Consider the following 234,571-nt stretch of genomic DNA (forward strand, 5'->3'; position numbering starts at 1 on the left):
CTCTGGAAAATCTTGTAAGTTTAAAAATATGCATATTTAAAACCATGGGTAGGCAAACTAAGGCCTGGTTGCCGGATCTGGCCCAATCGCCTTCTCAATCCGGCCCGCAGACAGTCCAGGAATCAGCATGTTTTTACATGAGTAGAATGTGTCCTTTTATTTAAAATGCATCTCTGGGTTGTTTGTGGGTCCTGCCTGGTGTTTTTACATGAGCAGAATGTGTGCTTTTGTTTAAAATGCATCTCTGGGTTATTTGTGGGGCATAGGAATTCATTCTTTTTTCTCTCCAAAATATAGTCTGCCCCCACCCAAGGTGGACAGTGGACCTTCCCCCTGCTGAAAATGTTTGCTGACCCCATTAAACTTATATGTATTTTTTAAAAAAATAATATTTATTACTTTTAAAAGGAAAAAAGACAGAAGAGAAAAAACAAAAGAAAAAAGAGGGAAAAAAGACAATACAATACAATATATAAACAATACAAAACACAACCTAAACCCATTAAACTAAACACATTAAACTAAACTAAACCAAACCCACTCCCTAACCCTAACCCTAAATAAAACAAAACAAAAACTATTAAAAAAAATACATCCCCCCTTTTCGATACTCTTTCTTTCACTCCCTTGTTTCCTCGACCTCCTCTCACCTCCCTTTTTGTGTTCTACTTCTACTAGTTATTTCAGCAAATCCTTTCCATCTTTCTCTATTCTCTATCATATTATAAATAACATATTTTTTTAACCTTATTTTAACATTAAAACTAAAATACTTATATATGCTTAACTCCTTATAACATTATGTATAAAAGTTTTAAAACATGTATATTTTAAACTTATGTGTATATAAATTTTAAAATATGTATATTTCTGCATCCACAAACAACAAAACAGAAAAAAGAATGGTAGAAAATAAACCAATTTTACTGAAATAGGAAATACCAGACAAAAGTGGTAATGAATGTTGGCTAGACTGATGCACATCCATACACCCCTAACCACAAGTTAAGTGAAATGCGCCATTCCTGCATGATTGGGGGAAAGTACACATAGATCTTTTTTCCGCCTCTAGATGATGCAAAAAGAATCGTATTCCCACAGCTGAGAAACACCATGCAAGCCGTGTTAAGGCAGATCATTTTCAACATGTCACAGTTTCGACACCAATATCACACAGCGAATAGTTTATTTGCACCTTCACGTGATATCAGGCCAATATTTGCTACACTGGAGTGAACGCTTGTTTTTTTATTTCTTAATGGTTTGGAAACTCAGAGCCATAATACAAAAATCTGTGCGGTTTGTTTCCCCCCCTCCTTGCAGATCACTCTAACAGAAACATTGAGCTGTGATACAAATCGACAAAGATGGTCGTACTGGGATCAAGGAAAGGCATAGTCATGGCCACCTACAAGAAGATGCTAGCAGCCCGAAGTGTTTTTCATTTTTCCCCCGTTGGCAAAGGTCTTCCCAGCCTTTCCTTCTCTTTGAAATGTGTGATGCTGACTCATGTGGCAATGGTGGCACCACACATATGCTTGCAACAGAACAGGAAGTTGCAGGGGAACATTCGAGTCTATGGCATCGTCTCAAAAAAAGCATCGGCTGTGTGATTAACTATTGCACGACTAGGCGGATCATTTCCTCCAATATTCCTGATTTCAGAGAGCACTGAACATCCATGCTTATACCACTGGCTATTTGGATACATGGGGCATGGGTGGCGCAGTGGGTTAAACCACAGAGCCTAGGACTTGCCAGTCAGAAGGTTGGCGGTTCGAATCCCTGCGACGGGGTGAGCTCCTGTTGGTCGGTCCCTGCTCCTGCCAACCTAGCAGTTCGAAAGCATGCCAAAGTGTAAGTAGATAAATAGGTACCGCTCCGGTGGGAAGGTAAACGGCATTTCCGTGCACTGCTCTGGTTCGCCAGAAACGGCTTAGTCATGCTGGCCACATGACCTGTAAGCTGTATGCCGGCTCCCTCGACCATTAAAGCGAGATGAGTGCCGCAACCCCAGAGTCGGTCACAACTGGACCTAACGGTCAGGGGTCCCTTTACCTTTAGTTATTTGGATACATAATGGAAACTGCATTCACCCTGGGGCTTGTAGGCATGCAGAGGGCTGGGAGGCCAACTGGCTAGCCCCAGCTGGGACGTCTCCTTCCAGCCGTCCTGCTGCGAAGACCATCGCTTCTGCTCCAACGTAAATCAGCGACCCGGGCTTCAAAGCCAGGGCACACTATCAGCAGATCAAACTGCACACACAGAATAGGCATGAGACTTGTGGAAGCATACTATAACTACAGATTTATTAATCATAAATCAGGACAAAGAAACATGTTGTCTCTCTCTCTCGTCGTCTCAGAGAGAACAGCAAAAGCAAAAGCTATACACAACGGACATTCCCAGCAAGCTGTGCTGGAATGTAAACAGACATGTGACATGTAACAATCCCATGTCTGTTCCTTAAGGTGGAACAGAATTCTCAACATGGCTAACGTACATGCATGCAACACCCAGCAATGATGGACATTTCTGATCTCCAGGACTCATCTTCTGGCATATACTGCTACTTGTAGGTAAAGGTAAAAAGGACCCCTGGATGGTTAAGCCCAGTCAAAGATGACTATGGGGTTATGACGCTCATCACACTTTCAGGCTGAGGGAGCCGGCATTTGTGCACAGACAGCTTTCCAGGTCATGTGGTCAGCAGGACTAAACCGCTTCTGGTACAACAGGACAGAAGTCAGAGCACACAGAAACGCCGTTTACCTTCCCACCACAGCAGTACCTATTTATCTACTTGCACAGGCGTTTTTTCGAACTGCTAGGTTTGTAGGAGCTGGGACAGAGCAATGGGAGCTCATCCCGTTGTGAGGATTCAAACCGCTGACCTTCCACTCAGCAAGCCCAAGAGGTTCAGTGGTTTAGACCACAGCTTCACCCGTGTCCCGAATAAACAAGCACACAATCACTGATAGGTCCACCTGCCATTGTGAGACTCAAAGCAATGAAGATGATGCCTCAGCAGCTGTTGCCATTGGCTGTGGGTTTCTTGTGATGTCACAAAAGCACTTGGCAAGTGAGTGGATATAAAGCTAGGCCAAGGGGAAAGCCCTTTTCTATTTCCAGCAGGACGCACCTGGCAATGGATGTGACATTCAGCACTGCCCAGGTTTCTTCCACTTGGAGGAGGCAAACTGGTGAATGGAAGGAGGCAATCCTCTGGCAGTGGGATGCTAGGGAGCGATAATAAGGCAAGTTTGCTTGCTTGAAGGCTGCTGGTATCTGTGGTTGGAAGCTGGCGGACGTCTCATGATGGACCTAACAGTAGCTTCTGACACAATGGGACACCGTGACAGAAGCCAGAGTGCACAGAAATGCTGTTTACCTTCCTGCCACAGCGGTACCTATTTATCTACTTGCACTGGTGTGCTTTCAAACTGCTAGGTTGGCAGGAGCTGGGACATAGCCACGGGAGCTCACCCCGTCATGCAGGTTCAAACTGCCAACCTTCTGACTGGCAAACCCAAGAGCAGGCATCCCCAACCTTTGGCCCTCCAGATATTTTGGACTACAATTCCCACCATCCCTGACCACTGGTCTTGTTAGTTAGGGATCATGGGAGTTGTAGGCCAAAACATCTGGAGGGCCGCAGGTTGCGGATGCCTGCCCAAGAGGCTCGGTAGTTTATACCACAGCGCCACCCACATTTCTGTGGGCAGTCTGAGGAAGTGCCATCCACCTTGGGTCTGCCCATAAAAACCAAGTCTCAAGTGAGAGACGAGGGTGATGCCCTCTGCTTCCAGAAACTCTTCTTTTTGCAAGACTTTTGTGGGTGAGCTGAGAGTTTGTTCGGAGCCTGGGTGGGAACCCGGCGACTGAGAGAGAGGGTGTGTCAGAAGGAAAATGAATTGATACCGATTTATATACAGTATATATTGGTGCCTTATTGGGAAATGATATACAATGAATTGAAAAGGATGTTTTATTTTTTTAAAAAAACACACAACCAGAAGCTTTTCTTTTAGGAATTATAGGGACAAAACTACCTAAATCGTATAGAAATTTATTTATGTACGCTACTACAGCAGCAAGCATGTTACTCACCCAAAATTGGAAAGAAGCAGAAGTCCCAGTAAAGGAAGAATGGGTACAAAAACTCATGGAATATGCAGAAATGGTGAAACTTACAGGAAGAATAAGCAACCTAGACAACAAACTTTTTATAAAATAATGGAAATGTTTTGGGGTTTTTTTGAATTTTTACAGATAAATTGTAAACAGATAAAAAACATTAGCAGGATTATTGGAATAACCTGCAGTTTCATAAGAGTATAGATTTACAGTACATTAATTAAATGAGCAAGTTGAATGATATTGGATATGCAGAAGATATAAAAATAATAATTTAAGGAACCTCAGAAAGAGGGGGAAGGAAGTCAAAATTTGAAATGTGAAATTGATTGTAAAATTAATGAAATGTATAAATTTGAAATGTATAAATAAAAAAAAATACACATACACAGTTACTTCAGTTTTCTGTACACTGCTTGGAGATGGGGGGGAGGGTTCACTCTTTCTGAATTTGACAAAGCTTCAAAAAATAAGAAAACACATGCCTTTAGTTCTCAGCTGGCAGCTGCTGGTTCTCCACTCCCCAAACTGGATGCAGGAAGTCATTCTTTAACTTGAAAAGTGAGGAATGGTGATCACCAGATGTGAGTCTACCCTTTCTTTTGAAGATGCCCCTGAATCTGGAATCCATTGAGACTATGCGTGCTTACTTGGGAGTAAGTCCCTCTGAAAGTGGTGGGGCACCTCAGAAAAGATATATAGGACGGTTCTGTTTATCATTTACATATTTTATAAGAGAAATAGTAACAGTAGATGTCAGTGACATAAAACTTCACAAAATAACACCCCAAACCACCAGCGGCCAGGTTTCTTATGCGGTAAGAGAAACTGGAGCATTATGGCTTTCAGTCAAATAATTCCCAACATGAACAACAGAGATCGCCTCTCCAAGGCACCCGGCATCATTTGGAGGAGCAAATTTTATTTTTGTTAAGAGACCTGCTGCTCTGGCTATTGTCATGGTTACAGAGACCTGATGGCATCTCTTTAGGAAAACAAAACAAGCCCCATGCTCTGTCAATTAGTAGTCTGAAAATATCTCATTGTTTGTGCAGCATTTTAATCTTTAAACAATCTGTGTGTTTTTCCCTGTAAACTTGGGCACACTGACTTTCGAGTATGCCCCACTGAATGCTCAGGTTTACTTCTGAGTAATACGGAAAGGTTCTCCGTTTCCAATTATGGTGATAGTAATGCAATAACAAATACTCAAGCCTGCTTGGGAAAAGAACAGAACATATGGTTTGGATTGCATCAGGACTTGAATTTGCATTTCTAGAGTGGTCCTGCATGCTGCAGTGGTGAGTGTTTACTCTGCATCCAGTGTGCTCCCACTGCTGGTTTGGGAATCAGTGTGCATGTGACTTTAGCCACAATCCGTATCGATCCTGACATTTCTTATGAAATACTGCATTTTGATTTTTCTTCTCTTTTTTTTTGCCAGCCTCAATCCAAATTGAGAAAAAGAATGGCCTGGCTGCATGGCCGTTAATGAGGTCAGGGCCTTTAAAAGGGGCTTATTATGTTTAGCTCTTGCACTAATAGGAACCAAGGACTCAGCTATACAGTTGCAAATTAACCGTTTTAAATGTGTTGTAAAGTGCAATATACAAATGTGACACTAGAGAGCGAAAGTGAGCTGTGCCAAATTCAATATATATTTCAAAACGTTTTTTAGAAAAGCATTTTCACGGCGTTTTAAATATGTGTCTAGATTCCGCCTCAGTCTCTTTTGTATACAGTGGTAAAGGTAAAGGTAAAGGGACCCTGACCATTAGGTCCAGTCATGGCCGACTCTGGGGTTGCGGCACTCATCTCGCTTTATTGGCCGAGGGAGCCAGCGTACAGCTTCCAGGTCATGTGGCCAGCCTGACTAAGCCGCTTCTGGCAAACCAGAGCAGTGAACGGAAACGCCGTTTACCTTCCCGCCAGAGCAGTACCTATTTATCTACTTGCACTTTGAGGTGCTTTCGAACTGCTAGGTTGGCAGGAGCAGGGACCGAGCAATGGGAGCTCACCCCGTCGCGGGGATTCGAACCGCCAACCTTCCGATTGGCAAGTCCTAGGCTCTGTGGTTTAACCCACAGCATCACCCGCGTCCTTGTATACAGTGGTACCTTGGGTTAAGTACTGAATTAGTTCTGGAGGTCCATTCTTAACCTGAAACTGTTCTTAACCTGAAGCACCACTTTAGCTAATGGGGCCTCCTGCTGCCACCTTGCCGTCGGAGAACGATTTCTCTTCTCATCCTGAAGCAAAGTTCTTAACCCGAGGTACTATTTCTGGGTTAGCTGAGTTTGTAATCTGAAGCGTCTGTAACTTGAAGCGTCTGTAACCTGAGGTGCCACTGTACTGTGTTAATGAGCTTCCGGTAAGTGCATTTCAAATTTAACCTTCCTACTTTAGGATCCATACAATGGCTCCCTAATATAATATGTCCATACTGAAGATGGGGAGACCGAGGCCCTTCCTCAGGCCACCTATCACCTTGTATCTGAAACAAGAGTTGAAATGCACTTACATGTTTCATTGCTATGCTGCACCGATAGCTGGCCTAAATACTACTTGACAGAAATATCCTGATGTACCTCTTTAGGAACTGGACTCATAGAACTTGCAGATTTAGAGGATGCCATGATGACTAGTCTCTCAAATCTGCAGTCTTTTCTTAAGTTCCTGGATGCTACATCTCAGATGAACAGGGGCTGATGGGGTTGACTCAATCTGTAGGAGACAGGGTGATGGAGCTGCCCTGTTCAGCTGAGCTCCCCACATCTGAGTCCCGGCTGCTCATCCTAGGATGGAGTGGGCTTAGGCAGGGGTGAGGTTAGCACAGTGCAAACACACTGGCAGGAGTGCCAGATTGACACATTTGTTCTGTGCCAGTCTCACCTTGCTCCTCCTCCTCTCTGTCAGGTGACCTATGCAGCCCCCACCATATCACCTGCTGTTGTAATCGCTGAAAGGGAAAGGCAGTCTGCATATCCTCAGATGCACTCTGCTCCTCTTTTATGTGCACAACACATACGACAGTCCCTCGCATTCAAAACTGTCATCCAAGTCTGACTCAACCTCTTCAAATTAATACGTATGCAGAAACGTCAGTCGTCAAGATGGTTTTGCTCCTTTCCAGATTTCTCTCACCCCTTTGGAATGTTTTATTAACCAGCCAAAAGAATCAGGGGTTTATTTCTCCGAGGCCACAGAACACAGTAATTTTATTTCTTGCTTATCTATTTAATATCGAGTACAGGAATCAGATAGAAAAGCAGAAGGAGGGAAATGAGCTCTTACCCAACTGATCATTTCGGGCAGGAAATTCCATTGGAAAATTAATATGGGCTCCCCCTCGTTGCCTTCTAGCATTTGTAACAAGGCAGCAGGCAGCACTCTGAAGATGACTGTCTGGGTCAGGCATCCCCAAACTCTGCCCTCCAGCTGTTTTGGGACTACAACTGCCATCATCCCTAGCTAACAGGGATGATGGGAGTTGTAGTCCCAAAACAGTTGGAGGGTTGAGTTTGGGGATGCCTGATCTGGGTGCTGCCCATAAACTAGTTGTGCTGGCATATTAGATTTCAGATGGTTTAGTTGAAGGGGCAACAAGCCATTTAGTATTAGGGTTTCAATATCCAATAATTCATCATGTTATTACAACGAAACCTGTCGTGATAAGCTTAGAGGGCACACGCTCTGTGAAGGGAGACAACAACTTTATTATGGGCCCATCTGTGGGATGCGTTTAGAGCAGTACTATAACGTGGTTTCCCTCAAAGAATTCTGGGAACCGCACATTGTTGAGCTTTGTTAGGAGACCCCTATTCCCCCAAAGGAGCTACATTTCCCAAGAGTTCCCTGGCAAAGAGGGATTGATGATTAAACCATTCTGAGAATGAAGCTCTGTGTAGGAAACTGGAGTCTTCTAACAAACCTCAGCAACAACCAACAAGATACAGTGCTCAGGATTGTTTGGGGGAATCCTAAAAAAACACAACCCTGTGAAATGGGTAAGACTAAGAGATAGGAACAGGACCAAGCTCATCCAAAGAGCTTCATAATACTCTGTCGAATGCTGAAGACACACCCCTTTCCCCTGGCTTTTTACATTCATTCATTCATTCATTTTTTATTAAATTTGCATACAGCTCTTCATTGGAAGATCTCAGGGCGGTTCACAGCATAAACACACAGAATAAAACAGTAGTTTAAAATGCTTGAATGGGCCATACTGGCAGGCACAACAAATAGGGTAAGAGAAAAGGACAATAAAGAATATGAAGAGGATTGGAAAATGTTTATTGGTATTTTAAGAACCAGTATAAACAAGTAAATAACTTAGCAGGTCTTGAGTAAATCCAGCAGAATAGGAATTAATAGAAATGTAACAGAGGAAGAAATTTGAAGATTAAAAATGTGGAATGCGCGATTTAATAGAAAAATAAAGAAACCAGGAAAAGGGTGGAAGGGGAATCACCAGGTATGTCAAGATTGGTATGAAATTTGTACACTTGGGGGGAGGGGAGGGGATGTGGGGTGTGGGGTTTTTTGTCTCTTATTAAAAATGCATATATATATATATATATATATATATATATATATATATTTGCTTTCGTAGATTTTCACGGGTACAGGAATGCAGGTTTTGGTGTCCTCGGGTGTCTTCCCGTGTAAAAGTTGGGGTGTCTAGGCGACGTTTCGACGAGGTCTCACTCGTCATCTTCAGGCTGGTGCTTTCGGCTTCTTGTTACTGGAACAGAGCAGGATCTCAGTGTTTGAGTTCCTATAAATACTGTAGAGGGGGTGTGGTGTATAGCCTCCAATGTTCTGGGCAGAGAGGAAGTTCCCAGGCTAGTGTGCCTTTTCTTCTTTTGTTCCTTAATTACTTGAGAGATATCTTGAGTGATTTCTTGAGTGATATCCTGAGTACCACTTAGGTGGGTCATTAGGTGTGGATTAGTTGTTAAAGTCTTTGTGTCTTGACCTCTTGAACTTTGTGAAGAGTTTTCCTGAGAAGATGGCTGTACTGTACTTAGTTGTGCTCTGGCTTGGCTTCGTGTATAGGGGCGAGCTGTGGTTTTGTGGCTTGTGTCAGCCAGATCTGTGTAGGGATTGCAGGGGGGTGCAGCATCCGGAGGTGCCACCATGGATTGGCTACTGGATGGATTGGCTACATGGATTGGCTACACCATCCAGTAGCCAATCCATGGTGGCACCTCCGGATGCTGCACCCCCCTGCAATCCCTACACAGATCTGGCTGACACAAGCCACAAAACCACAGCTCGCCCCTATACACGAAGCCAAGCCAGAGCACAACTAAGTACAGTACAGCCATCTTCTCAGGAAAACTCTTCACAAAGTTCAAGAGGTCAAGACACAAAGACTTTAACAACTAATCCACACCTAATGACCCACCTAAGTGGTACTCAGGATATCACTCAAGAAATCACTCAAGATATCTCTCAAGTAATTAAGGAACAAAAGAAGAAAAGGCACACTAGCCTGGGAACTTCCTCTCTGCCCAGAACATTGGAGGCTATACACCACACCCCCTCTACAGTATTTATAGGAACTCAAACACTGAGATCCTGCTCTGTTCCAGTAACAAGAAGCCGAAAGCACCAGCCTGAAGATGACGAGTGAGACCTCGTCGAAACGTCGCCTAGACACCCCAACCTTTACACGGGAAGACACCCGAGGACACCAAAACCTGCATATATATATATACTCTATACCCTCAAACATTCCTCTAATGAAAATAGGGACATCCTAAGGAAAAGCAGGACGTTCCAGGATCAAATCAGAAACCGAGGCGGCTTCTCTAAATCAGGGGTGTCCCTGGAAAGTAGGGACTCTTGAAGGGTCTGAAAAGGCCTCATGAAGGGTCAGCCTGACTCTATGCTGGTAGATTTATATGGAACTGAAAGCTACTTCACAAGATACAAAATCACATATGAATATTTGCAGAAATGAGAGGAAATTCTCAAGAAATAGGGGTCAATATAAAAAGTATTAATGGGCAACTACTATTGTATAAATTTAGGCCATCACTTGATAGGGAGTCATCCTCACTGAGATCAATGGGACCTCCTTGTGAATATAGGTTACACTGTTAGATGTTATTGCAGTTGAGCATCTTTACCAAGCCTTAGGGATGCGTGTGGCGCCATGGGTTAAACCACAGAGCCTAGGACTTGCCGATCAGAAGGTCAGCGGCTCCCGTTGCTTGGTCCCTGCTCCTGCCAACCTAGCAGTTCGGAAGCATGTCAAAGTGCAAGTAGATAAATAGGTACCGCTCTGGCGGGAAGGTAAACGGCGTTTCCGTGCGCTGCTCTGGTTCGCCAGAAGTGGGTTTGTCATGCTGGCCACATGACCCGGAAGCTGTACGCCGGCTCCCTCGGCCAATAAAGCGAGATGAGCGCTGCAACCCCAGAGTCGGCCATGACTGGACCTAATGGTCAGGGGTCCCTTTACCTTTACCAAGCCTTATATGAAGCGTTTGCAGGTTATTGATGGAGAAGCTGGAAGTTTTGTAGGTAATGCCCATCTTGTCCAGTATCCTGTTCTCACAGCTGCCTACCTGATGCCCGTGGGAAGCACACAAACCGGAGATGAATGCAATGGTACTCTGCCTGAACCTGATAGTGCTCTACCCCAGTTTCTATTGTTTCATCTTCCGTAGCTCTGTGTGAATTCAGAGACCTCAATTGTGCCGAATTTCTGCTGAAGCAACTGATTGCTCCTGGGGTATTTTAAAACCACTGTTGAGCTTCCTCTGTCAGTCGCTAGCCGAAGGCCAAACGTAGACTCATGATGTAAAGCTTTTATGGAGATATGATTCTGGCACAATTCTGCTTTCCACTCAATTTCCTCCTTCCCTCACACATCCTGTATGAAAATGAATAGGGGAATAGTGGGGTGGATGCAGCTGCTCTGCTTTTGTTCAATAAAGGCAGAGTTAATATTTTTGGGGAGTGGGAATCGTCCAGGTTTTTTAATACTGAATCTACTTGGTTTTCATGAAGTTCTAACATTAACCCATCGGAAACGTTAGCCAATCTCCAAATGGTCAGACGTTATCCGCAGAGCGAGTTAAGAATGTATGCATTTCAGGTGTCAAAAAGGGTTATTTACATATGTATGCCACTAGTGCAGCCCGTGTTTCATTAGCCCAAAAATGTAAAATGAGCAAGGTCCCAACTAAAGAAGAATGGCAACTTAAACTGATGGAATATGCGCAGCTTGCGGACTTAACATATAGAATACGAGAACAAGAAGAACATACGGTTAGATAAGATCGGAAAACCTTTGTTGATTATGTGGGGGGGAATTGTGTACACTTGAAAACGTGGGCAGCATTCAGATAAATTCAACAGTGTAAATAAGTTTTGATGGCTGTAATAATGGAATACTGAATGGTTTAGTTGATCTAAAATATGCAGGGATTTATGGTATGCAAAATGAACCATGGAATGAGAAGAAGGGAAGTCACTGGTACTTGTTTAAATGAATACTCTAAAATGTAAAACAGAAAATTTAATAAAAATTATAGGGGGGGGAGGAAATATGCATTTCAGCCCTTTCAGTGCCTTTCCTTCACCCCTGGTTCAGCCTAGCTAAATGGGGTGGGAAAGGCTTACCATTCCTGTCCTTCTCAGTGTTAGTCCTTGATTTGAAATTGATGCGAGACTGGTGGCATGTCCTCTGTTTAAAGGGTGCAGACTTGAGAAGGACTTCAATTCAGATGACTCATCAGTTGCCCAGCTGGTAGGAGCGCCACCTTCTAGACTGCACAGGACATGGCGGTCTTTTGGACATTTGGCGGTTTATGAAATTATATTGTATCTGTGAGGGTGATGTTACCTATCCTTCCTAAAGTTGGATAACCATTAAATGTCCAGGAGCCTTCTCCACTCTTGCAGAAGTAGCCAGAGTGGTATTTTCCAGATGCCTCCACTCCAACCTTCTCTGACCATTGGACATGCTGGTTGGCACTGACAGGAATCAGAGCACAACAGATATCTGAATAGTACCATGCTGTCTACCTGAGCTTCTGATTCTTATATAGCTGCTTCCACATGGATTGGTGACATCATGCAATAGATGTCATCATCACCATCACCATCATCATCATATATTATTTTATACCCTGCCCATCTGGTTGGGTTTCCCCAGCCACTCTGGGCAGCTCCCTACAGAATATTAAAAACACGATAAAACATCAAACATTAAAAACTTCCACTGCAACAATATACACATTTTAAATGGTAAGATTCTAATGGGGCTTATATATATTTCTAACATGTTTTTTTGTTTTAAAAAAGAGAAAATATGACCCAAACATGTATCCCTCTCTGAGGAAGCAAACAATCACATTTGACAGCGTATTCTTCCTGTTTGAATTCACATGACATCAGCTGCTGCTATTTGCCCATATTGCTAATAAAGATGTTTAATGATCAGCTACCAGACCTGCAGACACACAAATACATATATACATCTTTGTTATCAGGCAGAGGGGAATTGCACTCAAATATCCTCTTTATAGCACATAAAAGCATTTGGAAATTGCCAACAGGACAATATACCATCTCTCGCCAAACTGTCTGTGGCATCCCATAAAAGTGCATAAAACGGTACACACTTGCACAGAACAATAACATTTATGTGTCTCCTGTAACAGGAGACCACTCTCCAAATCGCAAAGTGTTATGGCTTTCTAGGATTTTCAGCACTGCAATTCCCCGTTGAGTCAGTTTCTCCATTAGCAGCTATACTGATCCTTATGTGGCCCGCAGGGATGCTGTCTATGCTGCGGTCACCTCAATAATTTGTGCAAAAATTATTTCTGATTTGGCAGTCAGTGGCCATAATGAAAACCCCCTTGGTATCCTGGGTGTACGTTCATTGTTTTTAAAGTTTTAATTTCAGGTTTTCATCTTGAAACGGACTCTCTGATAGCCATATCTCTGAAATTTATTTTTATTCTCTGGACAGCAGCAACGGCTGGCCAAAAGCAATATAAGCCTCTCATCAGATATGATCCAATCTATTAGCAGCAGACGTTTTCGGGTGTCTCTTACTGCAATTTCAAGCAGCCCAGCAGTATCAGCTGATGGGATTATCTGTTGGGAAGAGCAATCTTTGAGATATTCATTTGCCCTGGCCTGGATGCTGACCTTCCAAGTCTTGGGCCACTTCCCACTGAGATGTAGAGTGGCATTGCCAAAACAGAGGAACTACATCACACCCCACCCCAAAATCCAAAAGAGGGCACAGATTTAAATAGAAATGCATCTCCACAGACTGGGGAAGATTGTAATCAGGTGACCTGGTACTTAGTCTGTTGTCTGAATGTTAATTTTTATAGGGACATGGGTGGCCAGCAGCCTTCAAGCAAGGAAACTTGCATTATTATCGCTCCCTAGCATCCCACTGCTAGAGTATTGCCTCCTTCCAATCACCAGTTTGCCTCCTCCAAGTGGAAGAAACCTGGGCAGTGCTGAATGTCACATCCATTGCCAGGTGTGTCCTGCTGGAAATAGAAAAGGGCTTTCCCCTTGGCCTGCCTTTATATCCACTCACTTGCCAAGTGCTTTTGTGACATCACAAGAAACCCACAGCCAATGACAACAGCTGGGGAGGCATCATCTTCATTGCTTTGAGCTTCACAATGGCAGGTGGACCTATCAGTGATTGTGTGCTTGTTTATTCGGGACATGGGTGGAGCTGTGGTCTAAACCACTGAGCCTCTTGGGCTTCCCAATCAGAACATTGGCGGTTCGAATCCCCGCGATGGGAGGAGCTCCTGTTGCTCTGTCCCAGCTCCTACCAGCCTAGCAGTTAGAAAACACGTCAAAGTGTAAGTAGATAAATAGGTACCGCTACAACATGAAGGTAAATGGCATTTCTGTGTGCTCTGGTTTCTGTCACGGCGTCCTGTTGTGCCAAAAGCGGTTTAGTCATGCTGGCTACATGACCTGGAAAGCTGTCTGTGGACAAACGCTAGCTCCCTCGGCCTGAAAGCGAGATGAGCGCTGCAACCCCATAGTCACCTTTGACTGGACATAACCACCCGGAGTCCTTTACCTTTTACCTTTTAATTGTTGGTGGACAATTTCAGAGACTCTGCTCTCCCTCCTTATGGTTATTTACTTTTAAACCAGATTTGGAGCAGAAAGACCTCTTCTCCTTTGTAAAGTAGGAGACCTCTGCTGTGGTGGTTTGCCTGTGTGTGGAGTATGCTACTTCAGAATGGAAATTGGCACTCATGATATTGAATAATCAACTGCAAGAGTGGGTTGCCCAGTGGGATGGAGCCCCAGCAAGAGTCTCCCAGTGGCAGCGTCCCTTATTGGGAAGGGAATGGGTGCAGTAATGGCAAGATCAGGGCTATGTGAGCCCACCCACTTGTCAAAATGATCCAAGGAGCGTTGGCCACTTCTCTGGACTGATCTAGTTCTTCATCCTTGCTCGAGTAAGTCCATAGAGCTCAATGGGACTAACATGTAAGAAGACATGAATAGGATTGCACTGTAAGTTTATTTTCATATAACATTTCTGGTCAGGTCTAATAGATGCACGAGGGATTCTGCTAGTGCAACCGGAAGCAAGTGTGAGATTGCTTTTGCTAAAATTCCCTAGTGTCGAGAAGGACTGAGTCACAGAACCCATGGACATATTGTACAATTGAGTCAATATCACAACTCTCTAATCTGACATGTTCCCTACGCAACATATTTTCTGAGAGAGAGATCACACACTGGGGACTCAGCTACATTAGTCAGGAAGCAGTGTTTTGAATGTTTTGTAACCATGCAACACCAGATGGTGCCAGAGAGTAAAAAAATTCTACATGATTTTCCATAATGTTTTTTTCCCTTTTCTTTTAAAGATTTAATTTATGACTTATTTATAGTGTGTGTTTTTCCTGCGTGTAGATCCACCCAGAGAGATTTGTTCCGACAGACAGCACAAGAATTTCAGGTTGATTAAATTATAAACTGCATCCAATTTTGACAAATGATTTCCTAATCGACTGTGGTTCTGAAGGACATGTCCCACTAATGCACTTTAATAATTGGACAGATAGCTTTATCTCCAATGGTGAGAATCAAATGAGACCTTAAAAGTCTAAGCATGCTTACAAGTATGTGCCTAGTTCATACATACACGTTCGGGTGTGTCTGAATGGCTTGAATATATCAATTGTCCATCACAGATCATCCATGCTGGGTACAACTACTATGTGACTTTAGAGACACTCTGTGTTCCCATGGTGCCAGTTCATACATTCAGCTGCCAGCCAGTTATCCTATGGACAATATCTGAGCACAGGTGCATGGTGTGGGGAGCACATGGGGTCTGTGGCCCTGGGCACACAATTTTGAGGGAGCACGAACCAGGTGTATGGGCAATCTATCCAGAAGATAAATTGTTTATTGATGACTTAGTGATCTAACATGGTTGTTCCTCCTGCCTCTGTTCCTCGCCCTTCTTATCTCTTGCTAAGTTCTTTGATGGCATGAGAACAGCCTTTAATACCCTAACCAGTTGGAAGGAAGTGACAGTGGTGGGTACCTTCTTTGATGTTGGACATTGTTTTGAGAAAGTGAGGCATTGGGAGGGGTTGGCTAATGAATGATATGCACATAGCCAGTAATGAATGATCTGCATGTAGTCAGTTGGGCAAGCCACACAGGATAGCTATCAACTGGATGGCTTTGGGCAGAGTTTTTTTGAGAAGCCCATGCATGGACTGACGGCTATGGGGCCGTGCAAACTGAGGCTACCTGGTGGAGTCACTTCGCTGCTTCTTGAGGGCTTCCAAGTGGCAAGTGGAAGTGCTTGCTCGGTATGTATATATTGCTTGCTGCTTAGAATAGAATCTTTAATCTTCTCACTCACTTGTGTTTTGTATTACTTCTGAATTTCATTTTGAAAGAACCACCTTGCATTTGGCAAGACAGCAGGCGCCAGCTTCTGTGGTGATCCCACCCAGGTGTGTCCTGGCAGGCCCTGTCCCCAGCTCCTCATCCTTCCCTGCTTGCTGCCAGGGGACCAGCCTCACCACCACCTCCACATCCCCCGCGCTGAATGGCTGCCTGGCCAGGGCTCGCCTGCTCCTCACTTGGCATGTTCCTCAGATGGTCAGGCGGTAGGCAGGTGGTGCAGTGTGGCCTTGTTTGGGTCCAATGGGGGGAGTTGCTCCAGCGGTGGTTGGCAGCGAGGCCTGGGCTGTCACAGCAGACTCCATTCGCCCTCTGCCCCCGGTATGCACATGCATGTCCCAGGCACCAGCAAACCACGCTATGCCACTGTCTGAGCCTTGAGAAAATAAGTGCCTCTAGGAATGAAGGGGTGTAGAGCCTAAGAAAGTCTGGAATATCAATAGGTATGAGCAAGAAGCTATGGATGAAAGGAAGGATAAGTGGCCCTGTCAAAGACAAGGAAGACTGTCAAGTTCAATGAGGCCTCTACTTCTAAAGGGTGGAAATATAAAGAGACCTTGAATGATGGGGTGTGCATAAGGTGGAAGTCCACCATTGACCATTAGCTGGGTGACAAACGTACCTAATATTTTGGTATGTCAGAATGCAGGCACAGTACTGGAATTCTTGTGGGGAGTGAGCAGGGAAGAGGATGGTCTCAATGCATGGGGTTTGATATATTTGTCAAGCAAACTGCTAGCATGCTTGCAAATCTAAAGGTGAGCAATGAAACATCTGCTTTTATCATGTACAGCACGCTTTTAATCAATAGATCTGATTTCTTCCTAAGCTGGACAGATGTGCAGATATTTGCTGGAGCCTTGCTACAGTATAAAAATAAATTCATGTTGTTTTCTATCCAGGAAAAATGAGTCTGTCTTGCATCTAAATTTGTTGCTTTCTGGAATTTAAATCACCACTTACATGAAGCATGCCAATAAATCCATTAAATGTTTAGCCTTTGTCACTGAAGAAACCATGGAAATTACATTATTAGAATTTATATGATAAATGAAATTATAATATCCATAGATTTTCTTTCTGAATCCTGACAAAGGGGGAGGAAGGAAGGAAGATGTATTGCCATAGTGATTTGCCTGCTATTCTAGGAAGTTGAGGGGCATGCATTATTCAGACTTGCAGGACCTGGGGGTGGAATATAATCACTGGTGACCAGAGACTGGAGGAAGTTGAGGAGAATGAAAGATGGAGCATCAGTTCAGGAAGGTCATCATGAGCAAGGAGAGTTACGACTGGGGCAAGAATAAAATCCATTGGCAGCCAGTTGTGCGTGTTCCTCAATCTCCTAATCCCCTCGTGAATTTTGGGAGCTGAGTTTTAAATAATGGGGACTTAGATCTGTTGGTGCTATTCTGCGTAAGTCCAGTGAGAAAGATAGCAACTATTACTATTGTTAATTCAAGATGACAGCATTGTGTTTGTGCAGTTGCCTAGGGCTTACAATTCTCCCTTTTAGTCCAGAGTAAATCCCACTGAGCTCAGTGGTACTTGCTTCTAAGTAAACATGTCTAAGATTGTTCTGTATGATGCATTTGCACCTTAAGTTTCAGGCCAGGTAAACAGGATCCCATTGACCTCCCTGGAAGCCCAGAAAATGAAGACTGAATGGTAAGAACGCTCCACTCTGATTCACAACTGCTGTGGTATATCAGCTGTATTAAGATGAGCTGTGCAAGTGTTCCCCTTTAGCACATAGTTAACCTACAGCAGTGGCATAGCATGGGGGGCCATGGCTCCGGGCACAAATTTCTGAGGGGGTGCAACCAGGGACGCCCACAACAGGCTCCCTCATTGAGGCAGCAGCTGTGAGGAGGCAAACCGCACCCAGGCTGGTCGTTGGAAGGGGCTGGGGTGGAAGTAGTGTCGTCTTCTCCTGGTGGCCAGTGTCTACCACTGGGCCGGCTAAGAGGGAGGGAGGGAGCCACCACTGCCCACCAAGGAAGGAGGAAGAGGAAGAGGAAGACAGGAAAGCACTGCATGAGCGCCTTGCTGAAAGGACAGTAGGGCAAGTTTACAGCGGTGCTCCTGGCTTCATGTTTCTCTGTCTTTTCTCTGATCCCAGGTTGGGCCTAACTTGTAAGGAAAGACTCCCTTGATTAGATGCTGGTTGGCAAAGAGACTGACTGCTGCCCAGTCCACCAGGGCAGCGCAACACTTGCCTGCCCCGGGCAACAGCAACCCACGCTATGCCCCTGATCTACAGTGTGAATGGAAACTGATTGCACCGACCTGAATGTATGAGCTGTAGTTATGCCTTCCTAAAAGCATTTCATACAAACCTCATCTGCTGTGAATTGTCTATTTCTTGCTAAAGCTGGATGCATCCATGAAACCAACTTCTGATTCGGATGAGCTCTTAATAGGGTGCAATCCAGTATGCGAAACTGAAAGAACCAAATGGACACATCCTTCTGAGCACAAATGAGCACAAATAATCACGAATCTGCAATAAAAAAGAAATTTGGAGTAGCCCTTATTTCAAAATAGGGTAAGCCAACTCTTTTGCATTGAGGGGGCCTTTCTGCTCATTCTGTTGAGTCTGGCTCTGGACTCCTGCCCTAAAACTCTGTCCAGACAGCACTACAGTGGTACCTCAGGTTAAGTACTTAATTCATTCCGGAGGTCCGTTCTTAATCTGAATATGTTCTTAACCTGAAGCACCACTTTAGCTAATGGGGCCTCCTCCTGCTGCTGCTGCGCCACCAGAGCACGATTTCTGTTCTCATCCTGAAGCAAAGTTCTTAACCCGAGGTATTATTTCTGGGTTAGCGGAGTCTGTAACTTGAAGCGTATGTAACCTGAAGCATCTGTAACCCGAGGTACCACTGTACTGGGAGCAGATGTGCATTTAAAACAAAAAACAAAAAAATTAGTGAGTTTAACTAAAATTGCTACAGCTGACCCAACATGAAACAAACCTAAAAGAACCTAGCATAATTTGAAACGAAGCAGATTATATACCTTCAAACTTGGAAAGGCACTCCTGATTTATATCTATGATTTCAGTCATGGTTTCCTAATCAAGGTTGTACTGTGAGTGAGCCGTATTTTCCACTGAAATCAGCCCTTGAAGCTATCAATCTTTAATTAAGGTTGCTGAGAAACCTTTACCTTTCTGGTAAGAGGGACAAGTGGAGTGGAAATACATTTTTTTGCCTGTGCTCGAAAAACATTACCTAATGTCCACACACAAGCCACAAAAATCACATGCTTGCTTTTAAATATGGATATGCTCATTAAAGGTTTGGAGGTAGGTGAGGGGGGAGAGAGGGAAGAGATATCTCCTTTTAGAAATAAGGCAGCTGCAAATCAAAGTGCTGTCTGAGCTAAAAGATATTGTGTGCGTTGTATACCCAAAGCTGAATTTTGCATACGAAAAAATTCCATCTTTTCTTCTTGGAGGAAATTGCTGGTTTCCCATCAGCAGCTGTGGGGAAATTTTGACTCTCCAGATGTTGATGAACTACAGCTCCACCAAGCATAACCATTGACCAAGTTGTTCACCAACATCTGGAGGGCCAAAGATTCCCCACACCTGCCTTACAGCTGTTGAAAAACAACAACGCCCTAATATTTTCGCCCGTGCGAGAAACGGGTTCCACATGACAGAGACTTATTTTTGCATCCTTGGTTTTTAAGCCAGGGCATAATCAAATTGTCCTTTCTCTAGTCCATTGAGTCCATCTGCCCAGGTAGAGGTTGGCATGCTCCTATAAGGGTCTAGGAGAATCCGGAAGCACCGGACAATGAGGATTGCAAGGAAAATGAATAATAAAACGACAAAGACAAAGGTTGTTTTCTGTTCCAGGGTGATGCCGGTTTCTGCGGGAATGTTCCCAGAAGAGAAGAAAGCAGAGGTGAAGGGCTCGCCATCCATTCTCCAGGAAAGAGGAACAAAGGAATCCCACAATCTTCTTCTTTTCATCATCAGGGCATGGTAGGAATCATTTGCAGGTCCTTCATTACCTGAAACTGATGAGATGAGAAACGAAAGTATAAGTGAGTCTGTCTTGAGTAGGATGTCAAGGCTCTGAAGATGCAAAGAGAGAAACATTTCTTTGTGACCCTAGACCAGGCAGAAATGGAAGAAAGAAGAATTACCGACGACTGAAGAATAGAGAATGAAGTTAATGGACTATGCAGAACTAGATAAACTAACAGGAAGGATTCGAAACCGGCGGAACCAGAAATTCACGGAAGACTGGAGTAAATTTACGGACTACTTGAAAAGTATTTGTGAGGATCAGATGACATTTGTAGGTTTGCAAGAAGTTTTGTGAGGAGTATTATTGTAAGTGTTGCAAAATGGAGAAGGGGAAGGATGATTTGTTAAGAGATGTAAAGGCAATATAAAGTTAAGAATTGCATAAGAAGTGGTTAAAATGGTGGATCATCAGAGGTGCTGATGGAAGTCTTTAAAAGATTGTATAAGTGATAAGTTTTGTGGTTCATTTTATAATTTATATGTTTAGATAGATAGATAGATAGATAGATAGATAGATAGATAGATATGCTCTCATCCCAAGTCCTAGCAGATAGGTGTGACAGGTGACATTCCAGTCAGTTTATTTATTACTTTTTAAATTAAATTTGTATACCGTCCTATACCTGGAGGTCTCAGGGCATTTACAACATAAAATCACAATTTAAAAGCACCAAATACATAATAAAAGGAACTCAATAAACCCCCTATTGTTCTAGACAAGAGCAGCCAATCTGCCCATTTGTGTCCAACATAGCAATAACAATACAATTTATTCATGCTGCATCTCTTTAATATTACAGGGTGCATAAGGTAGGGTTGCTATATTTCAGAAAGTGAAAATCCGGACATGGACATTGGGAACGGCTGCCATGTGCCCAGGTTTTCCCAGACATTTTAAACCATTCTTGAAAATTCAGCCCAGACACCATTGTTGACAGACGAATCCTGGCTACGTCTGGGAAACTCTGAACATACGGCAGCCCCGGCATAAGGAAAGATAGCAAAAGTTAATTCCACTGAAGTAACAAATGAGGTTTTGCAAAGGGCAAATTGGAAGCTAACTAAATTGGATACAGAATTTATAGAAATACAAAATTGCTTAGGACTAATCCCGAACAATGTTTAGAGGTGACTTCCAAATGCATAAAAGGGATTGTGTTTGAACTTTGAGTCTGAAAGCAATTCCTTATTTGAGTTATTTGCTCAGAGTTCTTCTCACTCTGTAGTTCCTTGTCCAAAAATATATTTCTAAGAACCAAGGGAAGGGCTTGTATTATGGTGGTGCAATAAATCTGCCCCCCCCCCCATTGTGAGAGCAGGGATCACTCAGATTCAGTCAAGTATATTTTGTTGTTTGGTTGGCCTTTTTTTGAAGATTTGGTGGAATTAACAGTGTTAGTAATGCAAAATGAAGAATGCCATAACTCCTGTTCTGAGTGTTTTGATAAACACCGCTGGCCAGAGCAGCGTGGAATGTGGAAAATGGGAAAAATCTGGCATCTATCTCCCTGGTTACTACTGGAAGCAGAGCTGGGCTTTTGATCCAACATGACCTTGTCTTATGCTTTTCTACAAATGGAGTAAGAAGCTGGGAAGATTGGGAACTAAAGTACAATGGGTCATAGCTGAGATATTAGGAAGCAGAGACCTGTGGGATAGGGTAGGGTAGAGAAATAATGGATAGAGAAATAATGGGGGTAGCTGGAAGATGGTATTCGACCAAAGTAAAAAGAGTACAGTGGTACCTCGAGTTATGGACTGGATCCGTTCGGGAGGCCCGTCCATAATGTGAAAAACCCACAATTTGAAGCGCCATGTCTGTTCAGGCGTGCTGCACAACTTGGCCCTTCTGTGCATGCGCGAAGCGTGAATTAGTGCTTCTGCACATGCGCAAGCGGCGAAACCCAGAAGTAACCCATTCTGGTACTTCCAGGTTGCCACGGGACGCAAGATGAAAACACACAACCTGAAGCGGATGCAACATGAGGTATAACTGTACACTATACAAAGGAGGTGGGACGTGGGTGGCGCTGTGGGTAAAACCTCAGTGCCTAGGACTTGCCGATCGCATGGTCGGCGGTTCGAATCCCCGCGGCGGGGTGAGCTCCCATCTTTCGGTCCCAGCTCCTGCCCACCTCGCAGTTCGAAAGCACCCTTAAGTGCAAGTAGATAAATAGGTACCGCTTTCTAGTGGGAAGGTAAACGGCGTTTCCATGTGCTGCGCTGGTGCTGGCTCGCCAGAGCAGCTTCGTCACGCTGGCCACGTGACCCGGAAGTGTCTCCGGAAAGCGCTGGCCCCCGGCCTCTTAAGTGAGATGGGCGCACAACCCTAGAGTCGGACATGACTGGCCCGTACGGGCAGGGGTACCTTTACCTTTTATATAAAGGAGAGGAAGCCTACAAGGGAGTAGAAGACCAGAAGTGTTCTGATGAACGGTTGGGGGACACAGCTACATAGTGCTGTATAAAAAGGCATTAAAAGAGAAGCGTCTAAAAAGAACACATGGAGTAAGGATGTGAGAAAAATATGCAGGAGCGTGGCCTTTTGGAGTTAATGTAAAAGTAAAAAAAGTGCCTCCTAGCTATTTGAATCAAACCCTTCTGTTACACATGGTATGTTTGTATTTTTGTTTGCAACCTACGCATCAAAAAACTTTCCCAGGCCAACTCACAATAAAAATATAGATTCAGGTAGGTAGCCGCGTTGGTCTGACACAGACGAAATATATGTAAAAAAATAAATAATTTGTCCAGTAGCACCTTAGCTGGTCTCTACGGTGCTACTGGACAACTCTCTCTCTCTCTCTCTCTCTATATATATATATATGTGTGTGTGTGTGTGTGTGTGTGTGTGTGTGTGTGTGTGTGTGTTATAATACAACCATACAACACAGTTCTCAAAACATTGTATATTTCCTTGCAGCAAAATTGAACTGCCAGCTGCAAAAAAAGACAACTAATTTAAAACATGCTCTTAAACATTTCAGTCCATTTGGCGGGCAAGCAGCACAAGCTAACAATCTTGTTGAAATTCTATTTGGCCCATGTAGAGAGGCTTCTACCTGTTGTTCCCTGTTTACTGGCAGGTTGACCAAATCCTAAATTTTCACCCTAACCTACTTCTCAGTGTTGTTATGAGGATAAAATATTGCTGTGTATAATTGGGATGCAAATTGGGTGGTTGCTGTTTTTTACTATTCAGATATCTTTCTTTTTTAAATCAAACCATATACTAGAACCATTGCATCTATCCTCATGCTCTTTAATTCTCAGAGATAATATAATAGCCTTTCATGTTGTTGATGCGTTCCAAAAGGATTGAGGTGTTAGATTAAGAGTGGTCGCATTTACCACACAGGACAGGGGAAATTGCTGCTCCGTCCACCACACAAATCCCCTTGCTTAATTTTTCGGTTTTACACTTTGCTCTGTGCTTTCTTGCAAATAACACTTGGCTTAATAGCACAATTCTGCCCTGTGAGCACAGGGGACTGTCGAGACAAAAGGGGACTCCCAAGTCACCCCAAATCAGGGAAGACACACTTTTTTCTTACGGTACTTTAAAGATACAAACAAGAAGGCTTGTATCTGATTTTCAGTTATAGTGTCGTTCCATACATTCTAGGCAGTGATACTTTAAACCAATCTGTACTGTATCAGACATTAGGCTCTGAAGAATTTGTTAAAAGCAGTTTTGTTCCGTGCTTTTTTCCTGGGGGGACGCACACTCCTAAACATTTTGTGAATCTAAGTTTGGCCTCTATGAGGGGCAGTATTTCAATATGAGTAGGAAAATGAGAGTACCACTAAACATTTTTTATTTATTTTTAGGAAAAAAGCACTGGCTTGTTTATTAACTTGGTTGTGGTATCATGAGATTCATCATCACAATCTCCAGCAAATCAGTCCCTGAACAGTAAATTTATTTTATAAAGTACAGGTCATCCCTCTTGGGGACCTTAGAATCAAAAGGCAGGAAATGATCTCTTAAATAAATAAATGTGAACATTTCTCAAGAACTACTTTGAAATAGTTTAGAAGGAAGAAATTACTGAACATTCGCATGGCTAGTAGAGAACAAACCTTTAATCATAGTTAGCCTTTCCTCCAATAACACCCTAGAAAGAAAGTCCGTCAACTAAATTACATACTGTACAATTTCTTAATGATGCTCAACGTATTTTTAAGGGTTCTGCTGCTTTTTAATTCCACCTGTCATTCTGTATGATTTTATTCATGCAGCACACAACTCTATTTTTATGGTATGTGCGACCTGATGCTATGTTTGTTTATTCAGAAGTAAGCTCCACTGAGTTCAATGGTGCTTACTCCCAAGTAAGCATTCTTAGGATTGCAGCCATAGGTTTAGCAGAACAACAAATACCAAAAGGTTGTTTTTTTAAAAGATAGAGACATTTTTTGGTTTAAAGCTTGATTTTCCAGGCACTAGTCAATTACAACAAAACAAAGCACATAAAAGAAACACGTCCCCGCAAAAACTCACCATCATTTCTGAATCTATAAACAATAGCTCAAAAATATACTTTGATTTCTAATTTCTTCTTAATGCTTCTAGATCTAATATGTCTTTGTTTCTCAGTAAATCTGCTCAGCTGATATATTTTTTTAAAGGAACGCGCAGTCCTCTCTGCAATATTTACCGTTTCCAGGGAGCCTTTGTTTCACATCAAGTTATACACATAAGCTGAAAGAGGCAATTGGGGAGTTCAGCTTTTGTCATAGAAGTACCTTCGTCCAGTCGAGAGAAAACTTAGCCCACATTCTACGGCAGCAGTTACAGGTAGTTTTGTCCCCATTCTTTGTTGCTGGTCTTCCAAGGCATAAAGAAAATTAGGCAAACAGCCCAAGCTGTGGAACTGGACTGAAAAAAAGCTTAGGACCCGAGTATCTCTTAGTCTCCAAAGCACACACACACAAATTCTGATTGTGTTAGGCAGCAATTAGCTGACATATCCTCTCGTTCCTTTGACCCAAGCCATGATGTGAATTCTGTCTCAGCAACTCCTCGCTCGCTGCTGCTTCCATGAGTAACAGCAACCTAACAGCCTGTCTGAAACAATCTTCAGAAAACATTAACATTCAGAAGGAGTACAGAGAAATAATCAAAAAATCACAGGGCATTCCCCATATCTTTGCAAAATAAACAATCAAAGAAATACATTGCTTTTGTGCTCTATTGATTGCTGTCAGTAATCTGCCTTTCAGATGCCACCTTGCAATCATGCATTAGCCAATGGAAATATTCATTACAGTCAGTGACTTTGAGACGCACTCCTTCATTAAGACTTGTGCGGAAAACTTATACGTTAATACCGCAGGCTAATAGAAGATAAATAAACCTGGTGACTAAGATGCCCCGCTGTTCATCAAGGCACATTTTATTCTTTCTCATAAATCTGGTACCTTGCGCTCTCTGTTCCTAAGAGGTTTCTTTGGCGGGATTTGATCTGCTTTTTCTCCACAGGAGAGGACCAAACATATTGACAACGTTGCCAACCCGGCATCTATCAGCAAAGAGGAGCCACATCCATGAAGCTTTGATCTGGAGACTTTTAGAGGATCACATGTGCTGTTTCAGACCAGGGTGTGCTGCATGTTCTGCACAAGGCTGGACTCCAATGAAAGATTGCCATGGGCAAAGTGCTTTTATTAAAAATGCCAGTAAAGTAGCCCCTTTCCAAGACAATTCATCCGATTCTCCCTCCCTGTTTTCCCGTGTCCTTTCCCCAACATTCCATGGCCACTGATCATTTATTCTTCTATTTGCGTTACTTAACAGAATGTATACATGCAGCATGATTGCCAATAGAACCTCTGAAGTTCTGCAGAAGGGGCAAGTTTTTCTTCATTAGAAGACTTGTAGGGAAAACCTATAGGTTAATAACTCAGGATTCATGCTAAGCAAGATCCATCGGCTACCCTGAAGACTTCCTGGGACTGGGTTCTCCTTAAGGTAAAGGTAAAGGGACCCCTGACCATTAGGTCCAGTCTTGACCAACTCTGGGGTTGCAGCACTCATCTCGCTTTACTGGCCGAGGGAGCCGGCGTACAGCTTCCGGGTCATGTGGCCAGCATGACTAAGCCGCTTCTGGCAAACCAGAGCAGTGCACGGAAATGCCATTGACCTTCCCGCCAGAGCGGTACCTATTTATCTACTTGCACTTTGACGTGCTTTCGAACTGCTAGGTTGGCAGGAGCAGGGACCTAGCAACAGGAGCTCACCCCGTCGCGGGGGATTCGAACCGCTGACCTTCTGATTGGCAAGGCTAGGCTCTGTGGTTTAACCCACAGCGCCACCCGCATCCCTGGGTTCTCCTTAAACCCTCCTAAAATGGGCTTAAAGGAAAGCACCAGACTTTGTATTCCCTTTAGGTTGCTGTTTAAATATGGGGAAAATAACAAGCATGGAAAAGGAGGCAAGGAGTCAGGGTAGAGAAGAAATGAGGGTGAACTAGCTAAGGTTAGTACAATCTGTCCTGGAGGATCCTATAAAGAAGTTAAACAACTTAAACGTTCTGCTTACTAAGGGGAAGGTTACGTGGACTGAAAAAATGAACAGTACTTAAGATCTGGCTGAAAGTTTCCAACACAAAAGGTGGGTATACTAAATGAGAAGAGATGGGATGTTCTAAGTATCCCACCACTAATCAGTGGTGAATTCTAGGTGCAAATGTGAATGGAAAATCTAGGGTCATACTCTCATTGATCAGGGATGCCTAGTGCAAAAATACCTGGTGCAGACAGGGTTCCATTTGCAAACCTAGAGTGGCGGATCTTAACCTTAAGAGATGCAAATGGATGTTGATGAATTGAGAGGTGGGTTCTGGTTCGAAAGACACTTTCGTTACCACTGGGACAAATACAGGTTCAGACAGAGGTGTGTGCTTGATCTCACTTTGTGCCAAAGGAAAAAGGAGCAGAGAAGGATATTTCCATCTATTTAGAGTCCTTGCTTCCCATGGTAATGTGAGCAAGCCTTATTCCTATTAGGGAAGGTGGGCTGTGCATGCCATGACATGCTTCCTCTGCCATGCTTGGAAAAACCCACGTTTTCTACAGTCACCTGTAGAGTGAAGGTCAAAGGGCACAAACACAATGACTGCCTTGGTAACAGGTGCACCAACGGAACATTGCTTTTGGGTTAGGATCTACCAGGTAACTTCTTCCTCCCTGCACCCCTTCCCCAGACTGCTCAATATAAGAAAGTAAAAAAGGGTAAAGGAACCCTGGACGGTTAAGTCCAGTCAAAGGTGATTATAGGGTTATGGCGCTCATCTCGCTTTCAGGCCGAGGGAGCCGGCGTTTGCCCACAGACAGCTTTCCGGGTCATGTGGCCAGCAGGACTAAACCGCTTCCGGTGCAACGGAACACCGTGATGGAAACCAGAGTGCACAGAAACACTGTTTACCTTCCCGTCACAGCGGTACCTATTTATCTACTTGCACTGGTGTGCTTTCGAACTGCTTGGTTGGCGGGAGCTGGGACAGAGCAACAGGAGCTCACCCCATCGCGGGGATTCAAACTACTGACCTTCCGATCAGCAAGCCCAAGAGGCTCAGTGGTTTAGACCACAGCTCCACTCGTGTCCCGAATAAACAAGCACACAATCACTGATAGGTCCACCTGCCATTGTGAGGCTCAAAGCAATGAAGGTGATGCCTCCCCAGCTGTTGCCATTGGCCGTGGGTTTCTTGTGATGTCAGAAAAGCACTTGGCAACTGAGTGGATATAAAGGCAGGCCAAGGGGAAAGCCCTTTTCTATTTCCAGCAGGACACACCTGGGAATGGGATGTGACATTCAGCTCTGCCCAGGTTTCTTCCACTTGGAGGAGGCAAAAGTGGTGAATAGAAGGAAGCAATCCTCTGGTAGTGGAATGCTTGGGAGCGATAATAAGGCAAGTTTGTTTGCTTGAAGGCTGCTGGTATCTGTGGTTGGAAGCTGGCGGACGTCTCATGATGGACCTAACAGTAACTTCTGGCACAATGGGACACCATGACAGAAGCCAGAGTGCACAGCAATGCCATTTACCTTCCCGCCACAGTGGCACCTATTTATCTACTTGCACTGGAATGCTTTCGAACTGCTAGGTTGGCAGGAGCTGGGACAGATCAATGGGAGCTCACCCCGTCGCAGGGATTTGAACCGCCGACCTTCTGATCGGCAAGCCCAAGAGGCTCTGTGGTTTAGATTGAAACTCAAAGACTTGAAGGGCTGTCACATGGAAGACATCTTGTGTTGATTGCATGGAAGATAGAGCAAGTTTGTTTTCTCCTGCTCTGGAAGATAGGACCTAAAGCAGAGGCCTCAAGTGCCAAGAAAGGAGATTCTGACTAAATATCAGGAAGAACTTTCAGATGGTAAGGCTGTCCAACTGTCAGGCTGCTGCTGGCCAACAGTTGCCCAGGAACGTACAAAGACAAGGAAATGTTTCTTATCGTCCACTTTTTATTCAGCGTTTACAGAGAGAGGCTATAGAACCCAGCCTCTTGCGTAATGGCGTTAGGATAACGCCTGAGTGAATCTCCACCTCCACCATCTCTCACACTTCCTCATTTGTGCTGCTACGGCACACCCTCTGACTTTGAGCTCTCTGCTCTCCTACTTTTAAGGCTTACTGGGTTCTGGGAGATGGAGGGTATGGAATGCTTGCTAAAGACACTGTGTCCCTCAGCTGTTGCCTCCTGGTGCTTCCTCCTCCTCTCCCATCATTTCCTAACTTTCCCCCTCATGTGCCTGTGAGCTGTGACCTCCCTCAAACCCCTGTTGTAAATCTAAACTGTCTTCCTCTTCCTCCTCGCTGGAAGGGTCAAGCTGGGGAGGCTGATGTGGCGTTTGTCCATTCGTTTAGAAAATGCCTGTACAGGGGAGAGAGAAAGGGTTAGAATGTCAACCAATAGCAAAGCCAGAGGCGGAGCCTCCCTGTTTATAAAAGGGCTTAGCCTGAGGTTTGTTAGTTAGTTTTAGTGGGTTGGTTGGTTGGTTGGTTGGTTGGGAGGGAAAGGCAGTTGGAAAAGCAGTTGGCAGGCAGTTGGTAATAGAGACAGTTAGTGCAGTTGGTTCTTGTGTGAGGGGAGGTAGAAGAGATAGAGACAGGATAAAATAAGATTAGGAAGGTAAAGAGTAACAATGTTTGGAATGCAGTTAAAGTTTGTGTCTGAAATAAACTACACTCTTCTTTGTTAACGTGAGAACCTGACTGAGTCTTAAGTGATTTACCTGGGAGGACCTGGTTGGAGGCAGCGGATTAGTGGTGTGCGGGTCAATAGTCCATGAGACGACCGGGGGCTCCGTACAAACGCCACAGCGGTCTCCACCCTTCCTCCTCTGCCCAGTCCCTAACATCAACAGTGGAATGGACTCTCTCGGAAAGCAGTGGACTCTCCTTCATTGGAGGGTTTTAAGCAGAGGTTGAATGGCCATCCTTCATGGATGATTTAGCTGAGATTCTGGCATTGCAGGGGGTTGGACCACAGGACCCTCGGGGTACCTTCCAACTGTATAATTGTATGATTTCTCTTTACAGATTACTTTCTCTGCCATGTTCCTGCCCTTCCTGGAGCCCCATCACCTTCCTCTTCCTAAGGAGGCAAGGAGGCAGGACTTTCTACGGAAACCTGCCTAGAGCACGCAGAGGACAAGGACTTTGCCGCACCACACCACATGCAGCAGTGCAGGCCTTTGCCCCCAATGTCAAAGTGTGATGGCCTGGGACTCGGGCTCGGACTCGGAACCAGAGGAGTCTCAGTCTGCACCGGATCCTTTGCCTCAGGCGGCATCAGGACCAAGTCTGGGGCCTGATTCTGAAGAGCCCCAGTCTGCACAGGTTCCCCTGCAACAAGCAACAGCTGGGCTGAGTCAGAGGCCTTAGCCTGCCCTGGCTCCAGATGCGGGGATTACCTCGTTGCCTTCAGCTGGGCAATCACTTACAGCTGCTCCACTACCAGTTGGGTCAGGAGAGGCTGAGGTGGCCTCTGGGTCTAGTAACCCACCGACATCTCCCGAGCTGCAGAGACTAAGGTCTGAGAGAAGGAGAGACCTGAGTACTTGCAGGAGGAGTGCTTGCCTTCAGGCGAGACAGGGAGGTGAGTCACTGGGGGATCGGGACCGGCCATTACACCGACAAAGATAAAAGGCTGTTGGACCGTGCCCCAGGTGGCGGGAGCAACATTGCTGTTTGCTAGAACCTGCCTGAGACCCTGCGCCCGACCTAGCCTTGTTTCCTGCCTTGGCCCTGTCGGACTGACTCCTCGCGGAATCCTTGGATTCGGGACCGGACCTGGACCGCGTTGCTCAGGTTAACCCCCAGGCCCAGCACACAAAGGTTGTAGATCTGGTACTGAAATGGATTGCCAGGTAGCTCTCAAAGAAGCATGTAATTCTATCCTACTCAGATTATGTAAGAACTGGGCTATTGTATTATATGATATGCCCCTCTCTGCACTGGGAAACCAAATAGAATGGACTGGAAATGATCAAATAGTTCCTGTACCTGTGCAGAGGTACAGAGGGATGTAGAGAACATTTAGAGTTCACTGGAGTGCTGCATTTTAAAAAATATTTTAGAGATTGTGGCTGCATATTACAATGCCCTTACCAATTAATTTGCATTGAGCTTGTTTGGCAACGTTTGTTTATTCTGTAATGGTAGCAAAGTAGGGAGAACCAGGCAATGCCCTTTTAATAATTCATAATTTTTTGTCAAAACAAACATTTCAAACTGTCACAACCCCCTTTTCATTTCCTCCTTCATTCCTCACTTTCACCGTAGCCTATAAAGGATGCGTTAAAGAAGATGACAAGATTGCAAAACAGGTGACATCTGCTGTGGGCGGGTGGGCGGGGAGGAAGGATCAAGGATTATAGAGGATGAACATCACAAAATCCTCCTCCCCCCTCCAACCCCTAGTTACTTATGCAAATTTCTTAAGATAATTTTGACAGCAACTTATTTGTGCAGGTTGTGGTAGTCATTCGTGCAGATTGAGTCCATCCATTGCCATCCTGGTGCTCTCCAGAGACTTTGGACCATAGGTAGGCAAACTAAGGCCTGTGGGCCAGATCAGGCCCAATTCCCTTCTGGATCTGGCCCATGGATGGTCCGGGAATCACCGCATGGATCACCAGTGCACACATTCTTTCCCTCTCCATCCCTCTCCCTCACACAGCGGTGGCGCCACCTCCTCCCTCCCTCCCTCCTGGCTTCTCCCTGCCCTGCCTAGAGGAGGAAGGGGGCTGGTCTTTGTTGATGCCAGCAGCAGCAGCAGCAGCAGCGCTTGAGCAGCCGCCATTTTAAGCAGCCCCTCTCTGGTACCCTTTTGCTCGCCGCTCATTGTCCCTCCACCGCCGCCAGCCCCTGCCGCTCGCAAGACACAGGTAAGCAGCCACCAGGGCTCATGGTGCTCTCGCACCACCCCCCCCCAAATATAAACTGGCCCCCCACAAGGTCTGAGGGACAGTGGACTGGCCCTCTGCTGAAAAAGTTCACTGACCCCTGCTTTGGACTAAAGGTCCACAATGGGAGTTGAAGGCTGCGCTAGGCAAGCCATAACAACCCAGTCCAGAAAGAAAAGGAATTTCATGATGCGCAATGCATATATCCGGAGGACCAGGCTACCTCGAGGAGCCCGTGTACATTGACTGGTAGCAGCTGTCAAGGGTTTCAGACAGGGATCAGTCCTAGCAATTTCTGGAGACACCAGGATTAAATTTACAGAAGCGGTTTTAGAGTAGCACAAGTTTGAAAGCCTGCCAGCGCAAGTAGATAAATAGGTACGGCTGTGGTGGGAAGGTAAACAGTGTTTCCATGTGCTCTGGTTTCTGTCACGGTGTCCCATTGCACCAGAAGTGGTTTAGTCATGCTGGCCACATCACCCGAAAAGCTGTCTGTGGACAAACGCCAGCTCCCTCAGAGTGAGATGAGTGCAGCAACCCCATAGTTGCCTTTGACTGGACTTAACTGTTCAGGGGTCCTTTACCTTTTTACTGGGTGCCACCCGACAGGGGAAGCAAAAACAATGTTGTAGAGGCAGGGACACCGAATTTGAGAGCCGAAAGTCTGCCACAGGGACCTGGAACTACCTGAACGCTCCAGCACTTAGCTTTGGCCCTTCTGAATGTTTGCCAAACTGAGTTTCAGGTGTTAACGGGTTTTTGACAGGCAAGTCCTGTGTGCATTTAAATCCCTGCTTCTAATGAAACATCCAGTGTGGGCGCCCAGATGCCACTTCAAATTTCACCCTGCTAAAAATGTAGCACACAAACCAACTACAAGTTTCCACTTGATAGAAGCTGAAAGGAGGCAGGTCTCTCTCCTTCGCCTCAGAACATTAATATTTACAGTGAGTTCATGAGGAATGAAGTGAGGCTCAGAGTCAACTGACTGACACTCACCAAATGCTAAAAACAAGCCAACCCACAGATGCCTTTTAATTTTCAAGGATCTGTTCAGGTTAACCTCAGATGTCTGCCTCGCCCTTTTCTTCCTGTTGTAATTGAAACAGTCAAAGAAAAAGGAAAAAACCCACACAGTGCTTTCATAACATAAACTGCTGAAAGAATTGTTTGAGATATTATAGGAGATTTAAGAAACTTCTCGGCTTGTTGTTTGTTTAATCACTAATTGATAAAAATCTGCAAAGTGAGAGTTTCCAAATAGGAAAACAATTAGCAGAGTTAATCAACAGAGATAAATGAATAAATAAAAATTGGTTAAATTCGTACACGTTTTGAATTTTAGAGAAGCAAAATCCCATGCTTTTATCAGGGCAGTGTTGAGCAGGCAGTAGAATCGAAGGGAATAATGGTAACTCGATTGCACCCAGAGAAGAATGTTTGCACCCAATTGTACAATGAGGCTTCCCAGATTTCTTTCTCCACTATAGGTCCCTGCAACTCATCCCCCAAAGTCACGCAGTGCTCAGGATGACGTGACGCTGTGCATGGGGATTGTAGTGGAATGGAGAATTTCAGCCTTACCCGTGAGTGGAAGCTCCTTTCCACTTGTGCAAAACGCCTTTGGATCCAAGTCATTGTAATTTAAATAACACAATCAAGCCAGCAAAGAAAATTGAAGTGTGATTCTTACCACATTTTCTCAGCACTAATTTCCTCTAAGTTTAACGTGTGGAGGTTGTGTGGCCCCAGATGGTGTTGTTGTAGTTGTTTAGTCGTGTCCGACTCTTCGTGACCCCCTGGACCAGAGCACGCCAGGCACTCCTGTCTTCCACTGCCTCCCGCAGTTTGGTCAGACTCATGTTTGTATCTTCGAGAACACTGTCCAACCATCTCGTCCTCTGTCATCCCCTTCTCCTTGTGCCCTCCATCTTTCCCAACAATCTTTTCCAGGAAGTCTTCTATTCTCATGAGGTGGCCAAAGTACTGGAGCCTCAGCTTCACGATCTGTCCTTCCAGTGAGCACTCAGGGCTGATTTCCTTCAGAATGGATTGGTTTGATCTTCTTGCAGTCCATGGGACTCTCAAGAGTCTCCTCCAGCACCATAATTCAAAAGCATAAATTCTTCCCCTTCATGGATCACTGCCTTGCCGTGGTGAAGGGGCTTGAATAACTCAGAGAAGCTATGAGCTGTGCCATGCAGGGCACCCAAGATGGACAGGTCATAGTGGAGAGTTTTGACCAAACGTGATCCACCTGGAGCAGGAACTGGCAAGCCACTCCAGTATCCCTGCCAAGAAAACTCCATGGACAAAGACAACAGGCCCCAGGTGAGGGCTGCTTAAATGGCTTTGTCGGCTCTGCCCTTGCACAGCCCGTGTCCAAGCCAGCATCCCCATTCGCCAAAGTGGAATGCAGGCCAGGATCCAGCTCCTGATAGGCAGTGCAGGCTTAAGGAAGGGGAACTGAGGCCATGATCCTTCATTGGGGCCCCAGGGAGCCTCTGCCGTCCTGCACCGCCACCACACTAAAAGAGGTGGGCCAACTTGTGTGACATAATCCCTTGAATATTTAGTTTTATTTATTTATTTATTTATTTACTTACATTTATACCACGCCTTCCTTTCTTCTGTTGTGGAATGGAAGGTGGGCCACAGTAGTTTGCACATGAAAACACTGCTCACCTTCCTGCTGCAGCGGTACCTATTTTTCTACTCGCATTGGTGTGCTTTTGAACTGCTAGGTTGGCAGGAGCTGGGACAGAGCTATGGAAGCTCACCCGTCATGGGGATTCGAATCGCCGACCTTCCGATTGGCAAACCCAAGAGGCTCTGTGGTTTAGACCACAGTGCCACCCGTCCAGGGGTCCATTACCTTTACCTTTCAGTAGTTTGTATCCCGGGACGCGGATGGCGCTGTGGTCTAAACCACAGAGCCTAGGGCTTGCCGATCAGAAGGTCAGCGGTTTGAATCCCCGCGAAGGGGTGAGCTCCCATTGCTCTGTCCCAGCTCCTGCCCACCTAGCAGTTCGAAAGCACATCAAGTGCAAGTAGAAAAATAGGTACCACTCCGGCAGGAAGGTAAACTGCGTTTCCGTGTGCTGCTCTGGTTCACCAGAAGCAGCTTAGTCATGCTGGTCACATGACCCAGAAGCTGTCTGCAGACAAACACCGGCTCCCTCGGCCTATAGAGCAAGATGAGTGCGCAACCCCAGAGTCGTCCACGACTGGACTTAATGGTCAGGGGTACCTTTACCTTAGTTTGTATCCAGGCATGACTAGACCTGTAGAGCTTCAGCATTTATTAAATAAATGTTTTTTAAGAAAAATCCAAGGGGGCACAGGTTCACCATCCCTGCTTTTTTAAAAAACAGCAACACAGTACCATACTGAAAAAGCAGGAATATGAAACTTCTCAGCTGATTTGATATGACCATTCAAATAAAGTGAGCTCTCGAGATCTTTGTGACTCAGCCTTTGAGATTCAACATAAACCACCCATCATTAACACAACTGCACCTAAATATTTATAGCTGTCATCACACCGAACCTCCGGCATGAAACAGTTTGTTTCATAAACATTTCTATTTTGAGCCATTTGACTGGCCTTCTTTGGCTCCATCAGTTTCAGAGAATTCAAGTTCTACCTTCCTTGACATCTATCTCTGCCATGCCCCAGAGATGGCACAACAAGATCAAGAAATAATAAAGCATCTTTCTTTTCTTCGATTTGCAGAATGCAAGAGCTGAGAAGCAGCTCGAATGATTTACCTCCTGTGTTGCCAACAGCAACGGTTCTTTTACTGGATCCAAACGCTTTGGCCAAAACAATGAGTGCAGGATAGCAGATGTTTATTACAGCTGAATTACAGACAAAATAAGCAATGCTTACACCCCTTTTGTCAATGGGAACCCCTCAGAACAGCAATGGGCAGACTCCTATAGATGCACTTTCAGTCTACATGAGATTTGTTGAGCAGAGTTTCTGGAACATGAAAGTTTCCACTATGCTATAGCCCCCTGCCATGGTAATTGCTTTAGGGTTGCCATATGTCCGGGAAAACTCAGACATGTCCTCTTTTTTAATAATAATAATAATAATAATAATAATAATAATAATAATAATAATAATCTATTTATACTCCACCCTTCCCGGTTCAGAAAACTGGGCTCAGGGCAGCTAACAACAAATCCAAATCTTTTTTAATAATAATAATAATAATAATAATAATAATAATAATAATAATAATCTATTTATACTCCACCCTTCCCAGTTCAGAAAACTGGGCTCAGGGCAGCTAACAACAAATCCAAATCTTTAATAATAATAATAATAATAATAATAATAATAATAATAATAATAATAATCTATTTATACTCCACCCTTCCCGGTTCAGAAAACTGGGCTCAGGGCAGCTAACAACAAATCCAAATCTTTTTTAATAATAATAATAATAATAATAATAATAATAATAATAATAATAATAATATTCTATTTATACTCCACCCTTCCCAGTTCAGAAAACTGGGCTCAGGGCAGCTAACAACAAATCCAAATCTTTTTTAATAATAATAATAATAATAATAATAATAATAATAATAATAATAATAATCTATTTATACTCCACCCTTCCCAGTTCAGAAAACTGGGCTCAGGGCAGCTAACAACAAATCCAAATCTTTTTTAATAATAATAATAATAATAATAATAATAATAATAATAATAATAATAATATTCTATTTATACTCCACCCTTCCCGGTTCAGAAAACTGGGCTCAGAGCACCTAACAACAAATCCAAAAAATGATGCAACAAAAAACAGCATAAAATACAGTATAAAAAGTGAATAATAAGTTCAGAATTCAAAAGTCAATTTAGGGGGGAAATCCATCCAATAAACATTAGATGATCACCAGGGCTAGCTGGCTAAATTAGTCCTATTTGGGCCAGCAAGGAGACCAGGGCAGAATTAGCTGTGGGATCCCAGAGGGGGTAATCTTCATAAAAAGGGGAGGGAGAGGGAAGGAAGGGGAATAAAAGATGAAGCTAAGTTCAAATTGAAAGCCAGGCTCTGTCTTACGGGCTCTGCAGAAGTTAAATCATGCAGAGTCCTGGTCTCATGGGACAGAGCATTCCACCAGGTCGGAGCCATCACTGAGAAGGCCCTGGCCCTGGTGGAGGATAATCTGACTTCCTTAGGGCCCGGGACCTCTAAACTATGATTATTCATGGACCTTAAGGTCCTTTGCAGGGCATACCAGGAGAAGCAGTCCCATAAATACGAGGCCAGCATGCCCATCCCAGCGGATATTTACATTTTAAAGGATATGTCCAGGTTTGGGGGGAGGGGCTCAGGCTCGGGCTGCTCTGCACATCACAGCCACTGCCAACCCAAGTCAGGGAAAGAGGCATGCGGGCACAGAGGCAGCAGCCCTGTGCACCCGCACCCACATGCCTCTTCCCCCCAGGCTTGGGCTGGCAGCAGCTCAGGCTGTCTCCTTCTTTGCTCTTTGAGATATGGCACCCCGAAATTGCTTCCACCTGCTGAAATGCCCGTCCAGTTTTGAACAACCAGTGATCTTGGTTCACCCCTATTTCAAATACAATCATACCTTGGCTCTCGAAAAGAATGCATTCCGGGAGTCAAACGGACTGTTTGAAAACCAAAGCCGGACGTTCAGCTTCCCAAAATTGTTCAAAAACCGGAACACTCATTTCCAGGTTTTGATCGTTTGGGAGCTGATTTGTTCAAGAGCCATGGTGTTTGAGATCCAAGATATGACTCTAGTTAATAATAATAATAATAATAATAATAATAATAATAATAATAATAAATTTATTATTATTATTTATTATTATTTATACCCTGCCCATCTGGCTGGGTTTCCCCAGCCACTCTGGGCGGCTTCCAACAAAACACTAAAATACAATAACCTATTAAACATTAAAAGCTTCCCTAAACAGGGCTGCCTTTAGATGTCTTCTAAAAGTTTGGTAGTTATTTTTCTCTTTGACATCTGGTGGGAGGGCGTTCCACAGGGTGGGTGCCATTACCAAGAAGGCCCTCTGCCTGGTTCCCTGTAACTTGACCCGCAAATCTCATGGCAAAATATTAAAATGAACCTAAAGGTTGACTCTGAATCAAGAAAGTATAACTGACCCTGAAATGGTTGAGTTGCACCCCTTTCAAAAGAATTTGTCCAGGAGAGGTTCCAATTGGGCATAACATGATTTCTTCCGTTAGCTTGACAAAAGCTCTCATTATTTCAAGGACTTTCGCTTCACAGCCCAGCAAAAGAACCAGTCCCTGTGAGGGCCAATTCATGATCCAATGCTTTAAATTGGATCAATAGTTCAGACAATTGCAGGCGTAACCCAAAATTGGTTGTAGCAGTAGAGAATGGCCTTCTAATCTGTTGTCTGCGTCAAGCAGAAGTCCTCACAATAAAATCTTGATGTTCTTTATCTCAACAGTCAAGTTTGGTACAGAACCAGTATGAATCCTGGCATGAGAACTATAATGTAAATTGTGGGCTTGGAGAGGAAATATCGCATGCTGGAGTTGTGAAGATAATGTGTGATCATTATTAGTAATGCCATTTTACAGGAAAATGTCAAAGAGTAAAATTTAGAAGCATATGCCTTCTATCATTAGGCAACATGGATACAATTTGATCCAAAGGCTTATGCTGTTATGTATGTGCCTATTTTGTATCTGATTACATTAGCAATATTTGTGTACAGTTGTACCTTGGAAGCTGAACGCCTTGCCAGTTGAACGTTTTGGCTCTCGAACGCTGCAAACCCGGAAGTGAGTGTTCTGGTTTGCAAACGTTCTTTGGAACCCAAACGTCTGGCGCGGCTGCCGTGGCTTCCGATTGGCTGCAGGAGCTTCCTGCAGCCAATCAGAAGCCGCACCTTGGTTTCTGAACGTTTTGGAAGTCGGACTTCCGGAACAGATTCTGGTTGACTTCCGAGGTACGACTGTACAGTGAATGGGTGATCATCTTTGGGGCCAAAAGCACCCCAGCTGCAAAGATTCCTTGTGTGTTGCCTGTATCTTCAACATCCATTTGCTCCCCCTGATCCTGCTGAAAAAGTACACCATGGTGCCTTTCCAAACTGTTGCTCCTAACTTTCTCCCAGACAGCCACTTGAGCAATTCGCTTTTCTAACGTTGGAGTAGGCCTGCTGGAACAATGCACTTTGGTATGAAAAGAGACAGATACAAACAATCGCTTCAGACTTTGTTATCTATGGCTAAAGGTTTCCCATTTCTTTCTGCCCAACATAAGCAACCGTAATCCTGTTAAGACAGAGAGTGCTGTGCAGACGTCAAACTTCATTGCATTACTCACCTTCATGCATTGGTTACTTTATGTGAAACTGAATTTTTTGATGTTACAAATGATGCGTTTTTACATTCAAATTCAGGATAGACGGAGAAGGCCACTTTAAGCAGGGTCTCTTTCTCTGGCCTAGGAAGAAATTCAGAAAACAATATCCTGGCTGCTTGAATACTTAGGCACTGCTTCTATTGATGTCTGGGTTTTATATTGCAAAAAATAAAATCTCTTCAACATGATGGATGGAGATATCTCTGCCTTCATTGAAATGCAGCAATACTTGGATGCCTTTGCTTAAATGTACATTGTAAAAAATGCAAAAATCAAATTTCTAGCAACTGCTGAATTTCCCAGTCGCATAGCATGGCCGATTCTTTCTCTCTGAGCACACCATGTATCCTCAGTAAAGAAAATGCCCTGTGCATGCAGTCATAATATGTGACATATTGTTGTGATTTAAGCAAATATCGCCTTCAAAATTTTGCTACCCCCTGCCTCAGAAACCTCTCCTATGCCAGTCCCACTGAAATGAGTAGGAAGAGAGATGCCTTGAGCTGAATGGCAATGAGAAAAATGGAAGGGCCTTTTATCAGTACAAAAATACTGGTATGCAATAGACTATAAGGACTAAACTGTTCAACAGTGGAACAGTCTCCTTTGGGAGGTTGCAGACTCTCCTTCATTGGATGTTTTTAAGTGGAGGTTGGATGGCCAACAGACTTGGATGCTTTGGCTGAGATTCCTCCATCGCACAGGTTTGGGTAAGATGATTTTTGGGGTCACTTCCAAGTCTACAATTATATGAGAAAAGGAAGGCATTTGTAGCCTTCCCACAATAGCTAGGCATTGTGATGTGGGCACTTCTTTTTTTTTTTTTTAATATTTTTTTTAAATTTTCATAAACAAAAAACACACAAATAAAAACATTCATAGACAACACATGACTTCCCCATGCCTCCCCTTCACTGCACCCCTGTTTCAAAATTTTTTAGCAATCCTTCATTCCATTTCTATATTTAATTTCCCTCAAAATTCTCTTAACTTAAATATTTACAGCTATAATTCTCTATTTCTTAACCCTTAACATTTTATCAGTCTGAGATTTTGCAACAGTTCTTAAGATATAATTTAATTTTTTTCCAGTCCTCTTCCACTGTCTCTCTCCTCTGATCACGGATTCTGCCAGTCATCTCTGCCAGTCCCATAAATTCAGTCACCTTCGTCTGCCATTCTTCCAGAGTAGGTAATTCTTGCATCTTCCAATACGTGATGTGGGCACTTCTTCACTATGTTTCACCGCTTCTTTTTGTTTATAGCGAGCCTATTAGGCTTGGCAGCTCATAAACCCTCAGTAGAGCAGAAGCCACAACAGGTAGACTTCTTCTCCTGTTTAACCTTTAAGGGACAACAGTGCCATCCCTCTCCATCTCTGTCAGCATCCAGATTCTAGGCTCAACCTTTTCTCACATGCCCCAACTCTCCAGAACTCACTCCCCTCCTACTAATAATACACAGCTCTTCCTGTCCTTAGGCCCTACAGAATCACCCCCGTGGTACCTCTGCACGGCTGTGCTCCTATAACTCATTGCCTACTCAAGTTCCTACTTTTCAAGTGACTACTTTGTCCCACTTCCTTAGCCATTTGGCAGCATACAGCCCCCTCCTGACTTTAAGGACTGTGAGTTTTTTTCACAGTTCATTCTTGCTTTATTTCCCTGACTCCTCTGCCCTTTCCCTCAACCTTCCTTCCCTCAAGTCCTTTTATCACTTTCCCATTCCACATTCTACTTTCAGTTCCCATTTCCCTTAGCACCTCCATTTTCTGAGCCTTCTTGCCAGTCCTCAGCCTGTCCCAAGCAACTCCTCTCGCTTCTAGGACTTGTGTAGAATTTAACCCCCTCCGTATTGATAGTTTCCCCTCTTCTCACAGAAGTTGGACTGCAAACATTACAACAGCTTTGTTCCATGAGCTACGGAATGTTTATGAACATTCTGTGCCACCACGGCAGCTCCTCACAGTCAATGCCTTAAGGCCCAGGGGTGTCCAAACCTTTTTCAAAGAGGGCCAGCTATGATGAAGTGAACATGCGTGAGGGCTGACCAAAGTTGTTGTTGACCTTTTTTAGGATTGAAGTTTTTTTTAGGATTGAAGTTTACCTCAGGAAATAAACTGCCATGGGGGGCCACATTAAACCGTCCTGTGGTCCAGATTGGGTCCCCGAAACAGACTTTGGACATGCCTGCCATAAGCTTAACCACTGCAAGCACAATACAATATATCTATCTACAGTGGTAACTCGGGTTACATACGCTTCAGGTTACAGACTCCGCTAACCCAGAAATAGTGCTCCAGGTTAAGAACTTTGCTTCAGGATGAGAACAGAAATCATGCTCCGGCGGCACGGCAGCAGCAGGAGGCCCGATTAGCTAAAGTGGTGCTTCAGGTTAAGAACAGTTTCAGGTTAAGAATGGACCTCCGGAACAAATTAAGTACTTAACCTGAGATACCACTGTATTTGGCTATCAGCAATTCCTTATACTTAAAAGCCATGGTTGCTTTTGAATGAAAAACACATGGCCGTTTCAAAATATAGCAAAAGATAGAGGAAGAAGTATAAGGGTGCTGTCCCTGCCTGAAGCCAAAGACTTTTATTACATCAATTGTCCCGGTCTTTCCTTTCCCTTTGTAGGTCCAGCAAGACATCCTTGGAGCGATGCTTCTCTTACACGCTGCCTCCTCAGCTAGAAACCCAATGTCTCATTCATTGTGCTGCTACATCAGGGCTCCCGCCCACTGAATGCCCTTGGCTTCCTATTCTTCTTGGCAACCATGGCAGTATGGGCAACTTCCACTCCGTTCTCTCCCTCTTCGCTTGCGTATTCGCTGCCAGAAAAATCACCCTCTTTTGTGGGAAGGAATAACAAGAAAAAACAACCATACTAAGGAATCTGTCAACATAGTATTTTAACATTGACACCATGTTCTTTTATAGAAAGCTTTCTTCTGCTAATCAAAAGCTGGAAGCAGCAATGACCCAGCTAGGGGCAAGAAGTCCTCGACAAAGGTGGGAGGGCTGCTTCTGCCTGTCCAAAGTGGGCAGGGAGACAAGGTGTTTTGCAAATTAGCTGGCTGTTAGGATTGACTGCCATGGAATGTCTACAAGCCCCCTCTTGGAAGCTTTGGGGGAAGGCTTCTTTAGGAATCTGAGAAACTAGCTGGCATTCTTTTTACCAGGCAGACTTTTATCAGGCAGGTAGGTAGCAGCGTTGGCCTGCCCTAGTTGAAACAACAACAACAACAACAAAAATTCCTTCCAGTAACACCTTAGAGACCAACTAGGTTTCTTATTGGTATGAGCTTTTGTGTGCATGTACACTTCTTCAGATACCAGTAACTCCAGTTGAGAGTGGTAAATGGTTTGTTTTTCCTTGTGGAACTCTTGCCAAGCTAGGTGATTCCTAATACAGTGGTACCTCAGGTTACATACGCTTCAGGTTACATACACTTCAGGTTACAGATTCCACTAACCCAGAAATAGTGTTTCAGGTTAAGAACTATGCTTCAGGATGAGAACAGAAATCGTGCTCCGGTGGCATGGCAGCAGCAGGAGGCCCCATTAGCTAAAGTGATGCTTCAGGTTAAGAACAGTTTCAGGTTAAATACGGACCTCTGGAACAAATTAAGTACTTAACCTGAGGTACCACTGTAGAGTTGTCCAGTACAGAGAGTTCCTCCTTTATTAGCTTCTCTTTAGAGTACAGAACACCGATCAGATGTTTGAGCAGCTTCTTGGAGAAAGTGTGGCATAGTTTCCTTGCATATTCAGTTGGATAATTGGATTGTAGAGGGTTCTTAATTCTCAGACCCTTAGGTATAATGTCCAGGTTCTTGCGTTTAGTCAGAAAGAAGATGTCAGTTTGTACCTGTGCAAGTTTCTTGGTGAGGTTGATGGACTTCCATTTCATGAGGCTCAATGTGGTGCCCTCCATAGTTCTAGTTACAGGTAGGTAGCCGTGTTGGTCTGCTGTAGTCGAAACCAAACCAAAACAAAACAAAAAATTTCCTTCCAGTAGCACCTTAGAGACCAACTAAGTTTGTTATTGATATGAGCTTTCGTGTGCATGCACACGTCTTCAGATACCAATCTGAAGAAGTATGAATCTGAAGCAGTGTGCATGCACACGAAAGCTCATACCAATAACAAACTTAGTTGGTCTCCAAGGTGCTACTGGAAGGATTTTTTTATTATTATTATCAGGCAAACTCTCCAAGGCAGGACAGTCTCAGCAACTTCAGCAAGGCCTGCAGAAGCCACCTCTTTCTTCCACACCATACCGCAAAACACTCTTTGGACCCATTCAAACCATACATTTCATTGCTTTTGCAAGCTAACTTTTAATATTAGTCCCCTTCCAGGTCATGATCTGAAGGCAAAATATACCATGATCTTGATGGGTAGGGTTGGGAGAGACCCCTCTTTGAAATCCTTGAGAGCCATTGCCAGTCAGCATAGTCTTCCTCTTCTTTTGCGATCACTTGTAGCAGAGTAAGATTGTCTTCCATGAACACGGTTCATGGAAGTGACTGTGGAGGCCAATTCTGGATCCACATATTCTTCCACATCGGGGACATAGGTTTCCGGGTGGGAGTTGATCATGGTGAGGGTTTGCCAAGCGTGCCTTCCTCTAGCACGTTTCTTGTCCTGAGTTTGAGCATCTTCAAAACCCATGACACCTTTGGTCAAGGCTTTTTCCAATTGGAGCGCTCGCAGACCTGTGTTTCCCAATTGTCGGTGTTTATACTACATTTTTTAAAGATTTGCCTTGAAAGAGTCTTTAAACCTCTTTTGTTGACCACCAGCATTACACTTTCCATTTTTAAGTTTGGAACAGAGTAGTTGCGTTGGAAGATGATAAACAGGCATTCGCACATGACCAGTCCAACGAAGTTGATGTTGAAGAATCATTGCTTTGACACTGGTGATCTTTGCTTCTTCCAGTACCCTTTCATTATGGTACGATTTTGATCTTAATCCAGTTTCTATATACTGGGAATAATATATCTAACTATAGCAGCAAAAACTATTAACGGTAGTCTTGTTCGCCCGAGTTCAGCAATTCAGCATCAGACCAAAATACTGTATATCTGCAATAGTTTGACACTTAGTAAATGCTTCCTAAAAGGGAAAGGAAACACTGTACAGATGAGTGCAAAAGTTTTTATTTGAGAGAGAAAATTCTTGAATAATGGAATCTAGCAAGTAAAATTGCTTCATATCAGGAACAAATTATCATTATTTTCCTAGTAGCACTAGACTCCTTCAGAAATATGAAGTCAGTAAAATTTTAACTCTAATACTGATTAGATTAATACTTTGTTGGGAAATCACTGTTTTTATATTTGTGTATCAGCTATGGAAACCTTACTGATATGTTTCACATCAGGAATAATTAACAGTGACAAGCTAAAATTAAACCCTCTTAGAAACTTAGTGCTAAACTTCTGGCATTTTGAAGGGCAGCCCCTGCTCCTGGAGATGTTGGGATCACGGCTTGTGTTTGTATCCATGTCCCTATACAGTGGTAACTCAGGTTAAGTACTTAATTCGTTCCTGAAGTCCATACTTAACCTGAAACTGTTCTTAACCTGAAGCACCACTTTAGCTAATGGGGTCTCCTGCTGCTGCCGCGCCACCGGAGCCTGATTTCTGTTCCCATCCTGAAGCAAAGTTCTTAACCTGAAACACTATTTCTGGGTTAGCGGAGTCTGTAACCTGAAGCATATGTAACCTGAAGCATATGTAAGTATATGTAACCTGAGGTACTACTGTATCTGGTTTTACTGATAATATGTTCCGACAAATGCTTAAATTCAGCTAAAGTAAGAGTACAATACTATGCATGTCTGCTCTGAAGTATGTGCTATTGATTCCAATAGGAATTACTCTCAAGGAAGCGTCCTTAGGGACATGGGTGGCGCTGTGGGTTAAACAACAGAGCCTAGGACTTGCCGATCAGAAGATCGGTGGTTCGAATCCCCGCAATGGGGTGAGCTCCCGTTGCTCAGTCCCTGCTCCTGCCAACCTAGCAGTTCAAAAGCACGTCAAAGTGCAAGTAGATAAATAGGTACCACTCCGGCGGGAAGGTAAATGGCGTTTCCGTGCGCTGCTCTGGTTTGTCAGAAGCGGCTTAGTCATGCTGGCCACATGACCCGGAAGCTGTACGCCGGCTCCCTCGGTCAATAAAGCGAGATGAGCGCCGCAACCCCAGAGTCGGCCATGACTGGACCTATGGTCAGGGGTCCCTTTACCTTTACCTTTAAGCGTCCTTAGGTTTGCAGCCTCAGTATTGTATTTATGCAACAGGCACCCTTGTGATAGATGTTAATACAGATTGGCTGAATGGTGTCAGAGTCTTTCACTAACAGCAAGCAGACAATGGATAATGCTTTTTAAAATGATTTTTAATTCCAAGCCTTTGAGATGGTCCAGGCTAGGCATTCAAACACATAAATTGAATCTGGTTGCCATGATAATAGATGACTGTTGCTGCTTTCTGTCTCATATTATTACTATTCCTATTATTATTTTATATTTTGCAAACTAAAATTGCCAATTTGATACTTGAACTGCGCAGTAGCTCACAATAGGTACAATCCAGTACCATTGAAATGATTTGTGGGTTTTCCATTCATTCGAGTTTATCCCATTTTTGTTACCTTGAAAGGCTTTAGTGTTTTTATACAATTTTTTGTGGTTTTATATGGCAGACACATTGGGAGACAGAACAACATGTCAATCACAGTAATCAGGTACAGTCTGCCTTCCTGTGCAGAGCGTCTGAAAACTAATGCACATACAATTGCTCCCTTTTAGACAAACATAATTATCCTTCTCTCAAAAATATTGGAGAGAAAAATAGAGTTGTGTTACTAATGAAACCACGTCTACTCAGATAGCAAAAAGACTGGGAAGTGCTGCTCTACCCAATATTTCTTGTTCTGATATAGGCGTGACACCTCTTTCAAAAATTTAATTGTTTAGATTTTATGCCCATCCTCACCTCAGGGCCACTTTGCTTTCTTCCTCTTGCCCACCCTCTTTGAGGAAGCCCTGGGGCAAGTAGATGGGGCATGTCATCCATGAGTGTGATGCCACTGGGGTCGAGGAACAGGAGGTGGCAAGCACCCAGAAGTGGTTAGCATCCAGCAGTGGTGAGCGCTGGGTGCCAGGCAGCAGTGATGGGCAGGAGATGGGAGATGGCCCCTGGCCCCTCCCTAGAACTTCGGGAGGAGAGTGATTTGATCAGTGCTAGCAATGATGTAGTGCAGTTGAATGAACTGAACTACAGTGGTACCTCGGGTTAAGTACTTAATTTGTTTCGGAGGTCCGTACTTAACCTGAAACTGTTCTTAACCTGAAGCACCACTTTAGCTAATGGAGCCCCCTGCAGCTGCTGCGCTGCAGGAACACGATTTCTGTTCTCATCCTGAAGCAAAGTTCTTAACCTGAAGCAATATTTCTGGGTTAGCGGAGTCTGTAACCCGAAGTGTATGTAACCTGAAGCGTATGTAACCCGAGGTACCACTGTAGTTAAAAAATCTCTGAAGTACATCTGAGAGTAATTCTCCTAATTTCAGGGTAAACCAAAGGTGAATTGTGTTCATTTGGGGGTAGCAGTTTGAATTATTTCAAGTTCATCTTCATATTCACACACGGGGGGGGGGGGCCCTCACAGCTTTCATGTAAAAAAAAAAAAAGGCCATATATAAGAAAGTTAGAAAGCAAAATGTGGAGGCAACGATCTAAGGCTTATTCGGCAGATGCAAAGTTGCTGCTGCTGCTAGTCACTTAATCACTGCTGCTAAGCAATCAGAAGGAAGGAGTGTGAGGCATTTTCCGTATCTTTCTCACTGAAGAGATTTGCTCTGTTCTAACAGGAGCAGCTGGCAGCAAGAAGTACAGGCAAAGGAACAAAGCAAACAATGCCTTGTGCCTTTAACAGCTGTTTGACTGGTGTTAGTGACTTGTGGAAGTCAGTCGGTAGTTCACCACACCTCAACCAGTGTGATATAGAATCATAGAATCATAGAGTTGGAAGAGACCACAAGGGACATCGAGTCCAACCCCCTGCCAAGCAGGAAAAAATATAACAGCAGAAGATGCAAAACCCCAGCAGATATTTCAGAGATTTCCTGTTCCTAGCAGACAGCTTCTTCCAGAGTCCCTGGTTAACAGAAAAACTCCTCTTCTGCACAGTTCAAAGTAATAAAGTGATTTTCATTTTCAGACACAAGACAATCTACTGCTATCTACTATATTCTTTTTTTAAAAAGTTTTTATTTATACTTTTCAAGTTTATACATTTGATTAGTTTTACAATCAATTTAACATTTCAAAATTTGACTTCCTTCCCCCTCTTTCTGCGGTTCCTTAAATTTATTTTTTTAATATGTTCTGCATATCGAAGTTCATTAAATTTGCTCCTTTAATTACCTACTTTAAATATATACTCCTGTGGAACTGCAGGTTATTGCAATCATGCAACTAATGTTTTTATCTGTTTACAATTTATCTATAAATATTCAATAAACCATTTCCATTCTTTTATTTTATATATAAAAAGTTTGTTATCTTGATTTCTTATTCTTCCTGTAAGTTTCACCATTTCTGCATATTCCGTGAGTTTTTGTATCCATTCTGCCTTTACTGGGACTTCTGCTTCTTTCTACTTTGGGGCAAGTAGCATTCTTGCTGCTGTAGCAGCATGCATAAATAAATTTCTATACAATTTAGTCTACTATATATATATCTGGTCTTTGAAGTATAGATACATATGGACAGAAAGATCCAGTAACAGAATCACCATGCTAGCTAACACTGCTGTGTAAAACCCACAGCCTCTTCCCCTGACTCTCACAGATTCAGAATCAGACCCTGGCAGCATCAGGACATGCAACAAGACAGGATGCTACCATGTTGAAAACAATGCCCTACAGCAGAGACATCCAACTCCCAAGAGACTGCAATCTACTCACAGAAAAAAACAACTAGCGGTGATGTACCCCTTTTGAGGGGGGCAATTGTTGAGCTTTTTTTAGGGAGGAAAGTTCCGTTCTGGGGGATTCAGGCAAAATTTCACCTATTACACCTAGTAAAAAGGCTTCTGGTTTTATAACAGATGTATATTTAAACATTTTCTTTAATTCATCATATATCATTTCCCAGAAAGCCTTTACCAATGTGCATGTCCACCACATGTGGTAGAAAGTACCCTCATGCTCTTTTCATTTCCAACACAGTTTTGAACTTGTTTTGTACATTTTAGCAATTTTACTCAGTGTTGGATACTAACGATACATCATTTCAACGAACAGCATGCAGTAAACAAATTCTTCCCTTTTAGTGGAAAAGTCCACAGCACTTTTGGACGAAGCACGGCAAGGTGGAGAAGAAGGGACAGTCTCAAGTGTGATTGCTCAATAGTGATTTAAATCGTGTTTTGTTTTGTTTTGATATTAGAGAGTTGGAAAAGGCTGCAAAAAGAAACAAAACAAATGCAAGCCATCAGGGTCTTTTAAAGCCAGCTCAATGGCACTCTCTGCAGCTAATTACTGAAGTCTGATACTTCTCTGTTAGCCACTGAGGACAGCTAAATGTGTTTGTCTTGACACCTCCCGAGTTTTGAGGGTCTCTGCTAATCCTGTGGTGGCAAAATTCTCACTTCCCAGTATCCTCGATGATAACATCCCTAATGATCACACTAATCACAGCACCTTGTTCTATATATGCAGCATTTTTGCAACAATCAAACTTGATAACAGCTCTTAGCCCCCGACCGATATCCCTGTGATATCACCTTACTAAAATAAAAAGCTGCTACGAAACAGGGACTAATGAATACATCTTGATGAAATCTATGATTCTGAGTCAGTTCTTCCCAGAGGCTGCTGGGATGACTTTATGACTCCGAAATTGTGGGTTGCACCAAGAAAAAGTGAAATTGCGGAACATTGATCATTCACCTCTTCTCATTATAATTCAGGTTGCATATTCACAAAACCTGTAGGCACCTCAGCATTTGAGATACCGTATTTTTCGCTCTATTGGACGCAGTTTTCCCCCTCCAATAATTGAGGGGAAATGTGTGTGCGTCCTATGGAGCGAATGCAGGCTTCTTCCATAGCTGCGCGCAACCGGCAAGGAGAGGCTGCACGGGGCTAAAGGGGAAGCCAGAACAGTGAGCGGGATCCATCCCACTCGCTGCCTTGCCTTCTTCCATAGCTGTGTGCAACCCCTCTGGCAGGGAGAGGTTGTGCGCAGCCTGTACACTGCTCTTTGGGGCTGGGGGGGAAATATTTTTTTCCTTGATTTCCCCCCCCCTAAAAACTGGGTGCGCCCTATGGTCCAGTGCGCCCTATGGTGCGAAAAATACGGTAATTTGTGTATAGCCGAGTCTCCTTCTCTCGCCTTTATTAATTTCCTGGTCTCAGTCTAGGTTACAATACTGAGCAGGCCTCACACTTCCCTTTTCCTAATGTCTACCTTTCTGGATCCTGAAATAGAGACCATAGCTGTCAACAGAGGCCAACCAGAGAATATTGAGAAGCAAAGCAGCTAGTAAGCCTGATCTTTACTGATCTGTTGCAACAGGGTGCTCCCCTCCCACGCAGGAAAGGAGAAAGACCCAGAACAAAGGTGTGCCTGCCCTTATTATATAGACATTTTAAATTCTCTGCCCTGGAGCTCAAGACCACCCCTCTATACATCATACATACATCACAGAAGGGGTGTAACCCAAGACCACCCCCCATAAACATCATACCTACATCACAGAAAAGATGGCCTACAACAGAAATTTGAATGTTGTTGTTTTTCCTGTCTGCCAAGTTATCTGATAATGCTTTATCTCACGGGTGTCAAACACAAGGCCCGCGGGCCAAATCCGGCCCGCCAGACCTCCTCATGTGGCCTGTGTAGCCGCCGCCGGCAGCCAGCCTTCACCTTTTATTCTCTCTTTTTGCTTTTTTTTTTTTTTTTTTGACACAATAAAGTTTACATGGTGCGGCTCCCTACTCGCCTCCCCCCGTCGCTCTTAAGGATGTGGCTGCTGCTTCAAATGTCCCCGCGTCTCTCAACTTGCGCCTTCGTCGTCGGGGGCCGAAGCGAGACGGGCAGCTGGCTTCTCTCTCCCGCTCACTGCTCAAAAAGAGCAAGCGGAAGGTCAGGTCTCTCCGCGCCACGGAGGGGGAGTCTTTCTCCTCGGAGAAACTTTTTTATTCCAGCCTTGGATCTTCTCCGGGGATGCTGGATCCCGGCGTGCTAACTTGCCCTGCGGGAGGCGTCCTCTTCTCCTCCGCGCTGGATTTCACCAGCCCGGGGCTTCCCTTCCTCTTCATTTCACCTCCCTCTCCATCTATGCACAGCCAGCCTTTCCAGGACCGACGATGCCCATGATCAAGTTGTTCTTTGGGAATATGGGGTGGCTGGTGGGGGGGGGGGTGAGTGGGAGAGAGAGAGAGGCGCGCGCGCACACTCCAAACACCCTTAAAATAAATGTAAAGTGGGGGCGGCGATGATGATGGCCATGATGGGAGGGGGCTGTGTTCCCTGGCACCCTGTCCGCTCCCTGCCCGCCCCCACCGCCTTCCTCCTCCTCCTCCTCTTGCAATTTTGCGGCAAGCCAAGCGAGGAAGGCGATCTGGCGCCCGGCTCTCTATCTCAGCTCCACAAGTTGGACTCCGTGCCTGCGCTGGGCGGTTCTCCCCGCCTTCCGGCACATGTCTGTCCCGCTGGCATATTCCTGGGAGGAGATCGGACGCGGCTCCATGCAGCCCTTCCATCACTCGGTCACACAATTGGGCGGCTCGCTCTCCGCCCTGCCAGCAGCTCCGCCTTGATCTCTCCCTCCCGCCTCGGGGAAGGAAAGGAAGAAGCCGGAGATCCAGTTGCAGGCAGCGCGCTCGCGCTCTTTTGCCTTTTGCGCTATGCAATGGCACCCCAAGATGGGGGGGGGGCAGGGGAATTAGCCAAGGAAAATGAGAGTGCACAAGGCATGTTGATGCTTTCCTGTCAGAGCTCTCTCTCTCTCTCCCCCCCCCCCACATTTTATTTACAGCCCCATGCCGTGTATGTTTACTCAGAAGCCAGGAGTTTCAAGTAAATGCACATAAGATTGCAGCAATCGTCTCATTAGGGCTCATTATTTGTAACAACTTTGTTTCCTAGTTCTGCTGGATTTCTCAGTGGCCTTTGATACAATCGATAACATCCTTCTGGACCGTCTACATTATTACAAAAAACAGTAATAATTGAATACAGTGACAATAATTTATGATAATAAAGAGACAACACATAGTCCTAGATACAACCGGCCCTTTGAGGGTGACCAAACTGCTGATGCGGCCCCCGATGAATTTGAGTTTGACACCCCTGCTTTATCTGATTGCCTTTCCTGGTAGTCTGTCACCCTTTGGTGATTTCCCAATTCCTGAGACAATGGGAAGGCTCCCTGACCCCCTCCCTCCTTGCAGAGAAAACATTTGGTCAGTTTGGGAGTCAAAATGGTTTCAGGTCAGTCTTCCTGTGATGATCTATATACGTGCTTGGTTGGTACATTTATGAACATTTATTTTATATATAAGACCTTATTATTACAAAATCCTGAGCCGAACCCGAGGCATCTGAGGCATGGAAATTGAAGTTGCTTGGGACAAGAGTCCTGGGTTCCTCCAAAACCACAACAGAGACAGCCTTGGCCAGGTCAGTCCGGGATATCGGTGGGCAGCAGGATAGGCAGAGTTCCCCCAACTTATCTCCTTAACCGCAAATCATTTTCTGGTGTGATTCAAGCTCCTGAATCGAGAGGTTTCCTACTATCCGCAAAACAAATAAAAACACGTGACAAGATACATATGCAGGAGATGCTCAGGATTCCCAAAATCGTTAGCATCGCTTTTGTTTTCTTCAGGCGGCAGGTTTGAAAGTGTGATAGGAATTTTGAGGTCTTAGATATATGGAAATGTTCATAAATGTACTAACCAGAAATGCACAGGAAGACCAACCTGGAACCATTTTGATTCCTAAACTGACCAAATGTTTTCTCTGCAAGGTCAAAGTGGGAACCTCCCCATTGTCTCTTTCCTCACAAATCCTGTCTTAAGGGCACATTTAAGATATGAATAGGGTGTGAGCCTGTGACCTGGCCCAGGAACTAAGTATTTATCACTACAAAAGAATGGCCGGGCTCCCCAGGCAATCCAATCAAGTAACCTGCCAGACAGGAGATAAACAACAACAGGAGAAAAACAATATTCAAATTTCTGTTTTAGACCGCCTTTTCTGTGATGTAGGTGTGATGTATCTGAGGGGTGGTCTGAGGGGTGGATGTATGTATGATGTTTCTGGGGGTGGTCTTGATCTACAGGGTGGCAATTTCAAAAGTCTATATAAGACCTTGCACGCCATTTTTCTGGGTCCCTCCTCTCTCCTGCGGGTGAAGGGAGCACCCTGTTGCAACAGATCAATAAAGATCAGGCTTACTAGTTGCTTTGCTTCTCAATATTCTCTGGTTGGCCTCTATTATTCTCTCCTACCAATAGGGAACCTATGTAAAGACTCTATATGGGCTCTTGGATACCCCATAAGGGAAAAGGGCAATTTTTGTTTACAACAAAAGCAGCGACAAAACAAATAGCAAATTGATTTCGTAATTAATTGATAACTGTTTATATAAAGACCCATATTAAAGCAGTAGAAAATATTCAAAATTAGGATCACTTGTGCAGTTCATGTTTTGTTTTGTTTTCTTTATCCATAATACACTGTAATACTACTGCCCTCTTCTGGATCAAAGGGAAGATGACAAAGACGTTGGCGTTGGAATCTTTGTATCTCATTTATTAATACACTGTATATGCAGGTGTGCGCAAGGCACTGGAAAGAGAAAAAACCCATTGAGAGAAGTTCCCGGGTTTCTGCAAAGTTGTGTATATATATGAAAAAGGCTGGCTCTGCTGAGAACGTTTTCTTTTTTTTCCCTCCCCCCCCCTTTATGATTATTATTAATTTTATACAGTCTTAACATCAGGTTTTACAATCATAATAACCCAAATACAGTCAAGAGCATATCTCATATGTTTTCAATTGTACCGATTTTGCACTGAGAACATTTTCAAGGGAGTAGGAGTCGATGGCACCTCGTGGATCCGTATTGCTCTGACAACTTGCGACATTCTCATCTAAAGCAAATATGACTGTAGATAAGATGAAGGAAGCCAATGAGAGGGGGAAATTGTTTTCATTCGAAAACGATGTCTTACACCTGCAAAATGCCCCCTGCAACGTTTGGCAGTGCAAACCCCATGTTTAACGAAAGATTAAAAAATGAGCCCTCAATTTTGGTTTTCACCAAAATTCCAACATATTCTGATTCCCCCGAAAATGGTGCCAAACACCTGCAAACACCACGTTTCCAAGTCGGCCAAAAAAATTGTGTTGGAGTCTAGAAGAAACTTGAAAATGGTCTTCAACAAGTTGCTAGGCAACAGAAAATTTCCCCAGCAACAGGTGTCCTTATAGGTCATGTGATTGACTAAGTCTGGGTCAGTGTAAATGAGCGTGTGAATGAGTCAGCAATAGGTTTCTGGCCAGATAACAAAAATAAGAAAAGATTATGTTGCTTTATTTGTTTGCTTGTTTGTTTATTTATTTATTAATGACCAGTGTAAAGTTTTGTAAATAGTAAAGACTCTGAGAAAGAGAACCAAATGGTGTTTATTCCTGTAATGGAAATTTCACTAAGAGATAGCTGGAATGCTGCTGCTGTAAAGAATTACCATATTTTTCGCTCCATAGGGCTCACCGGACCATAGGGCGCACCTAGTTTTTAGAGGGGGAAATCAAGAAAAAAAAATCTTATTTCCCCCAGCCGCAAAGAGCAGCGTACAGGCTGCGCACAACCTCTCCCTGCCGGAGGGGTTGTGTGCGGCCATGGCACAAGCCAAGACAGCGAGCGGAGAAGAGGAGTCCCTTCTGTTCCTCCTCTGGCTTCCAGGCAGGTGAGTGGCTGAAGGGGCGCTGCACAGTTCTCCCTCTCTGCGCGTCGCCTCTCTTGCAAAGGAGAGGCGCTGCACAGAGAGGGAGAACTGTGCAGCGCCTCTTCAAGTGAAGCTGGAGAAGGAACAGAAGGAGACCCTTCTGTTCCTCCTCCAGCTTCCAGGCAGGTACGTGGATGAAGCCTTTGGAGTGCAGCGGGACCTCGCACTGCACTCCAAAGGCTTCGGGTTCCTTTAGCTGAAGCCGGGAGAGCAAAGGCTTCGGAGTTCAGCGCAAGGAGCCTGTATTCGCTCCATAGGACGCACACACATTTCCCCTTAATTTTTGGAGGGGAAAAAGTGCGTCCTATAGAGCGAAAAATACAGTAAAAGGTGCAGGAAAACTTTTCTGTAAACGAAACTCTGCTGCAGAAAGAAATTGAAACCCAAAAAAAGATGCTCACGCACCAACACAGCTGTTGCAGAGAAAGAGAAAATGTCAAAGATGGAACGCTAGCTTTGCAGTGAAAAGTGGCTCCTGTATTAAAAGCTCTTTGGGACTCAATACTGGGGGGAAGCAAAGCACAAGACAGTGCTTTTTGCCAGGGAAAAAAGCAGAGAGATTTCCCCAGGAACAGAAAGAGAGATGCTGCTGTCTTACACCTGAAGCCCTGCAGCTCTCAACTTCCTCTCGAAACTTCAAAGTCAAATATCGTCAACGGCATATGCCAAAAGAAGATGTTAATCAGAGGTGATGACATCAGAGAACTCTTTGGAAAACGAAACATCAAGCTTTCAAACATATGAATTCAAGCAGGGGCAGGGGAACATGCCAAACGGTATTGACATGAGAAAGCTCCATTGGTCCACTTCTGTCATTCATTCCGTCATTCTCTTTTGAGAGCTCATGGAAGCTTGTGCCCCAGTACAGTGGTACCTTGGTTCTCAAACACCTTGGTTCTAAAACCATGAAAACCCGGAAGTGTTCCGGTTTTCGAACGTTTTTCGGAAGCCGAACATCTGATGTGGCTGCCGGCTATTGTTTCTGGGGTGCCTGCACCAATCAGAAGCCATGCCTTGGTTTTCGAACATTTCAAACAGACTTCTGGCACGGATTAAGTTTGGCACTTTTGTTTTTGCTATTTATTTTGTGTTTTTGTTTTTGAGGCTCTTTCGGTTAATTTGTTTTTGTGACTGTGTGGAACCCATTTCAGCTATTGATTGTGTGACTGCAGAAATGGATAAAAGCTCCTCATCTAAACATTGACTATCATCAGTGCACGTAAGAAGAAAAAAAGTTAATTTTTTTATCATCTACAATACTGTCTTATTTATTTTATAGTACAGTACATTGATTATTGCTTTCATTTTACGGCTCAGTGGTCTCATTAGACAGTAAAATTCATGTTAAATTGCTGTTTTAGGGGTTCTATTTGAAAGTCTGGAATGGATTAATCTGTTTTGCATTACTTTACTTTCTGTGGGAAAGCATGCCTTGGTTTTGGAACACTTCCGGAATGGATTCAGTTTGAGAACCAAGGTACCACTGTACTTAAATTTGTGGGCATTTTAGCAGTTTCAGTAAGGCTGGCTAGCATGATACAGATGCAACTCCCATCTCACATTCTGATATTATTCAGTTAATGGCAGCTCCATTAACAGATGGATTTGGGCTGCCATTTACCCAACTTCCATATGGGCTACACAGGGCGATCAAGATTCTCACGGGATGAAAAGCCGTTCTAAACAGGCAATCCGTATAATTTCTGCCATGGTTGAAAAAGTAGCTTGGGGAAGACTATTTTGAACGGGAAATGTCTGAAAGGCGATGATAGCTGCATGTTATGTATGTTATACGTTATAGGGCTCCCCCAACTGTTGGTTTACCCTTAGTGTGACTCCTTGCAGACGCGCAGGAGTCGGGATAGTCTGGTTTCACCCAGTGCCTAAGCCAAACTGCTCACATCTGTAACCAATAAAGTTGTGGCCTGTTTTTTGCCCATTAACCTGAATCATCCGTGTCTGTTTATTATATAATGGAACTACGGGGCCCAGGGCCTTGCCATGCAAGTGTGGGGGGCTGAATTGGAAGGCATGTTCCCACCTGTCTCCTTCAGTGCCCGGCTCCATCTCCTTCAAACCCCAGTGAGGATTGAAAGCCTTCTGTCATCACCCCTGCAAGGGGTTATTCACAAAGGGGCACTTTGAAAGCTCTGTATTTTGCTACAATATTCCTGGCAATCAGGGCTTCAAATAATATAAGGTAATTGATCGGTGGATAGCCCCATGCACCTGTCTTCTCTGGCCTTTTACAGGTGGGAAATAAAGATCTCGACTGCCAGCCTGAAAAGATTTGAGCCACTGCTATAAGGATGGAGGGGTGGATTTGGGGTGAGCTCTGAGGAATAGGGGCTGCCAGGATCTAAGCAGAGTTGGCAAGCAATATGAGGAGCAGCCCCTATTTTTACACATTCCCTTTTCTTGATGTTTTGCATCAGTAGCTCTTTGGGGATTGGAGTGAGCAGTTGACATCTGACTTTGGAGATTCATGACACTTCAACGGTAAGTGGGATTCAAGGGCAAAGGGGGTTCTTGGGTTGTTTTTGTTTTTATTATGTATTTCGTGGTTTTCTATCTCGATTTTATTCTGTGAACCACCCTAAGACCCCCGGGTATAGGGCAGTATATAAATTAAATAAATAAATAATAAAAATTCGCCATGCAAATTTCTTGCGGCTTTGGAATGGCTAGAAATAAAACTAATCACGACGTCAAAAGAAAAGAAAAGATAGGCTTTATTTGTGAGTTTCTGTAACACAATACAAAAAGATTGTAGAGCTATTCCAACACCATACCAAACCTATTCTACAGCAAGGTATTTGTGTTGCTCAAATTCCAAAAAAACCACACCCCACAACCCCAATTCAATTTTTGTCTTTTATATTTGCATGGTCCGACAAAGATTACACACCTTTAGTACGGATGTCAAGGGCAGGACGCAGGATGTCAAGGGCTGAAACAAGCTATGGAAATGCCTTTTGATGGAGAGTAGCTTAAATAACATTGAGTAAAACAAAGTAGGGCATATTTCAATTTCAGGAATACATAGTGGCGAAAAAGAAAAGCTTTTACATCAGTAGTTGTTTTCAGTTCCATTTGTTGGATCATAGTCACAATAGTTCTTTGAATTTAACAGATCTAGTACTGGGAACCCAGCATATTGTACAAAGGTTGAGAACCAATAGCAGAACATTTTACTAACACGCTCAGCAGTGGTAACCTAAAAGACCTAACTTATTACTTATCAGCTTTAGGTTTCAGATGTACCATGGAGATGAAATGAGATGTTGCAAACTAAACAAAACATAAACGATTAGACTTAATACATCTTTCTCTGTCCCCATTATGGCTAGAAATAATCTAGCAATGGAAAGTTAAATTGTCTACATGGAGAGGGGACAGGGGAAAGAGAAAGAAAGATTTCTTTGCCATTTTTATCTTTCAGTGACACTTCAACTATAAATTGGCTCACACAAAATGTTCCTTTGGAACAGAAAGATGACACTTCTAGGGTGAAAACAATAGTTGAAACTGTTGATGAGAAATAATGTGATTTATTTCTTTTTAATACTGTTTCTTGTTATGAACATTATCCCTTGCATTAACATTAAATCAGGGGTTTTTTAAAAAAAATCTGAATAATTTCAACAGTTTACACACTAGTTTAAAGATTACTTTTCTAGCCTATCTCTGGTGGAGAAACTGAAATTATCTAAATATTTTTCTTCATAAAAAACAGTGCTTCTAAAGCAGACATAATGGGGGCATTGACAAAACTACAAGGGTCAAAAATATTATATTTCTGCACTGTTATTCTAAAGCACTAGAAAACATAACTACATTATTTCAAAATAGAGATACAACTTAATGAAATGTGGGGTATATGTGCCAAGTTATTAGCAATGCAAAAGACCAGCTTAAGCATATTTTCCCTAAATCAATTACAAAAAGAAAAGGTGCCTTTTTAACAAGTACGCACAAAGATTGATCAAACATTGTTCTTATTCCATGTTACAAGTGCTACTTGTTTATAAAACTGAAACCTTCTCTTGCATTTAAAATGTACAGCATACACTACATTTTGCCTTTTCTCTTACCCACTCATTCAATCCATTTTGACAAAAATAAACCATCTAACGCACATGTTTATGGAACAATTGCTGATATGTTATGCATTATTACTTGCATAGAGCAGAAACTTTACTCGGAATTGCTAACCGTGAGTCTCAATCGTGCCCATCGTTTGGCAAGCGCCGGTGCACATAACCTTTAGCCATATTTATCCAGGAATTCCCAGACATTCCAAACAACTCCTGTATTATACTTCCATTACCAGCAATGGAGTAAGTATTTTGCCTTGGCTTTCCCAAATCAATCCAGCACTGTAATCGGATATGCTCTAAGACCGCATCTCTCCTTACACGTGGAAAGAAAAACCAGCAACACCATTGGTTTCTTTTCTTTTCCAGAGTAACTAGCAACTCAGATGATGTGGCTAAGTGAGTATTTGGTAGGTTGTACAGTCTTGGCTGCATGTCAACTATGCAAGCTGAGCTAGTGAAAAGAAAATTGCCGTCCATTGTAGGAACAACAACACAGCTGGCACAAGAATCGTTCTCAAGCTTGTACCTTTGAGCCAGTACAGGTTTGGCATTTCATTCTCTAAACATTAATTGCAATGGAAAAACTGACAGGGTCTTCCAAGCCTGGCATCTATCCATCTGCCATGAATGTATACAAACCATAGTTTGTTTCTCCTGGTTTAATGTACAGCAAAACGTTTACTGAATGCAGATGGTGAAGTAGAAGAAAAGGGATCACTAGATCCTAGTTCTCCGTAAGAGCTCTGCTATGCTCCAGAATGTGCCTCCGGTGTCATTCGCTGCTTTCGTCTTTCTCTGAAGATGCAGGACTATCGCGAACAGGCAGCAGGTCATAATGAGAGGGGATGTGGCTGTTTTTTGGCAGATCGTAAAGATCTTGGCTGAAAGGTCCCTTGTTATTAAACGTTCCCTGGATAACGCTGACTGTAGGTTCTGCAATAATAAAAACATACAAACACATTGGTGCTCCGATATTGGATGAACAATCACAACGTTTAATGAAAATTAACGTAGTATTCCCATTGTGGTTTTCTGTACTTTAAAAGCCTTCAGTATTTCTGATACAGCATCAAACAATCTTCAGTCACATTAAAGAAGACTGTGAAATAACTGTAACTCAGTATATTCATGAAAATGCAAGTTAACTACAAAATTAAACATACCCTAGGTATGTACCGTATATGGATGAAGGGCAAGGGGCTAGAATTATTTTTACTAAATAAAGACATGAATGGAATACTGTTTTTCATATGTTCATCTATTATGCATTGTGAGCTTATGCCTGGTTTTCAGTTCAGCCACACTTTGTAAAATACGTATTATTTTTAACTTGAGAAACGCTTCCAGGATGTGCATTTGTGTGTACAATGATGGCAAAACACTCTGTCAGGACTCACCAACTTCATAGACATTCTTGTTAGTGGAAGCAGAGTTACTAATTTCTGCATAGGCAGAATCCCTTCGTGCTGGAGACTTCATTTCAACATATCCACATTCTGTATGTTTTGGTGTCAGTGCTGGCGGGTCTTTAATAGTGGCATAAGGATTTTCAGAACTGCTTAAGGAGCAGTTACTTAAATTGTATTCAGAATTCTTTACTAGATCTGAGAAAACAGGAAAAAAATGTTTTAATTGTTCTCTTCAAAAAATAATATATTTTAATGACAAAATTAAGCAAAACGCATATGATCTTTAAAAATCAAATGATCTTTTTGCTTTTTGGCAAGTCTCCTTTGACATTTTCGGATTTCATATTTTAACACAGTGAAACAAACTAATGAACAAAATGATATCCACAACGATCCTTTTCAAGTAAGTTAGAGTTAGACTCTAACCCAGTCTATTGTGGAGCTCCAGGTGAGCTCACGTGCAGGACTGATCAGGCCCACGGGCTGCTTAGATTCAACAAGGCTGCAACATAAGATGCCCCAAGACCATTCTCTGAGCCCCAATATATTTAGATCTGTAAGAAAACTCACCTTTCAGAGATTTCCCTGTACAGCCTCTATCGATTCCAAAAGCTCCTGTAAAATATTGAGAGGCATGATGGCATTAAATTGGGATAAAAACAGCAGCCTTAAATTCCCAAAACAGTCATTTTAAAAATCTATTGCAATTTAGTCTTTTCATTTTTAATGCACAAGTTTGTCGGACATTCTTGCCACCCTAAGGTCTGTATAACTGCATATATTAAGAGCCTGCATTAATCTGCCTATATATCATAGTTAAATTCCCAGAAGCCATACTCTTGGGGAGATAGCTGGAAAACATCACCATATTCTCTTTGCAAAGAGAGATGGAAATGACGCATGTTGTCTTCCCCCCATAAAACACAAATTGTGATGCACAAAACTGGCATTATTATTATTATTATTATTATTTATTTCTGTACCAAGCTCATTGAGGTAGCCTCCATGCTTCCAGTCAGCAGGTAGGGTTCCTGTGTAGTCCACAACAGGGCCTCGCTTTCCAGAATCCACATTTTTAAGATTCACAAACAGTTGGTTGTTGTTTGACTGTTTCAAATAAAGACAGAAGGCAGAGAATGAAGATGGCAACTGCTCGGCAACATTTGTCATAGAGAGAGCAACTGTAGTGCAAATAAAAAGATATGGTGTTTTATACATGTAAAGGTAAGGTAAAGGATGGTTAAGTCCAGTTAAAGGCGACTGTGGGGTTGCAGCGCTCATCTCGCTTTCAGGTTGAGGGAGCCGACGTTTGTCCATGTGGCCAGCATGACTAAACCGCTTCTGGCGCAACAGGACACCGTGATGGAAACCAGAGCGCATGGAAATGCAATTTACTTTCCCACCGCACTGATACCTATTTATCTACTTGCACTGGTGTGCTTTTGAACTGCTAGGTTGGCAGGAGCTGGGACAGAGCAACAGGAGCTCACAATGCGTCACAAACCGCCGACCTTCTGATTGGCAAGTCCAAGAGGCTCAGTGACTTAAACCACAGCACCACCCGCGTCCCCTAACCTTTTATACATGTTAACATACCAGGAACAACATTCCCTAAGTATGTAGCTAATGTATATTTTTACCTTTGCCAAAGTCATCCTGTCCATGTTGTTGGCATTCACTTGGTTTGAACACTGCGTTAGAGTGTGATAGCTTGGGTTGGAGAAGTAATGGCTGTTAGCATTGCCACTATTACTGTGAGGCATCGTCTCTGTGAAAGGAATGAAAAAGTGAGTGCTGTGTCATTGCTCATCTTTGGCCTTACGCAACTATGCTGAAGAACAAGCCAACAGTTCGCCTAGAATTAAAATACAATATGGATTTATATGATCAATACAGATTGTTTTTCTGTTCCTAAAATGCATCTTCCTCTATATGATACAATCCCACTGCCTTTCAGATTTTGACTGATAGGTCTGCCTTGCGTGTCTACATGTTATATCTTCTCTCTTTCTCCTCCAGAGTGATTCTCTGATAAGCATCTTGATGGGTACAGTCCTTGGCTAGCCACATTTGACAGCATCTATTGTAGCCAAAAACCATGGGCAAACTTGGCGAAAACATTTTTTAGAATCACAGGGTTGAAAGGATCATCTAAGTCCAACCCCTGCAATGCAGGAATCCTCCGCCAGTCGTAGGTTTTGAACCCAAAACCCTGGGATTAAGAGCCTCGTGTTCTACTGAGCAACCTAACCCTTGGAGAGACTTGCGCTGAAAGGCGGCATATACGGTAAATAGTTTAATAAACAAAAGTATTTATGTTGTGAACTGCCCTGAGATGAATGGGTATAGAGCGGTATACAAATTTAATAATAAAATAAAATAAAAATAAACAGACAAGGGGTGCTGCTTGTATAGAGTCTTTGCTATAGGCACTGTGTCACTACAGAAATTGCTGACATAGTAAAGTGTTACTAAACACCTGTAAGTGCATGAAAATACACAGCATATGAACTTGATAAAGCTAAAAGAGGATAAACAGTTCTGAAAGTCAGAGAAAACCTGCCGTTTGCTAAAGTATGCACTCAGCATAGACAGGATTAAGCTTTGTACCACTGTGTTCCTACCTGAAATACTGTAGTCTGTATTGATGACCCTCATGGCAGGAGTATAGGTAACTGCAGGCATATTTGTTTCCTTCCCCTTCTGCTTTTGCCTATAAATGATGAATAGAGCTAGCAGGAAGAGGACGACAAGGACAAGAATAATTATGCCAGCGATGGCTCCAATCTGGTAAGAATCAGCAGGGATGGCAGCGCTAGTGCGGCTTAAGCTGTTCAAATTTCCCACTATAATTACTCCAGCTGGGAAAGAAGAAAGACAAGATGCATGTAAGACGTAGTTTTAACTTCAGTGCCTACTCAGTATGTTCAATGGGGCTTACTCCATATTAATACACTAAATATAGTGCCACATCCTCTAAGCAAAATGTGAACACTCGTTAAATAAAATGCAGACAATTTCCACACAATTTGATGAAGTGCCAGCGCCGCAGAGAAGATCGAGCAAAATGATCCACACAGAAACATGAAGTTTGGGAGCCAAATTACCAGTCCACTTTGTCAGGCAGCCTAGAATACTATACATTCCTAAGAGCAGGTAGGAAGGATGTATCTAAGACTGCAAGTCGAAATATACCTACAACCATTTGTGCATTAACCAGCACTGATACGTTCTGTCGCTACTTGTAATGTTCGCAAAGAGGAAGGAAATAACATCGGAGACGCATATTATAGTGGGGAAAGATATATGCACTAAGTATGTATCAGAGGATCGCCAAAGCATGTGCCATCAGGACGCAACATCATCAAAGTTAGAAGTCAGGTCATTCGTTATTCAGATCTAGAAACCCCTCACATTACTTTCTCATGCTTGCACTCTTGGGTTGGGGCAACTGGCTAAAATGTTTCAAACATCTCTAATTTTGGTTCCTCTGTTTTGTTTTTCTGGGTTGGTGTTGGTTAAAAGTTTAGTTCGGGTGGGCAATTATTTTAATTTGGGTATAACTGTAAACTGTTTATTATTGTTACTGTTGTTGGTTTCTATTGATTTATTGGTTTATTTGTTTGTTTCTTGTAGAGGATATTTTGTTTTTTAACATTTGATGCTTTGTTCTTATATATGTTATAAGCCGCCTAAAGTGGCTGGGGAAACCCAGCAAGATGGGCAGGATATAAATTTAAAAATTTGTAGTATTATTATTATTATTATTATTATTATTATTATTATTAATTATTAATTATAACCAGCAGCAATCAGCAGGTAGTGAAGGGGGTGATGGTGTTCCTCACCTGTCTTCCCAAAGCCAAGTGTCACTGGCACTGTGAGTTACTGAGAGAGAGAAAGGTGAGATGGCAGGGCACAGGTACGCTAGAAGGGGCACGCCAGCAGGATTTTTGGATTAGCTCTACTGCCATGCTGTATTCTTGGTAACCAGGAGCGGCACTCAACATTGGGAAGTCAGGTGAACAATGCTATGTCCTTGACCACAACTGCCCACAACTCAATCCTATACATGCCTACACAGAAATTAAGTTTCTCTGGACTGCATTCCATTAAGGTTTACTTGGAGCACTGAAATTAATGTACATTGCTAAATTAGGCCCATTAATTCCAGTGGATTTACTATGAATTAAGGTAAGGTAAAAAGGTAAAGGACCCCTGGACGGTTAAGTCCAGTCAAAGATGACTATGGGGTTGCTGCACTCATCTCACTTTCAAGCCAAGGGAGCCGGCATTTGTCCACAGACAGGCTTCCGGGTCATGTGGCCAGTACGACTAAACGGCTTTTGGTGCAACGGAACACCATGACGGAAGCCTGAGTGCACAGAAACCGCATTTACCTTTCTGCCGCAGTGGTACCTATTTTTCTACTTGCACTGGTGTGCTTTCGAACTGCTAGGTTGGCAGGAGCTGGGACAGAGCAACAGGAGCTCACACTGTTGCATGGATTTGAACCGCTGACCTTCTGATCGGCAAGCCCGCTGAGTTCAGTGGGACTTACTCCCCAGTAACTGGGTACAGAATTGCAGCCTTAGTTATAGGTAAGCCCTGTTAGAACAGGTGGACTTGCTTCTGACTAAATATGCATCCAATTGCCCTGTTAGGCTGCAGTTCTGATCATACTTGCAATTAAGCAGCGGGTTTTGTGTCTGCATAAATATGCAAAGGATTGCCCTATAATGGCATGTTGCAGTACCATAGCATGACCACTTGCAGTGTTCGAAACTCCCATTGTTCCAGACGCATTTTGCGACAGGAAATTTATTTGGCGCGGGCCGTTTCTGAGCTCTGAGAGCAGTACTGCACGTAAGATTTCAGATTAAAACTGCACAAAGGAGGACCTTTTTCTGCCTCCCCACTTCTAGCTACTATCTGAAGACTGGAGAAGAGACCCTCTTAAGGATATTAGGGGGGTGGGCAGGGGAAGGACTAAACAGTATGAAAAATGAATCTAAGATTTTAGCTGCAGTTCATTCATTTTCAGCTTTGTATTCTTGCTATTTAAAAAGTGCACCTAGACATTCCATTGTTGCGCCCATAACCTAGGTTTAAGCTGCCATTTAGCTCCTAGCTTTCATATCTCAGTTTCTAACACTGACCACTTGTCTAATTAGGGTACTCCAGTAGAAGAAATACCCTATTTTTCCCTTCTCAGATTTTTTTTTCTTTTTGGTGGGGACGGGGAAGTTAGGCGTGGCATTTTTGTCATCATTTTGCAATTCTTCTTGCATAAATATCAGCATTTCAAAGCTCATTTTTATTTTGGCATTATAGGAAAATATTACCTTGGTCACATCTCGCTCCTTTCCACCCAGGGCTGCAGTAGCAGGTTCCTGTGATGTGGTCACAAGTTGAGTTGTTCAAACAGTCACAAATTTGCCGGCAGCCATAACCATAGGTACCTGAGGGGCATTCTGTAAAAAAGAATAACAAAGTATGAACTGCAGCTTCCCACCCACCCCTTTTAGCCTATTCCAGTTTGTGCTCAGCTGAAATCTCTCAGTGACGGTAACCATGATTGAGTAAATCAGAACTGTGTGTAACTGAGATCTTTAATTGGTTAGCAATGGAAAATGAGGAGGCAGCACACCATACGATTAAAGAGCATTGCTGCAACATATCAAACCATTTTATCTCCAGGTGTTCTGCAGTTTTCTAGAGAAAGGGCAATGAATAAGGCATTAAATGCATTATGATTTAATGTACTATGCTTATGGAATAAATTGTTTTTATCTTATTTTATTAATGAAACTTTTAGATGTCCCCAAATTAGAATGCGGCCATCATCTTATATAACACTAAAATTAATTTTCCATTGTTGCTCTTCTGAAAGTCTGGCTTGTGTAGAATTAAAAACTCTACAATTTGCCATTTTCAAACCACCTACTGTACTTTTTATAATTCACTGCAAGAAATATTGTAGATTTCACAGTCTATCCCTAGGTGGCAGTGTTTCATTGTGCAAGTTCAAAAAAAATCACCCCCAATCGATGTGTTTAAAATATGTTCACAAATGCGTATCAAGTATGATTGAAGCATATAGGCTTAAAGAGGTTCCATTTATTCAGTAACAGAGGGAAGCTGACACTGTGCTTCTTAGAAAGCACCACTCAAATCCAGAGTGTTAGGCAGCTAAGAAACCAGACAGATGGCAAGCTCACAGAACAAAAACAACTTCTTCAGTTTTTCTTGTGGTGCCACCTATTTTACAAATTATGCCTAGGTAGATATGTTTTATTCAGATTGAAGTTCAGTCTCCTGGCTATGAACTGTAAACATTTTGTACCCCCGAAATGCACATTTTAAAAGAAAAAAAATAGCATAATTATAGTGATTTGCTTCCTCTTTGCAGTGTGTCAAAAAATAATTATTCTCAGAACAATGAAACAAAAGTAACTCTTTGAAAAAGGATGTTAACAGTCACCAGTGGTCTTCTAGAAGTTCTTAAAGTCCAGAACACAATCTACTAAGACACTGCTGCAAGGAGCCCTACATACATGCCATATATTTAAAGCACATGACTTTCCCCCCAAAGACTCTCAGGATCTGCAGTTTCTCAAGGGGGCTAGAAATGGTAGCTCTGTGAAGGGTAAACTACATTTGCCAGGATTTTTGTGTGCTTTAAATGTATTATCTGATTTAAATGTCTGGTGTGCAGATAGACTGGGTTCCACTGGAGTAGAAGAAGCCTCCAGCCCAATTTTATAAATGTAAGCTCTATTTGCTTTGATGGTATTTATTTCCCTGTGACTCTAGTGAGGGTTGCAGCCTCAAGCATTTCACTATCTATTTTTATTGATTGATTGATTGATTGATTGATTGATTGAATTTATATACCACCCTATACCCAGAGGTCTCAGGGCGGTTCACAGAACAAAATCAAAATATAAACCCACAAAATACAGTATCACAAAAAAACACACAACCCAATCCAATCAACTAAAGGCCTGGTTAAAAAGGAACGTTTTTGCCTGGCACCTAAAGGTGCATAATGAAGGCACCAAGCGAACTTCCTTGGGGAGAGCATTCCACAGATGGGGAGCCACTGCAGAGAAGGCCCCGTTCTCGTGTTGCCACCCTCTGGACCTATCAATCTAGTTTCATTGATTTCAAGGGAGATGGTGGGGGGAATAAGCAAAGTCACCAAGGCCCTACACCAAATCTGTGAACTGAAGGAGCCTCCACTAGCTGTCAATATGGAATTTTCACAGTCTTGGCTTTGTCTTGAGTATGAAAAACAGCTTTGTAAGATCTAATCCACTTATTAATTTTCCTTTCACTATGTGCAAGGACCTTGTTGCCAACATACTCTGTTCACAGTGTTTTCCCATGAATCCTGTGCGACATGTACACTGCCCTGAGATGTGATCACAGTCGGCTCCATTCTGACACTGGCAGATTAATGCACAGTCCTTTCCATAAAACCCCAAAGGACATCCTGTAGGAGAAAGGAAGAGAGAGAGAAAATAAAACACCCTATACTTAAAACTAACTTTGTGGCTTTTTAATAATATATTGAATGTTACCATAACTGACACACAGAATTTATCCTTCCCAATTCATTTGCCAAACAAGATATGAAGCCTGAAAGTGATTATGTGAATAATACTGGTCACATTACTTAGAAAGTAGCGGGATTTACAGTGTAAATTTAGTGGGAAGCAAGACCTACTGAGTTTAAAGATGTTTAGCCCCAGGTAAGCATACATAATACAGTGCTGTGATTCTTACTACTTCCTTAGACTTTCAATGTAAAAGTCAGTGGGATTTCAAGTAAGAAGAGAAAGGGACGACTTTTCAGTACAGTGGTACCTCAGTTTATCAACTTGATCTGTTCCAGAAGTCCGTTCTTAAACTGAAACCATTCTTAAACCGAGGCATGCTTTCCCTAATGAGGCCTCCCAACTTTGGTGCCCTTCCACTGTTCGGATTCTGTTCTTAGACCGAGGTAAAGTTCGCAAACTGGGACATTACTTCTGGTTTTCCGGAGTTCGTAAACCGAATTGTTCGTAAACAGGACTGTTCTTAAACCGAGGTACCACTGTAATGCCATTCTTTGGACATACAGTGGTACCTTGGGTTACAGACGCTTCAGGCTACAAACTCCGCTAACCCAGAAATAGTACCTCGGGTTAAGAACTTTGCTTCAGGATGAGAACAGAAATTGCGAGGCGATGGTGTGGCAGCAGCGGGAGGCCCCATTAGCTAAAGTGGTATCTCAGGTTAAGAACAGTTTCAGGTTAAGAACAGACCTCCAGAACGAATTAAGTTCTTAACCCGAGGTACCACTGCATATCTTACAGAGAATTCCAGTGAACAAGACTGAGGAGGGGATCCCACACAAATATTCCATTTCAATCTGAAGACTTACTATTCATAGAGATGCTAGACTCAGCCAATTTCTATTTTACGCCAGTTTGTTCTGTCCCACTTTTATTATTTGGTGGACTTTTAAAAATTACAGAAATGCACAAAGAATAGCATTTGGATTCTACTCATCTTTTCCTAAAATATGCACTTTGTGTGTCTCCTAAAATATACATTTTTGTACAGATTTATCTGCTAAATAGCATATTTCTGTTCATTTCTTTAGAACTGAAACTGCATTGCAAAATTTGGAGAAGTGCACAATCTGACTGACAGCGACATTCCTGTCCGCATACAATTAGGCAAATTAGGTCAGTTTGCGTCAAATTGTTGCCCAAGTGAATTCCCCCCCCCCCAATGCCTAATTACACATAGAGAGATCGTCATTCAAAACCAGCAAGCAAAAAAATCCCGAGCACTGATGGTTCAAGCAGCCATATGGCTCTGCAAGAAATACATGGGCTTCTTCCCAGCATTATTGAGTTTGTGTGCTTCAAAAAGTGAAGTCATGCCATTATTATAAGCGTGGGTGAAGGGCACTCAGTGGCCAAGATCTTTTGGAAAAATATGCTGGCATGCAAAACAATCTTCATTCTCAATGGTGCGAGGGGACTTCCATTTATTTAAATTTATATACTGCTTAATTGCAGGAAAAGGCTTCAAAGCAGTTGACGAAAAAGACAGAGCAGTAGAATTACTACTTTAAAAATCACAACTGTAATTTAAAACATAAAGAAGGGTGATGTACTGGTGGTATTTGACTCCTAACCAAGTTGGAAAATATGTATAGGCAAGTACAAATACCTGCTGGAAACGTAAAGAAAAAGAAGGTACCTTTTATCATATGTGGTGGACTTGTAGGGTAACAAAAGCTTTCTGAGAGATGATATATAATGAAATGGGGGGAAAATGCTTAAAATAACCTTGTTAAGAGTCCAGAAGCTTTTCTATTAGGAATTACAGGTACCGACATCCGAAAGGAACAGAAAAGACTCTTTATGTATGGAACAACAGCCGCCTGGATGTTACTAGCCCAGAGATAGGAAGAAGACAAAGTCCCTACCAGAGAGGAGTGGCAAATCAAGCTGATGGACTATGCAGAGATGAAAAAACTGACTGGAAAACTCAAAAATCAAGAGAAAAATAACATTATATAAGAATGGGGAAAATTTATAAGTTATTTAGGAGACCACTGTAAGCGGATGGAAACATTAGCAGGATTTTGATCTCACTTGTATTTTAACAATTACCATGGATAATATGGTTTGATATAAAAATTGGAGTATGGAAGAATATGCAATAATAAAATGTTTAAAACAGGACTCCATGGAGGGAGTGGGAGGAAGTCCTGAGATTCAGAGGAATCTCTTTTTATGGATATGTTTTTTAATTCTTTGTGTAAAACTTTGTATTCGTAAAACCAAATAAAATTGATTTCAAAAATAAATAAAATAAAAACATAAAGAAGGTTAAAACTGCATTAAAATAGACTAAAATAAATGAAAACTCCTACAAGCTTTCTAAACATCTGGGCAGGCTTGTCTATATAAAAATGTCTCCAGCAGGTCTTTGTCCATGGAGTTTAAGACAGCATCTTAAAAAGCAGAGACATCACCTTGCGAACGAAGGTCCGTATAGTTAAAGCTATGGTTTTCCTGGTAGTGATGTACAGAAGTGAGAGCTGGACCATAAAGAAGGCTGGTCACCAAAGAATGGATGCTTTTGAATTATGGTGCTGGAGGAGACTCTTGAGAGTCCCATGGACTGCAAGAAGATCAAACCTATCCATTCTGAAGGAAATCAGCCCTGAGTGCTCACTGGAAGGACAGATCTTGAAGCTGAGGCTCCAATACTTTGCTACCTCATGAGAAGAGAAGATTCCCTGGAAAAGACCCTGATGTTGGGAAAGATGGAAGGCACAAGGAGAAGGGGACGATAGAGGACGAGATGGTTGGACAGTGTTCTCGAAGCTAGTTTGACCAAACTGCGGGAGGCAGTGGAAGACAGGAGTGCCTGGCGTGCTCTGGTCCATGGGGTCACGAAGAGTCGGATACGTCTAAACGACTAAACAACAACAATCAGCAGGTTAAAAGGAAAACACTGAAGATGCCTGGCTGGTATCAACAGGAACAGCAAATGGTCCAAAGGCAATCTGTGCTTGCTGACAGAATGAAATACTGTGTACTTTGTTTGAGTGTATACATGCCATTACTTGCTGTCTTGCCTGCAAACAGCTCCTGAATGCATCCCCCCTATTTGAAATTACCCAGAGGTGCATGCATGTTCTTCTGGCTCTCACCTGAGTCCCTGGATTATACTTTCCGCACTACTAACAAACTCTTTTTAACACGCCGCTACGGAGATAAATATTAGGAAACTCACTTTGGGTACAGTAGAGACCAGTCCATCCCGGTGTACATTTACACTCCCCATCATAGGCACTGCAGCGAGCTCCATTATGGCAGTTGCAGGTATGGATACAATTTGGGCCCCAATGGGAAGGAGGACAAGCTGAAACAATTAAAAAAAAACCATACCCAGTTAGACTTATTTGGCAAAACAATAACACGGCTCTATAGGACGTTGCTGCTTAGCCCAGGTCACTACAGGTGTTTGTGAATATTATTCATCTTATAATTTCAAATCAGAACATAATTTACAAATGTGATTTCTCAGTTGAACTCGGATTTTTATTATAGTTTTACAATGTTTACCCATCAGCTCCCTATGTGGACTTTGGTATTTACAGCTGCATAATGTATACATTTAAATAGCGGCTATATTTAACCCTGCTGCAGTGTAAGGCTAATTTTCTTGTCTACAAAATTGTATTTATCTAATTCCGTGTGTACAAATTATGGAGCAGGGGAAACAAGTCAAAAGCAGAAACATCCCCCCTTTTTTCTGTTTAAGCCCCAAAATGTCATAGTGAATAAACTACAACTGCTTCAGCTTTATACACTAAGGTGTGCAACAAGCACAAGATTTTGTTTGGGCCCTCGTCTGATGCTGCTGAAAATAGCCCACTTCAGTCCAAGCTGGTTTGTAGACTGCCTGCTTCCATTTGGGATCCATTAGAGACTGCTTCTTTTGCCCTTTCACTACTGGGAAATGCAAAAACGGCTGTAACTATTTTTCCTTCTGACAGAAGCGGGTAATATTTGCAGGCATGTGAACTACTGCACAGTGAATAAAACTTGCTAAATTACAGGCAAATGGGTCCCAAGCCTTTCTGGAGATGAACAAACACATTTTAAAGTTTTTCTAGAAAAGGAAACATCAATAACTTCTTAATTTTGGGGCACAATTGGATGAAATGTGCATGCAAGGCAATTCCTTCTAAGGGTAGGATCCTGCCAAACTTCAAATGGATAGATACCGTGGTTTTCCTGCAAGGGTTGCAGTTATAGTTTTTATATACATAAACTCTCTCTCTCATGTATATATAAACACACATACACATGTCATCTCTATATGCCATATTGGAAAATGAAGCTCCTGACAAAATGGCAAGACATTTACTAGTTCCTGTGATTATTCTGCCTAAGCAGATATGAATACAGAATTGGCATCCAGATTTCTAGGTCTGTATCTTTATTAAGTAGCCACTTGTCAGGGAACTGCCATCGGAGAGACAGGTGGTGGACAGGCTCCAGGAGAATAGGAGAGAATCTGCAGCAGAAGAGGGAACCAGCAGGGGGAGTGCAGGAGTCACAGCGGAGGGGAGGCTCTGGGATGCTTCCAGTGAGAGTAGTGGAGAGGTAACGGGACCCCCGTTGGGAACTCCCACCCTTCGCCGGAAACTGTCACGCAGAGAGTCACGAAGGCGCATGTCCGTCAAACAGCTTTTATGTTGGCGTAAATTCCGTAGACGCCCACTGTCAGATTCTACCAGCGACTGACGGAGTCATGCTTTGGGGGCTCCGTTAGTGCATCGGTTTGGATGACCAGCCAAACCCCAGAGGGATCAAGCTTTTACGCACAAGCAGCTCATTATCCCATCACACCACTGTTTTAAATTGGGCTCTGTCTGCAAGCAATAACAGCCCTTCTGTCTTGTAATCAAGAAGTATTATTACCCAAGGTAAAAGATAAAGGAAAAAGACCCCTAGACAGTTAAGTCCAGTCAAAGGTGACTATGGGGTTGTGGTGCTCATCTTGCTTTAAGGCTGAGAGAGCCGGGGTTTGTCCATAGATAGCTTTCCAGGTCATGTGGCCACCATGACTAAACTGCTTCTGGTGCAGCGGGACACCATGACGGAATCCAGAGCGCACGGAAATGCTATTTACCTTCCCGCAACAGCGGTACCTATTTATCTACTTGCACTGGTATGCTTTCGAACTGCTAGGCTAGCAGGAGCGGGGACAGAGAAACGGGATTTGAACCGCCGGCCTTCTGATCGGCAAGCCCAAGAGGCTCAGTAGTTTAGACCACAGCGCCACCCAAGACAGGCTTTGGTATAATACACTGGAATGGTTTCAGTTGGGAGCAGTATGTGACAACTGGTAATCTGGCAATTTTTCTTCTTGTGTTGTCACACTGTTAATTATTCCTAGGTACCAGTTTAATGCCAACCTCTCTCTCTCTTTCTCCCCTCTGCACCCCATTTTATTGGCTGAGTATTACTGTTATGGGCTGGGTACTGTTAAATTGTTATTTAAAGTTACCTGTTTGTGACCAGGCAATATTAATTATGAACCATATACCATAAAGGGAAGGGACTTGTCATCTGAACCCTTAGATCCACTGAACCACACCAGCAAAACACATTATCAATGTGAATAACAGCCTTCATTGGAAGCCACTAATGAGGTTAGGATCACAGTTCTTTGCTTGGGGACTAATTTTTGTTTTCATCAGTTCCCCAATCAATAAGTCTTTCCATGTCATAGCCTTTTATTTATAGAACAATCAAGACAACTGTACTGTTGTTAATGAGTTGCTACATAGCTGTACAACACCACCCTGATATTTCATGAGAGGGCAGTAAACAAGTTAATAAAGAACCATTATGCACATTCAGATTTGATTTGTACAGATCTAAGGACTAATGCAGAGTAGGGTTATTTACAGCAAATATACCATTTTTTTCGCTCTATAGGACGCACCGGCCCATAGGATGCCCATAGGAGGGGGAGAACAGAGGGAAATTTTTTTTTTTCTTGTTCTCCCCCTGTAAAACAAGGTGCATTCAAGGTGCATTCACCCAAAGCCTCCGTCTCGCTGTTCTGGCTTGGGAACAGCCTTGCTAGCCTCTGCTAGCATCAAGTCAAGCTGGTGGTTTTCTCTTTCATTCCAGTTCATAAAATAGCACAAGGAAGTTATGAAGATTGCCTATTGCTGAGCTGTTTAGAATGGTCACCCTATTTCCGTTGTATGCATTTAACATTTACAAAGAAATATCACCGACTGAACCATTTTCATTTCATGGGCACTTGTATACTCTCCCCCACCCCATATGCATATAGAGAAATATGACAATTGATGATAACGGTGCACCAGATGAAGTGGATTCAATTCCTGAAAAGCATATGCTAAAATATATATTTGCCACGCAGTATTTTTGTTCTATGCATAAAATGCCATTAATGCTTGGGGGGGGCATTCAATATGCTATTGGTAGATTCTAAACAGCTGGCTGTGTTAGGAAGTCTGATTTCCCCCCAAAAAAGTGACACTGCCATGCAAAACTGATGTACTTTGAAGTACAAAAGGTTGAGATCTATTAGCGGTTTACACCCAGCAATTTTGAGATGGGGGATAAACAAAACTAAAAGTTATATTAATTCCTGACGAAAACCTTAAAATAAATAAAATACTTGTACTTACGCTGAGAACAGTCACTACCAATCCAGCCAGGATAACATTGGCAAGATCTGTCAATTGGATTGCAGGTTCCATTGTTAGTGCATGTGCAAATTCCTGCACAATTCTTCCCAAATCTGCCACTGGGGCAGACTGTAAAAAGAAACCATAGAACTCATGAATATTCTGCACTCTTGCAGTTCATTTAGACCAATGATAATCAAATTTTATTTTCCAATATTTCATTTAGCTTCAGAATGGGCTCTATACACAGTAAGATTTTTTTTTTTTTTTTTAAATACAAAGCGACTGTCTGAAAAATATAACTTTGACTGTAAACAGGCAAAAAGGAGAAAACATTATTGTACTCGGTGTGGTATTACACTACAGTGTATTTATTTATTTCTGGAAAATCATGTACCACTTGATTGTAAACGCATCTCAAAGCAGTTTACGAAAATAATTGTGATTTGTACCTTCATTGCAGAGAGCTCCTGTGAAACCAGGTAGACAGTCACACAAACCAGTCACATGGTGACATGGGCCACTGCTGTGAACACACTGGGGGCAGGCCTGGCTACAGCGATGGCCATAAAATCCGGGAGAGCAAACTGAAAGCAGAAATATATTATCATATTCAACTTACATTGGTACATAACAAAACCAAATCTAATACATTTGCTTTCAGTTCACTGCTGAAGTCCTGAAAACATTTGAGAAATCTGATTTATGCAGGTCACCTGCTTCACAAAGGCAATCGCCCTAGTGGCACGTTAACAAATCTAATACTTTAATAACAGTTTAGAAGAACAACTTAGTATGCATTGTGGTTAATCTAAAACAATTATTGCTGTTGATGCTGATGAATAATGACATATGTCTATAACAACAACTGCTGCTGCTATTAATATTTCAATGTAATGATTATACCATCACTCCCTGACTTGTAGTCTACGTGTCTGGCAAAACTGTATTGGTCATGGGGGACGGAGGTGGTGCTGTGGTCTAAACCACTGAGCCTCTGGGGAAGGTTAGCGGTTTGAATCCCAGCAATGGGGTGAGCTCCTGTTGCTCTGTCCCAGCTCCTGCCAACCTAGCAGTTTGAAAGCATGCCAGTGCCCAAAGTGGCTGGGGAAATCCAGCCAGATGGGTGGGGTATAAATAAAAAATTATTATTATTATTATTATTATTATTATTATTATTATTAGTTTGGATTTGATATCCCGCTTTATCACTACCCTGAGGAGTCTCAAAGCAGCTAACATTCTCCTTTCCCTTCCTCCCCCACAACAGATACTCTGTGAGGTGAGTGGGGCTGAGAGACTTCAGAGAAGTGTGACTGGCCCAAGGTCACCCAGCAGCTGCATGTGGAGGAGCGGAGACGCGAACCCGGTTCCCCAGATTACGAGTCTACTGCTCTTAACCACTACACCACACTGGTATTATTATTATTATTAACTCATTGCAGATTTGTTAATAATAAAGCCATGGCATCTCTTTAATTGCCTAATGTCATTTTTCTGGTGGGGAGGCAGACAATTGTTAATGATTATGATGAATATGGCACATGCAAACAACAACTTCAACAACACCATTATAGAATACTGAATCTTTATGCTATTATTTGTTATGATTATCATTTGTGTAATATTTTTCCTCTCCAGTTGCACAGGGCTGAATCATTGTAACCTGGCAGTTCCTGACGGAACACAAGTTTAAAGTTCTGTTTCCAACTCAAGGGCAATCAAAGTGCAGACAACTAAACACTGCTGCTTGCTTTTATTCAACTCAGGACTTTAAAAAACAAAGCAGTTCAATTCATTTTTATGCCAAATACACTAGCTCCTTCTTCTTCTTCGCAGATACATCACCATTTGGATTGCCAGAGGAAGAAAGAAGCTGTTGGGGAGAATTTCTCTCTTTACTCCTTCAGCTTCTCCTGGAATTTCTTTCACTGGCAAATTAGTATATTAAGCAATGCTTCAAGTTAAGTGCCTGTTGTTAAGCAGCAATTAACATTTACAAAGCTAACTTTTGCCTTTAAATAATTTGAAGTCATTTAGAAGCCAGCATGCCCGCCTGAGGGCATGCTTGAAACAGGTTGCCTGATCAAAAAGGGAGTCCAGAGACCCTCATGTCTTTTCAATAAAGTAGTGGGCCAGTCCTATTATTTTCCTTCTTCTCCTTATAGTCCAAACTGGATTTGCGCAACTTAAGATGCCTACGCGGTCTTGAAAAGCCTGATTCTTTTAAATATTCTTTTCGGTAATGTAATGGGGGGAGTCACTGCTCTGCATTATTATGGTGATGATACAACATCATTACACCAGTGTCTTTATATTAGCTAAACAATTAACTTTAGAGCCATTATAGATGGTGAGAACTGCTGCTAGCCATGGAAACAACCCAGCAAGGATGTCTGTAGCTTTAACAGAATATTTAACAGACTATTTAAAACACGATAAAACATCAACCATTAAAAACTTCCCTAAACAGTGTCTTCTAAAAGTCAGATAGTTGTTTATTTCCTTGACATCTGATGGGAAGGCGTTCCACAGGGCAGGTACCACTACCAAGAAGGCCCCCTGCCTGATGAAATTCTTACATCCATTACTTTTCGCAGCATTAGGAGACAAGATATAAATCAGGGGTTGGGCATCCTTATCTGCCCCACCCACCACAGGTCACATTTGGGGCAGGGGGGTCAATCACATGACATCACAATGACATCAAGTGAATCGTTTTTGCAGAACACTGTGCACAGAGCTTTGTAAGCCCATGCCCATGCCAGCCGAGTGCTTTGCATAGGTGTTTGCACAGAACTTCGCATGTGGTGACAATCAGCTGATTGGTGGTGCCTGAAAAACCACTTTTGCCCAAGCAGTGTCTTCACCTTCTCTATACCTAACATCACCAGGAGGAAAGGTAAAGGACCCCTGGATGGTTAAGTCCAGTCAAAGGCGACTATTGGGCTGCGGCGCTCATCTCGCTTTCAGGCCGAGGGAACGGGTGTTTTTCCAAGGGCAGCTTTCTGGGTCATGTGACCAGCATGACTAAACCGCTTCTGGCACAACAGAACATCATGACAGAAACCAGAGCACATGGAAACGCCGTTTACCTTCCCGCTGCAGCGGTACCTATTTATCTACTTGCACTGGTGTGCTTTGAACTGCTAGGTTGGCAGGAGCTGGGACAGCGCAACGGGAGCTCACCCCATTATGGGGATTCAAACCGCTGACCTTCTGATCAGCAAGCCCAAGAGGCTCAGTGGTTTAGACCACAGTGCCACCTGTGTCCCCTATCATCAGGAGTAGGACAGGTGGGTATGGCTTTGCCAAAATGGCCTTGCAGGCCAAATGTGTAGACTTGACGGGCAGGCCAAAGGTTCCCTTCACTGTTGTAAATTATCTTGGCAAAAATCAAGATTTGTATATGTAATTTGTTGTATTTTTGGTGTTTTTCCCTTAGCCCTCTTCCACATTTTTTTCCAGAAATAACCGTTCTCTCAATGTGTCTGAATCTGTCCTACTTGTCTTCCAACTAAAACAAAGCCAAATATTATGGATCTGCGCTAAAGATGCCAAAAACCACTTCCTCATGAATCAGCCAAATTGTACAGGAAGTCGCTGTGCTAGTTCCAGCAGCTGCCAGGAGCATTCCACCTAGAACTATGGTTGAAACATATGGCAAACAGCTTAGAAATGTTTATAGCCCCAGCATGGGGTTGCTATCAAAGAGAGGTTTCTCTCCCAGTAGCTTTTATGTGGGTGGTACAATGTTTGGAACAATCCTAACTTTTTTATTCCCCCTCCCCCTCCATTTTACAAAGGCGGTTGGCAATAGTTTCTGCGACCATATGCATTTTTCACAGCGTCAGACACCAGTCTTGTTGGATGTTGGGTAGTTGGATAGATAATATACAAAATTACAAATTAAACAATTGTAACAAGATTACTGCCAAAGCAAATTTTTATTAGTAACAGTGGAAGTGCATATTGTGCTAATTACAGAAAATCGTAGTACTTAGCACTGGGTTCAATTTACAATAAGGTAAAAAAGAGGTAAAGGACTCCTGGAAAGTTAAGTTCAGTCAAAGGTGGCTATGGGGTGTGGCGCTCATCTCGCTTTTCAGGCTGAAGGAGATGGCATTTGTCTGCAGACAGCTTTCCGGGTCATGTGGCCAACATGACTAAACCGCTTCTGGCGCAATGAAACACTATGGTGGAAGCCAGAGTGCACGGAAACACTGTTTACCTTCCCGCAACAGCGGTACCTATTTATGAACTTGTGCTGGTATGATTTCAAACTGCTAGGTTGGCTGGGACAGAGCAACGGGAGCTCACCCCATCGTGCAGATTCGAACTGGCAACCTTCCGATTGGCAAGCCCAAGAGGCTCAGTGGTTTAGACCACAGCGCCACCCCCGTCCCTCAGTAGCTTACAATACTACTACTAGTTTAAAATACTACCATTCAGTGTTATAGCACAGACATAGTAAATAGAAGAACAAGAGACTTAGAAGCTTACTTCTTTGGCAAGTGGTGCCTCTGTAGCCAGGTGCGCATTCACAGATCCCTTCGTCTGGCGAACATGATGCTCCATTTTTGCAGTAACAGGACAGCGAACAGTTTGGACCCCAGTGTCCTTCAGTACATACACTGTCACAATGCATGCCTACAAGTGTACAAGCAGACAGAGCTGTCACGAACCGCACTGGAGGAAAACTCTCAAATCAAAGGTATCACAAGCACGAGGCTGCTAAAACTGCACAGCTATCAGAAGGAAAATGATGCAAGGAAGAAGTATGCAAAGGCGTTGTTTATTCTGCAGTGCCTTATGCAACCTATCAGAATGCATTCAAATAGTGTGTTTTTAAGATAATATGTGTTGTACGCAATTCCGCCATTCCACTCGTGCAACAGACTTCCACTCATACAGTGGAACTTTCCTCTTCTCTCTCCTGCAGTCCCTTGTGTACCCCCAAAGCTGCTCTGAAAGGTTGGGGGGGATCCTCTAGAGCTGATTTGGACTATGTGAGGGGAGAGGGGAGGAAGTGTCATTGCATTAGTGGAACGCCGCTCGCACTGTGTTGGATACAACCCGATATATTTAGAAATACATACATTATGGTAAGATAAGCATTTAAACAGATATTTTGTGTATTTAAGTATATATTTAAATATGAATTTTCACATGGATTATTATTATTAACTGCAATTAATGCAGGAATGGCACAGACTGGAAATTGACCGATATTCCCCATCCTGAATGGGAACAGATACTGAGCTAGAAGGAGATTTGTTGTTTATCCAGAAAAAAACCAGTCATTTTCTTCCTATCTTTTTCTGGCCCTGTCATTCCATTGGGGGAGGGGAACCGAGTTTCGTTTCAGATTATTCTTTTTCTGTTTTGAATGAGGAAAATCTGAAGGCAACAGCTACTGAAGAAACCCACTTATGTACTAAATTCAGTGCTTTTTTCTAAAAACAAAGGTTTAGGGGTACTCTCATTTTGACTCAAGAAAATCACCATTTTATAGTTCAAAACGGGGAAAATAAAAACAGTAAATGGACAAAAGTACAAAGATTCACAAAATGTTTAGGGGTATGTGTACCCCTGTGTACCCCCAGAAAAAAAGCACTTGTAATCTGATTACTGCTAGGTTTCCTGCTCAACTGAAATAAGCGCAGTACAAGACTGATTCAAAATGCTAGCAATGCTAAGGACCTTGGTCATTCAATGTTTAGCCTCATTGCTTTTTGCAAAAGTTTATACAACATGGGCAGAACTCCAGCACATATTCTTCTTCTTTGGTGACCACTCGTAGCCGAGTAAGATTGTCTTCCACGAACACGGTCTGAGCAGTGAGTCCGTAAGTGACTGTGGAGGCCAGTTTTGGATCCACAGTAACACAACAATGGCTCATAGGAACCATAGGTCTTTTTCACCCCTCTTTTACAGTTAGTAAAACTAACTCCCTTGATTTCTTTGTTTTTTATTACTTCTCAGAAGTCTCCTTTCATGTCAAATGCCAGTCGGAATCCACTGCAGTTCTCAGACCTTATTGTGTCTACAGTGCTTTCTATTATCAATTGACTTATTATTAGCGTACAGCTACTGAATGAATCATTCGGCTAAAGAAAAAGGGGACTAAATCCAGAAGAATGACTAGCTTTGTAAGTATTTCATGAAAAATGTGCTTCAGCTCCACTTGCTATTAGACTTCTTAAACGAGCAACTCAGGAAAACAGACTCCCCCCCCCCCCAGTTTTTGCACAGGAAGCTTTATTTGAATCACCCCAGAGTAATTATTTTGCACAGTTTGCTGAAGAACTGGGAAAGACTGCAAGACAATTCATTACTGCGGCTGCCTGTACAATAAGCAGTCCCACCCACCTGCTCTATAGGGGATGTGTCCTGTCTGAGAAATGTTTCCTGTTCGATGGAAGAAAGGTGAATGAAGGTCAAAACCTTTGCAACTTTGACCCTGACGCTGACTTCAGGCTGTCAGAGAAGCTGCCACAGAGGCAACTGTAGTGGAAAATGCGTCACACTGAAATTTGACAAGAACTCAACAACTAATTTTGCACAGGATGCTGAACAACCATAAAGGGACTACTTTTCCTGAGTGAATGCGCAAATTTGAATGGAATTTGAACTGATTGCCAAGACACAGAAGACTCGTTATGCTATCAGCATTTTACAAGCTGATTTTTGTCTGCCTAGCTAACGGGAGTTTTCTGAATCAAGACACAAAGTACCTTATTTTTCAACAGCTTAGAACAACCTTTTTCAACTTGTAACCTAAACAGAGGCACCTAGATTTGCATCTGAATGAGATTCCTAAGTGAAAGATACCGAGGGCCCTTATATGCCACTGAAAGCTGCATGAACGCAGCACCTGAAAAAACAACATGATCATGCTGCAAAGTTCTAAAATACAGGCTCAGATGTAGGAATTCATGTGCATATGCTTGGAGGAGACAAGTAAAAACGGCTGAGCAAAAAATATGGGTCCAGTAGAACCCAGTAAAGAAAAACTAGTATATAGCCCTCACTTGCCTTTTTACTGGTTTCCACCTGACTTCTCCAATGGCCATGTGTTAAGTTGCACATTAGTAAGGTGAACTGAAAGAGTTCTGGGTGGTCAATGTGGCATATTTTAATGAATTTTAAGTAAAAATGGTTCAAAGGACATATGTTTAAACATATTATAAGACAGACATGCTCAGCCCAATTTCATCTGGTTTAAGTTCATGGCTGCATTTGCATGTGATTCCAAACAGCTTTTACACCCCCCTCTTCCCCTTCTGGCACAACCATGAGAAGTATGGACATCTATGCTTCCATTTTTATTAATCACGGTTTTGTGTTACATCCAAACCCTAAACTGTGGTTTATTTTAACTACTGTTTGCAGAAGCAAGTAAGCTTAAAAGTGCCCCTGCCATAATAAGCCTACAGTACTGTGTGAGTTCATCAGCCAGTGCTAACTGCCATCATCTTAGTGCAAAATCCTTATTCTTACAGTAGTATGAAATTTCCACACAAGCCACTATTAGGAAATGAATGATTTTATCCTTATGTACCAGGATACTTTTCATGAAGAGTGGCTGTCTTTTCTTTCTTTTAGTAATTCTAACCCTGGGGAGCTAAAGCCCCTTAATTCTCAGAATTAATTTTGGAGGGCTTATCTAAGCTAAGTTTGAATGCTCAAAGATTACAGAAGTCATATATAAATATACAGAAAATGCAATACTGAAAGACCAGTTGAAGCAATGTACATACTCTGTGATCGGAGTACAGTGGAACCTCAGTTGTCGAACATAATCCGTTCCGGAAGACAGATTGACTTCTGAAATGTTCGACAACCGAGGCGCAATAGGTGGTAGGCAATTTCAGTGGAGAAAAGCACCTCAGAAGTCGTTCGACTTCCAAGGCACTCTTGAAAACGGAAGCATTCACTTCCGGGTTTTCGGCGTTCAGGTTCTGAATCATTAAGCTTCCGAGAAACTCGAAAACTGAGGTTCCATTGTATATAACAAAGTATTTTATTGTTATTTTTGTGTTGCCATTAAAGAAATATCTAAACAAGCAAGCTTCATAAATTACCAATGGAAGTTGTTGTGCTTTGGTAAGCCAACTTAAGACAAGTTCAGACATTACAACAAGCTGTGGTTAGTTACAGACAGAAATGAAAGCTTATCAACTCCTTGTGGCCACACATGTAAGAGTCTAAGACTCATTTACATTCACACAATACACTTAAAAGCACATTTGAACCACATCACTTTCCCCAAAGAATCATGGGAATTTAAGTCTTTTAAGGGTGCTGGGAACTGTAGCTCTATGAGGGTTGAACTACAGTTCTCAGGATTCTTTGACGAAAGCCATGACTGTGAAAGGGGTAGAAATGTGTTTTAAATGTATAGTGTAGGTGTTGGCTGTCACAGCTTATCAGTCCGACTGAGAGAAAACCTGTGTGTATATGCACATATACAGCTAACCTGATTTTTCTCATGAGTTTAGGTTCTTGCCCATAAACATTAATCTATTATATTTATTTTATCTCTGTATAGCTCACACAGAAAAATTCTAAGAGAATTTGTATCTGCAGCAGACATGTGCATGCTCAGATTTTGAATAACAAATGTCAGCAAACAGCTCTGCCTTATTTTTTTGAATGATTTAAGACTGCAGACAACAGAGCTGTGTGGGTAATTTGCATGCAAGTCTTCCGACACAATTTTAACTAAAATCAATATGAATAATGTATCCAGGAAGCTCTGAACGTTTAAAATGTGCCCTATGAAACAAAAGAATTATGAATAAGTTGGTACGCAAATTTCATTCTTGATAAGCAGATTGGTAAGGAAAAGTTTTTGCCAGGATAATGGACAAAGAACTCTTTGACGGCCTTTGCAAGTTGCTAGGCAATAGCTAAATGGTCATGATAAACTTCAGCTAAGCAGCTCTGAAGAAATCCTCATGCATTTAATGCTCAAAGGACTATGCCAAGTGTTTCACATCTAAATTAGCATTCCTGCAGCATCTGTAATTGTGTGAAAGAAGTAAATAATCCTTTGAGTGGTAACATCTATGTTGTTATAATGTTATATATATTAAGACTTTAATTATACACACACCTACAAGGAAGGAAGTGTCATTGAACTCAGTGGGGTTGACTTATGAGCTGGTAAATATAGGATCGTGTTGTGAAATACTTTTAGTAATGCAACAGTGTGATGTACTGCACTGAGACTGTGGAACATAACATCCAGGCCAACGACACTGACCCCAAAGGAGAACCTATCCCAACACTGGGACTCAACTCTCCACACCTCCATTGCTGTTGCAGACCCAGTAACTAGTTCACACCGACAGCTAGTGGATTGAATATCAGGAGAAATTTCTCATATTGAAAAGCCACAATAAAGGTCTCTTCAAAACCAACATTTCCACCATAGGGGCCAGCTCCTAGGGGCTGAGGTCCCTAGGGGCTGACTCCCCCAATAAAATATTTGAGGGGGCTGCCCCTCCAAAAGTTGATGGGCATTGCCATTCAAATGGTGTGCATGCGCCGTGTCCTGTGATTGATTATCTTACCTACCCCCCAATATTCCATTCAAGTTAGCACCGCTGATTACCACTACATACTTTGAAACGCTGTTTGTTCACTATGCATTTTGACATTTCTTATGATTCCATAACCAAATTTTGCATGGTAGTTCTTGGGATCAAGGAGCAGGTTTTTCATCTATGTTTGGATACAACTGGATGCTATTTTGAATCAAAACTATGGACTGAACATTTCAAAACTGCACTGATTTTAACCACTGATTTTCACACTTTTTTGTTTTTTAAAATTTTCAAGCAACACTATGTATGAAGATGCTAATACAGCAAAGCAAAGAAAGCCCTACACTGAAAACTATAGTTACCCCCATTAATTTATCCCCAGAATGTTTTTATTGTGAGCGATATTTGGTATTTTCTGCTATATGCTCACAGGAACTGTTTCATAGTGCTCTAACTCCTGATTAACACATCCGAAGGTGTAGCCATGTTCATCTGCTGCAGAGATAGATGGATATAGATAGATAGATGATAGATAGATAGATAGATAGATAGATAGATAGATAGATAGATAGAAAGAAAGAAAAGACCTGTAGAACTCAGTGTATGATCTGAGGCCATCTCCCTTGATGGAGCTAAGCCTGTCTAGGTTTGGGCAAATGCCGAGGAAACATATGTATATTGCCTTAGGCTTCATGATGGAAGAAAGGCAGAATATAAAGACTAAGAAAATATATAAATGCATGTGTTGAAATCAACTTCATAAGTCTTCTGTCATAATAAATCCATTAGTTTTGAGGTGCTACAGAACTCTCGATTTTCCTGATAAAACAGTTATTGAGGTCAATATGCTTGGTTTGAGGTCTCAGAAAATCTTTTACAAAAAGTTTCAACACCTCTTCTAACTCCTTAAAGCTATTTTCCTATTAAAGTAAGGGCAGGCACTCAAGGGAACACAGGTGCATCCTTCAGAGAAAAACTTCAGGAGAGTATTCTCAAGCAGAACAACGCAGGCACATAAAAAAAAAAAAAGAGTGCAGTGTGAGTGTGTACTTAAGCAAGGAGCTGAGGCAGCTGGAAAGGATATTTTAAGAGAAAGAGAAACTCAGTGGAACTGCCACAAGGAGAGCATGGAATGGTACGGAGGGAGAGGCCTAAATAGCGCTGGTGAAAGAATGGTGTCGACTGAAAACAAAACAAAGGCACAAACTCACACAAAAAGTGTGTGTCAGAGGTCCACGTGTTGCTAATTTTAGAACCTGTATCATTTCAGAGGCTGTATTAATGCAAACTGCAATTCCTTTACTTCAATTTGCAATGGGTTGCAATGGGTTGAAGAGCTACCTTGTACACAAACAACATGAAAAAAGGTGCACTGCTTGCACATGAATTGGAGGGGGGGGGGGCTAAGTATTGGATTGGTGGTCCAGCAGCTTGCTGCTGTGTATCTACTTCAGCACTAGTGGTAAGGGCACATGCTTTTATCAGGTCTCTCAATCAGGATGCAAAACAGTGATGTGATAAACAAAAACAAAAATCTTACAGTAGACAAACACAGAGTCCACAGTCCAATTTGCTGCCTTAAAACAGACAGGACTAATCCATAAATCAGTATTACAGTCTGCTATGCTACCAGTGTTTATAATGCCTCATAGTACACTAGTAAAACTTCATAACTGGAGACCTAACATAAGTTTTTAAGTGCTCTTGCACCAAAGTTATCAGCAAGCCCTGACATTTTCCACAAAATGTCACAGCACAGCAAAAAATAATGTGCCATGACCTGTAAAATGCTTCAACTCTTTCCACAAAAACCTGTGCTTTTCATAACGGTTTAATGGAAAATCCTTGTCAAACAGAGCCAGATTTGCTGATCTTACAGGCATACTTTGAAGCACGACATCAACGTGGCTGCTTTTGGAAGAGGTGGAATTGTTCAATGAGGACATAAAATCCCAACCCACAAATCCACACCGGCTTGCTGAGAGCCAAGCCTGGTGTACGCCGTCAGGACAGAGATGGGGAACTTGTGGCTTGCCAATTGTTGTTGGGCTTCCTTTACCATAGTCCCAGCCAACAGTGGTAAGGGATTATGGAAGCTGTAGTGTGACATCTGGAGAGCCACATGTTCCTCATCCAATTTAGAGCATATGACTAGGACCAGAGAGATTCAAAGATGAGATATTATTAAAATTTGCATACCGCCCTATACCCGTAAATCTAAGAGTGGTTCACAGGATAAAATTACAATATAAAAAACACAAAATGCATCATAAAAATAAAAACAGAAGCAACCTAATAATCCTCCTTCCCACAACACATATAGAAGGGCATCGGATATCAATTAGCTAAAGGCCTGGTTAAAGAGGAAGATTTCTGCCTAGCACCTAAAGGTGTATAATGAAGGCACCAGGTGAACTTCCCTGGGGAGAGCATTCCACAGATGGGGAGCCACTGCAGAGAAGGCCCATTCTCACGTTGCCACCCTCTGGACCTCTCGTGAACACAAAGAAGGGCTTCAGAGGATAATCTCAGGGTCCAGGTAGGTTCACACCACATTTTCTATTACTTGCATTCAAGCCATATCCCTATCTGCTTAATTGCCCCTAAGTTCTTGGTAAATCAGAGAGCTGAATGGATGCCCCATGTCAAGAGCCAGTGAACTGCAGCCAGCCGTCTTCTCAGTGAAAACCCTTCTGGGCTAACTATGCCCATCCAAAGTGGATCTTTCTGGGCAGTGGGCAGGAAGGAGTATAAAGGACTTCCTTTTCTAGCTGAGTCTTGCTAAGGTAAGTAGGTCTTCCTGAGCAATGGTGTCTTCCAGTATTCCCAGCTGTTCTTTGGTCCTGCCTTGCTCATCAGTTCTCACTACTAAACTGTCTCATGGCTCCTGACAGGAACCATGCCAAGGGAAAACTCATTGACGGGTCTCAGAGACTCCCATCAGATTCTATCAACCTCTAAGAGTGGACCATTATAATAGCCCCACCACTGCTGTAGAGGGAAACAGTTAGTGCCAGCCACCAACTCACCAGGAAGTGATCTTCCCGTAACATTCAGTTCCTGGAATATCTGCCATTACAGAAAAGGAGTAGAATCCTTGTGCTCCATGAACAGGATTATTTATGTATATTTAGTACATTTATATCATGGTTTTCTTTCCTCATGTAACTCAATAGTGGCATACATAGAATCCCCAGGTGATCGCCTATCCAGGTTCTCAGCAGATGCAGTCTGTCCTACAGCTACCTTACTTGAAAGAGGCAAAGGAGAGAGAAAGTACCCCTTTTGTACTGAAAGTCACTCCCTCCTGGTTTCATTTTGCCCCCTAAGATACTGTTTTACTTTTGGGGCAAACAGGGAGGTGGCAATTTTTCATTTTAAAAACTGGCGTGAGCCCCTGATCAAGATGGGAAACCTATTTTGGATCAGAGACCCATGACTCTATTTCCCCCGCAAATATAACTGTCCTGGTTAAGTGTGCTGGTTTCAAACCATTTCCAACATTTGGTGTCATTTGGTTCTTATACTTGTTATGTACAAGCAATAGTTGTTGTCCAATGAATAAACTGATCTAGATCTTTTACAGCACGGTTGGGTAACCTTTGGTCCTCCAGATGCTCTAGACTACAACTCCCATCAGCCCCAGCAAACATGGTCAATGGACAGGGATGCTGGGAGATGCCATTCAGCAACACCTGGAAAGCTAAAGGTTCCCCACCCCTGATTTAGAGAACAATGGTAAAACCCTACCATACTTTGGATGCTGCTGTACTATTGCCCCATTCATTTCAAATGTACCTGACCATCCTGGGAGGCAGCGACAATAGCCAGTAGTGGGATGACAGCCATCTGCATGGCTGCAGTCACAGCGCTCTGAACAGTCCAACCCATATGTGCCATCCTGTAAAAAAAAAAAAAAGACTATTTAATGCTAAATGTAAACAGTAAATTTTAGATGCAAATGGTTTAGAGCTTCAAATTTCTGGGCTCCAAGTGATGGGATAAAAAGCAATTCCTGGCTGCTTTCCATGTATTTGTACAGGGAAAGGACATCACTCAGTGGCAGAGCAATTGCTTTGGATGCAGAAGGTATAAGGCTCAATCCTCAGACTCTCCAGGTGGGGTTGGGAATGTCCACTGTATGAAACCACGGAGAGATGGTGCTAGTCAGCACTGACATTACCGAGCTAGATGGAGCAATGGTCTGCCTCAGCATAAGAGAGCTTCCTATGTTCTTATGTTTTTCCCTAACGGGCCTTAAAGCAGCTCGGAAGGGGGGATTTTGATCAGGGGAAACAGCATGGGGTCCTGATCCAATCACTCTCTCATTCATATAAACGCACACTAACACCATGGCTAGATTTAAAAGAAATTAAAAGAGGTGTAAGATGTTGACTGGGACACGGGTGGTGCTGTGGGTTAAACCACAGAGCCTAGGACCTGCCGATCAGAAGGTTGGCGGTTCGAATCCCTGCAATGGGGTGAGCTCCCGTTGCTTGGTTCCTGCTCCTGCCAACCTAGCAGTTTGAAAGCACATCAAAGTGCAAGTAGATAAATAGGTACTGCTCCAGCGGGAAGGTAAACGGCGTTTCCGTGCGCTGCTCTGGTTCGCCAGAAGCGGTTTAGTCATGCTGGCCACATGACCCGGAAGCTGTACGCCGGCTCCCTCGGCCAATAAAGCGAGATGAGTGCCGCAACCCCAGAGTCGGTCATGACTGGACCTAATGATCAGGGGTCCCTTTACCTTTAAGATGTTGACTGGATTATCTAGCTACAAGTTTATCTTTGCCACCAAAGATTAACTGTCGTTAAGTACAGCTATAATTCAGAGGCCGACTTAGGGGAGTGCAACCAGTTTGCCCACACTAGATGGAGTGTGTATAGAAGTCCTCGGCTGTCAAGACAACCACTCTTGGCCTTACTGATGTGGTCTAAAGGGAAACAGAGCAATACGTTTGTCACCAGGAGGTTGCTGCAGGAGGAGCCAGAAGGGAGCATACAAGCCGCCATTTGACCATTTTAGGGACTCCACTCCAGATTTGTGTAGAGTTTACTCCTTAACCTTTTGTTTACCTGAAGATACCCTACAAGGCAGTTTTAGGTTCAGGATCAGACTTTTCCTTCTCCTAGATGGGCTACCTTTCCAGGTTGATGAGCCCCATCTGCCCCTCACTTCCCTCTACAGGACAAGCAGATACCACCTTCTTGACCACTTGACCTCAATCTGCTGGAGCCTGTCTTTGCATGCAGGGAAAATCCTTAACTCACTGAAGGTTTAAGACCCATCGGCTACTCTCACCTGGTTTAGCTGGCCAGTCAAAGCTGTTTCCCAGGGTGCGGCCTCTGTTGCATGCTGACAGCTTTTAGGAACCACAGGTGATAGCGGAGTGCAGGGTGGGGACCAAAGGTGGACAAAACTACCCCAGAAGGAAGACAATATGTCTCCCACCAGAGGTATTACCCCTCCCCTAGCACTCCACACAACCCTTTAAACAGTGTAACATCTTAGATTTAGCAGGACAGTTTAAACATTTCTATGAATATTGAAACTCACAAACCCCACCTTTTAGTGGAATGTGTTTAATTACCTGGCAAGGGTATTCACATTTTTCTCCTCTCCATCCTGGAGCACAGGTGCAAGTTCCATCCAGAGTATTGCATGCGCCTCCGTTAAGGCACTGGCATGTTAAATTGCAGCCAAGACCCCACGTCCCACTAGGGCAGTTTATAGAACAGTCAACTCCATGCCAACCTACCACAATGTAAACAAAACAGCTCTTTTCAGTAGAGAGTTCTAATTTTCAAATTCTTCCTGCCTATTTCTTCCAACAATCAATGTCAGATTTCAGGGGATGCTTAGTGCCGTGCAATCAATGGGCTCCCTTTCTGAAAGATGGCCACAACTGTCATTTCCCCCTTCTTCTTATATTCTGCTGTCTTTGCAGTGGCACCAACAGTGCCACTCACCACCCTGCCTGCAGACTTCCTGGGTGGGATTTTAGTGGATGGTGGGCAGCAGTGCCATAACTGAATCAGAGCGAAGCTGAACGCCTATCCATGGTGGTCTCCCACCATTTTAATTTACCTGTAATGCAATGTTCTGGCCTATAGATAAGGGAGGGCCAAATTCCCTTATGGACATCTTTCTGGGAACTACATGTCTGGGGACTGCAGGTCTGAGAGGCAAAAGCAGGCAGAGCAATAAATGTGACTTTGTACAATAGGTTACTTTCTAGTCATGCAAAATCAGACACCTACACACCTATCCAGCCCGGGGGGAGGGCTGGCTCACATTTTAGGAACATTAAGATGCCAAATGGACATGGATAGGAGCTGAGCTTTGCTACTATCAAAAGTGAACTGCTGGCAAGGTCACTATGCAGTAACATGGCAGGTTCAGGCCGGTTTAGGGAGAGTCCTGAGGGCCAGATTGACTTTTGATGTGAAGATACAGTTTTGACTGAGAATTTTAGCATAACACACAGCTTTTTTAAAACAACAACAACAACACCATTTGTCTTGGGATAGATGTTAGAAATTATCCAGTAGGGATTATCACTACCTTTCTCTAAATACTGTATGTGAGAGTAAGATACAAATATGTAAGAGCTGAAGGGAAATGAGCCTTCCTTAAAAAAGATCCGAGCTGTCCAAGAACAATTAGTTTTAAGCTGATACTTGTGAACATTTTGGTCCATAAAATCATAGGAAATGTGGTGGAGATGCCCCTTCTAGTTAAAATTATAAATAAATGCAATTCTGTGTAATCAGTAGTGACACAAACAGGATTCCTAATTTTATACTTCACTTACAGCAAGGGGAAGAAAAATAACTCTGTGCTGAATCTAATCAATATGTTGTTCACAACACATGTTCTGCGATGAATTTGTCTCATGACCAGAGTCCCTAGCTGCATAATTAGATGTTTAGGAAAGGCATTTTGTTGACGCAGGCCACTGTGCACTTAACACAATAAATAAAAATGCATTTCCTATAGTCAAGGGCTGGTTACAATTGTTATCTTATAGCTCTTTTCCATTTGCTTATTTGTTATGTTGGACATTTAGGTCCTTTCTGAGATGATGCTAGCATCCCCAAACATTATTTGAAAATCATGTATTTGTGCTCCGTTTGATTGTCTCAACTCCTCAGGACTGCAGAATAGTAGGATCAAATTTGCTGAGATTTTGATAAGAGCTTGGTTGCATGAGCAGTGCTTAGAAACCACAGAAGAGCGGAGGGGGATTCCATTCTTTCTTTTTCATTTTGCAGTTTTGCTTATATTTAACACCTCTGGTAACATTAGAAGATCTCAGCAGCCGTTTGCCTTAACATCCAGTTAGTAAGTTAGTAAGTGATCCATCTCCCACTTCTTGCCTTAAAAAAATGAATTAATGTTTCATATGACTTCCGTATTACAAGTAGTACATTATTTATCATACCTGCTTTGCAGGCACAAGAACCATCCACAGGGGAACAGATGGCCTCATTTTTGCAGTTGCATGTTGAGGAACATTTTGCTCCATATGTTCCCAGAAGGCAAGGAATAGAGCAATCAGAACCCTAAAACATGGTTGACAAAAAGAAAAGCCATATTGCTATTGAAAGGAAAGTTGTTGGCCTTTTGATTTCAATGACTACACAAGCAGTCTCTGAATGAATAATTGCCATCATTGAATTTTAAAGCAGAGCATATACCTTCATATGCATTGTCCTACATCTCTGTGCAAGAGATAATCTGCACCTACTGACTGCTTGCACATAGCATATTCATAGCAAACAAACAAACATGCAACATAAACATATTTTCTTACTGAGATTATCCCCAGGCAGGAAAAATATAATATATGAAAGTCTCTTAGTGCATTCTAGATATCCATTTGCTCACTCTGAAATTGTGCAAATATTAGGAAGTGCATAATCTACAATAAATAAGAATGTGTAAAATTTGCATTTCCACAGTGTTTTCCTCTTTTCTGTCATGATATGCAGAAACTCTGCAGAGTGTCTCAGATGCCCTAGCTCTTAGGAACTGCAGGTGAAAATTTGATGCACAGAATAATGTGCACTCACGTGCACATGGTGTCTACTGCTTTCAATTTCATGGAAATTCATATGCACATCTGAGTGTTATGTCCCCCTACTTAAGCTCTGGCAAGCTAGCTAAGGCGCTTAGTTTATACATCCAGTTGCTGCTATTTCTTTTTGACACAAAGCAAATTTAATAGCGGAAGCCAAACCTGCTAGACTGCCACATCATCCTTAATAAAAGATACTAATTTCATATTAGCTGGCATGAAAGATAATGCATCATTTCACAATTTCACCCTTATTCCTGTTACTTCTACTATAAGCAGAGACAACTAAAGGCATACAACGTAAGTAGAAATAGGTGGAAAAGAAGAACAGCGAGAAAAAGTATCATTGCTTTTAAGATTGTATTGTGAGCGTTGCATTTTTATATAAACACAGGTGATTGGTTGCTACATTAGATGTCAGGTTTACACCAATAATTCAATTTATAATGAGAATTACATGCTGTCACTTAAATCCCTGGATCAGAACTTCCCATAGTTTCCCCTGCTTCTTTTCCACAGGCCCTGCCAGCCAGGTACCGTATTTTTCACTCCATAGGGTGCACTGGACTATAGGGCGCACCTAGTTTTTAAGGGGGGGGGGAATAAAGAAAAAAAATCTCTCTCCAGCCAGGAGGCAGGATCCCGCTTGCTGTCTTGGCTTCGTTTTTAGCCGTGGGGCTGGGGTGGGGGAAGCCCGAGCTTTCCCCAACCCCAGCCCCCAGAACAGGTCCAGGAGCTTGCAGATAGCTGCCTGAAGTCCAGGGAGCACAGCGGGAGTTGGCGCTGCGCTCCCCGGGCTTCAGGCTGCAATCTGCAAACCTTTGGAGTGCGGGGGGAACTCCTGCTGCACTCCGAAGGCTTGCGGATAGCTGCCTAAAGCCTGGAGAGCTCTCCAGGCTTCAGCGAAAGCAACGCGAAGCCTCCGGAGCGCGGTGGGAGCGCTCCCTCTGTGCTTCGGAGGCTTCTCATTGCTATCGCTGAAGCCAAGGAGCCTGCATTCGCTCCATAGGATGCACACACATTTCCCCTTCATTTTTGGAGGGGAAAAAGTGCGTCCTATAGAGCGAAAAATACAGTATTTATCCTTCTCCTGGGCGCGGGGCCAAGTGTTGATACTGGTCAGTTGGCACCGCACCCAGGTGAACGCCCCCTAGAGTCCTGTCACCACTGGCCAATTCGGAGGCAGGAGTACGATCCGGCTGGGAATAGGCCGATTCACAGGGGAGACGCGGTGCCTGCCCGCAAAGCCGCCCGCCCAAGGAGGGCAAACGGATTAGCAGCATTCCATTTTTCTTATTCTCAAATACGGGTGAGGAGATTCTAACAGATTGCTTTATTGAATTCCATAAACTGTAGGTGTGATCTATCCCCCTCCCGACATACATTTTTTAATTCAGTTTTTTTTTTTAAGGCAATTGGTTCAGCTACATTTTATTAGTTATCACTATAAGCAACTCAGTGGACACATTCAGAAGTGGTGGATATTGTGTTAGTTTTCCTGGCTACAATACTACTGCTTCTGTCTTGATTTCTAATATTCCCTTTCCACTGTTGCACTACTGAACTGTTGCTTTTTAAAATAAATATAGAACCGTGGCACACTAAATTTCATTCACACTGATGGGTGTGGTGTGACACGCTGGCACCCTTTATGTTCTTCTGTTCCCCCATGATTCACACATGAAAATGGCAAGAAAGACCTGTACCCCAAATTTCTTTCATCCAAGCATTTTTCGGGTTAATGAGGTTGTAAACAGATTTTTTTTTTCTGAAGGCAATTAATGTGGAAATGGACATTAGACTTCCACTAGATTCTCAGAAGTGGCCTTTATGACATTTGACAGATCACATAATACATAAAAATTATCAAGTAGGAAGCGTCAGGAAAATGCAGTCACTGTGTCCAAAGGACTGATAGCTGCTGAGACAGCCAATGAGGAATAGTCAATGACAATCGAAATCGTGTACCTTAAATCCTGGGGCACAGATGCATTTTCCAGTCACACTGTCACAGTCAGCACCATTTTGGCAACTGCAGATCTGTTGACAAGATTCTCCATAGAATCCCGGGGAACATGTCTCATTACAGTAGAGTCCAGACCGGCCTGGCTTGCAGGAACATTCTCCAGACATAGGATGACAGCTGTGACCAAGGCATGAAAGGAATAAAACATTTGGAGTTAAATATGACACCAAGAATCCAATGCAGCAAAATACTCTTACAGACACATTATAAAAGGATTTCACACAGAGGGCTTTAAAAATAAAATGAAAATGCATGCATTGGAGTGGGTGGGGATACAGGAACACACACTGTAATATTATATTACCTATGTAATAGTAAATCAGACTTCTATTTATTTCGTATCTTAAATAATTAAAAACATTCCTTTCGTATTGTGGAAAATTTCCTGTTACACGGGTATGGTTAGAATTAATTTCTGGGGTGGGCTGTGACAAAAGTAATCCGAATAAACAACCATAATATCCTTTCAAATGAAGTGTAAAAACCTCTGTGTTTCACTGATGGCTCTTTAGGGTGCAACTCACTCACCTACTCCCACAAACTGACTACCACTAAACTCATGCTCATAATTTGCGTTCTGCTTTATTATGAAGACTATATTGAAACTTAGTGCTCCTTTATGATACATCCATGAGCTTCTTTGTGAGTTAAAACTAAAGATATGGCGTTAAAAGGCATTCTTGCATTTAACGTGCCGTGTGGAATTTCATCCCTAAGCAAATACGAGCTTCAGAGCAGGGATTCCCACAGCAGTTAAATTTATTCCATGTCTGCTGTACTTGCCATAATACCTGCCTCAGAGCTGATGCTGTGAATTTGAATTTAAAAAATAAATAAATCCTGTGCAAATATGCATTTAACTCATGTGTAGTTTGGCCCTGAGTAAGAAACCTATATATGCTTCCCCTCGCTTAAAGTGCTGTGCTAGCCTGCAACAGATTTCCTTCCTTGAAATGACGCCAAATCACTTTTACAGAAGAAAGGTCGGGGCACTTTTACAACCTTGGAGAATATGGATAGCCTGTGGTTTCCATACCTGGTGAAAGACCAGCTGTCTTTACCTGAAAACAGCAGCTCCATTCAATAGCAGCTTCATTCAGTAACAGCCACACAGCTGTTGTCTTGTAACAAATGGACACCATCAGCTGCGCTAAGATATATGTGCCGGGAAAGTGGACACAAAGGGGTGCTCTGTGGTTCTCTGGCAGACAAAGCACTCAGCTTAACGCTCACCAAAGGGAAGCCTTAATATCCAGATCAATTATGTTTACAATAGACAGCTTGTTTAAAGATGGACTCTGATCACTGATTGAAGTAATATTCCCCAAGGCATCCTGAAGGGGGAGGATGTACCAAAATCCAGACACATCAAATGAATTATGGCTGGAGATGGCCTTCCTTCAGTGATTTGCGGGGGAAATCCTCGCTGTAAGACTCCTTGCTCATTTAATATAACTTCCTTAATGCTTGATGTTCTCTATCACTCTTACTAAATGCTGTGACCACTAAAAGACACTGGCTTTCTTATGAGAGTAAATCAAAAAGCATAAAAGCACACACACACACAAGTATAAAGTAAGTTTTCCATTCAACTCCAATCTACAGAAAGCAGGAAGTGCACATTTTTTTCTAGCTGATATATTATGTGTTACATGTTTCTGAAATCTTGGGGAAACATAGCGGACTGAGATTATTCATTACTATTTGATTATCTGAAATATTTGATCCTAATTTTCAATCTTTGGTTTTCAAGGCAGTTCACAATTAATCCAGAGTGTGGCGGCTAGACGGGTGACTGAGACCATGTAACACTGGTCCTGAAAGATCTACATTTGCTCCCAGTACGTTTCTGAGCACAATTCAAAGTGTTGGTGCTGACCTTTAAAGCTCTAAATGGCCTCGGCTCAACATACCTGTAGGAGCGTCTCCACCCCTATCGTTCAGCCCAGACACTGAGGTCCAGCTCCGAGGGCTTTCTGGTGGTTCCCTTACTGAGAGAAATGAAGCTACAGGGAACGAGGCAGAGGGCCTCCTCGGTAGTGGCACCCACCCTGTGGAATACCCTCCCATCAGATGTCAAGGAAATAAACAACTATCTGACTTTTAGAAGACATCTGAAGGCAGCCCTGTTTAGGGAAGTTTTCAATGTTTGATGTTTTGCTATGTATTTATATATGCTGGAAGCTGCCCAGAGTGGCTGGGGCAGCCCAGTAAGATGGACGGGGCACAAACAATAAATTTATTATTATTATCATTATTGTTGTTGTTGTTGTTGTTGTTGTTGTTGTTATTATTATTATTATTATTATTATTATTATTATTATTATTATCCATTTGAGGTCAGTGAAAATGATATGGGTAGTGGGCTTGCTGCAATGGTGCTCAGTTCTCCTTATGAGAAGAGGCATGTACGAAGTGCTCACCTACACAGGCGTGCTGCATGTAGCCTGTTTTCAAAACCCAAGATGACAGCTCCATTTCCAAGGAGTATTCCAACTTTAAGAGCACTCCTATCCCCAATATCCCAATGCTGCTTAAAAAAAATAAACAAAAACTTCTTAAAGAGCTAATAGTGGTTCCACGTAGTGAGAAATTGCAACTTCTGGTGTGCACATTTCAAATGATCCTGGGGGTGACGAATACTCCTGGGAGTGATGGGAGATGATGACATGTTTTCCCTCCCATGGACATTGTCTCAGGGGTGAAAGATGGCTGTTTCCATATAAGGAACCAATCTAAATAACTTTATCGCACTAGCCATTGGCCACAACAAATCTGAATTAAAAAGAAATATAAGCAAAAGGGGTGTTACGCCACAAATAATGGTCTCTATTTAGATCTCTGGGACGCGGGTGGCGCTGTGGGTAAAAGCCTCAGTGCCTAGGACTTGCCGATCGAAAGGTCGGTGGTTCGAATCCCCGCGGCGGGGTGCGCTCCCGTTGCTCGGTCCCAGCGCCTGCCAACCTAGCAGTTCGAAAGCACCCCCGGGTGCAAGTAGATAAATAGGGACCGCTTACTGGCGGGAAGGTAAATGCCGTTTCCGTGTGCTGCACTGGCTCACCAGATGCAGCTTTGTCACGCTGGCCACGTGACCCGGAAGTGTCTCTGGACAGCACTGGCCCCCGGTCTCTTAAGTGAGATGGGCGCACAACCCTAGAGTCGGACACGACTGGCCCGTATGGGCAGGGGTACCTTTACCTTTACCTTATTTAGATCTCTATGTCTCCCTTACAGTTCACACCTATATTGTCCAGGGTCTTCTTTCTGATCTTTTTGGTCACCAAAGCAAAAAGTGGGCGACTTTATGAGCCACTGAAGAGTTTACATCGCTAAGAAGCCATAGGACCTCTCTGACAGGGAGAGGCATCTTTCCTGTATGGACAGTAGGGCGAGAAATCACCTCCAGGGTCCAATGTATAGTGGGCAAAATAGTAAATAGTGCAAGATGTCTTCCACGCGGTTGCCCACATATACATAGTCTGTCTTTGTATGGTACCTTACTATATTGTCTGTCCAGGATGGCGGAGGGCATAGCTTGAATCGCAGCTCAGTAAAAGCGATTCTAAGTGCGGCTAGCCGTCTAAGTATTTAAAGGGGAAAGACTGTAGCCCAGTTGTACATTATCAGCTCTGCATGCAGAAAGGGTCAGGTTTAATCTTTGGCATCTCTAGGTAGAGCTGGGTGAGACCCCAGTCTGAAATCTTGAAGGGCTGCTGTCTGTCCGTGTAGATGATACCAATCTTGACTACTGAACTATGGCTGCTTCCCCTATCACTTCTTCTTGCACAACAAAGGCCTCAATAGCATTCTGCAAATTCCCAAGTCCCGCTACATTCCTTGAGATTCATCCCACAGTTTCCCCTTGACTCTCAGGAGCAGATGCATCGGGTGCAGCAGTAGAAGCCAGGAAAGCCCCACTGAATAACCACAGCTCCATTTGTTCTTCTTTAAGTCTTTGGGGAATAAGAAATCCCTCTTCGTTCATTTTCTCTCTTTTTCTTTAAGTAGAAGTCAAACTGTGACATTGATATTCTGTAGCCCTGTTCCCCAGCCACAGTGTGCTAGGAAGCCATAGCTGCGCACATATTGATTGACACCAAAATTAGTATTCCGTAATTTGTAATTAAAATATAGGAAGCAGAAACACTTTGGAAGCTTTTGATGGCTCGTGTTTAGTTAGTTTAATTGGCAATGCACAGCGCACACAGATGTTAAGAAATGCGGCACCTACTTATCTCTTAAGTTCACATCTTAGGGAATCTGCTAGCACGCAGGACATCAAATTAGTATCTAAATCTGCAATTAATCAAATATTTTACTGCCAGCGACAAATTATGCAGAGATGCCAGATACATTGTGCCTATACTCTTAGGTATGGTGCTTATCATTTTGCGGGTATGGCCAGATCAGACCAAAGGCTTAGCTGGTCCAGCATCCTGCTTTCCAGTGACCAACCAGATGCCTTTGAGACAAACAGGGTATGAGGGCACGGCTGCACTTTCATGGTGACTACTGTTTTGAAAGTCAAAGCTTTGAATGGCAAAGGTCGGCAATACAGTACATTGAAAGGAAGAAACTTGCCTCCATGCCCCAGTTCTTTGGGAAGAGGCAAAGTAGAGCCTATTGCTGAGGGGGGAAATGGTAAAGGACCCCTGGACGGTTAAGTCCAGTCAAAGGCAGCTATGGGGTTGCGGCACTCATCTCACTTTCAGGCCAAGGGAGCCGGTGTTTGTCCAGACAGCTTTCTGGGTGATGTAGCCAGCATGACTAAACTGCTACTCGTGCAATGGGACACTGTGATGGAAGCCTGAGCACACGGAAATGGCGTTTACCTTCCTGCCGCAGCAATACCTATTTATCTACTTGCACTGGTGTGCTTTCAAACTGCTAGGTTGGCAGGAGCTGGGGCAGAACAATGGGAGCTCACCCTGTCGTGGGGATTCGAACCACCAACCTTCTGATTGGCAAGCCCAAGAGGCTCAGTGGTTTAGACCACAGCGCCAACCACGTATGACTATCCCATGGCGAAATCCAATGTTTTTATGCTATTGAATAATACACACACTTTTTAAAGAGACATGTGAATATATTTTGGATATGTTCAGGCATAACTGAAATGTTTTGCTTTCATCCTATACTGCCAACTTAAACCGTTTGCTCTTTTGAAGTAAACTGTAGAATTAGCAAACAGATGCTCCCACGCCTACATTATTTCTAAGTCCATTCCATTTGTCACAGAAAAGAGGAAATGTCAAAAACATGTTCAAAAATAGTCACATGCTTCTGTTTACATCTGAACATCTGCAGTTTGACTTGACTAAAGCTGTCTTTCCAGTGGTATAAATGAAGGAACAGCTGTGTTGAACATGAATCAAGCATTAACCTTGAAATATCAGAAATGCTACACAGTGCTGTGCCATACATTCTTGTCAATGTAAAATGTTTATAGCAGACTAGTTAATCTTCTAAAAGCTTAATTGTAGCTCCTACATACAGATTTTAACAGAAGCAAGGTGCATTGGTTTGGTAAAACTTTCTTCATTTAACTGGCTCAACCTGGTAGTTACTACATTACCTATTGCCCATGGGGAAATGGCACATGGGAAAACAGGAAGCACACCAGTGAAAAGTCATGTTAATGAAAATGAGAAAGGAATGTAACCAGCTCCCACATCAATTACTGAACACATCAAGCAATCACAATGTTTAAATATATAATCCTTGCTGATCATGATGCCACATAACAATGAAAACATTTCTTTTAAAGCTTCTCTACCACTTGGTGCAACAGTTGAACCATAAACTCTGATAAAACCATGGATTCCACCATGTAAGGATTAGCTCTCTGACTGCTTGCCACAGCAATCTTGCTTAAAAATGTATATACATCTTAAATACTGGATTAAATGCAGCAAGCCCCACTGCATGCATGCCCAGGCTTGTGTGCATACAGTTGTGTTCCCTTCCCCTTTTTGAAACAGCAGCTGTCTTCTGCTCTCTCACAAAAGTGTTTTCATTTATTCCCAGTTTCAACCTGATTCAACCACTTAACTAATTCTACCTATCGCCCACAACTGGTAAAACTGCAGCACAAGATGACTGATACTTAGAAGAGGCAGTCAAGACTTCCTATTTACAAGCAATCTTCACTATTCTTTTCTGAGAAATGAATGTGAAAACTAACCATCCTTTCAGGTACTGGCACATTGGACTAGAAACCAAGGAGCTTCAGACCTGTGATTAGTAGCTACCAAGAATGCCATCTCAATACTGCAGAGAAGCAACAGAACCTCCTTATAGTCTTATAAGACCTTAGTCTAGCTCCCTCTATATTTGGCCAACTGAAGTTGCCCGGACCAGCATAGAACAAGAATGTCTGCCAAAAGTTCTAGAAGCTTACCTGTGAGTATTTGGCAAATAACAGGGGCATTTTTTGTCACATTTGAGACCATAGGCACCTTCAGAGCACAGTCTTGTTTCGCAGCGTTCTCCTGTGTATCCTGGCTCACAAAGGCATGCACCACTAATGTGATAGCATTTTCCACCATTCATGCATTGGCATGTCTCTGCACATTGTACTCCAAAGGTTCCCACTGGACATTCATCTTGGCATCTGTTGAGAAAGTCGGGGAGAGAGACATGTTCTTTACTTTCTATTAAAATATTTTGAAGTTCTATTTGGAATCTCCATTCCTAATACCTTCGACAATGGCAATAGCTGCATCCACACTGTACCTTTAAAGCACATTCAAAGTAAATTCTGTACCTCAAAGAATTCTGGGCATTCTAGTTTACCTTCCACAGAGTTACAATTCACAGCAACCCTTAACAAACTGCAATTATTGGGGGGGGGGGCTTTAAAGGTATAGCGTGTAGGAGGCTGTGAAAGGAATGCACAACTCTAAAAAATAAAAGGAAGAAATTTTCAAGCTAAGCTTTCGCTTACACAGTAAATTTGGGTGCAAAGGGACAAGGATATAAACATGCACAACATGAAAAAATAATTGCTGAAGAAATACCAGATGGGTTCTTTAGTGTACAAAACTTCTATGTGAATGAGGAGGGAGTGAAGCAGGTCCCTCTGCAAACACCTTTAAAATGATTCAGGTCAATGGTTCGATGATATAACATGAACACAAAGGATGGAAGTGGAATCCTTAGTATACCAACAGAGAAAAAACAACTGTTCTTTACCAGATATAAACAGTCAAGAGGAAGAAAGCAAATCTCTGCTAAAGGACTGCTTAATAATAGACTAGGATAAATGCTAAGAGATTGTTGTTTCTATTTAAATCAACGGTTAATCTTTTAAAGCCCATTTGTATGAAGCGATCCCACTTTTGTCAGATCTCTGAACTCAAATAACAGTCAGCTTCTTTTTCTTTAGAATGACTATGTACTGGCTAGAACATTGTATATGTTTTCTTCTAGTTGATTTCTCCCACCCACGCAAGGCTATGAAGAGATGAGGACTCGCCTGGTTTATATGAAAAACTGCCCAAACAGGTCAGTTCCAAGACCTTAACAGGTTGTGTGTCTGTGTGTTTCTCAAAGAGATTGGGATGCATAGCCACACATGAAGCCCCATGTGGTCACTTTTTGATACTATTTAAGTCTTATCAGTATTCCACCTCTGTTCTTCCCAATCAGATTATTTCATACAGGTTAGGGCTAGAAGAATATAAACTCAGATCCATTTGTTGCAAGGCAACACTATCGCTACCATAGATCATTCAGACCAGAAACACGTGTGCAACCTAGAGAGAATAGCTCAGCATTCACACTGCAGTTTATTACATTTTCAGGACATTCCCCTGTTGGTCTCCACATGATGTTTGAGCTTTCACAAAATGTAAAAACCGCTTCCAGAAATACAGTGGAATATAGCTCAAGTTTAGCACTCATTTCCATATTATTTGCAAATGGATTTTTTTTGCTGGAAGCAAATAACATGGAAATGAGTACGGTCATACCTTGGAAGTCAAACAGAATCCGTTCCGGAAGTCCGTTCGACCTCCAAAACATTTCAAAAACCATTGGCTGCAGGAAGCTCCTGGAAAAGGACCGCACATCAGTGATATACCATAGATTCCGGCGTATTAGGCCACTGGGCGTATAAGACGCCCCCCCCCCAATTGCCAATTTGGGGGGTCGACATACACCCAGTCTTATACGCAGCAGCTTCGCTGGGCAGCAGCAGTGGGCGGCAGGCTCCGCACCGGGAGGAAGCTGCCTGGAGAAGCAGCCCAGCGATGCTAAGCCGGCTTCGCTGGGCGGCTTCCTCCCAGCACGGAGCCCGCTGCCCACTGCTGCTGCCCAGCGAACCCATACTTGGCGTATAAGATGATCCCTGGCTTTTTTGAGGATTTTCTGGGATTAAAAAGTCGTCTTATACGCCGGAATCTATGGTAGTACATGCCACCTGGCAAGCATAAAGTCTCAGTTTCACACCTGGTATCTCCATTTAAAAGGATGAGGATGCATAATAATGGAGAAGACCTCTGCTTAAGACCTTGGATAGTTACTGCTAGTCATAGTTAATACTTAGCTAGACGGCCAAGTAGTCTGACCTGCTCTAAGCCAATTATTTCCAGCTACCGCGGAGGGAGAGAGTTCACCCCATTATGTTATCTCCCTAGATGCAGCGCTTATAATACCTCAGAGGAAAGGGGGAATTTTCTTTAGATGCTTGTTTCTTAGAACCCAAAATTCTACCACAATTCTGACATGTGAAATATAAGACATAACTTTAAACCAAATTTTTCTTCCACACAGAACCCAACAGGATCCATCATACGAGAAGTCATTTTACCCTCGAAACACAAGTGCCTCCACTTCACTTCAGGGTCAAATCCACAATGAATAAACCTGCATAGTGTGTTATTTCCTGTGGCAGTTGGAGCAAGAACTAAGAAAGAAAGCCTCTACCAATGTTCTGTGCTCCTTCCAACACACACAAAAATGGTTATGCAGAGATAATTGATGGTTAGGAAAAGAGGCCAGGGTTAAGGCCAGCTGCTACACATTCTTTTCAAACACCACAGACAGTATGCAAGATTTGATGAAACATAAATGGGGAGCACAGGGAGTTCTTAGTACATAGTAGCAAAGGGAATAATCCATTGGGAAGGGCTCTTGCACAAGTTCTACTGACATGAAAAGGAGCAGAGCCAAAGTTCCTTCTCTGGCAAGGATGCAAATAAACCCACTTGGGGAAGTTGTCAGAATTTTTCCTCCCCTACAGTTCTGACAGTGATTCCTGATGGTATGTCACACAGAAAGCAGGGAACACAGAAGACCAAAACTCTGTTAGCTGAGAGAGGCTAAGGGACGATGCTTCCAGATCCTCCTTCCACAAATGGGGCTGTGAAAATAAAACTTTCTCTGAGATGCAACCTGACAAGTTCACTTCCAGTATCTGGGGTAGGGGAGTATGCATAACCTTAAGTTTCATGCATCTGACAAGGTTGTTTGCTGGGGGAAAATAAGTTAGTTTTACTTTTTCATGTTTATTTATATTTCTAAAAGGGTTTTGAATATTTCTACAGTGGTACCTCAGGTTAAGTATTTAATTCGTTCCAGAGGTCTGTTCTTAACCTGAAACTGTTCTTAACCTGAAGCACCACTTTAGCTAATGGGGCCTCCTGCTGCTGCCACACCGCCTGAGCACGATTTCTGTTCTTATCCTGAAGCAAAGTTCTTAACCTGAAGCACTATTTCTGGGTTAGCGGAGTGTGTAACCTGAAGCGTATGTAACCTGAAGCGTATGTAAGCTGAGGTACCACTTTAGTAGATTTCTGTTGTTGCATTCATCAGTTTGGGGACATTTCTTTTTCCAGACATTTCATATTGGTTTTGTTAGTCATGTTTTGTTAACCTTGGGGAAGCATATAATGCCAGTTGCTTGGGAACAGATGTGGAGAGGCTGCTGTTTTTGTGCTCAATTCCTGCTTTTGTGGGCTTCCCATTGGCATCTGGTTGGCCAATGTAGGAAACAGGATGCAAGACTAGCTGTGTCCTTGGTCTAATCTAGCAGGGCTTTTCTTACATACTTCTTTTGAGCCACAACTGAAGTGCCCAAAAATGAGGTGGCCTAAAAATGTGTGCTGGCTAGGAAAAAAAGAGCTTCAATCAAGCCCTCACCACTATCTTTCCACAGTTCATAGACAAGCCTCCCATTATGCTCCCATCTCATTTGGTCTCCATCTCATGAGTTCCCCCTTGCAATGGGAAAGACAAGCAACACATCAGACCACACATTTTCCGTCACCTCTTATTTCATGCAGAACCTGGAATCTCATGTCCTGGATGGGGTTCCCTGCTTTCTGCTATCCATCATTCAGAGCCCCCTCCAGCATCCCTTTCTCCCCCTTTAGGTTTTTTTTGGTTTTTTAATATGGCATCTTGCTCATCTCTTTGGGGCTCTTCCCAGTTAGCTCTTGCTAGATTTTACTGACAACATCTTCAGTTAAAAGATCTCTGGTACAAGGGGAATACCTGCTGAGCCTCTGCCAGTCAGAGTAGGCAGATGTAGGACCAAATGCTTCAGATTCACCTAAAGCAGCTTAATACGTTCAGCACCAGATTTCAAAAGCAGACTCTGTAAATTCAAGAAGTCAGCTTTGAATTCTAAAACGTTGCTGAATTTTAAATGTTAGTTGTCAGGAAAGAGAGAGTGCTTCCATCTCCCATCCAAATAAGTATTGCAAGCTTCTAATTCTCAAAAGGCCTAACGCTGCAAGTCAATATTTTTGTGGCCTGCAAAATGCAACAGCATATTGATCACAAAAGGAAGGAAACACACGCTGAGTTCCAGTTCAGTAGCTGGGGGGAAAAACAGGTCCCACCTTCCTTCCTTCTAAAAGACTTCAACTTGCTAACCAGGATTTGGGGTCCTGACATGAGGCATAAAAACAGAAAATACCGTATTTTTCGATCCATATGACACACCTGACCATAAGACGCACCTAGTTTTTAGAGGGGGAATGCAAGAAAAAAAATATTCTTTAAAGGGAGCACTGAGCAGAGCCTGTATGCATCCCAGGCTCTGCTCAGTGCTCCCTTTCATGAGCCGCGTGGAGCATGTGTGCAGCGCTTGCAGGCTTTTCCCTAAGGAGGGAGAAGGGCAGCCCGTCACTGTGCAGTGATTCCTTTTGGTGTTCCGGCTTTTGGCATAGCTGTGCAGCCTGCATTTGCTCCACAAGACGCATACACATTTCCCCTTACTTTTTAGGAGGGGGAAAGTGCATCTTATAGAGCGAAAAATACGGTAAGTGACATTGTAATTGTAGAGCTGCAAGCTTTCTCAGAACCAGCAGGGGGAGCAGAGCAGTGATGTCATAATTAGCCAGTGTGTAATCAGTCTTTCTCCAGGACAACAATTTTAAAATACTTTATAAAAAGAAATCTACAGTAGCTAGAGTATATATTTTTTCTTCAGTAGTGCGATGGCTGCACTCTCCTGAGCTCCCAGCAGCGGAGTCACTGCTGTTTAGCAGGAGCAACAGTGGGAGCCAATAGATAAAGATAAAGAACCCCTAGATGGTTAAGTCCAGTCAAAGGCAACTACGGGTTTGCAGCGCTCATCTCACTTTCAGGCTGAGGGAGCCGACATTTGTCCACAGCCAGCTTTCTGAGTCATGTGGCCAGCATGACTGAACTGCTTCTGGCACAACGGAACACCGTGACAGAAACCAGAGCACATGGAAACGCTGTTTACCTTCCCGCCACAGCGGTACCTATTTATCTACTTGCACTGGTGTGCTTTCAAACTGCTAGGTTGGCGGGAGCTGGGACAAAGCAATGGGAGCTCATTCCGTCACGGGGATTCGATCCACCAACCTTCCAATCGGCAAGCCCAAGAGGCTCAGCATCACCTGCATCCCAATATGCCACTCCTGCCGCTCCACCTGCAGAGAGCCAACCTCCCAACACCCTTGGCCATCATACTCACCCTTCCTGGTAAGCAACAACTCTGCAGTCAGGAGGTCAGATAATTGGTATCAGCCCCGCCCACCCCACCCCCCATCCACTACAGGAATTCAGTCAACAGGTGTTTACTGAATAACTCTTGAGGACACACTGAATCTTGGAATTTAGGGGGAATATCCACTGAGCATCCCCACTGAATCTGGATCACTGTATAGTGGTACCTTGGTTCCTGAACTTAATCTGTTCCAGGAGTCTGTTTGACTCCCGAAACCGTTTGAAAACCAAGGCTCAGCTTCTGACTGGCTGCTGGAGCTTCCTGCACTCAAGCGGAAGCCGTATCAGACGTTCAGCTTCCGAAAAACGTTCACAAACTGGAACACTTTGCTTCTGGGTTTGCGGCGTTCAGGAGCTGATTTGTTCGACTACTAAGCCATTCAGGAACCAAGGTACCACTGTAATGGAATTCTCCCTTCTGCTCAGTAGCCACGGTACAAAGTGGCAAAGTTATATCTGCTTACCGTTCGCCTGTGTAACCAGGGCTGCAGTGACACTGCCCTGTAGCTGAGTCACATGTCCCCCCATTGTGACACTGGCATTCTTGAGAGCAGTTCTTTCCGTAACGCCCTTCAGGACAAGGCTGACCACAGACTGTGCCCTGTTTGGAAACAGAATCTCGGTTTTATGCCTGGGAGTGCAGCTGCGAGAGGGAAAGACGAGGGGGGATCTGAAGGAAGCAAGGAGATTAACATGTTCGTATACCAGACAGCTTGTGCACATCTTAAAAATGCCAGATACCGTTTTAGCTTGCAACACAACAAACGTTTGCCTCAAGTGTTAGGGTGCTAATTTGTTGGAATGTTCATTCTGTAAAATAAATCTAATCCTAGATTTAATTTCTAAGCAACAGTAAACATTTAGATATTTTAAATATAGCTCTTCTGTGTTCATGCATACATTGTAATACAAGGAGATACTTTAGAGTTAAAACGCTTCAAAGGGAAAGATAACTTGTTACATCAATCTTTTTATTTTAAATTTGTTTTCAACTGTAAATTTTAAAGTCAAAGTTTATTTTTATTTTTGTTTTTTGAAAAACCTGCTGCACAGATTTTGCTCAGACCCCTGGCATATGTAAGATTCTTTGTCTAATCAACGTTTTCTTAAAAGTATGTTGGCTTCATGGAATGGCAGCTATAAAGCTTGAACAACAGTGGGACAACAAACCACATGCTGACTCAGAGAGGAGAAGATGGATACTACTACTAATAATAATTTATTATTTATACCCCACCCATCTGGCTCCCAACAGATGATGATGATGATTATTATTGTCAGAGCTGCCCCAAGGTCCCAGCTCACAGAGGACCAACGCCAGGTCGTCGTTATGTACAAAAGTCTTTATTAAAGTTCAGTTTCCATTTCAAAGCCGCAGCGCGCAGCTCTACGTCTTAAACCCTAGACCGTCGAAGTCCCGTCTGAATCTCCTCCCCCCTGACACCAGTTTAAGATCCTAGCCCTGCTCCACCTCTTCCGCTGCTCTCTCCTCCTCTGGGTCCGTCTGCCCGCTGGGGCATTCCCCTTTCTGGACTCTTCTGACGCTGAGTCGCCTGACTCCTCCCCCTGCCTCCGGCGGGCTTTAGGACCTGGTTCCCAATCCTCATTCTCTGCTGTCCCGCGCTCCTGTACATTTGAACTTGTCTCTCGCACCAACCCAGTGACCTTCCACCTGACCGTTACACTGCTTCCCTCTTCCGGGAGGCTCGCTGGACTTGACCTCCCCTCCTTTCCCTGACTCTCCGATGGAGGTGTGGTCAGCCCTGACTCATCTTCTCTCCCTGGTGGGGGATACGCTGGCCCCGATACCTGGGACTCTTCCCCCCCACTATGCTCTGGTGGGGAAGCTGGTCCTGATTTCCAACTGCTGCTCTGGGAGTCCCCGCTGGCCCCTTGCTCCTGGGGTGTCCCCCTTGGGAACCCCCTTGCCCTGGCCACCGGCGCCCCCTTCTGTGAATCTTCTGATTCGCTGGAGAGGCTCATGGAATCTCTCGGGCCACTGTCATCTTCTCCTACGCTCCCCTCGGATTCTTCCCCTTCGCTCTCCATCTCCTCCCTTCCCTGTGCTTCTGCTCTTGAGCCCCTGACAATTATTATTATTATTATTATTATTTTATTAAAGTGATGAAACATCAAACATTAAAAACTTCCCTAAACAGGGCTGCCTTCATCTCTGAGAGGGCAAGGAATTCTTGAGGCACTTCTTTCTTTCTTTCTTTCTTTCTTTCTTTCTTTCTTTCTTTCTTTCTTTCTTTCTTTCTCTCTCTCTCTCTCTTTCTTTCTCTCTCTCTCTCTCTCTCTCTCTCTCTCTGTGACTGTCTTCTGACTATGCTTTTCAAACATAAAAAACAAAACGGAAGGCAAAAAGAGACACATTCTTGGAAGATGCTTCCAAACTTTGGAAAAACTTCCTCCACGTGGAGGTCCACCAAAAGAGAAGAAAGCAAAAAGCCAGGTGCTTTCTGTAATTGCAACGAAGTGTTTGGAGGATATTCATGGAGTATATAGGGGAATTATCTTTAGGTCCTCGTCTTCTGTACAAAATGTAAAGCTGTAAATATTTGTATAAGTAGTCATAACCTTAGGGATAGAGCAACAGAATATAAATGCATGCATGAATTCCGATACAACTATAGAAGGACAGAAATTTAGATAAATACAAGTCACTGACTTGGTAGAGCTTTAAGTGATTCATCTTGTGTGGGACAGAAAGAATACATTTTCTCTTCCTGTCTAGGCTCATGCGAATTGGTAGATGCCGATTACCATATGTTTTTGTAATGGTTTGGTTCTGATCCCTTATGATAGTATTGTGTGCTGACACATTTCCTCTTTTCTTGCCTGATGTTAGGCCGTGGTTCCAATTACATTTTTCTCCAGAGGCCCGCAGTAACAGAAGCTTATACTCTTTTATAAAAGTATATTTACCATCCATCCAGGAGGACAGGCACATTCCCCAGTTACATGATGACATACTCCACCATTCTGACATGGGCATCTTTCTTCACACTGTGGCCCATGTTTACCAGGAGGGCAGAGATCCTCACAACTAAAAAAGAAAGAAAAGCATATTAAATATTACAGATACTTTTAAATATATTGGCATTTCTCTGGTGCTTTTAATAGGCTACACATTTATTTCAGCTAAAGAATGCAAAACTAATCCGTAAAAACAAAGGGAGCATTGCACCAAGAGTTTTGCTGCATAAGCAGTACAACTCCCCAGCTTACAATGGAGAACGCAGACGTAATTCTTGGTAAATTGTCCCTATGTTAGCAATTAAAGAACTGCAGAAATAGGTCTACTTCCTTACAAATTTTTCTTCTCTGGTCCAATTTATAATTGAGTTGCACTGGGGGGGACAGGACGTTAAAATTCTAGCCGGCATTAATTGTATTAGTTGGATTGCAATGCCCCTTTATCTAATTGCGGTAATGTTTGCAGGATTTTAGCCCTATTGTATGAAAAATATTAAGGCTGGTGTAGAAATTTTACAGTGCTTCTATCTGTGCCCCAGGAGAAGCTAGCTTTTCAGTACCTTACCTTTTTTCTTTTAGTATGTGCATTGAGGAACGGGGGGGGGGGGAAGGGGGAGAGATTTGTGCCTGGGGCAATCAGCTTTTTTTATTTATCAGCCTGGGTTCCCCTGAAGGTATGTACTAAATCAGCACATGCTCCAAGTATCCTTATTTACCATGGAGAATCCCAATTCCCTATTATTTGGTAACTGTCTAATTTTTGTCTTCTGAGGATACTTTGCTAATACTGTGGCCAGAGTTATCATTCTTTAGATTGTTTCAGCAAAGGGCTGAATATCTTCTGCTCTGGGATCCACAAGTACAGTACAAGCTTCAAAACAAAAAAGTGCCATCCATAGCGGCTACCCACAGAAAAATTCACTACTGTTCTCTAAGGAACTAAAAACATCTTCCCCCACTCACTATAATCCTGTATGATATGTTAGACCCGTGGTTCCCAACGTGGGGCACCCCCCACCACATACATAGGGGGACAATTTGATTTTTAAGGGGAGCAATTCCGAGAATGAGTTAGACCAAGTTAATGGCCTTTTAGGCTTCCTCCACGTGAATATGAGTTCGTTTTTTGAATAATACGAATTATACATTGGGGGGTGTGTGTCAGGTTTTTTGAGATGCTTAGGTGGGGCATGGTCAAAAGAAGGTTGGGAACCACTGGGTTAGACTGAGAAAGATTGTGGTTGCCTTAATATAATTAAATGAAAGTCATCACTGAGCAAAGAGCTGAACCCATGCTTCCCTGGTCCCAGTCCAACACTACAAGCAGCGGATCATGAAAGCTTTACAACAGTCTTTAAGATTTGCTGTTTTTGCCATATTTCTATTACAGTCGTACCTTGGATCTTGAATGCCTTGGCTCCCAAACTATCGAAACCCGGAAGTGAGAGTTCCGGTTTTTGAATGATTTTTGGAAGCCGAATGTCCAATGGGGCTTCTGCTGCTTCTGATGGGCCACAGGAGCTTCATGCGGCCCATCAGAAGACGCACTTTGGTTTTCGAACATTTTGGAAGTCAAACAAACTTCCGGAACAGATTCTGTTCAACTTCCAAAGTACAACTGTACTTATTTTTTATCTTATGTTTTAGCAAGCTGGACCTGGAACTGAGAGGCAAATTCAACTCGCAACCCAACCATAAGCACAGAGCAAATTGTTTAACCCTCACTGATGCAGTATGGATCGTCTTGTCACCCACGCCAATAAATGACGTGTATCGTGAAATCTGCTGCTATTCCACACACATAACAAATACAACTGTTGCATACAAGGCTCCGGTGTATCCAGGAGGGCATCTGCATTCTCCAGTCACATGATCACAAGTGGCTCCATTCTGACACTGGCATTTCTGGTGGCAATCGTTTCCATAGGTCCCTTGGTCACAGTGTTCTTCGCAGCGCCATCCCTTGAATCCAGCAGCACAGTGGCAGGCTCCAGTGATGGGATTGCACAAGGCTCCGTTTTTGCATTGGCAGCGACTACTGCAGTGCGGTCCCCAGTGGTAACTGTCACATGCTGAGTGGAAAGCAGAAAGCAAGGGTGACAACGGCTCCCTTAACCACTTATTCCCCAATACTTAAATTATTACGACTCAGCAATTTGAAATTAGCAGCACAAAAGTGATTTGCTTGCTTTTTCTTTTTTTAAAAAGCCATGTGATTTTTCATTGGACTGATAAATGTTCCCAACATTGGAAACGTAAGCTTTTGAGTTGTGCATTACTTTTCCTCGAGTATAGGTGCTTGTATAAAAAAGAAGGTTGGAGGGGTTGCAATATTTATCCAGTTCATTATTGCAAACCGGTTATTGACATACCATTAACAGGATTTTTAAATTTATTGGATTCTCTCCAGAAATCCAAACTAAAGGGGTAGAGGAAATAAAGGTAAAGGTACCCCTGCCCATACGGGCCAGTCTTGCCAGACTCTAGGGTTGTGCGCTCATCTCACTCTAGAGGCCGGGAGCCAGCACTGTCCGCAGACACTTCTGGGTCACGTAGCCAGCGTGACGAAGCTGCATCTGGTGAGCCAGCACAGCACACGGAACGCCGTTTACCTTCCCGCTGGTAAGCGGTCCCTATTTATCTACTTGCACCCGGGGGTGCTTTCGAACTGCTAGGTTGGCAGGCGCTGGGACCAAACGACGGGAGCGCACCCCGCCACGGGGATTTGAACCGCCGACCATGCAATCGGCAAGTCCTAGGCGCTGAGGTTTTACCCACAGCGCCACCCACGTCCCCGGTAGAGGAAATAGGGGCTCACATTTTCATGGCAGCAATGCCATGTGGACACAACAAAAAAATTGCATGCATGAGGATTATCAATCCCACAATAAACACCTCTCTGGAAGAACATGTAGAGAGAATCCATGCTTTATTGCAGGAAATATTAACCCAATGAAGATGATCGTTTTAAAACAAATGTAGAGAAATATTCCAAACAAGAAAACTGAAATAAGAACCCATGTCTGTGTACAAGTTTAAATCTAGTTTCTTTGTATTTTCTTGTTGACTCCCCCCCCCCCCCAGAGATTTTATTGCTAACACTGGTAAAAATTATTCAAAGTTGGGGGCTTCAGTCTCACTGGTTTAAATGAGAGATTTAAGCATGGGCCCTGGAGTCTTTGAGACTAAAATAAACCCTCAACTTTTTGATGTATTGTGATTATTTTTTGCCGGAGTGTAACCTCTAGCAAGGCCTCAAGAGAAACTTTAATACAACTTCAGTATGTTCTATATGCATCATTCCATTTATTGTTCATTTCAAAATGTTCTGAATCCTATAAAAGGTAGCAGCTCACATGACATGGGGAATGATGAGTTTCATCATTCCCTACCAAATAACAACTTTGATAAATTTTCGCATAAGTGAAAATTTTATCTTGATTACTACTTTAGTTATTTGGCTGTATTTATCAATACAGGACAGCATATTTGAAATTATTTTTGTGAACTTATTCAAAACTTCTTAAATATTATTATCATTTATTGCATTTATTAAATTTCCTGCTCTTCCTCCAGAATGAGACCAGGGCAGCAAATAAATCCACAACCAAAAACAAAAACACACTCTTTAAAACATTCTAAAAACAATTAAAAACATCCAAAAGCAGTTATTCCATCCAGTGATATGGCTCCATTATGCCCTAAGGTGATAGATAATATGTCAATGTGAACTGTCAATGTGTATTATATCAAATCCATTATTACACAGAAAGCAGACATATGAATAGTAAGTACCTCCTAAGATCTCCTATTTGCTCCCTTTCACGAGAAAATATAAAAGGTTTTTTTAATAAAGAAATAAAAATAAAAATGGAAGCACTAGAAGTAAGCCATAAAAAGGTCATATGGAGTTCACCAAGATTTTGCTAAACATGCGCTCAGAGCATCTGCTTTTTATTTTCATGTTGTTCTGATAACAATAGTATCGTGGCAAAATTCCAGAGCAACTACTTTATGATCATACACACTCAGCCTGCTTAGTGACTGACAGCTATTGTTCTCATTGCCTTCTCCTGAGGCAGAGCAATCAGGCAGAGAACAGACCTACTTTCTTAAAGGAGACACAAAGAACTCAAGACATCTCCTCAGGGTGAAAACTACTCTAGCATAAGGTTTAACCATTCAGACCATGCAAATAAAAAAGGACAGGCGCTTTTAAGGATCATTTCCCGTATGTGATTGGTAACCTAGATATATCATAAGATCACAGATTACCTTGATGTGACCATTTCTTATTGAACAAGATTCTCCTCTAATGGCATTTATAATTTGTAATGTGCAATGGAAATAATTGGATCTATATCCACTATGGCAGATATTTCCTTACATTAGATAAGGTCTTATAGTATTCATAAATACTTTGAAATGCTTCCTCCCTAGACTGGCCAAGTTTCAAATTCATTTCTGTATTCTATACTGTATGCAAACTTGCTACAATTAGATATTACATTGCTCTCAAAAACTGTGAAAAGTTTTATGGCTTGGAAATTAAAGATTAGTATCTTTAAATAAGATAAATAAATAAAGCCCTTTGAATGGGTCTGGGCAGACAAGAAAATGCTATGTTTACACTTATGCAGTCCTTACATCTCAGAAAGCAAAATGCTCTGAGACATATGTATGCTTGCATTGCGTTTATTAGACAGACTTACGTTCCCCAAAGACCTTAGAAAGACCACCAGACTAATTTTGCTTTACACCTCCTAGCGTATTCAGATTACAGTCCCCCTTCAAGTGGAACAAGACTGTTTCAGCCAGTCTCCCAAGAGAGATTTAAAAATGAACTCCAATGTCTTGGAATGTCTGAACAAACCACCATAGAGAATTGAAGAATTTAAAAGTGACCATCAGACATGGAATAAAATGGACCATTTTCATCCCTGGGGTAGATTTGTACTAGGTATGAACTTGGCCCAGTATCTTTATATTCAGCATACTTCAGCAGAGGGAAACAATTCTTTTGGCTCATAAAGCCCATCTCATATTGTTTTACTGACTGTTGGAAGCAAGATATTTGATGCAACCCACCAATGGTCATGCAGATGTTTAGAGAGACAGCTTAATCATTCTGAAAGTTACCATAGCAAGTTTATATCACTCCACATTTGCTATGGTATTAAGGCAGACCAGACAGAACACAGGCTGGTTTACATAAACTGTAGGTCTTGAGCCCGTGACATTTTTCAAAATGCCAAACCATGTTCCTGTCTCTTTACCACTGTTGTTGAGGTGAGGTGTATACTGTGACTGGCTGTATGTCTAAATTTAAACTATTTCAGCTGTAAGATCATCTTTCTGAATAAAGGAATGTAATTTATTGGTTTCCTGGATGCGCACAGCTCATTGTGACTGCAGAGGCCTTTAAAAGATAAAGCAGGTGTCTGCTGGCAAGTTTTCCAGGTCCGTGAACATTCTAGCTATAAGTCATCAATGAATCAGGGCTGCTACTCATATGAATTTTCCCCAACACCAATATCATTTCAGTGTAAGGGAGGAAATACATGCTTAGTATCACTTGAATTGGGAGATACAGCATGAATTTCATTTTCCCATTAAGTACATAAGTCAGAAAGGTGCTACACTCATTGGTAATACTTAAACTTAACATTTATATCACACTTTGAATGTTCAACGAACTTCACACACCTAATCTTGTAAATTTTACAAAACAACAAACCTGTAATGATATTATTACAGTGGTACCTCGGTTCCCAAACGCTGAAAACCCAGAAAACGACATCTGATGTGGCTGTCGGCTATTGTTTCCAGGGCGCCTGCACCAATCAGAAGCTGTGCCTTGGTTTTCGAACATTTTGGAAGTCAAACGGACTTCCGGAATGGATTAAGTTTGGAGCTTTTGTTTTTGCTTTTTGTTTTTGTGACTATGTGGAACCCAGTTCAGCTACTGATTGATTGATTGTGCGACTGTGGAAATGGATAAAAGCCCTCCATCCAAACAAAGACTATCATCAGTGCAGGTAAGAAAAGAAAATAATTTTAATTTTTATCATCTACAATACTGTCTTATTTATTTTATAGTACAGTACATTGATTATTGCTTTCATTTTTTGGCTCAATGGTCTCATTAGATAATAAAATTCATGTTAAATTGCTGTTTTAGGGGTTGTTTTTAAAAGTCTGAAACGGATTAATCCGTTTTGCATTACTTTCTATGGGAAAGTGCGCCTTGGTTTTGGAATGCTTTGGTTTTGGAACGGACTTCCGGGATGGATTAAGTTTGAGAACCAAGGTACCACTGTATGTTCATATTGCATATGGGGGCCTAAGGGTGAGAGGGATTATTCTGCCTACAATACAGTATTGGCGGCTACAATACAGTATGCCAACTCTCATTACAATTATGTACATGCAGAGAAATTATCATGGCACCTTTACAAGCAATAGTTTAACTCAACGCCCCACCCCTTCAGAATCATGTTAACAAATGACAAATGTGGAGCTGTTCTACATGTTGTCTAGGTATCTTATCTACATACGGATACCTATTTTTGCAATGCGTTTAAGAAACAGAGCATTCTCTCTTTTTAACTATCTTAATATCTTTGATATCTTAATATCTTTGAAATCAACAGGATTATCAGCGCAGTCCTGTGCATGTGTACTCAGAGCTCAGCCATACCTTCCAACACAATGCAGCCCAAATCTGAGACACCATCTTCTGGGTACGAATTTCACATGACCCACACAATATCAAAGACCTGAAAAAGCGATCTCAGACTGAAATCGCACAAGAGCAAGGGGCCCAAAATGGCCATTGTACTTTCATGGGCGGGGGGGGGGGGGAGTTGTCCCGGTTTTTCTGGGGCAGTAGACGGGTATGAGCTCAACCCCAGTGAATTCAATGTAACTTACTCCCAAGTTAGTATGTACAGTCCCAAGTTAATATGTACAGAATTGCAGCCTTCTGTCAATTTATATGAATCTATCATTGGACATTCAGTAGTTTCAGAGCATTTCTAATGAGGACAATTAGCAACGTTCAAGTTGAAAGCATGTCCACCCCACTCAGCTGTGCAAAACTGCTTTTTGGAGCATTGTTGTGGTTGACCATGTCCACCTGCAAATTGGGCAAGCTGGACTAGGTGTTTTTGCCTCTACTGCAGTGAATTGGGGGGGGGGGTGTCAGTGTGTGGGTGCATTTAAATAAGTTAATTTGATGGTGTGGTGAATTAGATCACATTCTTAGCAGGGAAGTGTAGGAAAGGTTAAGGTCAACTAAGGGAGCAGATAAGCATCCTTCGGCGCCTTTGAAGGTGAAGGACGTTCTTGGAGGTCAGCTCTTCCTGGGTTGCGAGTCCCTTAGCCTGGATATGGAATATTCTTGAGGTTCACCTGCTGCATCTACCTGGAGTTGTGGGGGCGCACAAGAGGGTGGGGCAGGAAGGCCTCCCAGTGTGTGGACATTGAGGCTATGCTTTGTCATGCTGCTTGGAAGGTGTAGGGGTTCAGCTTGTCCAAAGCTGAGGTTTAGGATATCTTCCCATACTTCTCATTTAACCTGCATATATTATTTTTTAAAAATATGGCCCTATTTCAACCTATCACTTGTGTTGTCCCACCTCTTTGTTCTAGCCTGGTTGCAACCATACACACCAGGTTGCCTTTCTATCTACCTGTCAGGATTCTGATACGGATCTGGCCTGTGGAGTCAAAAAGCCCAGAAACATTATCTACCCAAGTATCATGACTAATGTACAAAAAAGCCTGCATCATTGCTAGGAACAAATAATATTATTGTACAGGACAAGTAAGTCACGTTGTTTCTTGCCTAATACTGACCGACTTCACAGACTCAGAGAGTTGTAGAGTTTCAAGGGACACCATAGGTCATCTAGTTTAAGTCTCTGCAATACAGGAATCACATTTAAAAGGTCTCAGATGACAAGTTGAAGAGATCTGTCAAGAATAGTTACTTGAAATTACAGAAATATGAGCAAAATTGCAGTGGAAAGCTATTATTTAGCACATGTGCTAAAAAAACCCTCCATGAATAAAACACTGCTTTATCTCATTACTTCATCTCATAGCATTTAAAACATTAAAAAGCATATGGAAGCAGCACGGCTGTTAATCTGCTGAAAACAGGCTGCCTTCAAATTAATGACTATCCTCAGGTTACAGACTGTTGGGCAGGGGGTTAATCAGCATATGTACCATAGTGACTCATTGCTGTTCCAAGGTAAGAGACAGAGGAGGCAGATGAGACAAAACCTAACTTCTATTAAGATAAGGGTAGCAAATTACAAGTCAAGCTTAAAGGAGGTCAAGAAGGAGTACACTGTAAATGCAAATTTGTCACTGGGCGGGCGGGGGGGGGGGAGAAGCACCACTTAAAGTAGCTTCTACAAATTATAACACTATAATGATTTTTAAAACCTCATGGGAAAGATTTCAGAATGCGGCAGCCAAACTGGTGACTGGGAGTGGCTGCCGAGACAATATTACACCGGTCCTTAAAGACCTACATTGGCTCCCAGTATATTTCCAAGCACAATTCAAAGTGTTGGCACTGATCTTTAAAGCCCTAAATGGCCTTGGCCCAGTATACCTGTAGGGGCATCTCCACCCCCATCGTTCTGCCCGGGCAATGAGGTCCAGCTCCGAGGGCCTTCTTGCAGTTCCCTCACTGCAAGAAATGAGGCTATAGGGAACCAGGCGGAGGGCCTTCTCAGTATTGGCGTCCGTCCTGTGAAACGCCCTCCCATCAGATATCAAGGAAATAAACATCTATCTGACTTTTAGAAGACACCTGAAGGCAGCCCTGTTTAGGGAAGTTTTTAATGTTTGATATTTTATTCTATTTTTAGTGTTCTGTTAGGAGCCACCCAGAGTGGTTGGGGAAATCCAGCCAGATGGGTGGGGTATAAATAATAAAATTCTTATTCTTATTCTTATTCAGACCTAAATGAAAACAAAAAAGAAGTCCATATTATACTTTGGCTTCTGAATTTCTTCACAGGCAAATTTTCAGAATAGGCCTTGGATCTAAATGCTCCTTCTTCTGCTTCTCCCTCCTCCCAATAAACACCACATTTTGACAGCCATGGATATGATGTCCTTATTCTTTTCCCCCTGAATTGAAAGAAGGTCAACTAGCTTGGGCCCTACACCCAATCTGTTCCCCAGGAAGAATTTGTGAACTAACGTGTTCAATCTAATTGAATTATATTTTTTGCATCAACTGGGAAGGGATAGTTCAGATCAAATATTAATTTGGGCTGCCTTCCGGGCATCTATTTTCAATGAACAAAACATGGTGCTATAAGAACAAATACTCTGAATTATCACAGCCTATAAATTAACCCATTATGCTTTTCCAAAATACCCATGAGAACATGCCTCTCAAAAATGAACAATGTGGAACTGCTAATGCTGATGATTAAAAAAAAAACCCACGTAGATACATTTACATGATTGCAGGTGGTGCACAGATCTCATAGCACTTTTCTGTAACAGAAGATATTGTTAGAATATTGTTAGAATCCTGAGAATCACAGGGCTGAGATTGTGCATTGGCAAGGCCTTGAAGGAGCTCTTTGATCTAGCCAGGATTTCACAGAAACAGTGGAGTGCCTTCACATGCAGAGTGGGTGCGATGCTGCTGCAGTTTGTGTACCAATATCATGTAAATTGTAGTGGCTTTATGTGAGCCCTCCATCGCCTGTCCAACCACCCCAACTGGCATCTCCATGTGGACCCAATCCTACTGCCTGCCCCCAGTGCTCCCATGGGCAGTTGTATGGGGCCAAAAATGTGAGGAAACAGACTAAAATTGGCAGTGGAAGCCAGTTTCTAGATATCATGATTATGACAATGTTTCCTAAAGAAACCATAAGCTGCCTTAAGGAAAACTGTCCATGTTCCTTATTAACTTTAGCTGCTTTGATACCTCATTGTATTCACTGAAAAAATTCAAAAACCTGACATGTTTTTCAGATGCGAGCAAAATACAGTTGTACCTTGACTTTCAAATGCCTTGGGTGTTGAACGTTTTGGCTTCCAGACAATCAAAAACTGGAAGTGATTGTTCTGGTTTTCGAACATTATTTGGAACCTGAACGTCCAAGGTGACTTCCACGGCTTCTGATTGGCTGCAGGAGCTTCCTGCAGCCAATCGGAAGCAACGCCTTGGCTTCCAAATGTTTTGGAAGTCGAACAGACTTCCGGAACAGATTCCATTTGACTTCTAAGGTACCACTGTAATGCTGAAGTACGCAAAATATGCAATCTGTTCATATAAACAATGCTAATTAGGTTCTACTAAAACATACAGATTAGCTGTAGCATTCCAACTCACACCATTGCATCTCTGTCCTGCTCAAAAAGGGGTCCAGGTGGGAGTTCACTTGCAGGAACGGTGATGGCCAAAAAGCCACTTTCAACACTCTCCCAAAGGGTGCACTAGTTCTGGGGATGAATGGGAGGAAGATTTATAAGGACTCCCTGCCCATCTCCTTCTCTTCCTCCTCCTTTGGATACAGTAGAGAGGGCAATGGTGAAGGTGAACAGGGTCGGCCTTGAGGAACCTAAACAGTTTGGAGCTGGATGCCATATTCAGGGAGCAGAACCAGGAAGACCTCCCCCAAACCTGAAGGAGTGTGACATGCATAGGTAAGGAGTTGGCATTAAGGCACACCTAATCACGACAGGTTTAGGAGCCTAAAAAGAGAATTGAGCATTTCCCACAATTGGTTTCATTTCCCCTATGCAGTTCCTAAGTTCTTAATAAAGTGGCCCTAATTAAAGTCAGGACGCGGGTGGTGCTGTGGGTTAAACCACAGAGCCTAGGACTTGCCGGTCAGAAGGTCAGAGGTTTGAATCCCCGCGACGGGGTGAGCTCCCGTTGCTCGGTCCCTGCTCTTGCCCACCTAGCAGTTTGAAAGCATGTCATAGTGCAAGTAGATAAATAGATACTGCTTCAGTGGGAAGGTAAATGGCATTTCCATGCGCTGCTCTGGTGTGCCAGGAGCGGCTTGGTCATGCTGGCCACATGACCCGGAAGCTGTACGCCGGCTCCCTCGGCCAATAAAGTGAGATGAGCGCCGCAACCCCAGAGTTCGCCACGACTGGACCTAATGGTCAGGGGTCCCTTTACCGTTACTTTAGTTAAAGCCATGTTCAACTAAATGTGGTATAGTCCAGTCCATCCAACCTAAGAAGGAGAAGGATATTTACAAAGTCTCAAAAAGAATGACAGTGGCTGGATCCAGACACGTCAAAGAAGCGTTTCAGTTTAAAGCGATGTAAATTTAAACAGGGAAAACAGGTTGAGAAAAATGGGACTCCACATTGTCATCTGATGGCACAATATTATATCACACGTACAACACATATAAATCACTTTTTCTTTATCAGCCTAGCTGAGCCCAGTGTGAGAGTCCTCCTGAAAATACATCCATCTGAACAGGCCCTTTGTATACCAAGTTTTATTTTCTGCCCTTTGTTTCCTAGAACAACCCATTCTTTTGGCACATGGCAACAACTTATATGTTCTCCTCCTATTTAAGTACAATGAAGTGCTTCCCGCTTAATGCTCAGGGAAAATAGGATTTTGAGGTATTACAGAAATGTTGCATTCTGCACCTCAAGTACAGCCCTTTAGAAACACTGTTCTTAAATAATATACAGTATATTATAAGCAAATAAAAACATTTGATTAAACTTTTGTTCGCTTTCTCCCCTTAAACATTCAGATCATTTGGGAGCAATACTGCTTTAGTCCTCTGTAGTATATATTCAGCAGATCATGCAAAATATAGAACATTTCACTTACAACAACATCTCAAGTGAAAAAGATGCCTTTGGGACTAAGAATATTGCATTATATAAACACAATTAAAATGCACAGTACTCTAAGCCAATGCCAGTTTACCATCAACAGCAACAAAGGCAAATTATAAATGCTCTCTGAAGCTCAATGACAAATGAAAACTTTATACACAGAAACAATCCCAAGTTACCAAAACTTTCCTCCAGAAAAAAAACTTAGCTGTAATGTAATAGACATCGGACTTTTGCACATCTGAAGATGCATTTCACATTCTAATCCAGCTCTAATGTACACTACTTGAGATCCAGTCTTACACTTTCCTAAACTTGCAGTGCTTGGCAAACTGAGAAGCAAGGAAGTTTGATATTATATAACTGGAAAGTGATACATTGCTTGCAATGATTTGTTTATTTTTTTTAGTCAGCAGCCTTTGCCTATGAATAATAAATTTAAAAAATTAAAATTATTGTTGTTCCAGAAATAATTGCATATTTTGTAAAGTTCCCCTTCTATTCACTTTCATATGATACACTGTTGGCTTTCGACCTTCTGGCGTATCTGTCATTTCCCTATTACTGCTGTATATAAAGAAATAATTTGTATTCAGGAATCTAAGCTTCCCCCTCCCCTGTTTCTTTCTTTTCTTTTGTAAAAGCTTTTTGACCAATGAAGTAGAAGAAAAGAGAAAATGTAATGCTCAGAGGTATAAAAACACTTCAATTGTATTTCTTTCAGACACTATATATTTCACAAGACACTTTAAGGCATTTTGGAATATAATACATGGAACTGAAGAATTGTTTAAAGCAAGTTCGGATAGTTCTTTTTGTTATTCATATACTGAAAAACAGGATACACTGGAGAATAATTATGATGACAGGAAACTTAAAACTAATAATAAGAATGTGGTTCATCACCAAGATACAATCTGTGGCAGGTTTTCCCCTGCTTAAGTTTCTTATTATCTCACAGTTCTTTATTTTAATGGAAGTTAAGGATTTTAATGGAAGTTAAGGATTGTTGATGCTATACACACACACACAATATCAAGGAAACAGTGAAACCCATGAAGGCTACCTGAATTACTTTGCGTGCTGCTCACAAGGCTGGTATGGATGACAGTGGGTGGCCTGAACCCCACCACCATTTTTAGAATATGAAAATACACTTCCATACTTATTGTGTATGATTAAACAATATGTAACTGATTAATTGGTTTACCTTATGATATAAATGAACTGGGGATAATGACTTGCATGTAATATGAATATGCACCAAACAAAACAAATAGTTGTTCCTATATTGAAGGGAAATGAATGATTTCATTGGAAACATAAATGCTATACAGTGGTACCTCGGGTTAAATATGCTTCAGGTTACATACGCTTCAGGTTACAGACTCTGCTAACCCAGAAATATTACCTCGGGTTAAGAACTTTGCTTCAGGATGAGAACAGAAATCATGCTCCGGCGGCACAGCAGCAGCAGGAGGCCCCATTAGCTAAAGTGGTGCTTCAGGTTAAGAACAGTTTCAGGTTAAGAACGGACCTCTGGAACCAATTAAGTACTTAACCTGAGCTACCACTGTATCTCAAATTTAGGTATATTGGGCTTTCTTGTATTTTTTTAAGTCATCCCTTCCAGTTGAATGGAATCAAACACAGAATTTGTTTTCAGAACTTGAAGATCTGTAAACTTGAACTTGATGCAAAAGGATGGTGTATGTTTTTATAACATACTATGCTTTATAATATATTATGTTATAAAATATGTCTCTTTGTCTCTTTTTATACAAACGGGTTTTTTCCTTGTAACATTATTTTCTACCCTCTAGCAGATTTTCTTGCAGGTCCTGAGCTTGCCAAGCTTGCCATGTTTAAATGGGGGGGGGGGGAGAGAGATTAAACTCCTTACTCCGATTATTCAACCTATCCTCTGAATGCTGGATTCTCTCCTTCAAGTCAGCTGAAGACTTCCTATCTTGACGTGATATTCAACTAAGTTTACTCAGAGTAGACCCACTGAAATTAATAAACCTGACTAAGAAAGGTCAATTAATTGACCTCTAATAATGAAACAAATGTTTAATTTCACCGACCTCCTCACACCTCCCCCTTCTGTATTCATCTAATCGGTGAAATTAGGTTTAGAAAATATGGTTTGAACTTATACCTGTTTTTGATTTGTTTGTTTGTTTGTTTATGTTTTTATTGTCCTTTGTGTTTATATGTGTTTATTCAAAACTTTAATAAATATCATTTTAAAAAAAACAAATGTTGTAGATATTTTTCCACATTTATTATGCTCTTTTTGTGATATACAAATGACATGAGAAAATTTGTCTGTATAACATTATTCTTGTTTATAAAACCCAATATAAAGAATAAGGTCAATTAATTTCAATAAATCTACGCTGAGTAAATGCTAGCCTTGGGTAAAAACCCTTGAAGTTTGAATACTGGGTATTTAAAATGTGAATCTGAAAATTGTGAGTCCTGAGGAACTCAGATTAGGTCCAGGATATATATATATATATTCTTTTTATAATGAATATAAATGTAGCCATCTTTCCATTCGTACATCAAAATACTTATTTGCCCTGTCGCATCGGACTCCCATCTAGTCTCCTGCTGCCAAGTCCAGAAGAACAGCAGCATACAGATATGGACAAACCGCCCTGAGATCTGCAGGTATAGGGCAGTATACAATTTTTAATAAAACACTGAAATATTTGGTTCAAGGGCATGTGATTAATTCTCATTAGACAAGTATTACAACTGTAATTGTAACTCTTTCTATCCTAGAACCATTTTTTTAAGGATCTGCTCCACTTCTTACTCAACAGAAATTTCCAATAATGGCTCTGGTTCAGTTCTGGTTCAGTTAAAAACAAGATTCAGCTTTGAGTTCAAGTTCAGATTTGGTTTGATTCCCTGGTTATTCTCCTATTGAGTTAGCTGAGTGCATTCCCTGGGTTTGGGATGTCAATTCACTTCAGACTTTCAGGGGCTGATTAAAAACTAAATGCTTCTCTGAGAATCTGGCAGTGTTTGCATCTCATGTGCATATCCCACAGAGATTGTGCCAAGGGATCCTGTTTCTCCTCTCTTCTGCGTCTGCCAGGTCCTGTGAGAAACATAACTGTGAGTATGGAACTTGCAAACTTTACAGACATTCCTGATGGGAAATGGCACCGCAGGGAAGCCAGATGATTGTGTCTGTAAAGTTCCATAATAAACGTGCACAATTCAGAAGTAAAAAGATGTGGAGGGTTTGTTTTTTTGCTTTTGTTCTGTCATGTCTGTTTTGTCAACATGAAATATCAAGTTTAAAAAATGTCTTTCCTTTTTCCCCCCTTTTCTTGGCCAAACACTCTCACTAAATCAGGGGAGCAAAGTACAGTGGTACCTTGGTTCTCAAACCCCTTGGTACTCAAACAACTTGGAACCCAAACACTGCAAACCCGGAAGTAAGTGTTCTGGTTTGCAAACTTTTTTTGGAAGCCGAACGTGCTCCGTTTTGAGTGTTACGCTTCCAATTTGAGTGCCACACTTCCGTTTTGAGTGTTACACTGAGGTCTGTCTGTTTTTGCTATTTATTTTGCCTTTTTGTTTTTGCGGCTTTTTTGTTTTGTTTTTGTGACTGTGTGGAACGTTTCATTTTGAGAAGCGTAAAGGTGTTGCGTAGTGACAATGAATCACAGGTGAATGCTGGGCTATGCTGCTGCCACCCACTAGGGAGGAGCATTCAGGCCTGGGTACAGGAGGGGACCCACTACAGGAGCCCTTGGGGGTGATGAGAGCAGTGGAGGCCCAGGTTGGTGCTGCAGAAGCGGTATAACCAAGGGCCCAGTACACCTTAAGGAGCATCTCCACCCCCATTGTTCAGCCCGGACACTGAGATCCAGCTCCGAGGGCCTTCTGGCGGTTCCCTCACTGCAAGAAGTGAGGTTACAGGGAACCAGACAGAGGGCCTTCTCAGTAGTGGCACCCACCCTGTGGAACGCCCTCCCATCAGGTATCAAGGAAATAAACAACTATCTGACTTTTAGAAGACATCTTAAGGAAGCCCTGTTTAGGGAAGTTTTTAAAGTTTGATGTTATAATGTGCTTTTAATATTCTGTTGGGAGCTGCCCAGAGTGGCTGGGGAAACCCAGCCAGATGTGCAGGGTATAAATATATTACAGTGGTACCTCGGGTTACATACGCTTCAGGTTACATACGCTTCAGGTTACAGACTCCGCTAACCCAGAAATAGTGCTTCAGGTTAAGAACTTTGCTTCAGGATCAGAACAGAAATCCTGCTCTGGTGGCACGGCAGCAGCAGGAGGCCCCATTAGCTAAAGTGGTGCTTCAGGTTAAGAACAGTTTCAGGTTAAGTGCGGACCTCCGGAACGAATTAAGTACTTAACCCGAGGTACCACTGTATCATCATCATTATTATTATTATTATTATTATTATTATTATTATTATTATGTTTTAGAATGTTAAAGTCTGAGCTGGAGAGTAGCCATTGATTTTTCACCATATAATAATCCCCTCACATGATCTGAATGCTTTGAGAAACAAAGTGTTTCCTAAGTCAGTTTTATTAAGACTGAGATCCACAGAACTGCTTCCACTGCAGTTCTAACCATCTCCCTTCCCTTCATATTATTTGGAAACAAACAGATCAATCAATACTATTACAGCTTCGTGAACAATTTTCCCCGACGTGACTCTGACAGTGTGGTGTGCTGATTCTGTAGCTGCAAGGGACAGCTTCAACTTGTTTTGTGTCCAGTTCAAATGACATCGATCTGTCTACAGTATTCACTCAATAATCCTTTAATTTAGTTCCAATGAATGTCAAGTCTTTTGCTGAAAAGAGCATATTTTATATGTGTATATCCCATTACATAATGTAACGTGTATTTTCCATCCCTTCATCCATTTTCATAAAAATACACTTCAGGCAATACAAACACTCGCTATTATGGTAACACGTTTGCCAAGGAAAGATCAGATAGAAACAAAAACAAAAAAGCCTAAAGTATCACTTTTCATCTATGATAATTTTTGGAGGATGCTATGGCATGTCATATTCTGACGTCTCTGCTAAATCTTTGACTCAGAGTGGATATCTCATACTTTGTGAATATGAAACTACTACAATTACCATTTCAAAACAAAGGCAAAGGAGAAAATTGTGTGCTTGGAGTTGCTTAGGGGAAATTGTGAAGGGTGTAAGAGGGGCAATGTTTGGAAGCAGCAGGAAGGTCATTGTATAGCGAGATGTTTGCTGACCTAAGAAAAAACACATAATGTGTAAAGCAGGGATGCAGGCGTAACAGATAAGAGATTAGAAATCATTTTATAATGAGAGACTAGGAAAGCAAAATGCATCAGGTGGCTCTGGTAGGACTAATGAAATACAAGACTCTGGTGCTGCAGTGAAAAGAGGTGAACATCCCCGGCAGATGCATCTTGCAAAAATAGGGCACTAGAGTGTGTTTATACTGGGCTGTCCACACATCAATCAACATTATTAGTTGTTTGGTGGTTATTTTGCTTACTATATTGTTGTTGGAGGGGCAATTTTGCACTACAAAATTTTGCAGTATGTGATATGACATGTCACATAATTTCAGCCGGAAGCTACAGGACATTCACTGACTGGGAATGAAGCAGTATGTTCTCTCTGAAACTTTTGCAGGTCCAAACAGTATTGAAAGCGGAATCATATATTACCAGCCTGATACTATTGGGAGCACAAATCGTAATTGCACAATAAAAATGACTTCTGGAGGGAGCCTCAATGAGAAAGCAGCAGTTTTGTTGCATGTTGCTTCATTCATTATTGTAAGCTACCTCATGTTATCTATCAGTCACAACAAGCATTTTTTTTACCTTACTCCACTTCAACACAAGGAAGTGTTTTCCATGGGGGGGGGGGTGTTGGTGGAAGGCAGTAGTGAGTTTTATTTTACTTTGACCTAAGTAAGAACTCCGCTTTAATTACGCTTCATGCTATCAGTTAGGGCTCATTCAGACTCCCTTTGGTGCTGCATTCCTAAGCAAATGTCCAAGCTTTAAAGCACTGTGTCCAAGCACTTTATTTTGGCCCCACAAAACCATGCCTTTTGCCAGTTAATCGGAGCAAGCAGCAACCCATGGAAAACTCGAATCGCCATTCATTCCGATTCAGCATTATAAAGCGGGTTTTCACAAGAAAGTGCCAGAGCAAAAAGAAGAAGAAAGCTGTATCATTTCCTTAGCTGCAAGGGCATGCAAAATCAGAAGGTCTACAATAAGAGTTTCAGACATGTTGCATGTCAGCTGCAAAGTAAATAAAGATTTCAGTAACAGAGCAATCCTAACCCCAATCCTCTGTGGCGAAGTGGCGAAGTGGCAGAGGATTCTCTCTGCATCTACCAAAAGTGCAGGTGGGTGAAAGCAATACCAGCATCAATCCTGAAACATGGAGATTAGCCTAAACCTAATCTGGGACTTCCATTTGGAGAAGCCTAGAGCTGGTGCAGCAAACATCAGCAATTTTTACTACCACCATCTTCCATCCTGGCCAGCATAACTAGAGAGCTATGGATCTGGTGAGGCTCCACCACTCTGTCCAGTTTTGCTGCACCAGAACTGCAGCCTAAGTTAGCAGTGCACTATTTTTACTAAGCCGAAACGGGGATTAAGGACCATACTACAGATTATGTGAGAGATCTGTAATTGGAATTCCTGATCTATGTACGTTTTCAAAAACCAAAATACAGCTGCAGGGCTGGGACTGCCAATTAGTTGAATGTGGGAGGGTGCTTGTTGGGAGATATTATCATGAACTGAGCGCAGTATATGAATAGTTGCCCTAACTCCTGGTACTTTTAAAGAGAAATCTGCTGAACTCAAAACTGATGTGACTTCACATCCAGTAACTGAGAAAATGATCATCTACAAGACCGATAAACAACAAAATACAAACTAGATGTAAAGAAATAAGTAAAAGAGTGTGTGTTTAAAATCATTTAAAATCAAATTTGCTTTCCGACATGTCAAAAAGTTGTGATGATTAGTTGGATTATAGCTACATATCATGGAAACAGATATTAGGAATACCTATGATAGTTCTAGGGTTCCAACAGATTAGACATGTTTAAAATCACATTGTTAATATGTCTGAAAAAAAAAGTTGTAGCTATTCTTGTATAAATAGCAGGTCTTTTATTTACCCCCAAAAAATACGTTTGACTTAAAAGAGTATACGTGAAAGCAGCTGCTCCAACAATTTCTGAATGGCTTAAAGCACAATTGAATTTATAAACAAAGCAACACATTTTTATACACTGTGATGATAAGAAAATAAGTTTGATGAAAAAAGGATTATATTTGCCATGTATTGGAACAAGTATTAGGATAATAATGTTCAGTCTTGCTTGACAGAACACATCGCCTAGTTATTTTTTAAAAAAATCTTAAAGGAAGTTTTAATATGCTATGTATGCATTGAACCAATTACAGATGGACAGAGTAGATGTCCACACACTTTCTCCCAGGATCACTCATTTGTTTATTTGGTGAGAATCCTACTACCACTTCACAATGAAAAGCTCTATTTGTCAACACAGATGAGGAAATCACACATGCCTTACAGCTCAGATAATAACAAACAGCATAGCTCAAATTATGCAAGCTAAAAGCGTTGCTTCGTTTTGACTATGGCCAATTTGATTTGCAGCAGGGCAATCCAATAAAAGCAGCATCTCATTCTTCTTTTGTCTGCTAGGGGAACATGGAGGCATGCCAGAAAGCCCAGGCTGCTTCTCCCCAAACCCTGCCTCAACTGCATGCGAACAAAATGCCTTTTTCTTGCCTAATCTGTCCTTGATGTATAATTTTTCTGAAGGTTTTTTTTTTTTTAAAGCACCAAGTTAGTTGCAATTCATATGCAAAAACTTTTTACAGGGGATCACTAACATCCCAGGGGATCTCTCAATTCAAGGTACAGGCTCGGCAACAAGGGCTCTTTCACATGACTTCTGTTGCACAGAGACAAGAACACAGTATCTGCACTGTTGAACCCGATGACATTAGCAGCAAGTGGCAAAAGAACAGAGAGAAAGCAGGGACAGAAGAAAGAGCTTTAGCACCAGCACAAATGAAAGGAAGAAGAAAATAGTTATGGAGAACATAGCAACAAGACTTCGTTCCTCAAAATGAAATCAGTGGATAATTGAATTTGGTTAAATTGCTGTGCTTTCTTCTGTATTAGAAAAGCAAAGGAAAAAGAACGAAAGCCCCATTTTGCAGGTATACATAGGCATATTCTGCTGAGTTTCACCTGCAGTTTTAATAATATTTGGAGGAACAGTAAAAATGTCTCCAAGAAAACAGCATGAAAGAAATGCACATGAGAACCCACACTTGCGTTTTCTTCTAGACTTCCAGGGAGCCAGAACAGACAAACTGCTACCCTGTTACTAGAATAACACAGATCTCTCCACATTCTAAATACCTTCCTGAGAGCATATTTTAGGATTGACCCACTAGTCGATTGTAACTTGTTTGGGGATAGTTTCTATATACTGACTGTTGCTAGAGTGGTTGAGTTGCATCCAACACTAGTCGTACTCAGAGGAGACCCATTAAAATTAATCGGCATGGCAAATGTAGGTTCATTAATTTCAATGGTCCTACTTCACATAAAACTTAAATACAATTTAGTGCCATAATTGGCCTGTTATTGTCCTGCTTGTAGCAAGCACATTGAGTTAAAGTAATAAGGCAACAAGCTCATCACATTCATGGGTTAAGTGTTAAGATAATAAGCATGATGACCAATTAATGCCAGTTTTTGGACTTTAGGCTGTCAAGTATGAATCACAAGGATTTATGTAAATAACAACATGTGAATTCACCTAGCGATACTCAAGTTAAAGTGAAATAGCTGTGTTTACTCATTTTTTTTTCTTGAATCACCATAACAAAACTAAATCTGTGTCCTTGCTATATTTATCTATGTTACTTAGTAGTTTCAGTATACAAGGTTGTAGCATTTTACACAGTGAGTTTAACAAACAAAAGTGCAAAAAAATTCATCAATAAATTAGATCTGAAACATGAGAAATTGGTTGCCATTTCACCCAAGGACACCCTTCTTTTTTATATTTCCAACATATGTCTAGATAGTTTTTATTTATTCTATGTATTTTTCAGGGGTGATATGCCATCTGGACAAGAATTTAAAGCAGTTCTCTTTTACGCCCATATTCAAGGAGAACTTACCGTACATGCATTTAATGAAGGCTTTCCCCACACATCAACTTAATATTTTCTCCAATATTTTGGGCCCATTTTACCATGTACTCTTTGACTGTGTCATTTTTAATAATTGATGGATTTTCCCCAAAATATGTTTTTATTCTTAACGTCCCAAACTCTGTAATATCTTTGATTTGTCCATCAGTTGTAATAAAATACTACACACAATGATTTTGAAAATATTTGAACTGTGGTTAATTCCCCCCCCCCTTTTTTTTCTTTTGGCTTCTAAATATGAAACCATATTCTCCTGAATTATTAGATGTTTGAAAAGGTATGGTTGTTCAAGCTATTTTGTTGAAATAGCAGCTTTCCATATCATCTGTTCAAGTGCTAAAAGCCACGTCCTGTGTGCCAGGAAACAAATTAATGTAGGGTTTTATCTGCTGACATTTGGCACTTCCTAATTTAATAAAGAGAAAACAGAGAAACAATCATACACAGAGAGATCCTATACCTTCCTGTAAATCAGAGCTAACTTTTCAAACAGGCACTGGGGATTCCTGGCACAAGATTTTAAAATCTCCCTGCAAAGAAGGGTAACAGAACAGACAGAGCCCCAGACAGACAGTAGCAGATGTAGACTTACCACTGGAACAGTTGGGTCCACCCCAGCCAGGCTCGCACTGACAGGTGTTTGGAGCGATACAGCGACCATGGATACATTTATCAGCACAGTGAGCTGTCAGAGAAAGAGGGAAATCATCAAAGAAAGAAGGACTAAAAATATTGATTTTTTTTTTTAACCACCTACTTTCCATAATCCAGCTGTTTTATACTGTCTCTGGTTTCTCCTGAAAAACAAAGACTTATTTAGCATATTTAAAGTTTTTAATAACTTCCCCACATTTGCTGGGTGTTTAATATCCTTGGATTGTCCTCTCTAGTTTCAGTATTTTGGAAGGAATTTCACCATGGCTGCTTCAACTTTATATATCTATCCAGATAGGAAAAAGCAGCTCTTGTCGTTTAGTGACTCTACATTAGCAACTGTGTGCAGGAAAGGTGCTTGATAGAGCAATTGTAACCAGGTCAGGGAGGAGAAGAATTGGGGGAGTCACACCCACATCTGACTTCTGCTGGTGAGGATGAAAAATAAGGACAGGGTTTTTTGTCCATCTTTGCTGTGCCAGCTCCATTGGGTGATCCACATGGCTTCTAAATTCCACAGATTCATAGCCTCTGGCCCCTTGCTCCCACAATGCCCTATTTCTGAGCTTTTATCCATTCAGGCCTCTGCCACAGGAGAGCCCCCCCCCCCCGGCATCTCTAGAGGCATTCATCTTCTCCAGTGGAGAGGTGATTAAGCTGCATCATAATTACCCTCCCCTTCTGTTCCAGCTCTCTTGTTTTATCTCTCTTTTGTGTGTCACATACGCGACTGATATACACCATTTATTTGGCAACCATTTATTGGTCTTTTCTTAATTTTGATATACCAGTAAGTCTCATATTTTTGCAGTCATGATCATCAGTGAATATGATAGTCTGTGGCTACTGCATTCAGAGGTAAAAGCAAGAGAATATATATATATATATATATATATGCAGGTTTTGGTGTCCTCGGGTGTCTTCCCGTGTAAAAGTTGGGGTGTCTAGGCGACGTTTCGACGAGGTCTCACTCGTCATCTTCAGGCTGGTGCTTTCGGCTTCTTGTTACTGGAACAGAGCAGGATCTCAGTGTTTGAGTTCCTATAAATACTGTAGAGGGGGTGTGGTGTATAGCCTCCAATGTTCTGGGCAGAGAGGAAGTTCCCAGGTTAGTGTGCCTTTTCTTCTTTTGTTCCTTAATTACTTGAGAGATATCTTGAGTGATTTCTTGAGTGATATCCTGAGTACCACTTAGGTGGGTCATTAGGTGTGGATTAGTTGTTAAAGTCTTTGTGTCTTGACCTCTTGAACTTTGTGAAGAGTTTTCCTGAGAAGATGGCTGTACTGTACTTAGTTGTGCTCTGGCTTGGCTTCGTGTATAGGGGCGAGCTGTGGTTTTGTGGCTTGTGTCAGCCAGATCTGTGTAGGGATTGCAGGGGGGTGCAGCATCCGGAGGTGCCACCATGGATTGGCTACTGGATGGTGTCTGTAATTCATCTGTGGAGAGGGTCTGGGTTTGGGTCTGGTGTGGTTGATTGGTGTTGGCGTTCTGTGTGCCTCTGGATCTGGTGTCAGTTTTTGTGGGGAGGGCTAATTTCCAGATGTCTGGCAAGCGGGATGTGTCGTCACGCTTGTTCATGTTGTGAGGGTGTTTCTCTATCTCGATGGCTTCCATGATTATTCTCTTGTGGTGATGTTCCGTGTTAAAGAGCAATTTGGAATCTGCAAAATTAATTTCGTGTCCTGTTTCTTTCATGTGTTGGAAAAGAGAGGAAGTTTTTTCTTCTTTTTTGACGGCATTCTTGTGTTCTGCGATACGTGCATTTATTCGTCTGTTTGTTTGTCCAATGTACGTGGCTGGGCAGACTTTGCAGGGTATTTCATAGATCCCTTGGTTTTCCAACTGGATTTTATCCTTGGGGTTTCTGAGGATATTGGCTATTTTTTGGTTGGTGCAAAAGGCTGTTTTGATATTGTGTTTATGGAGGATTTTGCTAATTTTATCTGTAGTGCCCTTGATATAAGGAAGGAGGGCCATGACGAGTGAGACCTCGTCGAAACGTCGCCTAGACACCCCAACTTTTACACGGGAAGACACCCGAGGACACCAAAACCTGCATTCCTGTACCCGTGAAAATCTACGAAAGCATATATATATATATATATACACACACACACACACACACACACACAAACACAAAGACACACACCAGCTTCTCTTACAAGATTGAAAACAAAAATTCCAGTGGTGTAAAGAATGAAAAGGGTGGCATTGACTGCTATCAGATTTTCCTACAGGGCAGGTGCGTTCAACATTTTCCCTAACTGTTGAACATCCTTACTATGGGTCTCTACAATTAATCCCTGGTTCTAAAGTCACAGTCAGCATTGCAGATAATGTGGCAGTCCCTACTCTCAACACTTTACCCTGTATAAGGTGTTAAAAGGGCAATTATCCATCAAATAAAGGTAAAGGTAAAGGGACCCCTGACCATTAGGTGACCGACTCTGGGGTTGCAGCACTCATCTCGCTTTATTAGCCGAGGGAGCCGGCATACAGCTTCCGGATCATGTGGCCAGCATGACTAAGCCGCTTCTGGCAAACCAGAACAACGCATGGAAACGCTGTTTACCTTCCCGCCGGAGTGCTTTCGCACTGCTAGGTTGGCAGGAGCTGGGACCGAGCAACGGGAGCTCACCCTGTCACAGGGATCTGAACCGCCGACCTTCTGATCGGCAAGTCCTACGCTCTGTGGTTTAACCCACAGCACCACCCGCGTCCCGATCCAGTGAATACAAGTACCTAAAAACTGACATGAACTTTAGACAAAATATGTGAGAAACAGCAGATACAACCCTCCCTTTTCCCTGGGTCATTATCCCCTCTTCCTGTTGTCTTCTCTGTTGTCCTTTCCCTCTTGCTTCCTACCATAGCATTCCATGACATTTTTTGTAAAATGGTGCCAATCTGCATATTAAGCATGCTTCTAAGGCCATGGCATTTTGAAGAGTTTTGATTAAAAAAAGATTAAATTTTGGTCTTCATATGCTAGGAAACATTAAAAAAATAATAGCACAGCTGCTAGGGAGATATGTCACACACTAGAAGCAGCTGTAAGAATATTTACGTTTGGACTGAGTTCAAAGACTTGCAGAGTTTCAGGAAGGTATAAGGGGATGTGTTTGTATCATGGCTTGCCAAGAAATTTTAAGAGCAGATGCAGGAAAATGTTGAAGTACAAAGTACCTTACAATGCAATACTACACAATTACCCAAAGGTAAATCTTAATACATTCAGTGGGGCTTACTCCCAGGTGTGTGGTTAGAGGACTGCAGGCTTAAAGTCCAGTTTTCTATTAGGAATACAAGGAGCAGCAGCATCAGGAGGCTGGCCTGACCTGCATTATCTAACTGCCTGTAATAACATAATAAAGTGGTTTTCTCAAAGAGACTGGAAAATTACTGCTAGGCACAGAACAATGTTATAAACATTATTATTGCAACTCTTGACCGGAAACCGGAATCTGCTTTTTTCTGCGTCCGATCATTTTTGTAAATCTATAGAAAAATATCTAGTGTTGGGCAAGTGTTGTGTCTTCAGGAACTCGGGAAGAGGTTTCTTTCTATTGCTGCTATTGGGTAGCTTTAGAATAGGAATGGAATAAAAAGTTTTGTGTCTCTTGTGTAGGAAATCTGTATTTTTTGTGCATTCTGCAATTTCTTGAAGGCATTGAGGATAGAACCTGAGGCCGTTAGTATGGTGCTCTAAAGCCCGTCCACCTATAAACATCTGTCAGATACAGATGTTAGAAAGTATTCCCTTCTCAAAGGAAAACATGTCAATAATATCAATTCCTTAATGCTAAAAGTGTGCAGAAATTAATTTATTTGCAGATTATATTTTCTTCTGCAGGTAACAATGGCTTTAGACTTACATTTGTATAGACAGAATGTTTCTGTTTTGCTGATGCTACTGGGTTATGCTGGTTAGTTTGTCATTTGAACAGAAAACCAAAATCCTAATACCTACTTAAGGGAGCCTATATGAGAGGCGGAAAGTGTGGAACTGGTATCTCCTATAGAATACTGAGTGAATTACAGTGGTACCTTGGTTCTCAAATGCCTTGGTTCTCAAACGCCTTGGTTCCCAAACTCCGAAAACCCTGAAGTAAGTGTTCCGGTTTTCAAATGTTTTTCAGAAGTCGAAGATCCAATGCGGTTGTTGGCTATTGTTTCCGGGGTGCCTGCACCAATCAGAAGCTGCGCCTTGGTTTTCGAACATTTCAGAAGTCAAACAGACTTCCGGAACGGATTAAGTTTGGCGCTTTTGTTTTTGCTATTTATTTTGTTGGGTTTTTTGTTTTTGAGGCTTTTTCAGTTAATTTGTTTTTGTGACTGTGTGGAACCCAGTTCAGCTACTGATTGACTGTGTGACTGAGGAAATTGATAAAAGCCCCCCATCCAAACCATGACTATCATCAGTGCAGGTAAGAAAAAAATATTTTTAATTTTTATCATCTACAATACTGTCTTATTTATTTTATAGTACAGTACACGGCATTTCCATGCACTGCTCTGGTTCGCCAGAAGAAGCTTAGTCATGCTGGCCACATGACCCGGAAGCTGTCTGCGGACAAACGCCAGCTCCCTCGGCCTATAGAGCGAGATGACCACACAACCCGAGTCATCCGTGACTGGACCTAACAGTCAGGGGTACCTTTACCTTTACCTTTACAATGATTCTTGCTTTCATTTTATGGATCAATGGTCTCGTTAGATAGTAAAATTCATGTTAAATTGCTGTTTTAGGGGTTGTTTTTAAAAATCTGGAATGGATTAATCTGTTTTGCATTACTTTCTATGGGAAAGCACACCTTGGTTTTGGAACGCTTTGGTTTTGGAACAGACTTCTGGAACGGATTAAGTATGAGAACCAAGGTACCACTATATAAGAATAATAAAAGGCAGCAGTAGTCGGGCAGTGGCTTCACCTAGTCACCCTTTGGTTAGTTTCTAGTTGAAAGGATATTTGACCCAAAAATAATCATTTGAAACATCCACAAGAAGTTGCAATTTTCTTCAATACCAACTATTGCCAGTGAAAACAAAATAAACCACTCTTTTTTTATTTACAAGACCAACATGAAAAGTTGGCACTAGAAAAAAGGAAACAAATAATAAATGTTATTATCTATGTGTTCATTCTAGATGTTTTCTGCTTCTTTTGCTACTATCAGTGCACATGGGCACATACAGCTGGAGAAAGTTTATTCCCCAGGGAATCTCATTATCCAAATCAAGTATGTGCAGTGAAATGACAACATTTGGAGTCATCTCAGTCCATCCCAGGGAGCAGGACAGAAAGACAAGCCAGAAGCCAGCAACAAAAGTTCCATGTACACCCAGGAAATAAAGTGAGTTTTGTTTTATTTTTGAAATGGCAAGCTGATGGAAGCATCAGGGAGGATGGACCTTGAGAATAATCCCTTTATTGTCATGTCACTCTCAAGGCCAATGTTCATGGAATCTCAGACATTCATCTCCATCCCTTCCTCTGCAGGAAGAGACCACATTTTTGTTCCCTTTTGCCTGAGAAAGCCACTGTCCACTTTTAATCTTGCACACAAGGATCTTCCTGGCTGACTGACAGCTGAAGAAATAATCAGTGGCTCTTCTAATCCTGGCACCAGAGATGCTAGACAGGAACTTACAACTGCCAACTGGAGCTGTCGGTCGAAGAGTTATGCATCCATCAGCATTGGCACTTACAACGAAAAGGAATTCAGAGAGGGTGAATTAAAATACAGCCTTTTCAATTACTATCAAATCTTCTTGTTGAAGTCAAGACAAACAGACGTGCAAGCCCCTAAGACACTTGCACAGGAAGGTCTACTATGGACTGAAGTTTGGATTAATGTAGCAGTAACCAATTGGTGTCACTCCATCAGGCACAATGCTTTTTGGGCTCCATAAAGAAATGACCCTACAGCTATATGAAAGCATAATGATAACTCCAACACAATAATGTTAGACCTGTTTTTCTGTCTCCTTTTCTGTTTTCACTTAAGAATCTCAACTATGTGCTGAGAATCTTTTTTTAAAAAAAATGTTGGTTACAATCCTATAAAGACTTAATTGTAGCAAGCCTCTTTAGAACTGAACATTTATATGATTACTAGCTTTAAAAAAAGTATACCAAACTAAATGAATTCTAGAATTACTTTCAAAGATGGGAAGCACTGACGATTAAGTGCTCTGTGATACTTCCTTTGCTACCTGAGGACAAACAACTGCTGTCATCCAGTATATAATCCAAACAATACATTTTATCTGAATTCTATTAGGTATTAGCAGTTGTAATTGAATCCCTAATTAACACATACTTTTCAGCTCTGCAAAGTTATTATTCTTTTCAGATATTAGTGCCTGTACTGCAATGATACACTACATTAGCCCTTAAACCACGGGTGTCAAACACAAGGTCCGCGGGCCGAATCCGGCCCGCCAGACCTCGTCATGTGGCTCGTGTAACCGCCGCCAGCCTTCACCTTTTATTCTCGCTTTTTTTTTTACACAAGAAAGCCGCCTCTTCAGCGCATGCGCAACAGCCTACAAGCCAGAGAATGTCTGCCCTCTAGCGGCGCCGGCCGTTCTACACAGGAAACCTCCACTTGTTTTTATATTGAGCGCATGCCATCCTGTGATGTGACAGATCCAATGGCTGCCTGAACCCTTCTCTCCTGTACGGTCAGTCCTACAGATACAACCGGCCCTTTGAGGGTGACCAAACTGCTGATGCGGCCCCCGATGAATTTGAGTTTGACACCCCTGCCTTAAACCAAAGAAGATATTGGACATGAAAAATAAAAAAAATTGACAACGAAACACTTCTCTTTCCAAAGCTCCATCAGGGTTCACACATGAGCTTCATTTTCTCTTACATGTTAGAGGCAACTCCAAACATGCAAATCACATTACTTTGTGTGCACTGGTGCTCTCAGACATGGAAAAGTCTGCCTGAAGAGGTTATTTGTGTGAAAGATATAAACTATTCTGCTAAGACAGAGGTCAACCTGCTTGCTAGATGTTAATGTGCAACTACTGAAAGCCAACTTCTTATTATCTGGCCATTACTGGAATCATTTGAAAAATAAATATTTGGAATTGCCAGCTGACCTTGTGGGGCAGTAAAGTGAGAAGGGTAAAGATTGTCATTTACCAGAAACAATTGGAAAGCAATAATGGAGGCTGAGGGCATTTAGCAGAACCACACAAATATCAGTACTGCGACTACTATCTATTCGATTTCTTACCTGCCCTTTATCTTACAGTCCCAAGGCAGGTTCAACAATTTGAAATCAAATTTTAAAAACAGTTTAAAACAAATTATAATCATAGTAATAGGGTGGGTCCTGAAGAAGTATATCTCAGGTATCGAATGCCAGGGCAAAGTGGTACATCTTTAAAATACAATGGAAACTTTACAATGAAGATGCCAGGCATAGCTATGTGGGAAGGGAATTCCGCCATCTAGTAGCTGCCACAGAAAATGCCTTCTCCCAAGCCACACAAACACTGAACTTATTAGAGCAGTGGAGCTACCAAGATGGCTCCCTCAAGATGGGACGCAGGTGGTGCTGTGGTCTAAACCACTGAGCCTCTTGGGCTTGCCGATCAGCAGGTCGGCAGTTGGAATTCCCGCAATGGGGTGAGCTCCCGTTGCTCTGTCTCAGCTCCTGCCAACCTAGCAGTTCGAAAGAAAGGGAGAAAGGTTGTTTTCTGCTGCTCCAGAGAAGCGGACACAGAGCAATGGATCCAAACTACAAGAAAGAAGATCCCACCTAAACATTAGGAAGAACTTCCTGACAGTAAGAGCTGTTCGACAGTGGAATTTGCTGCCAAGGAGTGTGGTGGAGTCTCCTTCTTTGGAGGTCTTTAAGCAGAGGCTTGACAACCATATGTCAGGAGTGCTCTGATGGTGTTTCCTGCTTGGCAGGGGGTTGGACTCGATGGCCCTTGTGGTCTCTTCCAACTCTATGATTCTATGATTCTATGATTCTATTCTATGAATGCATGCCAGTGCAAGTAGATAAATAGGTACTGCTGCGGTGGGGAGGGAAACAGCGTTTTCATGCGCTCTGGTTTCTGTCACGGTGTCCCATTGCACCAGAAGCAGTTCAGTCATGCTGGCCACATGACCCAGAAAGCTGTCTGTGGACCAACGCTGGCTCCCTCAGCCTGAAAGCGAGATGAGCACCGCACCCCATAGTCGCCTTTGACTGGACCTAACTGTCCAGGGGTCCTTTACCTTTTTTACCTCCCTCTGCTGATGTGTACCCTGAGAATATATGTAGGGAAGGAGGTGTTCCCCCCCCCCCCACAGATATTTGGGGCATAAGTCGTTTAAGGACTTTGAACACTAATGTGAGTGTATTGAATTGGGCTTGGAAACAAACTAACTGACTAAGAGCCTCTGTTAGTGTCAGCAGTCAATGCCACAAATTGATAGACAGTCAGCAACTTCTCACTTGCACAGTGCCAAATGAAGACAGCCCGACTCTACCCTTGCCTCCCGTCGGCTACTGTGTGCTTTCCCCTCAATTGCCCCACAGTGGATGTCAAGATACTCATCAGCAAATCACCAAACCAGCCTTACATTTCTTTAAAGAAGCATTTGAGTTCTCAGGCAATGGTCATTTGGACTCCTGTTCTCAGAGATCAGATAGTCACGGAAAACACTAATACACTTCTCCAAGAGTTGCACACATAGAACTGAAATCTTGATTACTTAAGCAAATTCTAATGTGATAGTAGCAAAAATCAGTTTACTTACGGATACACATTTCTCTGCTTTCATAAAATCCAGGGCAACACTGAGATTTCCGCCTGTACATAGTTTTTTCTCCATGCCTATAGGCAGTACGGTAACTGATTCTATTAAAACACATGAAAGCAAAATTTGTTAACAAGTACTTGAATATAACCAACTATGGATAATTAGGGATATTGCTGACCTATAAATCAACCCTCCTTTTCCTTTGTTAATTAAGTATTCCTTCCACTAATTCTATATTGGACTCTTCAACTATTTCAAAAAATATCCTAAGACTTTCAGATACAAACATAAACAAGCTGAATAATTATTAGAACTCAAGCCTGCAATGCATACTTCATATGTGGGAAACTGGATTGATCAGACATAGACAATCTATCCCAGAGGTAGTCATTACCCTCCATATGTTGTTGGACTCCATCTCCCACAAGACTCCATCATCATGGCCAAAGGTTTAGGATGATGAAAGCTGCAATCCAACATCATCTGGAGAACACCACATTCACTACCCCTTAGGGGGATAGATTTGAGTGTCCAGCACAGGGTTAACACAGCAGAATTTGTGTACTGATTTAACTGAGCTGAACTCGAAGAGGAATTTATTTATTTCAGAATTTAGTGACTGCTCTACATTCAAGGAATACCTGAGTGGTGTAGAGAAAGAAAGAAAAACCATTAATCCTATCATTATTAAGAACAGATATAAAATACAGTAATTTGGGGAGGCTTAGCAGAAAATGAAGTGAGAATTCCAGGGAACTGGGGCCACCATGAGAAAAACACATGCCAGAGTCACAGCATACGTTATTGCAGTGGCTCATGGCACCATCAGTACAAGCATAAAATCTGAAGTGGCCTCATTTCTCTACTGTTCAAGAAGCATTGAAAATGACCACCTTCTATGGTTATATCCCGTATAACAAGATCCATCAAAATATATGGCAGGCATGCTACAGAACTGCTTGATCAATTCCTATTTTCAGATAGTAAAAACTGAATAAGCCACTGCATCAACATTACAAGTCTCTCTGTAATTCTCTAAAGAAAGGAACATATTTTCACACTAGTGCCTCACACAATCTTCCACAGCCCAATAATCCTTTGTAACATACAGTGATCACTTGAGAGGATTATCCACCTCATAGTCTTACTTTGGATAACTTCTACCCGGAAGCACACACATGCCGGCATGCAAACTATGGTTGCACTCATACGATCTCATTTGTGCTTGATATAAATTATTCTAGACTCTTTTTAACGTGAAACAATCATTAATCACCTACAAAGGATTATTCTAGCAAAGCAATATAAGAACATAGTTTATTGTTTATAAGCGAATCACCTGTGTCGTGTGCATTTAAACCAGTTCAGAATGTCTGTGCAGCTGGTATAGTAAATTTGATCAAAAGGGTGTGGATAGGATTCTTGGACTGTAACAGAATAGCTGCACAGAAACAAAACAAAAATATTATGTACACTACTAGAAAAATTGTTGTGAAATAAAGTATAATTATGAAGGAAACAAATATATAGGTTTACCAACATTTCAGAGATATTATCTGTGCAAGTGAACACTCACCATGTTTCAGACAAAACGAATCAATTAGTCTTTAAGTTGTTCTACATCAAATACTATCTGCTTACTATAGTTACATCTTTGATCGCAGAAAAGTATTGTAAACTATGATGAGCGGCAAACTTTTTTCTTTGGTGCAGACCTGAGTGCATATATTCATCTAATGTTTTGTCGCAGCCCAGAAAGTAAGTGCCTGTTTTCAGCCAGCATCTACTAAAGGAGTTTTCCACTTTTTAAGGCAATGTTTTCTTCCACCTTCTACCATTTGTGTTCAGAGGTGTCCCACAGATAAAAGAGGGCAACACAGCAAACATTAGAAATGGATTGTGAACCAGAATGCTTTTCTGCACTATTGTTGATAGTTAACATTTTAATAAAATTTCCATTAATATAGCAGATGTGGTGCTACAGTTGGATGATCCATACAAATATTCTTACTGTGAAAATGATGACCACAAAATGTGGGGAAATGTGATTTGCACCTAGAAAAGCAATCTTGACACTTAGATTTGAATATGTGAGAATTGAAATCCTGCTTCCTTAATTCCAAATCTATAGCAGATTCAGTATGTGGAGCTCATCTGAATAAACTTGTTTTGTTTTTTAAAAAATAAGTGAATGAATACCCCTCAAAAATATATATGAAAAGTCTAAATACAGTAACAGTATAAAGGTATATAGGTATAAAGGTAAACAGTATAAATACAGTATAAAGGTTCCTTGGCGAACACCTATATGAATTACACAGGCCAGCTGTTTCTGTTCATCATTGCCAAAGAAAAAAGTGTAATTTCACTAAGGTGTCTCATGCTCCTATGCTAACCTACTATAAAATAAGTCCCAGTGAGTTTCACAGGACTGTACACACCGGTGTGCTGCATAAGCCTGGTGTTCTGCTCATTTTTAATTCACTTAGAGGCTAGTATCTCATTCCTTTCCCCTACATTCGCAATTTAGTTGGAATTCTCCTATAGGATTGCCAAAGATTCAAGCAGCAACAAGTAATTTGTTGACTACCATCTATTCCAGTGCAACTGCTAGTGGTGTGGTAACTTTCCAGATGTGGTTTATATGTTCTTCCCTCTTGCCACACCCCTGAATATTGGAAGAAGAATGAAAGCATACTATATTTAGAAATAATCACCAGTCAAACAAATGCTGGTTTCTACTAGTTTTAGGGGCAAGATTCAGACTTTGTTATGCTTAGAGAAGACCTTTTGAAATCTATGAGACTTAAGTTTAGGCAAACTTACGGTAAATCCCATTGATTTCAGTAGGTCTACTCTAAGCACAACTAACACTGGATCCAACAACATGCAACCAATGCTTCAGATGTTTACATGAAAAGACACAAAAAATTAAAGGCTACAAAATGAGTAAAAACAGCATCTGAATTTGCTTTTGCAAGCTTGGTATGGTGATAACAGCCCTTCAACTCTTTGTATGCATGAGAACTCCAGTGGATATGCTGTGCTCCTCCTGTATATGTAATTCCTTCATTCATTTAAGCAAAGGAGACAGATCTGTGCACACATCCCTTTGTATGCACAGAGCTGCCAGTGGAAGACACACTGCACTGAAATTATAGCTGTATTTTCCTCCCACGTGAAAATAATTAAACCAACAAGTTTTAAGGTAGATTTTAAAAGTTTCATAATTACACCTGGATGGCTTCCAACAGGGCTAATTTGAATATGCACATTCTCCCACAGAGTTAATTGGATTAAAGGTATCCATTTATAGTGTGTCTGGTATTTATACAGTGGTACCTTGGGTTACGAACTTAATTCATTCCGGAGGTCCGTTCTTAACCCGAAACCGTTCTTAACCTGAGGCATGCTTTCGCTAATGGGGCCTCCTGCTGCCACAGCGTTGCCAGCGTGTGATTTCCATTCTCACCCTGGGGCAAAGTTCTCAACCCAAGGTACTACTTCCGGGTTAGTGGAATTTGTAACCCAAAGTGTTTGTAATCCAAGGTACCACTGTTATGGTTTTTATTTCCCATTCCAGGCATGGATATATTTTAAAGTAGAATATGTGTGTGTGTGTGTGTGTGTGTGTGTGTGGCTCAGTGATGCATTTTTTTCTATATAGCTGCTTTGGGATATAGAGCACAGATCTGTTTTCATACATGCAGTATGCACTTTAAATAAACATAAACATGGACATAAACTACAAGCAAAATAGCTCTTAAATGTTACCTCTCCCAATGGCTACAGACATTTGGATCCTCAAGATTTAGGGATAAAGTTGTGGTCACCCAGTGGTACAAAAGTATGAGAGGGAAGTGAACAAACCAGTCCAAATAAAGAACCATCTTTTTCACAGAATAGCCCTGTATGAAAAAAGAAAACAATTGCTAATATTACTGTTAGGAACTTGTTACAACCAAGTCCAACTTTGCATTGATGGAGGATGAAGCAACCTGTTTCAGATGGGACTATAGGAGTGGATATATGAAAATAAGAGCTGGTGTCTGAATGGTGGAAAGCACAATAAACTTGGCACAGGTGTATCATTGTATAAGTGGAGAAGAACTCATACTTCCAGTGACATGAAGGAGTTGAGAATTGCATTTTAATATCTTCTTCAGCAAGGTAGGAGATGTTCGAGGATGCAGTTCTCGGATGCAACAGACTAGATCACACAGGTCACTTTTGTTTATTTAATATGCAGTGCAGTCATAGCATGCCTACTCAAAAGTAGGTCCGACTGAGTTAAGTGGCGCTTACTTCCAGCTTGTGAGTATAATTACTATTAATAATTAATGTAATTTAATTTGTATACTGCCCTATACCCACAGGTCTCGGGACTGTTCACAACATAAAATCACACTATAAAAACACAAAATACATAACAAAAACAAAAACAACCCAATTATCCCCCCTTCCACAACACATTTTAAAAGGGCATTGGATGTCAATCAGCCAAAGGCCTGGTTAAAGAGGAACGTTTTCGCTTGGCACCTAAAGGCGTATAATGAAGATGCCAGCAGATTCTCCCTGGGGAGAGCATTCTACAAATGGAGAACCACTGCAGAAAAGATACATTGCCACCCTCTGGACTTATCATGGAGAGGCACACAAAGAAGGGCCTCAGAAGATGTTCTCAGGGTCCAGGTAGGTTCATATGGAGAAAGGCGGTCCTTGAGGTATTGCGGTCCTGAGCTGTGTACATACCCTCCAACATTTATCTGAATAAAATAGGTACGTCCTATTCCATAATAATAATTTTACTATTTATATCCGGCCCATCTGACTGGGTTGCACCAGCCACTCTGGGAGGCTTCCAATATATAGAAAAACATAATAAAACATTAAACATTAAAAAAACTTCCCTATACAGGGCTGCTTTTAGATGGCTCAAGGGTCGGATAACTCCATATCCTGAAACATTTCTCTGATGAAAATAGGGACATCCTACCATACCCTCAACATTTATCCAATGAAATTAGGGACATCCTGAGGGAAAGGGTCAAATCAGAAACCGGGACAGCTTCTCTAAATTCAGGGACATCCCTGGAAAATAGGGACGCTTGGAGGGTTTGTAAATACAGGGCTGCAGCCTCAATCAACTTTCCACTGACTATTTATAAATGGTTTCCTTCACTGCTCTAATTCTGCTTCTAGGGACATAATCAACAGAACTCATAGATGATTGACACAGCCCTTGGAAGAGTAGGGGGAGAGGTACTAAAACAATGACAGTGAATGGCCTTTAAGACGCATTTGTTTCCAACAAGCCATAGATCACTGGTAAATATTTGCTTGTGCATGGGATGTGACTCTGCTCTTAAAAGTTTGTGTTTATTGCACAAGACACCAGTGTAGCCACAGCAAGCAAGACTGCTGCCTAGGAACATAGAAAGCCACCTTAAAACAAGCCACACCACTGGTCCATCTAGCTCAGTACTGTCAACACTGACTAACAGCAGCTCTCTGGGATTTTAGACAGACAAAATTCCTATCTAGAGATGCCAGGTACTGAAATGGGGATCTTCTGCATTCAAAGCAAACATTCTGCTGTCGAGCTGCAAATATCCTGTAAGCAGCAATATCCATTCTAGATTTGCTTCCATTATCAGAGGAAAAACCAGCGTAAGACTGGGCTGAGCTAAATTGCATTCATGGGTTTCTGCACTTCTCAGCTACACAAGCCCTTTGTTCTATGCATGTCAAGATTTGAAAGCTCCTTAAGTAGCATTAATACTGTGGTAGTCAATGAGCTATATTAACCAGGAATGAAAAGTTGTGCAGTTGCAGTTTAATTTCCAATGAAGCAGTGATTTCCCTTATTAAAGCAGATTATGCAGGTAAATTGTATTTCCTTTTCTTAAAATGTCAATAAATTTCCTACTGAATGCCTCTAACAAAAAAGATTAATGTAAAAAAGAAGACTCAACTATTTGCATGAACCCCCTAGTGTACAACTTGATTGCATCCTAGTTCTTTTGCTTAATTATTAAGGAAAATCAAAACAGAAAATCAGTACAACTGATTAGCATTGCTAAAGTGTTTATATTAGCAAAAAAAATGTAGAAGATTTAACTCTATCTACAGTATGCAGAAATACATTTCTAAATGATACATTAATATAAAGGTCTCAAGGATTCCTCATAACTGGATGAACAACACTGACAACACAAACTATAAAGGGGTTGAAAGTTTCATATGTCAGTTATATTGTTTATAAAGAACATTTTTAAAAAGATACCCAGTGACCACTTTTCAAGGCCCCCAGATGGAAGATTACATAAGTGAGTGTCACAGTAGAAATTACATGTCAAGGTAAATGCTGATACTTATTGGGAGCTCTGAGCTCCTGCCAACCTAACAATTAGAAAGCATACCAGCACAAATAGATAAATAGGTATTGATGCAGTGGAAAGGAAAATGGCGTTTCTGTGTGCTCTACCTTCTATCAGTGTTTAATTGCGCCAGAAGTGGTTTAGTCATGCGGGCCACATGACCTGGAAATGTCTGCGGACAAACGCCAGCTCCCTCAGCCTGAAAGAGGAGATGAGCGCCACACCCCATAGTCGAATTCATCTGGACTTAACCATTCAGGGGTCCTTCACCTTATAAAAGGTATTGGGTAGAATCCAATGTTAGTTCTACTCAGAGTAGACCTATTGAAAATTAATAGATGTGTCACCTGGGTCCATTAATTTCAATGAATCTACTATGAGTAAAACTTAGTTAGAGACAAACTACTGACTATCCCACTATAACTGGTGGAAAGATAGCATTGTTTGAGATTATGAGAAATAGTTGCAGTAGTAAAAAAAAAATTCTTTAAGAAATATGGCAGTGGTAGATAGTTGCATAAAAGAGGACAGGATCTGAAATGAGATGGCACACTTTTGCATAATAATCAACAAAAAGGTAATGGGTGGGGGGTGGTTTTTATTCAAGGATACTAGCTTGGCACACTCTCGCTAATCTCTTTCACTGAGGGATTTCCTAGTTTTCTTGGATTTGAATAAAACCTAGTGCAGATATAACATGTCCAGTCCCATAAGCAGGATTGAGATATTGTGAGTGAACTGTGGGCTTTCACATTCTTTGCCTCCCTCTTAAATGTGAGTTTGCATTTTTTGAAATTCGTTTTTTTGAAAGGCATTGCATTCGCACCATTGTTAATATTAACCATGGTCAGCTTCAAACAAAAGTGCAATCAAGAACGTGAAGTGGATTTGTAAACACTAGTTAAAGTCTACCATTGTCCTAACTGTGGACAGGAACCCATGGGATTTGGCAGACACCTGAGGGCGTCGTAGTCTGGCATGTGGCAGCTATCTGGATCCACCCAATATCAGAAAAGCAAAGAAATTACTGGTTTAGATTTTCCATTAGTATCCCTGGAAAATAAACCATACAGTTAAAGAGACACCACATATTTCCATTGGGAAAGGAAATTATAGGACAGTAAAAACTTCTTTGGGCTGACCACTCCAGATCTCTTTCAAAATAAGAATCCCCCCCCCAAAGAAAAAATTAATTAGCAATGACAATTTATTCACATACCACTCTACCTTTGTGATCGCATATATACCTTTTTAGCGCAATTTTAATATTTTCTTTGCTAATCATATATTGAAATGGTGCTCTGTTCTCAAAAGCACTTTGGAGAAGCTGAAATCCCAGTAGTGTGCTAAAGGACTTTATAAATGGGAGTGTGTTTCCATGATCTGCAGAGCCCAGCTATCATCTAAACAGCTGCACATCATATGACAGCTGCAAGAATAGCAGGTTTAAAGTTTTCATCCACTTAGAATGGTGATTATTCTACTCACAGAGCAGCCCACAAAATGAACGGCACTAAACTGGTTTGGAAAACAACAACAATGGGTTTGGGGTGGGCTATTACAGACCCACTAGAACAGAGGTAGTCAACCTGGCACCCTCCAGGTGTTGTTGTACTACAACATCCATCATCCCTGGCTTTTGGCCAGGCTGGCTAAGGCTGATGCAGGTTGTAGCCCCACAATATATGCAAGCCACCTCACAGCTAGAACTGTATGAAATGGCATAAGCTGTTCTTCATACAGCTTTCTTTTTGTGCAATAAGGGTAGTGGAATAGTAAACAACTTTTACATCAGAATATTTGGCTGCTTACTATGCAGCAACCACAGGTACTAAATACAAGAAAGGGAAAGCAAGAATATGTGGACTAGCCCTGCTCTCTTTGTGCCACACACAAGCTGGCATCATGTTCTCTGAATAATAATAATAATAATAATAATAATAATAATAATAATAATAATAGCCCACCCATCTGACTGGGTTGCCCTAGCCACTCTGGGTGACTTAACAACAAAATATAAAAACACAGTGAGACATCAAACATTTAAAAACTTCCTGATACAAGGCTGCCTTCAGATGTCTTCTAAAAGTTGTGTAGTTATTTATCTCCTTGACATCGGAAAGGAGGGTGTTCCACAGGGAGGGTGCCACTACGGAGAAGACCCTCTGCCTGGTTCCCTGTAACTTCACTTCTTGCAGTGAGGGAACCGCCAGAAGGCCTACAGAGCTGGACCTAAGTGTCTGGGCTGAACAATGGAGGTGGAGGCATTCCTTCAGGTACAGTGCTGAAGCTGTTTAGGGCTTTAAAGGTCAGCAGCAATACTTTGAATTGTGCTCGGAAATGTACTGGGAGCCAGCGTAGAATGCTCAGCATCATTCCCAAAGAAGGGTGGCTATGCAAGTTCAAAGCAAGACTACGCAAACACAGATATATGCACACCCCGGACTCCCTCCACGGGGATTAAGATCCCGGTCAGTGTTCTCACCCTCATGGTGGGGAATCTCGAGCCCATAAGCCAAAAACGGCCTTCCAGGGTTCTCCCTCTGGCCCTCCAGTTTATGCGCCCTCTCCCCAGGCCAAACCCTTCATGGGTCCTTTTGCCTAGCTGGAATGAGTGCTTGAACTGTGATAATCACTCCAACCTGCTTGCCTAAATGGGAGGGATGCATGTCAAAGCATGTCTATAAACCCCTCTGGCTTTTGTATAGCTTCAATACTGTACAAATGCAGGAGTCACATCCATTTCTTTTCCCACCTTTGCTTCTGCCTCGCCCACATTCCCCACTGGAAAGTGGCTCTTGGAATGTTACCCTCCAGAGAATGTTGCCTTTCGGGCTGAAAAATGTTGCCCACACTTGATGTAGAGAACTCTATGTGCATACACCTGTACTTGCACACGTATCCTTCCAACTAAGGTAAAAAATGCAAAGACAGGGAACATGCCTAGGACACACAGGTAAAGGTAAAAAAAGGTAAAGGACCCCTGGATGGTTAGGTCCAATCAAAGGCGACTATGGGGTTGCAACACTCATCCTGCTTTCAGGCCAAGGGAGCCGGTGTTTGTCCACAGACAGGTTTCCGGGTCATGTGGCCAGCAGGACTAAATCACTTCTAGTGCAACAGGGCACCGTGATGGAAACCAGAGAACATGGAAATGCCGTTTACCTTCCCGCAGCAGTGGTACCTATTTATCTACTTGCACTGGTGTGCTTTTGAACTGCTAGGTTGGCAGGAGCTGGAACAGAGCAATGAGAGCTCTCCCTGTCGTGGGGATTCGAACCACCAACCTTCTGACTGGCAATCCCAAGAAGCTAAGTGGTTTAGACCACAGCGCCACCAGCATCCCTAGGACATGCATAAGCATCCAGAGGCACAACCAGCACCCCACATTATTGTACATCTACGCCCCATCAAACAGCATTCTCAACCACATGGCAGGAGCTCTAAGCATGTGCAAATGTACTACAGACTGGTTCAGAACGTGCAGCAGCAGGCAGTGAGGTCACTAAATGCTCAGCATCCATAGGACAGGACCAGTCCAACGATTATTGCTAACTCTTTCATACATTCTGGTCCCACAGGTATTGAAACCTCAGTATGGCTTTTGCTGCACACAATCTCTGCTCATAATGTATTCTTAGACAATAAACAACGAACACAAGGCAGCAATGTGGGACTTTGGACATAAAAACAAAAATGTTATCTTTTGTTGACAGACAGAAACATTAATTAAAGCAACCAATGCTGACCTTATCAAAACTTGTATCTGACCCAATCTTGTCAGCAGTGATTAGTCTCATGTTAACTTGTGGCTATGAATAAACTTGATTGCTTTTATCGATTCTGCTTGCAGTGTTAATAGATAACAGGCATTAAATGCAGTAGGAGCAGTGCACTAGGAAATCATTTTCACACATGTATATATTTTCGCATTCTGTCACATACCTTATAATCTGGCTCATGGCACATAAAGTAGAATATAAATTTGCAAGGCAAATTGTTAACTCATTTGGTATGGAGGGCTGCCATAACCAGCATTAGGTCTTTACTGACGATCTCAAATAAAGGAAAATATACCTTAAGCATTTGCTAATGTTAATATAATGAAGAGTATTTTAAGCGCATAGAATGAAGGCTAAGGCATCAAATGTCAAAACTTTATTTTGAAAAAAATGCAAGCTAACGTATCTATGAATATATAGAAAAGAGAGTTCAAAAATATTTTTAAAATAACAGTATACTTGAAGAGCCGTAGAGTAATATTCTTTATAAATGCAATAGCATCTTGTTTTTTTAAAAAAATGCTGGCCACAAATAATAGAAGACTGTGGTGCACATAAACAAAAACAAGTACTATATCAGAAAAGAAGCAAAGACTAGTCCTTCTGTTTCTAGGCATTCCAAAAGAAGTTATGTTAAAAGTATTAGCAAGTTTAGGAAATTTAGGATATACATAACATTAGAGACCTGCAATAAACATTTTATGAAAAAGCTAAAAGTTAATTACTGCTTGCAGAAACAAAACAAACCTATCAATATAAAAGTTTAAGCTTTTCAGAATATTTATTTGGATTATGTTTTACAACAGTTTCACATTAAAATTGGTTTGATGAATTCACCTAGGATAGAGCTTTCCAAACCTTTCATGTTGGTGACACACTTTTTAAACTTGCATCATTTCATGACACAGTAATTCAGATTTACTAGCAAACTGGGGGTTAAACTAACCCCTTTCCAGCTTTGGGAGGAGCGTGGGGAGCATTCGCACAACACACTGACTAATGTGTCACACACAATGTTTGGAAAGCTTTGACCTAGGGATTTTCCCAAACAGTTCTTTTAACAGAACAGAGTTCATCCTCCTCAGAGATAGCATACCTTGTGCTTTTATTTTTAAAAATTCAAAATAGACTCCACATATTCTCAAAGGGCATAGCCAGACCATTTTTTTCTTGCATGATCTACTACAGAAAGCCATGGAAAAAAGTGGCCCACCGGACACATTTCATGATCCAGAGCCTACAAATACAATAGAAGTATACAGAATGAGGATATGTCATCACGGCAGCATGCTCTGCCCTGCTGTACATACCCTTGGATATTTGCAAGAAGGCAACATACATGACTGGAACTCTAGGGCACAATGAGGAACCGGTGAATGAATGAAATTACTTTAAAAAAAGCATCTGATATTTGGCATTTGAAATAGAAAATAATGCTATATACACTAATTTAATAGTGGTAAACAAACCTATACATTATGCACAGAAAACACTTTGATAATTTCATACCAATTTGATATCAAAGTTCTCAATTGTTATTCATATCAATCTAACTTTTCTTAATGCTACTTTAAAAAAAGAAAAAAGATGCCCCATGTCATTAAACTCTCACATTTCCTTTAATGTGAACAGAATCTGCTTTAGAGACAGCCTGCTTCATCATTAAAAGGATCCAACAAAGGCATTGCCTTAGAAACCCTAACAATCAAAGACATTTTGTTGTAATTAATATTTTTTCCAAGATAAATCATCCTATTAAAATATGTAAATTGGCTCTGGTTTCAGGTTATCTGAAACCTTCTGAAAGTGAATTTGGAAGCTAATTCCTTGCTGTGAGCAGTAATTTGAAGGGAAATGAATGATGAGTGTATTTTTATTAACATAAGCAAAAAAAAGATTTCAGTCCTTTAACCATGTTCCTTATAGAGTACTTATTGAATTATTTAAATCTGACTGCACCCCCTTTTGAAACTGGATAGTACCGATAAAGGGTGCTTATCTGTCATTACAAAAATGGATTGTCATTGGTACCATTGTCTAAGGAAGCACCTAGGAGTTATACTGCATTCAATAATCCAAGTTTTACAGCTATTTCAATTCCATTTCTCCTAAAATAAAATCTGCGGCTATGGACTTAATGAGGCACTTTGTTAAAGTTATTCTCTATAGTAAAAATTAAGAGAAAAGGGGGGGGGAGAGAAAGTTCTACAGCTTAATTGCAACATGTGTTATGAAGCACTTTACAGTGATTGACTGGAGAGAGAGGGTGTGAATTGTGTGTGTGTGTGTGTGTGTGTGTGTGTGTGTGTGTCAAACTCTGTGCCAAAAAAAGGCTTACATACTACATGAGCAGACTTTACATCCCAACTGGTATTAATGGTCTCTTTTACATTATATACTGTTAGTCATTGAAAGCTACCCAGATATTATGCATGGATTCTGTCATGAAAGACTTAAAAGACACTGATTGCTGGGTAGCTTTTTGTTGCCGATTACCCTAATTTACTACCTTCAGAAACCATCATTAATGGTCCCTATTACATCAAAGTACATTAAAGTTAAAATATATATAGGGTAGGAGCCAGATACATCTGTGGGATTTGAGAATATAATCACCCGGCAATGTTGCATTGATTTCAACTGGAGCACAAGCACACTTAATACAGTGGTACCTTGGTTCTCAAACGCCTTGGTTCTCAAACACCAAAAACCCGGAAGTGTTTTTCTGAAGCCGAACATCCGATGCGGCTGTCGGCTATTGTTTCCGGGGCACCTGCAGCAATCAGAAGCTGTGCCTTGGTTTTTGAACATTTTGGAAGTCAAACAGACTTCCAGAATGGATTAAGTTTGGCACTTTTGTTTTTGCTATTTATTTTGCATTTTTGATTTTGAGGCTTTTTCGGTTAATTTGTTTTTGTGACTGGGTGGAACCCAGTTCAGCTACTGACTGATTGACTGATTGTGTGACTGTGGAAATGGATAAAAGCCCCCCATCCAAACAATGACTATCATCAGTGCAAGTAAGAAAAAATAATAATTTTAATTTTAATCATCTACAATAATGTCATTTATTTTATAGTACAGTACATTGATTATTGCTTCAGTTTATGGATCAATGGTCTCATTATTCAGTAAAGTTCGTGTTAAATTGCTGTTTTGGGGGTTGTTTTCAAGAGTTTGAAACAGATTAATCCATTTTGCATTACTTTCTATGGGAAAGCGTGCCTTGGTTTTGGAACGCTTTGGTTTTGGAGCAGACTTCTGGAATGGATTAAGTTTGAGAACCAAGGTACCACTGTATTTTGGACTGCATTCATAATATTCAGCCGCTACTACAGAACAAGACAAATAAACCCAGACAAAAATATTGCTGGGGTGGGGGGAAAAATTTCTTTTCTCTTAATGCCCTTTTCCTATATAACTTTTTGACCACATTGAGCATGATTCTTTAAAGCCTTGTGTTCAAACCTTGTATTCTGCCTAACTGACAGAATACAGTTAGGAAACAGTTGTTATTTACAATATCTGTCTGGTGAAAAAAAAAAAAAGATTAAGAGATCAAGTTTCCCTTGACTTCCAAACTAGTCGAGCCACAGCTGGTGCATCAGATTTTGAGCAACTGTTTCACATACACACAACAAGACTTCTGTCTTTCCGTGGGGTTTGCTCAGGTCATCTGCATGTGGTGTGGATTAAAGTAGCAATAAAGTTCTATTATAAAAGTAGGCTAAACAGTGAATTTATACACCAAACTCCTGTGACACTGGTAAATTCTGTCATCTGACACTCTCTTCAGAGGGGTTTCCGTATCTTGCACACAGAGCAAGGTCTCTTTTAAGTACAATTGAAAACAGTCCAAAATCTGTGATTAATCCTGTGTACTCTCAGGCTGAATATAAATAATGCATAGGAAAGTTCAAGATAAATGTAATGTTATGTGGGAGAAAAAATGTTTTGAGAAGTACTACCTTCCAAATGTACCTTTCAATGGGCACAGTATCTTCAATTTACACACAGGCCTCTGTCATCCAATGAATTGTCCCTTAAAACTACTAAAGCTTAAACAAGTAAAGTACCAATCTGGCTAGCAAGATTACTTTTTTTGCATTTGTCAAAGCTTTGCTAGTGTGTACTGGGCATTGGAAGCTTTTTTATTTCAGCATTGTGAGAAGGAGATTTGTATGACAGGAGAGATGTGCAAATTTATGACATACAGCTGTGAAAATGTGCTTTGAGTTTAAAGGAAAATTCAAATGCTGAGGTTCATATTTTAAAAGAATATCTTTGTTAAATAGGTGAAGCACGCCTCCATACTATGAACTTAGTGAACACACATTTCTTCCATTTGGTACACCTTTCAAATTAGCCCACCAAAGTATTGCTAGCCTGCTGGGAACTGATAGAGAAACAAAGAGCTCCATCCTTTTTGAGACAACCCGATGCATTTTTATGCTGAAAATGGGGAAAGTGTGTGTCCCTTCTCCGGTGGCAAGCTTGGTTTCTATGCTAGCTGCATAGTAGAATGGAGTACTCTGTCCCTCCTCCACCAGCTTACTCATTTGTCACCTATGGCTACCATGTTTGATTACAACATTGGAGTAGCAGACATTCGTGATAAGAGATTGGCATATCATTCATGATGTGCTTCAACACAGTTATTTTTTCTCACGGTTTTCTGCGTATGTATGTACTGCAGTAACAGTTCAATGAGTGGAGTTCATATCCTTATCTAATCTAGAATACCAAAATATCTATGAGAGGGAGCCAATTAAGCAATTTGCCCTTTAGACATCCTCCTGTGAAAAGGAAGAAGTTGGCAGCTGCCCAGATGAGCCACGGAGAGGAACCCCCCCTCCCTTTTGAGTGTGTAAATGTTAAGGAATCTTTCATAGACTGTAGTCCTACTTATCTGAAAGTTAGTTCCATTGAACCGAATGCATCTTAATTCTGAGACAACACGCAAAGGATTGCACTATTAATATGTTATGCTGTATTTTCATTATTCTGCTTTGGACAGGAATCCCTAACATACTTCCTAGGAAGTAAATGCAGTGGGAAAGTGGGAATACTCCAGTCTCGCTCTATGGGAAGAAAAACAGTGCCAACTGCTTTGTTTTATCTGTATGCACCAACAATCTCTACAACTATACGCCATAAATATAAATATGGCTGGATTTTATGCTCCTATAATAGCTATTAGATGTGTAAATGGCGGGGGTTTATCTATTGCTGCCCATGCAGAATGTAATTCCACACATGCAGTATGACTTCATCTTTCTATTCTCCCCACTGCACCCCCTGTGGGCCTTCAAAATTTGCTCCAGAGGGCTGGGGGACCCTCTGGAACAGATTTTACAGCCACACAAAGGCTGCAGGAGGCAGAAGATGAAAGCCTGTCTCCTGAGCAGAAATCTGCTTGCAGAACACTGGATTCCACCCAAAACTATTAAGTACTGTTCTATAAAAATAGAGCAATGGTGAAACTAGAAAACAACTATATTGAGTAATTTTCAAAAATAATTGCTCAGCTCTCCTGTACTATCTTACAAACATTAAAAAGCCAGTTTTATGTGACTGTCATTTTGAAAAAAGTGATTATTTTAATGAAGGTGACTTATCTGCAGAAAAAAATTCAATAATTAAAATCCACTAAAGTCATTAATGATGTTCTGCAGCCCAAGAACACCCTTTAACAATAGTTCATGAAAAGCTCCCAGGCATCACTTTCAAAGTACTTCTCTAATAGAACACAATGCCTTTTACTCACCCCACCCGCCATGTCTGAATGACTCAGAAACAAGGGTGTGTTTTTTAAAAAAATAACATGGTTAAATAAAGCACCTTCTCTTCAAAGTTGCCTCTTACAGAATAGAAACAGGCTGTCTAGCTCAGCCCTACACTTGTGAAGCCTTTATTCATCTAACGACTCTAACCCATTCAGCTGTGTTGTCACAGTGATCACTTTTCCTAGGAGGCTGGATCTAGTCAATGGAAAGAATGTCTGAAGCAGATAGCCTAGACAGGCTCTGTTTCTGGGTTCAGGCCTGGTGGTGTGTCAACATTCTCCTCAATTTTTTCCTTTACCACTGACAATGATCAAAAATTTACTGAACATGTTTTACCATGATTACTTCCCTAGTTAGAAATCATTGATGGCAATTCTCAGGAATCATTAGAGATTTGCACTGACTTGATTCAAGTGTGTTAGTAGCTCCAAATTGTAAGGCTTTTTGGGAAATTTTCATATTTCAACATGCATTACTTTAATCATATCTTACAGTCATTATAAGTAAAAGTGAGGTTAGCCAAAATGGTAAATCTAGGAGAGTGTGATAAATTATGTGTTGTCTGTAGAATATAGGAAGTAGTGATTATAAGAGTAAGAACTCATATTTCTGTTCTTAATAATGCTCATGATATAAAAAGTAGAATCTTTAAATGAAACTACTCTTAGTTTGATATCACCAAATAACTGAGTAGTTTAATTGATATAAATTTATTTTAATTGGTCTACTCTGAATATGCCTTACCTGGCTATCACCCTCTCTTATAAATTGTAACACAACTAAACAGCAAAACAGAGTTTCAGATTTCTCAGTGGATTATATGATCCTCCTGGAAGCAAATTTTGTTGACACCTTTTTCCAAATGTATATAAATAAATAAAGTTTTTTTAATAGATTAGTGACAGCTAACTGAATAAACAAGATAAATTATTTAACACAATTCCACTGGCAATGACAAAGAAACTGCTTTTGTTTTCCTTTCACCACTGCAAACACCCTTGTGAGTTATAACATCAATTATTCAATTAATGTAGTATAAGTCAGGGTTAATTAAGATAACTTCGCTAAATCTGAGCTGCTAGTTCATTCAAATCCTGCAAGCAAGCCCAGCAAGGCTTCTGATTTAAGCTATCAAGTTGCTGAGGCTTAGCAAAGTTTTTCAACCTATCTTCTCCCATGCCAGAAAGCTAAACAACAAATCCCCAGATGAAAACTTATGAACAAAGTAGAATAATATTTCTGACTACATCTTGGATATTGTGACACTAAATAAAAGAAAACATTTCTGCAAGTGTATAGGATCAGATTTGATTCAAGTATTAAAACATAACTAGTCTAGTTCTATGACTAGATGGGATGGTGGGGTTTAAAGAGTGAGATCTTTTCTCTTTTGAACTGTCAAAGATTTAAATAAGGAACTATAGACTGGACCTCCTTTTTCCACAACTTGTGGAACCACATTCTTTCCTCTGAAAATTCAGCAAAGACCTATTGGAAAGTGAATGAAAGAGAACGGAGGCTAATTGAATGTAGTACAAAATGTCCACAAACCACTCAGATATTTTAAGACTTCTTAATCTTCTCTTCTGCAGGCAAAACATACCCAGCTTTTTCAACTCTTCTACAAGGCTTTTTTTTTCATGGGTTACCAGACCACTCTTTTGGACATGCTCTGGTTTATCCAGATTTTTCCAAAAATGTGGCACCCAGAACTTGATAAAGTATTTCATATGTATGCAAAAAAAAGGGGGGGGGGCTGTTACTTCCTGTAATTTAGACATTGTGTTTCTGTTGATACAGACAAAGATTGCAATAGCTTTTCTAATAGCTGCACTGCACCACTGGCTCATGTTCAGCTTGTATTCCACTAAGTCACCTAGATTGTGTGCACTGCCACAAGCTCAGTGTCCTTCATACTATAGTAGGGCTTTTCATTTATTTGTTCCTAAATGCAAGGCATGGCATTCATTTCCAGAGTGTTTCATCTTCCTGGTTTCAGTTCAGAGTTCCAGACTATCATTTTGAGTATTGATTCTGTCTTCTATGGTGTCTGTCAGAACTGGACTAAGGACAACAGTGTGAGGTGAGCCAGGAACCAGGAATCATGAGACAGGCTAGAAGTCAGAATCAACAAGCAAGGAAGGACTCAATGGCTCCAATCCAACAGTATATGTGCACAACAGTAAACTGCTACCTATATGTGACCCTAGTTAGATCATCACTGAAGACTGTGCTGGTCATCTTTCCACGGGATCCAGGATGAATGAATTTTTCTCTCCCCTTCTTGTGTTATTGTTATGATCTCATCACATAGTAGCCTTCACTGCATGCTTTTTAGGTTCAAATATCAAATGCACATAAATGAGCTAGGGATATGCATATGTAAGCTTGCTTTCAAATATATATGCCCGTAGATGGGCCAGCCAATTATATTTTGGAATCATTGTTAGGTGGTGATTCAATATATACTGCATGAATGCAAGGACACATATAACGCCTGTTTTACACACAGTCAAAAATACAAATGCTAGAAATGGCAGGATAAGTTAAATAGCACTGCCCTGAGATTCATTACTGGGATAAAAAAAGAGCAGCTATCTTCAACATGGTATGTTTTGAGGGCAGTTCCCATCAACTGCAGCTAGGGATGTTGGATAATTCCAAAGGAAACAGAAACAGGAGTGGAAATTACCAGTGTTGGTTGATTTTTATTTTTTACTTCTGGAACAAATACTATCGGTATTCACTGCTGGCGCTTTCAGTCCACAAAACAATACATAAATGATGATCCACCCCCATTTGTAATGCGGTGGACCAGGGTCAGGTAGCATGATTAACTGTAATTAAGCACATAAAATTCCACCACAGCAATCAGCAAGACGAATAACACAGTTTTTGTCAGAAGCTGAATTGCAGTGGAATGGGAAAAAATGATGCATGTGCTGAACATAAAGTAAAACAAACATTGCTTTCTTATATTCCTAGCCCCAGCCTGCATGGCCACTGATCAGGAATGATGGAATGATCAGGAATAACATCTGGAAGCCAACAGGTTGGGGAAGGCTAAACTGGAGCAAAGCAAAAGTTCAATAATGCCTTACATTTTAATGTTACAGCTTCCAATTTAACCTTTCATTTGATAATCCCTTCATTGCCTGATCTATGAGACTGCCAGCCAATGAAGATAGTATCAAATTAAAGGGTAAAATGGAACATGGAACATCAAAATGTAACTCATTGGCTAACTTACTGCATATGACCTGCACCTGTTATCTCACTATGAGCAGGATAATTAAAGCAAATCTGGACTTCTTTGGTTTAATCTGTGACTGATCCCATAATAGTGTTATGAGTTTAGCTGCCTTGATCACTGCTGATCTGAGTACTGACAAAAGAACATTAATATTTCTTAATGACTATCTATGGTAGTCTTAAAACAGTTTGCAAGAAATAATTAACTTCGGAGTTTGAAACTGAGACAGAGGCAGAAGATGAGAGAAAGCTAAAAGCTTCTAGCTGGAATTAGCTGCAACAAAGGATGCAACATTGGGGGTGGCCACACAAGTTGCTCTCTGAAAATCTGTTAGCTTTTAGAGCTCTGCTTGATTCTAAATCTCAATTGTCTTTATTTGTATGTCATATATTGCATAAAGCAAATATTACAAGGATACTGTAAGTCTCCCATTTTTTTTGTCAACTCAAGGAAAAGAAACCCAGGAGTTCTGGAAGAACTGCCTGGAAGAAGGAAGAGTGTTAACAAAGTAGACTTTCTAAGGTTGGATCTGCCAAGTTTTGCCTGAATATAGGTTTGAGCAGGCTGCATCTCCAGCTACCCATGCATAATGGCTTCTTTGTCTAGCTGTCACATGAGCAGCGTTGTGTTACTATGATTGTTACTCCAGGCTTAAAATGGAAAGCATGCTTTCCAACAGACCACCTACTTCTGTGTTTCATAATTAATACTGTTGTACTCCTTTCATAGTTAATCAGTTTAGGAGATTAATGCAGCTCTGGAGAACTGTGATAAAAACGGTTCGGATAATTCAGGGAGTTTCTAACATGATTATAATGACTCAAAATAAAAAGGCTTGTGTTTTTGTACCTGAGACCCAAAATTTCAAGTGTTAAGGAAGCAACATGCTGTGTACAAGGATTATACAACCGAGTGGAAGAAAAAAGAATTTCAGAACTACAGCTGACTTCTTCACCCTTTGATTATGTATTATGATTCAGGTGGTCTTAAACGCTTATGGTATCTCAACTTTCCAAAAATATATGTGTCTGTTACTAGCAGGGTCATCCTTAGCAGATGCAGTGATGTGGTGCAAATATCTGCCCAGCACCCCCAAATTAACACATACAGTGGGGGGGGGCAAAGCTGTGCACTGCCAGACATGGGGGGGGGGCGCAACTCTCCCCCATGCTGCTGCAGGAGAGCAATCCCCGCAGAGGCTTGGGAAGGAAGTTGCATGCCTGCCAGCCATACAGTTGGCAGGGCACAGGTGGGCATGCAGGGAAAGGGAAACGTCCTCCACTCACTGGGGGGGCCCTGAGAGGCCGGCACCCTGGCGCAACACACCACTAAGCCCTATGGGAAAGTCGGTTCTGGTTACTAGGAATATTAAGCACAAAGGAAAGGATATAGCTAAGAAGAACGGTGTCTGTTTTACATGCAGATACTGTAGTTCCAAATTCAAACATTAATATCTCCAGGTAGGTCTGGGAGAGTTCCCTGTGTGAATCCTGGAAAGCTATTGCCAGTCAGTGTAGAAAATACTGTGCTAGCTGGAAGCATTGGTCTAACTCAGTGTAAGGAAGCTTCCTATATTTCTACGGGACTAAACTTCCTATGTATCTACAGGATTGACCACTGTTCTTCAAGCAGCAGATTGTAACCCAGCCTACAGATGTCAAGGAAGGAAGGCCACCTGCACTTTTAACAGGCAAACAGAAAGGGGTGTTTAAAAGGTGTAGTGTGTGCATGTGGTGCTCAAAACAGTTTCTCCAGTTTGTAAAGTGCCTACTGCCCCAGAAATGTTGCTGACCCCCGTCTGAAAGTCAGAAACACTGACTTGAAAGTTTAAAAATTGAAAAGCAGGTTTTAAGTTCCAGAGTTTAGTTAAAAGTTGCTCCTAAGTTTGAAAAAGTTAATTAATAGTGTATACGTTTGTATACATACAGATTTATATCCGTTAAAAAAACAACAACCATGTAACACTGTGAAAAAGAGGCTCAATACAGCACAAGTGGGTTTTGCTTCTTGAGAGGTACCAGGAAATAATTAAAGGTTACACCCACTTTCTCTGACTGGAGATCACTGACTGAGCAAGCTCTGTAAAATGTCCATTTAATAAATGCTTAAATTGATTTATGAAGTAGACGCTGTCTGATGCTGTAGGCCAGGGGTTGTTAACCTAGTCCCTACCGCCCAGTAGTGGGCGTTTCAGGATTCTAGGTGGGCGGTAGAGGGTTCTATGGCACAAGCTGAATCCTCCTTCCATCGAGCACTGGTGGGAAGTAAGGAAAGTTTACCATGAAGAAAGATGCATTAGTGGGCGGTAGGTATAAAAAGGTTGACCACCCCTGCAGTAGGCAATCATATCCTTTTGAAACAAGAATGGTCCAAATTGCTCCAAAAAGGTTGAGAGGGTCTTAGTTCTGCTTGAAAAGCTAAAATAACATTTTCTCAAGGAGAGAGAGAACAAGTAGCTCCAAAACAAAAACAAACAAAAAAATAGAATATCATAGTTAGAAGGCTCCACGAGGGTCATCTAGCCCAACCCTCTGCAATGCAGGAATCTTTTGCCCAACATGGGGCTCAAACCCATGACCCTGAGATTAAGAGTCTCCTGCTCTACTGACTGAATTACCCCAGCTTGATTTCTGCAAGGAAATCAAGAGAGTCTGCTGTGTAACAGCAACTCTCAATTCATATAAAATCAAACAAATAATAAATATTACAAACTGACCTTTCACAGCCTTATGGCTTTATGTGACACCATATAGAAACAACTGCAAAGAAGCTCACCCAGACAACCTACAGACTTCAACAAAATGCCTTACATACTACACAGTTTGCCAAAGAAAAGCTTATATTCTGCCTTTCAGATAAGGGGACTTACAAACAATTCATGTTTCAATGATATATGAAAAGCAGAAGGAGATAAATGATGAAGTGGTAAAACCACTGGAATAAGGCTAATTGTCAGCCACTAATAGTGCATCACATTATTGAACAGGAACAATAGCTAAGGCAGGTACTTAAACTGCATTCCACCATTAGAAAACCTGGACATTGTAAATGTTAATAAGATGCAGACTATTATGTAAAATATGAGCAAGAGAGGACATGACAGAGGTTTACAAAATTAAGCATGAAGTGAATAAAATGGATAGAGGTTTTCCTTTCTCTCCCCTAACCTGAGAATGTGGGGTCACCCCATGCTATTTACAACAGCTGTTGCTCAACAAAAAAAGGACCCTGATCCAACTGTAGAACTATAGAAACAGGCACAGAAAATTGTAATGAGCTACGATTGTTGTTTTTGCTCTGTGTTCTACAGTACTACCATTTCCACCCTACAAAGAAGAGTATCCATGTTCTCTCTTTTATTTACTGTGTTGAAGCAAATAACACCAAAATTAGTTCCTGTCACATGATGTAGAAGCTTCTTTGGTGGGAACAAGCTTGAGACAAATTAGTCATATTATACAGAACCGGGAATAACTAGCAGCTGCTCATTTTGGACGTGATGGGCAAATACAGACGTAAACCACTATGCTCAAGATGAAATTAAAAGCCAAACTTGCCAGTTTTACAAAATTATCCAATAATGAAATATTGTTAGCCAAATTGTTTTAATACAGGTCATAATTTTATAAAAGTATACAAAGTAATACTATTTAGGATGAAATAAAAACATGGAATCAACTATTAATTTCCACTGGCAATCTAGAACACATGCTGAAGAGAATCTGCACCATGAGAAAATATGGTCCATTGTATGTTGCATACTCAGATAAAAAGGTTTACAGCATAGCCAATCAACTGACATTCCTAACTTGAGCCTGAAAGATGTAAACAAGTTATTCAGCAGCATAAGAGAACATATATGCTGGCGACTCAGTTTACTATTTTCCTAAATCCAGTTACAGCAGTTGCATCCCATAGTGCATGCACATCAGGAAGATCAGACAAAGCTAATTAAGTGTGCTCTTTTCCTGAATTGTGTTACTGGGCATTCAGGGGTATTTACAAGGAAAAATGAAGAGTGAAGCCAGCTTTCAGTTTCAATCTTGCATTAAATATAGAGCTCAGTCAATGGACACATTTCTTTTAAACAAAACAAAGTGGCTTATCCAGTGCGAAAGCAGAGCACTTTCACTTCTCCAGACTTGTCATTAACCATCCCAAGTTGCTGAACAATAACAGTTTTCCCTCAAGGCACTACTCTAGCCTTGTATCCAATCTAGCTGACCTTGCTGAGCACAGCTAAGAATTTTGATAAAACCAGACTGAGTTTGCATATTATGTGAGCTGAAATGCTCGCAGAAATTACCTGAAATCCTGTGTCCCACTAAACTTAACAAGATTTATTTGCACTCAACCAGTATTTATTTTATTTTTTAATACTTCTATACAACTGTTTCTCAAAAAAAACACACAACAAAAATCAACCATAAAATAATGAAATACATGAGCCCAGTCAACAATTAAACAGAAGTGATGACATAACAAAACATTGATAGTCGTATCTGGGAAGTCAAACAGAATCCGTTCGACTTCCAAGATGTTCAGAAATCAAAGCACGACTTCTAGTTGTCTGCAGGAAGCTCCTGCAGACAATCGGAAGCCGTGGAAGCCACTTCCGGGTTTCGATCATTCAGGAGCCAATTTGTTCGGGAGCCAAGGCGTTCGGGATCCAAGGTACGACTGTACTAAGTTAATGGGGCATAGCAGTGTTCATCAACAATTCTCAGCTGCTACCTAAAAAAGCAAGGGTTTCGCACGCATCTTCATAAAGAGCATGGTGGAAGCTGTATGGCCTCTTCCAGAAGAAAACACAGCGCATAAGCGCTGTTACAAAAAAGGTCCTGCTCCTGATGGAGCCAAATGTAAGCTTCCCCATGAGTGTCACCAGAATATAGGGTGCTATTGACCTAAGTAATACACAGAGTGGATCTATGAAACTTAATACAGTATACTTGCTCATTGATTTCAGTGGGTCATATGCAACTAAATCACTGAACAAGTGGAAACCAGCACAATGATGCCCACTCTCACAATGGGACTCTTCTCCCTGCACCCTCCACAAATCTACTCATAAAGGAGGCGGGAGAGGTTGTTCCATCAGCTGGTGGAGCAATTTCCTTAGTGTTATGATGAATACAACCCAGTAAGTCTATTCCAGGGTGGGGAACTTTTTTCAGACCAAAGACCACATCATCATCTGAACAACTTTCCCAAAGCCAACTTCCCCAAATAAATCTTATGTTTAGTGGGACACAGGATTTCAGATCATTTTCTATGAGCATTTCAGCTCACATAATATGCAAACTCAGTCTGGTTTTATCAAAATTGCTAAGTTTCTTAGCTATGCTCAGCAAGGTCAGCTAGACTGGATACAAGGCTAGAGTAGTGCCTTGGCCCTTGAGGGAAAACTGTTATTGTTTTGCTAGAGGCAAAAAAGGGCAAAACAACAAAAGTAAACTTTTTTATTATTATATTTGTTTACACCCCGGCAAGAAACACCAAAAGTATAGAAAACAAACAAACATTAAAACACAATTAAACAGTGATAGAATTTAAATTATATGCACATATAAAATCTGTTTAAAACGTACAGATCATTACAATAAAAACTGTGTGGGATCCTCCCTTTCATGAAAAGCAGTCCAATCCAAAAAGCCTGTTGGAACAAGAAATTCATCACCTACCTGTGGAAGGACAGCTAGGAGGGAGTCTGTCTAGCTTCCCTACAGAGAGAGTGACAAAGTCTGGGAGCAGTCACTGATAAAGCCTTTGGAAAGCAGGCTACTCTCATAGCTCTTGCTATCCTCTATCCAGCCAACCAAGGACACATTCCACTCTATCAAGCAATGAAGTCTAGATGTGACCAAGGAAAAAGAAAGAAAAAATTCCTTCCAGTAGCACCTTAGAGACCAACTAAGTTTGTTATTGGCATGAGCTTTTGGAAGGAATTTTTGTATTTTGTTTCGCCTGCGGCAGACCAACATGGCTACCTACCTGTAACCAGGGGGAAAGGGTGTGGCTGAGGAAGCATGGCTTGGAGAGAGTCCTGAGGGCCAGACAGAGAGGCCTAGAGTTTGTGATGACTGGAACTGATGGGAGTTGCAGTCAAAACATCTGGAGGGCACCTAGTTGGTGAAGGCAGTTGTAAATGAATGTCCTATCTGAAAGCCACCAGGCAGGATAGGATTGCTCATAAAACCCTTATTCCAACAGAGCACAATGCTATATCAGTGGAAAGATGCATGCCACTGGACAGAGGAGAAGCAATGACTGGCTTGAACCTTGCACTGTCAGGAGTCTGCTAGGGCACTGGTCTTTAACTAGTGGGTCAGGGCCCACTAGTGGGTCACAGCTTCATCCAAGTTGGATCGCAACAGGAGCACTGCCACCATGTATAGAAGATTAAGAAATGGGTCACCAAATGAGTGTTTGGGTTGAAAGTGGGACCTGGCTCTGAAAAGGTTTAAGACTATTGTGCTAGTGCAAAGAGAAGAAGAGGGATGAAGGGACATGGCAGGGGAATTGATCGGGATCCTATTCTCAGTCAGAAGTAGTCCTAGCCCAAATTATGCAAACTTCACACGCCAACAACAAAAGTGGCATCTATTAAAATGCTCCCACCAAAATCAATGGGGAGCCCAACATAACAGCCCAAAGCCAGCCATAACAGAGGCTTTCAATGAACAAAAATGTTGGCACCTGTTTGTCTCTTTGATACTCTCAGAACTCACTCCTATGAAGGCATTCTCCTCCTCATGTGATCAGGGAGAGAGCAAGAACACATTAGCCATCCTATGCATCATAACCCCAATGCCAGCACTCTCCACATGTTGCAGGTGCATAATTGAGAGATCTAAATCATGCCAGAAGCCTCAGCGAGCACAGCAGGCAGCTCACTGCAGGCATTTGCCCTCTAATGCATAGAGGGTGGTGGGGCACCTGGGTAGCTAGCATACTCTGCTCTCTCCTCACACAATTCTAATTGTGTGAAACACCTGCACAGGTCTTTGCTTAACAACCAACCTTGTTCAATAAAAGTTCAGACTGCTGTGCCTCTTTTATCCTCAATAATTATCAGTTGGCGAGCACTCTCCCCACCCTTTGGAATCCTTCCTATTCTTCATAGGACACACATGCTTGTGGCTGGAGAAGAGCTCCACCATCACACCCTACCAGGGCTAATGTCTCTGCATTTCCTACCAAAGCACTTGCAAGAGGGAGGCCAGGTAGATCAATGTCTTCTTGGCTCCCATCATCACCATCCATTGGTTTCCAAAAGGGGTGGTGGTGATGACATGATGAAGGTATGTGTGATGCGGAGAAAGTGGGTAGACAGATATTTTACTCTCTTTCTTCTAACACTACAACCCAGGGTCATCCAATGCAGCTGAATATTAGAAGATTCAGAACAAACAAGAGAAGGCAGTTCTTCACATACTATGTCATTAAACTGTGGAATTCACTGCCACGGGATGAAATGATAGCCACCAACTTGGATAGTTTTATTAAAAGCAGGCTGGGAAAATTCATGGATTATAAAAAGTCTACCATTCACTCATTAATTCATACATACCCCACCTTTTTCCCTAACGGGACTCAGTGGCAACTAATTATAGTGGCTGTGTTCTGTTTGGCCACTTTGAGAACAAGATACTGGATGAAATGGGCTTCTGGTCTTCAGAGAGGAAGACTGAAACAGACAGTATGACACCTCTCCCTGATCCTTTTCCCCTGACCCAGATCTACCATTGAACAAAAGGAGCACATTTTCAGTCTTTTAGAAGTACTGTGTGCAGCCATCCATCAGGATGCCCAGGCCTCATGCCCCAGGCAGCGAAAGGGGCACAAAAGAAGCTTGTTGGTGTTGCAGGCTTATAGTAGGACAGAGAAATGACCTTAGCTTTCTCACTACAGCTGCCCCCACCGCCGCATTTGTCCCCAGCAAGTGTCTGAGTAACAAGGAAATATCTATTCCCTGCTGCAAATCCTCCATGTGAATAGATCTTGACTATGAAACATGTTTTTTCTGTTATTCATCAATCTTCAGGAGACAACAACCCCCACCCACCCCCAAAAAACAGCATAGAATGGAAAAACATTACAGAGAGCCAGTGTGGTGTAGTGGTTAAGAGTGGTTGTCTTGCAATCTGGGGAACCAGGTTTGCATCTCTACTCCTCCACATGCAGCTGCTGGGTGACCTTGGGCTAGTCACACTTCTCTGAAGTCTCTCAGCCCCACTCACCTCACAGAGTGTTTGTTGTGGGGGAGGAAGGGAAAGGAGAATGTTAGCCGCTTTGAGACTCCTTAGGGTAGTGATAAAGCGGGATATCAAATCCAAACTCTTCTTTCTTGCTTGATGTGCAAGAGTTCCAATATAGCAGTCCCATGAGGGGAAAGGCACTGACATTTTCCCACCCTGACCTCTAGGAAAGAAAGACACATCCTGCTCTGTATTTTATGCAGTCCGCTGGCTCATGTAATCGATTATGCATCAATTATAAATGGCCATGGAAACAGTGGAAGCATTCCATTAATTCCTGGTTTTGTATATGATTACTCATAGTTTTTAAGCACTAACTCTACACCATGCCACATATACAAAGGTTAATACTGCCAATGGAGTGGTGCTTGGGGCAATTAAAACCTTCTGACTTTGTAACACACTGCTATTAGAATGAAGCCTGCAACAAAATGTTGCAGGATGGAGTGTTCTGTTCAGGGTTCAAGGCAGCCAACCATGTACTTTTTCCAGAATACTCCATTAGCTCTCCCTGAGTTTCTGCACTTGCCCCTTGCAGTCAATTAGCAGTCCTTGCTCACTGAGCATACACAGTCCTCAATGGGCAGTTTGGGGTGGTTTCCCCACTGCCACCAGTGGGCTTTCCCTATATTTGTTGTACTTCTGAAAAGTTTGGGGTTCCCCCAAGACTGCTGATATTTCCCTCATGTGTGGATATTGGCACTTTGGTTTACATAAGGATCAACACTGGGAAATCAGCTGCTCGCTATTAGACTAAAGGATAGAGTTGTAATTCTCAATGCACCATAGATGGCATTGACAACTCAGATAGCTTTTGTAGTGTTTGATCAAGTCTACATTACTTGTAAAATCAAAGAAACTACACCAGTGGGTTGTTAGCATCTATGCAAAATAGTGGCATAAGCACAATAAGACAACCAGTTTAAAGTAAGCTAGCTCCAGGAAAAATATTTTCAAATACAACCAAACCCAGTACTGTAATTTAGATAAAACAACCAAAACCCAGCAGCAGCATTTACAGTAACACCTTTCAGTTAAAAGAAAGAGATACGTTTTGATGCAGGGAACCAGACTACAACATACATAGACAGTTTAATTTAAAAAATAGAAAGAGAGGGGTTCTGGGGCTTAAGGTAGTTAGATATCCCTGTTTTCCATCCTGGAACTTAATTAGGTCAGGAAAAGGTATTCTGCACTTGTTCTGAGAATTCTTCTTTTTAATTATTTCACAAGCATTGCCAACAAAGTTTGGAACGAAACCAACGCTTCCACAAATTAAAGTATTCCTTTTAGGACATTCTCAGCAAGAAATATATGGATCACATGAAACAAAAACAAACAAGTTTTACAGCTACGGTCAAAAGTTTTCTCTCTCCAGCTCTAGAGCAAAGCAGCAGCTGTATAGGATGTTAAGCTAGCCAGGCATTTAAAACCCAGTGCTGAACTATCAGCAAAACAACCCAGACCGACAGCCCACCCCTCAAGAAACGCATAGTGCATGCTGAGTAGAAGACATTCCTGCACGAACTTAGGAAGGTAGGGGTGAGGAGATGGGGACAAGGAGTTTTCTTTCTCAAAACAAGCCTTTTGTTAGAAGGAGCTCATTTAAATAGAGGGGAAAGTCACAATGGATACGGGAGAAAGTGGAACAACAAAGACAAATGGGCAAAGCGCACCCAGTACACCGACAGCAGTAGAAAGTGTGCCGCCTTGGAAATGTAGAGAATTAGCTTTTATAGGCAAAACTATTATTTATCAGATTTACTTGAAGAGATACGTAGGCTGCTGTGCTCCATTTGTTTACCAAAAAAAGTTCATTTCACAAGACTATTTTGCACACAATGACGTTCCTACAGGGATGTCCCATTTAGTGTGAAAGTTGTGTGTGCCAACAGCATACATGTCTCTTTCGACAGTTGACTAGGCGGGGTTCAAATGACCTCCTCCATGTATCCAAACATGTGGAGAGGGTCCTGGGACCAGCAGGCAAGCTTCACATCCTGTCGCCACTATGCCCCGCAATCACATTCCTCAGTGTTCAAAACACATCAGGAGGAGTTCTATTTGCACACTAAGGTCTGTGCACAGAGTCCCTCCAAGCAGGGAGAGACCTTTATCGCACCGCGGCCCCTTCTCCCATGGAGCAGCTCCACAGGTGCACACCAAAATAACCGCTTCCAAAAGAGTTTGGACACATGGACATCAAGGGACGAGGCTTGTCCACGTGGCCCTGCAACCCCTACCACACCTTGAGCACCATGGTGGACCCCACAACTATTATTCAGAACGGAGCAAGAGAGGCGGGGGGAGGGACATTGGCACAGCCAAGATTTATTTAAGGGAGGCAAGACACCCACCTGTCACCATCCTCTGTCTGGCACTGCCTGGGGGATCCAGCATGAAATGGCTCAGCAACAATTCTTCTATTATTATTATTATTATTATTATTATTATTATTATTATTATTTTACTGTGCTTACAATTATTACATTTATTACTTTGTCATAGAACTTTAAATACAAACACCAGGACATTACACCCAAATTTTCAGCAGAGGAACATGCATGCACAATTTCTCAGAGTCTCTGGGGAGAGCCAGTGCAGTATATTGGCTACAAGAGGGTTGGACTGTGACCTAGGTCCTAGGAGATCTGGGTTCAAATCCCAACTGAGCCATGAAGCAACAGTTTTAAATTACTTCCTTCCCACCCTAAGCGCTCAGAAAAAACACCTGTCAAAGCCCTTCTACAATTTCTACTTTCAGTTAGGCGTTTTTATTTATTTCCTTTGTTTGGGGGGGGGGAGGAAGTTGCCCCCTGCTCCCTCCCCCCACCATGTGGGGTGTGTGGCACCGAATTTTGACACTCAAATTTGCAATGAGATTTGCATCCATGGTTATGGGGGGGGGGGAGGTTGCCCCGAATTTTGACACCCCGATGTCCGCCCCTGCGCAGAGCAGCGCTACCTCCCCTACCGCGTTTCTCCCGACGGGTCCAAACGAGCCTCATTCAGACAACCAACCGCCAGGGGAGGCCGGCATAGTTTTAGCCCGAACCTTAGCCCCCCCACCCCAATTCCGCCCCGTCGCCTGACCTTCAACAGACAGCTCCCGTGCGCGTGAACGGCCGCAGCACTCCCAACACATCCCCCCCCCACCCGATCGTCTGAACGGAGCCCCGGAGCGACGCGTGGACGCCACACGCGCGCGCACCGTCTTCAAGTTACGCACGCGATACCCGTGCACGCCCCGTCGCCTGACCTTCAGCAGACAGCTCTCATGCGTATGAACGGCGGCAGCAGCAGTCCCACCTAAGCCCCCAAACGATCGTCTGAACAGAGCCCTGGACTGATGCGTGTATGTGTGTGGCTATGTTCAGACGATCGGGTGGTGCTGGGGCCTTAAAGTTCCCTTTTCTTTGGGGTCTTCTCCCAACCCGCGATTCCCCCTCCGGACAGGCGCCAAGCGAGCGGCGGAGGCACCTGCGCTTTTCCCGCCCTCGCCAGTCCCTCACCTGCTATAAGCCGAGCTGCCGGCGCGCCGGGCGGACTCGTCTCCTCAGGCTCCTCCGCGACGGAGGGAGCGAAGCGACCTCTTTCCTTTCCCCCCAAAAGCCCAGCTCCCCTACAGGCCGTTCGCCAGAGGCGCCATGGCGCTTCCTCCCGAGCCCGGTCCCAGCGACGACAACTCCCGCTCCGGAGCCCCAACTCTGCCCGCCTTGAGGTGAGGCGACTCCTGAGGCGGCTGCGATAACCGACGGGGCCCCGGAGGGGACAAACGAGCCAAGCCGGCGACTCGCGCCTCTCCCGGCTCCTCCCTGGCCGAGGCTGAGCGCAGGTGGCCGGCGGCGGAGGCTGCCCCGCAGCCAACTTGAGGTGGCCGAGGAAGTTCCGTCCCGGGGGCGGCAGTGAGAAGCGCGGGGACGACCAAGGCCAGTGTCGCCGCCGCCGCCGCCGCGCTTCGCTTAGCCTGAGGAACAGGTGTCGCCGCCTGAGGTCGTGAGGCGAAGGCGAAATCTCTCGACCCGCCCCGTCGCGGCGGAGCCTGTTAGCACGCGCGGCCAACTTTGCGCATGCGCGGGGCGGGGGCGGGAGTGGGGGAGACGATCTCCTGCCTCAAGTTCCCTCAGGTCGATGGCGGGAAACTAAGAAGTCCCCCCCCCCTTTTTTATTTTATTTTTTTATTTATACTAGTCAAGTTTTTTTGTTCTTCTTGTTTATACTTGTCTTTTTCCCCCCCAAAAAAATTATTGGTTTTCACAACATTATAAACAAACAAACACATAAGACAAACATAAATCATAGCCTTATTAAAAATTACACTTATTAACATTGTTAAGTGACTTCCCTCACTTCCCCTTGGTTGAATTTCATTGCATATCCTTTTAACGGTTTTCCAAATCACAGTTCTTATAAAATTTAACTTAAACATTAACATCCTTAAATCTTCACATTATTATGAAATTAAACATATTCATACCTTAACGTTAAGGTCAATTAAGTATCTGCAAGCTGTTTTCAGTTAATTTAACTTAACATATTTAACTAAGTAATCATTAAATTTAATCCACTCTTCCTGATATACTTTATACTTGTCAAGTTTTTTAGTTTTTTTGTTTATACTTGTCGTTTATACATTTCACTCATTTTACAAGCATTTTGACATTTCAATGGGAACTTACCCACCGCCAGGGATTCGAACCACCGACCTTCTGATCGGCAAGCTCAAGAGACCACAGACTAACCATGGGCAGTACTATGTCACTCCCAAACTTGGATAAACAGGGGCAAGATCATATCCCAGACAGCAGCACATGTAGACAACAGGGCCCTGGGCACACACAAAAATAGTTCAAATGTTTCTATGCCTCCTTTGAGAGGAAGCTCTTTTAAGGCAGCTTACCATAAAATACAGAAATACCATTCAATAAAAATGCTCATAAAATGGGGAGACCAGCAACTGATGAAATAGGCAGCCCACCCAAAATTGCTAAAATACCGTCAATACTAACAGTGAAAGCAGACTACTAATAAAATTCTCTTGCAATGGAAATTCAGCAACAAGAGGTGAATTTTGTTGCAAGAACACACAAAGGCAGCCCCACATGGGAAAAAGCACATCTTAGACAAGCACTGGAAGCAGCACATTATAGACATACATGAGAATCAATAGCACATAATAAGCAGCAACATGACACAGACAAACATGGGCAACAGATCTGAATGTTGTTAGCAAGATGTCATAGGCAAAAGAGGGTAAATGGGCATCACAAGGAAACTTGGGTAGATCTTTTGATGAGAAAACACGGACAGCAGTACATCTTGGGCAAACACTACACAAAAGCAAACATGGGCTTTTGTCCATTGATAGCAGCACATCATGGGTCAACAGAGACTAATAATAATAATAATAATAATAAGGCATCAGAATGACATAGGCAAAGATAGGCATTAGCACAGCACAAGAAAACATGGGCAGCAATGTGTGTCAGGCCAAACACAGAAAGCACAATATGGTCATAAACAGGCAAACAGAGGTAAGAGCACAGCAGCTTGTTGCTTACAACCAGGCACATGAGCAAACATGCAGTAGCACATCATGAAAATGCCACGTAATGGAAAAGACAGGAAGACCACTTAACAAACTAATATGAGCAGCTGTAGTACGCAAACCAACACCAGTAGCAGCAAAAATGATGGACAAGGACAGGCAGAAGTAGGCTCTGAAAATATGAGCACAATGCACATCAAAAGCAGCACGCTGCAGCAAATTACAAGCAAACGTATATAGAAGCAGCACATATAGTCTTCTTTTGGGAGCCGCCCAGAGAGGCTGAGGAAACCCAGCCAGATGGGCATGGTATAAATAATAAATTATTATTTTATTATTATTTCACAAACGCATCTAGATCACTCTTCATCAGGGAAACACGCATGTGCATAGCTGAATAAGCTGCACTGAGCTTAATCACCGATTAAAATGGATACCATGAAACTTTAGGATTACACAACAGATTTACACTAAACCAGCAAAAATAAGACTCACATTTTTCTGTTTTAAACATAATTTACACCAAAGGTGAGGAACCTCATTACACCTTCCTCAAGTGCTTCTGCCAGTGTCCTTGAACTATGATAATGCCTCTTGCTTACCTGGTGGAGAATGGATGGATGGATGGATTGGTGGATGTGAGAATGCAGAAACACCTGGGTTTTGCATGGCAGGAGTGGGCAAAATTAAAAAATCACTTCCATTGCTTCACTCACTTTTGTCCCTTGCCCAGACCACTACTGGCATGTGGTCCTCAGAAAGCTGCCCATGAGGGAATGCAGCCCTTGGGATGGTTCCCCACAGATGGGCACACACAAAAAAACAACAACACAAAAGCAACGTTTTTGAACTGCTATAACTCAGTCATCCTTCATAAGAATTTTCTGTTTGGCCAGATTGAATCCATAAGATTTGGCACGGTAGATTTCATGCTAATGGGATACCATACTGAAATATAGGCTTGTTATATTTTATAAAGTTATTCTGATCAAAACTACTGTAGCTGCCTAACTGAACAGCCATTCCAACAGGCATTGCTCAAATTATGGGGGAAATGGAGGGACCCCTTACATAAGTTTACACCAACGGTCTCCTGGCCACCAATTTTAGCCAAATTACATCTACAGAAGCTAGAAGGATTGTCAAAGGAGTTCAGGCAGCAGATTAAAGCACTGCTTACAACTAATACATTCAACACCATTGTGTAGGAATATCTTATACTTTATACTCTACCACCTAATTATTTCTGCATCATTTTGTTCCACTACTGTTCTTTTCTGACTCTATTTTTTTTGGCAATACAATGGGACTTGCTCCCAGGAAAGTATGCATAAATAAACTTCTCCTACCTGGATAGTTATCTTTCCACAAGGGTGAACACTGATGCTGAAATCCAGCATTGCCTAAGCTCGGCGAGTGCAGCTTTCTCCCAACTGAAGTGCAGAGTGTTTGAGGACATTTACAGGGAAACCAAAATGCTTGTTTACAAAGCTAATGGACCTGGGAGAAGAAGCAGTGGAGGAGGATTGGAAGAAAGTCAAGGACTATCTACAAAAACACTGTAAACTATATGAGTGTTAAGAAGGATGAGAGATTCGAAATAATAAGAATGTATAATAAGAATGGAAACAAGGTGATAAGTTGCTGGCTAAAGTTTTATTAATGTGGAATGCAGGAGCGGGAGATGTGAGGAAGTCCAAAAATGAAGAAAAGATGGTTATTACAAGATGTTAAATTTTATGTTTGTTTCTTTTCGTCTGTTTTTTGTCTATTCTGTTTTCTTTCTTTTTTATTGTATTAACAAAACTCTTAATAAAAATTTTTTTAAAAAATACAAAGCTAATGTACTACCAACCTTATTGTACGCTTGCAAAACATAGTAAAGGTAAAGGTACCCCTGCCCGTACGGGCCAGTCTTGACAGACTCTAGGGTTGTGCGCTCATCTCACTCTAGAGGCTGGGAGCCAGCGCTGTCCGCAGACACTTCCGGGTCACGTGGCCAGCGTGACGAAGCTGCTCTGGCGAACCAGCACCAGAGCAGCACACGGAAACGCCGTTTACCTTCCCGCTAGTAAGCGGTCCTTATTTATCTACTTGCACCTGGGGGTGCTTTCGAACTGCTAGGTTGGCAGGTGCTGGGACCGAGCAACGGGAGTGCACCCCGCCGTGGGGATTTGAACCGCCGACCATGCGATCGGCAAGTCCTAGGCGCTGAGGTTTTACCCACAGCGTCACCCGCGTCCCACTTGCAAAACATGGACCACTTCTAAACGCCATCTGCAACTCCTTGAAAGATTCCATCAACGGTGTCTCAGAAAAATTTTACACATCACTTGGAAAGACAGGCAAACTAATGCCAGTGTACTGGAAGAAGCAAATATCACCAGTGTCAAAGCAATGATTCTTCAACATCAACTTCGCTGGACTGGTCAAGTTGTTTGGATATCTGATTATCATCTTCCAAAGCAACTACTCTATTCCGAACTTAAAAATGGAAAGTGAAATGCTGGTGGTCAACAAAGAGGTTCAAAGACTCTCTCAAGGCAGTTTTTTTTAAAAAAATGTAGTATAAACACCAACAATTGGGAAACACTGGCCTGCAAGCACTCCAATTGGGGAACAGCCTTTTACCAAAGGTGTCACGGGCTTTGAAGAAGCTCAAACTCAGGATGAAAGGGAGAAACATGCTAAGAAGAAGGCACGCTTGGCATGATCAACTCCCGCCCGGAAACCTATGCCCCCAGTGGCGTAGCGTGGGGGTGCAAGGGGGGCGCCCTTCTCAGCCTCCCCAGCAAAGGGGCACAAGCAAAGGGCACGTCCCAGCGACGTGGTCGTGCCCTTTGCTCCGCTGCAAGCCACGCTGCCGCTCGCCTTCGCCTTTCACAACAGCCCCGCAGGGTAACCCAGGCTGCGAGGTCAACCCAGCGAGAACTCTCCAAGGCTTCTCTCGGGCCCCAGACCAGCCCTCCAGCGCCGCCACGGCCGGTCTCTTGAGTCCGCTGCCAGGCCACGGAGGGCCAGCAGCCAAGCCTGACAAGCGCAGAATATAGAGGCTTGGGGGGGGGGGCGCCACGGCGTGGGGCGCAAATTACTTGCCTTGCCCCGGGTTAGGGGGCGCAAATTACTTCCCTTGCCCCGGGTGCTGACAACCCACGCTACGCCGCTGTATGCCCCCACTGTGAAAGGACATGTGGATCCAAAATTGGCCTCCACAGTCACTTATTGATTGACTGTTAAGACCGTCAAAACAAAACAAATTCCTTCCAGTAGCACCTTAAAGACCAACTAAGTCAGTTCTTGGTATGAGCTTTCGTGTGCATGCACACTTCTTCAGATATATTTGTTTTGACTATGGCAGACCAACACGGCTACCTATCTGTAACTATTAAGACCGTGTTCATGGAAGAGAATCTTACTCGGCTACGAGTGATCGCCAAAGAGAAGAAGAGAAGAGCACAGGAATGTAGACGGAACACAGTAGTCACCCAATATTCACAGGGAATACATGTGGGCACATTCCACCTCTTTGGAACTGGAAGCTTGTTTATCTGCACAGAATTCAGCCAACTTTCTGACTCACCCACAACCCTTCTACAAGGGCAAGACCACCATGGGCTGTTTCAGGGGACTGGCTTCTCTATATATCAGTAGCATCAATCTAGAGTATTCACATAATTAGAATGCAAACAGCTTTGCAAATGAGGACACTTTTTTTTTTTTTTTTTTTGCAAAAAATTAATCGAAAGCCAAATGGTAAAGTCATTACTATGAAAAATCAGCCGAAGAGAAATAATTGTGTTTTGTTAAACGCCTGTAGAAATGTATTTGAAAACAGGGCCATCTGCTGTCTGCAATAGTCTTCATCCAACTTTGCCACCCAACTTTGCTTGCATGTTGAGGAATGAATGCAATGCTTTTATTTATATTTTATTTACATGGCAAGCTTTCAAGTGAAATCTTTAACCCAGTGAAATCCTACTTACATTTTTGACATTATAAAGTTTCTCTGTAGAAAGGTAATTTAACACACACAACCAAAACCTATGTTTTCTACCTCCCTAAAACCCGCCTAAGCTACTACAGCCCATATTCCTAAATATCAGTCTGAAAATATACAAGGCTATGGGAAGCATTAAATAAAAAGATGAATGAAAATATGTAAATACCAAAAACAAATTATAAATCCTCTTCTCCTCTCTCACACGCCCATGGACACATTCTCACACTGCTCCTACCACTCCTGACTCCTGGACTGGACACCTCTGGATTGTGACCTTTAAGCCAGAATTCAAAAAGATGTCACAAAGGAGGGCAGGTCACTGTTACCTTGACAACCCACCTACCTGGGCACTGCTCCTGAATCTTCAAAGTTCTTCAGAACTTTGAGGCACCTGATTGTCTGAAGCATCTTGTTGAAACATCTCTGTTCATATTCATATGTCCATTTCAGATTATCTTGATTTCTAAGAGAACCACCCTAATCTCCTTTTAAATACAATATGAAATGCATAATACACAGCATTAGGCAATCTGTTTCACAAGCAGTAGGTTCCAGGTTCAATCCCTAACATCTCCAGGTAGGGACAGTGCATTTTTATATTAAAATATGTACTCTCATTTTGACTCAAGAAAATCACAATTTTTTTTGTTCAAATTGGGGAAAATAAATTCAGTAAATGGACCAAAGTACAAAGATGCACAAAATGTTTAGGGGTATGTGTACCCCTGTGGCCTCCCGCCCCCCAAGAAAAAAACACTGCTTTAACCTATGTAATAGAGAACACCATATCTGAACTTTCTTTAAATTTGATCTGAGACATCCTACCAGTGGTTATATCAGCGGTTTGTTTCATGCTTTATAACACATTTCAGATTTAGTGCTAATAGCCATCTATCTATCCCACCATCAGGAGCAGCCCAGCACATTTTTCCCCTGGGGGCAAAACAGAAAATGATGCCCCCTGTTGCTGCCAAGGCCCCCACCACCCACCAAAGCTACCCCCTGCTGCCCGCCAAAGTATATTTTACTTATATGGTGTACTACTTTTCTATTTTTTTTTACCTCAGCAAAATTAAATAATGCTGAATTTAGAGGTGAGAGATTATCTTAATTTTATTTTACAGTGGTACCTTGGTTCTCAAATGCCTTGGTACTCAAACGCCTTGGTTCCCAAACTCCAAAAACCCAGAAGTGAGTATGACCATCTGGTGCGGTTGTTGGCTATTGTTTCCTGGGCGCCTGCACCAATCAGAAGCTGCGCCTTGGTTTTTGAACATTTCGGAAGTCAAATGGACTTCTGGAATGGATTAACTTTGGCGCTTTTGTTTTTGCTATTTATTTTGCGTTTATGTTTTTGAGACTTTTTCAGTTCACCACTTCTTGAGGGCTTCCCAGTGGCAGATTGAAGTGCTAGCTTGGTAATGTATATAATGCTTACTGTTTGGAATAGAATCTTTAATCTTGTCTCTCACTTGTGTTTGTATTGCTTCTGAATCTCATAAAAAGAACCACCTCGCATTTGGCAAGACACAGAGATGCTTCAACAGGATGTTTCAGACAGACTATCAGGTGCCTCAAAGTTCTGAAGAACTGACTGAAGAGCAGTGCCCAGACTGAAGAGCAGTGCCCAGGTAGGTGGGTTGTCAAGGTAACAGTGACCTGCCCTCCTTTGTGACATCTTTTTCAATTCTGGCTTAAAGGTCACAAAGCAGAGGTGTCCAGTCCAGGAGTCAGGAGTGGTAGGAGCAGTGTGAACGTGTGTCCATGGGTGTGTGAGAGAGGAGAAGAGGATTTATATTTTGTTTTGATGTTTACACATTTTCATTCACCTTTTAATTTAATCCTTCCCGTAGCCTTGTATATTTTCAGACAGATATTTAGGGATAGGGGTTGTAGTAGCTTAGGCGGGTTTTAGGGAGGTAGAAAACATACGTTTTGGTTGTGTGTGTTAAATTACCTTTCTTCAGAGAAGCTTCATAATGTTAAAAATGTAAGTAGGATTTCTTCTGCTGCTACTCAGAACTTGGCATGAGGGGACTGGGGTCACCCACGTTGCCTCGTCTCTCTTGAAGGTCACCAGTTCCTCCCCTGTGATGCTGAGTCCAGACTTCATTTAAGGCAGAGCTTTCCAAACTATGTGTTGCAACACCTGCAGTGTGTATAGGTGTGTCGTGCAAACCTGAACTGGAAATGGGTTAGTTTAACCTCCAGTTTGCTAGTGAATCTGAACTACCATGTTACTAAATGATGTATATCTAAAAAGTGTGTCACCAACATGAAAAGTTTGGAAAGCTCTAATTTAATGATTCACACAAGGTCTGCTTTCACCACCTACTGAGCTACAGAGACCAGTAGAATTACAATGGTACCTTGGTTCTCAAACTCCTTGGTACTCAAACAACATGGAACCCAAACACTGCAAACCCAGAAGTACTGTAGATTCCGGGCGTATTAGGTGACTGGGCATATAAGATGACCCCAACTTTTGCTGTTCTATTTTAGAGTTTTAGAGTTATAGAATTTGAGCGCCGCCAGGGGCAGAACGCACTCCGCTGCCTCTGCTATCGCTGCAGCAGCAGCCCAAGGCGAGGTGTTTGGGGGGTGGGCGGGTGAGCTCCGCACTCAGAAGGACTTTCCACATCCCCTTCTGTGGGGAGGGAGGAGGAGCAATGGCAGAAGGGTCGCCTCTGCTCACCGGCTGCCTCTCTTCCTTCCCAACACGTATACCTGGTGTATAAGACAACGCCCGACTTTTGGGGTGATTTTCCAGGGATAAAGTCGTCTTGTACGCCGGAACATACGGTAAGGTGTTCCGGTTTGTGAACGTTTTGCAGAAGCCAAACATGCTCCATTTTGAGTGTTATGCTTCCGTTTTGACACTGACAATTTGAGTGCCACACTTCAGTTTTGAGTGTTAGGCTGAGGTCTGTCTATCTTTGCTATTTATTTTGTGTTTTTGTTTTTGAGGCTCTTTTTGTTTTGTTTTTGTGACTGTGTGGAACCCAGCTCAGCTACTGATTGACTGACTGTGTGACTGCAGAAATGGATAAAAGCCCCCCATTCAAACAATGACTATCTTCAGTGCAGGTAAGAATTTTTTTAAAAAAAAATTTTACCATCTACAATACTATCTTATTTATTTTATAGTACAGTACATTGATTATTGCTTTCATTTTATGGATCAATGGTCTTGTTAGATAGTAAAATTCATGTTAAATTGCTGTTTTAGGGGTTGTTTTTAAAAGTCTGGAATGGATTAATCTGTTTTGCATTACTTTCTATGGGAAAGTGCACCTTGGTTTTGGAACACTTGGGTTTTGGAACAGACTTCTGGAATGGATTAAGTTTGAGAACCAAGGTACCACTGTACTTCATGATATACTTGTTCATGCTTTTGCAACAGATTAAATTTTATTAAATTGTAGCCCTCTAAAGCAAGTATTTTATAGCCTTTCTGGCCATTACTGATATTCTGGATTTGTATCTAATTGCCTACAAATGAAAACAAATTGTATTTTGCTGGTTCGATAAATACATTTCTTTCATGTGTCAAACCTGGAATATTTCCAGCAGAGGGCAGCCTAACATAACTTTGTTTGCCAGGTTGGCCCTCCCTCCCCACTTATAATTTTTAAATGTGTTGATTAAAATTGTGATTGGACTTTCTACAGTGATGACATCCTAAAAAAACTAGTACTACAATAATGTGTTATGTCAGTTCAGTGTTGAAACAATGGAAAGAACACCTGATAGTGGCATTGTCTGAAACAGAAGGTATTTGCTTTAAATCGGACAGGAAAATTAATGATTTCCTAAAATGAGACAAAATTGCAATTAAAAAATAATGAAATGTTTATTTGAAAAGATTAACTGATAAAATGTGACATCATTTCATTGTGGCTGTGGCAACCTTGTCAGAAAGGTGGGGTACAAAAAATAAAACAATAATTATTATCATCACCATGCAATAAATATTCATATTGTTGTTGTTGTTGTTGTTGTTGCTATTATTATTATTATTATTATTATTATTATTATTATTATATAAATCTGTATGCTGCCCTTCATCCATAGATCTCAGGGCTATTCACGACCTAAAAGTACAATATAAAAACCACAAAATGCATCATGAAATGAAATGATAAAATAAATGAAATTAAGAATGGCAGAAAAACATTGTGCATTTAACTATAGCATAGCAATTCCGAAAACCTCAAGGGCAACATCACAGGCAGAGTTACGTTGGAAAGTCCAGAAGAGGAAAGTGACAAATCCTAATGGCTATACAACAAATGGGACACGGGTGGCACTGTTGTCTAAACCACAGCCGCTTGGGCTTGCCGATCAGAAGGTCAGCGGTTCGAATCCCTGTAACGGGCTGAGTTCCCGTTGCTTGGTCCCTGCTCCTGCCAACCTAGCAGTTTGAAAGCACATCAAGTAGATAAACAGGTACCTTCTTCTGGTGGGAATGTAAACGGCATTTCCATGTGCTGCTCTGGTTTCGTTGTTCCATTGTGCCAGAAGAGGCTCAGTCATGCTGGCCACATGACCCGGAAAAACTGTCTGTGGACAAACGTCGGCTCCCTTGGCCAGTAAAGTGAGATTTGCGGCACAACCCCAGAGTCATTAGCGACTGGACCTAACACTCAGGGGTCCCTTTACCTTTTATACAACAAATAGAAATGGAGCCTCACCTGTAGTTTTATAAATCATTTAATGGGTCAACATGAATAGAAGTTATAAATATTGCAGCTGTTGTATAAGGGATTATTATTATGACTGGAATGCAATTGAAATCAATAAGATTTTGGAACGCAGAAATAAAGAAAATCATCAATTCTAGTACATGTGGGGCCCATCTCATCTAAATTATATAACTGGGTATTTGAATGACTGATATTATTGATTGTATTATGAATTGGTGTACTGAGGCTATTATTGGATTATAATTGAAAATTAATAAAAATTATTATTAAAAAAAACCACACAAATATAACTGGAGAACAAGTGCAGGAACAAATGGCGGTGGTGCAAAATGGGCATAATTCACCAAAGTGCTGAGGAGATCACTTCACGAGCAAAACCATTTCTGCTTTCCTGATGGAACAATTGCCTCTCCTCCTCCTCCTCCCACACATTTCTCCGGGGTTCTCTCAAACACCCAGCCAATTTTTTGCAAGTCCTTTTGTTGACTAGTGAAAGTCCTTCTGTGAACTTCTACTAGCAGGACTGATTAGCTGAATCTGGACCACTGGGTGGTACTCAACTAAATTTCACTCGTAGTAAACCCATAGAAACTAAGGAAGTTGGTCCATTAATCTCAATGGGTTTGCTTTGAGTAGGACAAGTGCTGAATGCAGTGCTTTTTTCTATTAAAAAAAATGTTTAGGGGTACTCTCATTTTGATTCAAGAAAACCACCATTTTATAGTTCGAGTCGGGGGAAATAAATACAGTAAATGGACAAAAGTACAAAGATTCACAAAATGTTTAGGAGTATGTGTACCCCCAGAAAAAAAGCACTGGTTGAATGATATAAAAAGAGGCCAAAATGGAATGTACTGATCGAATGTACATGAAGCAGGATTCAGAACCATCGTATACCTAAAAGTGAATACAGTATGAAAACAGAATAAATATTGGAGATTGATACCAGTCATTTGAGGGTTGCAGTGTTGGCGCAGGTAAAATGGCAGGTAAAAGGCAAAGGACCCCTGGACGGTTAAGTCCAGTGAAAGGCGACTATGGGGTATGGCGCTCATCTCGCTTTCAGGCCGAGGACGCCGGTGTTTGTCCGCAGACATCTTTCCAGGTCATGTGGCCAGCATGACTATACCGCTTCTGGCGCAACAGGACACTGTGACGGAAGCCAAAGTGCACGGAAACACCGTTTACCTTCCTGCCACAGCGGTACCTATTTATCTACTTGCACTGGTGTGCTTTCGAACTGCTAGGTTGGCAGGAGCTGGGACAGAGCAACGGGAGCTCACTCCGTCACGGGGATTCAAACCGCCAACATTCTGATTGGGAAGCCCAAGAGACTCAGTGGTTTAGACTGAGGTTACCAGATTTTTTTCAATGAATCCGGGGACACTTTTCAACTTCCTACTAAATAGATAGATTTTGTCAGGGGACTTATTTGTAAATCTGAGGACTGTCCCCAGGAAACGGGGACGTCTGGTGACCACAGCGCCAGCCGTGTCCTGGGCCCCTTAAAAGTGAATACAGTGATACCTCGGGTTACAGACGCTTCAGGTTACTGACGTTTCAGGTTACAGACTCCGCTAACCCAGAAATATTACCTCAGGTTAAGAACTTTGCTTCAGGATGAGAACAGAAATTGTGCAGCGGCAGCACAGTGGCAGCAGGAGGCCCCATTAGCTAAAGTGGTGCTTCAGGTTAAGAACAGTTTCAGGTTAAGAACAGACCTCCAGAACGAATTAAGTTCTTAACCCGAGGTACCACTGTACAGTATGAAAACAGAAGAAATATTGGAGATTCATACTAGTCATTTGAGGGTTGCAGTGTTGGTGCAGCCAGCTATGAATGGTACCCATGCGTTGCAATGCATTAACAGCTAGTGGCTCAGTTCAAAATGAATATTCCCATTGAAAACTGTAATTCTCTCCCTCCTCCCCTAGTTTTCTGTGGTTTATCTCTATCTAGTGAAGTCTTATCACGAAGCATTGTCAAGCTCAAGGAAGAATGTCAAGTACTGGGAATGTTTACCAAAACTGGATGTGGATCGGTTAGAGCTTCATTGTAGTCAGGAAGGCCCCCTCCATAGGTGACAAATGGAAAATGTTTTGCAGACGTCTATTGCTGCTGAGGAGAAAATAATTGCATGCTAATTCTGAACATTGTTGTTAACGCCGAGTTTTTTTGTTTGTTTGCTGCCATAGGTATTCGTGTAAATAGATATGACCAACCTCAGAGATTTTTCCTTAACTTATTGGAACCGATTAGCATCTACTGGTCTTTTCTATTTAAGTAATGTTGGAGAAAGGGAAATACCATAAGCTTTGGATGTGCAAATTTATAACTCATAACAGAAAGTGCTTTCAGGCAAAACATGATTTCAAGGATCACTGCCTGCAATTTCGCCTGGTTTGATTGTCTTCCATACGTTTCTCATAGTATTCAGAGTCTTCAGAGGTGACAGAATAGCAAATGAAAACTGCCGTAAGGAAAAGTTTGCAGGCTTAATTGACATAAATGAAGATGTCAGTCAGCCATTGATTTTAAAACGGACTGGAAAGGGTGTGTTTCTGTAGACTGAATATAATGACCATCTCAACACTGACGGCAAATGCTTCAAGAAATATCAGTGGCATGTTCTGATACTTTGCATCTCATTCATTGTATTTCATTTCTATTCTTATGTCTTTTGTGGCGCAGCTCAGGATAGAACTATATATAATCAAAAATACAAGGCAGCAAGAGAGAATATCAGTCTCATTTTTTCTTATTGCAAAGAAAGAAAAATACATTACATTTTTGCAGAATAACCTTACATTGTCAACTTGTGTAGAATGGATCCGCTTAAATGACAGAGAGAGAGAAGAAACGTGTACCTGGCAAAAACATTTATAGTTCTGACATCCCACACTCTCTGCAATCTGTATTATAACTTAGCTCATGTCTTTCTTCAAATAATTTTACTGCTCTTATTCTCGCCCCTATCAGGAACTGCCAAAGAGAGACAGCGGGAATGAAGGAAATGCACAGTGTAAAGATGGCAGAACATGAGGAGAATTCTTCTACACCAGGCGTCCCCAACCTTTGGCCCTCCAGATGTTTTGGACTACAATTCCCATCATCCCTGACCACTGGTCCTGTTAGCTAGGGATCATGGGAGTTGTAGGCCAAAACATCTGGAGGGCCGCAGGTTGGGGGTGCCTGTTCTACACATTACAGCAGTACCTCAGTTTTCAAACAAAATCCGTTCTGGAAGACCGTTCAAGTTCTGAAACATTTGAAAACTGAGGCGCAAAGGGTGGCCTACAAATTTAATAGAGAAAAATAACATATACATTCAGCAGAAGCTATTCAACTTCATTACTGGAGACGTTTGAAAATTGAGGTACCGCTGTATAAAACCACAATATATATAATCAAAATAAAAACAACAACCTAATAACCCCCCTTTGCTGACCACTTCTTCTGTTTTGTATAGTGTACAATGCCTTCACTGACCACTTCCTGTGCTTCACAGAGCGCACAATGCTCTCATTGACCACTTCCTTTTCACATTCCTAAAAGTCTTTAGGACATCTGTAATCCCCTTATAAGCAGTCACACACCCTACAAGTATTAACAGTATAATCTCCGTAGCTTCCTGGGGAGCTCCAGGCATTTCCTATCATAACTGAGAACGCTGCCGATGCAGAAGCTTTTTCAACTGCCCAGAGCCTTTTATGAAGGCAGATGTCATACTCTTTTCTGATGTAGCTGTATGGTTATGAATTTCTAAGTCACTTTGACCCTTGCAGTGAATACCTATGAACAGAGTTAGAAACAGAGATATGAAAGCTAGGATCTAAATGGCACCTTAAACCAAGGTTATGGGCACAACAATGGACCGTCTAGGTGCCTTAAAAAATATAATAACAAGAATACAAAGCTGAAAATGACTGCAGCTAAAATATTATGTTCGTTTTTCACACGGTCTACTCCTTCCCCTGCCCACCCTTTAATATTCTTAAGAGAGTCTCTTCTCCAGTCTTCAGAGAGTAGCTGGAAGAGGGGAGGCAGAAAAAGGTCCTCCTTTCCTTCTGCTTTGCAGTTTTGATCTGAAATCTTAGGCGCAGTACTGCGCCCAGAGTTCAGAAACGGCTCGCGCTGATGAAATCCCCTGTTGCAAAATGCGCCTAGAACAATGGGAGTTTCGAACACTGCCTATGAACCAACAATAATATTTTAAAGTGATGACTTCATTGTATTTTCCTTACATTATTCCCTACAATAATGAAAAAAGAGGGACGCTATTAGCCTTTTAATAGTACTTCTGGAAGCTGAGAAAAAAGGGAGAGTAGATTCGGATGATGCCTTGGAGCAGTAGGAAAATGCCTGGAAGTCTCATGGCACTTGGATGGAAAACACAAATATTATAAGCAGCAGAAGAGCAGTTGGGAATCCTGCTGAAAGCAGCAGAAAAGCTAGGGCTGCCGTACGTCTGGGTTGTCCCAGACACATCCGGGAATCAGGCTGCTAAATGATGTCTGGGTGGAATTTTGCTGAATTGGCAAAATGTTGAGGAGGACCCGGCAAGCAAGGTGCTTAAAAACATTCCCCCAAAGCCCCCAAACTTCATTTTTGGGGGGGAGATGTTTCCCCCTAAAGCTCAACAACTTTGTGCAACTTCAGATTTTTACTTTGGGGAATATGGCAACCCTAGAAAAGGAAAGAAATGGGAATAGCAGAAATGAATGAAATGATAGAAAATAATGGGATATCAACAAATGAATAACAAAATGACCAATGTTTTAAAGATGAAAATAAACGGAACAACCAAATCAACTGAATTTCTTGCATGCAAGCCCATTGAAAGTGATATAAAAGATCCTTCACTTCCTAGGATCCCCGCATATATTTCTTTTGTTTCTTTTATTCATATTCAACGCTCAATCCAATGGTCATAGAATGAGTTGAAGTTCAAAGGCAAAAAATACAAAACTACAGAAAATACTGGTAAGAATAAACCACGGTTTAAAATCAAGGAAAACAACTCCTTTTATTTAGATATTCATAAATCATTTCTGCTGATCCAAGGCCCATTGAAAAAGACACATCTATACCTGCCATTGTAACTATATTGTGCCTATATCATTTCAGGAGGGAGAGCATTCAGAAGCCAAGGTGTCACTACTAAGAAGCTAGGGATGTGGGTGGTGCTGTGATCTAAACCACTGAGCCTCTTGGGCTTGCCGATCGAAAGGTTGGCGGTTCAAATTCCTGTGATGGAGTGAGCTCCCATTGGTCTGTCCCAGCTCCTGCCAACCTAGCAGTTCGAAAGCACACCAGGGCAAGTAGATAAATAGGTACTGCTCCGGCAGGAAGGTAAATGGCATTTCTGCATGCTCTGGTTTCTGTCACAGTGTTCCATTGTGCCAGAAGTGGTTTAGTCCTGCCAGCCACATGACCTGGAAAGCTGTCTGTGGACAAATGCCAGCTCCCTTGGCCTGAAAGATGAGCACCGCAACCCCATAGTCGCCTCTGACTGGACTTAACCATCCAAGGGTCCTTTACCTTTACCTCCCCCCCTTTTTTTTACTAAGAAGCTGCTACTTCAGGTGCCAATCAGCTGGACTTCTAACAGGACCTCCTTGGTAAATCTCAAAGCACTTGCAGGACAGTTTTGGGAGATGCACTTCTGGATTTAGGGTCCCAAGCCAACTGCTGTTTCTTCTTAAACATATCTCTTTTTTAAAGGGTTTGACTTACCGGTTTCTTTTTGCTGCTTATAATCCCCCAAAGTCTTCAAAGCAACAAATAACAACATATAAAAGTACAATAAAACAATAGTTGCAATCATCAAATAAAATATGAACAACAGCAGTGCAAAACAAGACCTAAAGTTTTTGAAGCAATAGAAAGCTTGAAAAATCTGTTTATCAGAACGAAGGTGGTATGAGTGCAACCTCCTCTTGAATTGCACTTTACCCCAGAATGCGAATTATTCCATTGTCTCCTGAGACAAATGGATGCCAACGCACAACACATTCAGGGCTGGCCCACCCAGGACGCAGGGTGAAGCCTCAGGCGGCAGAAACTCCTGGGGGGTCCACACACCCCCTCGCCTCTGAGGGTGACAGATTGACACCAATTTCCTGTGAGATCTCACAAAGTCTCACCAAAGTCTCGCAAGATCTCAGGGAATTGAAGAGGGCTCAATAGGTTTTGGAAAAATCTCGCAAAATCTCACCCAAAATCAGTATCGTTTTTTTCTCTCTCTCTTTGGATAATATTTTTTATTAGTTTTCAGTTACAATATCCAGTAAAAGCCTCCTTATAACAATGCCAATTAAAATACAAATACAAATCATTCCAATACCAAATTACAGTATATAATTTAGATGGCCCTCCGCATGCTGGGACTGCTGGTTTGACGATGTGTTCCAAAATCTTAGTAATTTCAATTACAGTAGTACCTCAGGTTACAGACGCTTCAGGTTACAGACTCCACTAACCCAGAAATAGTACCTCGGGTTAAGAACTTTGCTTCAGGATGAGAACAGAAATCGCGTGGCAGTGGCAGGAGGCCCCTTTAGCTAAACTGGTACCTCAGGTTAAGAACAGTTTCAGGTTAAGAATGGACCTCCAGAACGAATTAAGTTCTTAACCCGAGGTACCACTGCACCTTCCCGTCATAATATTAATCCCTTACATAGTGGTACCTTGGTTTGCAACCATTTTAGATTACAACCGTTCTGGATTACATCCACATCAAACCAGGAAGTGCGTGTCCCTTTTTTTGGATTACAACCCATTTTTTATTGGATTGCAACCCCTTTTTTTGGAGGCCCCATTGGCGAAAGCACGCCTTGGGTTACAACCTGTTTTGGTTTACAACTGGACCTCTGGAACAGATTATGGTTGTAAACCAAGGTACCACTGTACACCAGCTGCAATATTTTTGACTTAAGTAATTTATAAACACTACAAGTGAAGATATCATACTGTATCGTTATTCTTCCTGTGTGGAGATTTATTCTGTTCTTGAGATCTCTTCTTGTCCTTATCAGTCTCTTTCCCCCCGGATTTTGCTGAAAGTCGTCATGCCTTGAGCAGAGCGAATATCCCGATGTTATTCCAACAATACGATTTTAACATTGTTGTTGTTTAGTCGTGTCCAACTCTTTGTGACCCCTGTTTTGTGTAGCCTGTTTTAGCTGTGTGTGTCTCCCAGCTTTTCCCCAGTGGCAGAAGAGGCAGGGCAGGCAGCAGTGCCAGTGGAGCAAGGTGGCATAGCGTCAGTGCTGGCAGAGGTGGCACAGCAGCAATGAATTGGGATGAACCACCTCTGCTAGTATTCTAGCTTTTTCTTGCTTGCTTGTTTCCACAAGAGACGTGCTGTGTTTTGCTTTGAAAATGACATTCAGCGAATTAACGGGGATGCTTTCGAGTAATATTAAGCAACATCACTGGGCAAAAAAACAATACCTGCAGTTGCTAAGGTAAAACTGCTTGGCATTCTCATGCACAGCAAGAGCTACCTGTTGTAAAAGAGCATCCCATCAGAATAAAATTAATCTGAAAGAAGGTGTAAGTCTCGGCACCAGAGATAACAGACTATCTGTGATATTTAAAAATCATCTGAACATTTCTTCAGGAACAAAAATAGAAAAAAAAACCTGTTTGCTATGGCTGATGAAGATAAATGTGTTGCTTTGTTGAAATTTCAACCCGCACTTACTATATCGCCGTCTTCTCACATTTGAAAAGAGTGGCACCATTTCTTAAGAGAATTTTGTCAATTTTTTCCCAAGTCAACCTTTAACTAAAAGTCCTCTTTCATAAAGCTGAACTAAGGGATTGCTCACATCACTGCTTACTGCCTATCCAGTGCGCTCCCACTGCTGATTTTAGGAGCCAAACTCACACAACATTAGTCACAATCCATATTGATCTTGTAGTTCATGGATAAATACGTTTCCCTCCATCAAATCAGATTCAATCCAACTAGAAAATGTAAGAGATACCAAAGGAGCAGAAATGATTATTTATGTATGGAACGACAGCAGCGCAGATACTACTGGCCCAGAGATGGAAAGAAGATAAAGTCCCAACCAGAGACAAATGGCTGATGAAGATGATGAACTTCGTTGAAATGGCTAAATTGGCCGGGGAAATCAGAAACCAGGAAGAGAAGAACTTTAAGAAGGAATGGGGGAAAATTACAATGTATTCAAGAGAACACTGTAAACAACTAAAATTTTTGGCAGGATTTGAGTAATGCTTATAATGTACGAAAAACTGGTAAAAATGGATTATTATTTTTAAAAATAGAATAAGTGAAGCAACTGAAAAAAGATTGATAATGCTAACCATGGAAGGGCGGAGGGGAGTCAAAGGATTCAGAGGATCCTAAATGATGATACTGATGTTTAATGTTTGAATCTATATCTGCAATGTAAACTTAATAAAAAACATTTTAAAAAAACTTGAAAACATAAGCCATACTCAGTTCATCCCTTTGAATGGTTTGTACATTTGAGACAGCCACCATGCATGCGTAGATGTGCCGTTCACTCAGTATGCAGAGGCAGTATTATATTCTAGATTAATTATATTATGGCTCTAGGTATTCTGGTTTCGTCAAGCCCATTTCCTCTGGTACCACCTCTCCCCCAGCACCTTAAATCTCCCCCAACACTCATTGGAAATCTCATTGAGACACTACAAATACCTCCAAAACTATTGGTGTGCTTTTTTGCTTTTCTTCTGGTCAAGATTGGTTGAAGGTTGTGTTCTGTTAGTTTATCTGAAAAAAGCAGGAAATATTTAAAAGCACCATAAAGTCTACAGTGCTCTCTTCTCCAACGCCCCACCAGCCTAACAAAAACATCTTGTCATGCTCTGGCCCTGAACCTCATCGGCAAATAGGAAACACATACATTCTTTACACTGTGTCTAGAAAAGAGATCAGAATATACAGTTTTAGTGCTGCAAAACACCTGTGCTCTTGCCACCGCTTAGCAGAGAGAAACAGAGACACACAACTTTTGTAACACGATGCACAAGCAAAAAATTGATGTCTTATCACTACTCTAGCTCTGCTGAACCCAGCTGAGATACTAAAGAGGAATTGGCAAGAAAGCTGACCTACTTGTATTAAGGAGTTAGCAATAAATTCTCAAATGTACAACCCAGAGATTAAATAGAAACAGGTACTCCACTATTTAAACAGTCTAGAGGATTTAATTAATCCAGTTTAAAGATCTGGTACCTTTTTCATTACGTACTTATTTTTAAAGGAAAGTGTGGTTTAGGATTGTTCTATTTGAACTGTAAACTTCAGCCATGCATGCAATTAATCCTCCTTCTCAGAAGAAGAAGAAAATTATTTAAAACAAAGGCACATTAGATATGCTGCTTCATACTCTTGTAATATTAGAGATCTGGAGTGGTCAGAGATTCGTGTCCAGCTTGGGTAAGAAAAATAATGTGTAAATTGCTGCTACATTCCTCTCTGTGTGAGCTTGTAGGGATTCTCTAATTATGTGAAATTATTTATTACCACCAGGCTATTTACACTCAAAGCCAGATGGCTCATTATGGTCACTGAAGATGTTATTTAAATCTTGTGTTAAAAATTTCTTCTGCAAAACAAACTCAAGACAGATGCTTCTGTAGCTGTTGGCTTCTGTATTTACATAAAGCTTCCTTGTCGACATCCTGGCACGTCTGCACAATTGTCTTTTGAGAGATTGGCGCATATTAGCTTTCCATTTTTATCATCCAGGCTCACATATTGTTTCTGAACAGTTAAGGCACCATGTAGTGTACCTGTGAAAATATACCTGCGGTAGTTCATTCATAAAGGTAAAGGTAAAGGGACCCCTGACCATTAGGTCCAGTCGTGGCCGACTCTGGGGTTGCAGCGCTCATCTCGCTTTATTGGCTGAAGGAGCCACAGCGCAACTCTACAGCACCACCTGCATCCCTAGTTCATTCATAGTCTTCTGCAATTGAGCAGGTGAAATAGAACTGTTGCTTTGTGGGGTAGTTCGCAAGGTTTATGACTGATGTTTGACACCAGTGCTCCCAATTACTCCTTAATATTGCCTTTCTAGTTCAAATAGAGAGATTCTTTGTTGGGAGATTCTGTGCTTTTCCTGGATGCTTCCAGACTGGTGTTTATTATGGGATGTGTTCTGCTTACATGTGCAAGTTTTTCAGAGTCCAAACAACGTCATCAAAATTTCAGTCCATATCCCCCCCCCCTTAATCCAAATTTACCCTTTACAATATGTGGGGAAGTTCAATACGTTTTTTTAAAAAGCCCCACTGTTGCCAACAACCTGGTTGTGATATACAGTGGTACCTCGGGTTAAGAACTTAATTCATTCTGGGGGTCTGTTCTTAACCTGAAACTGTTCTTAACCTGAGGTACCACTTTAGCTAATGGGACCTCCCGCTGCTGCCACGCCACCGCCACACGATTTCTGTTCTCATCCTGAAGCAAAGTTCTTAACCCGAGGTACTATTTCTGGGTTAACGGAGTCTGTAACCTGAAGCGTCTGTAACCCAAGGTAAAGTAAAAGGTAAAGGGACCCCTGACCATTACGTCCAGTCATGACCGACTCCGGGGTTGTGGCGCTCATCTTGCTTTATTGGCCAAGGGAGCCGGCATACAGCTTCCGGGTCATGTGGCCAGCATGACAAAGCCGCTTCTGGCGAACCAGAGCAGTGCACGGAAACGCTGTTTACCTTCCCGCCAGAGTGGTACCTATTTATCTACTTGCACTTTGATGTGCTTTTGAACGGCTAGGTTGGCAGGATCAGGGACCGAGCAACGGGAGCTCACCCCGTTGCAGGGATTCGAACCGCCGACCTTCTGATCGGCAAGTCCTAGGCTCTGTGGTTTAACCTACAGCGCCACCCGTGTCCCTGTAACCCGAGGTACCACTGTACAAATGACCCTTTTGCAGCATTAAGAGTGTTCACATTACCAACCTAGAGCATGGCAAAGTTGGGTTTTTTTTGGCTTCGTTCCCCTCTAGCTGTTCACATCAGCACAGTTTCATTAGTGGCAGATTCATTTCTGTTTGTGTACACAGCAGGTTTGAGATGTCTTTACCTTAAACAGACTGTGTATGGCAGGGGGGCGGGGATAGATATATATTACCTGAGCAGAGGGGGGCAGCAGGGGCCGTTGCCCCATGCACACATCCTGTGATTTGGATGTTGTTGTAGTTGTTGGATATTCTCTCTGTGTGCGTTAGAATCATTTGTTCCAGAAACAAAGAAGAACAGAGAAGTTTCAAGAAGCAGCAGAAGGCTGAGGTTGTTTTGTCTATGCAAGGACGTTTTCTGTGGGAACTGTTCTTTGGACATGTGCAGTGTGACAGGAAGTACTGGTAACAAGGGTTCTGTGTAACTTGTTGTAACTTGTTGTGAGTCTCTTGCTTGCGTCTTGTGGTGAGAGAGCGCCTTGGAGCCTTGTTGAACTCTAAGCATGCCGTGACCAGCATGGTGTGGTGGTTAAGAGCAGTGAACTCGTAATCTGGTGAACTGGGTTCGCGTCTGCGCTCCTCCAGATGCAGCTGCTGGGTGACCTTGGGCCAGTCACACTTCTTTGAAGTCTCTCAGCCCCACTCACCTCACAGAGTGTTTGTTGTGGGGGAAGAAGGGAAAGGAGATTGTTAGCCGCTTTGAGACTCCTTAGGGTAGTGATAAAGCAGGATATCAAGTCCAATCTCCTCCTCTTCTTCTTCTTCTTCTTCTTCTTCTTCTTCTTCTTCTTCTTCACCACGGCCATGGTGAATGTCTGTATATATTTGCTACCAATATGCTTTTACGCCTCTTCACTTGACTGAATCTTTATGGCATCCATGAGTGTTTATTGCTGACTGTGTGTACCTTCAACCCCGAAGATGCTTCCAAGGAAGGAGCTGCGTTGAGATGCAACTCTGCTGAGTATGGATACTGGCATACAAGCTCAGTGAAAGTTACCCAATCCTTCTAAATCATCCATCAGAGGTTGAAAGATTGATCCAACAGTAGTCCCATCCTGCCAGCCATGGCAGAGCTCAGTGGAGGGAGAAGTCAGGCAACCAGCCGAGTCTCAGATGAGTACTTGCCTGGAAGCAGAGTCCACATGCAAGGTTCAGTCCAGTCCTAAGGTTAGGAGTATCTCAGTTCACATAGTCAGACAATCCGGGGGTCAAGTAAGCCAAGGGTCCAAGGTCACGAGAAGCAAGAAGCAGCAAGGTCTGGCCAGGAACAACGAATGTTGTTTCCAGCGACTGACTGAGGCTGGAAACCCTGCTTGAGAAACCTGGAGCCAGCTGGTTCACATCAGGAGCAAGAAGGCTGATCGGCAGCAAGTGGAGTCACTTCGCCTTCTGCTCCTTCAGGCTGCTGCTCAGGTGGTGAAGCTGACTCCTGGCCCATGACAGATGTATGTGCTCAGTGAAGAGGTTAAGCTCACCACAGCAAACAGCCATTTAGCAGTGTTGCCTCTGTTAGGTCAACACCAACATATACACACTTTTTACAGATGTTACAAGTAGTCTTCTCTCTCTGAGCCCAGAGAGGGTTCTTTGCATCAAATTCCTTGCTGTGCTGAAGTCCGCAGCCAAGTCCTTAATTCAGTTGCTTGCAAAGTCCTGAAACTGACAGAATTCTCTGAGTTCTGAAGTTCGGCTGTTTTCCAACTTCTTCCTCAGACGGTATCTCTTCAAAAAGTCTTCACTCGAATCCACAGTTCCAACATGTAGCCACAGTTCCTGCAATCCCCTACCAGGACCCACAAGGTATGCTGTAACCTGAGCCCTTTTATGCAGTTACTTGCCAAATCTGTCTTATAACATAGATAACAAATGCCTGTAGGTGCCTTGTAGGGCATGTGCAATCTCTGCACATTGAAAACTAACCCATTCACTGCATTACTTAACAGTGGACTGCCAAGGAAGAGGCAGATCCGACTTCCAAGGAGCATGCCACAGCTATTGCTGTGCATTCCCTGGAGTCTGAATCTGCTGTCCTTGTGGATTCTGATGTCTCATGCTTGGGTCAAGCCTGATTGTACCAAATACTGCAGTTCCACTAGCACAGCAGACTTCAACTTGCGCAAAGGAGATTTCCCCTCCTCTTACCTGCAGCCGTCTGAGCACCCTCAAAATCTGCTGCAGAGGCAACTTCTTGGAGCATGTGGGAAGAGGTAGGGGAAATTACGTTAGTGGAACTATGCTCACACATCATTGGCTACAACCCTTGGTCAATTTGTTCTTAGGATTTGAATGCTAGAGCTTGGATCATGTGCCACAACATTCAGTAAACTGATTTTATTGCTTGGATTTATAAGGGAAAATCTTTATAGGCCACATGCTCTACCTCTGACATTTTAGAAAGCATGGGTTTAAAAATATATAACTTAACCTCATGCTGAATTCTGCCTTCTTTATAACCATGACTTCTGAAATCAGGCAGGTTGCAAGGCAAGGGTGACTATCCTGTTGTGGCCTTCCAAATGCGGACTCAAGCTCCCATCAGTTCCAGCCCGCAGGGTGAACAGTCAGGGATGATGGGAGTTGTAGTCCAACAACACCTGAAGATCCACTGATTAACCAATCACCGTTGTAAGGGGCGTGTGTCAATGAAAATTTGGCAAAATCAAAAACTTCCTTTAAAAATCAACCTTGTTCATGTCTACTCATAAGTAAGCCCCATGGAGTTTGGTGAGACTTATTTACAGGTAATGTATATACCTGGTGGGTAAGGTATGTAGCAGGCATAGGCAAACTTGGCCCTCCAGATGTTTTGGGGCTACAACTCCCATCATCCCTGACCACTGGTCCTGTTAGCTAGAGATGATGGGAGCTGTAGTCCCAAAACATCTGGAGGGCTGAGTTTGCCTATGCCTGATATATAGGGATGCGGGTGGTGCTGTTGTCTAAACCCCTGAGCCTCTTGGGCTTACCAATCAGAAGGTCAGCGGTTCGAATCCCCGCAACAGGGTGAGCTCCTGTTGATCTGTCCCAGTTCCTGCCAGCCTAGCAGTTCGAAAGCACACCAGTGCAAGTAGATAAATAGGTACTGCTGCGGCAGGAAGGTAACTGGCGTTTCCATGCACTCTTGCTTCCATCATGGTGTTCCATTGTGCCAGAAGCGGTTTAGTCCTGCTGGCCACCTGACCCGGAAACCTGTCTGCGGACAAACGCCGGCTCCCTCGGCCTGAAAGCGAGATGAGCGCCACAACTCCATAGTCGCCTTTGACTGGACTTAACTGTCCAGGGGTCCTTTACCTTTTTACCTATATAGGCTTGCAACTTTATAGAACAATCTTAGACCCTGGCTGGGAGCAGTGGGGCAGAGCAGAGCAGAGGATCAATTCTGACATCTAAAGACCTGCAAGCTGGCACTGGCAACGGAGGAAGTTGGTGTGCATTGTCATTTTTGACTACATGAGTTCCAGGTTGGAATCCCTCTATGGGAACTGCCCTGGCCTAGGATCGAGCGGATCCTGCTCTGTCACTGTAAAACCTAGTTTTGGGGAGCCCATGCTGGATTCCGCTGTGGGAAATACCAAGCTAACTCTGTAAAGTCTAACCTATTGCTGTATGCCCAACCTATCTGGAGGTAGTGCAAAGTGTGAGCTGCAACAGGAAGCCATTTCCCGGAGGAGCAGGACTGCATATATTTGCATGCTCACTATCAAGCACAAAATCTGTTGCCTTCGGCTTAAAGTACAGCATTAAAAAAGCAGTTATTAAGGAGAAAAGTTGTGAAATGGCTGTTCAGAAACGATATATCTGAATAGGGTTTCCTTACACCTGGTGGGAGTTGTGGAGGGGTATATACAACTTTTAGTCATTTCTGAGTACCCTTGAGGGAGCATCTCCACCCCCATAATTCAGCCCAGACACTGAGGTCCAGCTCTGAGGGCCTTCTGGTGGTTCCCTCCCTGTGAGAAGTGAGGTTACAGTGAACCAGGCAGGGGGCCTTTTGGTAGTGGCACCCACCCTGTGGAACGCGCTCCCATCAGATTTCAAGGAAATAAACAACTATCTGACTTTTAGAAGACACCTGAAGGCAGCCCTGTATAGGGAAGTTTTTAATGTTTGACGTTTTATCATGTTTTTAATATTCTGTTGGAAGCAGCCCAGAGGGGCTGAGGAAACAAATAATAATTTGTTATTGTTTTTATTATTATTGACATAATATACTGGCCATAAATCTCTCCCTTCCTTTATTTATAAAGTATTATATTTATATCACACCTTTCCTGGCTTAAGTCTCGCAGGTCCTAGTTTGACACTCTATATTATACTTTATAGTCCAGGGTGGGATGTTCTACAGCTTTTCTTCATGCTTGTCTTAGCCTTGGGATGTCAATGATTTTTTTTTTTTAAGGAACTTTTTTTTTAAAAAAAAATACTGAAACCTGAAAATCCTAATTAAAAAAAGAAATAAAATATTGCTCCATCACCCAAACCTTTATATTCTGTCTGCAATAACTTAAGACAAGACACAATTCATGCGAAGCTGATGCAATTTCTTATCTATGTAAGCAAGCTTTAATTAAGCCCACTATTAATAGTCAGTGCACTTTAAAAGTTATACATCTCTGAGAAGAGCATGCAAATGTTGGCACGTATTCCATGGCTCATTAAGACCCATCCTCCCTTAATTAAAATGAAATATTAAGCCGGAAAAAATGTGATTGCCACATCTTTGCATCTTTCGTTGGTCACAGTATGTCAAAGTTTCAATCCCATGCATGTTTAGCTGGGAAGAAATCCTGCTGAAGGAAGTGGAGCTTACTTCTGAGTAAACAGACATACAGTCCGGTGGCATGCCAAACTTTCAAATAGAAGAGGTCTCCAAAGGGCAATATTTATCCTTTCTGACAGCCATGCGAAGATAGCAAAATTGCCTTGAGATAACATTTCACATGGTCCGTGGCCATGTTGCATCTAGTTGAAGAAAAGCCATGTTAGGTTCTTAAGTTCAGACATTACAATTATTAATATTTGAAATAGTTTATAATATTTATGTAGTCTTATTATCATCGGAAGACCTTCCATCAAGGATGCTTCCCAGCCAAGGAATGCACATAGCAGAGAGTTAACTCTCTATTGTCAAAGATAACGCAGTCGCTTCTGCAGCTCTGAAGACCTACACACCCTAATCTAGGCATCTATTCTGTGTTCAGCATGTCAACATGCAGAGGGCCGTAAGGCCACGTGGCTAGCCCCAGTTGGGCTGTCTCTTTTCAGCCGTCTCCAGCGAGACAGAGTCTCTTAGCTCTCTCTTTTCCTGTTCTTCTTCACTTTGCTGTTCACCACCCAGTTCTTCCCAGCTTCTGCCTTCTGTACGATGTCCCTCTGCAAACCACTGTTCCAGATCTATACTGCTCCACTGCTCCTGGGCAGCTTCAGGATCCTGGTCAGGAGCAGGGGGGGAGGGGGAGGCTCCCACCATTCCTCATCAGAGCAGTACTCCTCAGCCTGGTCTCTGAGAGTAGTGCATTTAATGTCATCTAGTCTTCCTGCAAACAGATTGAGATGAACGCTCAGTGAACAGGTCGTCGAGAAGCATCCTTCAACTGTGTGCTTGCAGAAGATTAGGTGGGCACTAGGCAAGCTGTTTCTTCCTGCCAAACATTGCAAGGAAAGAAGGAACCTTCACCAATAATAATAAGCCAGTGTAGACGTGAATGCCACTCTATAGAGTCAGATGTAATTACTGACGGGAGCGGGCAGGTTTGATGCAGATGAAACTTCATTTGCAGTCGTGCTCTTATACTTTTTGCTTAATTAAATGTGCCCTTTATTTATTTAGTCATTATTTGTCCATAAATGTCTCTCTCCGAAATATAAAAATCACCCAGCCGAGATTGTGCTTTACAGTCGTAATATGCAGTAAGGAATGTCTGCATGTGTCCTAAAGAATTGGTTGCCAAGTCCCTGCTGTATTATTCAGAAGGCTTTGCAATTTGTAGTCACATTCCAGCTGTGCTTCACATTATTCCGAAGAGCCTGGTGTTTGCCAACATTTCCTTTCCAGTTTATGGATTGGCCTGGCGTGTTATGTTCTCTTCTGTGACTGCCGTTTGCTCCATTGCAGCACAGATACACCCAGGACACCACAAAGAAATCTGTTGACATCAAGAGCCAAGCACCTGTTACTAGTGATGGAGAAACTGCATTGCATGAATAAGGTCCCATTTTCAATCTCCAGCAGCTCTAAGGAGGGGTGGGAAAGATTCTGAAACCCTTGCCTGTCAGTGTAGACAAGATGAGTTAGAGAGATCTATGCTCTGACTCTGCATAAAGGCAGTTTCCTCTGTTTTGTATGCCAGAAGTCAAGTTTTACATCTCTCCTTTTCACTCAGTCTTTGTATAACTAGTGAAGAATCTTAATGTCGGAAGTGGCTCCACTTGCCCTCTCATCTAGCCCCCGACTCTTTAGTCAGGACAGTAAATCACGTCTGACACTGGGAACCAGTGGCGTAGCATGGGTTGACTCTGCCCGGGGCTGCTCAGATAGGGGTGGGAGGGAGGGAAATGGATGGAACACACATGCACATGCAACTGCCTAATGGCATCCACATCACCCAGGAGATCACTGACGTAGAGATGAGAAAGAAGAGTTGTTCCGTTGTCAGGAGAGGTCACTTCCTGGTTTGCATGGAAAGGCTGTTTCAATGGAGCCCAGCAACAGAATTGCACAGCTGTATTGAGGCATGCTGGTGGCGCTGTGGGTTAAACTACAGAGCCTAGGACTTGCCGATCAGAAGGTCGGCGGTTCGAATCCCCGCGACAGGGTGAGCTCCCGTTGCTCGGTCCCTGCTCCTGCCCACCTAGCCGTTTGAAAGCACGTCAAAGTGCAAGTAGATAAATAGGTACCACTCTAGCGGGAAGGTAAACGGCGTTTCCGTGCGCTGCTCTGGTTCGCCAGAAGCGGCTTAGTCATGCTGGCCACATGACCCGGAAGCTGTACACCGGCTCCCTCAGCCAATAAAGCGAAATGAGTGCCGCAACCCCAGAGTCGGCCACGACTGGACCTTAATGGTCAGGGGTCCCTTTACCTTTACCTATTGAGGTAATTTTGTTCTCCCTAACAATTTTGCGTCTGGGGCAACCACCCCTGTGGCCTCCACCACACTATGGCACTTATGGCAACTTCCAGATAACCTGTTTATTGAGTATTCATCCTGAATCGTCCGGGGCGGGGGGGGGGGAAGGGTGGACCCTCTGCAGACTATGAGCCTTCACTCTGATTTGTTTGCAGGGATGCTAGACAATGTCACATCAAAGCAGACGTCATTCCATGCTTTCCGTCATCACTTTTCTCTTCGCAAAAACACCAGTCTTTAGATGGACTGGATGCATTGCACAAGAGCTCCAGATCAGCAATAACTGGACATACCAGCTATCTTATCTTGAAGAACAAAGACGGTGACAAGAGCAAGTGAGGAGGTTAGGCTGGGATTGAGTTCCAGTCCAACAACATTGACCACATTCTTCCTGCCTACTCAAGTCATGCCTCCATATCTCCACAGCGTTCTGACTTTGCTTTCGAAGCCATAAATATGAGAGCAGGCAGATGGAACAAAACAGTCCTATGCAATGACATAAACAGAAGGTATTGATAAGGCTGTGAGGAGGCTGCTGCCACCATATTGCTCTTCACTATGAGAATCCCTGCTGGAGGAAAATGACATACACTTACACTAGAATAAAGTAGCATTTGGCATCCAACCAAATTTCAGTGGTACAGGGAAGACCAGATGGTGTTTCAAAAATGAGGCAGGGTTTGTTGTTGATTAGTTGCTAGACACAAGTTGTTGAAATGGATACGATACTTGCTTCCCTAGTGGGTTACTCATTATTTTGAGGGGGAGTATATATGAATTCCTAAGGCTGCAGGTCTAATACAGTGGTACCTTGGTTCTCAAACTTAATCCGTTCCGGAAGTCCATTGCAAAACCAAAGCGTTCCGAAACCAAGATACGTTTTCCCACAGAAAGTAATGCAAAATGGATGAATCCGTTCTAGAAATGTTGGAGGGTATGTAATAGCAGTAGTAGTAGTAGTAACAATTTTAATATGCGCATCTGACTGGGTTGCCCCAGCCACTCTAGGAGGCTCCCAACAAAATATTAAAAACACAGTAAAACACCAGCCATTAAATACTGTGAGGAAACTGCTCCAAGTAGGGTGAGGTAATGTTGGGAAGGGAGAGATTTTACTCTCTGTCACATAAAGAATACCCCCCCTTGTGTGAATAGAGCAGTCATGGGAATGAATACTCCTAGCTGCTGTTCCATCATGTCATATTTGACCCTTGCATTCTCATTTTTCAGCTGAACACAACTGACAGCAGCCCTCTTATATGGAAGCCATAGCCAAGCCACTTAGACAAACAATGCAGAGCACTGCATCATCGTGACAAGACAAGTGCTCTGTTTACTGAATATGTATTGCGAACCCTTCATAATTTGAAACGTCCCAGCTGATGAAATTAGGGTCTCGGGAGCTTGGTTTGTCACCTGGCCAGACAGCGCTGTTCAAACGCCTGCATTAGATACTATGTTCAAAAAGCCCAGTTTAACAGAGCAGTTACAAATGAGTCCGAGGGAGCCAGCAGGTTTCAGACTCGATTGTAGACGTGGTGCTTTGCTCGGTGATTAATTTTGCTTGCTATGGGGGCAGGATCAGGTCTTGTTCCTTCGGGGTCTGTCTTACTGCGTTGCTTCTTGGTGGAGATGAGTAGGGAGAGCTGATTCGGAGCCTGTACTCCTCATGCTTCCAGATAAGGAATGCTAAACACAGAGGAAGGCAGAATTCTAGACAGGAAATCTGCAAAGAAAGAGATCAGGAGGAAAGAGTGATTAATCAAGGAAATGCTATACCAGAGAAGCAGATAATCTATAGGGGTTAAAGTAAATTCATTTATTTTTATATATAAAAACATTCTACAAAAACTAATAGCCATTAAGGGCACCAGAATTCTGCTCTATGCTGATGTCAACCCCAAACCATGCAAAGAGCTCATGTTTCATGAATCGTAGGTCATTTATATTCCTAGCGGTTTTTCATCCATTATCTTAGGCAGAAAATACTGCTTTCACTGCAAGACCAGACATGGTATTTTGGATGCCTCGGGGAGGCAGTTGATAGGAACAAATATTTTAAAATTTGCAGCAAGCAAGTGTCAGAAGACCCTTTTGGGGGGAAATAATGATCAAATTGTGAAAAAGCACATAGTGGGTGCTATCCAACATTAGTCAAAAACTTACAAAATGAATTTGTAATAGGGACAAATGTAAGAGTCTACACTTAGGCAGGTTTGGATATATCATGTTTGGATCAATCAACTTGATATAAGATGGGGGATACCTGAATTGCCAGGAGTACTTGTGAAAAGGATCTAGGGGTCTTAGTAGACCATGAGCTTGACATGCCCCAACAGTCGGATGCTGAACCAAAAAAGCTAATGCTGTTCTAGGCTGCATCAACAGAAGTCTAGGGTCCAGATCAAGGGAAGTATTAGTACCGCTCTATTCTGCCTTGGTCAGACCACACTGGGAATATTGTGTCCAATTCTGGGCACCACCATTTAAGAAGGATGTTGACAACCTGGAAAGTGTGCAGAGAAGGGCAACCAAGATGATCAAGGGTCTGGAATCTAAGCCTTATGAGGAACGGTTGAAGGAGCTGGGTATGTTTTGCCTGGAGGAGAGGAGACTGAGAGGAGATATGATAGCCATCTTCAAATATCTAAGAAGCTGTCACATGAAGGATGGGCATGGAGGCTCAGATCTGAACCGATTGATTCAAATTACAAGAAAGGAGATTCCGACTAAACATCAGGAAATACTTTCTGACAGTAAGAGCTGTTCAACAGTGGAACAGATGCCTTCTTGAGGTGGTAGACTTTCCTTCCTTGGAAGTTTTTAAGCAAAGGTTGTGTGGTCATCTGTCAGGGATGCTTTAGCTGAGATTTTTGCATAGCAGAGGGTTGGACTCAATGACCCTTGGGGTCCCTTCCAATTCTACAATTCTGTTTAAGGGAGAAAAATGGAATAAACCTTAAAGGTCAGTAAAAGGTTGAGCCTCAAGTTCAACTATGAGAAAGAACTCTAGCAAGGAAAGGGAATACAATTCATGAAATGGGTCTCTAGATAGAGTGGCAAATTAAGGGAGGGTTGAACTTTATCTAAAGCATCCTAGATTTAAAGAAAGAAAACACATTCTGTAGCAATACAATAAATTCAAGCGAGTAAGCAAACAAGAAAGGAAGGAAGAGATGCAAAAGAAAGAGGTTGGAAAATTAGAAGAAACCATGGTAAGCTAAGGAACTTGCCAGAGGGAGATCATAATAATGGCGTGAATATATTCTTAGAATAAAAATTAAAATCTTCATGGGCCTTTGTGACGGTTGTGCCACAGAGACTGAGCAGGCAGAAATGAGCAAGGGCAAAAAAAGGCTGAATTTACCTAGAGGCATTTTAATTAAATTCTGTTGTGCTCAAGTCCATGAGGCAATTCTTCCCGTGACATGGAACGGTCACAAGTTTTGTTTGGAAAGGGGAAAGATTTGAATCCTGGATGTTCACTCAAAACATGTTACCCCAAAAAGGGGAGATTAAAGGAGCAATTACTTAGGTAAAGGTAAAGGTCCCCTAGACAGTTAAGTCCAGTCAAGGCGACTATGAGGTTGCGGCGCTAATCTCGCTTTCAGGCCGAGGGAGCTGGCGTTTGTCTGCAAACAGCTTTCCGGATCATGTGGCCAGCAGGACTAAACTGCTTCTGACACAACAGGACACTGTGACAGAAACCAGAGCACATGGAAACACCGTTTACATTTCCCACCACAGTGGTACTTATTTATCTACTTGCACTGGCATGCTTTCGAACTGCTAGGTTGGCAGGAGCTGAGACAGAGCAACGGGAGCTCACTCTGTTGCGGGGATTCGAACCGCCGACTTTCCAATCAGCAAGCCCAAGAAGTGTCCTTGGTAGCAATTACTTAATATCCCCTGTGAGTAGCATAGGTGCTGCTTTGCAGATGGAGCTAGAGCTTTGTTGGCAGGATAACACTAATGATAGAAGAGACCTGGAAGGTCATCCAGATTTTCCTGAAAAATTCAGGATAGATGGTTGACAAGCCTCTGATCCCATCGAGGAGAACTCATCACTTCCACTCCAAACACTCTTGCTGTTATGAAGTGCCTCCTAATCCTTAGCCATTATCTGCTTTCTAAAACAAATGAAATACAGTGAAAATCCCTGAAACAAGAAGTAATTCTAGGTTTTTCTAATTTTTTCCTTAAACTTTGTAATTTTTGTTATTTAGTTTAATTCTATAAGATAATTTTTAGTTGATTACTTATCGTTTCAGGGATTTTCACAATATTTCATTTGTTTTGTGTAATTTTCGGTTCAGTGACTGTCTTTTTTCTACTATTATCTGCTTTCCTGCCATATCCACACCTTGGCTTTAGTCCTGCCCTCTGGAGCATCTATGAAAAATTCTGCTGCATCTTCTTTTTGCAGTCAGGTATCTGAAAACTTCTGCTCATTAGTGCCACCAGAAGTCCTCTGACATTCTGGTAGAAAGCTTTGTGCTCATAGCTGTCTCACTATCAAGTCTTTCCTTTCAAATTCAGAAGGTAGCCATGTTTATCCATCAATCCATGGTGAGGCAACATGTTTTTCAGGCAAGAAAAACGTCACAAAATAGCGTGCAAACTTTCAGGTGCTCCAGAATTCTTCACCAGGCTAGATACTAAACAATGCTGGGAGTGGGTTCTGGGTGGGGAGGTTGGCTGCAATTTCGCCACTGAAGAAGTGTAACAACTGTACAATATCCTAAATAACATCTTTGAGCAGGGAACCATTTGTATCCCATGAGGAGCAATTAGTACTTTCCTCTCTTGCAGCAGGAAGGAAGCAATCATCGTTTCCATTCCCTCGGCTCCTGTTAGTTATGTTATTTGGATATCATGGATATCATATCAAGATTTATCACAGGAAAAGCTGGAACAATCCAAGCAAAATTTGTTCAAGCAAGACAAAGGAGTTGCCTGAAACAGGAAGAATCTTAGTTCTTTTGGCACTATGCTTCATGGGAAAATATACACTGTCCATTTCAGCTAAAAGTAACAGCAGGTGTATTGCTATAGTCCTTAGGGATACACGGAACATAAACAGGTTAAGAAGCACCTGTTGGTTCAAGCCAATGGCCCATCAAGTCCCAATGAAGTTTTCACAGAATCAGAGAACTGTAGAGTTGAAAGGGACCCTGAAGGCCATCCAGTCTCACCCCTTGCAATACAGAGATATTTTGCCCAATGTGGGGATTGAACCCACAACTCAGATTAAGAGGCTCATGCCCTGTGCGCTGTGGGGGGGGGGTCACTAATTTTTGGGAAAGTGCTGACACCAGACAGTGGTGCAGCTAATCTCAGACTATGAGGTTCTGACAGGGGTCTTCTTGAAACAGCAGCAATTAACATTTTTCTTCCCTGACCATCATCAATTTTTTTTAAAAAATTATTTGGTTTTTCAAATTAAAGTTTTACAATCACATACCCAACATACATCATAAAAACAAGACTCCAAAGAATCTCCTGGACTTCCCTCCTCCCCTTTGTGGGTCCTATTGTTACTCATTTCCTCCTGCATCTTTTATAATAATCCAAATCTTTTACATCTCCATTATATCCAAAATTCACCATTAAACTATAAGTGTTACTCCAATCCTGCTAATGATTCTGTTTACAATTATTTTTAAGATAAATTATAAATTTTCCCCATTCCTTATTTAAGTTTTGGTCTTCCTGGTTTCTGATTCTTCCAGTCAGTTTTGCCATTTTGGCATAATCCATCCACTTGATCTGCCATTCTTCTCTGGTAGGGACTTCATCTTCTTTCCATCTCTGGGCCAATAACATCTGCACAGCTGTGGTCACATACATAATATTTTCTGCTCCATTGGGATTTCGGCACCACATGTCTTGTCTACACTTCAAATAAAAAGATAGCGAGATACAGTGGTACCTTGGTTCTCAAACTTAATCCGTTCCTGTCATGGACATGGCTTCCCACATTCAAGATGAGCAGGATGAGTGAGGGGGCAGGCAGTCAGAAGAGGAAGAAATAGACTTGCCTCTTTTTCAGTGAGCTGAAGGAAGTGGGCTAAAAAACCCCAACCTTTCAGGAGGAGGAGAGACAGTACTTTATCAGTACAGCAAGAACGGACTGGACAGGAAAGAGGCCAATTCTCTGAGGAGCAACTATTAGTCACCTTATGGGGAGGGAAAACTCTTTGTCAGAGGAAGAGGTCGGAGTTGACCCCAAGAGTCCGAGGGCACACAGACAAACAAAGGTTAAGAAAAGGTGTCAATCAAAGAAGGGGGGGGGGGATTTTGTGTTTCCTGTTGGTGGTGTAATTTGAGCTCAGATGCCTCAACTTCATTGTGATAATACAACCGCTAGTATAAGTGAGTCTGAGGTTAATTAATGTGTATTATAAATCTTCTTGTAAATACAACTACTGAGAGCTGATTACCTAAGCCGGCAGCCTGCCAGTTCGGGAAGTCCGTTCCAAAACCAAAGCGTTCCAAAACCAAGGTGCGCTTTCCCATAGAAAGTAATACAAAATGGATTATTCCGTTCCTGACTTTTAAAAATAACCCCTAAAACAGCAGTTTAACATGAATTTTACTATCTAATGAGACCATTGATCCATAAAATGAAAGCAATAAACAATGTACTGCAGTCACACAATCAGTCCATCAGTGGCTGAACTGGGTTCCACACAGTCTCTCTCTCTCTCTCTCTCTCACACACACACACACACACACAGAACCGCAAAAGCAAAAAGGCAAAATAGCAAAAACAGACAGACCTCAGCCAAACACTCAAAACGGAAGTGTGGCACTCAGATTGGAAGTGTAACACTCAAAACGGAGCATGTTCAGCTTCCGAAAAATGTTCTTAAACCAGAACACTTACTTCTGAGTTTGCAGTGTTTGTGTTCCACGTTGTTTGAGTACGAAGGCATTTGAGAACCATGGTATCATTGTAATTCTACTGGTCTCTGTAGCTCAGTATGGGGTGAAGACAGGCCTTGTGTGAATCATTAAATCAGAACTTTCCAAACTTTTCATGTTTCATTTCTTTCAAGATATACATTATTTAGTGCCACAGTAATTCAGATTTACTAGCAAACTGGAGGTTCAACTAACCCATTTCCAGCCCCGGAAGGAGCAAGTGAGTGTTTGCACGACACACCTATACAGGTGGAAAACTCTGCATTAAATGAAGTCTGGACTCAGCATCACAGGGGAGAAACTGGTGACCTTCAAGAGAGCCGAGGCAATGTGGGTGACCCCAGTCCTCTCACGCCAAGTTTTGAGTTAGCTGCAGAAGAAATCCTACTTACATTTTTAACATTATGAAGTTTCTCTGTAGAAAGGTAATTTAACACACACAACCAAAACCTATGTTTTCTACCTCCCTAAAACCCACTTCAGCTACTCCAACCCCTACCCCTAAATATCAATCTAAAAATATACAAGGCTACGGGAAGCATCAAATAAAAAGATGAATGAAAATGTGTAAATAGCAAAAACAAAATATAAATCCTCTTCTCCTTTCTCACACACGCATGGACACACTCTCACACTGCTCCTACCACTCCTGACTCCTGGACTGGACACCTCTGGTTTGTGACTTTTAAGCCAGAATTCAAAAAGATGTCACAAAGGAGGGCAGGTCACTGTTACCTTGACAACCCACCTACCTTGGCATTGCTCCTCAGCCTTCAAAGTTCTTCAGAACTTTGAGGCACCTGATAGTCTGTCTGAAACATCTTGTTGAAACACCACTATGTCTTGCCAAATGCGAGGTGGTTCTTTTTATGAGATTCAGAAGCAATACAAACACAAGTGACTGAGAAAATTAAAGATTTTATTCTAAACAGCAAGCATTATATACATTACCAAGCAAGCACTTCAATCTGCCACTGGGAAGCCCTCAAAAAGTGGTGAAGTAACCCCCCAGGTTGTACGACCCCCTGACCATGAGTTTGTACATGCGCATCTGAGGTATGCCTCAAAATCATCTAATTTATAGATCATTGATATCTAGCCTGTATGGCTTGCCCAACTTCCTACATGCAGATTATTCATTAGCTAGCCCCCTCTTCCAATACCGTACATTCCTCCAAACAATGTCTAACATCAAAGAAGGTCAGAAGGTACCCTGCATTATCGCTTCTTCCTTCCACCAGATTATACATTAAAGGTTGCTCTTAGCTATCAAAGAGTAGAACAACAGATAGTGGGGAAGTAAACAGAAGCAGGAAGAGAAGACCATGTCAGATCACTTATCTCCTTGAAATACAATTGTCTTCTGGATAAATTGCCCCTACACTTGGTTCATATTCATATCTCCATTTCAGATTATCCTGATTTTTAAGAGAACCACCCCTCCTTTTAAATCTCCTTTTAAATACAGTATGAAATGCATTTCGATAACACAGCATTAGGCAATTTGCTTTACAAGCAGGAGGTCCCAGGTTTAATCCCTATCATCTCTAGGTAGGGACATTTTTTTTCCCTTCTAAAAATAAAATAATAAAATAAAATAAAATAAAATAAAATAAAATAAAATAAAATAAAATTAAAAATAGGGGTACTCTCCTTTTGACTCAGGAAAATCACCATTTTATAGTTCAAAACAGGGGAAATAAATACAGTAAATGGACCAAAGTACAAAGATTCACAAAATGTTTAGGGGTGTGCATACCCATGCGTTCCCCCAGAAAAAAAGGATTGCTTCTATGATTCTGTTGTTTTGATGGGGTGAAGTTAAGACACTGGAATCAGCAGGAATCGTCCAAACATTATGAAAAGCTCTTGTTTGGAAATTTGCTGAAATATTTCTGTTAAGGAATTAACATTTTCTTCCATATCAATAACCTTTATTTATTGATGTGGAACATTTTTAAATCCTGCCTGTGAGCATAAAACATCCAAGGCAGCTAATCTTGCCAGCAATGAGCAATCAAGCTCTTCACTGCTGTTGAATATTGTATTGGAAGGCAGTCCTCTTCAGGGGAGTTTTTAATGGCAGTTTTGTTTTTCATTGTGCTTTTAATACAAGGTATGACCGGAAAGCTCAGTGAATGGTCACAGAAATCGGACAGTGAGAAATATTTGAACATACATACCTTACAGGCCTTCAAAGTAGGCCCCCTCGGATACAATGCACCGTTGACAACGTTTGTAGAACTGTTGGAAACGTCTGGATAAGTCTTCTTCGCATACTGCTTTCAGTTCCCTCATCACAGCAGCTTGGACGTGTGAAATGTTGGAAAATCTGTGCAGCAAGAATTCTCATCGCAAAATACTGGAAGACACAAGATCTACCCACTCTGGAAGAATGGCAGAAGAAGATGATCGATTACATGGGATTGGCAGAAATGACCAGCAGAATCCGAGACCAGGGAAAAGAGTCGGTGGAAGAGGACTGGAGGAAATTTAAAGACTACTTACAGAAATATTGCAAAATTAATGAATGCTAGAATGATGTTGGACAGAAATTAAGTGGTTACCAGCTGTAATGCAAAGGTTGAGTAACAAGCTAAAATAAGTTATATTAAGTTACAATAAGGATTTGCTGAATTAAGAATCTGAACTGGAATACAAAAGGGGGAGGTGAGAGGAGGTCCGGGATATAAGGTAATGGAAATAAGTAATGGGAATTATATTTGTTTTGTTTTGTTTTAATTGTGTATTTTTGTATTTTTGTTATTTTTTGTGCATTACTTGTTTTTTGTTGTCTTTCTTTTTGTATTAAACTGGAAACTCTAATAAATATCTTTTTTTTTTAAAAAAGAAAGAAATGTTGGAAAATCTGTGCCCTTTCACTGCAGATTTCAGTTTGGGGGGGGGGGAGAAATCCGGTGGGGCCGGATCGGGAGAATATGGAGGGTGGGTGTGATGGCTTGGGAATTGGATTCAGAGGCTGCACCTGAGGAATCCCAGCCTGCCCAGGAGTCCCTGCCTCCAGGACCAGCTGAGCTGGGCCTGGGGCTTGAACCTGAAGGGTCCTCACCTGTGCCGGATCCTCAAGAGCAGACATCAGCTGAGCCTGCTTTGGCTCCTGAGGTGATGGAGGACCCATTGCCTGCAGGTGCTCCACTCTCAGCCCCATCAGGGGAAGCTGAGGTTGCCTCTGGGTCCGGTAACCCACCAGCCTCTCCTGAGCTTCAGAGGCTCAGGGCAGAGAGGTGGAGGGAAGTAGGTTTTTGCAGGATGAGTGCTTGCCTCCATACCACACCCTTGACCTCGGACTGGACTCAGACCACGCCGCACGGTAACCCCCCGGGACCAGCACAGTGGGACAACTCAGTAACCTCAGTAATGATTTCACATGGAATGTGCAATTCTTCCACCACCGTTCAGATGGACAAACGCCAATCCCACATCAATAACTCATGATCTCTGTCGACATTTGCCGCTGTTCTGCTCATTGACAGTCTGCCAGACTGAGGGTCATCTTTGATGGTTTGCTGCCCGTCACAGAAACACTCAAACCACTCATACGCTGTCTTTCAAGTTACAGCTTCATCTCTGTACACAACTGTCAGCATTTTGTGGGTTTCCGATGCCGATTTACCCAGTTTGAAACAGAATTTCATATTGAATCTCTGCTCCATTTTCAGTCACAACGCATTGCACTATTAACAGCTACTAAATGCTATCGCATGAACGTAGGCCTGTCAACAAATGCCAAGACACATGCACATTTGTTAGCTAAGATATGGACGAACGCCTCCCTTGTGTCTCTGCGAATCCGGCAGTTCCCATTATCACATACAGCGGTGATTCACCCTACTTTCCAGTCACACCTTATATTTTGTTGGGAGCTGCCCAGGGTGGCTGTGGCCACCCAGTCAGATGAGCGCCATATAAATAATAAAATTATTATTATTATTACCCAGGAAAGAGGAAACGGCAGGCAGAAATAGGGGTATGTAGCTAACCCTCAAATTGGGTAAATTCTTGAATTCCTTGAGCACTTGAGATTTTGCCATGTGTTGCCAATAAAGGTTTGATGATGATGATGATGATTTTGCCCTTTGAACTGGAGTAAATCACTGTCCCCTGTATGATAAAGCAGTTTTCATGCTCTGTGAAATAAAGAGTGATTGATTAGCTACTGCACCGTAACTGCTTCCTTTGGTTGCCCTAATGAAGATGTTTCAATCCTTTTAAAATAGCTTATTATATTTGATTTTATTACAATTGCTTCTGACAGCCTGCAATAATCTTTTTTAAAAAATATAAAGAAATGTTGCGGGTACAGCCTATTCATTGGCACACCTGTCTTCTGCTGATGTCCGAAACGTGAAGCCGGGAGACTGACTGTCTCGTATAATTGCATTGCATTGCAAGTGGAAGTCATAAGGTTGGGGTCACTTTTCCTGGTGATGCTTAGCAATGCAAACAGGAGCGCCCTCCACAATTTATTTATTTATTGGTACAAATGTATTGATTGAAAAGAGGGTGAAAGTGTTTTTCTTTTTCCCCGGTTGGAAAACAATGTGAAGCTACTTTCGAAAATGTATAAGTTGTTGCTAGGACGGCATACTAAAGATGAAGAAGTTAAATCTGTGATGAGACAATGAGCAAAATATACTGGGCAATAATATTCAGTTTTCATCTTGGGAAAAGTTATGGAGGGAGGATTTAAAATTTACAGCATGCTGTGCGTTGAAGAAAAGCTATATGAAAAGGATGTATCGTTGGTATTTAAGACCTATAAAATTAGCAAAAATGTATAGCACTGCTTCAGATGTATGTTGGAAGTGTAAGGAAAAGGAAGGCACGTTCTGCTATATGTGGTGAACATGCAAAATAACAAAGGCATTCTGGGAAATGATATATAATAAGTTGGGGGGAAAGTTTAAAATAACATTTATGAAAAAACCAGAAGCTTTTTTACTAGGAAATTTAGATGCAGAAATACCAAAGGAGCAGAAAAGATTGTTTATTTATGTGACGACAGCAGCACAGATATTACCGGCCCAGAGATGGAAAGAAGATAAAGTCCCAACCAGAGATAAATGGTTGATAAAGTTGATGGACTACGCCGAAATGGTGAAAATGTCTGGGAAAATCAGAAACCAAGAAGATGGAAACTTTAATAAGGAATGGGGAAAATTCATGTTATCTAAGAGAACACTGTAAACAACTAAAAACTTTGCCAGGATTTGAGTAACACTTGTAATGTATTAAAACTGTTGAGGCAGGTGATTAGCTGTGAGAGGAGCTTATCAGAGCTTGCAGGGCAGCAGCTGAAGGAGGAGCAAAAAGGGTTTTCTTGTGTGTGTGTTTCTTTATGGCTGATTAGCTGCTCTCCCTGTGCAAAGGTCAGAGGGGGCAGGGTTTCTGTTGAGGCAGGTGATTAGCTGTGGGAGGAGCTTATCAGAGCTTGCAGGGCAGCGGCGTTTGATCCATCTTTTAGATTTAGGGGAGCTAGTCTCAAACGTTTGTTGGGGGAGACCTAGGTTTTTTGGGGGGGAGTTATTTGTCCTGTCTGCATGCTTCTTATGATGGAGGACCGCTGTAGCCACCCCCAACGACACGTTCTCAAGATGGAGGGTGAGGGAACAGCTGCAGTCGCCTGCGGTTCCTGCGCAATGTTTGCCATCTTGCCAAAGGTTGCAGGCAGCTTTACCTGCAGCAATTGCATGTTGATTGCCCTCTTAGAAGTCAAAGTCCAGCAGCTGGAGGAACGTGTAGCTATGCTCCAAAGAATTAGAGAGCTGGAGCTCTTCTTGGAAGCAACAGAGCACACCATCTCCACCAAGGAGGAGACAGGGGACTCCCCTGATAAGGAGGCTAGTTCACCAACACAGGAGTCAGATATATGGAGAAACGTGACTCAATGAAGTAGGAGGCCCAGGGTTCACTCTGATTGTTTAGAAATACACAATCGCTTTGAGGTCCTCTCCCCTAGCATGGAAGACGAAGAGCAGACTCCATTTGAGGATCTCTCCCTCATTACAGTCAATCAGGTATATGAAGACGAGCAGCAAAGTCAGTCCTCAGGGAATGTGAAGGTGACCTTGGAACGGACAGCTCACGGAAGAACCCCGACCAAACCTAAGAAGAGGCGTGTAGTGGTGATAGGGGATTCCCTACTGAGGGGAACAGAAGCAGTGATCTGTGGGCCTGACAAGATGTCTCGGGAAGTGTGCTGTCTCCCCGGGGCTAAGATCCAAGATGTAACAGAACGACTGCAAGGAATCATAAAACCCACTGACAAATACCCCTTCCTCTTGGTTCATGTGGGAACCAATGACACTGCAAGCAATAGCCTCCAGAAGATCAAAAGAGACTACGAGGCTCTGGGCAGGAAATTGAAGCAATTAAATGCACAAATTGTCATCTCATCTGTCCTCCCAGTTGAACGACGTGGCCCAGGGAGAGAGGGAAAAATAGTGGAAGTGAACAGCTGGCTTCGCAAATGGTGTAAACAGGAACGGTTTGGATTCTTAGATCACGGACTGCAGTTTCTTGAAGATGGACTTCTGGCAAGTGCTGGGCTGCACCTCACAACGGTTGGGAGGAATGTTTTTGCCAAAAATCTCAGAAACCTCATCAGGAGGGCTTTAAACTGACTAATGTGGCGGAGGGAGACAGTGCTCCTGAAGGTAGGAGTCTATCAATTGATGAAGATGATCATCCAAATGTCATAGACCAAGTGGAGCAAACAGCATGCAGACCTAGTGGTGGGAGGAAAAAATCCTTAAATAAGAGACACGGGGGAATGATTAATGGACTTCAATGTCTGTACATTAATGCGCAAAGCATGGGAAATAAACAAGATGAGCTTGAGCTCTTGGTACAGCAAACTAAATATGACATAATAGGCATCACTGAAACCTGGTGGGATAAGTCCCGCGATTGGAATGTAATAATGGAGGGATACAATCTATTTCAGAGAAACAGACCAGACAAGAAAGGAGGAGGAGTGGTGTTATATGTCAGGGATGTGTATACCTGTGAAGAGATCCAAAATTTAGAACCTCAAAGCCAAAGTGAGAGCATTTGGGTCAAAATTAAGGGAGAGAAGAATAACAGTGACCTCATTGTGGGAGTTTACTATAGATCCCCAAGCCAAACGGAGGATGCCTTCCTGGAACAGATGGCCAAGCATGCAAAAGGAAGGGAGATAGTAGTAATGGGGGACTTCAATTACCCGGATATTTGTTGGATGTCAAAGTCAGCCAAGAGCATAAGGTCAAACAGATTCCTCACTGGCCTTGCAGACAACTTCATTGTCCAGAAAGTGGGAGAAGCAACAAGAGGAACAGCCATTTTAGATCTGGTCCTAACCAATGTTGATGACCTGGTTAGTGGGGTAGAAGTGGAAGGATCATTAGGCACAAGTGATCATGCTCTTCTGAAGTTTACTATACAGCGGAAAGGAGCAGCCAAGCATACTAGGACTCAATTTCTTGACTTTAAGAAAGCCGACTTCATAAAACTTAGGGAAGTGCTGGGTGAGATCCCATGGACAGTAATACTAAAAGGAAAGGGAGTTCATGATGGCTGGGAGTTTGTTAAGAGGGAGATAGTAAAAGCACAACTTCAGGCAATACCAATGAGACGGAAACATGGAAGGTACCTAAAGAAGCCAGGGTGGCTATCTAAAGAACTTTTAACTGAGTTAAGATTTAAAAAGGATGTGTACAAAAAATGGAAAAGGGGGGAAACCACCAAGGAGGAATTCAAACAAATAGCCAGCACATGTAGACACAAAGTCAGAAAAGCTAAAGCACAGAATGAACTCAGGCTTGCTAGAGAGGTTAAAAGCAAGAAATAAGGCTTTTATGGGTATGTTTGTAGCAAAAGGAAGAACAAAGAAACAGTGGGGTCACTCAGAGGAGAAGATGGTGAAATGCAAACAGGGGACACAGAAAGGGCTGAACTCCTCAATGCCTTCTTTGCCTCAGTCTTCTCCGATAAAGAAAACAATGCCCGACCTGAAGAATTTGAAGCAAATGATTCAGCAGAGGAAACACAGCCCAGAATAACTAAGGAGATAGTACAAGAATACTTGGCTACTTTAGATGTATTCAAGTCTCCAGGGCCAGATGAACTGCATCCAAGAGTATTAAAAGAACTGGCAGATGTGATCTCAGAACCACTGGCAGTCATCTTTGAGAATTCCTGGAGAACAGGCGAAGTCCCGGCAGACTGGAGGAGGGCAAATGTTGTCCCTATTTTCAAAAAGGGGAAAAGAGAGGACCCAAATAATTACCGCCCAGTCAGTCTGACATCAATACCAGGGAAGATTCTGGAGCAGATCATTAAGCAAACAGTCTGTGAGCACCTAGAAAGGAATGCTGTGATCACCAATAGTCAGCATGGATTTCTGAAAAATAAGTCATGTCAGACTAACCTGATCTCATTTTTTGACAGAATTACAAGCCTGGTAGATGAAGGGAACACAGTGGATGTAGCCTACCTTGATTTCAGCAAGGCATTTGACAAGGTGCCCCATGATATTCTTGTAAAGAAGCTGGTAAAATGCGGTCTTGACTATGCTACCACTCAGTGGATTTGTAACTGGCTGACTGACCAAACCCAAAGGGTGCTCATCAATGGTTCCTCTTCATCCTGGAGAAGAGTGACTAGTGGGGTGCCACAGGGTTCTGTCTTGGGCCCAGTCTTATTCAACATCTTTATCAATGACTTGGATGATGGACTCAAGGGCATCCTGATCAAATTTGCAGATGACACCAAACTGGGAGGGGTGGCTAACACCCCAGAGGACAGGATCACACTTCAAAACGACCTTGACAGATTAGAGAACTGGGCCAAAACAAACAAGATGAATTTTAACAGGGAGAAATGCAAAGTATTGCACTTGGGCAAAAAAAATGAGAGGCACAAATACAAGATGGGTGACACCTGGCTTGAGAGCAGTACATGTGAAAAGGATCTAGGAGTCTTGGTTGACCACAAACTTGACATGAGCCAACAGTGTGACGCGGCAGCTAAAAAAGCCAATGCAATTCTGGGCTGCATCAATAGGAGTATAGCATCTAGATCAAGGGAAGTAATAATGCCACTGTATTCTGCTCTGGTCAGACCTCACCTGGAGTACTGTGTCCAGTTCTGGGCACCACAGTTCAAGAAGGACACTGACAAACTGGAACGTGTCCAGAGGAGGGCAACCAAAATGGTCAAAGGCCTGGAAACGATGCCTTATGAGGAACGGCTAAGGTAGCTGGGCATGTTTAGCCTGGAGAAGAGGAGGTTAAGGGGTGATATGATAGCCATGTTCAAATATATAAAAGGATGTCACATAGAGGAGGGAGAAAGGTTGTTTTCTGCTGCTCCAGAGAAGCGGACACGGAGCAATGGTTCCAAACTACAAGAAAGAAGATTCCACCTAAACATTAGGAAGAACTTCCTGACAGTAAGAGCTGTTCGACAGTGGAATTTGCTGCCAAGGAGTGTGGTGGAGTCTCCTTCTTTGTTTTTCCCGCCAGGTAGAGTGAGGGCAGTTCTCATTTTGTCACATAGCCGATTCTGATTAGCTGTGTGTGATGCCTTATTTTCTGGGATCACCTATGTCACAATTTGTAGAAAACAAATAGACAGTACTGAGATGGTTCAAATGCTTCCACTTCAGTGCAAGAGAGGGGAGGATCAAAATAACTGTTCTTTTAGAAAATGCCACCCGAACCAAAGCACTACTTTCAAGCCAACTTTTTCTAGACCTGGTTCAGACATAACACTAAACCACAGTTTAGCATTGCGTTTCTCATTCCCCTCCCCTTTGGCATGACCACAAATTGGAGAATGGAAGGACCCACTTCTGTTTCCAGAGCTCAAAGAGAAGCCAAGTTATGCACATGGTTTTGGGCCATGTGCAGAGTTCCAATGGAATCAAGCTTCTTAGTAACACCTTTGCCCACAACCACATTTGTGGCTTACACTTGGAGGGAATCTAATATATACGTATATAAAAAACATAATTTTATTGGTATGCCACCTTTGCGCAGGTCAAACTATGCTCAAGGCATCTTATGACATGAAAAGAATACATAACTACAGCATAACATCCGCGACCAGAAAGAAGAGGAATATCAAGAAGACTGGAAGAAATTTAAAGACTATTTGAATAGAGATTGCAACATTGAAAATTAGAAGTTACCTGAAAGTATCAATTAGGCCTAGGATTAAATTAGGATTTAATTATTAAATGAGATTTAGAAGGTTAAGAAAAGTTAAGAAACTTGACTATAATTGGAATATTGTTTTTGAATAATGATATTGGAAAACTGCTACATTTAGTTACAAGGAAATTCAGATGGGAGGGACTGGAGTAAGTCAAGTAATATGTTTATGAGGCTGGATGTTTAATCAATTATTAATTTGTATTGTGTTTGTGTACTTGTTGTTATATCTTTTGTTGTTATTTGTTTTATTTGTTTTATTTTTTCCCTATTCTTTCTTTATTGGTTTTTTAGTATGTGGTATATTTGTAAGAAACCTAATAAACATTATTGGAAAAAAACACATAACTACAGCATAACAAAAGCAGTCATAAACCATAAATCAGACATTAACAAATACAAAACCAAACTGAACAATTCCCACATAAATCACAACAAAATGTAAAATAAAGATACAAAAAACCAACAGCAACATGTCTCACGCCTCCCCCCCCAAAAATCCCAATATTCCCACTCAAGAGTCTGTTCAGCAGCCTCAGCTTTTGTAGCTGGAGTCAGTCAAGGCCCCACCTTGCCAGGCCAGGTAGGAAAAGGCCCACAAGGAAGGTAACAGGTCTTCCAGGATTTGCAGCCAATATTGAGGGATGTGTCAGAGCAATCATTTGGATGCTACTTTAATTTATGACAGCTTTCAAAACACAGGTGGCCGTTTCATGCAATAGCTTAATGCATGGAGGAGCCAAGTGCATGCAGTGGTTTGTGCAATGTTCTTCACCGGAGGCCTTTTTAAAAAACCAGGACCGTCATATTACAGCCATAGTGTATACACCAAACCTGCATTTAATCATGGAAATGTTTCCAAATTTTAATTCAGTTTTTTAAAAATGAATGTGTATTTCAAAACTATGTCTAAAGCTGCCTTCTTCTTCTTCTTCTTCAATCAGTCGTAGCCGAGTAAGATTGCCTTTCATGAACACGGTCTTAACAGTGAGTCCATAAGTGACTGTGGAGGCCAATTCTGGATCCACACGTCCTTCCACAGTGGGGACATTGGTTTCGGGGTGGGTGTTGATCGTGGTGAGGGTTTGTCAAGTGTGCCTTTATCTTAGCACGTTTCTTGTCCTGAGTTCGAGTGTCTTCAAAGCCCATGACACCTTTGGTCTAGGCTGTTCTCCAATTGGAGAAGAAGAAGAAGAAGAAGAAGAAGAAGAAGAAGAAGAAGAAGAAGAAGAAGAAGAAGAAGAAGAGTTTGGATTTGATATCCTGCTTTATCACTACCCGAAGGAGTCTCAAAGCGGCTAACATTCTCCTTTTCCTTCCTCCCCCACAACAAACACTCTGTGAGGTGAGTGGGGCTGAGAGACTACAGAGAAGTGTGACTGGCCCAAGGTCACCCAGCAGCTGCATGTGGAGGAGCGGGGAAGCGAACCTGGTTTCCCAGATTACGAGACTACTGCTCTTAACCACTACACCACACTGGCTCTCACAGGCCAGTGTTTCACAATTGTTGGTGTTTATCCCACAATTGTTTTTTAAGATTTGCCTTGAGAGAGTCTTTAAACCTCTTTCGTTGACCACCAGCATTACGCTTTCCATTTTTAAGTTAGGAATAGAGTAGTTGCTTTGGAAGACGATAATGAGGCATCCACACAACATGACCAGTCCAACGAAGTTGATGTTGAAGAATCACTGCTTCGACATTGGTGATCTTTGCTTCTTCCAGTACACTGGCATAAGTTCGCTACCACGTTACTAAAGGGATCATTGCAAGTTTCTCCATTTTGGATTCTTTGGTGTGCATCTTTGGACTACCAGAGTTGAGCCTTGTTCTGTTGGCCAAAGCCAATGCGGCAACTTTCAGTCAACGGAAACCCTTTGACTTTTTGCCTTTCCATTCTGACGGGGGAATGTAATTCTCGTGAGTTTATTGGTCCCTTTTGTGATACCACTGGATGACTATGGAATGGGCAATTTGGAAGAAAGCCCTGGGTAGTAAATATATCGGGTGATTTAAGAAGCTAAAATATCATAACAGAAATTATGGTTGTACCACAGGGAATATATTATTTCTGGTTTCCTGGCCAGCTAGTATAAAATACAAAATACATTTCTGTTTTTCTATCGGTTCATAGTTGCTCTGTCAGGCAAGCCTTTGGCTTTTAACAACGCACATGTGATTAGGCAGATAAAGAGATCATGAGGCAGAAAATAGATCTTAACAGCTGATTCCAGATACTCATAAGTGTGTTTAATAACCTATCATTTGATATCCCATGGTTATAGCAGCCATTAGCTTGACACTCTGGGATTATTTAAGAAATTGCCGTTATTAAAAACGGGCAACTGAAAAGTGAGACATATTTATCTCTTAGTTTTACGCACAAGCAATTAATTGGTCTAAATTATACTTGGTTCTAATGCTGGGGCTTATTTATAGTGTAGCTGAGGATTTATTGCTCTACTCTGCTTCCTGGAACATATCACTGGCCAAGTTTGGGCATTCTGTGTGATTATTATAGCTATTTTGCAAAATGGTGAAGGAGAGAGGAGTGTCCGGAGCTCTAGGAGGTTTTATTTCATTACATTTTAGATTTATAACATGTTTTAACCACCTAGGCTAAGAGTGGCTAACAACCTTATAAAGAAAACTAAAGCTATTGTTTATTTAAATCCCACTAAAATAACGCTTACTTGTCCTCAGCCAGTAAGGTCTATTTCACACAGTTGGATTATTTGTACAATAAATGTGGACCACACATCTTTCACTGAGTTTATATTGCATCCCGGCACACAACTGCAGTATTCCTCTGCTCCTTGATTAGCCAACATGGTGCCCTCCATATGTTGGACTACAACTCCCATCATCCTGGCCATTGACCATGCTGGCTGAGACTTCTGGAGAACATCACATTGACTTCCTCTACTCTACTTCCACACTGGTTTTTTTTGTTTTATTTTATTTTAATTAGATACCGCCCTATACCAGGAGGTCTCAGGGCTGTTCACAGAAAAGATCACAATATATAAAATCAAAATAAGAATAATAACCCAATAACACCCCCCCACACACACACACAAAGAGCCACATTTTAAAAGGGCATAGGATGTCAATCAGATCAATCAAAGGATTGGTTAAAAAGGAACATTTTTGCCTGGTGCCTAAAGGTGTATAGTGAAGGCGCCAGGCGAACTTCCCTGGGGAGAGTATTCGACAGACGGGGGGCCAATGCAGAGAAGGCCTCTTCTCATGTTGCCACCCTGTGGACCTCTCAAGGAGGAGGCACATGAAGGAGGGCCTCAGAAGATGATCTCAGGGTCCGGGTAGGTTCATATGGAAAGAGGTGGTCCTTGAGGTATTGTGGTCCTGAGCCATTTAAGGCTTTATAGGTCAAAACCAGCACTTTCAATTGGGCCTGGAAATTAATTGGTAGCCAGTGCTGTCGGACCAGGATCAGTGTATGCTCAAACCGTCTTGCTCCGGTGAGCAACGTGGCCACTGAATTCTGCACTAGCTGAAGTTTCCAACTTTCTTCAGAGGCGTATAACACATTGCAGCAATCTAACCTTGAAGTTACCAGAGCATAGACAACAGTAGTTAGGCTATCCCTGTTCAAATAGGGACGTAGCTGGGCCACCAGTCGAAGCTGATGGAAGGTACTCTGGGCCACTGAGGCCACAATTGAATATAGTTCTGCCAATGTCACATGCCCATCTTGCAAAAATCTCCAATGGTCACAGAATGGCCTAGTGGTTGTATAGTTCTTGGCACTTGAATGAGGCCTAATGTAGTATATTTGTGGGATACAGGTTTGCAAAGATGATTACTGCTATTTAATCCTGAGCCCTGCTAGTCATTGACTGGCTCCACTTTGGTTGGTTTGTCTTTCCAAATCCGCCTCTGGAAATGGTCTGTGGTTTGCTTGTGACCAACAAACTAGACTATGAAACCATGGTTTGAAGGCAGCTTATGAATCTTGACTTGTGTTAACCGCAATGTCATGTCACATGCCAACACACTATCCTGGCTTAATCTTAGTTTCATAGAATTGTAGAGTTGAAAAGGACCACGTAGTGCAGAAAATTTTCACCCAAGGTGGGGCTCGATTCCATGAGCCTGAGATTAAAAGTCTTATGGGCTACTGAAGGAGCTAATCTTATTTTTGTGCCCTGTCTCACCTGGGTATAGAACATGGGAATGCTTAAAAGACAAGATTCACGTTAGGCAAAACAAGGTATGGTTACTTTCCTTGTGTATAAAACTGTTGCTTGGTTTGTTCCACCAACCATGGTTTAAAACAAAGCTTCTTTTTTTTAAATAAGTTTTTATTAAGATTTTAAAGATTACAGAAAAAACAAGAAAAATAATAACAATCAAAGAGAAAAGAAAAACGAAAAAACAATACATATAAAAAAGAAGAAAACATAATCAAAAAACAGAAAAAGAAAAACAACAAAAAAAACAAATCAGACATCACTTACTTATATTCACTTATTTCCTTGACCTCCTCACGCCTCCCATTTTTGTATTCTAATTCAATTTGTTATTTCAGCAAATCCTTCCAACCCTATTTTTATCTTAATAATTTATCTTAATGTACTATCATTTAACATTCTCTCTTTCACCAGCTCATTTTTACTTAATCCTTTATATCATTTCCACTAAAACCACATAGTTTCCTTTTCCCAACATCTTTCTAACAGTTTAAAACAAAGCTTAGCATTATGTGAAAACACAACCACTATGGCGCCTGCTCTCTTCTCCACTTCTAAATATGTCTCAAAGTGTTTGAGCAGTGGAGCGTTCAACTTTGTTGAAAGTTCTCTGGCTAAATAACTGGCAGTCAAAGTGTCACATTTAGTGTGCCGACAACACGAACAAGAATTATGCTGCAGTATATTTTTATTTCCTTCTAGCCTGTAATGATGTCTCATTATAATTTTACTTCCATGCATCGTGTTAAATAAGCGAAAATTAATTTGCTCTTAATGCCGTTTTTAATAATGTCACATAACCAGTCCACTATAGCTCCTCAATCACTGGGACAAAGTGCATTGGGCCAAATGTGATCCAGAGAGCAATGTTTTACCATGCAATTTTCCTGATCCAAATAATATCATTTCTGAAAAATACAGGCTGTTCACATAGCCCAGTTTTTTAGAAAGAAAAGTTGTGATTTTGCTGTTGTTTTCGAACCTTTCTTCATAGAAAGATGAGGGTAGCAACACTCTGATTCTGGTGTTATATACAGTGGTACCTCGGGTTACATATGCTTCAGGTTACATACTCCGCTAACCCAGAAATAGTGCTTCAGGTTAAGAACTTTGCTTCAGGATAAGAACAGAAATCTTGCTTCGGCGGCCCGGCAGCAGCAGGAGGCCCCATTAGCTGAAGTGGTGCTTCAGGTTAAGAACAGTTTCAGGTTAAGAACAGACCTCCGGAACGAATTAAGTACTTAACCCGACGTACCACTGTATCAGTATATGTTCTAATTGAGATTGATGATATACTTTTAACCTGTTTTGACTCTTATGGGTTTATCTGACTGTACTCTGCTTTTTCCTTTAAAGTGGCATATAAATTAAATAACAACACCAAATCAAGATATGGTGCAAAGGGAAGGAGCAGCATGTGACTGTACCAATCACGATAATAAAACTACAACTCCTGAGTGTTAGTTATATAAGGAGACATGGGACACAGGTGGCGCTGTGGTCTAAACCACTGAGTCTCTTGAGCTTGCCGATCGGAAGGTCGGTGGTTCAAATCCGCACAACAAGGTGAATTCCTGTTGCACTGTCCCAGCTGCTGCTAATCTAGCAGTCGAAAGCACACCAGTGCAAGTAGATAAAAGAGGTACCACTGTGGCGGGAGGGTAAACAGCGTTTCCAGGCATTCTGGTTTCCGTCACGGTGTTCCGTTGTGCCAGAAGCAGTTTAGTCCTGCTGGCCACATGACCCGGAAAGCTGTCTGTGGACAAACGCCGGCTCCCTCGGCCCGAAAGCGAGATGAGCACCACACCTCATAGGACCCCTGACCGTCAAGTCCAGTTGCGAATGACTCGGAGGTTGCAGCGCTCATCTCGCTTTACAGGCTGAGGGAGCTGGGGTTTGTCCGCAGACAGTTTTCCTGGGTAATGTGGCCAGTATGACTAAGCCGTTTCTGGCGCAACAGAACACCGAAACCAGAGCAGCGCACAGAAATGCCGTTTACCTTCCCGCTGGAGCTGTACCTATTTATCTACTTGCAATTTTTGGTGTGCTTTCATAAGCGTTACTTACTTTTGAGAAAATATGCATAGGATTGTACTATAAGCGTGCCTACCTGTTGGATTGTATCAAACTTAATTATACTCAGTGCTTTTTTCGGGGGGGGGGGGGATGCAGGGGTACACACGCCCCTAAACATTTTGTGAATTTTTGTACTTTTGTCCATTTATTGCATTTATTTTTCCTGATATGAACTATAAAATGGTGATTTTCTTAAGTCGAAATGAGAGTACCCCTAAACATTCTTTTTTTTGGGGGGGAGCACTGATTATACTCTGGATAACAGACAATTAGTTATAATGAATTTAAATTCACTTATTTCAATGGGTCTACTCATTAAGTCAGGTAAAACCCATACTCTTTATATGCAGCAGTGGTATCATTGATACTGTCTTTCTCCCCCACCCCAATAAAAAAGCAAGAAAAGGAGCCACATTGAGGGGGAAAGTCAGCATTAATCAATAAAGTTACAAATCAATATGTGCACCAAATTATAGTTTATAATCTTCCCAAATAAAACTTAAACTGCACTTTTCTTTTGAAAGTAAAGCTTGCTTTAAAGAAGTCCAGCAATAAAATATTTCATACATTAATTTACTGCTGCTTTTTAAAAAAAATCCACAAGGTAATTTGCAAGCTTTTAAGTCACATTACAAAGTTAAATCATCTTGACTCTTTTTCATGTTTGCTGCAGGAAGCATTAGTTTAACATTTCAGCCTACAGTACCGGTTGTTTATTAGAATAATTTTGAAGAACTACGAATATTTTATGCCAAGCAATGCAGTAAGATTATCAGAGGTTCAAAGCACAGCACTTTGTGTTCTGCTAATACTGGCTAATACTTACTGGCATGTGTCTCCTTGAAACTGTGTAATGTATTTATATCAGCGTTTGTTTTAGTGAATTTAAAAGAGGCATTACAGGAAGAAAATGTAATGTAAATTCTAAACAGTGCCTCTTGTGCTGCTTTAAATTACTATGCTTGTCTGGTAGTAAACTTTTTTTTCTCTCGGAGCGATGTGAAAATGATTTATAATTGCATTTATGTTTCAAATCTTTCGTTGAAGCATCCTTGCTATCTGGTGACTGTCTGCTGATATATAACTTACGGCCCCCAATTAAAATGTGCCATGCGTATAATTGCAGGGGAATATTTTATCATTTCTACAGGGTATTTCTGGTTCTGGTTTCAGAGCTTGACATCACAGCTGGCAAAATGCTCAGGTCCATTGCAAAGGGTGGCGGGGGAAGCAAGTGCCAGTTTGCCAGTTCACCAAGGTAAGCACAACTTTGCTGAATGAACCAAACACGATGACCCAAAATGTAGTTTGGAAAACCTTGGAGGCAGCGAATCACAAGAGCAGGCACTGGCAAAAATCACGACGCTGTGAGAACCGCAAAGCCAGCTGATGCCTCCTCAGAGCTCCATCATTATTTCAGACATGATGTACAGTGGTACCTCGGGTTAAGTACTTAATTCGTTCCGGAGGTCCGTTCTTAACCTGAAATTGTTCTTAACCTGAAGCACCACTTTAGCTAATGGGGCCTCCTGCTGCCGCTGCGCTGCCGGAGCACGATTTCTGTTCTCATCCTGAAGCAAAGTTCTTAACCTGAGGTACTCTTTCTGGGTTAGCAGAGTGTGTAACCTGAAGCGTATGTAACCTAAAGCATATGTAACCCGAGGTACCACTGTATCAGTATAGCACAATGTTTAGCAGGTGATATATCGTAATGTTGAAAACCAGATATTGCCCAGCCTTACTGTTCCCCCCGACTTAGTTCCATCTTTATTTCAGACATCATGGTATATATATCGTGATATTTAGTCAGTGATATATTGTTGTAAATCAGATATCATCCAGCCCCAATCGTCATCATAGTAATGACCAGATTTGAGGTTTATTATTATCATTATTATTATTATTATTATTATTATTATTACAGTTACAGATAGGTAGCCGTGTTGGTCTGCCATAGTCAAAACAAAACAAATTCCTTCCAGTAGCACCTTAAAGACCAACTAAGTCAGTTCTTGGTATGAGCTTTCGTGTGCATGCACACTTCTTCAGACACACTGGTAGATACTTCCAGTGTATCTGAAGAAGTGTGCATGCACACGAAAGCTCATACCAAGAACTGACTTAGTTGGCTATTATTATTATTATTATTATTAAATCATTTATACCCCGCCACTCTGGGCGGCTCCCAACAGAATATTAAAAACACAATAAGACATCAAACATTAAAAACTTCCCTGAAGGGCTGCCTTCAGATGTCTTCTAAAAGTCAGATAGTTGTTTATTTCCTTGACATCTGAGAGGAGGGCATTCCACAGGGCAGGTGCCACTACTGAGAAGACCCTCTGCCTGGTTCCCTCACTTCTTGCAGTGAGGGAACCGCCAGAAGGCCCTCGGCACTTGACCTCAGTGTCCGGGCTGAATGATGGGGGTGGAGACGCTCCTTCAGGTATACTGGGCCGAGGCCATTTAGGGCTTTAAAGGTCTGCACCAATACTTTGATTTGTGCTCAGAAACGTACTGGGAGCCAATGTAGGTCTTTCAAGACCGGTGTTATGTGGTCCCGGCGGCCAATCCCAGTCCCCAGTCTAGCCGCCGCATCCTGAATTAAATGTAGTTTCTGGGTCACCTTCAAAGGTAGCCCCACGTAGAGCGCATTGCAGTAGTCCAAGGAATGACAGGCCTATGATGTTTGTAGTTCAGTCATATATAACTTGTCAGAATCAATTAAGTAGATAGATAATATCGATATGATTTTTTTAAAAGGAATTTAGCCATTACCCCAACTTCCTATGACAGATGATCAAGTCTATGCCTACATCTTACACTTATTTCAGTTCCTCCAGTGCCTACCATTTTTAAGTGGATGACTCCTGCGGTTGGTAGCGTGGAACCCTCACAATTAGACAAATGTTCCTGCCAAGCTGTAAAGAGGATTTGGGGAGGGAAATGGAAGGAAATGTTTGATGCAAGGTGTAATGTGTACCGCAGAACTAACAATAAACCTGATCCTGGAATATTTGGTTTCGCTAATATGATCCAATTAAGCTGAATCAAAGCATCCTTGGGTTCATTTGCTCAAAGCCATTCCTTCGATGAGGAAACATTAAGTCACGGGTCTCCTTCTCTCTCTCTCCTTCTCTCTGCCAGCTGCCCATGCGGTTTTATAATCCAAAAAAGCAATGAGGTAGTGAATAACGGGATTACTTTTAGAGGTTAATAATTGGGTGATGGGAAAGTCTTTTGTGATGCTTTAGCACATGCCGAGTCATAGCAGTTTGAAACGTTAAGGGCAAATTGTCACCAAGAAACTGGAAATACTATTTTAGATTGGCCTCTTTTGTTAAATGCGTGCTTATGTGAATGTGGGATTGATTTTTTCTCCTTTTTTTGCAGGGAATGTGTGGACTCACAGAGCAAAGTTATCTCCCTAAAGTGCAGGCTTCTTTTAATAGCCTAATTCGTGTTCCCAGCTTGGGTCCACTCAGTCCAGCCTCAGTTATGTTTTTAAGTCAGGAGGGAAGTATGCTGTGAGACTGCAGGGAAGGGATAAAACTCGCCATTTCACATTCTTGGTGCCCAGCAGGTCTGTGTGTCCGTTCTGTGGAAGATTTGGCTTTCCATTTGCAACGGGAGCAACTGAGTGCTCTGCGGAAAGGCATTACCTTTTGAGAAATCTCCTTTGGCATCCCATAAAAAAAAGCTGCTTAAAGCTAGGCTGCTGAGAATCTGACCAGTAAGAGTATTATTTTCAGAGAGGTCTCCTACTGGAGCTACATCCCTGTTCCAAAAATGGACTATTGTCGAGTTGGCTTAGTTCTTTCTAAGGGAAGTGCCGGGCTATTTAACTGTCCACGTCCCGCAACTCTGGAGTATGAACTCTTCTAAACTTAACTCTGTTCTGTGTTCATCTCCCTCTCCTCCCATGAGTTTGAATGATAATGATAATGATAATGATAATGATAATGATGATGATAATGATAATGATAATGATAATAATAATAATAATAATAATAATAATAATAATAATAATAATTTATTATTTATACCCCACCCATCTGGCTGAGTTTCCCCAGCCACTCTGGGCGGCTCCCAATCAAGTATTAAAAACAGTACAGCGTTAAATATTAAAAACTTCCCTGAACAGGGCTGCCTTCAGATGTCTTCTGAATGTCATGTAGTTGTTTATCTCTTTGACATCTGATGGGAGGGCGTTCCACAGGGCGGGCGCCACTACCGAGAAGGCCCTCTGTCTGGTTCCCTGTAGCCTCACTTCTCGCAATGAGGGAACCGCCAGAAGGCCCTCGGCGCTGGATCTCAGTGTCCGGGCAGAATGATGGGGGTGGAGACGCTCCTTCAGATATACAGGACCGAGGCCGTTTAGGGCTTTAAAGGTCAGCACCAACACTTTGAATTGTGCTCGGAAACATACTGGGAGCCAATGCAGATCTCTCAGAACCGGTGTTATGTGGTCCCGGCAGCCACTCCCAGTCACCAGTCTAGCTGCCGCATTCTGGATTAATTGCAGTTTCCGGGTTACCTTCAAAGGTAGCCCCATGTAGAGCGAGTAGTCCAAGCGGGAGATAACTAGAGCATGCACCACTCTGGCGAGACAGTCCGCGGGCAGGTAGGGTCTTAGCCTGCGTACCAGGTGGAGCTGGTAGACAGCTGCCCTGGACACAGAGTTAACCTGCGCCTCCATGGACAGCTGTGAGTCCAAAATGACTCCCAGGCTGTGCACCTAGTCCTTCAGGGGCACAGTTACCCCATTCAGGACCAGGGAATCCTCCACACCTGCCTGCCTCCTGTCCCCCCCAAAACAGTACTTCTGTCTTGTCAGGATTCAACCTCAATCTGTTAGCCGCCATCCATCCTCCAACCGCCTCCAGGCACTCACACAGGACCTTCACTGCCTTCACTGGTTCTGATTTAAAGAAGAGGTAGAGCTGGGTGTCATTTGCATACTGATGAACACCCAGCCCAACCCCCCTGATGATCTCTCCCAACAGCTTCATGTGGAAAAAGGATTTGGCCTCTGTGAACTTCGTTTCTGAGATCTGAAAAGAAGAGAAAAATTCCACTGCAGAAAGGGTCCACCTGGCAACTTTTTATTGGCGTTTCCAGATGACCTGTTTATTGAGCTTTCATCCTGATTACGTAAGAATCATAGAATCGTAGAGCTGGAAGAGACACACAGGGTCAACTCAGTCCAACCCCCTGCAAAGCAGGCATCTTTTGGTGGGATGCAAACCCACAACCTGAGATTCAGATGTTTTCAGGGAGACGTTGGCTGTTTCAGGAACATCCATTTTGACTTCTTGGGTAGCCGTGTGTCAAAGCTAGTGTTACCCCATCACTCTCTTTATTGCAAAAAGTCTGATTTGGGGTGGAAGTGGGCTTGTTGCACAACTTGAATTTGCTGCTCTGTGATTGAACCCCAACTGGAAATAGCAAAGGTGCGATTGCCCCATGTTCCTTGTTGAAGAACAAAGCAGGCCCATTGTCACTGAAAAAAGCCTATCATGCAAGGCTGAAGCTCAGTGACAGAGCATATGCTGTCAGGATGATGTCAGCGGCTCCTGGCTGGTTGCCCAGGGAAGTAGAAAAACAAGGAAAAGTTTCTTACCACCCTTTTTCTTTTCAATATTACAGAGAGAGGCTATAGAACCTAGTCTCTTGGTTAATGTCGTTGTCCCAAGTGACTTCCACCCACCATCTCTCCCACTTCCTCATTCGTCATCATCACCATCATCTCCTCTACAGATGCCACTAAGTGCCCTCTGTCTTTGAGGTCTTTGCTCTCCAACTTTTAAGGCTTGCTGGGTTCTGGAGATAGAGGGTCTGGGATGCTTTCTAGTGACAACATGTCAGCCAGCCAGCTGCACCTCCAGTTATGTATAAGCTAAACAAGCTATAGCTTAGGGCATGGGTAGGCAAACTAAGGTCCTCAGGCCAGATCAGGCCTAATTGCCTTCTGGATCCAGCCTGCAGACAGTACGGGAATCGCCACATGGATCGCCAGCACATGCGTCCCTTTTCCCTCCCTCTCCCTCACACAGCAGCGGTGGCACCTCCTCCCTCCCTCCCTCCTCCTGGCTTCTCCCTGCCCTACCTAGAGGAGGAAGGAGGCTGGGCTTTGTTGGTGCCAGCAGCAGCAGCAGCAGCAGCAGCAGTGCTTGAGTGGCCACCATTTTAAGCAGCCCCTTTCTGGAGCCTTTTTGCATGCCACTCATTGTCCCTCCACCACTGCCACTGCCAGCCTGTGCCGCTCGCAAGACACAGATAAGCAGCCACTGGGGCTCGTGGTGCTCTTGCATCTCCCCCCTCAAAAAATATAGTCCGGCCCCCCACAAGGTCTGAGGGACAGTGGACCGGCCCCCTGCTGAAAATGTTTGCTGACCACTGGCTTAGGGCCCCACTCTCTTGGGGGCCCCCCAAAAAATTAAAGGAAAAAAACTGGATGTATATTTCCAAAATAAAAGATAAAAAATAAAATAAAACCAACATACAGCAACAGTGTTGTGTGGGCTCCTATTTGTTATGTGCAAATGGCTTTAGATACCTATTAGGTCCATAAATTACCATATAGCATATATTCAAAACAAAAAACAGCGGCCATTTGTTGTTGACAAAGGACAGCTGGACATATTAAGGGCCCCATTACCTTCAGTAGCTTAGGGCCTCATCAAACCTAAATCCAGCCCTGGGTTCTGCCTGTTCCTCCTCTCCCATTATTTCCCGACTTTCCCCCTCATCTGCCTCTGAGCTGTGAGCTCCTTCAAACCCCTGTTGTAAATCTATACTGTCTTCCATTTCCTCCTCCCTGGAAGGGTCAGGGTGGGGAGGTGGTCTCCACCATTCCTCCTCTGCCCAGCCGCAGACATCACCCTCCCTCTCCAGTGCCCTCCCACCCTGTGGTTTCGGTCGGTTGGGGTGGCATTGTATGGAATGCCCTTTGCAAGTCTGGCGCATGGACATGTTCTGCGTACTCCCATGATCTTTCTTCAGGGCCATAACCCTTCCATGCAATCAGGTATTGCAACTTCTTTCTTTGCATCCTGGAGTCTAGAATTTGCTCGACTTCGTACTCTCCCTCTCCCTCTCCCTCTCCCTCTCCCTCTCCCTCTCCCTCTACCGTGACGGGAGGCGGAGGTGCTTGCGGTGCTGATGTCAGGGACCCCATCGTTATTTCTTTTTTAAAAAAATAATAATAATATTTATTCAAAATTTTAAAGGTTACAAAAAGAAAAAAGAGAAAAAAGAAAAAGAAAAAAGAAAAAATACAATCAATTAAAAATAAAAAAGAACAAATCGAACCTTTACATAGCTTTCTTTCCTTTACTTATTTCCTTGACCTCCTCGCACCTCCCATTTTTGTATTCTAATTCAAATTGTTATTTCAACAAATCCTTCCAACCTTGTTTTTATCTTAATAATTTGTCTTAATATACTGTAATTTTACGTTCTCTCTTTCATCAATTCATTTTTACTTAATCCTTTATGTCATTTCTGCCAAAACCACATAATTTTCTTTTTCCAACATCTTTCTAACAATCCTTAATTTTACAGTATTTTTGAAGATAAGCTTTAAATTTTTTCCAGTCTTCTTCCACCAACTCTTCTCCTTGGTCCCGGATTCTGCCAGTCATCTCAGCCAGTTCCATGTACTCCATCACCTTCATCTGCCATTCTTCCCGGGTGGGTAGATTTTGTGTTTTCCAATACGTTATTTCTTATTCTTTTTCACACAAAAAGCCCAAGAGAGGTTTCCAGTCCTTAACCAATGTTAGCAATGGCTTTTCTCTGATGAAGCATGTCCATTTCACCATCTCAGCCAAGTCTGTTGATTTTAACAGCCTTCCTTCCATTTCTGGGTCCTTCCATCTTTGTGCATGTGAGAGTATTGTATTGTAACCATAATCGAGGTCTTTCCCCACAATGTTCTGTTCTCTTCTGCTCCGGCTAATTCCAAGAAATGGAAATGCTGCCTGCATCTTCCCACTTACTCTCATGGTGTTGCATTTTACATTCCAGTTTGCATTTTATATCGTAAGCAGCCCTGCCATCCTTTGATTATTTATGTAATAAATAATAATTGTGACACACTGCACACTGGCTTGCAAATCCTGACCTGGCATGCTAACTCCTTTGCTCTGTGCCACAGAAGCCAGCGGCATCTTAATATGGTGCAGGATATGACAGTGATGAAGATCTTGTGGGATCAGTTGTCTGAGAATATGTTAGCAAGGGACCTTCATGTGTCGCACAGTTTCATTTAATTGCTGTCTGTCTCCCCCTCTCTCCTGAAGCATCCCTGCTTCTTGTGTGATGAAGCCAAAGCGGTGCTTGAACTGTGGGAATGTTGAGGATGGTAGGAGAGGATATATTGATTAAATATTATCTTTCCTCACTCACGCTAGTGAGCTAGCAGCAGAGCACATTCCCTTGTACATTGCAGGAAGCTAGTTGATGGATTCGTGAGAACCGTTTGAGTTAAGCAATCCAGTCTGGCTTGTCCATATTGGAGAGTTCTGTCAGTGTTCATAAAAAAAGGGGGGGTTCTGACCTCCCTTCGTCACCTCAGCCTGGTCCTCAGACCCTTGTCAGCATAAAAGAGTCCACGAGAAGAGTATCCTTGCAGAGTACTTTCTGCTTTTATTCTTAAAAGTCTTTCTGCAAAAGCGACTGACCAACTGTACACACATCAACACTACCAGCTTTCACTAACCAACCAACCAACCAACCCAACACCAAACTAACATTTCTCAGTCTATATATACAAGTACAATCTGGTAAAAGGCTGTCTGTCACTGCAGGCCGCTGACTCATGCTGACCCAGCTTTTTTAAGCATTAAAGAAACAGCGGCCAATTTTTAGCCGTGACATGTTGCTGGTAAATCCCCTTTACTTCCCTCTTAAAAACAATAATGACACAGCAGTCTTCTTTTAAAAGTAATGATAAGGTTTACTTACATTCAGTTCACAGTATTGTCCTGAAGGCAGGCTTTAGCTTGTGGTTACAGTTACAGAGAAAAGTGTGGGTTCATCCTCTTGTGAGGGATGAGCCCATGTGCTGCTGTCTGAGAGCCAGCAGACAGCAAAAGCATCAAGAAGAGATCGGATCAAGAGAGTGAGAGTGAGAGAGATGGCTTCATGACTAGCCCCTTTCTAGGGTCTGCCAGGGTCACGCCCATCTACCTGGTCACATGCAAGTGGAGTAAGTTCCAGACCAGGTGTGACAGGAAGTCCTCCTGGCTGGTGCAACATTCCCCTGTGAAATATACTCGGAGTCCTATAGTGATTTCATGCTCCTTATTGCAGCTTGTAAAACAGTGATTGAATTGCCCCCCAAATCTCAGGCTTTTATATACATTATTTACACAATGAGTCCCGTCTGATTGGCTGACTCTGCCTCCCTCCTGGAGCCTGATTGGTCTTTTCCTGCAGGACAATCAGTTGTTGCATTCTATGATCCTACCAGCCTAATAGGCTGATTAACTTCTTCCTGGAGCCTGATTGGTCTTCTCCTGCAAGCCAATCAGTTGTTGCATTCTATGATCCTACTTGCCTATTGTTCTAGGATCCAAGGTTAGTACATAACACCCTGTGTGTCCACTCTGGCCAAACAGGAAATGTTGTCTTTGACTGCTTCAGTGATCTTACATCCCACATGAACCATATATGTAACAGAGCCCTATAGTTCTTTGGACGCATGCAATAATTTAATTGAAAATGGCAACATTTTGGAGGAAGACTTTGTGTTGAACTTTCCGTGCTCTTTCTCCAACTTCCTTGAAAGGTTTGTGCTGCTGAGTTCCATAATACTAATTCCCAAAAAGCGTTGGTGTTCTTGTCGTCCACCCCCCCCCGGCTTTATATCCTTCTGCTCTACATATATCTGGGGTATCTGCACACTTAGTTGTGTGGATGAAAATCAAGATACAGCAGTGTCAAGGTCAAAGCTGTCCATCACTCATTGACAGAGAAGATGAGCACCTTGTCAGGTGCAGCACGAACATGATACAAATCACTCTCACAAAACTGCAATTAGAATGGCAATTGTGGGATTCACTTCCTGCTAGATGCTTTAAGGTTGAGATATCATATAGAGGAGGCTCTTCTCGATGTTAGTGGGCTACAGCACCTGGGGCGGGGGATCACATCTGTCAACCAAATGCCCCTTTGGTTTCAGATAGTACATGGGTAAAAGGTAAAGGAACCCCTGACCATTAGGTCCAGTCGTGGCCGACTCTGGGGTTGCGGCGCTCATCTTGCTTTACTGGCTGAGGAAGCTGGCGTATAGCTTCCGGGTCATGTGGGGCCAGCATGACTAAGCCGCTTCTGACGAACCAGAGCAGTGCACGGAAACGCCGTTTACCTTCCCGCCGGAGCGGTACCTATTTATCTACTTGCACTTTGACGTGCTTTCGAACTGCTAGGTTGGCAGGAGCAGGGACCGAGCAACGGGAGCTCAACCCGTCGCGGGGATTCGAACCACTGACCTTCTGATCAGCAAGTCCTAGGCTCTGTGGTTTAACCCACAGCACCACCCACCTCCCCCAGTACATGGGTAGATGAGTCTAAAAAGCCCAGGACACAAATTTTCACGGTCCTCTAGCGGCTACGGTGGCAAATTTACCAGAAGTAATGTATTTTGTGTTAACTCGGGAAGTGTATACATGAATCTGACCGAACCAAGCCTCCTGGTGTATATTGTGCTTTAAGAAGCTTACTTTGGTCAACAACAATTAATAGGTTCAGAATTAACACCAAATACATTACTTCTGGTAAATGAGCCACCATATCCTCTAGAGGGCCGTGAAAATTTGCATCCCGGGCTTTTTAGACTCATCGTACAATCTGAAACCAAAGAGGCACATTGGTTGCCAGACATGAACTATATTGGCATTATTTTCAGCTCTCCTACCCCACTCTGTGGAGTAAAGTGGTACCTTGGTTCTCAAACTTAATCCGTTTCGGAAGACTGTTCCAAAACCAAAGCGTTCCAAAACCAAAGCATGCTTTCCCATAGAAAGAAATGCAAAATGGATTATTTCATTCCAGACTTTTAAAAACAACCCCTAAAAAAGCAGTTTAACATGAATTTTACTAACAAGACCATTGATCCATAAAATGAAAGTAATAATAAATGTACTGTACTATAAAATAAATAAGACAGTATTGTAGATGATAAAAATTAAAATTATTTTTTTTCTTACATACACTGATGTCAGGGAACTGCCATCGGAGAGACAGGTGGTGGACAGGCTCCAGGAGAATAGGAGAGAATCTGCAGCAGAAGAGGGAACCAGCAGGGGGAGTGCAGGAGTCACAGCGGAGAGGAGGCTCTGGGATGCTTCCAGTGAGAGTAGTGGAGAGGTAACGGGACCCCCGTTGGGAACGCCCACCCTTCGCCGGAAACTGTCACGCAGAGAGTCACGAAAGCGCATGTCTGTCAAAGAGCTTTTATGTTGGCGTAAATTCCGTAGACGCCCACTGTCAGATTCTACCAGCGACTGACGGAGTCATGCTTTGGGGGCTCCGTTAGTGCATCGGTTTGGATGACTAGCCAAACCCCAGAGGGATCAAGCTTTTACGCACAAGCAGCTCACTATCCCATCACAGCAATCTGACAGTCTTTGAAAGCAGCTTGTGCAAGCAGAAGGCATCATGAGCGAACCAGCCGGAACCGGAGGAGCAGGAGCGGGAGCTGGCGCAGATCCAAGCCTGGAACAAAGGTACAGGGCGTTGGAGGTCCAGCTGGCACTGCAAACGGCGAGGCTCGAGGAGAGGAGGGCTCAAGATGCAGATAAGGGGAAGACCACCCCACTTGCCAGACGGGTGCCTGGACTGGTGCAGAAATTTGGGGGGGATCCCCGGAACTATCAAGCTTTTAGGACAGAGATGCAATATGCTCTCAATCTACTGTTTGATGACTTCCCCGACGAGAACTCTAGAGTGGCGTACGTGATTGGCCATCTAGAGGGAGGGGCGAGGGACTGGGTTCGGCCCCTGATGGCAGCCAATAATGAAATCTTAAAGGACACAATGAAGTTTTTCCGCGCCATGGACTTGATGTTTTCCAGCGAAATCGAGCAGGGAGTGGTGCGCAGGCAGTTAATGGCGTGTAAACAGGGGAGCCGATCTGTACGTGAGTACTGGACTGAGTTCACCATGCTGATTCATAGACTTGGGTGGGACCTTGCTAGTGAACCTATTCAAATGCTGTTTGAAGAAGGTCTCTCTCCGGCAGTGAAAGATGAACTTTCCCGGGCGCCTAGGGCGGAGTCTATGGATCAGCTGACTAAATCAGCGCTGTCCATTGGCGCACGCCAGGAAGCTAGAGCTATGGAAAAGCGGGAAGGAA

The 234,571-nt window shown here is 42.4% G+C and overlaps 2 protein-coding genes and 2 long non-coding RNA genes across 10 annotated transcripts; 2 read left to right on the forward strand and 2 right to left on the reverse strand.

The window, feature by feature from the left end:
- Positions 1-19,213: 19,213 nt before the first annotated feature.
- CTXN3 (cortexin 3) lies at positions 19,214-20,074 on the reverse strand (the record flags this gene model as incomplete). Its single annotated transcript, XM_081880628.1, has 1 exon — positions 19,214-20,074. The coding sequence occupies one exon, from the start codon at positions 20,072-20,074 to the stop codon at positions 19,781-19,783; it is 294 nt and encodes a 97-aa protein (XP_081736754.1). The 3' UTR covers positions 19,214-19,780.
- An 8,332-nt stretch (positions 20,075-28,406) lies between these two features.
- On the forward strand, positions 28,407-33,491 carry LOC309352227. Of its 5 annotated transcripts, XR_014161164.1 has the most exons (4): positions 28,407-28,510; positions 29,677-30,965; positions 31,111-31,184; positions 32,890-33,491. It is a non-coding gene; the product is annotated as an uncharacterized lncRNA (long non-coding RNA). The 5 variants fall into 5 exon arrangements; XR_014161163.1 differs by having other exon boundaries at positions 29,677-31,184; XR_014161165.1 differs by having other exon boundaries at positions 29,677-31,526; positions 32,890-32,951.
- Positions 33,492-56,699: 23,208 nt separating this feature from the next.
- MEGF10 (multiple EGF like domains 10) lies at positions 56,700-170,444 on the reverse strand. 2 transcript variants are annotated; one of them, XM_081880350.1, is made up of 25 exons: positions 169,934-170,444; positions 142,734-142,867; positions 140,299-140,400; positions 138,957-139,057; positions 130,121-130,213; positions 110,202-110,448; positions 108,326-108,446; positions 105,862-105,998; positions 99,813-100,025; positions 93,355-93,529; positions 90,751-90,871; positions 88,897-89,060; positions 87,107-87,209; positions 78,258-78,404; positions 74,207-74,341; positions 73,755-73,883; positions 70,307-70,435; positions 66,867-66,995; positions 64,843-64,971; positions 62,122-62,358; positions 61,138-61,265; positions 60,481-60,604; positions 60,068-60,112; positions 59,486-59,692; positions 56,700-59,021 (listed from the first exon to the last, which is right to left on the reverse strand). In XM_081880350.1, exons 2-25 carry the CDS (start codon positions 142,847-142,849, stop codon positions 58,861-58,863), a joined length of 3,393 nt encoding a protein of 1,130 aa, XP_081736476.1. In that variant the 5' UTR covers positions 142,850-142,867; positions 169,934-170,444; the 3' UTR covers positions 56,700-58,860. The 2 variants fall into 2 exon arrangements, with proteins under 2 accessions (XP_081736476.1, XP_081736475.1); XM_081880349.1 differs by lacking the exon at positions 169,934-170,444 and adding an exon at positions 149,285-149,323.
- Positions 170,445-206,062: 35,618 nt separating this feature from the next.
- On the forward strand, positions 206,063-226,120 carry LOC309352248. 2 transcript variants are annotated; one of them, XR_014161191.1, is made up of 3 exons: positions 206,063-206,599; positions 223,358-223,465; positions 225,601-226,120. It is a non-coding gene; the product is annotated as an uncharacterized lncRNA (long non-coding RNA). The 2 variants fall into 2 exon arrangements; XR_014161192.1 differs by having other exon boundaries at positions 223,381-223,465.
- The last annotated feature ends 8,451 nt before the right edge of the window (positions 226,121-234,571 follow it).

The sequence above is a fragment of the Podarcis erhardii genome (assembly GCF_964252035.2).
Source record: "Podarcis erhardii genome assembly, chromosome: 11".
Taxonomy (NCBI): domain Eukaryota; kingdom Metazoa; phylum Chordata; class Lepidosauria; order Squamata; family Lacertidae; genus Podarcis; species Podarcis erhardii.

What these genes read in the sequence shown, in the direction of transcription:
- MEGF10 (XM_081880349.1), bottom strand. Translation starts at nt 149,308, where the DNA reads ATGTGCCATGAGCCAGATTATAAG. An exon ending in TATTTGCCAAATACTCACAG is followed by an intron (nt 93,530 to 99,812) that starts GTAAGCTTCTAG and finishes CCTTGGTCACAG; the next exon opens with CTGTCATCCTATGTCTGGAG. An exon ending in CAAGAATGTCTATGAAGTTG is followed by an intron (nt 59,022 to 59,485) that starts GTGAGTCCTGAC and finishes TTATTATTGCAG; the next exon opens with AACCTACAGTCAGCGTTATC.